The sequence below is a fragment of the Sparus aurata genome, chromosome 1 (assembly GCF_900880675.1).
Source record: "Sparus aurata chromosome 1, fSpaAur1.1, whole genome shotgun sequence".
Classification (NCBI taxonomy): Eukaryota; Metazoa; Chordata; class Actinopteri; order Spariformes; family Sparidae; genus Sparus; species Sparus aurata.
The window spans coordinates 23,458,066-23,701,858 of NC_044187.1; the positions used below are offsets into that span (position 1 = coordinate 23,458,066).

General features: G+C 40.3%; 2 protein-coding genes across 6 annotated transcripts; one reads left to right on the forward strand and one right to left on the reverse strand.

Moving 5' to 3' along the window:
* Positions 1 to 43,478: 43,478 nt before the first annotated feature.
* On the reverse strand, positions 43,479 to 49,317 carry LOC115591278 (uncharacterized). 3 transcript variants are annotated; one of them, XR_003985949.1, is made up of 5 exons: positions 49,161 to 49,317; positions 48,981 to 49,059; positions 48,461 to 48,787; positions 45,169 to 46,421; positions 43,479 to 44,726 (listed from the first exon to the last, which is right to left on the reverse strand). XR_003985949.1 is itself a non-coding variant. In XM_030433263.1 (4 exons), the coding sequence occupies exons 2-4, from the start codon at positions 49,042 to 49,044 to the stop codon at positions 46,042 to 46,044; spliced, it is 771 nt and encodes a 256-aa protein (XP_030289123.1). In that variant the 5' UTR covers positions 49,045 to 49,059; positions 49,190 to 49,317; the 3' UTR covers positions 43,479 to 46,041. The 3 variants fall into 3 exon arrangements, 2 of the variants coding, with proteins under 2 accessions (XP_030289123.1, XP_030289034.1); XM_030433263.1 differs by having other exon boundaries at positions 43,479 to 46,421; positions 49,190 to 49,317; XM_030433174.1 differs by having other exon boundaries at positions 43,479 to 46,421.
* Positions 49,318 to 99,469: 50,152 nt separating this feature from the next.
* On the forward strand, positions 99,470 to 240,310 carry LOC115591062 (alpha-1,6-mannosylglycoprotein 6-beta-N-acetylglucosaminyltransferase B-like). Of its 3 annotated transcripts, none has more exons than XM_030432689.1 (18): positions 99,470 to 100,073; positions 107,454 to 107,566; positions 152,412 to 152,562; positions 165,112 to 165,221; positions 170,471 to 170,547; positions 170,959 to 171,138; positions 174,865 to 175,029; positions 182,165 to 182,334; positions 218,400 to 218,531; positions 226,857 to 226,990; positions 228,063 to 228,193; positions 228,962 to 228,967; positions 231,090 to 231,248; positions 231,561 to 231,707; positions 232,682 to 232,798; positions 236,037 to 236,111; positions 238,135 to 238,418; positions 239,271 to 240,310. In XM_030432689.1, the coding sequence occupies exons 1-18, from the start codon at positions 100,006 to 100,008 to the stop codon at positions 239,470 to 239,472; spliced, it is 2,421 nt and encodes an 806-aa protein (XP_030288549.1). In that variant the 5' UTR covers positions 99,470 to 100,005; the 3' UTR covers positions 239,473 to 240,310. The 3 variants fall into 3 exon arrangements, with proteins under 3 accessions (XP_030288549.1, XP_030288556.1, XP_030288566.1); XM_030432706.1 differs by having other exon boundaries at positions 99,479 to 99,497; XM_030432696.1 differs by lacking the exon at positions 228,962 to 228,967 and having other exon boundaries at positions 99,471 to 100,073; positions 228,063 to 228,196.
* The last annotated feature ends 3,483 nt before the right edge of the window (positions 240,311 to 243,793 follow it).

The following is a 243,793-nucleotide window of genomic DNA, read 5'->3' on the forward strand; positions in this document are numbered from 1 at the left end:
GATATACTCAAATGTGTGTGTTTCATACAAGCATTTCCGCAATTTGTGTCACATCACATTTATATTATATGTGAGATTACTTTCATGTCAGGAAGTGAAAGGATCACACAAGCAGCCAAAACAAAGACCACTGTTCAAGACAATGTTTCAACTTTGTTTGCATGAAACCACTGGATTTTTTCGACAAGACGTTGGAACACTTTTCGGTTGGGGTAATTGCCAACCAAAGCAAGATTGTTTTTCTCTCAACATTGGTGGTTACTCAGACTGATTCCATCATCTTTGATTTTTTGTACCTCACCTATTTATTATCATGTGTGCTATATGCTATCATGTTGATGAAGGGTTAGACCTTCCACGCATTTGTTTTTTGCCCACGACAAAAGATAGAATTTTTTCTCTGTGAGTGCCTGTGTTTAACTTAAAGGATATTCCGGTGTAAATTTAATCCATGGTCTAACACACCGTGAAACTGTGTCAGACTCCCTCTCAAGAGATAAAGTTTGCATTACCGAGTGCAGTAGAGTCCCGCAGTAATGATCATCATTGAGCAGTGGAACTTTACTGCACTCGGTAATCGACTCACAGGGCTTCCCCACAACAAGGAAAAGCTTCTCGGGTGGTGAGATTTGTTTATCTATTCCGACAAATCCGGCAATGATATCAAATGTTTGATGCCTCGAAATATGTGTTGGGACCCTATTTCTAATGTTGCTGAAGTTTGGTGCTGTTCTGAGCATTATTTGTGGCTTTTTGATGGCGGTTTTATATTTGGACCCATTTACTGCAATGTAATGTTGTCGTGTGGTCGTTTCTGAGGATGCTAAAACTACGTTAGCTAGCGGTCTGCAAACTTGATCTCTGGAGAGGGAGTCTAACACAGTTTCACGGTGTGTTAAACCATGGATTAAACTTACACCAGAATATCCCTTTAACATGTGGTTTTTGTGTCTAAACGTAACTAGAACATAAGCACAGCATTTTCTCAACATAAAATTTAACCTAAAGAAACCTAAAGGTACACTGCCATCATGAGTTCTGTGGATTTAGTTTGATATATTCTAATCTGTATATACAGTATATATACACAATGATTTAGTTGTTTAGTTACATTTATATATTTTACCCTCAGTTGCCCATTCACTGCCTGCTAGTTTAAATATTCCACAAGCTTAAATGACTAAAATAAAATTTGACCTTAAGTCGAGCTCCTCTGACGTTATCCCCATCTGCTTTTTCCTCCTCGTGTGACTGAATCAAATCAATTCACGAGATGCAAAAGAAAATTGGACAAAACAGGCTGGAGAAGACGATTCTTTACATTCTTGCTCATCATGTGTCCTGCAGGTCGCACAGATGCCACCTTTCAATTTATAGGGCTTCATTTTTTTCCTGTTTCTTAAAGGCACTGGGATTCAGAGCAGTGAAGCACAATATCACCTGATTTTCAAGACACTCTTACTTAAACAGATTAAGGTTGTTCCCCGAGGCCACACTTCTTCAGCCTCAGTTGCTCTGTTATACATTTTGGACATTCAAACGAAATACGCTAAAATTGTTTTCTCTCCAGTGTGCGTCTGTCATGTTTTGCGGCACTCAGTCGCAACAATCCTTGCTTCGATGGGCACTCCTGAGATGAAAAAAATATTGTCTTGTTCAACATGTTTTTTTAACTGTTTACCTCCAATAATGTTGCTTTGAAAATATCTTAAAGTAAAACAAAATACAAAAGTAGTTTTTGCGCATGTCGAACATCCACTACACCAGGACAATTCAGAACATATTGATCCTGCACCTGAACAAGCCATGCAGAGATACTCAAGGCAACATAATTAACCGGTCCTTCTTGATGAGCATCTCAGCACGAGGCCAATGAGGCCTACAACAAATCACCAGAGAGTTCTATTAGACAAACATCCCTCTGTCCTACAAATATGTCAGCTGCCTCTCCACATTACACACATCTCCTGGGTGTAATAACCATCACACAGCAACAGCAAACAATCAATCAGTGAGAAAAGCCCCAAATTAATGCGGCTGAATTATGCATACTGGTGCTGGATATGAGCTGCTCGTGTTGATGTACAGTACGTAAGCCTCCATGCCTGGAAAAAATAACTCACGGCATTATGTTGTTATGTGGTCTTCATGGGCTACAGCTTCAGAATACTGATTCCTGGGGAAACGTGCCCAGGTGATGAATAGAAGTTGATCGTGGTGGAGGATGGGGGTTGAGACAAAAGAACGGGAGATGCTGGGAGAATGAAGTTGCCGAATTGTTTAAACCATCTCAAACTCTGCTCTAAGTGGTGCCACTGGAATATTTATGTTGAGGTGAGAATGTGACAGTATCTGGAGGGAAGTGAGTATTAATATCTTAATACAATTAAAAAACAATCCGTTTGTCAGGGGAGTCAGGGCTGATTGAGGAACGAATGTTTCTTTAGCGAATAAATCATTTTTTAATCCCTCGCAGGGCAAACGGGGTCACACAACCATTCATCTGCATGTGTTCACAACTAAGCAATTTACACCTCACATGAATCAGATTTTTTCTGATGAAATATTCCTCAAATCATGTCCTTTCTTGTTGTTCTTATTTACCCTGAAAGTTGATTAACATTTAGTTCTTTAATACTTTAAATGTTTGGGGAGGAGTTGCATATGTCTCCACACTCACATGATAAACTATTTTGTGAACACGCTCTTGGTTCCTTTCACTACTGAGAGCTTCCTGTGAAATTAAGCTGTATTGAATGTCATAGCCTCATTATCAGTCAAACCACATCAGCATATCTTACTTCAAAAACATAAATAGCTCTAAAAGTGGGCCGTAATCAGATATTTGAGCGCATGTTATCTCTCCATTTTGAAAAAACGTGGATGCACTGGGGTGGATCCACGAGCGAGAAGCACTCGAGCAGGCAGCTCAACCCCATGACTCACTTCCAGGAGTGTGGATTAATGCATCCTGCTGTATAATCAATCTGTTGGGATAACTGTGATTCAGTGACGAGACGCTTTTAGAGACGAGACGAGCAGTCCTGTCAACTTAAGCGCGCGCTTGCTTCATGAGTGTATGTTCCTGTCAGAGAAGGAAAAAAAAGGTGGAGGAAAGGGAAAGAATCACAGCTACAGTCTGCAGTTTCACACCTCAATTGGTCAGAATAGCAGTGAGAAGTACCTCATATGTGAGAAATCTCACACTAAGGGAGAGTATGTTGATAAAAATTGGTATTTATTACAAAGAATGTGTGGACCTTGTTCATACCTCAGACCACGTGTACACATTCCTAGAGCGAGCGGAAAGATGAAGTACCAAAACTTTTGTCATCTTTTGTCATGGGGCATTCAACATGAATGTGTTGCATTTATTATTATAGCTCTTTAAAGGTGCAATATGTAGGAATAGGCCACCCATGGCTGATGTTTAATGATAAGAACAGTCTTACAGGTTCACTGCTGATGTTAGTTTTCATGCAGAGATGTGATGAATATATAAATTATTAAAGACCAACTCCATCGATATCAAACTTAAAAGTCTCTTTGAGCTCGATCGGTGGTTTGGTTGGTGAAGACTGCAAGTTTAAAAACATGTAGGGATGTTGGGTTTAAAGGAACGTCTGTAGCCTGCTCCTTGCCTCTGCTTGAGGCAAGTGGCTTGATGCTAAATTACCTGCCACAACCATTACACACTGGAATCTAACTGTTGCATTTTGGGTAATGTTGGCAGGAGGTTTTGCTAAAGAAGAACGTGTGGAATAATACTGCATTTACATGCTCCTCAGATGGTCTTACTTCCCAATTTTGGGAATATTGGTGTGTTCATGTGTCAAGTTGGAATCTGGGAGCAACACGGACACCAAAAAGAAGTCGTTTCGCATTTTATCACCTGGAGCATTTAACTGTTACAACCTAAAACATCAAGTTACATATTACATGTGAGTCAAAACGCATATGACTTAAAGTGAAACTCTCGCCAAAAAGCAACCAAGGCTTTATTTGTGATTGAATATGAGTCAAACCTTCGTGTAAATGCATAATTACGAAGAAAGAAGCACTTTTAAGATTTACCGTAGTTTCGTTTTCGGGCAAGCTAATTTTTAATGGAGTGCATGGGGCACTGGCACGCTAGCATCAAAATTGCTATTTTTAAGGCTCAACACAACATGAAACTTTGCTCGTAGTATCACCAGGGTCTCTACACATGAACACGAGCATTGAGAACATTGTTTGTGTACACAGAGTTTACTAAAAAGAAGGTTTTTGAACTACTCACCGTAGGAGTTTCACTTTAACAGAACCATTTACATCTTTATAAATCTGACAGAAAGAGCCAACATATATCTCTGATGAATCCACACAATTTTAAACAACGTACACTTCAGAATCTCTTACCTAAATAATTTCTTGCTATCATCTAAAAAAAGAGTAATTAGGTTTCCGATTGCAGCGGGTTCAGCTTTTTCCCACTTTCTGTGAGAGAGTCGACATGCAAGTGTGCACGTGTGTGTCAGCAGCAGTCAGATGGCTTGTCAGTCTGCATTGGGCTCAACAGTGTGACAGTTGGGTGATCAGTCATGCCACATCCTAGCGGATTCATCACTGCGGCGGTGCCAAGGATCCGAGGTTCCACATGATGAAATTGGAAATGTGGAGGAAAGAAGCCTTTTGAGAAATTCCAAATTTAATTTTAGCTGCTTTCTATAAATATACTGTTCATATGTGTGTTTTTATGCATGTGTAGTCTATTATGTTGTATATTTCCATCTATAGGTGCAAATTTAGTCACAGCTCCTTTACATCTGATGATGATTAACCTTAAATCTGTCTCTTAATCTGAAAATCTGTCATGGTTTTGTGGATATGATGGAGTGCAGGCAACCAGTGACAAATCCACCCATCTGGCTTGTATGACACAGACAGGGAAGGACAGCTGAATCACAAGGAAGTGAAATCTAGAAAAGTAGAATCCTATTTTTAACTGTAAATGATACAGATTGAATGGCTTCATTTTTATAGCAAAATTGACATAGCGCTCAATGGGAGAGACGATGGATATAGTGTCCTCGATCAATTTAAGATTAGATTTTTGCGTACGTGTTTGGCTTAGTTAAAACCCACAAATGGGCAGCAACATACAATAACTCCCTTCGGCCATCATGACTCCAACTGCGGATGGAGCAGCTAACTGGATTAATAAAGGGCATGCTGATTAGTAATTCGCTCCCATGTGGCTAAGTGAGAGGAAGTTCAATTTAACTGGATGGATGTGATGAGTAGGCAGCTGTCTGTCAAGGGAAGAAAGAAGACATAAAGTGGGTAAGAGCCGGAAGGCATTATTTGGGTAAGGGTGAATAAGGCAGAAGAGGAGAAGGGATTGTCTTCCGATTTGAGCATGAACCATCCAAAAGTCTGTCACCCTCTCCCACTCACAGTTAACCTTTTCGGCCGTGATGGCCCTCAGGAGACATGACATTATCACCAGGATTGTTCATCCACTGCCTCGTGTCTGTCCTGTTGATAGCTAACTGATGAAACTGTTTGATCCATCTACGTGAGTCTAATTGCTCACTTGTCCAGAAAATTGCATCGCAAAGCTTCATATATTTTGGCAAAATACAAAGAGTCATCTACAGGCGATGATGAGAAGAGTCCTCTCGTAGGTGTGAGTGTGCATGGAAGGACACTTTAGTCACCGAGTGGGCATGCGTTGTGTAACTTACCCCAAATCATTGCCCTATATATTATGCCTCCTCCTCATTGGAGGTAATTTGAAACATTACCCTTGTTATCCTCAGTGGCCCACCTATTTTAGCCCACAAGTAGATATGTTAATATCACACACACGCCGTTCTAAAGATCTGAATCAGAAAAGACAAAATTAATGCATCATGTAGAGCCCTCATCAGACTCTATTTCCAACTTGTAAATTATTTTTTTGTAACCCCTGTAGGTTATTTGAGGCGGATGTATTAACCTGCCGGATCTTCTTTTTTATGCATGCCATTGTTTTGACTGGTGAAGCTGAGCTGGTGAGTTAAAAGATGTATACAATGTGATTACAACCTATGTTGAATACTATAAATATGTTCATGTATGCTGATTATACAGTGGATAATATGTCCGTGTCATTAATATTGTGGTTTTGTTTTTATTTGGTGTCATTTCAGTTGATTACCTGGCTAACGGCACGGTTACTGTACAGGTGTTAGCGAGCATAGCATGTGTGACACAGGAATGCTTATGCAAAATAAACACGTGAAAGACAGTGATCGGATGTCAGAGCTTGAGTGTGACACTGTTTCATCAGTTAAGAACACCCTTTACAGTGGGAGTTATTAGATTAATGTAGTTAGTTTAATAAAACCGTACAGTATATGACTGCTGTTAAATTGGGCCTGAGTATCATTTTGTGGACTCAGTAATGGAGACATATCTAGGGCACTGTGTCATTAGATTGTCTTACATTGTAGGCTGTGAGGTAATGATAATAATGTTAACCTAAATAATCATCGTTGCCACAACTTGTATCATGTTCCTCGTTTATCAATCACTATAATTCATCTACAGGATACATTCCAGTTTTAGTTTGCTTTTTTTGTTTGGTGTATTTTGACAGTTTTCTCTTATAATGGTGTAAAAAAGGCATGGTTTGACCGACTTCTCCTGGTCTTAAACTTTAGAGATGTGCAGTAGCTTTCAGACACCTCAGAACAAAAGCTGTCACATTGCATTGGCATTGATTGAACCTGCAAGCTGATCCAAGGGTTCTACAAATAAACACTGAAACAAAACATTTTGAAATCCACAACAGGAAAGACGCCTGTCCAACTTGGCAAAGTTGTAGCACGTCTATACAAACACACAAATACGACCACCACCCATCCATCTATCCAAAGTGGGCATCACGGACTGTTATCTGTTATCAAACTTACCACCACCTGTCTGGATCCTCCCTGAGTCATTCAGTGACCCATTTTTCAGGATTGACGTTAGAGATGAATAAATGAAAGTCCTCCCGCTCACCGTTTTTCATCTGTTCCTCTCCATCACTGTCGGTCTCCTCCTGCTCCTATTTATTTAGACACCAGATGACTCAGCATCATATCACCTTGTGCCAAATGTGATGATTTGTCCTATATGTACACAATTTTCCAAATGTTATCTTGTTACTTACACTCTTTGCAGACCGTGACACTACCAATGACCCAAAAGCAATGCTTTGTGTTGGTGTTAATGGATCAACATGTAATCTGACCCAGTTTCATGACCAAGCTATTTAAGTTACACACAATTAACTGGCTTCTAGTCTAGATGATGTCCTCTTTAAAGTTTAGAGGTAAACGTACTTTGAATTTAATTACTTTTAAGTACAGCTAGAGATGATGGTCACTGAGTAAAGAAAAACATGTTTGGTTTTGGTTTGGCTTACATTCCCTTCGGGCAGTTAAAATTGTTTCTGGGACGGTTCCAGGCTGGTTGTTAAAAAGAGTAGTCTGTATGCCAGTCTCCATGCACATTTTACAATGATGCACGAGCTGATCAACAGGGATCTTGTTTGAAGTTAGCGTTGGTAATGTGTCAGATGAACTGCTCTTTTGGTATCACAATCATTGATCATTATAATTCATGGACCATGACCAACCTTAACAAACATCTTGACAATATGGCCGGTTGTTGTTCTGAACTAAAGTGTCAGATGAATAGATTGACAGATGGGCTTACAAGCTTACAGCAAAATATATTATTATTAAAATTATTATTATTGATCTTTTTTCATTTGTTTATTTGTTTTGTTTTTCAAACTATTCAAATAATGGCTTTGAGGTCATTTTAACATTGTGGCTGTACAGTATCGGTCACTTGATCCACCACTGGAACATCTCAACAACTACCGGATGGATCTCCATCACATTTTGTAGAACACATTATTTTTCTTGTGTTGAGGATGAATGCATTTTACTTTGGTCGACCAAAAGAAATAAACAAATGATTGTTGTAAAGGTTAAATAAGCATGCATACATTTTGGTTACCCCTATTTTCACAAACTCTTTTAGATTTGTGCTGTTTTTTTCTCCATAAGTTATAATATATCGCAGTGCTCTGGTAGGACATAACATCCTAGATGAGTCATGGTTGAGCTTTGATAAATAATTCTGTTGAAACTACAGAATTTCAGATCGTATAACAAGAGCTTCTCTTGTTTTTTATGTATGAGGCATCAGCTCTGCTCATACAGTTCAGTGGAAGCAAAAATACTGCAGATGACAACTTCCTACGAAAGTACATCATCTTGTGGCTCGCAGGCTCGCATTTCATGCTCGCTGCATGATTTAAAAGGTTTATTCTTCTCGGTCCGTCTCGCTGTCCTTCATTTAGCCAGTGAGCTCTCACTGTGCCTGCGACCCAGACTCAGCAGGACTCCCGGATACACAGCGCTCCCTCTGCATGCTTGTCAGGGATATTTAACCGAGCTCATGATGAGTCAAAAATAATATTAATTCATTACAATAAATGAGCACAGTGAGAGCTGCGAATAGCTCCTTTTAATCGGCGTGAACAAGGATCCTTGCCGTCTCCTCTCGTCATGCTTCCTGTTGTCTCATTTGGTGACAGATCAATATAACAGATCATAACAGCTGTGCATGAGTTCACACGTGTGTGTCAGTCTGCAGGAAAGTCCTGTTTGAATGCAGGTTTATGCAGTAAAACACTGATCTACTGTGTTCTAATGGCTGTGTGGAGCAACGAGGCGAGAGATTTAATCACTAACCAGGTACACCGTGTATTTCTCTTAATGGCTACAATCTGCAGCATTAAAGGGTGTCTTTCTAGAAATGCTCGTTCTACAAATTGGAATTCCCCCCATCCCTGTTGGGAAAGTCCATTTGCTTGAATTAAAACGCCTCTGTTGGATAGCAACGCCAATCACAGCTTACTGGACTGCTTTTGTGCTGAAGTGTTTGTCAGTCAAAACGTAGTGAGGACAAAGCTCCACCAATGAAATTAACCCTAAAGACAGATGTGATGACAGAGTACACATTTTAGTTCCTAACAGTACAACCTGACTATGTGTGTGTTTGTGTGACTTTGTGAGTAACAGTACAGATTTACCAGGAACTCGAGATTCTGACTTCCTCCATTTCCAAAATGCTTTTCAGCAAAACCCCAGAAAAAGAATGAATGAGTATTTTTAAAACGGAAAAGAGTACATCAAGAGAGGCAACTGATGTGTGAGCGGCGTAGCGGGTCTGTATTCTGCTACTGAAGCATCTGCCATGATATGACTGATTTCTCCACGTAGAATCGTTGAGTGTTGGTGCAAAAAGGCAGCAATAGAAAACCAGGAAGAAAAGCATTCAGACTGAATGTTTGCTATTTTGACTATTTGAAAGATTTTTGTGGTTGAAGGTAAGAAACTAAGTACATTTACAGTTTTGAGGTCAACTTCTTGACTTGAGTATTTCCATTTTATGCTGCATTATACTTTTGCATGTTTACATTTCAGATGGAAGTATTTTGGTACCTTTTATGCCACTAGACTTATTTGACAGCTGAGGAGCATAAGACTTCACATCTAAATATCCCCCTGCACACCGTCATCAGCAACCAGAGGAGTCTGTTCAGTGGAAGGCTGCTCCTTCCCAAGTGTAGGACCAAAAGACTCAAGAACTCCTTTGTCCCTCATGCCATTATACTTTACAACTCCTCACTCGGGGGGAGGAGGAAATAGGGTAAAGAGGACAGAAGGGAAGGACTGGTAGCAGTGGATTAATTAATTAATTAATTAATTAATTAATTAATCCACTCATACATACCTGGACACTATTCTTTGTGCAATAACTTGATCCACCCCTCAAGTGCAATAATTTAATGTCATTTAACCACTGTAAAAAACAATGCCATATAGCCCATATTTTATCCTATTTATCTGTACTTATCCCCTATACAGTTTTCTACAGTTACATGTATTTATCTTATTTGATTTTGTTTTCTTATATATATATATGTATATATATATATATATATATATATATATATATATATATATATATATATATATAGCTAAGAGTTTATTGTTTACTGTTCATTCTAAGAGTTTATTGTTTACTGTTTATTCTAAGAGTTTTATTGTTTATCTTATACTGTCTAAGAGTTTATTGTCTATTTATACTGTACTTTTATACCTCTCCTTTATCTTTGTGTAAGCTGCAGGAAATTCAATTTCCTTGCGGGAGTCATCCCAAAAGGATTAATAAAGCTAAATCTAAGTCTAAGTCTAAATCTAAGAAAAAAAAGGAATAACATGATAAATTTGTTTGACTTGTGACTTCTTATTTTCCAAGATTTAAAAAGAAAACTTCAAATATAAGAGAAAAAGTCTAGAAAATAAATAGAGGAAACTTTTTTTCTTCCCTCTCCCAATGAATCAACTCACGATCCCTCAGATTAATCTTCTGGCGGCCTGGAGGGGCCAAATCTCGAGGTTGGAAACCACTGGAAAAGCGAATGGACGCACAACCAAAAACCGTCAACAAACAAAAATGAAGCTATGATGTCCATCATCATAGATATAAACTGTATGTGGTTGTTTTTTATATGCATAAAAAACAATTCCCTTTCACAAGCTCAGGTCCAATCTCTCAGACTCAGTTGGATTCCCTCAGAAAATAGGGAGGAGGTTCAAAAAGAACAGTAAAAACTGCCTGCAAACTGATGCATAAGTACTGACGATATAATAATAACACATATGTAAAATCAAAAAAAGAGAACTAAGACAAAGGTACCTTTACTCAAGTGGAATTTTGGATGCATGAGTTCTTGGTAATGTGTAGTGTAGTCTCTCTGTTTCATCTTGTGTTATCTGTGTTTTTACTCTAGTTATTGATCAGGAACACCAGACCTTGAGATAATCTGCCACTTACTGTTGTGCTGGACTTTCTAGGAAGGCGTGATATAATAGCTTGTTGCTGTAGTTTTGTTTTTTAGCTGCTCCCGTGCCTCTGAACAGTGCTATAATGTTTAAAGACCTTGATGATAAATTTTCTCATAAACCTAATATCCTTGGGGTGAGAGGAAATCCTTGAAAATGAAATTGTTTAGCAAATTGGGGATTGCCTAAATGCCTTGCAGGCTTTCCCATTGTTTACCTTCCACCTTTCCAGCTCATCAGAACCTGCTCAGGTGTGCCGACGCAGTGACAGAACTGGGTAACTTGGCAGAGAACGGGGGCAGTGCTTTATCCTGTCAATGCTGGCAACCAAATGTTAAACAAGTAAATATTAATCAATCAATCAAAAGTTCTTATCCACCAGGTTTTGTTCTCCCCAAAGAACCCGGGCTGAGTGTGTGACCATGTGTGTGTGTTGTCCCTGTGCACACACACACTGTGTGTGTGTGTGGATAAGAGGAGTGGTGTTTTCATCTTGTATTAGTCCCTCTCCATGGCACAGTGTAGCTGACAGGTAAGCTGTCAGAGGCAGCAGAGAGAAACAGCCCGCTGGCTATCCATGTGCTAACAAGTCACATTCAGTTGTGTAACACACTGTCAGACATTTAAAGTCTAAACTGAAGTCTCTCTTTTACAGCTTCATTCTGCCTGGGGACATTCACAGGCAAAAGAAGATGGGCAGCACGCTCCAACAAATGTTAAATGCATTTTTCTGATTGTGCATGAATGAACAGGATTATATCTATTAGATCATTGACTGCATTTAATTACTTTTGTGTCTATTTTTTGGGGAGATATGGAATTTATTCTATTTTTCATCATATGTTGTACCAAAAATGTAGCTACTGTTACAGTCGGCCTTCAGTGTTACGAACAAAACATAATCTTGTCATTCTTTTTCTTTTTTACAAAGGACAGTATTTAAAACTTCATGCAACTTCAAACTACTATAATGTTTTTGAGCTGAGAGACCCCTTATATGAAGGTACTGCATCAAACAGCCGTGGTAGCATCAAGGGGTCCATAGAGAGGGTGTCCAGAATTTTGTGCAGTGCCCCTGGACCTCATATTCTCATGGTTGGCTGGTTTCGAGGTCTTTTAAGAATTTGTAGCGGTAATAGATGCCCCGTGGAGCTAAAAAACTAAATAAAATATAAATAACTGAGTCATTGGTAGCCAAAGAGGTCAACGAAGTTGGTAAGGGTCTGTTCAAAACAATTTTTGATTAAGTGCTTTGATGTATAAAGCACACAGTTGAGAATCAGCCAGAGGGGTTTTAGCATTACTGTCATCGGAGGCACAGGGAGAGCGCTGTCTATTATTCTCAGTGTATTCACTCAGTAAACAGTTCATTAGTGAAATGAGAGGGCTGTCAGGTCAATCAACTTATTAGTGTCCACTACCTCTTCAGGGTTTGTTCCTCTCTGTGTTTTTGGCCCTTGTCTGTCCTAAAGCTGATGGCAAACCTCTGCCAACTATTAAGCTTTTGGAGAGGAATTGATGTCAATGTTACTTGACACATATAGCCAATAATAGTTTGACAAAGGTAAGTATTATACCTAGTTGTGGGATAAAATGTTAATTTAGACATTTTATTTCCAAAGAACTCAGCACAATCTAATCTGATTGTTTCTCAGCCACATACACAACAAAAGGATAAGCTGGCTATCACTTACCGTGCAGAAGAAAGGAAACAAAGATAAAGCCTTATCAGTTTATGCATATGGAAGCTAAGGAGTGCTGTTCTAATCTCAGTAATGAATGCAAATGAGAATTTGATGCTGACTGCATGCCCTTTTGTGCTTAACAACCCAACATGTGTTTTGACAAATACTTGGTACCGAGGAAATCAGCCAGATACTAGAAAATCTTTATTTTTGCAATTAAAATGAGTTTGATCCATTTCCTTTGAGGGCATGTTTCACCAGAGTCCATTTTACTGTGTCCATGTGTATGCCATGTCGTATTATGCATATTTGTTTGGCTTGTGCATAAATGTTGATGAGGGTTCTCAGTCATCCAGGTCATGGCAAATCTGAGTGCTGTATCGTAGGCAACTGGACGTGTTTTCCTTTCTTGAAGATGTTTCACCTTTTATCCAAGAGGCTTCTTCAGTTCTAACAAGTGAAGAGGAGTTGGCAGGCTGTTCAGCTCTGTGTGGCTGTGACCTTACAGAGTCGTTCAGGTCAAGTGTCATCCATACAACTGAACCAGTGGCCAGGAGCGGTTCCCGTGAAGGTAATGAAGGCTTTTCTTGTGCATAAATGCATAGTATGACCTTTCATGGGAAACAAAATCGCTAAGCACAACAGATAGACTCCACAGTCGGTGCATGTTTATTGGAGACCCAGTCTGGGTCGCAGGACTACATTATCTGGAAAGAAACTGCACTGTTTGTGTTCATTTCATGAACACTATCCTAAATCATCTTGTTTTGAAAGAAATGGAAAAAAGAACATTAAAAATAGTAAAACATCGAAGATCTTTTTACCATTTAAATTTATTGTTCAGACAAGCAGAGACAAAATGATGTTCTCCTCAGACCTATAGGTGCGGTGTGAGTCGAGATAAATACAGATGTAAGTGCAGTGCGGCCAGATGTACTTAGTATACTAATAAAGACTTACGTGTAGATATTGTCAAAAGTGTGTGAACCCCATGTAGACAATGCAGATCCAGAGCATGACGGTAACACATTGGAGCAACAACTACTCTTTGAACGGCTGTAAATACTGCAAATTAAAAAAAAAAAAGTCTTCATTTTTTATAATGTGTTGTCGACTCACATAAATAGATGTAAGACATGAAGTAAACGTTTAGGTGTAACACACTGAAAAGATCTTTAGACCTGTGCTTACAAAATGCTTACAACTCTGATAGTAGTCTAGGTCATCTATGAATAACACTTACTATAAAAATGTCTTTTCTAAACTCTTATCAAACATAATCCAGGCTCACGGTTTTCAGAGCAGAGAGACCGTGTGAAGCTCAAAGTGAGAGACGGGGTGTTATCTACTGCAGTGTGTTTGCAGGCACAGCAGCACTCAAAATGTTGCCGCAGACAAAAAAATGCTTTTATCGAATCCAACGAGATGGAAGTGAATCCTGTAAATGCTTTGCAGTTATAGCACAGTGAGTTTCCCATCAGTTTTGATGGCAGAGCCTTATGTTGCCCTTGACAACAAGCCACCCCGCAGGGCCTCTTTACACCTTGCTTACTGAAAGATTACGGATGCTTACCGATTCTGAAAACCCCCATACACTGTGTCAGTGTACAGGGTAGAGGACGCCAGATATCTCAGGAAATCAGCTTCTGATATGTACACACACACAAATGTTATCACACAGACCAGCACACACCTTGTCCACCTTAATCCTGATTACTGCTCTCTCCTCCGCTCTGCCTCCACCTTGCCCAATGATTTCTCTTCCTGCCTTTCCTCATTTTGCACTCAGTTTCTTTCCACCTACCTCCCTACCTCTCCCACATCGTGCACAATCAGGCTCCTTCTATCTCATGCATAATGCCCTGAGCACCTCCAAAGGATGAGGAGGGAGGCAGCAGGTGACAGCTCTATCCTGCCCTCTGTGCTCCATCGTGAAGGTTATTACACTCTGGTGATACAGTGTGTGGGACAAGACACAGGTCAAGCATAGAAAGCTGGATTAAACAATCCTTTCTCGATTTTGTCGTCCAAACCGTGTGATGAGAAGCGTCTCTACAGTACCTCGGTGATTGGGTAAAAGCCCCGGCATAACACTGTGCAAGTGCAAGTCGATTGGCCCCAAAGGCAAGAAAAAAAAATAATAAAAAATCAATCAGCATATGGGCGGCACTTACTCTTTATAAGACGAATGGGCCTTTCCACTTGGTGTGATGCTGCCTCTGGAATTGCCTTTTCTCTGCTTCTGTGGGGAAATGAGGTCTTTGTTGGAAATTAAGGTCATTTTTGTGAGGTGAGGGAACTAGATAAACCAGATGCATTAAATAAATGTATATAGCTTTCTACAGGTTTGGCCTGAAAATGAGAAATTTAATTTCAAGGGTAGATAATAGTAAATTGAATTCATGTAGAGGATAGTGATGTTGTGGAGAAAAGTGGTATTACATTATTGTAATTGAAGAATATTCCAGCTACTAGCAACAGATGACCTTCCAGCTGGGTACAAGCTACTCTTGATGACGACACTGGAAGTCAACACTCTTAACAAACCACTTTTAAAGCTTCAGTAATGGATTTCTAGCCACTACTGCAAGTCCAAAACCAGCTGACTGACCCACAGCCCTGACATAACCTGAATAAGATGTAATTATGTATGGCATGACAGCTTCAAAAGGTGATGAGAAAAATGAAGCCAAAACATCCTGATCCCACCCTGGTGGCTGGCTGCAGGAGAGGTCATAAACCTATGCCCCATCTGTCACACCGCGGTGAGGGCTGTCCTGTCTTGGGTTCTTTGTCTTGTGAAATTCATGTTTTATTTTGAAAAGTAATCCTCCTCTCATTTCAGGTCACTTGCCCTTCCTCCTGTGTCACCGGTCTGGCGTCTCCCCTGATCCCTGATTGTCTCCACCTGTGTCTTCCCTCCTCATGTGTATATAGTCTTTGTCTTCCCCTGTCTTCGTTGCCAGAGTATATCGTTCGTCTCGTCGATGGCCCAAGCCTTGATTTCCACAGCCAAGTATCATTAAGTATTGCCACGCTTGTTTTTCTGTTTTCAATTGCTTACCTCTTTAGAAGAGTGATTTTCATTTTGCAAAGTTTTGGTCAGCTTGTTTATTTTTGCCTGCTAGTCTTGATTTCATTGTCTAATTGTTTCCTCCCCTTGGAGCGCTTTGTTTTGTAATTTTCATAGCTCTGTGTAGCGTAGTTTAAGTTTTCGGCCTTTTGCCTTTTGTCCTCTTTAAGAGTGAATTTTCTTTGAGTAACGTTTATAGATATTAGAGTTTCAGGATAGTGTAGAATTTTGCTTGTTTTTTCATCCTTCGGGATCGCCCTCTGTTGTGTTGTGCCTTCTGCATGTTTTCCGCCTGTGCGGGCGAGATCAGTTTTTTCATAGCCTATTGTGTTATCGCTTTGTCTGAAGGGGAAGCGGCTGAAACCAGAAATAAAGCTTGTCTTTACCGTTTCTACTCTGCACCTGAGTCCTCTCCTTTGTTTAAGCCTGACAGTATACTCTGGCCAGAAATGGACCCAGCAGAGATGGAACGGCTGACGGAGATTCTGCGCACCCAGGAGGCACGCCTTACACGCCAAGAGAAGTTTCAGACGGCCATGGCCGCGAACATGGGCCATATTTCCTCCCAGCTACAAGACCTGCTTGGACAGATTGCTCGACCGAGTGTCGCAGTCCAGGATCCGACAACGCCCGCCCCCCCAGTGCCGACTCAGCCGGTTAGTGGGGCCGGTTGTAAGTTGGCTCCCCCCGCTCAGTATACCGGAGCACCGGGTTTATGCAAAGCATTCTTGATTGACTGTTCCATTCATTTTGAGCTCATGCCCCATGCATTTCCCACAGATCGGGCCAAGATAGCCTTCATGCTTTCACATTTGACCGACAGAGCCAAGGCATGGGCTTCCGCAGAATGGGGGCGGGGCTCAGCGATCTGTAACTCTCTCAAAGACTTTCAGGCTGCTCTAACCAAAACTTTTGACCCGGTTACCTCTGACAGGGAAAAGGCACAAGAGCTGAGCAGCCTGAAGCAGGGCAGTGGATCCGTCTGCGACTACGCCATCCGCTTCCGCACCCTGGCAGCGGAGAGTGGGTGGAATGCCGTGGCGTTGTACGACGTTTTCCTGAAGGGGCTGGCAGCCCACATACAGGACCTCCTTGTTCCTCTGGAATTACCGGCTGACGTGGATTCCCTCATCGCGCTCGCCATAAGGACGGACAATCGGCTCACTCAGCTTAGACGGCAGCGAGAGGAGAGACCAGCAGCTATGGGGAGGCCCTCGCGTCCACATATGCCGAACTGGTCGGCTGCTCCTCGATCGCCGCCGGCGCCACGTCACCCCCCCCCGCAACGAGCGAGAGGAGGAACCCATGCAGCTGGGGAGGGCTCGACTAACACCAGAGGAGCGACGAAAACGGCAGCTGGAGGGAAGGTGCTTCTACTGCGGAGAGTTCGGCCATCTTGTCAGCTCCTGCCCAGCCAAGGGATCCCAGGTGGTGAGTCACGCACCAAGCTTAAGCTCGGCGCCACGTACACTCACGAGAGTTACTGTAATACATCGTACCGCCACCAACTTGGAAGCATTCATCGACTCAGGGGCAGATGAGAGTTTAATGGACTGGGGTTTGGCTAAAGGTTTGGGACTTAATTCAGAACTGCTAGCTAAACCCATCAGGGCTAGGTCGCTAAATGGGAAGGAACTATTTGCGATCACACACATCAGTGAGCCCGTTCACATGCATATTGACTGCCACAGTGAAATAATTCGCTTTTACTTGATCAACTCACCCTCCCACTCTCTGATCCTGGGACAGCCATGGCTGGTCCAACATAATCCACGCATTGACTGGAGAACAGGAAAGATCAGAGAGTGGGGAATTAACTGTAGCGCGAACTGTGTCTCCTCTGTGGATCAGGGCAAGATTGTCACAGAGATTAACCTTTTTTCTGCCAACCCTGTCACAGACCCCGAATATCCGGACCTGAACCTGGTTCCTCCTGCCTATCACCACCTCCGGGAGGTTTTCAGCAAGACTAAAGCCCTGTCACTCCCACCTCATCGTCCCTATGATTGCGCCATAGACCTGATTCCCGGCTCTACTATTCCGAAGGGTCGCTTGTATTCCGTCTCGGGACCAGAGCGGGAAGCCATGAGGGAATACATATCCGCGTCACTTAAAGCCGGCCTGATTCGTCCCTCCTCGTCACCCGCCGGGGCGGGATTCTTCTTTGTGGGGAAGAAAGACGGGTCCCTAAGACCCTGCATTGATTACAGTCCTCTTAACGACATCACTATAAAGAACCGCTATCCCCTTCCTCTCATGTCCTCTGTTTTTGATCAGCTTCAACAAGCCAAAGTGTTCACAAAGCTAGATCTCCGAAATGCTTACCACCTGATTCGGATAAGAGAGGGGGACGAGTGGAAGACTGGCTTTAACACCCCCAGTGGCCACTATGAATACAGAGTTATGCCATTTGGTCTTACTAATGCTCCGGCTGTGTTCCAAGCTATGATTAATGATGTACTGAGAGACTTCCTTGACCACTTTGTGTATGTTTATTTGGACGACATCCTGATTTACTCTCCTGACCTCGACACACACCATGATCACGTGACCCGAGTTCTTGAAAGACTGTTAGAAAACCAGCTGTATGTCAAAGCAGAAAAGAGTGTGTTTCATGCCGATACCGTCTCCTTCCTGGGCTTCATAGTAGCTCCTGGAAAGGTTCAGATGGACCCGGCTAAAGTTAGCGCTGTAGCAGATTGGCCTACACCCGACAGTCGCAAGAAGGTTCAGCAATTCTTGGGATTTGCTAACTTTTACAGGCGGTTTGTCAGAGGCTTCAGCGCCATAGCGGCTCCTCTCCATGCTCTTACCTCCACCCAGGTGCAGTTCCACTGGTCTCCTGAAGCAGAAAGGGCGTTCCAGATCCTCAAGCATCGCTTCACTACAGCTCCTATTCTCACCATGCCAGACCCTCAACGCCAGTTCGTGGTGGAGGTGGACGCCTCCAGCGAGGGAGTGGGAGCTGTCCTGTCCCAGCGCTCAGAAAAGGACGGTAAAATGCACCCATGCGCCTTCCTGTCACGACGGCTGTCCAAGGCTGAGCGGAACTACGATGTCGGCAACCGGGAGCTGTTGGCTGTCAAGCTCGCCTTGGAGGAATGGAGGCATTGGTTGGAGGGGGCTGATCATCTGTTCATAGTCTGGACCGACCACAAAAATCTAGAATATATCCGAAAGGCTAAGAGACTTAACTCTCGCCAGGCCAGGTGGGCGCTTTTCTTTAATCGCTTTTCCTTCTCTCTGTCTTATAGGCCGGGGTCCCGTAACATCAAACCAGACGTCCTGTCACGATTATTCGACCCCGAGCCTGACGCCAAGCAACCTGAAACCATCCTGCCACTGAACTGTGTGGTAGGAGCAGTGACTTGGCCAATAGAATCTGAGGTAAAGCAAGCTAATGGTGGGGCCCCATCACCTAGTGGATGCCCTGATAATCGTTTGTTTGTTCCCCCTGAGCTGCGTCCACAGGTGATCCATTGGGCTCACACCTCGCTGCTTTCATGCCATCCGGGAGTGAAAAGAACGAAGTTCGTCATTTCCCGGCGGTTCTGGTGGCCGTCTATGGAACCGGAGGTCTGGGAGTACGTCGAGGCATGTTCGGTCTGCGCACGGAACAAGACATCTTCCAGGCCCCGCATGGGACTTCTACAGCCGCTCCCGATCCCCTCCAGACCGTGGTCCGACATCTCCGTCGACTTCGTCACAGGGCTCCCGGTCTCTCAAGGTAATACCACTGTTCTCACAGTGGTGGACAGATTCTCCAAAATGACACGATTCATCGCATTGCCCAAGTTACCCTCTGCCAAAGAAACAGCAGAGGTCATGATGACTCAAGTTTTCAGAATCCATGGTTTCCCAAAGGACATTGTTTCGGACCGGGGGCCCCAGTTCGTGTCCCGGTTCTGGAGGGAGTTCTGCAGACTCATCGGGGCCAAAGCCAGCCTGACTTCGGGATATCACCCGGAAGCCAACGGCCAGACCGAACGCCTCAACCGACAGCTGGAAACCGGCCTCCGGTGTGTGGTCTTTCAGAATCCCTCTACATGGAGCAAACACCTGGTCTGGGTAGAGTATGCTCATAATTCATTGCCCACATCAGCCACTGGCCTCTCACCATTTCACTGTGCTCTCGGTTATCAGCCTCCGCTTTTTCCAGACAATGAGCTGGAGGTATCGGTCCCCTCCGCCCATGCCATGGTCCGACGTTGCCACCGCATCTGGGCAGCCGCCCGCCAGGTACTTATCAGACAGGGGGACAGAGTAAAGAAGGCAGCAGACCGCAAGCGATGGCCTGCTCCCCACTACCAGCCCGGCCAAAGGGTGTGGCTGTCCGCCAAGGACTTACACCTCAAGGTCTCCTCCAAGAAACTGGCACCACGCTTTGTTGGCCCTTTCCCAGTCTCCAGACTCGTCGGTCCAGCAGCAGTCCGACTTCGTCTGCCCCGGTCCCTCCGAGTTCATCCCACCTTCCACGTCAGCCAGGTAAAGCCAGCCAAGGAGAGCCCCATGGTTCCAGTCGCCACTCCTCCACCACCACCGGAGGTGGTCGACGGAGGTCCGGTGTACAAAGTCAAGCAGCTATTGGCTGTACGCAGCCGGGGCCGGGGCAGACAGTTTCTGGTAGACTGGGAGGGCTACGGGCCGGAGGAAAGACAATGGGTCCCGTCGCGCCACATTGTAGATCACACCCTCATTGACGACTTTTACAGGGACCATCCTGAACAGGCTGGGCCGTCAGGTGCCGGCCCTAGAGGGAGGGGTACTGTCACACCGCGGTGAGGGCTGTCCTGTCTTGGGTTCTTTGTCTTGTGAAATTCATGTTTTATTTTGAAAAGTAATCCTCCTCTCATTTCAGGTCACTTGCCCTTCCTCCTGTGTCACCGGTCTGGCGTCTCCCCTGATCCCTGATTGTCTCCACCTGTGTCTTCCCTCCTCATGTGTATATAGTCTTTGTCTTCCCCTGTCTTCGTTGCCAGAGTATATCGTTCGTCTCGTCGATTGCCCAAGCCTTGATTTCCACAGCCAAGTATCATTAAGTATTGCCACGCTTGTTTTTCTGTTTTCAATTGCTTACCTCTTTAGAAGAGTGATTTTCATTTTGCAAAGTTTTGGTCAGCTTGTTTATTTTTGCCTGCTAGTCTTGATTTCATTGTCTAATTGTTTCCTCCCCTTGGAGCGCTTTGTTTTGTAATTTTCATAGCTCTGTGTAGCGTAGTTTAAGTTTTCGGCCTTTTGCCTTTTGTCCTCTTTAAGAGTGAATTTTCTTTGAGTAACGTTTATAGATATTAGAGTTTCAGGATAGTGTAGAATTTTGCTTGTTTTTTCATTCTTCAGGATCGCCCTCTGTTGTGTTGTGCCTTCTGCATGTTTTCCGCCTGTGCGGGCGAGATCAGTTTTTTCATAGCCTATTGTGTTATCGCTTTGTCTGAAGGGGAAGCAGCTGAAACCAGAAATAAAGCTTGTCTTTACCGTTTCTACTCTGCACCTGAGTCCTCTCCTTTGTTTAAGCCTGACACCATCTATGCAGCGGATGAGACATGGGCCAAACTGAAAAAGTCATTTTAAATAGTTCTTATCAGCCTTATGTGTGTTCAAGTGTTCATTTTTTGGGTAAGTTGTCATTTGTTATTTCATGCCACAAGAAGTGTGTGTGACATCATGATTGACAGCTGAGCCCTGCTTGTGAAGCAGTCACTCGGCAGCTTGATACAGGTTACATCACCACTACTGTGCACACTCTGTTTAGGCTTCACCCTGCATTCCACTGGAGTTTCTGGCCTGAATATTTCCAATAATCACTCTCCTTTTAGCTCAGCTGTGATCTTGTGACCCCTTTTCTGGTTCCTTCTTTGTGTTGCGGTTGTGTTGTGTCAGTCTGCAGGATTGCCAGAGGGGGGTAGACTCTGGTTCATTAGTCACAAACATTCAAAAGTGATGTACTGAGGCTGCACAAGCCCCCGTTCGCTTGTTTTCATAGAGGCAGCTGCTTCAGCTGGTTGTCAGCAGCCAAAGGTCTACACTGCTACCTGTCAGGTATCGTACCATCGGGTTCTGTTTACTTTTATCTACTTTGGATAATTACAACTTTTTCTATTGCACTTGAATTGCAAACATACATGTTTGTCGATATGCACCCTTCACTCCAATTCATGTTTTGTAATCAAACATAAACTATTATCTGTGATATTGTGTCTGTAATTGCTGTTTCAGATTATGTGTTGTGAATATGCTATTCAATGTGAGCCAGTATAATATAATTTAATAGAAGACACACACAGTCTGGACAGTATAAGCAGCAATGTGTTCAAGGAATGGCAAAGAGATTTTCGTTTTTGATAACTCTAACAAGTTACTTTTCTGAGTAGGTAATGCTGTAAATAACAGGTTAAAACTACCACTACTGAACGCCCATATTCACTAACTCCTGAGAAAAGTCTTATCAGGCTTACAAAAAGTTTGTGCTTCTTCTGCAGTTAGTTGATCATTTTATCTGTTTTTCATTTAGTGCTGGGCCATGTTTGTGTAATCCTTTTTTTTTTTCTCGATGAAGCTGCTGCTGCTAAAAAGGAGGTTGATGAAATCAGTGAGAGTGAAAAACTCAGTGAATGTGCTGAAAACAAGAGAGGCTTAAAGGATCTGTAGAGCTGCTCTGTTGGGTGGTAACCTCAGATGTTTTTTTTTACTCCTTAAGCGTTCACCTCACACATAGTCATTTGAGTCAATGTATGTTATATGATACTTAAAATTAACTTAAAGATAATTTCTCATGAAGCAGTATAAAGTGCAATATGATGATAAGGAAAAACAGAATAATCGTGGTAAAGAAAGCTGAATTATTATCATATCACAGTGTTTTTGCCGGACCACAGTCGACTGCACAGCAGGTTCCTAAATCAATAATCCAGTTTCTACCCCATGATCAAATCTCTTTTCATAAATGACAAGGCTATATCTCCTGCTACAGTCAGACTGCTTTACTCCCCATACAGGATGCCTAAAAGCTTCAAACACTGTGACTAAATCCTCTCCAGCCTGTATAAAACTCATTATAACCTCCACTTCTGATAGTGTACAGTGTATTATTGTTTCCCTAGTCTGAAAAGCAGACAGAATACTGATCACACATATTCCCTCACTGCTTTTCTTTCATGAAACTTTCTCCCTCTTTTCCTTTTCTTCCATCACCCTTTTCACATTCAATTGTCTGTGCCTCCTCATCATCCTGTCTCCTGCCTCTTCTTCCTGCAACCCCCCCCCGTCTCCATCTCTTCACCCAGGCTGATAATGAGCCCCACTGAGCTATGATCGGTTTCCATAGCATTTCTGCAGGGTTTCCTACTCATTCACATCCAGACATTCGGGCATTTCATTGTAGTCGTTTCCACGGGGTTGTTACTGTGAAAGAAAGAGATTTCCCACCACCGGGTGTGAATTCAATCAAGGATTTTTTTTTCAGTTTCATTTTTCAGTATTCTTCAATCCTGACTGTTGCCTGTTTATTTTTGTTTAAGTTGTCATTCAATTTATTTTTGTTGTTAAAAAGAGACTTTAACTTTTGAAGGCACCCATTTGATTTGTCAAACTGATGTATCAGTTTTATCATGAACTGTGGACGTCGTCTTAAATTGCTTACATTGAAGTTGCTGTAAGGAGGGATCTCTTTCTGACATGAGATAGAATTATATCAAACAATAACTCAAAATAAGTAAGTGGTTTGATTTGTTTGCCACAGGTAACCCAGACGTTTGAGTTAAATATGCATCCCACTCTGTGAAATATAGCTAAGGGAGTAGTTCCTGCCAGCACAAACCAGTTTACTTTAAACAGTAAGACCACACTGAAAATCTATAATATTGTCATGTGTCATCCTGGAAATAATGGAGGGTTTGAAGATTCATAAAGTAATTGACTTTTTTCAAAGCCTTTGTCAAGGTTTCAACTGGCTGCAGTTTATCTGTCACGAACAGCCAGAATACCATGTACATTTGTGGGCAACAACTGTGCCGAGGGTGTTTGTATCTGTTAATCTGAGCAAAGTACACACTAATCAAATTCCTGGTTTCTCTCTGATATAGCGTTTGTCCTTTTGCCTCCCCTCTTTGTATGTTATTGAAGTAAAGTAACATTAATGTTACATTTCCTTTCCATTCAGCCAAGATAGAGACTTATGCTACATTACAGTGGATTTCTGTGTCTGTGGCTCGTTATGGTAAGCAACAGTGAGATAAATCCAGTTTTTAATCTCCAAATATAAATAAAACAAACTCTGTCCTCTCCTCGACTCGAAGTGTTTTCCTCATGAAACTACAGACACACACTAAAACATATTATTGTGTCCGATATCTGAACTGAAATTCTCCAAAAGAGCATCAATACAACAAATATGGCCAAAAGATCGTTCAGTGATGGTCCTTAATTAGGCCTTAATATCATTTAAATAAGTAAGTTGTATACAAATTCACCCTGCACATAGTTGCCATGAAGGGATTTATTAGCTATAGAGACCAAAACACATGTGTTTTAACATGGAGTCTTATGAGGATTGACTCACTTTTGGAAGCAGCGTCAGGTGACCATTTGACTCAGTTCTGAGAGCTGGAGTTTGTGGAGTCCATGCCAGCTTAAGTGCATTAAAGCAAAAGGGGGACATATATGATCCTGAGTTATTAAAGATTCAGCTTTTCATAGAAATTCTTAAACTGATATTTGCATTTGAATGCAATTGCAAGGGTCAAAATGTCTAAATAGGAAAAAAAACAAAACATAAATAAATAAATAAATAAATAAAGGTATCATCATCATATCAACCATGCAGCAGTAGTTTTAACTGTCCAGAGTAATAGTGATTGTGTAAATGTATATGGGGCAAAGACAGACAGCTAAATGAGTGACTGACAGTTGGATAAACATCCCCCTGTGTGATGACCGATGAGGTCTTCACAACACCAGCCCACTCACGACCTTGAATTATAAAGTCCTCAGCTGTATAGAAAACACTACTCACTGAACCTACCTACACACACATAAAACATAGAGACTGCCCCCTTTTGTACAACTACAAGAGCAATCTCAAACGCCCACTGTTGCAGTATGATTTATTGATTAAGTCAGTATGTTATTGCAAAGAATATTTGGGGCATTGTTGTACAACTGAGATTAAATGATGCATACTCGGCTCTGGCTCCGAAAAATCACGACTCTCACAACAACAGAGTACACATGAAGTGCCCTCTTCAGGGTCAGCTGGATTGATAGCGTGGCTGAACATTATACGGCAGCTACAGGAGTGATGATTTTGAGACTCATTTTAGAATAAAGCATAGAATAGAGGCTGCTTTCAAACTCACCCACTGAACTCAATATGCAAATTAATGTCGATCTCGCCGGTCTGTGCAACCGTGTGCACAGTGTGCATTCATACTCTTCAGTGAGCATAATAATCACATGCCGTGCAGGTCCCCACGGCTGCATTCTGCATGTAAAACACAGTCATCGCCAGATGCAAGCATGCAGGTGACTGGAGTTATCAATGGTTCCATTTTAGCACGGTGATTGCGATCACTCAACATCTAATTTCTAATTTCCAACATATAACTTCAGCTTAAAGTCACATGGGGACATACAGTACACTCGTTTCAGATTAGGGTGTGGAGAAATCGATTAAAGCTTGCTCTGCATACTGAGGAGAGATTTGAAGCAGCATGCAGGGAGCACGTGTGCCGAAAGGAAAGGACATCCACTCAGGGAACACAGCACGAGCGCATTTTAATGCTAATGCCCCTTATTACCATACATCTCGCGCATCTTCTCCACCGAGATGGGAAGTGCTGATTTCACACAGAAGCAGAGGCACTGGGACAAACAAAGTCGGCAGAGGTCTCGCATAGGCTGCCTCAATTATCTGCTCGGTTGATCCCGTAGAATTGCAAGGCTGCCTGGCTTACAGCTTCATCAACAAGCCACTGAAGTCCTGAAGGTTGCGTCTGTTGTGCACTACAGTGGGATGAGCGCTGGAATAAACTGCTGTTAATCATACAGTCAGCATTTTTAAAAGGACTCAGGTAAATATGCTGTTCTCTCATACATGAATGTGGCCTCAAAGGGAATCCTGATCGCACAGATTTTACTAATACTGGTGTGATGAAACTGTCTGTAAGCCCAGTGAGAGGGATGCTCTAGAGGGGGACATATAGGCCTTCCATCATGAAGCCTTTAGTTGGTGATGATGGTCAGGCGTGTTGGAGGTAAACCGACAGAGCTGCAACTGATACAGAAACATCAGCTGAACAGCGACTTAACGTCAATCTGTTTCACGTCAGTCTCTATCCAGATAGAACATACGAATAAACATTAACTAAAAGGTCTTACAATGTACCCCCCCAAACACACACAGGCACACAACCAGCTGTTTTTGAAAGGTCTGCCCAGACTGAATTTAAGTGTTAACATCGGACATTTTGGGATGCACGACCGGTTTCTGCCCCATGAACAGATTTAGGGTACATTGAAAATCAATGTGTGTGTTTCAAAAACGTTCTATACAATACAATGTAGATGCATTACAGGAATATGTACTGTCCCTGATACACAGAGGAAGGTGGGACATGTTCATGCATCATGCATGTCATGAAATGACAGTAACAAGTGATAAATAATGCACTACGAGGTTTGATGAACAATAGAAACACTGCCAGACAATCAGAATGAACCCGATAATACAGAGCCATCAATTAGCTTGATTTTGGGGAGGTTTCCCTCCTTTATAATGTTGCATGAGTGCTTATGATATTGATTATCAAGATGCAAAGTTCACATGAAAAACATAATTTTACCTGAGACAAAATGGGCAGAATAATTTATGTTGACCCCAAAAGTATGAGTATGAGTGCTCGCTCATTTTGCAAAACGTTTATCAGTGTGGATCATTATTGTTAAACTGTAGTGAATGTTACAGTGATCGCTATTTGTTTATTTTGGAGATTTTGTAACCTGCCATTCTGCCACTTTAGAGATTTGGGCTGTCAGAGCATCGAGGTTAGTCTCTGTGTTGTCGTCATGTTCTCAACCTGCATGCTTTAAGTTTTTACTTCAGCATTTCTTGCCTGTCAGCGACGTTGTTTGTTCTGTTTACTGCCTGTGACAAGTCGTCACTGCAGTTTATAACCGACATATCAGTTGTGGCACTCATGAGTGACATCTATGCTAGAACAGAGAAACCAGCGGAATCATTCGTATTCGTAGGATATTTTGTATTTTTTCACACCGACACATGTTTTTCTCTGTGCACGGACACAGAACAGCACATACTGTACCTGTGTGATTGCTCCTACTCTACTTAAGAGAGGCAGGATATATGCATCCAGCCATATGTTAACTTCATTGTCACCAAGGTTATGAAATCATTGACAGGAACCTGAGTAGTCTGGAAAAATACAATAACACACGTCCACATTGTTAAAGGTGGTCACTTTCTTTGTAACAAAAATGTATATTAAAAAATTGTAGTGTTATAATGAAAGCGTGGCCAAAGTGTGAAAGAGGATAACATCAGCTTAAACACTCATACGACCTCTTCAACTATCAGTCTGCATGTCCTTTAACATCAAACAAGCATAAAAATCAAAAGTCAGACAAACGGAAAACCTCCTGTGACTCTGGGTTCAAACAAAAAAAACCAAAACAGTGAGGATTTTAGATTCTGACAGCAGCGTCCCCTCATCCCTTGAGTGTGTGCGTCCATGCGTGAGTTCATGAGATGATGACCTATAGTTCGGAGGTCTTCATCCATCTAGAAAGCTCTGCAGGGCTTCTGTAAAGAGAAGTAGGCCTGATTGATCGCATCTCAGAAATCTCTCTTTGAAGAGAGAGGTCAGAGCAACCTCGACCGGCCTCCCTCAGCGCCCTTCAGCCTCATTTATTCCACTGCTGCACAGGCTCTCGCTGGGCATTTACCTCAGGTTTGTTGTGTTTGTGTTGTTCAGAATGGTTACACTGACATCAGACTTTTTTTTTTCTTCCTAAGCACCTGTTTATGCGGCCAAGACTTTTAACTGTAACTCTATTTTGACCTAATGTTTAATTCAAAGAGGAGTGAATCTGCATCTAATCTTAGATCGGAAGATGGCTTTGTTGTTGTTCTATAATGTGTGTATTCAGATACAAAGACTTTATTTAATTTAGTTTATTTAACAGGGACAATGCACGGCTCTCAGCCGTACCAGAATTAGCTCCTCGCTAAATTTCATCTGTAGTCCCTGGGCAAGAACAAATAACATAAATCTAACACAGACAAGCACATAAAAAAAAAAAAAACTCATCACACAAACAGCCTTTCAAACAACAACAATAACATGGTTTCACGCTCTTAAAACACAATACAACACAACATGAATAAAATAACAATGTTAAAACACAACAAAACAATATTAAGATACAGCACTAAAAAGATTACAAAATAGTGAGCTAATGTTTGAATTTATGGTTGGTGGGTGCATAATTGAGTAGATTTAAGCCATGATTTTATCTTAGATTTAAAACCAGTAAATGTACTAATGTCTCTGATCTCGTTTGGTACAGAGTTCCAATAATTAGTGGCTCTGACAGAAAAGGCTGATCTGCCAAATTCAGTACGTCTGTGCTGTACTGCACAGTCACCTCTGCGAGTCGTCCTTGTTGTTCTCTTGGTGTCTGGGCGCAGTGATATGAACTCCTTTAACGGAGGAGCGGCCAGATTCTGGATTACCCTGTACACTAAACTAACATCGGCAAGACACACTAAATTTTCAAAAGTCAAGAGTTTGTGCTTTTGAATGATGTTGCAGTGATGATGACTTGATGGCTTTTTGTCTAATACCTTGAGAGTTTGTTTATAGAGCGTTTGTAGAGGGGCAAGTGTTGTTTTTCCAGTCTGTGACCAACTTGTGATGCAGTATGCAATATGTGAAAAAATCATCGAGTGCATATATAATTTGGCGGCATCTAAGGGTAGCTGATTTCGAATGTATCTGAAGTTTCTTAGGTTGAATTTGACAGTGTTACACACCTGCTTTATGTGTTTCTTAAAAGACAACTGTGAATCAACAGTAACTCCCAAGTATTTATAATGTGACACAGTCTGGATCTTTTCCCCATTTACAAAAATATCTGGCTGATTTCCATTTTTTCTTATATAAAAGTACATGCATGCAGTTTTACTGATGTTTAGTGTCAGGCAGGACTCTGAAAGCCAGGTGGCAATTTTGGCCATCGCTGCTGTTAATTTGGCTGCTACTTCACATCTGTCTCTTCCATGTGCCAGGATAACCGTGTCATCCGCGTACATTTGAGTTTCAACTTCAGGACATGCAAGTGGTAGATCGTTAACATATAGACTAAATAATAAAGGGCCTAAGACTGAGCCCTGTGGAACACCAACAGAGCAGTTAATGAATGATGACATTTTATTCCCAACTCTGGTGCATTGTCTTCTCATAGTAAGATAGGATTCTAACCATTTCATTACATCATCAGAAAAATTAAAATTTGACAATTTTGAAAGAAGAACATTATGATTTACTGTATCAAAAGCTTTTTTCAGATCCAGAAAAACAGCTCCTACAGCACTCCCATCGTCTAGTTTTGATTTGATTTTTTCAAGAAAATAGCAGGTAGCCATTTCGGTCGAATGGTTTTTTCTGAAGCCGAATTGCATAGGATGAAGGAGGGCTTGTCCAGAATTTAGAAAATCAGTTAGTTGTTCAGTTACCACTTTTTCTGCAATCTTTGATGCCACAGGCAAAATACTGATGGGCCTATAGTTGGCTACATCAGTTGGTTCACCTGCCTTAAAAATGGGGACAACGACTGCAACCTTCCATGCAGCTGGAAAAATTGACTGTTTTATGGACAAATTAACTAGATGTGTAATGGGGGTGCTGAGGGAGTGAATATTGTTCTTTAGAAATGTTGAATCCCACTTAAATGTGTCTTTTGCCTTTGAGGACTTTAAAGTGCTTAGGATTTTACAAACTTTATTTTCAGGGACTTCGGTTGTCTTAAAAATCGGCTTATTAAAATCTGGTGGCGCTATGGTTTTAATTCTTGCACCAAATGTGAGAGATAAATTCTGCACTGATGCAGTAAAATAAGTATTGAGTGCAGAGGCAATTTCACTGAGATCATTAGTTAAATTTCCCAGAATTTTCAGCTCATGTCCCTTTCTCTGATTTTGATTGTCTTTCTTTGTTAGTTTATTTATGTTACTCCATATCAATTTACTATTTCCTTTTCCGTCTTTAATAATGTCCATAAAGAATTTTGCCTTTGCTTTCCTTAATTCATTCACTACTTTATTACGAAGACCTGTAAAAATGTGTCTGTCAGTAATTGATTGAGACTTCAGTGCTACTTTGAGAGCAAAATCACGTTTTTTCATCAAGTCCCACAGGTGGTCATTAAACCAGGGGAGGTTACTCTTACGCCGTCCATTTTTAAATGTTTTTATGTATTTTTCTTTAATTCTGTTTATTGTACCTACAAAAGACTCGCAGGAGGCATCTATATCATCTGTGAGTAAAACATCTCTCCAATCAATTTGACTTAGTTCTTCCTTGAATGCATTCATGTCTTGTTTCCTTATTCCATAGGAGTTTTTAATTATCTCTTGTTGGTAAATAAACCTGTTTTTTGTTAATTTCCTTGCAATAAGAGTCATATTATGATCCGACAAACCAGTGAGAGGATTATAAGATTTAGTAATTCTTTCAGGCTTGTTACTAAAGATGAGATCAATTTGTGTTTTTGAGACATTTGTTATTCTTGTGGGTCCGTCTATTAATTGAGTCAGCTCAAATTGATTTGTAAGTGCTTTTAGCTTCTTTCTAGTAGCTTTTTCAGTCCAATTTAAATTAAAATCGCCAAGAACTATACATTCTTTCTTTGTGTCCAATTTTTTAAGCAGGTTCTTGAAATGCTTATAAAACGTGACGTCAGATGACGGTGGTCTATACACACCAATCACATTAAATGACATTTGCTGAGACAGGGCAATAGTGATGGCAATACATTCAATTTCATTTACACGTGTTAGATCAATTTGTTCACATCTAATGTCATCTCTCACGTACATAAGCAGCCCGCCACCTCTTCCTTTATTTCTGTCTTTTCTGAAAGCCTTGTAGCCAGGCATTGTGAACGAGGCTACAGGTGATGATTTAGTTAACCATGTTTCAGACAGACAGAGGAAGTCCAAGTTTGAGTCGGTAAACAGTTTTTCGAGTTGTTCAGTTTTTGCCTTTACGCTACGAATGTTCAGATGGCCTCCGAGGAAACCTTTCGGTTTTGCGCGTGGGTCCCAAATGATTTTGGAGTGCTGAACAGTTTGAAAGAGACCGATGTTGAAGTGTTTTGTGACCGCCGGGTTTCCGCATGAATATCCCTGTTGGCCCGTATTACCTGGTTTAGCGAGCGTCCCCGCTGGAGGCCGTAGATGTTGTACAGAGACAGGTCCCGGGTTCAGTTGCACGTCGCCAGCAAGGAGAAGGGTAGTCAACAGGTAAGCGAGCAGCTTCCTGTATAAACGTGAAGCTTTATCACTCGTTGTGTTGGTTTGCTCGCATGGTGCTGTTGCTCGTCCATCTCGTAATATTGCCGTGTAGAGGGTTAATCGGCTCCATTCATTGTGTATGACAGGTTGCATTGGTGGCAGTGCAGTGTCTCGTGTGATCATCAGCTGATTGATCCCGCAGCTGCGGACAGAGAAGATCAGCAGCACTACAATGTAGATCAAAAAAGCCGATCGCTGTATAAAGTCCTCAGTTCTCTCTCCATGCTTGGCTTTTGTAGTATGGATGAGACCATGGCATTTCTCAGCCGGTTTAGACAGTGCAGATGAGAACAGTGATGAATGTTTGGTGAGCACGGCTGCGGCTCCTGCCAGACCGTCTGCCGGCTTCGCCATCTTGTTTAATCTTCTCCTCTCTCTTATGATTTATGAAATGTGTTTGTCCTAAACTACTATCACAGTAAGAAATATTATCCATACTGTCTTGTGCTTTTAGTGTTATATAGCTCCATATTTCAACAGTAGTCTGTGTTTTAGAGTATTTGGCAGAGATGGGGACTCGAGTCGCTGTTTTGATGACTTGTGACTTGACTTGAAAAAAAATAAAAGACTTGAGACTCGACTAGGACTTGGAAGTTAATGACTCGGGACTTGACTTGACTTGAGACACAATGACTTGAATGACTTGAGTGTTATTCAGTTCATGATTTCAGTTTGAATATAAATTAATACATTAATTAAGAAAAAAAAAATATATATATATATCGATTACCCGGTAGGAGCGCAGGCTGAGAATGGCGTTGTCATGATTGGATCACTACCCTGTCAATCAATCATGCCCTCTCTACGTACCTTATGTGTTTATTTGAGAAACCCGCCCTCTTATATCAGATCTGCATCAACATGGCAGCGGGAGGGGTGCTGAGAGTCATCGTCATCGGCTTTCGGAATTACCATTTTGACGGCAAAAGACGCACAGCACAGTGCAAGACATGCGACATAAACATCTCGGACAGCCAAGCGACAACTTCAAACTTTGTTCGTCATTTGAAGAGCCATTCTGCCCAGTAAGTGCTTGTCAATTAGCTAATATTATCCTGTTAGCCTAGTCGGTAGTTAGCTAACTTTAGCTTGATATGATACAGAGGTAGGGGTGGGAAGGGTCGGTTTGGTGGAACTTCTTGTTTTTAATTTGCCAACATCAACCCCAGACAACGTGAGCGAACCTTCCAACCGGTTCATCACAAGACTGCAGAGATGGACAGAGTACTTGACCCCAGTACTTGAGTATGAGTACAAATACTACTGGTCAAAATTTACTCCGTTACAAGTAAAAGTAGCTCAGTCAACATGTTACTCGAGTAAGAGTAAAAAAGTACTTGCTTTTAAAGGTACTTAAGTATCCAAAAGTACATGCTTTTAAATTTACTTTAAGTAAAAGTAAGAGTAAGAGTACATTTCTTATTTTTCACATCAATGAATTACTATAATTTTTTCTAAATGAATTTAAGTACCTTTTAACTCATGTTTCTGAGAATTAACTCTTTGAAACCACCTGCACTGATGTGCTTGCTTTTAGAACCACAATGTTATATAAAGCCTGCAGAAACAAATCAAATGAATGGGATCACAGGAGGACAGCAGATGTTGCAGATGCAGATGTTTATTAACAATCATTAAAACTGTAACCAAATGAACCTGCACCGTCCAACTAACTCTCTATCATTTAGCTAAGTTGGAAACTGGAACCCCCTCAAAGACCAATGTTGTCCCCAGACCACTGGTTGAGAATCACTGCTTTACAAAAAACTACATGATGCAGCCATTGTCGCGGTTTTGTGTTGACAAACGCAGTCGAGAGCGTGGCTACTTTGGTGGTATCCTTATGGGGAGGGATGACGTATTTCCGCTTTTACGTAGATCCCAGTGGAGAGCGTGCAGTGTGATAGGTTTCCTTCTTTGACAAACACAGCTTGTGTCTAATAGTATTTTAGACAAAAAAAAAAAAAAAAAAGAGCAGACCTGAAAGTAACGAGTACTTTTCAGCCTTCCTAGAAATTAACTCGAGTAAAAGTAAAAATATTTGTCTTGGAAATGTATTCAAGTAAGAGTAATAAGTACCAAAGAAATCTAATACTCAAGTAAAGTACAAATCCTCTGGATATGTACTTAAGTACAGTACTCAAGTAAATTTACTCCGTTACTGTCCACCACTGCAAGACTGGCTGTACGTTTTTTACGAACGAGCAACACAAGGTTAAATGAGCTAAATAACATACCAGCTCGCCAACATTGAATCATTACCCAGTGTTTCCCTGCCTCTTAAGCAACGGTGGGCCGCCTGCATGATTTTGGCCACCACCTCTGTGTGTGTGTGTGTGTGTGTGTGTGTGTGCACGCAGGGGTCATCCCTGCAAAATAAATATTGCAGCGATGAAGTCACCTAAAAGTAGTAGTAGTAGTAGTAACTAAGGTTGCGAAGTTGAATGAATACTGTTTGAGATGGACTAAATGAAGCAATTCTCTTAAAATTGAGTAATTACTATAAGCTAAAACACTAGTAAATAAAGTAGATGCTGCTTAAAAAGAGATCATGACACAAATATGGTTTCAAAACTTAGCAAAGTAAGTAAATATAATTTAAAATGGAATACATATGTTCAAACAGTACATGAAATAAATAGTATTTTAAAATGAAGTAACCCCTAGTTAAAAAACAGCATATGTAGTTGATTTGGGTTAACAGCTGAGTAAATGAAAATTTCTGTTTGGTTTGATTCCATTATGTATTTTACTGAATATCAGTAATTACAATGCAAATTCAAAGTATTGTCATTTTTTAAACAGGTTGGACACATTGGCCATTGATTTTTACTGACAGTTACTTATATCTTGTCTTTTCACTTTATTCAGATCAGATTCTGCCGGTTAAATTGCAATAATAAGGTGACTTGACTTGACTTGACCTAGTACAGGACTTGACTTGACTCGACTTGATATAACCTGTGACTTGACTTGACTTGCCCAAGAAAAAATTACTTGGGACTTACTTGAGACTTGAAGGTTAAGACTTGAGACTTGAGACTTGCACATATGTGACTTGGTCCCATCTCTGGTATTTGGTAAGTTTCTCATGATAATCATATAAAAGCAATAAAAATCCCCTCCTGCTTGTTTATTTTTGGACAGACTTTTTTTTCGAAAATATTGAAATACTACACAAAACTGTCCAAACCACAGGAAAACCAGACAAGTGAATTCTGGTTTATTTTCCCAAATGCTATTTGGCCGTGTCTGTCCTGTTCTCTCTGTGTAAGGGAGTTGAATGTGAAACTGTGACTCATGAACTGTCACAGGATGTGAATGCGATCCAAGTGCATCACTTTGCTCAATGACCTACTTAGTTGCTTATGGACATTTATCTTTAAAAAAAAGAAAAAAGAAAGAAACAACATGGGGTGGCTCTTGGGTCATAATCTATCTGAACAATTCACTGCATATCCGGTGACAGATTTGGTACAACAAACGACAAATCAATACTTACCTGCTGGACAGATATGTGTGTATATATGTGCAGGTGTGCATTTGCATACTCTGTGTCCATGTGTGTGATATCTGTGTGGAAATAAAAGAAATTGGAGGTCTTTTATTGTTGCATTGTGTTAACATTAGTCTTAAATGAATGAATGAAATCTGACTGTTTGCTGATCATGAAAGATGTCACAGATGCACATTTCCTGTGCACCTTAACGAGTGTCTGCTTGTATGCTCCCTCGTCCCGTGAGTGCATGCATGCACTGTGTGTGTGTTAGCCTTGTGTGTGTGTGTGTGTGTGTGTGTGTGTGTGTGTGTGTGTGTGTGTGTGTTTGCAAAGGACATGTCATCTGGCCTGCTGGCTTTGGATCAGGTGGTTTTCTGTTGACTTTTCCAGAACAGCAAGTGTGTATTTATTTCACGGGACTGACGAAGGCTTTCCAAGTGTGTTGTGTAAAAACACCTACCTTATCACTGTTTGCATCAATATTTCATAAATCCATTTGCTGGTGATTTGTTAGAAACAATGACGTGTAAAGTTTGTGTTTTTCTTTCTGTTCATCGTTTTCATCAGATTCATCTGTCACTTTTAATATTTATGATCTCTCAGAAACACTGCTGGGCTGTCTTGGTTGACTTTTCAGTGTTGAGCAGAGGGCGGGGCTGAACCTTTGGAGTGGCAGACTGTGGTTAGTGGTTCCCATTTGGAAAAAAAAAAACTGGCCCCGATATAAACAAAGCCAGAACTGTGTCCATATCCTCAGCACAAAGTCAAACATGTTTCCACTGGCTGTAGAACTCTGCCAGGGTTGCCCCTTGTCCCCGGTTCTGTTTGTGATATACATAGATAGGTGCAGCCGTATTGAGAGACTGTCCTTACAACTGCGTCTCTGCTCTTTGCAGATGACATGTTGTTGTGTTGCTGGGGAAAGAGACATCTGGAATACCCTGCTCGCCTGTTGCCACTGCAACCCCAACCCAGATAAGTGGATGAAAATGGATGGATGGTGAAAGAAATGTCACATGTCAGGATTCAAAAATCCATCTTTGAATCAACTCCCATTATGTTTAGATAGATTAGAAATAATCAATCCCTTATTTTGAAATAACAAATCATTAAATCACTTTCTCTTCCCTTAACAGCTTTAATGTCACATATCGCCCTGACGACCGGAGGTCTATCAGGGCCAGAATGTACATTGGTGCAGCTTCTTTTAAAACACCAGAGAGTGAATGCTGCATTCATTCACCGAGTATTCAATTTTACCAGTTTAATCCTTTGAATAAGGACGATTCAACGTGTAAATAAGAATCACTTTATTACAGGAATTAATGTAAAATCAAATACCATCTGTGAAAGATAAGCCCAGATGGAATTTCTTGTGTTGGATCAAAGCCATTATCTTTCACTAATTGGGTGGTGTTCATTGGCAGAAACTAAAGATCTTCATTGTGCATAAAATATGATAGAACAAGATGCAAATATATGTGGGAAATGAAAACTGAGATGAGGCGGATGAAAATCCCTGCCTCTGACTTTTATTTATTCATTTCCCATACAAGCTTTTGAACTTGTGCTCCAAGAATGAGTCATCCATCAGACAGAAAGGGAAAATAAAGTCAGAGCACAGTAACTCAAGAATTTTCTCCAATACTATGAAATATAAGAGAATCATTTCAGAGTTGCCTTTAAATTGACTCTGTCATTTTGGGAGGATGATCTCCTTTGATGAGTAATCCACTTCCATTTAAGGTTCCTCACTCTTCAAACAGGACCCTACAATTGTGCTTTCTTTCTCCGTAATTGGAAACCACATTAGACCCACTCGACAAACAACTCCACCTGTCTTTCCTCCTACGCCCTTGGTCAGTTCAAAGTCATCCAAACACTATGCAGCACTCAGATCTAATGGATACGCCGACCTCCTTATTGAGAGAAAAGAGACAGGTATGCTCCCCTTGCTTTCAGGCAATTACCGGAATAAGTTTGGGGTTTGGAAGTTTGATGGCCAGGTGTTACGTAAAGCTTACATAACTATAGGACCAACAGACAGTGGCTGGATACTGAAGAAGTGGAACGTATTGTAAAGATCACGGGGTCACCGAGTAATGAGAACCATCTGGGCGTCATTCTGCGGGCACACTGAACCATGTCAATCAGAAACCAGTTTCGTCTCTTGTCCGCTCATGCAGAGAATGGGTGTGGGGCGGTGAGACCTGTAGACTGAAGGGAAACACTGACAATGAGAATAAATTACCGCAAATTCATCGCCTGCTTCTGGGAGCTGAAAAAAGTGAGATGAATGGGAGGGTAATGCACACAAGGAGCAAGACAGAGATGACTTTTTGATGTGCGCTCATCAACATCCCATTCATGCGAGACCTGGAAGGGATTATAATCCTCCAGAGTCGACGTGTTATGTAACAAGTGCGGTAGATGAAGCAGTATTGATCCAAATATGATTCAAAAGGGCTTGATTTAAGTCTGCCTCTCTCTGTTATCTAACAGGCCACCTCCTCAGACTTGGTACTGTCATCAATATCTGGTTAAGACACCATTTGTTTGCTTGGTTTCATATGTTTAGATGCATTTTCATAGAAAGATGGATTAGATATTGATTGTGTGGTACTCAGAATGGTTCAATAAGATATGCACATTTCATAGATGGGATCCCGGAAATATCAATACCCGGTCAGAGTCCACGCAAACAGATTCAATGGCTTCCGGTTTCAGCTTGGAATTTTGCTCTGCACAACTGGATTCTTCTCAAGGACCACCAAGTATTGTAAACCAGTTGAAAATCAAAACTGTCCGTCATTCAATCAAGCACTTGTTTCCTTTCTCCTCCATCCCTGTCCTTGTACTCACTGCCAGACATACAGCATCGCTCTTCTGCTTGTTTTCTTTCAGGGTGTGGTTACATAAGCTAAGATACAACAGCAATCAATATTTCCAGGCCAAGAGGTCATTGCTACATATGGACATAATGGTCATAAGATAGGTATATTAGTCGTTGGTCATGTTTACAATGTCTGCTGCTTTTTTTGTTCCACCATTTCTACTTTAATGTTATGTAAGTCTTACATATTATAAACACCCTGCTATACAGGCAGAAACGGTTACACACAAACACAGGGCCAGAGTATGCAGGGTCAAACTCTACAGTGAGGACTATATCACAACTGAAACATCCATAATAAAACAAATTTTTTGATTGGAGCTGTAGTGTGAAGTCTATTTAATGTGAAGTCACATACACGACACACCACGGATGTGTAAAACGAGGAAAAATCCCACTTATTAAATTTTTTTTTTAATTAGGTTTATAAAATGTAACTGACACGTTGCTACCTATTTCAAAGAAAAAGAGATTCTGACATCCCATCAGCCCTTCTAGTCATACTAAACACTGTCGGATGAATGACAAACAGACTTTCAACCAGCTGTGACATGGATACAGCTCTCCCCTTTTCATTAATCACTCTTCTTACCATTTCCAGAATATGTGCGACAAAAATGTCACATCCCATCACATCCTGTTACGGCGGGAACTATAGAGCTCATTAGTTTGATTGAACTTGAATGTGACGAAAAGATATTTGTGCTTTGACACTTGGATGTCATTTTTACACAGGATGCTATGACTCAACATCAGGAAGACGCTTGTAATATGAATTTGATCTTTCAGCGTTTTTGTGCCTCAGTGGCAAAAGTGCAGCTAATCCTGTAATATGACGACTCACTTATTTGAAAGATACTTTCATGTGACCTAACTTCTTTATAGCAGTTTTAGATATGAGGTACAGCAGGATGTGAACTCTGAAGTGGTAAACTGTCGGAGCATGTAATAAACAACTTCTAAATCCTAGGAGCAGACTTGTGTGCAAAGCAGGAAACTAAGCACAGGTGTAACTAATGTCATTAAGGATGCCGCAGTTTTGCCCGCCTGCAGAGCTCTGAGCTGTGTACAGAATCCACACTATCCTAAGCAGGTTTTCAGTGTGTAGCGTGACCTGGTTCACGTGCACAGCTGCTCTCACTTATTTTGGCTCATTACACCTCGTGTCTGCACAGTCTGAATGTTTACAGACTGAGATTGATGAACATCTTTCTCAGGCTCTACTTACGCCTGGTATTAACACCACAGCCCGCAGTCATGTGACCAGGCTGACTACATCGTGTTCACATGACTTTCAGCTATTCCTGACGTCACACTACACTAACTGTCTGTCTTGTGTCCCCTGTCCATGGCAGACATTTTAACTTGTCAAAATGCCTGTCCTTAAAAGGGTGTATCTGGAATCTTATAGTCGCTGTGGTTCTCACTCTACCATCCTGATCTGTGACAGAAAGTCAGATATCACATTAGTCCAAATCATTTGTGTGCTGATTTCCAGCAAAAAAAATTGAGTAAGAAAGAGAAAAAAATGTGGATTAGAGATAATTTGGCGGTAAACAAAAATGTTCTTGCTGCAATCAAACCTATCTGTTTCATTTCTATTTGACCTTCATTTAACCTCCAAGAACAAATCCCTTTTTACAATAGTAGCCTGAAGCCTAAAACAGAATTTGCCACACTTTTGTTTTATAGTTGATATTTTCTTGGTTTTATTGCCTTCGACAGAATTTATTCATCAGTATTGGAGAAGAAAGCACAGATTCTGGATTAAGAGCAGCAGACTTGCAACGATCACTGCCCGTGATGTAATGCGGTACATGTTTATGTACATTGTATATAAATAGATGTACATATGTGCTCTATTTGTATAGCACTTAAAGATCCAAATTTCCATTTAATTATGCAACCCTGTGTTGTATAATGACAAATACATTACCTTGAACCTTGTGACACATATTGTATGTATGAAATCTGCATAATATGACTATATTTTAAGCTTGTCTTATTTGTCAATCCTGCAGAGGAATAACATGTAGGAAATCTGTGTGAGTAGTTAAAGGTGTTATACATTTACATTATGACAAACAATCTTAATTCTACCGCATTTGCAAATCTGCTGAGTTCACATCAATCGTGTAAGGCATTATGTTAATGAGAGCTAGATTTGAGAGCTGAGGATTATAACTACGTGTTGTCTCACAGGGCAACCGAGGCAAGGAGCGAATGCAGTCACTTGAAATGCTCCCTTTACAACACACACACACACACACACACACACACACACACACACACACACTAAACAAACATGCCTGGCTGCTATCTGTGAGCTGTATGAATGCAGCAGGTAGGTGCAAAATGACCATGTTAGAACAAAGCCTGAAATGTTGAACGTACAATGTTTAGGAACACATTAACCTCAAGATATCTGTTATCTGCAGAACCCTGGCTCACCTGTTTGCTGTTGGTACATCATCGCATCCTTTTATTTTAGATTTCAATCAGTAAATCCCTTTAATGTATGGCTCTCTACACAGCTTACTAGCAGGAACATGGACAAGAATGAAGAACGTGTACTGTCATATGTGGGTCCTAAAAAGCCTTGGGCATTATTATTTTTGTCTATATTGGAGGGATCAAAGCAGGCAAATAAGCAGAATAACTAACTCCAGAAAGATCCACTTGTACACTAGTATTCTGTTGTGTTATGGTGCTGCAGAAGACTTCGGACATTCTGTTATCTATCTATCCATCTATCTATCTATCTATATATCTATCTATCTATCTATCTATCTATCTATCTATCTATCTATCTATCTAGCAAATAATTCTCTGTAGGTGCATCAATACGAACAACCTCTTTCTCCCTTTGTTATTTGATGTGATTATAAGAACATATAAAATAAAATAGATAGAATATATAGCCACTTTAAAGTGCTACTTACATTACTTTTATTACTTATATAACATATGCTTATGTTCATTGTCTATTGATTTAGTAATATAACAGACAGTGAGAAAACCCTCAGAAGTCTACAGAAACAGTGCCACTACTGTCACAACAGTGCCGATCCTTGTGTACATCAGTTCTATGGGCAATTAATCCCGAGCCGACTCCCATTTACCGTAATGTTAGGTAACAGGCTATAAGTGCTTCACATAAATCTCTCGTTTGTTGACAGAATCTGGCTTTTATCTCCTCTTTCCATTCCTCTATCCATCTGTCTTCTCTCCTCTCCTCCATCTATCCATCCTGCTTGTTGGTCAGTCAGTCCCCCCCCCCCATTGTGTATGATATAACCATCTGTGGCCGCTCACCTGACCAATGACCACTGGGCCGTCAGGGTGAAAATGTAAACCTCTTTCGGAGGAGATAACGTAGCCCACCTGGATAATTGGCCCGACACACACACACACACACACACACACACACACACACACAGATGAAGCCAGGGGCACACAGTGAGACACCTCTCAGTTACCATGGGAACTTGACCTGAAGCCCCTGTATACACTCACACACACATCTCAGTGGTGTGTACTTTGCCCCTGTGAGCTCAGAGGAGAAGCAAACTTCAAACAGTGAGAGGTGATGTAACGAGGCAGCAGGGCCACTTGCAGAAACAGAGCCCATGTCTCCTGCAGATGAGCGTCAACACCAACTCAACTTATTGCACCATAATAATGTGAAGGGAGCAATAAATCCAAATACTGTCAGGTGCTGTTTCTTTGCAATCACAAAAGTATCTAACGCAGACTGCTATTATGGCTGGATGGCAAATAATTCTCAGGGTTAGATGGAGGACGCCTGGAGAGCATCCTCCACAGGACTGAGTTACTGAATTGGGAGAAGTAGCTTCATATAAAAAAAAATGTCGTGCAGGACAAGAAAGTAAAATATCTCATCGAGTGTTTTTTTTTCTGTCAAGTTGTTAATATGAAGATGTAAAGATGTAAATGTAAAGATGGGAGCAACCATTTGTATGAGAGAAATGTTTGTCTTTTTATGTATTCACTGACATTTATCCATTTATTTTAGAATTTAATTGTATTTGGCAACAGTTTTATGGGCCAACAGATTGAACAGGTTGACCCCCCCTTTATGCCAATGTTGTGCAGCGGTGAGAATGGGGAGTATGAGTCTGTTTGAAATAAGATGTTTTGTATGTCATGAGTTGTAGGGCTGATGTTAATTGCAAAATAAAAGAATTGAGGAATATAGGAAAGGAATTCAAATGCAACCACATAAATTATGTTTTTTCTAAACAGAGTATTTACACTAGCCTTCATAATGGAACAAACTATTGTACAGCAAAAAGGTTCTGTGAGTTCACTCATTAGTAATTTGGCCCTTTTGAACCCTGCACCCTCATATCAATAAAGCAGTTTGGAATCATTATTCCATCAGAGGGTGACTGTTGAGTATGTAACTTGTTCCCCCTGGTGGTAAGAAGTGCATGTTACAAGTACAGAGAGAAATACTGCTGCAGTTTGTTGCTGTTGTAGTTATGACTGAAAACCAAAATACTTGGATGCACAGAAGATAATGTTCCTTTTTTAAACTTAAAATAAAGCTGACAACAAGTTCTCATTGCCAGGTCCATTCAGTGGCTGTCATGGAGCTTTGAGTCATAACGCACAGTCTTCGTCCGCACACAGAGTTTCTCAATCTCTGGTTTTCTGAACACCTCAAGGACTTCTTGTTCATGTTTGCTCGGATCAGAGTCAGCAAAACATCAGAGGAGAACCAATTTGATCGTCTGCAATCCCCTGACAACTGATTCAACTCAACGATCAAACGCAGCTGTTGAGTAACTGTAACTCTGTGACCTGAGGTGGGATTATTTATTGCCTGTTTACAAGGTCAAAAGCATGACTCAACTATAGCTTTGTTTTGTCTTAAAGGCACAACTTAAAGACTAAATTACAACAACGTTGCAACTATGATCAAGCAATGACATTTGGATTTGTAAAATATCATGTTCTGCCCTACCTGTAAAGCTTCAAGTCAGTCTCTGACATAATTTTCCGAGGTTTGTTTGGAAACTTTTCCAACCTAGTCACCAGCAGAAATGTTGGCATTTCTGCAAAAGACAATATTTCCCAACTCCTCTAACAATGCAGGACAGAGACTTCTTTTTTGACATCCCTTTTTGAAATGCCCCCGAGAATAATGCATTAATCTGGATTAAAAGAATTAGTGTGTATAATTTATGTGGATCTTAGATTGGGTGCTTTAATTATGGTTAAGTTATGGGTGGGTTATAACTTATACAGACTGATACAGGGCTATCAAGTTTGACATTGCATTAGATTGACTGGATGAAAGGGGACTGCTGGGAGTGTGTGCTCAACTGAGTACCAAATCTACTTGGTTATGGTGAGGAAATGATCATGTGTTGGCTTATCTGGTTCCTTCAACACCAGTTTTGTTTGTTTTGTCACCACTAACACAGCTGAAAAACGCCCTGACCTATCGATAAATATATAGTGGTTCCCACTCACAAATGTTGAAATACCATCTTGAACACTGTTTTCCTGCATGCACACTGTCGCTCTACCCAAATCTCCATCACCTGCTGGCATTTAAGTCCGTTAATGCACTTTTCCATTGGTAGTTTTTGATGTGAGCCAGCAACTCACTCACTCATTATACATATAACATTGTATCTACAATTCAGTCTGTTATTTCGAGGCTTCCTCGGCACACTTCTTTAAGGTGCACAGTCATTTCATATTTTAGGATATGTGCTAGTTAGGCACAATCGAAGCAATATAAGACATGAGTGAACTACAAACCACAACTTATTTTATTCATAGTTGTTCTTTATTTCCATTTAAAGACTTCATCTTGAAAGCTGATTACTTGCTAGGATTTTTCTGTAAACATTAATGTCATCTAAAATGTTTTGAATACTCTGCACATAACAACAATAACTAAACAAAACAAAAACACCATTACAAATTTTAAAAAATCCTGAAATGATTGAAGCTTAATCTGGTGTTCTGAATGTTGAGGCGCTGGCATTTAAAACTAAACCAGAGTCAGTGAAGGAAAGTCATTGTTTTTAAACACTCAAAAAAACGTACAGCTATTAATTAATCTTTGTCTGTTATGCATCCAAAAGGAGACATTACTACAAGTAAACTAAATCAAAACATGTCTGCAAGTCCTGTCAGGTCAAGTCAGTTACATTTATACAGCCTCAAATCACAGTCACATTGCCTCAGTGGGATTTACAATCTGTACAGTGAACAACATCGTCTGTCTGTAGATCCGAAAAAACCCTGGTAGCAGGGAAAGAAAAGAAATGGAAGAAACCTTAGGAAGATCCCTCAAACAAGGGCAGACACAACAGACCAACAAAATCCTACAGCATACAGATTTCATTGACAAAATATCAGATAAATGGTGATATGAATCATAATTATCATAATCATAATTGAATACATGATCATTTCCATTTAAAGCATTACTGTCATTGTTCTGAGTCTCAATTAAAAATGTCCATTTTGAAAAATTATTACATATTAAAGTTATTATCACCGTCATAGTGTTCTGTAGATCTCATTTTGTCATTAGTAATATTTCTCAAATTACATCATTCATCATCATTTCACAAAATACGTTTAAGACAACAATTTCAATATTCAAGGTGTGTGTGTGTGTGTGTGTGTGTGTGTGTGTGTGTGTGTGTGTGTGCCTGTATCTTGATGCGTCCACATGTGCCAGAAAATGGTCAAGGTGACCTCATATTTGTTTACCCGGCGAGCTCTCAGTCGCAGCAATGTCTTGGTGAAAGCTCGACCTGCCTCTGTGTGGCAGCGACCTCATAACAGCATCAACAGAGACATTCTCACTTGAAAGGGCTCTCAAATGTCCCGCCTGAAGAGGGTGTACTGAGGCGGTAAAAAGGTAGAGTTTTAGGAGCTTGGTTTGTCCTTGAGCTTCAAGCTACACCTGCCAAGACTGGAGTGGGGGTGAGATGAAGAAGGGAGAAGCAACCTGTCATCTTGCTCATCTGCTGTGCCCAGGGAACTGGCTGCTAGTCAGACCTAGAATATATTATTTTTTGCAAAGCTATTACTTTAAGAATACAAAAATATCTTCCTCTCATTTACTCTTGGTGGTAAATAGCCACAGGGTAGCTTTGGTCTTGTTTGCCTAGGTTGGAGATATCGATCTCAGAGATTTCTGCAACCCCACCAATAAAATTGAGAAGATGAAAATTCATGTGTTTTGCTCAGAACAGTGAACAATGATATTTAAAAAAAAAAAAAATTCTCTCCAGAAATCAACCTGGATGAGCCACAAATAAGCCTCCCTGTGGATAGGGGTTTTTTAGACTTACTTTCTACAGAAAAATATGTCCTATTTCTTACTTTTACACATTTATTACATCCTGTGAGCTTCACACTGGCATAATATTGGACTTTCACAGATAGCTGGTATACTTAGTGAATGTTTCACTTCATTTGCACATAAATAAAGCCTCACCTCATCAGCAGAAATGTTCAACTTGACACGATGCCTCTGTTTCGCTGTTAAGTCGTCCAATAACGATTCCGTCATTCCGATCTAACAGTGCATGCCTGCCACAGCCTTTCAATACAGTGTTTTGGGCTTTGGCTCAGAAAACGCAGAGGAATAAAAAAAAAAAGGGTGTCTGCATGAGCATATTATGAGGCAAGTTATCATTAACCCTTTAAATGCACCCTTAATTAGTTTATGCGTCTTAGTGATCACATCTACTCCACCAGAGGGCAGCATCCACCCGCAAACCACAAACAGAGCAGTTGCGTGCCATGAGAGCTCCTGTGTCTGGCTATTTGATATTTTGCACACAGAGGCCTCTGTATCCCTGACGGATGTAATTCATTCGTCTCCTGAGGTCTTTTCATTCTGTTCAAGACAGACAGATATTCTTTTCATGGTGCTCTTGCAGAAAGCGCGCACTCACACAGCACTGACACTTTCATCCCACGCTCTCTCAGAAACAGATACATGCTCCTGAAATGAATTGAAGCAGTCGCCAAAAGGAGGCCTTGAACATTTACAGGTATACTATGTGTGTGTGTGTATGTGTGTGTGTTTCTGTGTGTGTATGTGTATGTTTTGTTTTCTGAAAGAGCGTAATGAAACAAATATGCCCTGCATCCCTCATCCGTGAAAAGTTAAGGCAAGTTAGTTCATACAGTGTAATGATTATCAGTCATTAACAGCCCTCAGCCAAAGGTTACAAGGAAGAATCACAAACATCATGCTGTATGACGCACATAACTGGGAGTGCTGTAAAAATCTAAGTACCTTATTGTTCCTTATCTGACGTCTTATCACACTCTGTGGAAGGGATTTTCTTTGGAAAATCCATTATTTCAATGAGACACCAAGTAAGATTGAAACAAATAAAAATGTCCTCATAGGTCCCTTTGATTCAACTCCATTCGTGCCACTCCGACTTCCCATGACTTTAGGGTTCTGAAACGAATAGCTCGCAATGTATCTGCCAGAATCGGTGCTCACCAAGGAACAGTTGAAGGCCCTGTCTGAACCTTTCAACCTCAGGGAACTGTGGATAGTCAACCAGCCCCCTTTCTCCACTTGTTTCGAAGTGTCTACATGAGGCCCACTGGAGTAACTGTGGGAGCCATGAAACCAGTGCACATCTCCGTCTGGGTGGACATGTTTGAAGATGCAGATGTGACGGTTACCTTCCCTTTCCAGAGAACCCGTGACATTCCCACAACACTCTGAGGAGAAGACCATAAAGAGTTTTAAATTTAACTTCAATTATGTACCAGATGAGAACATACCTCACTGATCTCCTATATCAAATCTATACTAGTAACAATGTAACAAAGTAACTAAGTACATTTACTCAAATACTGCACTATTCAATTCATTCTGGAGGACAAATTTGACTTTTTACTCGTCTGCAAGGATTTGATAAGTTACTTTGCATATTCAGATTTTACACACAAAATCTGCAAAATATTATCCTTATTTTCGTTTACTCTATGGCCAAAGACTATATTTAACAAGATGGAATAAAATAGAGTAAAACATAGATAGATTACACTATTACCCAAAATAATACAGTGTAGTTCACATCAGCTCAGGTTTGCTGGTGTTCATAGCGTAATTTCATTGGTCTGCATGGCTGTAGGGCAATTTAATTTTATCAGGAGAAATCCTCTGATCAGTCAGTTAAACTGCTTATTTTCTGTGAAAGAAAAGAATCTATTCATTTGCAATGTATTTCTAGTAGGTCATTAGGTCTAGGTCATTAACTAGGGGTAGAGCTTTGCAGTTATATACTGCCATGCACTGGTCAAGTTGCTGTTCCTGAGCTGTAGCCTCGAATAACAAATAATGAGTGAGATATTCATTATTCAGGGATAAAGCATATGGTTATTATGAACTATAAAAAATGCGTCATGTAAGAAACTGGCACAAAATGTTTTTTACACCATTAAGCAACAGTATTTGAGTCTACAGCTCTAATTGGAGGGTTTACATAATTCGAACGTAGCTAATTACAAACTGGCAGCAGCGTGTAACATAAAAGTGAAACTCTTGCCAAAATGCAACTTAGGTTTTTTTTGGGGGAGGCTCTTTTAAGATTTACCATATTTTCGTTTTTGGGTCAAACTCATGTTCAATGGGAGTGCTTAGGGCAAATTAGCGATAGCATCAAATTTTTTATTTTTAAAACACTAAGAAGGGTCGACACAACATGAAACTTTGCTTGATTTTAGTATTGTTTCTTGTATGAGGCTTCTTTTTCAACTTCAAGGTCAATATTGTTTTTCGCTAACAACAAAACAATGAATTATCCGTGCATTTATATGGCACTAAGCTTTAGGAGTGGTCCACCTTAACTCACCTCCAGGTAACGTTGCATTCAGAGATCGACACTTCTCACTGGCAGGACGGCAGTGAGCGGAGGAAACATCTGCTAACGTGAGTTGTCCAAAAACTCTCTTTTTAGTAAACTCTGTGTACTCAAACAATGTTTTCAATGCTCGTGTTCATTTGTAGAGACCCTGGTGATACTACGAGCAAAGTTTCATGTTGTGTCGAGCCTTCTTAGCATTTTAAAAATAGTGATTTTGATGCTATCGCTAATTTGCCCCAAGCACTCCCATTCAAAATGAGTTTGACCTGAAAACAAAATACAGTAAATCTTAAAAGTGCCTCGTTCATCGTAATTATGCTTTTACACAAAGGTTTGACTCCTATACATTTACAAAAAAAGCCTAGGTTGCATTTTGGCGAGAGTTTCACTTTAATCCAATGAAAGGGGGAAGATGGAATGTCACATGTCACATCTGTCTGAATGTGATGAATAACTACTTTAAATTACATGTATTTTACAATGTGTTATTGTTTTTTTAACTTAAAGATACCCTGTGGAGTTTTGGACCACTAATAGTGCTGTGGAGCGGTGATTTATGTGTGCGTCCTTGTTTAATTGTCTCGCTACTGATCGACAGGTGGCTGAAATAAGCCAAGAGACGCAGCAATGAGTAAAAACCAGTTTTTCATATGTTTTATGTTGCAATCAACACAATTGGTAGACATCAAAGATACACGCAATATTTTAGATGTTTAACATTGAATTTAAATGTAACACTTTTTTAACTAGAAAACTCCACAAGGCACCTTTAAATACTGAATCTTAACACTAATGCCTCACTGCAATCAAAATTGTCCAGAAATTAGCAGAACAGTCTTTTCATATTTTGTACATTTATGACAGCTAGCAAGAATAAATGTGGACTCTGACCTTGTAACTCCACCATTGAATATTTCTGGTCAGCTCCCTGGTTGGACCGCAGTTTACACATGAATTTCTCTCTGATGTCCATTGGCTGCACTTCGTGGAAGACGAGGGACAACTGTCCATATTCATACTCACAATGGAAGTTACTCAGAGATTGTTTCTGGTGTATGGTCAAATTTCCTTTGTTCTCAGAACATAAAGGTGTTCCATCTTGGTACCACTGCATTTTGATGACTGATAATCCATTTTGAGATGAAGACACTCTGCAATTAAGGGTAACCCGTTTGCCGCACTCTGCAGAAACCCTCGGACTCACCTCTAGTACCAGCTCTGTGGACAAAGATACAAATTTGTACTGAGAGTTATTGGAAACAAAGGCTTCTCACTGCTTATTTCATATCTTAAAGCGAGCATCATTATCAGCACAATCACACTGTTTCTCCTCACACTATCAGAATATAACACCCTGATTATGAAGGGTCTCTTTCAACAACAAACTACTTTAAAATAGTTTCACACATACCTTGTGTCGTGAGAGTGAGTACAGGTAGTAGCCAGAGAAGTAGATGCAATGCTTTGTGCCCCATTGTTAGCTGCTTTCCCTGTAACATAGAGAACAATCAAATTAATACAAATCTCAATGTAAACACACCACGTGTTTTACAGGCAGCTAGAAACTTTGTTCTTAGCAGGCTGATCTTACCTTAAGTCTTATATCTGAGTAGAGCTGACCTCAAGAGGGTTGGTGCTTCTCCTCTGTGCTCCTCCCGTGCTCAGAGTCTCTGATTTCTTATGTTGCTTTTTGTGCTTCAATATAGTCCTTCAGAGCCTTCAAAGTACAAGTTAATGATTACAAATATATGGATGGGAAAAACCAGGAAGCAACAGGCTTATCACTGTGGGTGTGTGCTGGAGCCTCAACAAATGGGAACGGGAACAATGAGTGAAGTTTGATAGCGTGTGAGAGAAAGTGAAACACACAATGAGAGGGAGGGCCTATTCATGAAGCAGGAAAAGCTGCCACAAGTACAGACTTGTACAACTGCCTTTGATGTTTCTTCATTTCGCTGCAAGGAACTTTCCATGCGGTCATTTGGACTATTCGATATTGTTCAAAAGCCATGGCAACAACCACTGGAGAAGCCCACTGTCTATTATATTCCAATGAGTCAATCTCACTCAGATAAGGATTTATGGTAAATTCATGAATCATTTCATTGGAAGAAGTCACGGAAGAGTGAGAGAAATCCCTCAAAATATCATCAAAAAACCGTCACACAGAACACTCATTTGGACCACCTGTGCTTTATATCAACATGTAACAAATGGAGGGGATGTTAAAGAGGAATATCATGTAGCTTTTAATTTGTTGTAAGGGAGAGGTTAGTTGTATTTATGCTGTACTTCCTGCTGAAGCTGGGGTTGATAAGACCAGACACCTGCAAAAGCAATCCAATTTTGATGGCATCCGTAAGGCTGTGTTTTTGCCTGAAAATCATAAACAGGTGACATACTTATGTTTACTGTAGGAAAATGCCACCACTATTTTATCTTATCACTTTCAGCAAATACCAGAAAGAAACCAAAACTCACAGTTACTGCTCACAGAATGCCTCCCTGGTGCAACACAGCCTTGTGTCCAAAAACTGGTAACATATAATCATTGCATGGTAACATAGTATAATAATTATTATATTTCTTTCAATTGTGAACTGTTGCCAGCTTCATAGGCATTGATTCTCAAGGTCACTGATTTGGACGCTTACAGTATGAGTGTCAATTAGAAAGCTGCTTGTCCAGTGTGGTTGTCATTTACTTAATGAACCACTGAGAGACAGGGAGCAGCGGCTGCCAAAGACATCTCAGCCACTTTAGGAGAAATGTAAGAAGTGCCGCGCTGTGGGGATGAGAATCAGTGTTGTGTATCAAGTAGTCATTCAAGGCTATCTAATATCTCATTCTGTGTAAACCTCAGTTTTGTTTTGTTTTTTTCAGTTGCAAATTGGCATGAGATGTGTACAGCCCAGAACGGCTCTGCAGCAGTTGATTAAACTGCCCATAACATCATAGGCACCCATGTACGGAGCATCAGTGATATAAGTGAGGTGACATGTGTGCACAGAGCCCAAAGGATACTAAAAGACAAAACCAACCCCAGACACAGTCTGTTCACTCTGATGTCATCTGGCAAGTGATACAGAAGTATTTGCTGCCGTATCACCAGACTGCAGAGCAGCGGTTTCCTTAGGCCTAGTTATTTTATTTTTTATACATTACCAATTATAATCCATTCATGTCCATTTCTGTTTAAATAGTAGCATAACAGGTCTGCAAAGTACATTTCATTACACAACCTTGTGTTGTAAAAGGATAATACATTAATAATAATAAATGCATCTTATATTTATCTGTTCCTATCACAAAATAATGGAAATTAAACTGATTGTAACAACTTTTCTACCTTACATACCTGTGGGTATTTGCAGGGTACAAAAATACAAAAATGTAATTTGACGGAAGATTTCACAGGTTGCAGGGACCCCCGGTGATGGGCTATTGCAAAATCTGCTGAGTATGTACAGCACATGCAAATGTGAATGTACCAGGATGCACACATCCTTCACATACAGCCCACTTAGATGGCTCTGGATGTGATCAAAGGAGTGTCCATGTGTAAATACCTCAGCTCCAACCAAATGCAAGCAGCATCATGTTGTCTGTGTTCAGGCAGACAACAGTACTGCTGAACAATATTAAAATATATATATATATATATAGCTCCCTCATTCATTTCAATAAGGCCACTGTGTGGACACAGCAGGTGTACTGAGTTCTATTAGCATAACATATCTGCTGTAGCTCAGACTGATCAGGCACTCAAGTTGCATTGTGGTTCATGAAGGCACCAAGTTTCTACAAGAAAGAAGACTGCATGTAGTAAAAAAGACAACAATAACACTTTCTATGAAGCCCTTGTTGCCCATGCACTCATAAATATTCATTATGCTTCATAATAATAATAATAACTCATTATGACACCAATTTCTAAAATGACAGAACAGAATCTGATCATTTTAATTGTTGGCAGATTCATCTCAAAAGCATTATTTCCTCAAGCCAAGCAGACAAACTGATATTGATTTTATCATCTACTACCTGACACTTTTCACTTAAGCAAAGCTCCAATTTATTGACTCTAATGTCAGTCACACACTGCATGTTTTTCTTTCATTTTCATTATCTGACCTTCAGTGACCTCAGTTCTGTGAAACTGTCATTTTCTCTCAAAGCTAATATCGCCAATAGCCAGTCTGTTGATTCAGACAACAGACTGGCCATTGTTTCACTCAAAACCACTGACTGCACCAGGGTGCTGCTAAATTCCAGGTTAGCCTTAAAAAATAAAAAATAATCCCTGCAGCACTCCAAGTTTTCCTCAGGTCTGTTGTGTTAACAGCGATAATGAGCTGCTTCAGAATTGTGTCAACACTTACACTGCTGCATTAGTCATGTATTCACTTGCTCTTGCCTGATGTTGCTCAAATCCTGCAAGTTGTATCAGGGAAATACCAATCCTATCATAATTTTTACAATGTTTTTACAGCCCCTCATAATTACTATAGCTACCAAGACTTTAGACATGATATTCTATATAATATAGTACAGCATATTTGTACACATGCAAGTGTATCGACTTATTAAACATATTGCATACTAGTCTCATGTGCACAGTTATAACTCTACAACTTTGCTCCTACTAACATCACCACTATATCACTTTGTGTGAGTCTTGGCAAAATTATGACTCTGCACTGTATGTTCACTGCTTTTATTGAAACTTTGAGTTTAATTGTGTACATACACTATAGATACAGTTATTTGTTCTCCAGTTAGTTTCACTTCTGTGCTTTTGCTGCTGCAACAGCTGAATTCCCCCTCTTAATAAAGGCTTATCGCTTTTTACAATCAGGCGTGCCTTTGTAATGTTTACTGGATACATGTGACCCATATGAAGTTACATTTATTGCTCGATTAACCAAATAGTGGGCCCTGAGACAAAATATAACCATTGATGTCCAGTTTTCACCAAACTACGTGTTTTTGTGTTTTTGTGCTGTACTATATATAATATAGTACAGCATATTTGTACACATGCAACTCTAAGTATATCGACTTATTGATCATATTGCATACTAGTCTCATGTTCACAGTTATAACTCTATGACTTTGCTCCTACTAACATCACCACTATATCACTTTGTGTGAGTCTTAGCAAAATTATGACTCTGCACTGTATGTTCACTGCTTTTATGGAAATTTTGAGTTTAATTGTGCACATACACTATAGATACAGTTATTTGTTCTCCAGGTAGTTTCACTTCTGTCCTTGTGCTGCTGAATTCCCCCTCTTGATAAAGGCTTATCGCTTTTTACAATCAGGAGTGCCTTTTGTAATGTTTACTGAATACACGTGACCCATATGCAGTTATGTTTATTGCTCGATTAACCAAATAGTGGGCCCTGAGACAAAAGGTAACCATTGATGTCCAGTTTCACCAAACTACGCGTTTTTGTACCTACCATGACTTACATATGTCAACCAACTATGTCTGTTTGTGATGCTTGACTCTGACAGAGGCAGGTTGGATTAAAACACGCTGTAATGAGTCCTTATTTCAAAGAAGGGTTCTTCAACAGGGAAGGAGGGAAGGAGGGAAAGTCAAAATAACTCAAGGAAGCTGGCCCATAAATGTGTTGAGGAGCTGATATGGTAATTGGGAACTGGTATGTGGTTGGTTGTTGGAGTCAGGTGATGACTGAAAAGGAAGACAAAAGCAGGAGACGCAGAAGATTACTGCTGCACAGTGAAGAAGTGCAAAGTTACTATTACCAATACATTTTATTGCAATTAACCAGAATCATACACTAAAGGTGCAATATGTAAGAATTTTAGTTCAAAACATTCAAAAATAGTGTCAACAGAAAATAAAGAAGTAATGTTATGTTACAGGCATTACAGGCTATGTTTTGTGTTGAAGAGACATGCTAACCAGCTAGCCCCGAGCCTGAAAACCTCTTTTTCCCAGCGATCCAAAGCTTCTGCGCTAGCAGTCTAAACATCAGCATTCACTTGGGAGTTCGTCTTGCTCCATGGCTAACTGAGCTAACAAGCTAACGGTAGCTACAGTCATGGATGTATAAAAAGAATACAGTTAGCACCAGTTAGCAATTATTCTGGCCTTTTCCGCCCCTATTTGTTGGGGTATGAATGCTTGATGTGGTCAATTATTTTGTGTTGCACCTTTAAATAGCCAACCCAACCCCAGTCAGCTGAAACTGGACATGGTAAATTACAAAAAGTGTGCGTCTGCACGTAGGTATGTCTGTGAAGGAGACCAGAAAAAATAGCTGTGGTGTGAAGATTAGTTCCTCTCCTGCATCCCTGTTTGAAGTTTTAGTCATCTGCTGTATTTCACTTTTTCATCATGTGTGCTCTCAGCTGTCGCGGAAGACGTGTTAAGTTAAAAAACAAAAATGTCCTGATTTTACGACCTTGTAAAAAAAGCTTTTAAATAACTAAATACCAGGGGACGCTTATTGTGAAGAATTCAGAGGAAATTAAACATATTAGTTGGCGACTTTTCTTTAATTATGCTGCAAGGAAGAAGAGCAGTAGTCCTGTTGTAATGAAAATGCTAAATCCCTGTCATGCTGGACTGATGTGCCGACACATCACAAGCTGGGCAAGAACATACATGTATGTATGGAGAAGCCCCACAAGGAATCCTGGGGCTTTTGGCCAGTGGGGATCTGCAGCCCTGAAGCAGGCTCATGTTTTACTCTGTCTGTAATCTGTCTTTGGTGATGTGTGTACACATCAACACACACACAGACACACGCACGCACATGCACATAATACACACATGTATGTTGTGCTTCAGTTCACTGCCTCATATTACAGGGAAAACCATGGTGTCAAACTCTCAGGCCTTTCCATGACAGCAGCGTTGCGGCTTAGTCACACGACATGTTGAGTTTTATCCTGTACTTAATTGCTGTGGGGACCAGATTACCCATAATGCTAAGTTTGATCTGTGGCTTTTACATGATTTGCAGTAGGTCTGGTAAACTGCTAAAGTTGTTTAGCATCCAGAGAATGAAGTTTGACAGTAATTCTGAGCCCAGGAGAGTTGTGCAGTCGGACACCCCGGACCTGTTGCTACAGTGATTAGTCAGGTAGATTTTGGGTGTAAACTTCACATCTCAGGTCTGATTGGTGAAGTTCAAGGATTTTCTTTTAGACACTGAAAAATTGTTATGCTCTCTGACTTTTTTTCCACAGAGCCTGGATAATGTCAAAGTGTCAGAAAGGTCAAAACAAGGAATGATTTATGTGACCTTTGCTGGATGTCACTCGTGTTTGACAAATCACTCCAAAAATGGCTCCAAAAGTCATTGTTTCAGTGAATGGAAACATAATGCTCTAATTAACACTAATATGAAATAATATAATATAGCATAAATGACTTGTAGAATAAAACAGCATCAAACAGAAGTTGTGAGATTTTCAAATGACAGAAATAGAAACTTGATCTGTTTGTCGTCTGTTGCATTAGAGTCTTGCGGATGTTGGTACAAGTATAGCACTCGTAATTCCTGTGTATCTAATTCCAGTTGAAGACCTTTGCCGTTAAAAACCCCAAAGCCCCACTAAAGCTCAGCCTCAACAAGATTTAAAGAATATAAGCCGTGCTGGCACTTAACTCTAAAGTTCAATAAGAATCTCAGTTACAATATACTGCTGCAAGTTTCCAATTTAGACTTGCAGCATTATTGGTTTCTGAACTGCAGCTTTTGTGTTTTATAATAAAACAAACAGATTTAGTTCTGTTTTAAGAAGAGATCTATTTTGAATGTGTTTTTCCTTCCCTTCAGTGTTTTATATTTGTTCTTGTGCATGTAAAAGATCTTGAAAGTTAAAAAGGCCAAAGTCTGCGGAATTCTAAGTGCTTTATCGTACAGTCTGTAAGGACACATTGACACAGGGTTTGAAGCCTGCAACTCCTTTTCAGTTACTTAGAAATGAAAAATCTTCTTGGATGAGAAGTGGAAAATCTTCATGAAACTCAAACAAGTCCAGTTGCCTACAATACAGCACTTAGAATTACCATGACCTGGATGAACCTTCATCACCATGCACTAACGAAGTTCCTCTGTCCCACAGAAAACGGTTCCTGAAGTGCTCTGTGACACAGAGATCACACTGCACCACAACGTCACACATTTGCATAATATATGCCTAGTGGCAATTTTAGCATGTTAGAACTAATTTAGCACAGCTGCTCTGTTATAGTTTTAGGTGCTGGGTCAGGCATGTGTTAGCAATAACCATGTAAACCTATTCTAGTAATAACCCGCAGTAAAATTATGTACCTTAAAATGAGCGTAACATGTCGCCTTTAAATTAGTTTTAAAAAGTTACAGACATTTGAAACATATGTCAGGTTAAGAAGGCTGCGTTTTATGCAGATATACACAGACAGCTGGGGCTAACAACTCCACATTAACAATTATTTTGCAGCCGCAGAGATGTAGTTGGACCAACTTGCAAAAAGATAGGATATAAGCTCAATGAGTCTTTTCCTGTCCTCGCCCTAACAGGAGTTGAATAACCAAAACAAAAAGGGATCACACTTACAAGGAACAGGCATTCTGCTTTGAGCTACCTCTTCTTGTAACTGTTTTGCCTGTTTGAACAGTCAGCAACAGTTTCACCTCCTCATGCCCGTTGAATCATGCCCTGTAAAACCAGTTGAGACAAACTGTCACTGTCATACTGGCCAATACAAACAAACTTAACACTTCCTTGTTCTGTTACAAGTGGATCTGTACTGTGTTGAGGTCTAACTGAATCCTCCTTTTCAGATATTCCTATCTGGGTCAGCTGTACACATTTACAGCCAAGAGTAACACTGGCTCTTGTTTACAAATGAGCAGTGTCAGACCAGTCAAAGACCTAAAACTATTTTGTTTATGAACACCAGAAGATTTATGAGCACTTTACCAAAAAAAACCATCTCACCATACACTTGGCAGCCCTGTAGAAATTTCAAATTCTTTTGACAGGTAAAATATACAGGCCAGTGTTCATGGAGGATCAGGATGGCACCACAATGAATCATAAGCCCACAAGAGATGTCATTTTGAAAACAATCTTTGTTCTCAGGTCAGCACAGTATTTTTTGGGTCAGCTTTCTCTTAGTTTTAGACTTTTCCTTCCTTAGTGCAACAATTTGACCTGTATGACTCTGTCCTTCCAGTCACACCTCAAAGAAGAGTTGTGCGACGAGAGATGGGTAGCATGTTGACCGGGTCTATTAAGTACATCCTCACCAAGCATTAATTCACATTATCCCCTTACCCAGTTGCCCTTTCAGCTTTTTCTCCATGCCTCCCCCTCTCAGCATCTTGGACTGCTGATTCCAGCCATCAGCGGCACTGTTGTAGTGCTTAGTTCAGCCATTAGCGGTGACTAGTGACATCCAGAAAATGGCAGGATGCGATCAATGCCAGCCTCTCCTCCTGCAAGAGCCTTAAGTGAGTGTAGCACAGGAAAAGAGGAGCGAGGCAGAGTTTTACCAGCAAAGCAGGACAGCAGTTGGCGCAAATGATGTGTTTCTCTGTTGGAGTAGCTGCACGCAGGTAGCAAGTGACTCGCCATTCAAATAAAATTGAGCCAATTTTCCCAAACTGTCCCAGGAGAACCTTGTTGGATCTCTGTGGGGCAATGATTGTAGGTTTTGACTGCCGTGTGTTTTTTTGTGGACAAGAGAATGAAGAGACCAGAAGCAAACAGCATTCTCATTTGTGTCACACTGAGTTTAAACAGGCGGAAAAACAGGATTTTTCTGCTTTCTTTAAGCAAATTGGTTTTTGAATAGAGAGTGTGGGGAGTGTCTGGGACTTTCCATCTGCACTGACATGCATCATAAAGTAGTCGGGTGAAACCATGTGATGTGCCTTTGATTTTTACCATGAACATGGCACTAACATTCAGCGTGGCACATAATTTTAATCAATATTAATGTATCTCAGCTTGATATGTCAGATATTCACATTGAATCTGGAGCATTCAGGAGCAATTATTACACAGATGTACTGCTAAAGGATGTGGGCTCAGCAGTGAACACACTCTCCACTCTGCAGTAAATCTACAGAAGTCATACTAGGAGGAAGACACACCTGGGGGGGGGGGGGACACGGTGACAGACGGATCCTTACACTGACTAACACAGACACACATGTACTGACTATCACTCAGAACCTGAAACATGTGCTCAGATTCTCAAAGAAGAGATAGTTATCCTCTGACTTTACGAACACTGGCAGGCAGTAAGACTGACAAACCAACATACACCACTGTTTAGAACATTTTGTGTGTCATTTAACACCATCTGCATTTTTTGTCGGCGGTTTAGAAGTGCAGTAAAGGGCAAAGTCAAGGATCTTCATAGTTTGTAAATAAGAGTAAGTCAGCAGGACTTTTGATTTCACACAGGAACCGAGCAGCAGCCCCCTTGCTGAAACTCCTGTGTTCCTTTGACCCATCCATCCACCCGATCCTCATCTGCATGTAGAGCATCATTCTTTATACTATGACACCTGACTTTTTGTTTCTGAGATTTTTGCAGCTAAATTAACAAGTGAAAAGCAAAACATGCATTCTAATGACACGCAAATGACTCTTAACATTGTCGTGTTATCCTTTTAACATTTCCTAAAACAATGCAGGCTCCAGCATGCACAGGTCAATGCTCTCTGTAATTCCAGTTTAGTCATGAGCCTGAACTCCAGACTGTTGTCTGCAAACAGCCTCGCGCTGACCGCCGCATGATACGACTCCCACACTGTCCTGCTGTACCTTCTCTCTCTCTCTCTCTCTCTCTCTCTCTCTCTCTCTCTCTCTCTCTTTCTCGCTGCCCTCTGTTTGAGCCCTTAAACTTTGAGGACATCTCCATCACACACAGTCATGAATCACATTTATGAGCAGATCTGGAAGCTTTGCTGCACTCATAAACACCTGACCCAATCTGCACCCATAAAGACTGCTATCCCACAGTTAATGTCCATTGGAAGGTTTGTTGGAGGGCACAGACTGTGAGTCTTCAGGAAAGGGATCGACTGTTCTGCTGGGTCTGAAGGGAACTGTGCTTAGCTTTGGACTGAACAGAAATCAGGATCCTGTCAAGTTAAGAAGTCTGCTCTTGAGGTTGCACTTAGTCTTGGATAATAAAATACAATGTAAGAGCAAAGAATCACTTTAATGACATCCTCTAAATTCTGTTTTTGAGTTAAGGCCAATACAATAGACCTCCCAAATCCCACGTCTGCTAATCTAATTGGAATAATGTCAAAGATGTTCTGCATCTGTCAGCACTTTGTACTGGCACAGGCGCTGGCCAACCCCGCTGGGTCCTGTTGTGTTTTACATCCCAAACACTCATTTACAAGCAAAAGGGTATGAGAATACACACGACAATAAGGAACATTTCAAAAACGAATCTGAGCCGAATTGACACTGCATGACCAAATACAAGGCTTTGCTCAGACTAATCATATGGTTACACACAATCAGAACCAATCAGGTAGAGGATTTTGGTGGAAATATAGATTTTTGAGCCTTGAGGTGGCCCCCTGCAGACACCTCCACCTCAGCAGCTTCCAGCGATGTAGCAGCAAGTCTTCCTGTCCCCCTCACCTCGGACAAGCCCAGCAATGAAGCATCAGCTTCTACTGTCTACCAATAACATAGCAATAACATCCCAGTGGACTTTCCATCATTACAGTAAATCTTTCTGTAATATATTTTTTTGTGCAAAAGTCTTATTCATAGTATACTGGTATATGTGCATTGATTTCTTTGATATTATATTTGTGTGCAATACCTTATTTACATTGTATTTATATTACATTTTATGCGACTGTTTCTTTAATACTGTGTTATTTTTATTATAAATTAAATTGACACATTGACTCCTTTACAAGAAAATCCAAGCCTCTTCCTTTAGATTTTAAATTTGACGGTCCACTGTAAATCTTAGCTACAAGGGAACGCTACCCTAACGTTACTGTGATGCATCTAATGAGGAAAGACTTTGAAGACGCTGTGAGGAAGTAACAGCCTGGCATCTGCACACTACTGATTCATAACTTTAAAACCAGGCCACTGACCCTTTCACAGTACATTTAGATTTATCCAGAGGTGTATTCGTATCTTTAACTTTATAACCAATTTCCGTTTCATATCCATTAATTGTTACATCCCTAATTATATGGCTTACAAGGCTTCAGAGTCATAGTATACTTAATGTTAGACAGTGGTCTGGCACATAAACCAGATTTATTTTTTCTTTCCTTTCTATATATTTTTGTGTGCAAACCATTTCAGTGTGATGGAAAGACGAGGTGGTATCATGAATGATTCATTACGCTCTAGCGTTTATTCCTGGCCGTCAGAAATGACCTTTTCATTGAAAAAAACGTAAAAGTGCAGACAAGTGACAGAACAGAAAGAAAATGTAGACAGGAAAGGTTAATGGCAAATTGTTGATAAGCTCTACAGTTTTTGACCATTTTTGACAAACCACTTAACGTGCATTTCATCATCATTATATCGTGTCTCAGTGGGAAGATCCACAAAGCCTCCTCAGATCAATGGAATATTCCTTGACATTTTTTAAGCAATAAATGCAGATAATTGGCTGCTAAAGGTAATTTCATTCACATGTTTGAAAGGTCTCAACATTGAAATGGCCTGTCATTATATTGGTGAACATAAAGCTGCACAGCACTGTAGCGGAAATTACCCTAATGTGGTGAGAAAAATCTTGAGCTACTACATGAACATTGAGACATTAGGGAGCATTGTGCTTTGCCATCTGTGGCCTCATCATACATCAGTCTCACCATAATCTACAGGCTGTTAGAGGCTTCAAAAGGATCCAATTGAATAATCTTGATTGTAGCGCAGCTGCCTGCTGCAGCTGGCAGGAACAGGACTTTGAGGGATTTGAGACTGGAGCAGTAAACCATTATGTCAGTAACAACAGATCTTTCATTTTGTTACTGACATGACATGCAGTGCCTAGTAAAGCAGAGAGCTGTGCTGCTTTTTAATCTCATTTCTATCATTCATACATCAGTCTTATTTTATATTTCAGTACTTGTACTGTCTCGTTATCAGGTTGTCCAGCATTGCACTAAACTGGATGAGGGTGCTAATAGAGTTTTAATTACCCTATTACTGCAGAGTTAAAAAATCAAATCTCAGACAAGAACAGTGATATTAGACAAGTAGCTGTGGTACACAATATTTGGTTAATTACAAATGAATAAATGAGGAACAGAATTTTAAAGAATTATTAATGACTACTTCCTGAATGGCTCTGACTCAAAGATGATGATACATTACTGGAGAACAGGACATCCCCTTCATGATTATTTAAAAAGCGTAAGTGTTGGTAAAGTAATCACAAGGTAATGACCATTTAGTTACAACAGTACTTAATAGGAAGTATCACTTTACTTGAGGGGGCACAAAGAGCTAATGATAACTAATGATCAAGTAATCAGCAACTTATTAGTCATTGTTCAGTGGTTGAATTAGACATATTATGTTAATTTTCAGGTTATACTTTTAATTATACAACTATAAGAAAAGGTTTACATGCTTACTGCTCAAAAACACAGAAGTAGGCATAAATTATACAGAAGTGTGTCATGGTGGTGTAGTGTGATGTCACAAATTCACTGAAGTAAAGGCAGGACTACTGACGAGGTGATGCAGGGGCAGTGTTTTCTGAAGGAGAGAGGAGCTTCTGTTGGTGTAAACTTTGACCTCTTCAACTTTCAAGATTTTTTACCTGCACAAGAACCTATAGTATCTAAAACACTGAAAGAGAGGAAGAAAAGCAATATATCATAAGAGGTCTCCTTTAATCGAGTTCAAGTCATGACGAAATTAATTGTTATTTCAATCCACAGATACTTAAGAACTAGTATATAATAATGAGTTGCTTGAAATTAGACAGTGTTGTTGACTCATTAGTTAATCATGAGAAGTATCTGTGCACTGCAACTTCATACCACTGCTGGCTTTGCAACAGCACAGAATTTCAAGTTCATGCCCTTTAAAACATAAAATATGTGGCACACATAAGACATTCCCCCAAACTGACAGTCTCCGCACCTACATTTATTTTTGTAATTTCCTGATCCTATGCATTAAATGGTTAAAGGAAAACAATAAAAAGGTTACCTAGAGGCTGAATTTTTTACTTCCACCCTTCAAAAATCCACAGAATGCTGTACATCTAATATGAGCCTTGGTCATATTCAGGCATAACAGGCATACAAAAATAAGTTACTAGAAAACAAAAATTATGGAGCAAGATCACATTTCATGTTAGGGCATTCAACCTCCATCATATATCTATAAACTCCTTTAGTGTTTATATAATTCTATTTTCCACATGCAGTTTCATCAGCCATTTAATGTGCCACTGTGCTGTAATTAACCCCATCTGCATTGTCACTGTCCCTGCATGTGATCAACAGATTCATCAAATTCAGTCATTTTCTCTTGACCAGCTCAACATCAGTCTGTCCTGCATCATCAGATTTATTGGAGCCATACATCTCTCTAATCTTTGATGGAGCAACCATATCAGGGATCTTTGTTATCTTTTCTTTGAGCAGTAAATGGGTAAAAGACAATATTTGGATACATTTCCCATGCTTCCTGTAAGCCCAGTGGAGTTGTCAGCAGCTTTGACGCAGGACAGATTTATGTTTGAAGGAGAGTTTATCACTCTGAAACAAGCTCTGTGCAGATCAGAGGCATGTTTTTTGCAGAATCAGGAAGCTAATCTGGCTCACAGCATACAGGGCAGCTGGCCTACCTTCTTAGCGGATGTAGAGCCATGCTCAAAGTTGATGCCAATGTTTGCTAACGCAGAGGATTAGCCTCTTCTGTTTGCTTGCACTTTGAAGTTGCTGATGTGTTACTGCAGCATTACTGGGCCTTAGCATATCCTTTACTTTGGATCAACTCCCAGATGAGATTCGAGCTTCTGAAGGTGTTTTATGACAGATTAAACGTGGGTCGACCGTCCTCAGTGAAAGAGATGACCCTCTGTGTGTTTAACTCCATAACCACTTCACACTGAAGTGCTAAGGGACAGAGTACTTTCACTGCCAGAGATTCAAAGTGGTTGTATTCACCTTAATTATGAAAAGGAAATGATTATGGTAATTACAGTGGAAGCTCACAGGGTTCCCCCATGTCTGACAGAGAAATTCTTTTTATTTATTGTTAAGACTGTACAGATGTTCCCATGCCAGTGCTTACAGTTGCTCCCTTGATTAAGCTTTAGTGCTTGACCTTGAATCGGCCATGGTGAGCTCTGTGAGGTTGAAGAATTTGTTTCTGCATTCAAAATTGTACTCAAAGTACTCTGGCATCTAGCTGTTAGGTTGCAGATTGCAACAGCCCTGGCTCTCATCCTCCCCTGAACCAACCACTAAACATATGAAAAATGCAAAAAGGCCCTCTGTTGAGTCTCTTCAATGTTTGGTTTGTCTGCTTGTTTAGAAACTAGGAGCTGCGTGATGGTGGACCTCCACAAATTTCTCGTTAAGTTGTAACCAAAATGCAACAATTCTTTGCAACTTTGTTGATGAATATTTAATAATGGGGACATAATTATGATTACCCAAACTCCATTTCTGCCCCTACATGCAGCACACTTGAGAGAGCTGTAAACGTAACCTCCTTCGCTAAGGGTAACAGTGCTACAATAACACTGCAAGACTGAAATAAGCAATAGAGAGGTCATAATTCACGTGCTGTCTGCAGGTGTTCATGTTCTTGTCTTGTCAGTGCAATACAGACTAAAAAGGTTCTGCTGTTCAGTTCATTGGCAGCTACATAAACATTCAAGCATGGACAGACATTCACTGGGGAGGAAAGGATAACCTTTTCCTTTAACTGTCTATTGTTAATGGTAATTGACTGTTTGTGTTAAGCAGGAAGGTGCCATCACTCCCCATGCCCTTTGAAGTCTGCCGAATTCAGTCGCATCTCTTTTTAGCCAACAAAAAGACTGGACCTTGCTATCATCCGTATGAGGGAGTCTAGAACACAGGCCGTCTCTGAAGGCCTAATGTATTCCAAGAAACAGCAAGCACACTCCTAGATTTATTTATTTATTTCTTACACCAGATGTACTCAAAAGCAGCCGTCTGTTAGTCTTTAAGGTTGAGATTAGATACTAAATTAATTTCCCATCTCCAGCTACTTGCGCAGAACAAGTAGTGCAGTATTCATAAGTTGAATCCTAGACCATCTCTGTTCTTACAAATTTTGAGTCTCTCCTTTTAAACGTCTAAACTGGTATTGGTTTCTTAACCATCAAAACAACAACATGCTAAATGATTTAAAAAATCTGTATAATAAAAAATATCGTTAATGTATCACTTACAGGGGAGCACTGTCAAGCTTTAACACTGTTAATACACAACATATGCTCAACATATAAACCAGTTTGATCAAGTTACAAGTGTGTAATTTATAAAAGTTTGGAAATAATCTTTTATTATGATTGATCCCCTCTTTTGAGCAACGCATTAAAGAAACCAACAGTATCATTTTTTTTCCACGTACGCAACAATTATTTTCTGTCCATAGCTGATGTAAGATCTTAATTCACATATTTGTTTCATCCTGACTTGACACGGTGGTACCAAAATTCTTGAAATGGCTCAAAATGCTGCGGCCAGAACTTAAATTAAAACTAAAAGATCTGAAGGATAGATCTCTGCTCATATCAAATCAGACTTTAAGGTGCAACTGTAGTCACACCTTACTTTGTAAGGCGCCACCTGCTAAGCAGGAGCAATAACCCTTCATAAGCACTTACACACAGATGGAAGGACACTCCAACACGTAGACTGCAAGGGTCAAGGATTTAACCCCTGACCCTCAAACTGGTGGATGGCCACACTCGCACAGCTGCCAGTTGTCCATGTTTGTCCTGCCAACAAGAGTAAAGCTACCCTCTATATGTTTGTGTCCCAAAGCACATGAGCATCCAAGCTGTGAGCTCATCTCTCGTCTCTTTCTGTCTAGTTTCTTGTCCTTTTCCTCAATTTTCACTCAGTCTGTGCTGGATCATCTGCCATTCTTGCATGACATCTATTGCAAGTCTGTCAGTCTTGGGAGAGTGATATCTCCCCTGAAGCTCTTCTCCATTGATTCGGATTCAAGAGCGTTATTTGGGAGTTTCTTCATTATTAGGATCAAGGGTCTAAGTACAGAGGATGTCATGGGCAGTATTTAGTAGGCCGGGGTCATAGGGGTCATACTAAGTGGTCGGTGGGGCATAAGAGGGCATAATAAAAATGTATAAATCCTAACATTGTACAGATTGTAAACTCCTTTGAGGGAAATGTATGTGATATACATATAAAACTGACAACAATTATCAAACACCCAGCAGCGTTTAAGTCTCGGCTCCCTCATGGCTGCTCAGGTCAGGCCCATCCATCTCTGAATTGACTATGTTTAGACATATAGGACTGGCCTCGCTGCTGATGGTAGTCATGGACAGTATGTATTAGCCGCCTAGCCTCTCCTGGGCACTCATCCACTATGATTTAGTGGAGCTGAGAACCATAGATTTCAGTCAGACAGTTGAGGAGAAGCGTAAGAGATTTATGCTTTTGTTTACCAGGTGCAGTGGGGACCTTAATCTGGCAGTGATGAGTGACTGAGAGAGATGTGTGTGTTGGAATGTTCTCGTAAAACCTATATCCTATATATGTATCTTACTTCTGATTAATATGCTAATCAAGTGCATGAGGAAAGGAATAAAAGATTGGAAGTGGGAAGCAGGATGTATGTATATTTGGAGTTTCACAACAGTGATAAAATACAGAATTCACAGGGGAGGAGATTATCCAGCATGGACTTGAGATCTATTTTACAGGAGAGCTGATTTCCATAAACCATGCACACGAAAGTTTGGGAACAAGCCCCAAATGGAAACTACAGTTTTTCATCCACCTACAGGATCTCCACTGTAAATGAAAACAGTAAAAATAAGAGTTCTTGACAATATTCATCGGTCAACTTTGATATAAGATCAGTATTCATCATTGAAAGCACCCATAAAGGTATGAGTCTAAATATCATCCAACAGGGGATTGCCTCTAACAGAGTGTTGGTCAGATCATTAGCCTTCATTGATGTCCTCTTTAAAGACATTACCCTTCATAAATGATAGCCCTGTCCATTAGTGATGAGTGCATCAAATGAGCTGTTTGACTGCTGATGAAAATGGCCTCTATCAATGCTCCTACGCCTCTCTGACCGAGCAGCTGAGGATCATTCCCCCAGTGGGAGAAGGTGCGAGGGAAGTCATGTCATCCATTATCTTTGCCTTATTGGCCTCCACACGGAAAAAATACCGGGACTAACATCAATAATATGTTACGGTGACAACAAGTCCTGCAGATTTAAAGTGTAAAGTGGTGTCCTTCTAGGGGATGAGGGGGATTTCCACCTGAGGGTAGGTGGTCAGAGGGATGAGGGGGATTTCCACCTGAGGGTAGGTGGTCAGAGGGATGAGGGAGTGGAGAGCATAAAGGACACAAACAGGCCGAAAGGGAAAAAAGCAACTTCCTCAGCCAACACACATACACACCTGTATGCATGTGAGTCATTACCAAGGCTGTAGCCACTGAAAATTCATTTTCTGCAATTGAACCTGTCTGAAGTGGAGTGACATTATAAATTACTATCTGTTGGTAACTTGACCGTGGAGCTTTTATTTTGAAAGTGTAAGTGGATGTTGCACATAAAATTTGTGCTAATAGTGGATATTAGATTGGATGAAAAATTGAGGGGGATGTGTCCACAACTATATCCTGATAATAACCCCGATCATTGACATGTTTTATTTAAAATTGCCTACTACCATTGTTCCAGAAGACTGTATACTGAGAGAGTGGTGTCAGGTTTCCAGTCATAATATTTACATAAGATAACAAGGGAGCCTCACATCCTTCATTGAAGGGAACTATTTTACCATCTTGACAAATGGCATAAGTTTGTGCAGCCTTTATATTGACACTCATTTCATACATTAAAGCGTGTCTGAGAATTAATCTAGTGTTTTTGCTCCCCGCTGACTTTTACAATTTCATCTGACAACAGAAGCAGCGGGCAATCTTGGTGATAGACAGAATCAATAGAAGTTTGAGACGAAATCAGTCACCTTGAATTAATATTGCAACACAAAGAATGGCTGTAGGGCTGGCTGTTAAATGCCAGAAAGTCAAGTACATTCACTCAGACAAAGAGAGATTAAGAGGACTGCGGGGGGGAAAGATCATTAGGTTAGAGGTTAGTGACCCTGATCCGTTTTCCGTTGGGAGATAGCAGAAACAGATCTGGCAGATCTTTAGAGTTCATCTGTTTGTTCTATCCAAAGGTGCAGCTTAAAGTGGCTATAATCAGTGTTTTCAAATGGACAATGAATCACATTACCACTTGTCAGTATGAGGGGTCCCTTGTAATTCAGAAGCCTTGTGAATTATCACCTGTCTCTGTAGTTTTCTGCAGCTACGGCACAATTCTAATATGTGGATTCACTCTCACTGCCCATCATTTTTAGCTGCAGTAGGCAACTAATTTTAGTGAAAAAGCAGTAAAAATTCACTGTACACTGTACACCAAAATGGCAGATGAAACCTTATGCATCTATCTGGTGAATGCAGTGGAGCATTTTGCAGCCAAAGAGACAAATATTTGTATGAGGAGGTGGTGGAGACCAAAAACAGAGCAAACCAGAGAGTGAATGTTGGATTGAAACTGTGTCTGTCTGATGTTTACAACTTAAATTGTATAATAATGTTAATGCTGTGCTCACAGCTTGTTTACACTACCGTGGCCTAAAACAATCTGTAAATGCAGCTTCAAATACAGTATTTCAGCTGAACATTTATTACACAGTATGTAATTTATGAAGCTAGGGGTACCTCAATGAAGGTTGAGTTTTTGTCTTCATTATTACGCAACCACCATTGCTGGTGAAATCTGTCTGACATTACTCAGACACAAAGGTGCGGACGATGTCATGTATTAAAGGTTTATTCATGTTATGTCAAGTCTCGTTTGCTGATTTCCTCCCTCACTCTCAGACTTTCTCCTTGAACTCATAGCAACTGGTTACCTAATGAAACACATCGTAACCTTGAATACAATTTCATATTTTTGTGGGTTTGAACATTAAGGGAAAGATTTGGGATAATGAGAGTACACAACTCAACAAAATATATAACAAAGACTCCTAATTTCCAGTACATAGTAGTGAAAAAGGTAATATCATAACAGACCTATGAAAACAAACCATGACTCAATTATTATGCATATCTGAAAGCTTTCCATGACAGTCAAGTTTGCATGACATTTTTTCTTTCATATTTTCGTGGAACACCTTGCTTTCATGTTTTGTTATCAACAGTAGGATGAGGAACAATGTGTGTTTACGTTTGTAAGGGGGTTGAGGAGGGAGGCCAACAATAAAGTTGAGCTTAGTGTCAAGTTAATAGCGCTGCTTCCTGTTTCCCCAGCCAGGACATTGACTTGTTTGCCATTGTCGTTTTGCCAGAGGGAACACTGAGCAGCTTCTTTTAATATGAACGTTCCGTCTTGATTATTCTTAAAAGAAAATTAGACCAAGTTTGGACCAAATGCAACTTTAAAGTTACACTTTAAGCTGGAAAGTGTGCCATGCTGAGGCAGTCCAGTATATTACTTTGGTGTCGAGGGAGTAGCTCCATGGCCATTTGAGCCAAAACAAACTCATCAGAATTGTCATTTTAATCCACTTGAGAAAGTTCTCTCACAATGCTTCAGGGCTTGATAAAAGTTTGCAGTGAAAAAAATTTATGAGGAAAGTGTATCCACTCCTGCTGAAAGATTTTGAAGAGCTTGAAGCTAAACAGCATATTAAAAAAACGGCTACAGTTAGTATTAGTCGGGAAAGTTTCAGTTGCTCTACTATCGTGATAATTTTCTGTTGATTCATTAAATCTCATGTTGAAATTAAATCTCATGAATTCTTTTCTTCTTCCTCTTCTTCTTATTCTCCTCCACTGGATTTTGTATGTACTGTTGCTGTCAGTCACATGGTTACTGCCAGGTCGTGGTTACACTGTCATACACTTCAAATCATAACATAGTCATTATCAAATCCACTTTTATAATTACCATTTTATCTGCTGCTTGTTAATTACAAAAGCAATTGTCCTCTTACCGTTTGCCCTTTCTGTCTGATGGCTGTTGAATTGATTCGAAAGGCACATATCTCTCCTCGACAGTTTGTATTCTCACATCCTCTATCCAATGCTCCACTAGTTACATCCGCGAAATAACATCAATGACGTGGACTGCTGAGTCACTTCCTCCGGTGAAACTATTGTCTCTGTGCTTCTTCACCTTTCTGTCTGGGTATTCTAATAAATAAACTTGCATCGAACACATTACCCTTCCTCCCTTCCTTCCTTGTTTTAATGGAAGTAGTCAACTGGGAAGGTCCCATGTTGATATCTTTTAGTTTAACATTTTACATTATTCACCTTGAGCTTGGTTTAGTTTGTTTGTTTGTTTGTTTTTTGTGTCATGGTCCTGTCATTTCTTGGTTTTGTGTCTTTTCCCCTTTTTCCAGTGTTCAGTTTCCCTCCTGTGTTCTTGTGCTCCTCCCCAGTCAGCTTTCTCTCAACACCTGCTCTGCCGGCCCTGTTCCCACTGCACTTCCCTGATCTCTGCTCACCCCCAGCTCATTACCCTCACCTGAACTCTTCTCCGCCTGCACCTCATCCCCTCATCAGTTTAGTTTGTATTCAAGTCCAGTTTCTAGCTCAGTCTTTGTCGAGTTGTCCTGTCCCTGTTTATTTTGGAATACATTTTCTGCAACTGATCTGCCGGCCTGCTGTCTCTTGCATTGAGGTCACCTTCTTCTGCTCTCAGCGTGACAGTATGGGCGTTTTCTCAAAATATTTTTTTTCTCATACAGAAGTCTCCACTTCATTAGCACTAATATACTCAAAACTTTCCAATTTTACCTCTATCTGTAGTCTGAAGCTTTTTCCAGAGGGGTTTGTTTATATATACACTGTATTAGTTTAGTTTTATTCACTCACCCATCCAAATAATTGAAATCAGGTGTTCCAATCACTTCCATGGCCACAGGTGTATAAAAGCAAGCACTAGGCATGCAGACTGTTTCTACAAACAGTTGTGAAAGAATGGGTAGCTCTCAGGAGCTCAGTGAATTCCAGCATGGTACTGTGATAGGATGCACCCTGTGCAACAGGTCCAGTCGTGAAATTTCCTCGCTCCTAAATATTCCACAGACAACTGTCAGTGGTATTATAACAAAGTGTAAGTGATTGGGAACGACAGCAACTCAGCCACGAAGTGGTACGCCATGTAAAATGATGCAGTGGTGTAAAGCACGCTGCCACTGGACTCTAGGGAAGTGGAGACGTGTTCTCTGGAATGAGGGATCGTGCTTCTCTATCTGGCAATCTGATGGATGAGTCCGGGTTTGGCGGTTGCCAGGAGAACGGTACTTGTGTGACTGCATTGTGCCAAGTGTAAAGTTTGGTGAAGGGGGGATTATGGTGTGAGGTTGTTTTTTAGGAAATGGGATGAGAGAGAGGTCAGATGAAAATGCAACGAAGGGCCACAGGACGGATTTGAACCATGGACCACTGCAGCGATAGCTACACAGTCTACTAACTGAGCTGCAGGGTGCGCTATCATTTGCATATTCAAACATAACATTTCAGAAATTTGGAATATAAAAATTAAAAGTCTTAATATAAGTAATCAGCTCAGGAAAAGCTGAGACCTTGCAGACAGACAAGATAAAATGTACTTTGTAATAATCAGGCCGAGGGCAGGAGAGTGAAGAGAGCTGAAATGATCTGTAAAGATCAACATATTCAGCATCTGACTGAGCAAGAAACAGCCCCCTCATTTGGCTCAAATATTAACATTCCCTTTCAAGGCAAAGCCTTACTTTCCAGCAACTAGAATCTAGAGGAGAACCATCATGAAGTTATAATCATAGAGTCCTTTAAGCTGCTTGAGCAGGAGAAGCTGTTAAAAATCAAGCAATTCTGGATTGAAACCCTGTTATTTACTCTTGATGTGCTAATATATCTCCAGCCAGAGGGCTCGCTACCTCAGAGTGGTCTTGAACAAGAGTGGATTAGCTTTCTGCTGTAGGGGACGGTTGGTCTTTGGGTAGGCCTGCCTAGCTTGTGATATGAATTAAATGCCAAGATAGAGATTTCTTGACTTATTTATATTTCCTCTGCACTCGTTATTTCCCTCCTGTGGTATCAGCCCAATTTATAGAGGGAGACTCTCACATCCTTGATTCCAGCCAATCTTGGCAGACATAGTGAAACAGGGGCTGCTGATGAAATCATGCAAAGTGTTTTCTAATTGAGACACCACCTGATGGTACTCAGAGAACAATGGTTATTGAAAGGCAAATCCTCCTCTTTTAGGGTCTCCTCATTTGTATGATCAAGGGTTTTTTTTTAACTTATTTTTGGGGTATTGGTGTTTTTCATTTAGATCTTGAAATTGTTGTATAACATGTGAGAGATCAGAAACTGAGCTAAACTTCATTATTAATTGCTAGATTTAAAAAATTGAGTTTATTGTCCCATTTTCTCACCATTTAAAGAAAACATTTGAGAAACATTTCGAGACACATCAGCATGCTGTACCGTATGGATTGAGATGTATATATTGAGATGAAGCCACACTCGCTCTAATTTGAATTTCCTCTCAGCGCTGAAAGGTTTCCAGATTTTCCATTAGGCCTGCAGACACACCGCCAAGGCTCTAGAGCAAGATTTACTCAACCACAATGGGCTGCTGTTACTGTATGGCCGGGAACGTAATAAGGTTTTAATGTGCTTCTGTCAATAACATCTTGCCACACTTCGTTATACAGTACATTTATGAAGAGAGTTACACTAATGCTCTATGACAGCTACTCTGAACTTTCAGGAACAGCAAGTGATGATCAGCACTGGCTGCTGTTGTGTTTTACTGGTGTGTTATACTGTAGATAACCCAAGTATAACACCAAACCAACATGCTGATCAACCTTTTCACTGTTACATTTGGCAACTACAACCGGTGACAACTGGTCTCAATCCGGTGTCGGGTTAGCAACAAGAAACATCTAAAGTCCATTTACACTTTCAAAATAAAGGAATCAAACCCACTTGGTTCGGTTTATGGTTTTGCTTACTTTAAAAAAAACTGCTTTTTGCAACTATCACTTTTGACTTCACATAGGAGTCGAGTACTCTTTGCTTTGAAAGTCCTATGAATGAACCATAGCTGCATCGGTGTTGTTCCTGGCTGCTGTGCCTCTTCTCCTGCTCATGCAGTAAAAGAGAAAAGACCCTTTCTGGTCTCAATGCTCACAATATCCAATCAGGACAGAGAACTCTATAAAAGGTGGTCCTGTCTGCTCGTGAACAAAAGATGCAACATTGATTACAATGCTCCAGGAACAACACCGACATGGGTCGTATAGCTATGACATCAAACCAGCATGATTGGTCAGTTGCAATGATGGACCTGAAACAACATAAGGTATGACTTTCCAGGAAAAACACAGACACAATGATATCAGATAGACCATAAACCACCAGACCAACCACAGACTTTCTGGTTTCCTGGGAGGGGAGATAGATTGAAACAAATGTTTTGATTTATGTGCAGCATCTCTGGTCTATTTCGTTTTTTTTGTGTTTTGACATGTGTGACCAACCTGCAATGAAGCAAAAAAGGGAGGGAAAAAAAAACTTTAATACGTTTATATCCTCATCAAACAAACAAACACATATGACAATAAAACTGCAGACTGTCTTGAAATTGCAATGTTTTCAGGGTTGTGTGTATGTTGTTATGTTAAGAGATCCCTCTCTTCAGACATTTACTAAAAGAGATTAATACATATTATAAACAGCAGATTGAAACTATGTATGCATGCATTATTAGTTTGATATTGTGCTTTATGAGACCCATGAACAATGATTGTTTGAGCATGACTAAAGTTAAAGGAACAGTAAGCTTTTAGCATATGTGGCCATGGTCATTGCGCACCATGTGTGACACAACTTTAGGGATGGAGGGAGGACAGGAGGAGTGTTATTGTCATTCTTGTTCAGTATTTCTCTCTCCACCGACTTTGTTCCGCCTTCCCCACTTTGCCCACAGGAGGCCTCCTGGCAAAAATGAAGGGATTTCTATGCTAGTGGAGTTTTCTGTCATCAATCCTGTTTGCCACGCTACAGTTCTTGCCTGTCTCTTCCTCCTTCACTCGCTATCCATCCATCCATCCTTCAGTCCAACCATTCACATCCATCTCTCCCTTCACCAGGTTGGCGAATTGATTGCGTTAAGCTCACGGAAAAAGGCACCCTCTGGGGACGTAAACAGAAGCGGCGCTCTGCCAGGCCTTCTGTTTTAATGAAAAGGTAAAGGCCCAGCAGTCACACCTACACACACTCCTCATGCATGCCGCTGCACATGCAAACTGACACACACACTGCAGCTAGCTAGTGGGCAGATCTGGGTCAGTAATTACCGGTGCTTTGTGATGTCCCGCTGGCACATAAATGTTGTTACCACCTAGTTTGCTTGCTGAATGGGAGTTTTGTGTTGGACTGTCAATCCCGCTTCGTGGCAAGAGTGAGTGTTTGCACTGAAAATTAGGTCCCTCATCCACATAAAGAGGAACGTTCAAATGTGTATTTATAGTGAGCTGTTATTTTCAGTGTCTACTAAACCGAGGGGATGCTCTGACATGGGCGGGGTCAGGGGAAGTGGGGAGCTCGAAAAGATTCTACTGTCTTACAAGCTGCTGTCTGAGAGAGAATCAATATAATGCATCGATTGCTGCTGGGGATGAAGGCTTGGGGGTCAAGATAATGTGTGTTGGGTGCACAGGACAATTTGTCTGCTGTGTGTGCAGCATGTGCTCGTGTATGTGTGTGTTCAATGTCAAGCACTGTGAAACTATCAACAGGTTGTAAATAGCAACACAAACCAACAGTTTCGGCCTTAGCCCTCCAACAGGATCATATCAATATTGACTAAATCCATAAATGTGTCACGCTTTAGTGTCTCCACATTCGTTCCAATAAAATGAGCTTGTTTAGTCTGCTCGATCATTTTTAAAGCTCTAACAAGCAAATGTGTCCGTAGAGGGAACTCTGCAGCTTTGGCGACACAATAACTGCAGTTAGACTTTGTGATGAAGTACGTTCAGAAGGACCGTTTATGCTCAGTGAAAACTGTTGCTCAGGGCAGTACAGCAGCTCTGGGCCGAGCATCAGATTGGATGGATAGAATTTGACGTGGTTGAAATGTTTTGCAAATGTATTTGTCTATTTAGTTGTGTTAAACGTACAAGCAAAACACAAACGAAATATGTTTGCTGAGTGTTGGGTGAGGAGCCGCTGCTTAGCTGCTTAGAACGGGCTACAGGGTCTCGATTAGAGCCAGAACCTGGAGTCACTTCAGATTCTGTGCTAATCCAGAGCCGTTCACTGAGGGAAATTACTTTTAAACTCCTGGGATTAAAAAGCGTGTTTTTCTTCACTCCTGTTTATCAACCTGACTGCAGTGATCCACGGAGCTGATCTCCACTCTCAGGTGTTTATATAGGACTCTGTAATGTTCACTGCCGACTGGAGCTGCGTGGGAAATGTACTTCATAAAGGTGAGGTTACAGAAGAAACAGGGGAAGAAGAGAGAGAACCAGAGTCTCTGCTGAGAACTGAGTTAACTGAGAGCTGTCCTGGATTTGTCCACGCATTCACACACCCACTCCGCTGCTCACTAACGTTACAGCTAGTGTACAGTAAAGTAAACTGGCTCTTCAGGGCAGATTAACAATGCATCAGTAACCCAAATGTTCCTGCCGTCAAACTCGCTTCACTGTTGATGTACAAACCATTAAACAGCCACCACTGCTGATGAAAATCAACCTCATGTGGCACAAATGTTCCAGACGACTGCATTAGACACACCATTACATTTGGTAAACGTGTGGATATCTCTGGGTTTAAACATTTTTTACAACATTTGGGATACTGTAAGTATAAAACTCAACAAAATAGATAAAGGTTTCGTAGTTTTTTTAAATTACATTTTAATGCAGAGTTCCTTGATTTTGCATCTTTACTAGAACTGCGTCTTGAGAGTATAGACCATAATCTGGCGTGGCTGCAGCTAAATTTCACTGATCAGTGGAGCTGTTTGGATCACTACACACTCGCATAACTGCACATGTTCCCTGCTGAGGGAAGTTGCTCAGCTGGAGTGTGTTTGTGTTTGTGTGTGTGTGTGCATAAACACTCTCCGCTTACCTGTGTGCCTCCTGCGTTAGCCTTGATTGGAAGCCGGCGAGAGGAGCTGTTTATTTTAGGAGTTGATTTTTCTCCCTTCTCCATTTTTGCATCACTCCCTGGCCTGTCATGCTGCTGCTCCGGGCTAATCAATATTGCAATTCTTAACCAGCGGCTGCTGCATGCTGGAGTAATTACCTCCTCCATTATCTGACCACATATCTCATTATACTGTAAGCAGCCTTCATTAGGACCATAGACTGAAAGACATAGGGGGGGACATAGAACACACAAGTACACACCCAAGACTGAAAAGCATGCACAAACATGCTCTGCACAGTATTACACTGGAGTGCGCGTGGAAGACAAGCAGACGGACAGACTTGTCACCTTCCTGCACTCCCCCGTCTTCACTTTCTCGCCTCTCTTCCTCTCTTTGTCCAGTCAATCAGACAGCCATTAGCCAGTATTGGTCCCAAGGGCTAGTCTCTCACATGATGCACATCTATGGGAGCATTTCCATTCAGCAAGATGGCTCACCTCCTCGCCTCCCTGATAGCCGCAGAAGCCCGGGGGAAATAAAGACAGTTGCAGCCAAATCAAATCCACAGCGCGGTGGGGGAGACGATATGGCACAGATCAGCATGTTACTGGCCTGCTTAGGCTTCTCGAGCCAGGCTTGGGGTGGGTAAGTGATTTAATATCGTTAACGCCGCACAGGCTGCTGTCTTGATTTCCACTGAGAGTAACTGCCGGAGATGGAGCTGGAAGATGCTTAAAAAATCATTAGCTAAATATAATGCATATTGTGTGTTTGTAATACAATTTTAGAGCGCTTGCGAGGCTAAATAAAACACACAAACACTGTCTCGCACTCCTGTCTTTGAGACTCAACTACAAAGGCCATTTTGAGCCGGAGTACGCTTGTTAGTCCTTTCAGCAAAGGCAACAGTCATGGTGCATTAGCATGGGCCACAGAGATAAAGGCCAGTGCGTGACAGATGCTGAGAGGTCACTGTGTTCAATGACCTTTGTAGATAAGACTGATACAGCTTTGTTTCCTGTTTTCCAGCAGAGCACTGGTGCACTGTGAGTGCTCCCTCGCAGCAACGGAGAGGTGAATTAGTTATGGGACTATATGGAATTAATGTTTGTGAGTTTGTGTGAGAAAGAGATATCAATATGTTAAGCCCTTGGAAATACGCCATTAAGCTGTCTGTGTGTAAGTATGCGCTCATATACACCCCCCTCTCCTTCTCCCTCTCACTCTCCCTCTCTCTCTCGGCTTGTTAAGGTCTGACCTGTGAGGGGGAAATCAGTGTTGAGTTGTTCATCATCAGTTGTCGCTCTGCCTCTCTTCCTCGGCCCTCAGCCACTTGTTATACGACTGGCTATCAGGCTGATGGCAGTTTGCTAATGGTGTCAGCGGACTTCAATTAGCTCTCCGCCACGCTCGATCGCGCTGTCCTTTCTGCTGGAGAGGGGCCTTAAATTGTCTGAAATACCAGAGCCGTTAAGTGAGAATGGTTAATGAGAGTTTAACCAGGGAGGGAAAGAGGAGCAGGCAGGCTGAGGCCCAGCGACATCGTGCAAGTGGACAGTTCCTGGTCTTTTTCCGCTCTTTCTCCCCGTTAACTGGCTGAAGGTGATAAACACATGATGTCTGCAAGAGGTGAAGGAGAGACTTTTCTGGCTACACGCTGCAAATTACTTTCCTTCTGAAACTCTGAGGAGTAGAAGAAGGACAGTCATGTTCTTGCCACTGTGGGGACAAAAATGTATTGTATACAGTTAATAATTATCATTACCTAATAGTCATTGTAATGGTAGTGGTCTGTGAGGTACACAACATTGGTGTACTGCAAATTTTGTGCAACTTTTGTTGGTTTTGTTTTTCGTTAGTTGTTTTCCTGTTTTATTTCGAGTATCCTAGTGTAACATGTTTTAGTTTACAGTTCCTGTCCTTCCTGTTTCCCCTCATCAGTCCTGTGTCTCCTGTGTTCTTTGTTCTCCGGTCCCGTTTTTTTTCTGTAATCCTGTCTGTGTGCCCAAGCCTCATCCTGGTTTGTACCTCACTTAGTTTTCTGTTTCTCTGTTGTCTTTTGGAATTATCCCAGCCTGTTTTTGTCAGTGTTGTTGCCCGCGCTCTGTTTACTTCAATACTTCAATAAATCTTGCTTTTCTTTCTTTACCTAACTGGCATTGTATTTGCATTGGGGTCCTCACCATTTTTGCCAATCCTGAACAAATAACCAGGTCTATTTTGAGCCCAAGATTGTTGCTAGGATTGAGCCTATTCTTCAAATTGTACAGTGTGTTGTCTTGGGTTTACAGAAGAAGATTACAGTTTCCATCCAGAGCTCAATTCAAAAGTTTAAAGCTATAATATGTAACATATCTGCAATAAAATGTTGACCCCAATATCATCAAACTCTGTCGTTCATTGTCATAGTTTCTTTGGGAGACCATGGGCAGCATAAACTACGTAATAGGTGTCCTTGGTGGTCAAATTCAGTATTAAATTGTAGACGTTTCTTGCCTCTCACCTTTGGTTTAGTCTCAGGATTAATCAGTATTCTTAAATGTCTCAGTCGACTTTGTTGGTAAAAGACTCCAGGAGTATGTTATTTGGAAATGTCAGAATAATGAGTATAAATGTAGATGTTTTTTTTGTGCCAATAAAACATTGGCAATTCAGAACCAGTCCTCTTCCAATGCCGCAAGAGAAACTTCTACCAGCCAGAGGAAACAGGATAACTGTGGCCCAAGAGACATGCATAAGCTTTTTTAAGGCAGCAGGTGGTATTTTCCACATTTGAATTTTCACACAAATTGGCAAAGCCTATTGTGTAAGTGGGGGAATAGAGTCCTTACAGTGCGTACTGAGCATTTCTGGACCAGAACTAGGAGCATAAGGGGAAACTTTATGTGAAGACATCCCCTCCAGGCCCAGACAGAGTGGGCACTTCTCGCCTAAGAATTTCTTTTCATCTTATCAAACAACCCAGGGGCACAGAACCATCTACCCACGTGTTCTCAAGTACAATCTTTCATGGCCAGGAGAGATGTTTAGGCAGTGACAGTGTGCCAGATCAAGTATTGGCATATCTCGGCTGTCTAGACACAGCAGGTGCCTTGAAATAGAATCCATTTATTTCTGTCTCTAAGCTCCTCAAATGCTTTACAGCCAACTGACACTGACTGCCAAACAACACTGCATGGTCCTCTCTCCTAAAGCAAAGTCCACCTCGTAGAGATTGGTGTAGATTTGAAAGTATTTACGTAATGCTCACATGAACTGGTAATGCAATCAAAAAGTACTTTGATTTAAGCCCTCTAATGCGATGTTAAAAATAAAAGTTTAAACAAGATAATTAGAGTTAATGCGACTCCTCATTGACTGTAGGTCGGTAGTTGACGGTCGAGATTGCAGCCGTCTGTCACTGAACTCAAACTTCCATTCATCTTCAAGAAAAAATACAAAAAGCTGTTTCAACTTGTCAATGTCACCTCTTGATGGGTGGCCCCTGTGTGATCGATCACTGTTGACAGGGGTCCTCCCTCAGGGGTGCGCTTCAGAGCTTTAGACTTTAGACTTAAGACTTTTATTCATCCCTCATTGGGGAAATTCAATCGTGACAGTAGCAGGTAGACAGACATACAGACATACAATAAGTACAAGACTTAAAAATACTACAAAATACTAAAAAGATTTAGATAAGAGAGAAAAGATACAATATAGAAAGAAATGACTATATGCTATGTGCATTATATACAGGAGGCAAAAATGTGCATTCTATACATTTAGATAAAGTGTCAGAGTGTTGCCTTGTTGAAGTTAGTTAGTTTCAGAATGGTTAGTGTGTCTGAACATGTTACTTAGTTTGTTTGTATGTGTTGTTACATTTATTACCATGTAGCTAATGGCTAACAGCTAGCGAAAGCTGTGTTTGTCCCCAACACAGTCTCCAAACTCTTGAAGTTCGCATAGTCTCTGTCTCCAGTCTGCACATGTTTCCAGACTTTTTACTGTGACAACCAAGCACCATCGTAAAATTATAAACATTAAACTTGTTTCTAACACCATTACATAGCGGACCGAAGCGGAGCTAACTAGTTAGCTAATTTCCAGCTGACTTCACCATACTTGTAGGCAACTGTAAATACTATCAAAACGAGGCAAGGCAAAGCCAGCTTTGTACTGATCCTCGTTACTGAAGCAGTCTGACGTGAAGTGGCTAGCACACACATACAAACTAACAGGAGGCGTAGCCGGCACATTGTCATTAAAATTGAAACGCAACCACTGTCTCTTCTGTTGTTCTGTAGCTGGGACAGAATATAGGAACTTATGTTGAATTTTACAACCAACAACAGAGCAATTTGCGTGTCTAGCTCTGAGCGACGACATGGCCAAACACTGCTATCTTACTGCTGGACACACAGAACTTCACCTCCAGGATGGACGCCTCCCTCTCGGATATCTCCTATCTTCGCACAGAGGAGGCCAGCCTATGAACATCTCTCCTTTCGTTACGTAATGACAGGAGCTGAACAGCCTGTAGGAGTGCCGTTTTACCAGTGGGTGGGCTGCCGAGACCATGCAGGACACGTTTACTTTCCTCATTCTGGGAGTTGGCAGGCTCAGCAAGGACCAGTTTATATATAGAGAAACCAGAGAAAACGTGTTTTTCATAATATGGGACCTTTAACATGTACTTGGTCTTTGAAGTGGCCTGTCACTGACAGCAAGAAATGCACTTCAAATTATGAGAGCGTGATATAAAAAAATGAGGAAGGTCATTTATAGAACATAATGTAAAGTCATTGCCCAGTAAAGCTACTCAATGCCGACATGACTAAAAAAGGGACAAAAAAAGTTGTTCTGGAGGAAATAAATAGTTTACAAAGAGGTTTACATTTTATATTTCGATGTATCATCTGAATGCCAAAATCTGATTTGCTAAACCCTGCCCCAAACAGTGATTGTACAATAGTAGACTGGCACAGAAATGCTAGCTATGGGAACCACAGCCCTGCTGAAAAAAACAGCATAGACCAGCACTACAACCAGCAACAAAACACAACTTATGCTGGTCTTGATAGGGACCAGTCACAACAAGACCAGCATATGTTGTATTTTGGTGCTGGTCCATGCTGTCTTTTTCAGCAGGGAGGTCCTTCAAGCGCAGGACTTCCTACACACAGAAACAGTATGTATGGCACTATTAATAGAAGTATGGTGTATAAAAAGAGTTTGGAGGTCTATGTATTTGTTCCCCAAAACCAATAATACAAGAGCAAAAGTGTAGGCCTAGCTGTATGTATTTATAAGCTCAAACGAAAGCTTCTCATGCTAATGATCCAAGCTAACTAGTTAGCCAAACAAACAGGAAGCTAACTCAGGGCTTTGCAAAGCAAATGTTTGTTGCCTATATCACAATGAACCCCTTCTGGTTTACAGGTTAGGACATTATGAAAAGCATTGATCGGACAAAGGTTGCCATTAACCATTAGCCTAGGTACATGGAGAAATTTACCAGAGCTTTGAGTTGAGTTTGTCCTCACCTCAAAACAATTTCTCATGTCATGCATATCGTCAGCAAATACAAAAAATACATATCAAAATTGTAATTTGGAAGGAAGTTTCTTATAATGCTGCATTTGCTAGCTATAGCTACTTTTGCAGCTCACTAGCACGTACAAGCACAATGGCAACAATGTACCATTTCACTGACTCAGAATGACAGAATGAGATGGGTGAAATCATTACATTTAAGCGGCAATTGTGGTGAAATGCAAATCGTAGTAGAGTATCATTTCACGACAGAGTGAAGATTATAGCTAGCTACAACTGCCTGGCTAAATCAACAGATCATCAGGAATGGTTAGCTTGACAGAGCATAGCCGAAGTCTACCAACAGTCACTAAAGAAACAGCATTATGCACTGAGATGATCCACAAGCCAACTTATTTCCCAAAAGCATTGTGGCACGGACACACATTCGCATGCACACATACACATGCACAGTGAACGCTGTGCATAATGGGGTATGAATCTCTCATCTTAAGGCTTTACTTACCAGTTTCCTCTCATCCATCAGCTTTTCCTCTCTGCTATGGCTCCTCTCCAGAATAATTCTGTCACAGTTTGCCCCGATGAGAGAGCGTGTTCTTTCACAGATATCTGTCCAGTATCTTCATGATAGTCTAATTTGCCGCTTTATTATAAGTATGATGGTCTTACAACGTATACAAAGCCAGTTTTAATCCTTTTTTTTCACAGGCTCTGAGGTTCATTAAATTTTACTTTAAGCATCATTAATATTAGGACGTGCTGCTAAGACGGAATGGACTTGGCTCCAGTTCACAGCTTTCCTGTTTTCTGATCCTCTCACCCTCTGGAGTCATCATGGCGAATAAACTTAAATCCTGCCAACTGACTGATGGCCACGGCCGACAGGACGTGAAATGATACTCTACTACGATTTGCATTTCACCACAATGGCCGCTTAAAGGTAATGATTTCACCCCTCTCATTCTGAGTCAGTGAAATGGTACAATACTGAAACAACCGCCATTAGATCTTTTAATAATCAACTCTTTTGGTAAAACGTTGATTCTACATGAGTAAGACTTTTTTGATTCAGTTTGAGGCTCCCGCTGTTCACAGGCTTGTGATCAAGGAGTCTTGCAGCTCGTTGTAGGTGGCCGTCTCCAAGATCAACCACTGGGCCGGCTTGGCATGTGATCAGATACTATCTGCAGGTGGGCAGGAACATTTCATTTTCTTTTCATTTGGTCTCATAGCATGTATGTTAGAATCAAATCAAATCAAGAAACTGCTATAGAACCATCAATTAAGTCCAATCTAGCTTAGTTTGAAAGAAAAAGACTCTTGAATCTTGAAAAATAGACTTTAAAGTGAGGAAAAAAATGTTTGCTCTGACTGTTGGTGCCATTCATTCAGCTAGAATTGCCAAAAACTTGGAACTTGATGGCACTCAACTTGTGGCGCTCAAAACGCCCAAAAAAATAATAAGAAACTGGAAAACTCAACAGCAATGGCTCTTTCAGAAATCCTAACCTGATTACTCAGTTTAGTCCACAGACCTTGACATGAGCAGTTTCATGAAATAACTATTGTCTTTCTGCCAAACTACACCCAACAACCACTCGTGAGCCTCTCCTTCACCATTAGGTGCTAGATTTATTTTTTGGGCACGTTGAGTACCAAAAGAGGAGTGCCATCTGCTTCGATTACATTTATTTTATCTCATTTTTAAAGCTTGGCAGCTCACACCAAAACAGTCTGCATAGTGCAATACCATGTAAGAAGTAGAATATGTACTTTAGATTTCAGTATGAACTGTCCCTTTATCAGACATGAATATATCCATTTAAAAAAAAGGCAATACAACCTGTTTGTTTCATTATGTAATATGGTACCATGGGTAAAAATTGCAGCATTTTAATGGAGAATTGGATTTTAGCATTGTTGTTTATGATAGCAGTGGCTCCAACAAAATATCCTTCCTGTCTCCCAGGTGTCAGAAAACAGAAGCTGGACGGTTGGGTTGTTTCTGTTCCATCAGTTAAAGCAGATATAAGTATCTTGTTGTTGTGGAGAGCATAGTTACTACAGCAGATTGTGGGTGTCATCATCAATCACAGTTCATGTTGCTAAATATCGGCATCGACGCCTCACTTGAATAAGACAAACGATGCAAGCAGAGGCGTGAAATGAACAGCAAGGATGGATCGGCTCGGTTTCTGTCAACCTGGCCGGCAGGGCCACGGTCAGTTGTGCTACCTTCGTTTCTAATATCTTATATCTTTTCGTGCACTCAAGGGAATATAAAGGAAACTGGTCTTGGAATGTTTGGGTAAGATATTTTAATTATTTTTTCAGTTGAATATCAATCAAACTGGTGCTGCTTTGTTCATTTCAAAGCAAAATTATGAAACTTTTTACCTTAAGATAACAGCCTCAAAATTATGTCAGTGGTTCAGTGTCTTGTAACAGGGTGAATGGTGTCTCTATGTGACTTCAGTAAGAGGGTAGGTTCTCAGCATTACGTGTTTACTTCAACATACAAGTTATCAACACATAACACTGTCATGATGTAATAAGTTTTGTTTGTAGTTAGCACCTATGTTAGATCTGACAAACTGTTACAGACCTGGGATTTGTATGTAGAATAGCGGTGTGCATGCAACAACTGTGGGTGGTGCCACATCGCACAAAAAGCCAATTGCTATATAATGTCGCTTTAAGAATGACCTTGCTCTGCAGATGTTCCTGCGACATAGGAAATGATGATGTTGTTATGTTTTCTCGTCTGCTCTGGATCTTTTAGCAATTTTGACAAAGGTCCAGTTTAGGTAGCCACAGGTTTTAAGTGCTCCCCTGATGTGCTTCTCCTTCCCCTCTGAGACCTTTCCCACTGAGTTCCAAGAAACTGAAACAAGTCCAGTTGCCTACGATACAGCACCTAGATTTACCATGACCTGGATGTCGGAGAACCTTAATCAACAATCCAAATGCTCTTCATTTATTACCATTAATTTATTTCATAGATGACCGAAACAGGAGTAAATCCTCACATTTAAGAAGATAGAACCAGATTCTTAAACCTGCTTCACAAACAACTTTAATGTTTCTATTATTGAAATAATTGACAATTCATTTTCTTTTGATCAAAGTTAACAATTAATCACCTAATCGTTGCAGCTAAACAATGTTGTGTCAATGACCGCACTCATCTGTAATATATAGATCAGCCATGTTAAGAATTCAACCTCTAGCAGTCAGCAATAATCCGGGTTTCCTCTAAATTACTAAATTCTACATGAGTTGTACGTTAGCGTGGGTGATGTACAAGAGAGTGCCAGAAGTGTTTCTCATCACTTTCAGTTTTGCCACTAATTCTTGTTTTATTTTTTTTGCTTCAGCCTACATCAATGTGTCTGTCATATTTTTAGCTTAAGATAATCAAATCTCGATCTCAAGCAAGTCTCAGTCAAGTCTCCCCTCCACTCCGCTGCACACCTGCAGATGACACCTGAACTCATTTGCAAAGCGATTCTGGCCCTCCGTACACATCTTCTATCTAGATTTATGAGTCTTGTCTCGGCTGGCCAAGAATGAGAATGAAATTGGACACATTTATACAGTGTTGTATAAACAACGGAGTGGAAAAAAAATGAGTCTACGCTGAAACATCTCTCTCGCTCTCTCTCTCACACTCACACACAAACACACACACACACAGAGTTTGATCTTTAGTTTCAGTGAAGAATTGCTGTTGCTGCTTATGAACACCCCTGAGTTGCCAGCTTGCGTGTGAGATGACGCCAGCAGCTGAGACCTCCCCACCAGTGATTCATTGCTTTAATCACTCTGACTCTCCAACCTCTTACCAACCATGGCAGGGTTTGACACATCACTGCCTTCCCACAGCGCTCGCACCATTTGTCCTATTTAGGACACTGTCTCTACCCTTGTAGATAATTAGATATCGGGGATCCAGTGCTGTGTAGAGCTGGTAAAATACAGTGAAAATTGGCGCAGATTGAATTGCTGTGAAAATTGGTATATAGTCATCCCCAGTTCACCTGATAAGATGGCTCCTTTCTTGCACTCCTCTTACAACATAGAGCCAATCTTCACCCATCACTGGAATATCACAGGAAGTGGTGGAATAAAATACCTCCTGCTCATTGATGTGATTTGCTCTCATCTAAAAACAGGCCAGTTCGTCTCTCTCTCTGCCTCCACCTTACTCTGTTTAATTCAGACTAGTAATAACATTATATCCACAGTGCAACAGCAGCCTTTCTACACCACTATTGATTTTGCCTTGGTCTGTCTTTTTATTGCTAAACAAAATCAATCAGTCCTCTTTTCCATTTGCCTCATAAAGTCAGAGACCTCTGTGGCATTTAAGACACACCAGTGTAACATAACAGATATGTCTGCTGTGAGGGAACCGAGGTGATCTTTTTGTTCTCATATCCGTGAGATTTTGAGTTGTGCGTCGAAACGATGATGGTGTCAAGCTACGGCAGCTACTGTGCCACCGTCTAGTGAAACCTGCGATACACTAAAGGGAGAAAAACCAGACAGATGGCAGCAATTCACCCTCAGGGTACATGAGGACATGTACTATATGTGGCAAGTAGGATGGTGGTTGGCTGACAAAGTCATCGTGGGACTCGACTCGAGGTTCATCTTAAGTCAGCTCCAAACAGATGGGTCTGCTCATTCACTCCCACTCCCGAGGTCTCTAGCTTGCTTTCCTCACTTCTTTTATTGCTTGAGTGAATTTCCACGACAGTCCTCTCCTGTCTTCCCCGCAACAAAGGCAAATAACACACAGATGTGATGGCAGGTCATAGCAAGCCTCTGTGAAACTGCTGAGATGTCGTCCCAGAGGAGGTGAGAACAGCAGCAAGAAGGGCAAGCAGTCAAGGGCTTCAGGGTTTACACACTGTGGGATGTTGATGCTTCATTGAGAGGGTGACCAGGATTCACTTCCCGAAAAGGGAAGTCGAGAGATTCAGCCATAGAGGTTCAATCTCATGTATCACTGTTCTACATAAATGGAGTTTACTTTTTTAAAGGTCCATGTTGTAGATCCTTCATTCAAAGTATGAGCCAATAAATTAGCATAATATTGGAGATTTACAGTTTCTGCATCTTGTGTTTTTTGTTTTGTTGCATTTCATTAACTTTCTATGACACATTATGTGGTCAAAAGCATTATAACAGCTGCACATACATCCATATGATCGTTGATTGTTGGGATATCCTTTGGATTCGGTTGGAGGATGCATTCCGCAGTACACTCAAAAAAATGATTCTTGCCCCCAATAACCATAAAGCAATACGTTTAATTAAAATGTAACTGAAATATGAAAATGTAAAGTTTATTTATTCAAACAAATATACATAAAGTAAAAATGGTTAGTTTAAACTGAATGTTAACAAATTGAGTAAACCTTATTTGACTTGATCACGGATGTATGGACTCGATCCTAAAAGGCAGCTATGCGCATGTGCGAGAGTAAAAGGAAACGTCATTTCGTCACAGTAGTCAACCGATGTGAAGGCTACTCTGAGTCTGAACCCTGACCCCGGACTTGGCATACTGAGCAGGACCAGAACACATTCAGCGGGTCTGAGCGGGACAAATGTGGAGTGAAAGCTAGGAGGTAAGTAATGTTATTTATGAAGTATGCTTAGTTTAAATGTGATGAAGACAAAGCTAGCAGCACTGCTTCGACACTGGTGAACATAACGTTAGTCATGCTAGTTGTGAAATGCGCCAATAGCTACATTAGCATTAGATAGCAACACAGCAAAAAAACATTGGTTGTGGTACTCTGCGGTACTGTTAACGTCAGGCTAATGGCTGCTGCCGCTCAGGCTGCATCATTACCTTGCACACCTTATACATCACCTTATACATCTTAGTCGCTGCTGTATTAATGTGATCATCGCTTAAATGTTGCAGCTGGTAAATGTGGAGCTAATTAGAAATGTGTATATATATATATACACGTATATATATATATATAAATATATATATATATATATATATATATATAATATATATATATATATATATATATATATATATATATATATATATATATATATATATATATATAATATATATATATATATATATATATATATATATATATATATATATATATATTATACTTTACTTAAGACACTGCTGGGTAGCTTGTGAATTTACTCCTGGGGACCAATAAAGTCTTATTGATATAATATATCACAATATATTTATTAATCATATTTTGTATTGTTAATCTGAATCTGCAAAGTAACTTCAACTAAAGCAATACTTCCTACTAAGATATAGTTGAGTAGAAGTATAAAGTAGCAGACAATAAGTATATAAATATGTACAAGTACCTCAAATTTGTATTTAAGTACAATACTAGAGTAAATGTACTTCACTCGCTGGCTTGTTCTACAGCAGGCAAGCCAAACTACGTCCAGACTATGACAACGTTAGAATTTATTTAATATAGTAAATGTAAGAACTTAATGTTAACTTAAGATCATATTAAGACAGTTACACAATCACACACACATCCCTGTTTCTCATCCTGGTTGGAAACTAACCTTGTAATATATTTCCATTACTTCCAGGTACAACATCATAAGGCCAAATCAACAAAGTAGCTCACGTCTTGTATGGGGCAATCTTTAGCGAAGTGTCAATAAAGTAACTACAGGGGTGAAAATAAGAGGGCTATGAACAATGTCCTGGAAAATGTTTTGAAAAGTGGAGACTTGTTATATTATGCCTTCTTTTGCAGAGTGAGGACATTGACTGCATTCTAGAGGTCTGTGTGTCTACCTCAATGAAGACAGCGACACTGTCATTAAAGAGTACTTGGTTAGTAATGGCATTTTACTGTGAGCTTTCAGTAATTAACTTGTAATGTTTTCAATTTCAAACTGGTAAATATGTTTTTCACCATTAGAATGCCAATCATGAGGAAGCTGAGAGAAGGATTGCACAGACCACCATGGGGCTTTATGTGATTAGCAAAGATGGTGCTGATGCAGTGGACAAGCCAGAGGATGTTGGAATAGTCATCGAGGGTGTGGAACTGCTACGCAATCTGCAAAGTGTCTCTTTTGGATGTGCCATGCTTTTCAGCCTGATTTACACACTCAACCTAAGCTATCTGCAAAAACTCAAATTCACATTACCTTTTTATTTATTTTTTGATCCAACAGATTTTTTTGATTTTTTGGGATGTGTGGACCCTGTTGGAATTGTTAATGGAACAATTGCATTTAAAGTGTTCATAATTTGGGACTTACTAAAAATGGATTGGATTTGTATGGCACTTTTCAAGACACCCAAAGCGCCTGACAGGGTTCCAGGTTCCATTCATTTACCCACAGTCATACTAGTGGTGGTAAACTACGATAGTAGCCACAGCTAGTACTTGGGCCCTGGGGCAGACTGACGGAAGCATGGCTGCCATTCAGCGCCTCCGACCACCACCTCATGACATACAGCAGTCATACACATTCACACGAGGCAAGGGGGGTGAAGTGTCTTGCCCAAGGACACAACACACTGCATGAAAAGTGGGATTTTCGTCACTGTGCGGCACTGTAGATTGTCGTGGAAGTTCAGGTTTACGACTGCACGCGGCAATTTTCAGGCAACACCGAAAACTGCCGTGAATTTTTGGAAATTGACGTGGGCCTTGCTTGGCAGTTGTCCCCCCATGACCCCCCTCCCCCTGATTCTAGGGGAGGCTTTAACATGTAAATGAAAATGCTATGAGCTGTACAAATGCAAATCAGGGTAGCAGGGGGAGTTTTACCCCAGGTGACCTTTTTCCAAAAGGTATTAACTTAATTTTAAGAAAATCTCTGGTATAAATAGATGAGGCTCAGTATAGCCTAATTATAGACTACATTTTTGCTTGAATTGATTTATTTAATGAATGTATATTAGATTAATTACTGTGTATGTCATTAGCAACGGCCAATGTTGTGTAAAAAGGATACACACATTTAGTTTTTTCTTTCTCTCCTGGGAACAAGTTAAAGATAAAACGCCAGTTGTTAATAAGTTCAAATTTGCATGAAATATTTTGAGATAAATAAGATATTAAAATGTATAAATAATTTCTGTTTAAAATGTGTGAATTTAAATTTCATGGGTTCTTCTTAAAAAGAAGTTAAAGTAATTCTTATTACGTGTGAGAGTTCATGACCTGTAAGAGTTTTTAGACTTCCGGGTTGACCGGAGCTTGAGTGACGAGGAAGAAGGAGCGGAGAGTTAATGGCGTTGAGCAGCGAGTGGACTGTGTGTGCCGTCAGTGTCGTGTTTTATCACTAACGGACTGTGAGCTGTTGTCGGACGACGTGCTGTGAGTGTGTGAGTTGGACTCTCCATCGCAGTCGAAGTATTTTATTGGACACGAAGCAAGTTGGGCTAAGCTAGTTAGCAGGAGCTAGGCTAGTAGGAGCTAAGCTAGCGGCCCGGCCATTGTCGAGAGGAGGCCTGCGCTGACGGGAGGAGCTTTGCCGGGTCGCCACAGAGTGTCGCCAACGGAGGCGCTTCGCTGCCGCCGAGGGACACGGAGGTTTATCGCTGCGAGCATTTTGTTCTCACAGACTAACCTCACATCACAACGAGGCCGTGACCTCCTATTAGCTCGGAGCTATGTCTGCAAGTCCAGATTTACATGATGCCGATAATGACGCCATCGTGTGTAAGTAACGTTTACTGTTTTCTCCTTCCTTGTTTAATTTTACTGTGACTCGTGTTTTTGTTTTGTTTTTTAATATATATAACGTTATACCTCTCTTTTTAAATTGTTTTCCAGCTGCCTGTAAGACATTCAGAGACGGTACGCAGGAGCTTCAGGTACAAACAACCAGATCTTGCATCGCAGGCGGAAGCTGTGAGGAGTTCAGCTCGGAGTCAAAAAGGGTAAGATTTATCAGATTAGATCCGTTTTTGGTCAGTGTGACTATTTTTCAGGTGCATTAAAAGATGTGATGTGTCCATATGCAGTGCATCACGCAGTACTGATTGTCTTTATTGATTGTTTTTACAGCTGCTGGAAGCCAGACCGTGTGCTAGATGAGGGTGAGGTGGACCATTGCAAGTGCGCCACCATGGACCTGATGTCTGAGGAGGAAGACGCCGGGGTGTCTGGATGGAGCCAGGAGCCCACCGAGCTTTGTGCCGCGCTGCAGTCGAGATTAGAGGCGATTCCGAAGTACAGAGCGACGCACCACAGACGTCTGCAAAACGGACCGAATTCATACAGGAGGCCGGCAGTTACCCACAGCTCCGATGCTTTGTACATAGTTGTGTGTTTGTGCTAATAAAGCTCTGTCTTTGAATGAATAGCACCTTCCTGGCAAATTTTCCTTTCCTCAATAAATTCATTCATGTGTTTGATGAGATATATATGCATGTTTAAAAGTAGTGGTTTCATCCAACACAATAACATTTTTATATATATTTATATACTTTTAAACAAGCATATATATATGTGTATATGTATATATATGTGTATGTGTATATGTATATATATATATGCGCTTGTTTAAAAGTAGTGGTTTCATCCAATACTGAGTAACCAGGCGTGGTTTCGCCGCTGTTCATATGCTAATTAGAGCCGTTCGGGAGAATCCTGGGCGTTCACGGACGAAAATCCCACTTTTCATGCAGTTACGACCATGACGCAGTTGGCCGGGCAGGGATCGAACCGCAGACCCTCGGAACATGGACAGACCTGCTCTATTACCTGAGCCACGGTTGCATTTAATTGTTTGTGATGCAGTTTTCAGAACTATGCGTGTATGTGTAGAATAACCAATTTGGAATACATCACTTTTATGTATAAGTTCCCCTTAACGGTAACTGAATAAACACATAAGGTTTATGTGTAAATTTGCATTAATTTAATTTAATCAAATCTCACCAAGGTATTAAATTTATTCACATTAACTCAATGTGATATAAAAACACTGCATTTAATGCAACACTTTACACTGAACTTATGTAATAAAATTAGATGGAAAATTTACATGTAATTAAAATACATAAAGTCAACGTTTTAGGCTTGATTATTTTTTTGAGTGTATATTAACTTGGCAGCAGGAATTTCCTCCCATTCATCCACAAGAGCATTCGTAAGGTTGGCCACAGATTTTGGACTAGAAGGCCTTGGCTCTTCCTTAAACTGTCGCCACAAAGTTGAATCACACTATTGTTTAAAATGTATTGGTTAAGTATCTAGATTTCCTTTCAGTCATAAAACATCCATGAACAAAACATCAGAAGTCGAATAAACAAAAGTACAATATAGTATCAAGCAATTTGATTTCCTGAGTTACCTCTTTGCCCACTGACTGATGGAAAGAATGAATTCAGAGAGAGCAGAATGTGTGTGTGTGTGTGTGTGTGTGTGTGTGCGTGTGTGTGTGTGTGTGTGTGTGTGCACATATCATTTTGGATTTAATTTTAACTTTTCATGTACTGCCAGTAGTGTCTCCTGCCAGGACAGACTGTGTGTGCTGTGGCTGTATGCTGCTCGGTGTCTTTTGTGTGAGACACTAGAGCCACACTGAGAATTTCTGTTTGGATCGCAACGCAGGGATCTGATTTCAGGAGCTTGTCAACTTTGTATATTCTTGCCCTGCTGTCTCAGATTGGGACTCTAGGTCTGTCAGTCACAATGTCAGTATCAGGGCCCTTGGTGGCCCCCGCAGGCCTCTCCCCTTTGGCATTCCTTTGTGATGCCACCCTCAGATGGCTGCTCCTTTCAGTCTGAGGGCTGCTGGCTGTCAGAACAGTCTGCTTGACAACATAGCTTGTCTGAAGAAACAGCATTGTGTGTGTGTGTGTGTGTGTGTGTGTGTGTGTGTGCATGTGTGTGTGTGTCTGTGTGTGTGGTGTGCATCAGTAGTTTTGTCCATCTAAACTGGCTACAAGCAGGAGTCATTGGATTCAAACAGATTATTTTTACTCTTCGGATTGTGTACTTTTAGAAAACAAGGGGTTAATTGGTCAATGTTATCGGGGTATATATTTTAAAGGTTGAGGGAGCTAAGCTAATCACCTGCCAGCTTCATACTTACATATTCCCAGATTGGTATTGCTCATCTAACTTACCTCAGAAGGAAAAGAAAATCTGTGTATTTCCTCAAACTTATTACTTAAAAATATATATTTTTCTTTTATCAAAAATAATTGAGTTTTACTGTATCATTGCAAATATCCATTGTAATCTGAAGTTAGGTGTATAAAAATCTTCAGTTCCACTTTCCCATGAAGTTTGATGCATGATTTAGTGTTGAAATAATACATTGTTGTCAATATTAGGCCTTGTTTACAGCTAATTATTTGGCTCCACTTGGTCTATTTTGAGCATGATTCTTTTGTTACTGTTTCCAAATCCCACACAGACTCACTATGTAGCTGTCAGTCACACACTGCAGAGATGCCGCGGGTCGGGCCCAGCACAGAGACAGCACCACAGTGATCCCATGTTTGCATTACTGTGTGTGTGTGTGTGTGTGTGTGAGAGAGAGAGAGAGAGAGAGAGAGAGAGAGAGAGAGAGAGAGAGAGAGAGAGAGAGTCAGAGTCAAACCGCTCAGGAGAAGAAAGTCAATCTCCAATGTAATGAAAATGCAAATTGTCTTTCCTGTGTCAACCTGCGCTGTCAATCAGCAGCACAATACTCCACATCGCCTTTCAGCCTCTCTCAAGACGGCCCACAATCAACCCGGACGTGACTGGGACAGATCACTCCAGCAACCATTTCCCTCATTCATTAGAGATAAATCAATCTCCCTTATTGTTATGTTCTCTTCTTATGTCTATTCCCCATTCCTCCATCGATTTCTGTCATCCTTCCGTTTGTCTGAAGTGTTTTGTCTTTATCTCTCCTTTCAACAGTTTCCCTCCATCCCATCCAGGGGGAGGTTTTATAATCAATGTAAAAAACCAAAAAAAAAATCAAATCAAATAAGATGATTAATGATTAGTAATTAAGTCCAGGCTCTGTTTTCAATTACAGTTCAGAGGTAATGGATTGTTTTTGGTTTGTTTTCTCTGACTGACTCCAGACTCCCAATTAGCCCGTCTTTGTTTGGGAGACCAGGGAGGGAAGTAGTGAGTCTGAGACGAAAACTAAGTGCGTCTAAATTAACAAAGAGTGGCTCATTTCAATGCCCGTTCTAATTTCCTCTTGTTTTTTTGTTTTTTTAAGATCAGTCCTGTGGCAGAAGTGCAACCGCTTTTAGCACGAGACTATCCGACTGAAATTGAAAAGATTTGTGTTTTTGACCAGAAGAAAGACTTGTAGCGAGAATTTCAACGTGTGCCTGCTCTATTGTTTCAGCAACAGGTGAGAACTCAGCCATGCACAATAACAAGAAAACTATAGTCTCATTTACATTTGGAAACTTTGGTCCAACTTTAAAGTCAATATGACAAACAGTTGTCAATTTAGTCATCCAGTCATCTGATCGATCTAAATCCAATCTTCACTCTCCTATTAGTTGTGTTTTTTGGGCTCTACAAACATCTGTCCTGAGGGAAAGTGTCTGGCTCTAGTTGCTAAGTGTTCCATACGTTCACCAGCCAGTCGCCAACTTAAGCTGTGTGCTGTCTTGTGCTGGGCAGGTAGCGTCTAGTTAAGGTGTAGGAACCTTTTAACAGAAAGTACCCGTATGCTCCATTTAGATGGATGACAGAGAACTAAAAAATGATAAGGTTGGGGCCTGAAAAAACTAAACTACAAGTTTGAAGATGTCATCACTCCCTGTAGTGCTGCTGGGACATTATCTGTGGGGATAATCACTACAACCGACCCTTTCACGTACAAGTTGTGACGTGATCCAAGATAATAATGTTAGCTATCACAGGGTTAACACGTCTATAGATACAAGACTCATAAACAACAAAAGAGTTTTCAGGTGCTGAAATCATTTCACCTTGCCATAATAACTGTTAAACAACCCCTCACAGGGTGACTAGGGACCAAAATCCACACTCCTCATTCCCTGCAAAATTGCATTCGAAAGTTCAAATGAAGCAAATATTAATCTCCTTTTTCAGCAGCCTCAAGCAGCAGATGTGAGTGGGTAGCTTTATCTTGCCAGTTGTGTGTCGGTCAGAGCATTTCAATATTAATAACTTTTACACAGAAGAAGAACTTTATGTGTGAACCTGCATTCTTTCTAAGGGCCAGCAGGGTGTGGCTCGACTGGTCTCGAAATAAGTCCGGTTGTATAGAAGCTTGTGAAAAAAATGATTGTACTACTCACTCAATTTATTACCTCAGAAGATAGTTTCATCATGAGATGATGCTTTCAATCAGTTGTATGTAAAAGCATGATGTTCTTTTTTTAAAACATGGTCCGATTTACAGAAAAATAGACAGTAAAGCCTGGTATGCTTAAGGGATGCCTACCTTTCTATCGACAAGTCTCTCCCATGGCGTCTCCTCAGGTTCCCAGACAGATCCAATCAGGATATTCCTCCCAGCTCCACCCTGTCATCCAAATTTGGTCACTTCACTCCACAAACTAAAACGTGACATCACAGTGGGTTCCCATTTAAATATAAAAAAAATCTGATCCTAGTCTTCAGTTGAAACATTGAAACCAAATACATATCAGACATACAGTATACTACTGTAGGGCAGAAACCTGCTGGGTTGATTCTTTGCAGTACTTTGCTCCTTTGGCCTCACAGCAGTCAGTGATATGGCAGGAAGATGTTGGCTTTTGAGTGTTGAGGAGCCCATTGTGACATCATTTATTTGGGTATGACCAGAAGTATAATAGGCTTAGAAACGTGAACCCATCCTTCAATGCCTTCTGTTGATGCATCTTTCTGTCTGGTTGTCTGAATTTTTGCCATATCTTAAGAACTGCAACAGAGACGTTGTTTTCCTATTGTTTTTTTATTCTTTATTTTTTTGCTGTTTCTCCTCACTGCCGCAGAAAATTAAATTAGATTGGCTGCCACGGGTGCGTGACACTGATATGCGATTTGTCTGTACGTGATCAGAGTTTAGAGTTTGATCTCAGTCTGTTGTCCTCATCTTAACTCCTCTGGCGACAGTGACTTACCTTTATAATGACCTGCATAAATCACTCGATTAGAATCACATTTTGTTTAGCTGACTCTTCTTATGCTTTGCTCCGGTGCGACGCATTTAGAAAACGGGAAGTGGCTTTGACTTTTGCTGGTCTCACAAACAGAAAATCTATTTATGCTGCTGTCCCAATAAATTGTTTTTCCGTCGGCTCAAAAAAACTGGATCGTCAGCCTTATCCAGACACATAGCGTCTCTTGTTGTACCATTTAGAGACAGCCAGCATCATGTTAAAAATGCTTTTTCAATACATATTCAGTTAGTGGGACCACTTTGTGATTCATATTTAACCGGCATGAAAAAAGAAAAATCCTGCAGTGTAATGTGTCATCATGCAATATGGAGAAAATGTTATTCATTTTTCTGCAGGAAGCATTTAACTTTATCTATTTCTTTACAAACAAAAATCAGGCTCGAAAACTAATCGAGATTAATTGGGGGCAATTTCATAATACATAAGACTGTTGAGCGTTGATTAGTTCTATAATCACCCATCAAATTGTTATGGCTTTTCTCTCTGCACATTACGATCTGTCATTATCTAATTCTCATTTTGTGGTTGTTGCTCCCTCTATCCAGATTTGTTTAGATAATTCAAAGTATGAAAATCAAATATGCTTTAGATAATCCTGTGGGCCGTGCAGTTAAATTTGCAAGCAATAGGGACTCCTTAAACATCACAAGATTATCGGCACTGATCATCCAGTGCATGTCTCTTCAGACTGTGCCCGGCCCTCAAAGAAGAAAGAGGCTGCCTGCATTAATCAGTCTATGTGTTTGTGTGTCTGTACAAAAGCAAACAGACACAATTATAGATAATACAAGTGAGCAGAAACAATGTAATCTCATTAAAAAGACGTCTTTTTGTGTATAATGTTTCCACAAATTGAATAAAAAGCATTTCCATCCACTACTCTTGGCTTTGCCCGAGTCAGTTTTAGCCTGCCTGCAGTTAACTGCAGCCATGACCAGTAACTCACTCAAGCCATGTGAGATACTGGTTTGCATTCCTATTTTCAAAGTCATTATTCCCCCTTGGTAAGAGAGTCTGTCGTAGCAGAAATCTGATAACAACTTTGTGGGCCAGATAAAAGAAGTTCTTGTGAACGAGCTGAAACAAATGTCCCTGTATGTTCTCCCCTCTTCGTCCCTGTCTGTTAGATAGATGGAGCCTGCTCCCCCCTCTAGTTTAGTCATCCATCCTGCAAGAAAATGTGTAAAGCATACGATATGTAACAAAAAAAAATGTATCTTCATCTTCCTTCCTCTTGCTGCTGTGTATCTTTGTGACTGTGTCTTTACAGTTCCTTTTGTGCTCTGCACTGTTGTAATGCTTGTGGTGTATGCTGTGCAGGGTTTGAAATTTGTTGGTTTTATTTATGTTCTTTATTCACTGCAAATTGTACCTATAAATGATTGTATTTTCACTTTTCAACTTGAAAAAGCAAATGCAGTGTTTCTTTCTTTATTGATATGGTTTGAAATGTGGCTGTTGCAATACAGCAATATTCATGATACCTTTGATACAAATAAAAATTATACAGTGTATAATATAACAGATATGATAATATACTGTGAACAATCCAGCCAACATGTTCGGCCTTGTGCATCTTTTGTTTATATGCATTCATCTGGCTGCCTTTTCAGTACTGATTGAGTCTAATTGTACACTTATTTTTTCAATTATGTTGACAGAATCTCTCTCCACCTCCCCGTATCCTATACGTATTTTGAAGGTTATTTATTTGCCCCAAAAGAGACAAAACACACAGAATTGAATATGAAACATGTGCAAAAAGGTACACTAAAAACACAACATATCCCAGTTAATACAAGACATATCAAAACAAATTAACATGGAAACACAATAGGAGCGACACTGAAAACAGCACGTGGTACTCTGTGCTCAAAAAAGGAAGATGTGTTCCTACCTTCTTTTAGGGTCAGATAGGTCATCTTATCTTGTGTTGGATTCCCCCTTTAAGAGCTTATTGATTGAGTTTTGGTTGCTCAAATATTTCCAGCACATTTGTCAAAAGGCCGTATTGATTAGCCAACGGATCACAAAACATCCGTGAACAATCGATTAGTTTATTTACTTTGGCAAGGTGTGTATGCCTGCAGGAAACAGTGGGTACAATGCCAGTTTTAGGATCAATCTAAAGCTGGCATTGTGCCCACTACTATATTATACTGTTAAACTGAAATATACAAGGCTTGTGAGCTTATATAACAACACTTAAATAGGATAAATGACCCATTGTGATTATGCATTAATAAATGCAAACTGGCTGTATGATCATCAATACATGTAAGGGTTTTGTTAGCTGAGGCCACCAGTGAGCTGGGTCAGACTCATAAATAAACATTAACAACAAAGCGAAACCAAAAAGGAAATACAACAGAAAATGCGCAGCGCTAATAAACGGTGTGAACATCGGCACTGCCTTTTGTTTTTATTACAGATTGCCTCCTTCCTCTGTGCCTGTGGCTGCTTTACAGATGCTGTTAAGCTCAGCCTCGGGCTAGATGCTGTTTCAAGGTAGACAGCTCATTAAGAACAGTGACAAGTGCTGCGGAGGGAGCCTAACCAACTGAGGGGAAGGAAGACCGGACCAGCTAAAGCAAAAAGCTGCATATTATAGCCGTGACAGGGCCTGAGACACTTCTCTGCTGTAGAACTGGACTGAAAACCTCTTTCATTCTCCCACTGAAATACCATTCACTACTACAGTGGGCAGCTCTCTATGTCTAACATCTTACCTACATGTAGTTGAACTTTTTTCTAAATTATCCATCAAAAGTGAGACAGGGATAATGTCTATATTTACGTCTGAAGCAAGGTGAAGCCTCGTGCCGTTGGGTATTCTTCGCAGTGTCTGACAGAACGCTTTTTAAACTTCATTGATTTTTAGTGTGTGCATGTACATGAGAATCAAGTGTCTCTGTGCGTAATTGTGTAACTAAAAACCATGCTGCACACACACACACACACACACACACACACACACACACACACACACAAACAAAAGGTGTAAAAATCCCATGTTTGCTTTGCCCTGTGGAATCCCGCTGATAGAGCAGAATTATTCCCACAAACCGCCGAGGGGGACAGCCTGTATGGGCGGTGGGCTGTCAGTCAAATCCACATGTACCAGGGCAAGTGATGCATGAAGGGAGTTTGAGATTTCACTGTCATCCACAGTCTGGTCCCCTGCAGATCTTCCCCTTCTGCCTCAATTTCTGCTCCAACGCTCCGCTGACCGCATAGACTGTATAATCTGTGCCACGACTACAACTGACTGCAAATAATTGAAGTGAACAGGACTGGAAGTTGTAGCTCAAATCCCTCCCAGTTTGTTTGAGCTAGTTGGGCTATAAGTTGTGTTCTGTAATCTTTCTAAGGGGCAACTGAGAAAAAACAAACAAAAAGAATGCTTATAATATTTATTGTGATACAACAGGTATCAGTACTTCATCCTTCCGTGAAACTTTTGTTTTTAAACAGTTGTATAACATCATCCATAGTACTGCTGCTGCTGCTGCTGCTGCACCGCTGCCTGCCGCTGGGTGCCGCTGCTGCATCCTGATCACATTCGCTGTCCAAGGTCCTGAAAAATCAACTGCGAGGCTCACCCCAGGGTTTCTCATCTTGCTACCCCCACATGGACACAGATCTACCTATAGATCATAATGACAAATGTATCTCGCACTACTAAGGCTCCCTTGTCATCCAAGAAGCCGGTCCTCTACTCCAGCTTCCCTACAGTTCACAGCCCCGTAGAGAAATGGTCCTCTGCTTGTCTGCACAGAGGAAAAGTGGTGTGTAGCTAACGGGTGACTGCTTTGCTCGTCCTGAGGCAGAATCTAAGAAAGTTGAGGTATTGAGAGCTGCTTGAGTGCTCCTCGTGTCACAACTTAAAGCCGCAGATGGAGCCATACAGAGGTGAATGCGGGTGCTGAGGCTTCACATCCTCCGGATCCGTCCTGTGCGGCTGGACCAGCGTCAAGTCAGTCGGAGGAAGTTGCGACCACACAGGAAATAGTGAGAGACCTCTTCCCAAATATAAGCACAGAATGTTTGAGCACTGCATAGTGGTTTAAGTGCTTTGGGCTATAGCCCTGGGGTAATTGTGCCATTGAAATCGATCAAAAACCTTTTGTAAAATCAATGGGCCTTTTCTTTTTTAGAAAGGCTTTGTTGAATAATTTGTGTATTATTTTTTGGCTCAAGTACAGTGAACAAAGCACAATACAAACATAAAAAGACAAAGAAAAAGTACTCAAAGGATCATCAGGCTACAGAGAATGTGTTTATTTTTTCTTTTTCACAATTGATCACTGTCCTAAGACTATAAGTTTAAAATGCATTGAAAAATCTTTCGTATATTTTCCACTATTGAAGTTACATTTTCTTTCTTTCTTTCTTTCTTTCTTTCTAAGGTGTATTATTCCTATTTCTATGGACTCTTCCCTCATATGAAACTTATTCCGAGTCCTTTGTGGCAGAATTCTAAATGTTTTAAATGAAAATGAAATGAAAATGACATGATTGCACATGATTGGTTATTTATTTTTTCATTTTTTTAAATGTGTCTCTTGCCATTATATATTTTTTAAATATAATTTTGTAAAAGGTCTTTAAGCATTATAAGTGCTTTGTAGATAAAACATTATTATTATTATTATTATTATTATTATTATTATTATTATTATTACTGGGATTGTTCACACACGGCGAGGCGCTATATTATTTTGAAAAGCTCAACCGGATGTTGACTACTTGCCTGAAGCTATCTTGCCCGCTGAGAAGTGAACGAGTACGAGGTAATACGGCTGACTTGCCACACTCGCGCTGGTTTCACCGTGAAGTTAAAACCTACCGTGCGGCTTGCTCTCCTCCCTGTGAGAAAATGTAATTAGGTTTTCAAAGGAAACACACTTTTACTCACATGTTTGTCAACAACGCCATTTTTTAAATTTTTTTGGACACAACTCAAATCGGATATGACTCTAACGGTCGACACAACCTGCAGCGACTTCCCGTCAGATTCAGAGTGTGCGCTTGACGACGGATTAACGCTTTGAAAGACATTTTCGGACAAAGGAGAGGAGACTTGCTGAATGAAACTTTGTCCCATTTCAGCCGGAGGGATAAAAGAAGCACCTATGGGTGTCGTGGTCATTTGAATTTTCAAAATAACCGAGTGTTGACTGCCGCCGTGGACCGCTGCTGCTGCCGCTCGATGGGACGCAGATAAAGAAAAATGTTTGGTCACCTCAAGTTCCAGGCTGGGAGGTTAGCAACAATGTCAGGGGTCGCTCGTTTTGGAAAATGATTACTGGCAGCACCGACGGTAAAATAATGGTCAGAAGATGTCTAGTAACGTTCAAACCGTTCAGGTAAGAGACAAAGAGCTGACGACGTTATTCTGAACCCAGTTTCTCTGTAGCCTCCAGCACTGTGGTGGGCTGTCACTGAGTACAATGTGTGTTGTAGCTCTTTAGCTTGAGGACTGAGTTGTACATGCAAAACTGTGTAACGTTACGTACATTATGTGTGCGTGCGCGCGCGCGCGTGTGTGTGTTTTACTCACCTAAACACACACATGCGCCCACACACACGCCAGATGTTTCCCCACCAGATGAATCAGATTTAGATCCACATGGATGAAGAGACAACAGGCAGCGATAAATCATGAAACAAGCCCTTGTAAATAAGCCTGTTCTACCAGTCAGCCGAGCGCTAACTTACTTTCCTCCTGCATGGATAGCTCCATTGTCACTGTATGGCTGAGCTGTGTTTGTGGAGACATGTTAACCACTTAAACAGCCGATATTTTACAGTCCATAGAGCCATGATGTGGCAACCTGCAAGCCTCATTTGATTTGCCCTGATATGTACTGAAGAATGACAGGATTTAGATTTTTAAATGGATTTAATGGATCTCTCACAGTCACTTTCTTACCGCTCTCCACCTGCAAGCACTGTCACTGTATGGATTACACCAGCAGGCTGGAGCAGTGATGCAGCAGCTGTACAGCAACCCCTGTAAAGAAAAGCGGGTCCCTGTTCCACCTGCTATCTACTCATGGATAAAGCATTTATCCAGAAACACTCAATTAGTCGCCTTTGTGACAAGGCTACACTAGCCTTGACAGCACCGAGAATAGGAACTTGTCACAAGTGATTTGTGTTTGCTCAAAATGAAAATTGGTCTCTTGCCTGGATCTTGGTTTTCAGTCATTTGACTGTGAATAGTAGAAATGGCAGTGTTTCTTTGACAGATAGATAATGAATTGATTTATGACGTTCGTCAGATTGTTTGACTTGAAAGAAATGAAAGCATTAAGAGAGTGTTGAACGAGGGATAAAGCACTGGATAGATATTGAGGCGAGAAAGACAAGTAACTATGTTTTCATTAGCTATTAGGGAGAAATATTAAAGGATGGGTTCACCCCAATTTGTACATTCAGTCATTCTCTACTCACTTCCATGCTTGAAAATGAAAAGTTGGGGGAAGTTTCTTAGGGTTAGTCCACGAGCAAAGCGTGCAGCATTCTCCTGAACAACTGAAGTAGATGGAGACTTGTTTAAAATGAACAAGAACAAACACCATCGAGCTTGTGCATCCACTGCCGACGGGGTGCGCGCTAATGCTTTTAGCAAAGCAGGGACAGTGAAGTTTTCAGCTTTTAAAAAGGGGAGGAAATGACACCCTTTCAAATCAATTTAAGATCTCAGAGCTTTAGGGGCTGTTTTTGTTACGTTTAAAACAATTCCCTGTCTGCTTCAGTTTTTTAGGAGAAACCTGCAATGCCACTTTGCTGTAACGCTCGGCATTAGGGGGAGTAAATGATGACTGAATTTTCATTATTGAGCCTGCCTAATTTATTGAAGGGAACACAAGCAGAACAGTGTTTATAGCCATAAATGCTGCTTGTCACACAGCAGGTAATGTGAAATTTCCCAATCACTGTCATCAGTGTATGAACGCCACAAGATTTGAATAGGTTCCAGGGTTTCAGCTATTTCAGACGCCAGGAAAAGTTTCTTGAAAAACACCACAACTAACATTTACACACCACGGCTCCTCCACGCCTGGCAAAACTCCCTTCGCTTCAAAATCATCTACCTCCAGGCAAAATCTGATAAGTCTATATGTGTGAGGAAGCCAATTAGCTGATAGCAGATCTCTCCTTCTGATCCAATTATAGGGAGCAGAGCATTTACTTTAAGCCTGTTAATTAGAGACTCGTCAGGCAGGACCAGGGCCTTAATCCTCTCATATCACCCACCTAACGCCACTTTGGAAAACGGCTAAATGATAAGAGTGGAAACGATCGCCCTAGGACAGCATTGGTCGACATTCTGCTCACCCACATGAGCTGAATATTTTTCTTCTTTTCTCCTTGTTTTCTCTTTCCATCAATCTCTGGGTTGGTTACAAGGACTGATACATTTTCCTCTGTCCTGAACACACACATAAACACACACAGGATTATTAATCCTTCAATTTGAGAGAGATGAAGAAGAATGGATGAATTGGATTTGAAAACTTGATGGTTAACTGTAAAACAAGCCATTCTCTTCTCAAAGCTGTCATTGGATTTCTTTAGCTCTATTTACTTTAATAATACAATGCAGTGAGGATGAGGTCTGAATTCAGTGATTCTCATTTTCCCTTCTATCTAGGCCTGCTTGGCTTTCGACCAGATGGGCGAAAGTGCTTAATCCAAGCAGAAAGTAGCCTATCTCTGGATCAGGGCGTCATTCATGACAAATAATCCCTTGATCGTAATGATTGTATGGGATTGGATTCCTATCAGTTAACATATTGCTGCTCTGTGGTCCTCTGACAATGATTGAGCTATTCTAATTAGTTCTGCAATATGCCTGGAACAGATGGGGGTAATATTTTATTATTTCCTAATATTAAAGTATCCGGGGAGAGACAGAGGTAAATGACAAAGCATAGCCAATGAGCATGTGTCAGCTGCTCAGATGCTGGTAGTTTAATGTAAATAAAGTGTGAATATAATTTCCTAATGTTTTGTAAATCAATAAAATGCTAGAAGCAGGAGCGCCCTTCAGCGTGCTGAAACTCACACTGCTGATCACAGTGATCATCATATTAAAGTGTTGTTTAATAATCTGTGTACACCACCAGCAAATTAAATTGATAATCAGAATTGGAAGGATTTCAACATGTATTCATGCACAAATTGCAGTTTGTCTTGTTGGCAGTGTAATCAGTACGGTAATTCATTAGATCCCCGCTCAGAATGTAATCTTATCACTTTGCACAACAAAATGTATGGAAAATGAGGATAAATTACCAATTTAACTGTGACGACTGTATAACTGCTTTCCTCTTCAGAGCGATCAGATAGCTGTAAGCATGTTTGATACAACCCATTAAATAAGAGCCTCCTCCACGATGATGATTATAAACTGTCAATATGTTCTTGTGTTGAGAGCCACATTTCACTGTCTGTCCTTGAAGCCAGTGTTTTATAACACAGGATAAGACACGCTGGCTCTGTCTTGGAATATAGTCACCCTGGGAGCATGCCAAACCACCACGCTCTATACTTAACAGATTATTCAACATAGCCTTGATCCCTTTGGGTCAATCAGATCGTTTCAGCAAATGTTCTTTTAAGTGCCCATTCTTCCTCGCTGCTGATAGGAACTAATTTCTTACGGCCTCATCAATATTAAGAGGTTTCATTTAGAGATTTGCGTGACTGGAGCTGCTTACTGTTCCATTCCAGGAAGTCCCGTCAGCTTTCACACTGGGCCATCACTGTACTTTCAAGCAAATGGCTCTTGCCTGCCTTTGAAGAGAAAGCAATATATGAATAATTCATTCATTTGTTATGTTAAGAGTCAGTTTTCCATCCTATGATGCAGAAGTTAGAAGTTTAAAAGGTTACCTGTCCAAGGTTGGGCTTAAATTATTAATGATTATTTTATTACAAAAGCTGCTTTGCTTCATGTTGTTTTATGACATTTCTATTATTGCTTTAAATGTGTTCCTCATATGCTGTATATGATTGTTGGAGACACATATTATATATATTATATATATATATATATATTATATATATATATATATATATATATATATATATATATATATATATATATATATATTATATATATATATATATATATATATTATATATATATATTATATATATATAAATTAATCCACCCAAACAAATGTACATAATGAAGACATTTTGAATATGGCTACAACTGCTTAATTATATGATGTGTCTGCTCGAGTGTTAGCCATTCATTGTAGCATGAATCTGCCTTTTGTGCTTCTACAAAATCCTCAAAGAACTTACTCTTTTTGGGGGGTTAGCAGCAGGGCAGCACACATTTTTAGAGTGGGACTGGACTTGATAGTCATGCAGGCTGACTAGTATTTTGTCCAGAGGATGAGATTCACAGACAGCTTTGCCTCCCCTGTTCCCCAAAGAGCTTGGCATCATAAGATAACCTTTGATCCATATGCACAGAAGAGAGTAGCTTAAGTAGGGCAGGATTTACACAAATACAAAAGACCTGATTTTCAACTCTTTTAAGTCAAAGATCTGATTCTTTCATGGCTGTCTAACAAGAGAGAACACACACACAGTCTCATTTTATTTTCCCTTCGGAGGTACTGTAGACTTAAAATATGAGATCTGTTCAACAAACCAGGGTATACCAGAAGTTTATGTTTCAAAGCTCAGATTTGCACAAAACCCACATCTTGATGGATTCTAAAACATGAGCATCAGTTTGGATGAATGGATGAATCTACAATTTTTCAAGTCTGTCTTTAAACTGTAGTCACATGCCTGTTTGTACATTGAAAGAGTTAGTGGCTAAAATCAGTCCTCCTGTTCATGTTGGTCATGAAGATACCCACTTGACTTGGCTAACGCAGAACGCTGGAGATTTATCAGGGCCCCAAGACAAAGTTTTTCGCCACTGTTCTGAAAAAACAATCCTGAAGTCAATGTGTAAACTGTCCCAAAACTGTCCTAGAATCAAAATGTTCTTCCTTTTCATTGTTATTATCATCTGTGGCAGGGATGCCCAAAGTATGGGTGGTGTCCATAAGGTTACACATGGCCATCCAGATGTCTCTTACCAAAATTAGAAAAAAAAGAATCAAAAAAATGTTTTTTTATGATGAAAATGATCTTGAAATATGCATGGTATGGGATCATTTTCATAATCTGGGCAGAGTGACACTGGGCAGGAAGCAATTCGATTAAGATGACCTGGTACCTTAAACTAATACCATGTTGCATCTTAACAATACAATATAAAACAATAGGTGTTTGAATAGGTCAATGCCTGACTGTTCACTCTTGTTCTACCTCAGTTTCTATCACTGTCCTTTTTTGCCTTCTTCGCCTCCTCCAAAAGCGGGATTGTTTCACCTCTTTTAGTCGGGCAATAGGTGGTGGGCTACCTTTGTGCCTTAATTTGACCTTCATTTTTTTGGAGGAGAAATTGAGCCTGGTGGTATGCCAAATAGCATGTGAAATCAAGGGTTATAGGAAATCGGATATCGGCCCTGATGGGCTGGATCAGGGATCGGAAAAATTAACAGATCCACGGGCTGATCCATTTCTTTTTTTATACCTCTGTTGCAGCACATCCTACGTCATTCATCAGCAGCACATGTGTCACATGCTGGAAGAGTTGAGTTAACCGTTAAGCAACATGGAGCGTGCCAAAGTGTCGGCTATGTGGAGATATTTCACGCTTGCCACGCCAACTAGTTCGACGGCTGCAATGTCTGCAAAGTAATGTTTTGAGGGTTGGTGGTAGCACTGCAAAGTACAATACTACCAATTTAATTCAAAAACACCATGCTAAGGAGCATGCCAAATTCCTGCTGCTCAACAAAACCAAAGGAGCAGTAGACAGTACAGCCCAGCGACTAACTTTGGCAGATGCACTGCAACAACGCGAAAAGTTGAAAGCATAACAGAAAACAGAAAGCATAAGCAATATCACAGAAAGTTTTAGAATTCATTGTTTTAGATGCTCAACCAATGTCAGTTGTTGAAGATGAGGGCTTCCGTCGCCTACTGGAATACTTAGAGCCAAGGTACTCTCTTCCATCACACAAGTATTTTTCAGAGACCAGTATACAGTTTATTATTAATTCAAAAACAGTATCGGATCGGTATCGGATATCGACAGATACACAAAGCCCAGGCATCGGTATTGGGACTGAAAAAGTTAGATCAGTGCATCACTATAGGAAACCTATCTAATAAAATTTCTTTTACTATTATTTCAAAATCAGTGTAAGAATGATAAGCGCCAAAGTTGTTTACTGCCAGTCTAAGTACATTTAATTACTGTGAACATTTAGGGCATTTAGCAGATATTTTTGTATGCTTTTGTCCAAAGCGACTTACAATAAGTTCATTTGTCTCAGTGTCTTTCACATTGACCTGCAGTTAACTGTTAATGCTTCATGTTCCTCTCAACAGAAACTCTGTATTGCTCGGTGTTCGGCTCAGTTAGCTGTGGGCTCCCTTTGCCAAACACAGCAGGACTCTGCTCCTCACCAGCTGCTCTCCTCCCGCCAATTTCAGCATGGATACCTTATTCATAATCATTTTCAGGGAAAAAATAGGATGTGTCCCTGGTCACTGATGAGTTCATTACCTCCTCTCTGATTTTTATTGTGTCATTTTTATCTATAGGTCTCACACTGAAGTAGCCAGTCAGTGTATTTCCAGGGAAGATCTGTGTTCGTCCCAATCACATTTTCGATTTCCCTGGAATGCCATTAGTTGCGAGCCCCAGTCATAGCTGTAGTTCAACAGAGGACTGTGGATTTTGCCCCCAATCACTTGAATTGATTTTCAGAGGCATCTCTGAGGTGGGTCTGGACAGGAGAACCTTTCGCAACAACATTTTGTCACCCATCAGGACATTTTATATTCAACAAAGTGGTGATCAGAGCACTGAACTGAAAAAAATGTTATAACTCAGGGTGACACACCATAGAGTAGCACTCTAAGTGAAAACTGTATGGCCCATTGTTATTGTTGCCCTTATTTTATGGTTCTGAGGCGAGAGTATGCCCAGAGAATTCAGCTGAAGTTATAGCAACCTTAACACTCCCATTCTCACCTTAAAAAGTCTCAGTTTTTCAGACTGTCTTCTGTCCTCTTGCCTTTTCATCCCTTCCCCTCTTGCGTGCCTCTGGTATTACATAAATAATCACATCCATTTTGCCTTCACTTAGGAAAAAACTGCCCACCCTTATTTTGTCAGTTGTCCTAGATGTATGCTAGCCAATAACATCAACAGACTGAAATGTTTCAAGTGCCTTTTGTCTTCAAATTTCTACTTTTCTGTATGTGATAAATTGCTCTATTTATGCTCTGGCTTCTGGAAGTGCTACCTGTTCGTTTCTCTACTCCTCTCCTCTTCTACTCTCCACCACATTTTCCCTCATCCCCTCATCACTTCCCCCCCGCTTTTTTTTTCTCGCCGTCGATCATTCTGCAAACCTGTCTTCCATATCTGTCGGCTTGTTTGTCTGCTTTCATTCGTCTGTATTGTTTTTCTCACTTTTCATCCACTCCCTTTTCTGCCTCCAACTGTCTCACTAACCACCCATGTCTCTATCCTCATCTTCATATTTCCACCTAAAGCATCTATTTACCTGCCCGTCCCTATAAATATGTCTATCCATCTCAACTCCCTTTTCATCTTTTCCCTCTCTCCTCCCCATGTGTTGCAGGATATTCGTGGTGGGAATAGGCTTCTTCAGCCTCTGCTTTCTAATGACCTCTCTGGGGGGGCAGTTCTCAGCCAAGAGACTGGGGGACTCCCCCTTCACCATCCGCACAGAAGGTACTGACATGTGCTGTGTGTGTGTGAGAGAGAGAGAATGCATGCATATCTGTGTTTGTGTGTAAACAGTTGAAATGCTGTAATGTCACTGCATATTGCTGTGCTATAACTCTCCATGGTCCTGCTGGCGCTTCACTGCCTTGTGCCACTTTGTCAAAGCTGCACCACCTGTCACTAGAAGCATAAAATAGCCTGAAATATAAGGATGAGGCAAAGAAACCATAAAGTAAATGCAAGTTCCAAAGCAGAACCAGTAGGACCAGTGAATTTCATTCAAATAGCCTTAAGCAATAAAGCTGCTTTTTCTATATCTGTGGTCAAGTGATCAGAAATAAATCAGCATGCTTGTAAAAGAAGATTAATATGGTGTGTGGGAGGTTGAAAGGCCAGCCAGTCGCTTGAAAGTTATTGGTCTCATCCAGGGCAGTGACAGTAGGGTGGGAGGCTAATATTATACACTACCTTTAGGTATTCTGCACTTGATGGACAGCCTTCTACTCTCAGTATATGCTTCGGGCTGTATGTGAGGCAAAGATGGAAATACATGTGAACAAATGTTTTTTACTCAGGTAACAGTTCTTTACAACTGTGACTAATTTACAACAGAATGAATCAACTTAATGACAATAGACTGAGCAAAAGTCTCCCCTGTTTCTTCTTGCACTCTTGCTGAGGTACAGTACGATATCCAACCTAAAATCTTCTTTACAGCTCCCCTGAACCCTGTCAGGATTCTCTGGAAGTCACTAGCCACTATATGGAAGTCCATTACAACAAGCCTATATAGCTATAGCTCTAACCACAAGTTCAAATTTCAGTGCGATGACACCTTAAATACCTTACATTTCCTGAGATTGGCTCCTGAGTCAGTGGTTGAGTTGATTAAATCAGTTCCTGGTGAGCACAAAACAAATTTCGCTAACAAAGACCCCAAGAATGACACTTAGGCTCAAGAGTGATTGAATGAGGATAGTGTATGAAGGGTTAAACACGCAGGATTGAATGGGGATCGATGGTGGGCATGGAGGTGTCAAGTAACCCGTGGAGTGAGACTACGGGTGGGAGCACGTCTCCATGAGATTTGCTTCATCATCCCCCTGTGGCTTTTGTATTGAGAGAATGAAGAGCATGGCATGTGGGAGAGTATTGTGAGACCTAAGCCTAACGGAGGAGAAAAGGTGTTAGGTACGTCAGTTTAGGTTGGGTAAGAAAATTAGAGTGTGACGTTGTCTTTAAAATTACTGCATTTAAAGATAAGTTTGAAAAAATACACTTGCTTGTAAGAGCAGTGCAAGTTTCTTTAACAAGTGAGGCTATAGTTAATCTGAGCACTCACAGTAATGTTAAGGTACTTCCCAGCATGTTCATCTGTCCAGAGACAGCAAATAATGACCCTAACAACCATAACTTGCCATACCACTGCACACTGTACATTGTTTGCCCTGCTGGGATTGCTTGCACACTGAAACCTGCATCCGACAAAGCCATATCTCACAAGTGAAATGTCATTAACACATTGACTGACCGGTGATATCATGTGACCCAGAGTGAGGGCTGACTGCCAGTGGCAAGGCAGAGGGGGAAAAAAAAGCGCCATTATAATCTCCTGCTGTACAAGGTGTGAAGATTGAAAGTCAGAGGTCATTTTGTGGAGGCCAGCCACTTCTCACTACAGCTGGAGTTAAAATAAGCAATCCTGTGCTCTGACCAAGGTCTGCTCCCATCCACATGTGTGTACGCGTGTGTGGGCACAGGAGTAGTTGAGGCATTCCATGTGTCAGTTTATGTGGGTGTAAGAGCAACCGAAAGATGGAGCAAGTGCAACTTTAGGCGTGAAACAGCCAGGTGTTGGTGAGCATGCACTGTGATCTGTCTGAGAGAAGGATGAAGCAGCGGATATGAAAACAGGAAATGGCAGATTTAACTGAATAGATCGATGCAGGAGCATATATAAAATCAGACAGTCTGTTTTTGTGTGTGCATGTGTGTCAGGGAGATAATGGGGCAGAAGGCGGGGGTGGTCATTTGGGATTACTGTGTGATAAATTAAGATTACTGCGTTTTTGTGATAAATTAGGATTAGTGTGTACGTGTCAGTGTTTCCTAGTAAAACGTACTTGATTAATCAACCACTCATGCACTGCTGCCTGGGAAGACATCTGGAGCAGGCTCATTAAAAACTGTATAGTGTCCAACCGTGCCTCCCCATAGGACTTTACTGTGTTTGTGTGTGTGTGTGTGTGTGTGTGTGTGTGTGTGTGTATCCCTTTGTACGTAAATACTTTTCTGCTTGCCTATGCATAAAAGATTCCTGTATCTCTATCATCTGCAGTGTGCCTGGGTACATTTGTTTGTGTGTATGCCCCGCTGTTTCACCCTCTTTTCTCCTCTTACGCGTGCGTCTGTGGTCTACTACCTCACACTGTGTTAGTGCCTTTTCCCTTTGAGTGTGTACGTGTGTGTTTATGTGTGTTTGTGATGAGCTGGCAGGAAATCGGCTGTTAAATGGGGCGACAGCAGCAATGTGGGACAAGATTGAGACCAGAGAGACTGAGAGACCAATCCATCTGCTCTCTGCAAATCAGTCCCACACAAAAACAACTGGCCCTTTCATTAAGCCTCCACTCACCACCTGCAGAGCAGCACACACACACACACGCCGACACACACCGCTCTACACCAGTCTCTCATTAAGTACATTTCATTTCTGGCAGATCTTCAATGTGAAAATATGCAACATGCCCAAATTAAAAACTTTTACCAAATTTTGGAGTGTTTTCACATTGGCCAACGAAGCAGAGCAACTTTATTCTGTGGTTGCTTTATCAGTGGTTATTTTTATTACCCCGAAGAAATCTCACTTTGCTAATAAGATGTGATTTTTTTCAACCTTTTTCCACAAGCCAAATCAGGCTTTATCATAGCCATCATTTAAAAGCTGCCAAGAAATGTTGCATTTCTGGTTTGGGAGATTAATGGTTTGTTCGAAATAGTCTCTGGAAAAGTATCATTTCTAAATCCAAGACCCACAATTTTAATTACAATGTACATAATAAAGTAAAATTTGAAGCTGGGGATAGATGATTTCATGGCCTATAATAACAACTGCTGCTGGTAAATTAATGAAGCAGAATGAAGAAATGAAGACAAATCTGAGTGAGTTGGGAAAACAACAAATTCTGTGCTGATTATTTTCCGTTTCTCTATTCATTCCTGTGTCTGTAAAATCAACACTTTGCCAAAGATTATTTTGCACAGGCAGCATCACCACTGAAAAAAATGAGTGGGCCGTGTGTTTTGTTGCTTTTCAAGAAAAGCCAACAGTAACACGTTTTTCACTCCATAAAAGATCCAGGTGATGGCTGCATGTCAGTTTTAGAATGGTTGCTAGCAGGTAGCTCGGCAGTTCTTCAGTACAAATGGCAGACAGCTGGTGAACAGAGGCGTCTGAGTATCCAAGTTAAATTTTCAGTACATCATATTTTTAAAAGGGCTCTGTGGAACTGTCTGTGTTGTGCTGGCAGCCATTTGTTAGTTTACGTTAACAGAATATTTCTAAATCAATGTAGCTACTGTTTGTCTTGGTTAGCAGAGCTGAAAGAGGCGCTGTGATGAAGCACTCGGGAACATACATAAAGTCACATCGTATTGAACTGTCACAGGAAATCTGTCCCAAGTAGTTCACAAAGAAATCCAACTTTAACAAATAGTCCACAGGCATGTATGGGTCACATGACAATCAGTTTGCTGATGGCCAATAAAATGTGATTAATTCATATACATTTCTAAAAATTGTTACATGGAGAACCTCATCACTTTAAAAGCTCAGAAATTAAACCTCTACGATTTGGGTCTGCATAGCAGTTTGTCTTGTAAGTCTGTGAGGCAAACAGTATGGGACAATGAATTGGTGCTATATTGATGTTGTGATATTGAGACTGTAAATTGTCTTGGATTTAGGATATCTGTTGTAATGCTTGTCTCCACCCACTTAGTCATTATATTCAAAATATTAATGATAATTTATCAAAAGAGTTGAAATCTCTTTAGAGGAGATTTCAGAATACTGATATATATATCTTGTATTGCTATATGGGCTTAAAATGGTAACTAGAGTCACAAGTCTATATCCAAATAGACTTATAATCAACAGTGGAGCTTGATAAATGCAATGCCTTTTTTGGATGTGATTACATTTTCATATTATTGCATGAACTATTGCTTATATGTTATTAAATTAAATGTGACTTAGATTACTCAGATTTTCTACAGAAAACAATACCATTTTATTTAGGAGTTGATTTTTGTTCACCTGGCAGGATAAAAAAAGATGTTGGATTCTTCTTAAATATTATATTGACCAAAAAAAATACAGACATGTTGTTCAGTTCATAGAAAATCCTGGCAATTTCCTCCTCGTAACAATGTTTATCAGACAATCTCACTGATATTTTTGCAAAACTACTCAGCCTCAGGAGCAGTTCTTGTATTTTTCTTTTAGTGGAAGGGACGTTTTTCCAACTCATGCCATACATTATGTAGTTTGTGCTTACTTCTCTGCTGCAAAAGCTATATTCCCAAGTTTAAAGAAAGCCTTTTACTAAGAGGTTACTTTGTCATGACACAGCAAGCTGTCAGAGTCTGTTTTGTTTTGTACATTGCCTTTGGCTCTCTCTCAAAAACGACCTCTAAATGGGAATGCTTCATTGCAATAATGTGAAAGATGCCTTTCCTAAAAAGATGAGTGTTTTCTTATTAATGATGACTTTCATGCAAGGTGTCGTAATGAGCTAAAGAAGATAGCTGACGTTAACCCTTGGAGCCAATATATTCATAACTGTTTTGTCCCTAATGCAGACCATAATAAGGCCCCAACAATCTTTTCGTCATTCTGTCCATTTCTATCCTCAAAATTCACATGTGTTTAGATGTCATCATCAGCAGTTGAGGATGACTGATTCAGCAGCTGTCATCTCAGGCTAATCCATGATGTGGTGACAACAAGGCCATCGGGAACACGAGACAAGTTGCTTTTCTGTTTATAAATCAAATTCACAGGATTTCATCTGGCATTGTGCCTTAGTCATTTTTACACACATATTAGCTTGCTGTTTGCACACAATAACAGCCAAATTTGTGTAGGGCTTTGTCACCTTAGTGGGAGTTGCACTGATAGCAATTGTTTGGGTATTAGCTGAATTTCGTCGCCACCTCTCGCTTCCGTGGATTATCAGCTTCCACTGGAGGTTCATAGTGCTGGGCTTTCTCTGAAATCCCTGTCTCTCCTTAGTGACTCACAAACTCATCAAGAGCTGTGAGGCGGAGATGGAGAGGTAGGGGCTGATTGGTGAAAATGAGAAAGTAGAGGAAAAGGAAAGAGGTGGCAGCACAATAATGATTGTTCTGTATGTGTTTGTGTGTGTGTCTGTGATTAAGCAAGAGGATGATGAGATTTCTAGAGGTTGCATTGCTCACAAGAGCTGAATGAAAAATAGGGATGAAAAGATACATAGGCAGCAATGTTTTCCCTAGATCAAAATACATCAGACATGAGGGAGATGTTAGCTTGATCAAAGGCCCTCCCTATGGAGCTTGTTCATACTCTGCAGTTTATTACATTAACAAGGACCCATGGCAGTCCCTTCACCCTGTTTGTTCTAGCTGAAAGACTCTCTGCTTCCTCAGTCTAGGTGGGTCCCTGCTGGGAGAGAGAATATCATGTTATATTTCTGCCTCGGTTTAAAATTTTGCAGCTCTGTAGATTTAATGGCTAACTGCTTGAGAATTCATTCGAAGACTGTAATTTTTTAAAATGAAAGACTCATAATCTCCACGTGGGGAACACTCTGTTTGGAAATGCTGCTGTGCTTGGATCCAAGCAGGGGCCGAGACTAATGGTTGTTTGACTCGCATTAAACTCAATTCTGTGATGTTTGTCTGAAAGTTTGTGCACCATCAGTCACAAAAAGACTCACGCAATGTGTCACGTTCCCAAAATAAATTTTTTCTTGTGCCCTAAGAGGACCTCAGCCGAGAGTTTACGCTCATGAAAGTAACTGCAGTTTACATCCATATACATTTCTGTGATTATTGTAAAGTGCTTGATTCAGGATGGGAATTTTTCATTACATCAGTATGCAGTAGCTGGTACCACATCAGACACCCCCGCTCTGTGGTCCCCTTTCATGTTTTTTTCACACTAGATGTTCATCTCTATCACACATTCCCTGCAGTTATGTTTCCTTCCCATCGCTTCATGTCGAACAAATCTGCCATGACAATCTTCTGCATGTCGCTGGCGCTAGGTGCAGCAGGGGAGTCACTCGGGGAGTACACTTTATCAGTGCACTCATAGCCTGGGGAGTTTGAATGGACTCTGTGTGTGGGTGTGTGTATGTGTGTGTGTGTGTGTGTGTATGTGTATGTGTATGTGTGTGTGTGGGTGTGTGGGTGTGGGTGGGTTTATGGGTTTATTGGTTTGTGATTCTCTCTGGATAACATCATCAACTCGGTGCCCAAAATATAAAATGTTTTTGGCAGTAAATGTGTGTGTGTGTGTGTGTGTGTTTGGGGGTATTTGTGTGTGTGGGTGTTTGAGTAATGTATTCATGTATTCCTGTCCGCACAATGATAGATAGAAAGAAGATCAGGAAAATTTTACAAATTCTAAATGAAGTGTCAAAATTTAATTATAGCGTAGTTTTTATATATTTTACAGTAATATGTTGTGGTGCCATTACCACCTCACAGTGCTGGGAACTTATTATTATCATTTGTCATAAAGAGATCATGAATGTCTTCTCACTGGAAGCTTGTTCCTTGGTTATGTCACCTAGCAGCAAATAAAGATGAAATGTTATTTAGAATACAGCTTTAGTGTGTCAATGAGATGATATCATTTGTTCTTGATGAATGTTATCATTTGCCACATACGCTATTATATAAACACTTGCAAACTGAAAGATGCCATGTTGGTGTTGTTCATGGAACATCATTGAAACCGACCAATCACGTTTTTTCATAGTTCAAGTTCCTTTTACTGACAACATGGCGAGTAGGGCTGCCCAACAATTAAAATTTGTATTGTCATTGCGACATGTACGATAAACACATTGCAAAAGACTGCCTGACACGCGATGAATAAGAAAAATCATTTTGTTTACATGCGCCATGCATGCACCTTGAGCATGCCAACATTTAGCCAATCAGACGGAGCCCTGGATACAAAGGCCAAGTCCCAGCTAGCCATTAGCTACTCTGACAAAATTAATCGGCATCAGTTTGGTGGTGATTGCCAGGTTATGATGGCTGAGGGAGGAGAGAAAAGAGATGAAAATGTGGTCGACGAAGACCTTGTAGTGAAAAGAAACAGCATTTCTGCTATATGGACTTATTTTGGATTCAGGAGAGACGACGTGTTACAAACACAGGTACTATGTAAAACATGCCGAGCAGTTGTTGCAACTTCTAGAGGAAACGCAACCAACCTCCATCACCACCTGCAATCAGTGTTGTTTTCGTCAACGATGACGATGACGAAATTATTTTGTTGACGCCCCTTTTTTTCATGACGATAATGAGATGGTGACGACATAAACATGGCTCTTTGATGACTAAAACATGACGAGATGTGTGTGAGTTTTTGTTGACGAGTCGAGAATGGACGTAAATGTTAGTGTGGTCTGTCAGACGTTCATAATGCATGACATTGCTGCTGTCTTCGTTGTCCGCTTGTTGTTGTAGCGGCAAGCTAGGAACGGTCGCTACTTTCAAATTAAAAACCCCCACTAAGAACCCAGTTCTAAACTCCAATGGGGTGCAATGTAAAGGTCTTATTTTGAGGACAAATTTGTTGTCACTGTTCACTGCCCAGCTTCGAGCTTCACGTCATGTCACATGTTTACGCCTATCCCCAGATATATGGATGTATTTTAAATATAATCCAGAAGTATTGGAGAGTGCTGTTGGACAGAAACCTTTTATCTCCATATTTCAACTTTACAGCTTTTCAACACATTGTGAGCTTGTAGATCTTATGTACTTATTGACCTAAATTAATTTGTTAAAAACTATACTTCTTCTTTTGTTTTTTTAACCAAAACTAACTAAAACTAGACTAAAACCTGTTTGAGTTTTCATTGACTAGAACTGGACTAAAACTATCACATATAGAAATGACTTAAATTTGACTAAAACAATGAAGCATTTTAGTCCAAAAGACAAAGACTAAGACTAAATCTAAAATGGCTGCCAAAAACAACACTGCCTGCAATACAACCATGAAGACCTACACGAACAATTTATAGCTAAGGTTAGCCATCATTAACTGTATATTTAATAATATGCAAACTTCAATATTTGTTTATTTATCGCAAATTATATTGTCATCGCAATATTGAACAGTGTTTTCGCACATCGCAGATTTCCCTCATATCGTACAGGCCTAATGGCGAGGCTGGTGGAATTCATTTCAAGTACAGATGGACTTGCCTTGATAATACATGATATACAACAACATTGTGAAAGGGTTTGATTTTATCCAAACTATGTTTTCTTGAACCTAACCAAGTGTTTGACCCACTGAGTTTGAGTTTGAGTCCTGTACACAACCCACCCCACAGCAATGACAGCTTGGGATGACTTCAATTATGATACTCCAGGAACAACACCAACACAAGTCACAAAGCTGTGACATCAGAACAACATGATTAATTAATTTCAATGATGGATTTAATGATGGCAATATCAGATTCACCCATTTTCTAGGTATTTGTGCATGGTATAAATAAGGTCTGATGCGGATTTTAGCTAAGTTTAATTCAGCTGGTTTTAATTTTTTTAGTTCTATACATCTCATGTAGGGCTGGGCGATACATCGGCAAAATCGATTAATTCGAGTTTTTGGTTTAGGACGATTTTAAAAAATGAAAATCGATTTTTTATTTAACTTGCTCCGCCGCCGCTCCTTACGGGCTCCCGTGGTTCATAGTGGACTCCGCCCTCCCTGCACTGACTTTCCGCAGAGAAACAAACACAACATGCAGCGAGCCGAGAGTTCGTTCCAAAAAAGTCATTGTCTCGTTAGTAGTTTCGTTTTGTAGCGTCGGACCTCGAACAAACCACTGTGCGCTGCAAAGTTTATTCAAAGGCGGACCGACCCATTTGTTTCAGCATCTCAAACAGACGCATGCATCACAGTGGGACACTTGTTGTTCATTACGAGAAAACCGCGGCAGCCCACAAACACCCACTATAAAGCAGCCAAAATTAGCAGAATCATGTAATAATTGCGTCCCGTATGACAAGAAAGCGGCCCGGTGGACAGCTTTTATGTGTGCAGTCACGTTGCATATCGTTAAAGATATGGTGCAGTGGAAAAGCTGGAGGTTCATCCACATGCTGAAAATGTTCGACCGCAGGTTTGTGCTACGAAGCCGCAACGGGTCCTGACTCAAACCAGAGGAAACAGACAGCAAGCACACACCTGATGTCCTGTACATCTACCAACATGTCATGTTTACTATGCAATACATGCAGATGCTTAATTTAGTTTACATATCTTCAGGGATATAAAATACTTTTTTGTAAACAAAGGCACCTTTTGCGAAATAAAGTATTTAATGAAAGTTACGTTCACAATTTATCAATACCAATATAAAAACTGATCTGTTTTTATAATAGCAAGCAATCTGACATGTTAAAATTATGTTTACAAAAGCATTTTATCAAAAAGGGACACATTCTTTTCAAAAGGATGCACTTTTATATATTTTTTCAAGTGAGTTTGAAGCTGCACTGTTTACAATGGCAGGACAAATTTGTTTAAAATCATAGCAAAAAAATAAACGCAATGCTTTTGATAATTTCTTTGTAATTTGAGGAAAAAAAAATCGATTAAAATCTTAAATCGAGTTTTGTGTGAAAAAATCGGAGATTCAATTTTTAGGCCATATCGCCCAGCCCTAATCTCATGTGTCTGTGTGCTAAATATGCCCAGGCAGTGAATAGGAAGTTTTAAGTCATCTATCATCTAGTTTTGTGTGTTCAGATGAGTGACTTGCAGCTTGATGGCTGCTAGGTGCCAGCTAGCTGAGTTCGTAGAAGATTTATGGGTGTATTTTTCTTTAAAGAGGAGCTGATTCTTGAGCCCAATTCATAAACTCAAGCTCAAAGTTCAAACAAGGTTTTAATCTTGTACAAAAGGAGCATTCACAGAGCAACACGCAGGTCTGTTACAAAGTTAAGTCTCAATGTTGTAGGAGAAAAGCATGGTGTTTATCTGTCTCTGTGGGTGTGTTTTCACTCTGATCATTACTAATTTATTCCCTCCTGTACTTTAGGAAATAGTTCCCAGAGAAGGAAATGATAACCTTCAGTGATTATTCAATACCTTACAGGGGTCATAAAACAACCTCAAACATGGTTACAGGTTACAGGTCACGTTAAACAGTTAACATTGTACTTCATGAAGAGAGATGTGAACTGAAGTCTTACACAGGAATGTTCAAAGTTTCCATCACACTTCCCACCTGTGAACATGGCCAATTGTGTTTGATTGCCAAACCTAAAACACCTCATCCTGGGACTCAACACAGTCCCCCAGTGGATAGTAATCATTAATCATTAATTGATTAAGATATCCATTAATAATTTAACTTGTTAAACATTTCTTGTCTGCACAAATACATATTTAAAAAAGATAACAGATTTTATTTATTTATTTATTTATGTTGTTTATTTCGGGCATGTCAATTCATAAACATCACATTTCATCATTGTTCATTACCAGATACGTGTTTTTTAAATATATCCAAATGAAACACAAAATACTGGTATTTAATTAAAATACAATAATTTGTCAAAATACAAAAAAGAAATTTTACGTAAGCTGATATTATGATATTTTAGCCATTTAGTTGAAGTGGATTGGATTGGATTTTGTTGCCAGTTCTTGAAAGTGACAGATGGGAGAGCTGCAATTAAAATGAGGTCATGATTTTGTGTTATTTAGTTAATTGTTCAGGTAACTTTGTGTTTACTTTATCTGTTCTTTTAGCTCCTAATGTAGCGTCTCATTTTCCATCAAATATAGAGCATGTCAATGGTTAAAACAGTTTTCTAAAGGTAACATTTTAGACATATTTCACATGTTATTAATGATTAATTGATAATCGATTGATGAGGCAGCTGACAATCGATTGAAGAAATTATTTAAAATTTGCACTACGATTGGTAGACAAACTCAAAATGTATTGAAAACTGGAAATTGGACTTTAACTTAGATTCACCACCCTCTTCAGTGTGTCTTTGAGAGAAGCACAAAACCTCCAGCTGCTCCAATAGACCTGCACTGTGGGGAGAAAAAGAAGATTGTGTTTTGCACTTAGCAGCTTTGCGCTTTGAAGGTGACAAATTACCGTACTTGCTGAAAAGGGAGCAAGGGTGCTTAGTCAATTCATTATGAGATGTTGATTTAAAAAGGAGAGCATTTGTTGGCCTTTGCAGTCTCAGTGCTGTGTAGATACACAGAGGTGTCCAAGTGTCGGCTGTATTATTCACCAAGAAAGTTAAGCTCAGCTCTTTCGTCAAGGAGTTGATCATGTGTAACATGTGGTTACACAGTTAGCTATTGCGGGAAAGACTCTGCTCTTTGAAGGGAGCTCTCAGAGAATCAGTGCAGCTATGAGGACTCTGCTGGGAGAACTAATCCCCCCCACACGAAACCAGTAAATAAACATGAAAACTTAGTTAAAACAACAGTACCGAAACCTGAGTACAAAGTAGGAGATCAGGTTGGTGGAGGGAGCTGCTGTAGGGAATGGTGTTGTTTCTTACCCTCAGGGGTGCATAAACTGCAGGTTAAGAACTTCCATTAACATCCTTATTTTATGAGCTTTAAAAGTAAACATTTCTTCTCAGTTACTCTATATCTTTCCTTACCAAAAGTGCCATTTTTTAACCTGGTGCCATCTATTTAACGCACCTGCTCGATCTGTATTTATAACTCTTTTTCTTACAACTTTGTTTCCCCTCTGTGCAAACCTTAGCCCATTCACTGTGTTACTCCATCCTGAGCCCATTCCTAACACAATACATATTAATGAGAAAGCCTATCCAATTTCCAAGTAGAGAGGGCCATTGTTCCGACCTAAGTGCTATTACGTGGCTGTAAATGAGAAATTTCTCCACAGCACATGATGTGATGGTTATATCTCTGGGAAGGTTACTCTGCAGCAATATGCTCTCTCAATTACCCACCCTGCATCAAGCTTTGTCTACAGGTCGCTAGCTCATCGTTTCCTCTGCCATAAGCTAGTTATTTTCACGGGTCCCGATAGTGTCATACTAGAGTGTGCTTGTGCTTTCTTTCTCCAGATATACACTGATGGTGTTTAGGATGCCATGGCCTCTGTTGCCTGACGATTTTGGGAATACTGTTGATAACATGTGACATAAAAGACAGCTTTGTTCATCTGGTTTCCCTACTGGTGTGGGTTGATAAAGTCATAAAGGCACACCAATCACGACTTGAGATTATTTCTTTCCTGGAGCCACCTCTTTCCCACCTCTTTCTCTCTCTATCGCCTCCTGCTTCTCATTCTCTCTCATTTCGTTCCCTCAGAGATGAATATATTAGGTGCCTGGTGCGAGACTGAATAATTGCAGGGTAGCTGTAGCTTTTTCTTTGTTTCTTCAGCTCAGTTCTGTCTATTTCTCAGCCCCCCTTCCTTCCTGTGCTCACATGTAGGCCTGTGTTGACACAGTTGGACATTTCCTCCACAGTCCCCTCCCCGCAAAAAAAAAAAAAAAAAAAAAAAATCACGCACTCCTGCCTTTGTCTGAAAAGTGGCAGCAATGATCGCTGCAATGCAGGGGAAACTATTTATTTCACACAAAGTGCATAGTGAAAGGGTGATGAAAAGATGAGGAAATAAAGGATTCTGAACAATTTTATTATCTTCAAAGTGAGAGATTTTACTTTAGATAATGAAGCTTAGGTTCAGACAACCATCAGTTGGAGACCATAACAGAAAGCCAGTCTTCCAGCCTTTTCTTCGTGTGTGGTCCACCCAGCCTCTTTTGTTTTCTTTTGGCCAGTAGAAAAAAGATCTAGGGATGTCCCGATCAGGTTTTTTTACCCCGATCCGAGTCCTTTAATATTTAGTATCTGCCGATGCAGAGTCCCGATCCGATACTTAGCCTGAACTAATATTTTCCTAGGAAATACAACTGCATTAAGAAGAAAAGTACCTGCATCCAAGCTGTTCCTTTTATAGGTTTTTTTATTTTGTTGAAACAAAGTATGGCTCTTTCTTATTCTGCATATGACATTGCAACACTGGCCTCCACCTTCCTTGTGTTAGCAGGTGAGTCTGTGACGCTGCACTGTGACAGCAGACCCTCGTGTACAGCCAGCTCAAGTGTGTGTGAGACGCAGCCCACGCTTGGTACCTCCATATCATCCACTGCTTTTTTCATATTCCTTACGTTGTCACGTAAAATGACGTGGACGCGTTGCTTCTCTATTTCACACACGTTCAGCATCTCCTCGGTCTTGCCCCAGGTCTGCTCCCAGCTCACACAGTTTGAGAGCAGTGGTCTACTCTACTCAGATTATTTTTTGCAGAAAGATTTCCAACACCAACAACATGACGGATGTCAAACTTGACTAGCTCACTCCACTATCAAGTTAGCTATGTTTGTATCTTTGCTAGTCTTACAAGGTGGATTGCCCCCGGCAGACGCCACAAAACGTTTGTTCTCTTTTTGACCAGTGCAGTGCAGTTTGAATCCTTCTTCTTGGTGCTTTCTCTGGCACCTGGCTGGAGCTGGAAGGAACATCGCTGCTACTGTACTAGTCAAATGTTTTGCAGCAAATGTTTCCAACTTTACTTGGATGGACTCAATTTTTGTTAGATGTCTCATGGGTAAGATGTTCACTAAATAGTTTGCGTAATGAGGCACATATCGTATACACAGTGTCCTGTTGTATGGTGAGGCAAGTACATTTCTCTTCCACACAAAATCTGCTTGTCTTAGACTAGTGGTCAAGCCTTTATGTTGAGCCCTGTCATGGCAAGTTGTTCAAATAAGTCAGTATTAACTAACAATTAACACATTGATTAGGCTCATATTAATGCACCCTGTTGGTATTGTGACCAGAAGTCCCGAGAGAAAGAGCCTCGAAGGGATTTGTGACCAACTGCTGAATAGTTTGTATATGACAGACTACTCTATTGTATACGATACAAAAATGAAACTGCCCCTGGTAGAAGTGGGCAGAGAGCAGAACTAGGCTAAGAAATACATGCATAAGCTACACTAAGCTACACTATATTGCAAGTATTCACTCACCCATCCAAATACTTGAAATCAGGTGTTCCAATCACTTCCATGGCCACAGGTGTATAGAAGCAAGCACCTAGGCATGCAGACTGTTTCTAAAAACATTTGTGAAAGAATGGGTAGCTCTCAGGAGCTCAGTGAATTCCAGCGTGGTACTGTGATAGGATGCACCCTGTGCAACAAGTCCAGTCGTGAAATTTCCTTGCTCCTAAATATTCCACAGTCAACTGTCAGTGGTATTATAACAAAGTAGAAGCAATTTGGAACGACAGCAACTCAGCCACGAAATGGTAGGCCATGCAAAATGACGAAGCGAGGTCAGCGGATGCTGAGGCGCATAGTTTGCAGAGGTCGCCAAATTTCTGCAGAGTCAGTCGCTACAGACCTCCAAACTTTATGTGGCCTTCAGATTAGCTTAAGAACCGTGCATAGAGAGCTAAATTGAATGGGTTTCCGTGGCCGAGCAGCTGCATCCAAGCCATACATCAGCAAGTGCAAAGCAAAGCATCGGATGCATTGGTGTAAAGCACGCTGCCACTGGACTCTAGAGCAGTGGAGACGCCTTCTCTGGAGTGACGAATCGCGCTTCTCCATCTGATGAAAAAGTCTGGGTTTGGCGGTTGCCAGGAGAACGGTACTTGTCTGACTGCATTGTGCCAAGTGTGAAGTTTGGTGGAGGGGGGACTATGGTGTGGGGTCGTTTTTCAGGAGCAGGGCTTGACCCTTTATTTCCAGTGAAAGGAACTCTGAATGTTTCAGCATACCAAGAGATATTGGACAATTCCATGCTCCCAACTTTGTGGGAACAGTTTGGGGATGGCCCCTTCCTGTTCCAACATGACTGTGCACCAGTGCACAAAGCAAGGTCCATAAATACATGGATGAGAGAGTTTGGTGTGGATGAACTTGACTGGCCTGCACAGAGTCCTGACCTTAACCTGACAGAACACCTTTGGGATGAATTAGAGCGGAGACTGAGAGCCAGGCCTTCCCGTCCAGCATCAGCGTGTGACCTCACAAATGCACTTCTGGAAGAATCGTCAAAAATTCCAATAAATACACTCCTAAGCCTTGTAGAAAGCCTTCCCAGAAGAGTTGAAGCTGTTATAGCTGCAAAGGGTGGGCCGACGTCAAATTAAACTCTATGGGTTAAGAATGGGATGTCACATACGTTCATATGCGAGTCAAGGCAGGTGAGCGAATACTTTTGGTAATACCATGAATAAATAATGTCACCAATGCTGATTTTAGATGAGTGTGGCAAAAGTAAATCTCATATACTGTATGTACTGTATCTGAAGTGCTTTGTTGGATATGGTGCTTATGTAGCAGCGCAATGCCTATGAGGGCACTAGTGCTATTTCAGGAAGCGCTGGAAGGAGGAAGTGACACGTCTCTTAGGGCAGCAGAGATGCAGTATAGATAGACAGATGGGATGAAAACAAAGGATGACAGAGGTTACGCTTATAAGAGTTAACTCTGCTCTGCTCCGCCTGTTTGTTTCATAGGGCTATTCACTCCTGTTTGATTTGCATTGTTTGCTGCATTGTCACTGCAGTTCTCTTTTCATCTTTGTCTGTGTGTCTTTCTTTCTCTTCCACTGTTTTTTTATCTTTTGCTGTGGCTTCTAGTTAGAAGCCAGTACATGTGATGTTTGCTGGGGGTTGGTTGGGAAGTTGGTACACATCAGTGCAGAAGGAAATTAAGGATAATTACTTGCATATACCAGCTCTATAAGTTGCTGATATGAGCTGTGGCATTTCAAAATAGCATCACATTTTCAGTATGTACCAACACATTGGCTTGTTAGGATCCAACAGATCAATACACAAGTCTAACTACCGAAATACCTAACTGATTTTAAAACAGCTAGATGCAGCAATGGCAAAGCTCTTTTACTCTCTTTTTCTATTCCTTGCTCACTCGAGACACTAAAGTCTTTTGTCTACTGCCCTACAGTACCTCAGTCCTCCATTCGTGCAAGATGAACACAGAAAACAGTTCCAGCTGACAGGTAATATCAGAGAATGAGAAAGAAGTTGGACCACAGAAAAAGAAGACCTGAAACATAGGAAAAATGATAGGAGCTCTAGTGAGTCTATAAGAACTAGATAGGTGGACGTAACCTTATCTACTGTAGGTGTGTGTTTGTTTATCTGTGTGTGGTCGAGAGAGAGAGGAAAGGCCCTGTTTGTAGCACCTGGGGGGATGAACTGTGTCTAGGTGGGGAGTGATTGCTAAGAGTTTAAGAGAGGAGGAGAAAGCTCAGGGTAGCTGAGATGTTTTTATTCTAAAATCTGGGATACGCAAAGCTAAATTAAGATGCATGTGGGCTGAAAAGACAAATTCATAAACACTGTCTTTTTTCGCACTTGTCACGCGTCAGTTGAAATTACGGTCAACCCCCCTGCATCTCTCTTTTCTCCCCTTTTGTTTCTCTATGTGTATCTGCCGCAAAACTCAAACACACACACACACACACACACACACACAAACATGCGTCAAGCTTTCCTTTGTTTCCAATAGTCATGTGGCAGCAGTAATGACACCAACAGGGTTGATATTAGCTGTTGTGTTGCACATCTGTCAGCAGTGTGTGATAATGTCTCTGAGCTGTTGACGTTTGCCGGCAGTCTTGTCATACACAAACACTCACATAAGATGTCCCTAATAGTTGAATTATCAGCATCAGTGTCCAATAACCATGTTTACCCCTGAGAGGTGAAGTTATTTAATACCAGAGTACTGGTGTCATTGGACTATAAAGTTTATTGTTAAACTCTAAAATACCCTGCCTCCATTACATGTCTTTGTCACAAGTGTTTGATAACCACACTTGAGGGATATTTGCAATAAATGCATCTATGTTGGCTTATATATCGATATCAGAATTTGATTTTTTGCAGCAAAAAAAGAAACATTGGTATTAGCATCAGCTATCAGTCAAATTGTCATTCTGAACATGGCTATCGGGCCAGAATTTCGCATTCAGTGCAGCCCTTATTTTTAACAGACATTGTTTTAGTGTGCTACATGCTCATTCTGAAAAATACATTTCTATTACCATCTGTTAGCTTTTTGATAATGAGGCACTAAGTGTTCTTGATCGTGAGACAGTAATTATTGAATGTGTTGACTGTGTGTATAAAGTATGCATTAAAAAAAACTAGTTCATAGTTTAAGCCGTTGTAATGTCCATCTATTGGATGGTAACAAGCACTTCAATTCTTTACCTAGATGCGCTTGCTGCCAGTTGACAGCTTTCTTCCACTCAAGCATCTGTTCAGCAGCTCACTGAACTGATCTAGTAGTGTTTGTGTGCTGTGCTGCCAAGCCTTGGGCTCTTCCTCTCCCTGGGAAAGTTTAAATGGCGTTACCTGTCAGCTCAGATGATAGGGCCCATCCATTTCTCAGTAAATAAAAGACGTGCTGAAGCGCAACAGAAAAAGCAATTTCTAAAAGGTTTTCCCAAATCTCTCATTCTTTGTTTCTGTCATGTAACATTCAGTAGATTTGTCTGCTGAGAAATGCATCCCGTTTGAATGGGAACGGCTTTAACAAGCGCAATTTTTCCCCTGTCAGATTCACTCACCTTACCATTGACGTGGAGGAGTACAGTTGCTTTTCTAGGATTTACAAATGATAGTGTGAGTTTAAAGTTGATTCTCAGTCATGGAGAAAAAGCCTGAAACACTTACAATGTTGTACACGTAATAATTTTAGCTATTGGCTCATATTAGCACTCTTAAAATGACTTAATTTTGTGGCCTGTAATTGTTTAAAGGAGTCATCACCTGGTTTTTTACGTATCCAGTCCCCCTTGGATCGCTTTGGATCAATTCCTAAAACTTATTAGAACATTTAAAAAATAAAAAAAATCAAACATAGAGCTTGTTCTGACACTTTTTCATACCGCGACTTTCTCACGCGAGATTACGACGAGGTTTTAGCCTCCTGTGGTAACGTCACCACAGGAGCAGAGTCAAAATCTCATGCTTTAGGAATGCGCACCCTTGTGCGCTATTCCTGTTCGGAAAAAGAGCCAAAGCGAAAAAACTGAGCCACTTTCAAACTCCAGCTTTTCAGGCAAGTTTCAACTGAGGTCCAACACCAATATGCATGTTTTAACAAGAGAAATTACGATTTCCGGGTGATGACTCCTTTAAATACTCATGAGAGATTAAAGTGTAATAAATATGGGTTTTGTCCTTCAGCAGAAAATACTGCTAGTGTCAGAGCCTTTAAATAATCACAACGATATAGCAAAATAGACAGTCTTTATTAAATTATCACAAGTTAAACATGTAAAAACCAATTCATAGAGGTAAGGAGGGCTACAACTAATTAGAGGCACAAGTCATCACAGGACGGTCAATACACGCTTCACACAAGTCGAGAACCACTACACACAGGGCTAGATTCTAGCTTAAGACACACCATTTCAAACCACGGCACGTTACACCCTCGACGCAGGAGGCACTGCAATTTATCAACCACAGCAACCTGAGAAATCACAGCAATCCACTCACACCGTTTAAAGTGAAACCATATGACTGTCCCGCTTACGACTTAGAGTAACTCTCCCACCTGTAACCTCCCCCTCCGTACTACACAAATTACACGATAGGCCTATATGGACACACATATACAGAAATACATTAATCATCAATATTAAAGTCAAACTTAACTCGCCCGCTCGACGAGACCCTCCCCCGGGGCCTGAGCTTGTGATGCCGTCCAACTCCCCGGGGAACGGCTTCGCTGGACGGCACAGACAGAGTTCGGCCGGGCGTCGGTGGCACGCACGGCAGCAGGAAGTACGAGGAGCAGTGGCGGCTACTGCACTCTTCTACAGTCCCGGCCCTGACTTTCTAACTCTAACTCTCTCTGAGATTAAAGTCAGAATTCTGAGATTAAAGTCAGACTTCTGAGATTAAAGTCAGAATTCTGAGAAAAAAGTCAGAATTCTGACTTTAATCTCAGAATTCTGACTTTAAAGTCAGAACTAAAAAAAAAATTCACATGTGGCCCTAATCCTCTTCCGTACAACAACCCGATGGTTGAAGTTAGATAAGGCACACTGCACTCTAAGTTATAGAAACCATTTTGAAACATGACAGCAGCAGAAACATCACTTTGTCGAAAAGACAACCACAGCAGAAAAATGTGACATGCCATCAGCAGAGACAGAACGACATACATGCATATACACAAACAAATTCTACATTTATTTTGCAAGAGGTACTGCGCCTTTTTTTCTCAGAATTCTGACTTTAATCTCAGAATTCTGACTTTAATCTCAGAATTCTGACTTTTTTCTCTGACTTTTTTCACAGAATTCTGACTTTAAAGTCAGAACTAAAAAAAAATTCATATGTGGCCCTAATCCTCTTCCGTATTGTTGCATGTATTTCCCTCACTTAGGTCTTATTTCTTGTGTCCCCCTGAAAGACAGAATGCTGGCAGAGAGCAGACCACTGTCTCTACCTTTGAGCTAAATGTCTGCTGTCTGCAGCTCAACAAATCAATACAATAACACCATTACCAGACCAATCAGTGTCACTGCTGTCAATGACCAGACAAAAACTGTTGAGGTCAAGCTGTGTTGTTCAAGACCACGTATCATAATTTGCTGGAACAAGGTGATGTGTTGAAGGAATAAGTTGGTTCCATTCAATGCTAATATATTGATGTTGTTATCTGACACTTTAGCTGCAACCATTTCTCAAGCACAGCGTTTGTGTTTTATACAGCAACACAACCTTAGAACCAAAAACTGCACCTTCAAAATTTGTAATGTTAGCTTATCACAACTAAGGTTTAACTCATATACATTCACAAAAAAAAGCCTAGGTTGAGACTTTCACTTTAATACAGGGTCTCTATCGCATCATTTGTCCACCAGAGAGCACTGACAAGATAATCTTTTTAACTGTTTAATGTGATTGTTTTGATGACATGTGTTGCGTAAGTGTTGATATAGGACTTTAAGGTAGCAGCAAAGACTTATGTGGTAATAATTTCACTCTGTCCGGGTTGTATCACTTAAGTATAGTTGGGCAGATAGGTGACCAGCTACTGGATACCAGTGAGAGTGAATGAGGATAAAACTTAATTTGTGACAAAAATAAGACTTCAGCTCCTTGACAAACTTTACAGGGAATACATTAGAGAACATACAGGTATTCATGATTGTATTAGATATGCTACACACAAAGAACTGGTAATGCAGTTATATATTTATTTGCATTCACATTGACACTGTAGGAACAGCACAAACACTCTTGGAAATGTCTGGTCGCTATCATCAATATTTAAAAAGAACATCATCTTCAGCATGGGGGAATGAATAAATAATTGATTAGCCATCCAGTGGGATTCAATAACTGTGTTATTTGCATGCATGATGTTATGATTTGCTTGTTGTGCCACTGTGTGAATGTGAGTTTGGTGAACATGTTTCTCCTGGACCACCTATAAATCACAGCACAGCATCATCTTTAAGTGGCCAGCGCTGTGTTTCTCACTCTCTGTGCAATAACGTCTCATCTCTGCATCAGCAGAATAAAACACAGCGATTACTCAGGTAGCTAAAAGATAATACATTAGGTGAAGACAATAGAGCCTGAGCTGCAAACAGAGGCTTATCAAAGCTGACATTAATGTCAGATTAGGCAGGGAGAAAGACAGAGTCTGTGCTTTAGTATATATACTAGTTGATTTGTGTGTTAGTGTTCTGTTGTGTGTGAGACAGAGAGAGAGCAGGCAGATGCAGCAGCCTGCTGCAGATAACACAACTGAGTGTCAATTGGAAACCGAGGTCGCTCTTGTCTTCAACTACATGAACACAAACCTATTAGGGCCTCTGTCATTTGGCCTAGTTTCTGCTTCATGGTTTCCCTCCATCCCTTTCCCTCTGTTTGGTTCCTTCTCTACTCAGCTGCAGGTTTCAAATCTAATCAAATACTTGTAATATGTTTTAATTGGTCTCTCAGTTAAACTTACCAGATTTCAAACTGTGCTGGCTGGAGGTTGTAACAGATGTCTGTAAAGGATCAGGATATTTTATTCTTTGATATTTTCATTCGCAGCTCTCAATTCAATGACCTGTTTCATATCAGCTGTCAGCAATATTTATGACCTCACATCCATCAACTGAAGTTCATGAGAAGATCCAGCAGTAAATGGCATAATATGTCAATTTGGTTTCTGTGATAGATTACTCAGTGTCTTGTAGTTGATCCTCATGTATCTTGGAGGCTCTTTGATTTCCATTTTTTTCTTTTATTTTTGTCCACATTATCTTGATGAAAGCTATGAAGGTTCTCAGTACTGTGAACTGACTGCAGTGTACAGCTAGGGTTAAGAAATGCAACAGCCATCACACTAATGGTTTAGAATAAAAGACTAGCATGGAAATGATAAATAAGAAAAAAAAGCACAGTATCCTGATCAGATGTATTGCAAACACAAACAAAACATAACACTTAAAGGAGTCATCACCTGGTTTTTTTTACATATCCAGTCCCTCTTGGATCGCTTTGGATCAATTCTTAAAACTTATTGGAATTTTTAATTTTTTTTTTAAATCAAACATAGAGCTTGTTTTGACACTTTTTCATACCGCAACTTTCTCACGCGAGATTATGCGCGAGGTTTTGACCGGTCCGGATGTGCATTGTATTAATATGTAATGAGGGGCGTGTTGATTGGCCGCGGGAAGGACAGAGCCGGAATGGGGGGCGAGCCTGCATGCACACAGACTCCAAAACATAAACAGCCCCCTGTCATGGCGTACACACTAAATGACGAACCTTACGGAATTCAGGCATTTATTTACGAGCTGGAGTCGGAACCCGAACGGGAGAGTGAAGAGGCAGAGACGGTGGAAGAGACACGTTTACAGCAGGATGTCTCTGAATGGTAAATTCTTTTTTTTTCCTTCTTACTTTTCACACTCGTGTTTTACATGTAAGACCTGAGTTTTAATGCTGGCGGTCATGATGTATGGCACTATTGTGCGCTATTCCTGTTCGGAAAAAGAGCCAAAGCAAAAAAAATAAGCCACTTTCAAACTCCAGCATTTCAGGCAAGTTTCAACAGAGGTCCAACACCAATATGCATGATTTAACGAGAGAAATTGCGATTTCCGGGTGATGACTCCTTTAACACACAACTCAGACATGATGGGTAATGAGGGCCTTCACTACTGCACTGTATATTAAATACAGAACCAAACACCGATGTTCAGGTTATTCTTATTCAATCTAACAAAAATGTATGACCTTGATTTTTTATGTACAATTGTTAATGTAATGAGGTGGAAAATGTACAGAGATGAGGGTTCAGTCAACCATAAAATCATAATACAAGTCTTTCATTATTTAGTGCAACTTTGAGATAAGCTAGCTGCTGTGTTTCCTGAAAATTTAAACAGTGCCCTCTGTTTTCTGATGTCGATCATCTTGGGGGAAAAATAAAACAACATGTGCTGCTTTAAAATTCCATCAGAGACTGAAAGTTTGGGAGTTTGCACAAAAGGCTTTGATGGCTTTTCCAGCAAAATGCTGTTGTTTATCCCTTTGTTAGAGCTGCATAGATGCCGCTCGCACTCTAGTAAGATGTATGCTAGCTACAAAAACATTTCCTGATATATAGTGGAATCTTATTTTCCCACTCTGAATACCATACATTCAATATGAACGACTGAAAAAGTGAAATATGTTCAATTCAACATTATTTTCTAAAATTACAGGCAACAACTGTGTTGTTCGTCTGAGTATGTTGTTCATTTTCTGTTTTGGCTCTGTACAACACATTGCACAGTTGGTAGCATTGGCTGTAAGCCTCACCATAAACACCTTTTTCACTGTACACCTAAACTGCACCCAGCACAGCTGTTCATTTCCACTGTAAACATTTACATATCCCTAGTTTGAAACCCAGCCTTCCAATATCACAAGGCCAGATGTCCATTCTGGCTCCAACAGTGGTATGTATTGCCACTCTCACACATGGTCACACATAGTCCTTTGCTTCTTTACCTGTGAGTCAGAGTAAATAACAGAATGAGTGAAGGTGCCAAGGTGCTGAAGCGTACCACTGAGCAAAAAAAAAAAAAAAAAAAAAAACGAGAGAGAGAGAGGGAGCAGCTTCTGCCAAAGCTCTCAGCACACAGCAAAGCCTTGACAGATGCTAATGTATCTGCTGAGGGCTGAATTATGGAGACAAACACTTATAGGTCTAGAGAGAGAAAGAGGTGGTGACTATTGGATTAGATTTTAGGGGGATAGGGAGTGAGAGATGCCAGGAGGGAAATGGAGAGCACATGAAAGAGAAGGGTGAGAAAAAATGGTGAAAGAACAGAAAAACTATTGAAAGGGTCACATAACAGATTGATTTCAGGAGGGTGGATTTACTCAAGTACACTACCATATAGAATGAATGTGCAGTGGAAGAGTTGAAGGAGGCATGGACTGATAACATTTTTGGTCCACATTACACTTTATCCTCATACAAACTGCCCCTGGCATATTATGACTAGGGCCCTATGATTTCTGCAATCAATTCACAGACGGAATTGCGGAATTTGCAGATTAAAATGGAATCTACCTTTTAACGCAGAATATCGTGGAATTTGACATAATTTTACTGAAATGCTGTTTTCATGTGGAAGAGGAACGTATGTCTGGGGGAAACTGCATGGAGGGAAGCAAATCTGGATGGCACAACAAGCCCCCTTCACAGACTGAGCTCCCCCTTCAAAACAATGTAAGCATGGCGAAGCGGCAAAAAAACTCAACATTAACCCCTCAGTACGGAGCCGAGCAGTTCTCCAACGACTTGTATGTGTCAGGTGAACTGTTGTTTTGCAAAGAAGCAGACCTGAGAAATCATAATTAAAGGTGTAATGCGTAAGAGTTAGCCACCTGTCTGATTCATTTTATCGGCATATCACCAGAGTGACTGCTAACTGCTGCTAACAGTAGCTGCCGTTAGCTAGTTAGCCCCGTTGGCCACAGCCCTCTTAGCTGACTCTGCCTGGGCTGGCAGCTCAGAGGACAGGGGGAGGGTTGGTGTTTTCACTGCTAGCTGGTTAGTATGCTAACTTGACATAAAGTCATGAGTATAATTTCTCATTTTGTTGGTCATCTTTGCAAATTTTTTTGAATATTTACAACTTGAATTTTCAGAACAATTTTGGTATGCAAACTGGATTTACTGGATTTACTGGATCTACCTGAGAGCTGACCATGTTTTTATTAAATGAAACCCTAATGAAACCCATAAAAACACAAAATATACTACTGTATGAAGACATGATGAAGTCAAAATGTTTTTGATGCACTTTAATGTACTGTATGGAACAGTATTGAGGAAATGTGTTTGTCACCTCAATAAATTTAAGGTAATTTCTATTTAAATTGTGTACATTTTAGTTATTTACATTAAAAGCACACCGTTTTTGGTAGTATAATGAGAGTAAAAGGTAAAAAAAACGGGATTTCCAATAATTAAAACAGAAAAAAACGGAATTTCCAAAAATTTTAACACAAAAAATTGAATTTGGGAAAAAATAAAACTGAATTTGGTAAAAAAAAATTAAACAGATTTTATAGGGCCGTATATGGCTTGTACACAACAGTTGCCAAAACATGTTGTTTAAAATGTTTGCACATACAGTACACAGTAAGTTAAAAGTTTAGGATGCAGTTGATAATGAATCACCATCCTCTTAGTCATCACAAAGCCTGGCAGCAAAAGGTACCTGCTCACAGCTCAGAGCATTTCTGGAAAGCACAATTGAAAATAAGTAGCCAGCAAGTGTCTATGTGCAATGAAATATATTAAACATATTTTTAATTTGAAAGGAGGTCATGGACGAAATAGAAAATTAACCATTATTGCCAAATTCACAATTGTTATTTTCTGTCTCTTCTTGTCGGATGCTATTATTGCTCTTTTTCTCGATAATGAAAGTTAATGTGACACTGGCCACTGGCAAGTATGTTGTTGTTTCTCAAAAACCCAAATGGATTACCAATAAAATCCCTGTTTTGAGCTAGTTTTACTCTTGTCTTGCTCTTCCAGCTTTCCCTTAACCTTTCCTCAGGGCTGAAATGCAACCATGTGATATTGTAATGTTGAATTATAGGAAGCCTTCAGGTGATTTAGTGAAAATAATTGATGACCCCAGGTCAAAACGAGTTAAGTTTGACTGGAGAAAGTTAAATTCGTAATCACTGAACAGTACTTTTGATCCAAGACATTTTGCTGTCTGCCTGAAAAGATAGACAAGACAGCAAGGTGATGTGTTTCTTTCAATGATTGGGAAGAGCAGCAGTTTTCAGCACAATTTTCAGTTGTGTAACTAGGAAAATGGACATGCTTGTTGTCATTGAAATAGATAATCAGATTCTGATGTTTATTTTAACTTTGACAATTTCTGCTGCCTTTCCTTCGACACACTGCTCTGCTCACCGAAAAGCTCTGGTTTCTATAGTGCAGTACCCTTCAGTGTTGATAGGCTATTACTTGTGAAATGTACCCAGTCAGTGCAATGGGGAGACAATTAAATACTGATTTGGACATCAGTTACCATGGCAATGGTAGAACCTTCAATAGCATTATTTGGGTCAGCCCTACAATATATCTATCCAAGCATAATTACCAGTTATTCTGACTTTTTTCACAGCCACATCAAAGTTACAGTTGTGAGTAGAAAACTCAGAAAGTTTGATGACTTAATAATAATAATAATAATAATAATAATAATGATAATAATAATGATGATAATAACAACGATAATAATAACAACGATAATAATAACAACGATAATAATAATAATAATAATAATAATGATAATAATGATAATAATGATAATAAAAATGATAATAATAATGATAATAAACACAACTCATAATAATTATATGAAAGTTTGTGAAAACAAAACAAATGTGAATGCTTAACATCAGGCCGAGATTGTTTTTCAACATGAATAAAATAATTTAAATGGGTATGATGTAACAGTGTCACTATATATTATTCCTAGCCCTCACATCACCATCTATGATCATAGTCATAAACATTTTTTCTTATTTATTTTCTTTATTCTTCTATGAGATTAAGCAGTATCTAGAGCAGCGGTCCTCAATAGGCGGCCCCCGGGCCGCATCCGGCCCGCCGGCCTCCTGTTTGTGGCCCCCGTACTGTTATTCCTTCACCATGTGTTTTGGTTGGGTCAGCACGTATACACCGGGACTTGTCTCCATGCCAACGATACAAAGACAACTGGGTCACTCACCGCTGCGATCGCAACTTTTAACTTTCACTTTCGTTTTCGGAGCAGTTCGCGTATTCACATTTTGCCGGTGGCAAGAGATTGAAATGGCGTGTTCCAAGTAAACTGCTATAATAAAGTGGACAGTGAGAATCGGCAACTTATAGAAGTAGGAACTTAAAACTTCTATTCATTCTCCCTCCGACCAGGATAGAACTCACGGATCTGACAGTGCAGCAGTGACACACACTTACGATGTTTAACATGATTTAGCAAGTCTCATCATACTTTATCACCTGTAGCGTAACGGACGGGGAGTTACTCCCGGCAAACACCCTTTCACTCACGGTGCCAAAATTTGTATCATCCTTGTTAAAACTCAACATCATTTAATCAAAGAACAAATGACGTGAATTAACCCACAACCATCTTACATATCATCTTATTCACAAACACTTTCACGAATCATAATTACATCAACAGAATACCCAAGAGTCATTGCCCCACAGTCCACAAGGGGCGTTACAATATGCCAGGAGAAGCCGTGATGAAGATTTCCAGTTTGAAACGGCATTATGAGACGAAGCATAGGAATTTTGAAGAGACATTTCCTCAAAATTCAGAGATAAGCACAATACAAATAAATGCACTGAAATCGTCATATCAAGCTGCAAGCAGGATTCTTGTCACATCTATGTCACAATGAAATAAAATAATGCATGATGAAGTGATGGACACAATGTCTGAAGGCAAACAAAAAGAGTAAATATTCAACTATGTATTTTGATTTATGTTAAAATGGAAATTACATTTTATTTTTGTTCGTATTTTGTTGTTGAGAATGAAAAGGACATTTTGTTTTGAATATTACAGTATTATTGCATGTGGCCTGACCAACCTCAATACATGGACCTTTGAGTCATTGAAAAAAATCTTTGTGGCCCTTTAAGATTTGTATTTGAGTACCCCTGATCTACAGCCTTCTCCCTCTCTCTCTCTCTCGCTTTCGCTCTCACACACAAACACACATAGTTGTGAGTGCGCTGTAGCCGAAATGCACTCTCAGACACATGAACAGTGAAAAGGTCACGTCACACATATTTTCCATCTAAATTCTTGTATAAACCCGCATCCGATGCACGCACGCACGCACACACACACACACACACACACACACACACACACACACACACACACACACACACACACACACACACACACACAACACACACACACAAACACAAATACACACACACATTCTCTAAACTCAACCTTTCCATCTCTGCCAGTCTCGGTGTGGAACACAACGCTCTGTCACACTAACACACATGGACGTGGTTGTGGTGAAAGGAGCCCCTGCAGCTGTGTCTGTCTGAGCTGTGCTGAAGTGGTGAAAGTCGACCGAGAAATGTTTTCTGAGAGACACAACGACTTCAGAAGGTGGTGGAATGGTAATAAGGGCCACGGCTTGTGTCTCTCAAGATTGTCAGGATGGTGCAGAGGGATGAAAAGAGAGGTCATCACTTGTAAATGTCCTCATTCAGCTCAGCAGATAGACACTGCATTGTTCATGTGTAATTCAATCTATGATTCTATAATGCTATCAGATGAAGAAAGCAATTGTTTTTCAATTCCATTTGAAATTATGGTTTTGAAACAGCCGTAGCTATCAGGCCATTTCATCACAGTTTCATTAAAGAAACAAACACATACAAATACAAACACATACACACACACACACACACACACACACACACACACACACTTAGCCTTTCATGCCGCATATGTGTATGCAATTTGGTCTCTATTCAAATATTGTTTTTTATTTGTCTGTCTCAAATGATTTGTGCGGGGGGAAAATGATGCCAGTTTTTCATCCTTTGTCATTTTGAGTTATCATAGTTTATCTTACAATGATGACAGAGTGGGAAACAGTGAGAATTAAAGAGGGATAGAAAATAAAAACATAAGAGGAAGAATAAGCGACGATATCGCAGATGAAAGATGGGTGCATTTTTTTAAGAGAGTGAAAGATCTTGTCCACTTTGAATGTGACATCTTCAAAACAATGAGTGCAAATCAAACGAAGCCGCAGCTTACAGAGGCTCAGTTTGCGAAAGGAGGGGGAAGAAGATGGGGATTGAACTGTGGCTCAACTGTTGAGACACAAAGCGCTAGATTACAGCCATACACAGAGTCTTTCTTCATCCTGTCCTCGATCACTTTGAAACAGAGAAGCACTCAAAAGAGAAGTGACAGAAACTGTCAACTTTAATAGGCATTGTAGCTGCTGTCTCTCTTTCTTTGTGTCTTTTAATATCCTCTCATCTATTCCATCTGCTTTCATGAAATCCAATTTGCCTCGACATTGCTGGATGAATGGTGAGAAAATGTCAAAACCAGAGGAACAATAAATATTTCAAAAGCTAAATCAAGATTGAGCAAAGTGTTTCCTTTCACCTTAGGCAGCTGGTTCTATTTCTCCTCTGTTTTTTTTATTTGTATTCTGTTCGGTTCTGTTCTATCACAGAGAGGTTACTGGGGAAACATTATGGGTGATACTTTCGGTGCATGTTGGAACAAGCATAAATATCATAATAAGTGATGCACCAGCTGCACTTTCAAGGCTCTAGAAACCTTAGCTAAATGGGTTAAGCAATAATAATAGTGTTACCAGTAATGACACAATATAGCCCCCAAACTAGATCGTAATGAATGAATGAATGATGCATCGTTCCAGTTGCTCTAAGACGGAGGATTAGCGTACTGTTACCCTGGAACGTTTTTCTTAGTAACAGGACACTAATCCTGGTCCTGCTTCAGTTTTGTTCTATGGTATTCTCTTCTGTTCTGTTTTAGTATTTCTGTTCTACTGTTTTTTGTTGTTCTAATCCATTTTATTCTGTTCTGCATGTTACGTTCCTCCCATTCTATTCTATTCTATTCTATTCTATTCTATTCTGTCCTGTTCCACTCCATCCTCTTCCATCCCTATTCTATTATATTCTATTCTGTACCATCCTGTTCTATCTCATTCTGTTCTATTCTGTAGTGTAGAAAATAGCATACTGATCACCCCACTGTATGTGGTCTTACATCTTATTGAGTTGTCTTTTTCATCATTGCCATTCATTGTGTTTACTTTATTGCCAGCGTGATATTTCACTTCCTTCATGCTTCATTTGCTGCATTTTCATTTGCCAAAACCCTACTCCCACCGTACACTTCCATTCCCATTGTGCAGCTTTAAAATGAAAACCCATCCCACTCTTCTCTCTGCACTCAGTCCTGCCATTCTTTAGCTAATGAACAGTGGAGCTCCTGCGCCATAATAATTAAACTGCATGTAATTTGTAGCAATTGAATGTGGGTGTGGAAATGGGTAGCGGAGATATACTGGAGATTGAAGTGGTAGTAGAGCATTAAGCAGCAGCAGCCTGTCTGTCTGTTCGCATGTCTGTGTGGCCACTGAGGAATGAGAGTGGTTGTTTACTGGTGATTGTGTTGTTTCCTTTACTGCAGACAAGAGGGATGCTGAAGTGGACGGGGGAGGATGAAGAATTAGGTGAAGGAGTTAGAATAGGCCATGAGGAGGATGACAAGAGGAAAGTACAAGGGCAAGGAAGAGGATGGAGGAGGCTTAGTAGAGGGTGAGGAGGAAGTGGAGGGAAAAGAGTGTGGAGGTGTACAGGTAAACATGTACATCTGTGAATTGATATATGTGAGTGTGTCAGCTGGAGGTTATTATGCATCCATTCTGTCAGTAATGCACAGCCTCTAATTCCCTCCATAACATGAGGAGCCGAGACAGACTGCGGTGATGATGTCATCTCGAGACAAATCCTGGAGCTGACGGTGAATAATGGGAAACAACAGGCAGGACACTATGACAGCACCCATGGTGATTTTAGTAAGGTTTGCGGCTGCATATTCTGAGTCACAGCTGGAAGTCATGTGTTCAAATTAGACTCACTGGGATAGAATATCTCAAACAGAGTTATTAAGCACTGGTGAAACATCTTCATAATGCATCATGCAACATCATCAATTAAAGTCTTGAATCTCTGATTTCCACCCCAGATACAGTTTTCTGTTTAGAGTTTTTATGTTTAAGTAGCTCTGTGTGTGAAGTGTGTCTTTGTGTGCGTCTGTGTGTTCGTGTGTGTGCTCTCGTGACAAAATGACATCGGTCTCCAGTTAATTTAGCTGTGTCAACTGCTATCCAGCAGGCTCTTCTGTCAGCATTCATCAGACCACAAATGGTTTTCTTCTCATGAATATGCAAACACATCCCTCCAGCCAATCGAAACACTATCTTGTTCTGGCACACGTTATAACTCATGCACACAGATGCATGATGTTTGTGTGTACTTGCTTACGTGTAAGTCACTCATTGTATTGTGTGCAGCTGCAACCACGCTTAAAGAGATGACTGTATAGAACCACTTACGTACTGATTCCAGACGCACACACACAAATGATTGGCGGGCTCACCGCAGGAAGGATTATAGTTCAGAGCTTTCTCACAAACCCACCACATATCAAATGATTGAGAGTTCGCTTCAAGACAGTTTGATTTTCAAAGACAGAGCTCGATCGCGCTTGATATGTGGAGACGGGGAAATGCTTTCAAAGTGCCATAACTCCGCTGCAGGTGAAAACTCATTCCTCACTTCTTTCAGCTGAGTTTTTCCACATCGGATTTCATCATTTTCAAAATGCTATTTTTATGGGATCATGCCATTTTTAGTTCGAAGCTGTCAGTATTAATTGTTTGGCACACTTGTGCTTTGCTAATCCAAATCTAAACACTTCTGTAATACACTGAATCACAGCACACTCATGCTGTCAGGTTAAAGTGGATATTTTCCCTTCATAATTTGTGCTGCCCACATATCCCCCTGCTGTAGAGTGCTCTTTCTATGACCTCTGTCCTTTTTACAAAGATAAACAAACACACATAGTCACACGGGCTGCCAGACCACCTCAGGGCACAATCACACTATTTTAATGGAAGGCACCACTGCTTTCAACTCTTCTTTTTCTTTTCTTTTTTTATTCACCATTATGGAGGAATCCATTATCTATTCAACCCTGCAAACAATACTGTACCTGAATCATAGACATACTTACATGCAGTACGAACCCATGCCAGTGCTGCCTCTCCAAGTGTGACTGCTGAGATTTGCGAAGTCATTTTCTGATGAGACAGTTGACACAGACAAATACCGTCCCCAGCCTTTGGTGAAATATGAATTTTTGAATTTAGTGACATAAAACGGATTTGATGCAGGGAAGTCATGGCTATTTTGTAATGTGTGACCCCTTCTGTCATTTCCATTACCGTAACATCAAGCAGAAGGACATGCTGTGGCTATTTCACGGACTCACACATAGACAGACACATACACTTAAGAGATTCAGTATTCTATATGGATTTTTAGTACTGCTACATCTGGCTTAATTTCCAGTCACCAATGTTAATTGTTTCCACTGTCAAAATTCTGCTGCTCAGACATTAAAATTGGTTGGGGGAAAACTGCCAACTCTTGGTTTAGGCTATAGTACCTGCACACACGCATACACACACAGTACATGTACACACACGGTACATAACAACACAGAAAGTCTCATCGTTTTCAGTGGTCCGTTTAGATAGACTAACAAGAATTCTGTTCACGCTTTACGCATTTCAGTCCTCAGGAGAAATATGATGTGCCATGACACTAAATATTCAGTCCAATATGGTGGCTAAAGCAGGGCTCTGTGTATGTGTGCATGTGTGTGTATGTGTGTGCGCTGATTTATTCTACCCTATGCCAGTGGGGGAAGCCAAACACGGCATGAAATAGTATGCCAGGAGCTTGGCCCTGTTAGCACACTGCTTTTACTCTCATTGAAACTTAAGTGTGTACTTATCTTATATAAACACAAACAGGTAGTCACTCAGACGGTACAGCAGCTCTCTGCTGGATTCATGACTGAAGGCCCAAAAACAACTTTTGTTTGATCTCTTGAGATAAGTTATGCCTTCATGCATAGTAAACAACTTGCAGCGCAAGTCTAATTTAAGTACATATTTGGTTATTTGGTGCCAGTTTAGAAGTCTTCACTCTTCAAACTTTTTGTTTTCTTTATCCATGTTTTGAGATCAAAGCTGCCATTATTGCATGTTAGGAACTGCAGGGCAGTGACACATAAATCTGCTTTTAGCAAATAAATACACACATTGAATAAGATAAGAAATTTAAACATTAATTATTTCATTAACAAATAACTGGCCCACGATGTATTATACAACTCCAATTCAAAAAAGTTGCAAAGCTGTGTTAAACATTTATGAAAACAGAATGCAATCATTTGTACACGGACTGTTTTTATTGACAACAAGCCCATATCGAGGAGGCCCCTTTCATACCAATGTTACCTGTTTACTTGTGGAATGTTCCAAATTGGTGTTATTTGAGTATTAGACAACTTTCCAAGTCTTTTGTTGTCCCTGTATCAACTTGTTTGAAATGTTTTGCAGCATATATTTTCAAAAATCAATTAAATGGATGAGGTAAAAATATTCAATGTTTTGTCTCTGTTAAAGATAGACCACTTATCGTCCTGGCTGATAATTGAGGCTAATAATCTGAATTTTTCCTAAGGTATTAGTGATTTCTCTGTTGGTTTGCCGATAAAAAAATAATATTTCAAAAATCTGCTACTTTGGTCCTGAGGCAGCATCATCTTACACAGTGTCTCGCTTATTACACTATTTGATTGGTTACATATCATGTTTAATAACCTAATAACACTGAATATTCTGAACTTGCAAAGTAACTTGTAACTACATTTTACTCAAAAATTCAGTGAAGAGGGAGTATAAAGTAGAGGGAAATACTTGAGTAAAGTAGAATACTTGAATAAGTTGTACTGAGGTCCATTCCATCACTGGTAGGCCTATTTTCAGTTTCCTTGATTTCTGATAAAGGATATTGGTAGGGGTGGGAATCTCTTGGCACCTCACAATTTGATTTGATTCCTATTCAGAGGTCCAGGATTCACTTCTAAACTGATTATTGATGCATCTCGATGCAACAATTTTTTGAGTACATTTCCATACATGATTTGAAATAATAATAATAATAATTCAATCGGAAGGGTCTTACCAACCTGCTTTCATCAAAGTGTCCAAAACTTCTGTTTTAGTTTCACTGTAGAGCGTCAGTATGGCTGGGTCAGTGAAGTAACGCTCAGATGGTATTTTGTATCTTGGCTCTGGAGTGATCACCATCGTCTGAAAACCCACGTTCTTCACAACTGAATACGGTCTTAAATCCAATGCAATAAAACTTGGAATGGATTTGGTAATCCGCTTCGCTCTCTCAGAGTTCGGTTGAAGCTGTGCCACCGCCTGCTCGATCGTTCTCTGGCTGGCATCTGCGACAGGTCGCTGCTTCTCTTCCAACTCTGGGTGGTATAGTGCGAGGTGGTTTCTCAAATTAGTTTTATTTAAGTTGAGTTCCACACACCTTACAAACTCTGTAGGTCTTGTCAGTTCTCCCCTCGACTTCATGGAACTCAAAATGCTGCCATACAGTAGCTTTCAAAGAAGTCAGTGTCTGTCTTATAGGCTTGGTGCTAGCCATTGCAGCCATTTTGTCGCCGCTCAAACATAAACTACTCGCACATGTGTTCGGTGCGCATGCGCGTACAGCACTTTCTATAGTGCTCTGCAGCAGACGAACTGATTGTTGCTGCAGGTGAACTGAATGTTGCAGCAGGCGAACTAATTTCAGTTTTAAAATTCCGATTATTAACCTATCTGCATCGAGACATAATCATTCTAGAAAGAATCACGATGCATCGAAGAATCGAAATTTTTTCCCACCCATAGATATTGGTACTGATATAGAAAAAGCTGTATCGATGATCCCTAGTCTCTGTACTGTTTCTGTTAGTACAGAGTGAGGATCACATTCTATTTTATGCATCCTTTACACATTGTCCCACCAATGTTTGTGGTATTGGGGTTTTAATTGGCCCAACTCACAAATTAAGTCAACTCACTAAAACATTTCAATCAGTCTGATGCCTTTGGCTAGATTGTTTGCTCAAACTTGCTAAATTTTGTATTTTAGTCCTATTAGAAGCTGTAATAGTAATGGTTACAACTCAGACGTTAATAAAACTTGAACAAACTCCAATGCACTTATAAATCATTATGAAATCAGTGAGTAGCCTGGCTATTTCTATACAGCTACTAATGTCACCAGGTCAGATACAATTAATAATAATAATACATTTTATTTAAAAGCGCTTTTCTGAATACTCAAAGACACTGTACAGAAAACGAACATCAAATCAGCAAAACAATAGAAAAGAGTACACTAAAAACGCATTGGACTGAGCTAAACTTTAAAAGCCATTTTAAAAAGGTGTGTTTTTGTCCGTGATTTGAATGTTTGAGGGTCGGTACAGTCACGGATGTGTTTGGGGAGAGAGACCCAGAGGGTGGGGGCAGCTGCAGAGAAGGCTCTGTCTCCCCTGGTTCGGTGCTTGGTCCTGGGAGGTGGAGTCAGGAGGTTTACATCAGATAAGCGGAGGCTGCGGGATGGATTATGGCGATGGAGCAAGTCAGTGAGGTAGGAAGGGGCCTGGTTATGGAGGGTTTGTGTGTGAGAAGGAGGATTTTAAACTGAATACGCTGTGGAACTGGGTGGAGTTGTCAATGGGGAGGCGGAAACTGTCTGTGGTTTTGGTGAGGGATTTAGGGCCGATAATGATAAGGTCTGATTTATCATAGTTGAGTTTGAGGAAGTTGGTCTGCATCCAGGATTTGATGTTGGTGAGGCAGTTAGAGAGAGTGGAGTGAGTGGCCGGGGTGATGGATTTGGTGGAGACATAAAGCTGGACATCATCAGCATACCAGTGGAAGTGGAGACCATGGTGGCAAATGATGTTGCCAAGGGGGAACAGGTAGAGTATGAAGAGGAGAGGACCAAGCACCGAACCCTGGGGGACGCCTTGGGACAGAGGAACAGTGGAGGAGGTGCATTTGTTGATGTGGATGAATTGTTGTCGGTCTGTGAGGTAGGATTTGAGCCAGGAAAGTGCAGTGACAGTGATGCTGAGGGATGATTCAAGGCGGGAGAGGAGAATGGTGTGGTTAATGGTGTTGAAAGCAGCGGTGAGGTCTAGGAGGATGAGGATGGTGAGATGGCCGGAGTCTGTGGAGACGAGGATGTCGTTGGTGACATTTAGGAGGGCTGTTTCAGTGCTGTGTTTGGAACGGAAACCGGATTCAAATGGTTCGAACAGGTCATTTGAGCAGAGGTGGGCTTTGAGTTGTGTGGCGACAATACGTTCCAGTATTTCGGACAGAAAGGGGAGATTGGAGATGGGCCGAAAGTTTGACATAATGTCAGGGTTGAGTCCAGGTTTTTTGAGGATGGGGGTGACAGCAGCCAGTTTGAGTGAGCGGGGGACTGAGCCAGACCTAAGGGAGAAGTTGATTATATCTGTGATGAGTGTGGAGATGACTGGTAAAGCGTCCTTGATGAAGTGAGACGGGATGGGATCCAGGACACGTGGAGGTTTTCATGCCTGTCATTATTTTGCGCAGCTCCCCTGGGGATATAGGGGAGAACTGAGACAGAGACTGGGAGGTGAGGGGGGGAGGAGCAGATGAGGGAAAGGGATTGCAGAACAATTTAAACTGTTTACATGGTAGATGGTAACACAGCTGTGTTTAAATAAGTAAAATAGTATTAAAAATACCTTGCTGGTATTTTTCATCTTGCGAACCAAATACATGCACTGGTAGTGTTGTCAAAAATATCAAAATATATCTATACATACTTTCTCTGAATATTTTAAATAGCTTCAAGAGAGGTCAGCAGAATCAACAACTAATGACAGTTCCTTGTAGCTGCTGGAAACATCACTGTGTCATAGTGCAAGGGAAATAACCCTCTTGCTGACAAGTAATGGAATATTTATCATGCATGTTTATGAAGGCATTTGCAATGGTAATTTTCCAAATGTACTTTGAAATGTGTGTTCATAGAGGCTGAAATAGATTATACTGGGTTGAACAGAAGGTAAAAGTGGGGGTAACACCATCAGCTCATAATGAAGAAGGCTTCTCTGACATATGGAAAATATTGTCAGTGCTGTGGACATTAACAGTAATGGGAGGCAGACGTTAAAAACCTGTTTGCAATCAGAGAACTCTTACGTGGATGGCTCTGACATCTGGCTTTTTCTCCTTTATATTGAAGACTGGTCAGTTTCAGTTTCTTGGTCTGTTGCAGGATCAGAGGTGTCAGTTTTGCTCTCTGCTTTAAGTGGACTTTTTTTTTTTATACTCTTTATTTATTTGTTTCAAATTAATCCCTTACAATAGTTACTTGACACCCAGTTTTAAGGTGACTACTGTACATATCCCCTAACCCACCCCATATTCACAACATCCCACAATCAAAAGGAAGAAGAAAATAAATAAAAAGAAGTAATTAATAAATTCAAAAAATGAATAAATAAATGAGAAAAAAAAACAAAACAAAAAAAAACACAAAACACACACACATACAAAATTAAAGTTACACTGGCTTGCAGATGTATGTACATATACATATGTGTGTGTTCACAGTTGTAGGTGTTCACAGTTGTAGGTCTTTATTTGGTTCTGGGAATATCTCCGGGCTCAAAGAATATCTGTATCCTCTTCCATCTCACCTCAAACAACTTAGATAAATTCCTAATCCTGTGATTTATTATTTCCATTTTATATACTTCATTAATCAAGTCCTTCCATTTGCTTTGTTGGGACGCTACCGGTTTCAGCCAGTTTTTTGTTATCTGCTTAAGTGCAGTTACTCGTAATATTCTAAAAAGATACTTATCGGTCTGCAGGGAGAGAGGCAGTGGTGTTCTACCAAGTAGTATTTGCTCAGGCCCCAAAAAAAGTGGGCATTGAAATATGGAATCCATAGCTTCACATACCTCACTCCAATATTGTTGCAGAGCTGGACAGGAGAAGAATATATGAGTGAAATTAGCTTCTGTCTCACCACATTTTCGCCAACAGCTTGGTGTTACCTCCTTAGAGTACTTTGCTTGAATGACAGGTGTTATAAAAAAGCGTAGTTGAATTTTCCAGGCGTAATCTCTCCAAATGGTTGAGCTTGTGGTTTTCCATGTATTATTACTTATGTCCTTCCATATTTCTGGTGATATAGTTAAATTCAGTTCCCTCTCCCATCTAGTACTTACTGTGGTTTCCTGACTTTGAAGTTTTCCTTCCACAATCCGATAGATCTGACCTAATATATTCTTTGTATGAGCTTTGTTAGATATGTTTAATACACAAATTACTAAAGGGTGTATGTCCTTCACTGTTTTATGTGATCCTATTTCTTTCTCCAGGTAGCTTCTCACTTGCAAGTATTTATAAAAATCTGATTTGGGTAGGTTGAATAAAGTTCTCAAAAGTCTCTATTCCTATATCTGTGACTATCTGACTATATCGGGTCAAGCCTTTGCTTGCCCAGTTTTTAAAGTATTGTCATTCAAAGTTGGTTTAAATTCCCTGTCCATCACGATCTCTCTCATAAATATTAAATCCTTTTGGATATCCTTTGGTTTTGTAACTTTTGCCCAGGCCATTATTGTATTTCTTATACATGTGTTCTCAATTTTTCGGATGTCATTGATAGTTATTTTAGCAGATACATATCTATTCCAGTATTTGCCCATTTGTTGAATTTCAATTTCTTTCCACTTTGCTACTGAGGTGTTACTTAACCAGACGGTGACTGGTTTGATTAGGGCAGCATAGTAATAATTAATTAAATTTGGGAGAGCTAGTCCCCCGTGTAGTTTGGTTGTTTTAAGCATCTTAAGTTTTATGCGGGGTTTTCTTTCTCCCCAAATAAATGTATTTATAGTTTTGTCCCATTGAGAAAAGTTATTTTTTAATATACAAATTGGTAAATTTTGAAAGAGAAATAAAAATCTTGTAAGTCCTGTTTAATTTGACTCTCCAAAGCCTCAAAATTATATTGATAGAGCTTATCAAAATCTTGGCAAATGGTCACCCCTAAGTATCTCAGTTTATTTTGTTGCCATTTTAGGTTATATTTAGATCTAATAGTTTGTAATATTGGCTGCCCAATTACCATTGCTTCTGATTTACCCATATTTAGTTTGTAGTCAGACATTGCGCTTTAAGTGGGCTTTTGCTTATTAGACCCGCATTCTTAGAGTTCCTTGCTCCACAGATTGAAGTATCAATTATGGCTGCAGTCCAGAAACTTTCTAATTCCACTTTGGCCCTTTTTATTTCACTACTTTTACATCTGGCTATTTCATGTTTAGTCAGGTCATTGTGATTAGCAATTAAATGACTTTTTTTCTGATATCAAAGCTATTATTATATTGAAATTTGCAGTCGGAACAATAAACTGCCCAAACAATAGGATAAGTCCTGCAACAGTGAGAGGCCAGTGAGAGCTCTGGTGGTAATTGGTGGAAATTCCCATAAAATCTGAATCATGCTCTTCTTTTCCTTTGGGGTATTTCTGCTATGGGTTCTGTGCGTGTGCGTGTGCATGTGCATGTGTTTCTCACAGTGTTTCTTCTTTTTGACTCAACTGCCCTTTGAGCTCAAGCAGGTCAAGCTATCTCTGTCTTTGCAGTTCCCTTTATCTTCTTTCACATTCTGTCCATTACCTACAGTATCTGTGGTCACAGTGTCCTTCACTCGCTAATAATAAATTACGCCGGTGAGATCTAAATTAGGTTTTATTTAATTAGGGAAGACAAGGGCAGTCATTTCCAATGTTATGGTATAATTTGTGTAAGCTTTTTGAATATTCGCACTTGTCCTTTAAATTGTTTTTGGTGACTACATTCAGGCACCTTAAAAAGGTTTCACATGTGTCTGTCATTGAGCTTCACAATTAAATCATAAAAAGGATCAGCTTTTCAAAGGCAGACCTAATTTATTACAGCTGGTCATTAGCCATCCATGGGAGTACAGCTGCGGTGGCAAAATTTTGACACAAAGATTCGTCAAGAAACAAAGACCAGCGGAGAACAATTAACCCCCTGTCTCGAAATCACATTTGATACATTAGACTGTATGAAAGATCTATTTGTGACTTTTTTGGAACTCATACCTTAATAATTGTAATATTACTTATACCACATTACATTTTTACAATCTTAGGTATCTCATATAGTGGTTTGTTTACAGACAAGAACAGAGGGAATCACCCATATTAAACTGTAATTCAGTGTACCAAATTAAGCATGACTTTGACTAACAAAATAGACTATAATGTGTTTAGGTTTGGTCATCTACATGCTTAATAGGGGCTTTGCCAGGACTATAGATTCTGGGAGAAACACTGAATCTTAGACCAGTCTGTATTAGTTCAACCTTAATAATAAATCAATAATTTCTCAGCATGGCCATTCCTTCAGTATGCTTGACCCTTAACATAGATGTGATCCATTATCAGCCAATCACAAAGATGTCATCAGAGTGACCCACCGGCGCACTCTGACACAGCAATTCATCACAGGCAAAGGACATGACACTGTCAGTCTAAGACGAACACATCTGTCGCTGAGGCAATAACTCACTGAACTTAGGATTCCTTCAGCTGTTGCTAGAAATCGAGGCAGACAATGACCTTGCACTGGAGCGGTTAGGCACTGGAGCCCATTGGCTGTAATTGCCTGTCAAGCAGCAGACATGAGGTGTGACAGAGTGGTCGGACAGTGTAATCCAGGTGTTTACGGTGTCGATATGGGCCAAGCCAAGTCCTCTGATGAGAGGCTAGACGAAAACATTTACAGCTTTGTGTCCCCTATGTCCCAAGTTGTATCTTATAGACTAGGGCTGGGCGATATGGACTAATAGTCATATCCCGATATATTTAGGCTGAATATCGATATACGATATATATCCCGATATTTTTATGCAAAGTGAGAGCAAATGTTCAGTCAAAATCAAAGCCAAATATGACATGTGGGTGGGAATTTCGTCATTTTAGGGGCAAGTCCATTTGGCCTTCACTTTTTTTTTTGTCAGGGGCACCAAGGCCACTGAGTAAAATTTGTTGATTTACCTTTCAGACTGATACCATAACATCCTAATTTATAATAAGACATGTATTATGTATTAAAACATTTTTTAAATACCAATATCAAGTTAATGTTACATTACAGTACAATACAGTTTTTTTTAAGTAGGGTTAGAGTGAGGTGAGTTTTTTGACACCTTACTGAATATTAGTGTTATTGAATATTTCCCCCAATAGAAATTCCCCAAAATTATGGCAAAGCACATTTTTTCCAAACAAAAAAATTGTAGAATAACCAGCAGGAGACCACTGATGTGTGGAATGATTTTGGCGACACTACACTCTGAATAATAGTGAAGTTATTGAATATTTTTTGTAGTTTCTCTTTTCAGTGTTGCACTTTGTAGACGGTCCCTGCGCCCTCGTCTCACAGACGGCTGACCATACAGACCAGAGTTAATGTCCAGACGCTCGTTTTGATTAACATACGGTTGTAGCTCGTTGTCTACCGTACTACGGTAGGAAAGAGCCGTCAGTTGTGTTTTAACAAGGTTTCACTTATGAGTTATTGATCCGGGAAGTTCGAATCTGTGAATATATTTCCAACTTTACCGGACCAAATCCTACCACATAAGTCAGTTACGTATCATGTCAAAACCGGCTGTGCTCGCTCGCTGTGCTGTAAGTTTCCTTTTTCTGTTTTGAGACGCTGCTGCTGTTTGAGAGGCTTTCACCTGAGATCATCGTGATGATGAGACTCCACCTGCGCGAACCGCGGACTCACTGAAGTTACTGTGAGTGACTACTGTGCACTCAGGTGGCTGTAAGTCAGGGCAAGCCCGCTACGCTGACCGGTGGCCGTGCGATTATATTTTTTCACGGGGTATCAAGGCCAAAGTGTAATATATTACACTAGCATGCTCATGTTAGTGATTGGTTTCGACTACTGTTTGTAGTTTTTCGTATCTGACCATCCAGCACATTTGCTGTCGCTTAATAAACTCATGACATCACTATTGTTGGAGATTACCCTGAAAACTTTACAAGAAAAGATGCTGACTGTCTTTAGATTGCTATATTAGACGCAAATCGACCACTTTCTTTTGCTACAGCCCTACATTAACAGCATTTAACACACTTTGACTTTCATTACAAAGTAACAGTTTGTACAGTGTGTTTGTCAGTAAGTTAAGCAGTTACTACTGTCATTCATCAAAAACGCATCTACAAAACAAGAGAACATTCATTTTTGCCATCTTTTTCAGTTTGAAATATGTCATGGATTAGTTTAACGCAGTCTGCGGGAGTGATGGAGTGAAGGAGCAGCCTCAGTTAGCTGTTAGATGAAGACAGGCTTCACACCTCCAACTTCTTAGTGAGGTAATCAACTTATATGACCTCTTTGACATTATCAAGGTCCTTGTTTTTTCCTTCCAACTTTTAGGGTCTTAAAGAGTGTAGATAAAGTTGGTGATGTAATGATCAAGCATGTTAGCAGTTAGGTTGTTCTTACATTTTCATGTGCCCATATCCAACATAAAGTAGTCTTTGATTGTTTTTTTTTAGAGAACCCAGTGGCTTGTAGCAATATGAAGGATGATACGGCAGAAGATCTGTTGTACTAGTGCTTTGGAGGCCAAGCACCTCTTACTACATCTGTTTTGTGCCTTTATCCAGTATGTGTGTTGAAAAAAGTGGGGAACAAAGGGTAAACTGCATGTTTCAATCTTGCTTAAAGTCTTGCTCAAAGGAAGTAAAATTGACCATTTACAAATGATGAGTTGGACGTATTTTTAAAAGATTTGTTCTGCAACGACACAGAATGAAAAGCTTTCCATCTGTATCTCTACCTTTCACTCACCTTCTTCATTTCAGAGCCATTATGAGTTGAATTCAGACACTCTGACACTGGCAGTGTTGCTGTAATTATCCTAATGAGGTCATATACCTTTAAACAATTCAGAGTACTTTTCTAATTATCTCCAATATTGTCTCTGGAGCTGCAACTGTGTGTGCATGCTTATGTGTTAAGATGAACTTTTCAACTCTGATGGCCAGTGATTAATCTCTCACACACCACACAACTACATATGCAGCCCCTCCTTTATGTCGATGGAGAGCCATGTCTGCTATAATAGGTGAAAGAAATAAATTGACCATCACACAGACATAGACAGAGAAACAGAGCCCTGGCATAATTAGTTCCTGGCTTTTCATAACTCATAGTCTTGGTGGAAGTCTCCTTCTCATATCAAAGGGTATCAAAGGATATAAAATAAGCCCATATTCAGACATCAGACTCCAGAGTGTCTGGCTGTCTGGCCTTGACAAAAGCCAGTTTATGACAAGAGATCAGAATAAGGCACTGGGCGATGTGCACTGCTGTTGGCAGAGGAAATGAGAGATCAAGCTTAAGATATACAGGTTAAAGACTGACATAATCAATCTGTTGGCTTTTTAGACTTGAAGAATGATGAAAATTAACACACAGGCGCAAGTGAGGACGGGCTGCTCTAATGAGGTTAAACTGGTATTATGGTAGGGGTGGTCTTTCTTTTAAGGAAAGTGGTCATTTTTAGAAATCAGGGACTCTGAGCAGAGTGGATGATTAATGCAGCTGCAGAAAATAACAATTAATAGCTTTAAGTCAACTCAAAGCAAAAATAGGGGAATTAATGAAAAACTAAAAGTTTGATAAACAAAATAAAAAAACGTCTTAAATAACAATTGATTTATATTCTAAGCCCAACTGAAATTAAACAGTTTTTTTTCTCTCTGACAGCACATATCTGCTCTGTAAATCACTTTCCCCTTTGAAGAGAAAAATCCCTTTGTTTAGCATTAATTAAATATTGTATTATTTGCTATCCCATCTCAACATAAGTTGTGATAAGTGGGAATAATCATTTTTGCAGTTTTCATTTTCACAAAAAAACAGAATCATGATAATGTGATGTTTGTTGGGGTCTGTACCCAACAAACATGTTTTTCTTACATCGAGAGAACAAGATTTGTAATCCTGGGCATCTGCCCAGCACTACAGTACTTGTAATGCTTATTAGTAACACATTTGACCATCATAAAAAAGCCTTTTTGATGAAAATTCATATGATATTTCATTTAGATGTGCAGCCTGAACAGCCTGACAGCAGTGTACCACCAGCACTCTGGCAGTCTGTCAATCAAACAGAAAGGGACTTGCTCCTCCATTTCCCCAAACACCTTTTTCTTCCAATGAATTATTACAAAATATTAACAATACATAAAAAACATGTTTACATTGTATTTTGATTAGAAAAAGAAGTGACTAATTGTGATGTCAGTTCATAACCAACTTTTTGTACACATTATGGGGACAGTAACATTGAAAGGCTTAATAAAGCTTCAGCTTGTATAACTGTCATGTTTTATTAAGAACAAGGACTCAGGTTAACTTCTGTTTAAAAAACATGTTTTGTGCAATCATTGTTTTTTAATTACATGAATTAGGGGAAATTCCTTGTTGGATTCCTTGAATATTAATTAATGATGACGGCCAGAAAACTAATTTAATCAGTGAGGTAACATCAGCAAACAGCTCTACAAATGGAAAGGATCAAACTGTTATGACTCACGTTTCTTTGGATATACAGATACCTTACTACTGTTTTATAGCATGTTTGGATTTCCTTCTTAAATTTTCATTGACGTCTTCCTTTACTTTTGTTTGGACTATTGGCCATGACAAAAAAAATAGTGTAGATAAATGGGATGAATCCTAATTTCATTGCAGCCCCACATTGTCATTAAAGGTTATGAGATAAATATATTATTGCATTAAAAAAACTGCCCTATAATCTCAATAGAATCAGACACTTACCATTGATATTCAGATGCTGTTTATAGATATTTAAGTTCCATCTTTGTCATAAAACACTTGTTTGGCACAAATGAGTAGAGACTTTGCTTTTGATCTGCATTGCCATGAGGTGCATAGAGACCGTTGTCCAAAACAAGAATCCAGCCAAAATCAACAACAGTATTTTGAGCCAGAAGAGCTGTAGGATTTGTGATTAATGTGCATGCTGCTCAACAAGTTGGTAATGTGCTTCAAATTCCAGATTTTTATTCTCCTTATATGTGTCTCTCCATTCAGTGCTGGGAGGTGTGGAGTCACGTGGTGTGCTGAGGAAGATCAGTGACATGCTTGAGGTTATTCTGAAGAGGATGGACAGCCTGTCCAAACTCGACAACACCTCCACGACCGACGCACGGCGCCTGGATGAGCTCAGCTCTGCAATCAACAGGTATGCTCAGTTTTTCCTTCATTTAACACTTCGATTGTGAGTCATTACCAACTGCTTTTGGTAATCACTACCTAAAACCCATATTAAATTAATCAGAACTCTCTGGATATATGTGGCTATAATGAGATTCACGCCAAAATGAGATGAAATCATTTATTTTAAATGTAAGGGTCATCCGAGTTTGATACCTCTACTTTTGATGCCTGTGTACCAGTGATGGTGTATTGGGGTTTTCTATCCCATTCTACTGAATGTATCTCAGGAATGCCCAGAGGAAATTTCTTGAAATGTGGCTCACACATTGACTTAGACTTGAGGCTGAACTGTCATAAATTGGTAATCAGTCAACATTCAAGGTCACTATGACCTCACAAAACACATTTTTGGTCATAACTCAAGATAGATGGGACAAGTGATGAAGAGATTACATGTTAATTGTCAACTTCACTCTGATATCATAACTTTTTGCAAAAACACTTTTTCAGCAAATTGACACTAATCTTGGGTGCCCACCTAAAAAACTGTATTGATCTTCTGTGCTACTGGGTTAAAAATGTGTGTAAAGCACCAACGTTTTACAATGTGTAACTTCTATTTGTTTAATTAGCCAAGCATGTAAACTTATACAAGGAACTTTACTTTGCTCCTTGTCAGTGAATTTACACATGTATGCACATACAGCAGTAGTCAACCACAAGCTCATTGGTCTTGCTGATATTGAACTCAGGTGACTGTCGTTGCACTATGTGATGAAGCTCTCTATTGGTTATCTGTCCTTCTGTTAAAATAGTCAACATAGTGATTACTTACATTTTGGGAAAAATACACTTAATCATCTATCTTTTATTAAATTAAAGGCTAAACTAAATTTTTATTATATTTAGAGTCTAAAAATATATAGATCTAAAGTTTACCTTGACATGTACGCAGAGGCATACACTTGCAAGATGATAATACTAGTTTTCACTGAACAAATCTTATTTAAAAACATTCTAATATGGTTTAGAAGGCTATATCTTTTTGTCACCTTGCAAGTAGAAAAGTGTAAAATCAAATACACTGTTTTAGCTGAACGTTCTCATCTGCATATTAAACTAATGCAACCATATATTACATGCCTTATTCTTCTTCCTGTGAAAACACCAAATCATATTAAGCTATAGTTAAAAAAATCACTTAAATTGAAATTACAATTTAAATGGTGGATTGCCAATATATAGATAATGCACTTTTATCAGGTCTTTCATGGTGCAGTACCAGGAGTGCTTTGGCTGGCTCAGGTGTGTTAAAACAGAGAGCAGCTGGTAGAGCTTTGTACAATTTCCCTTTATAAAAGAGAGACATGAAATATTATAATGACACCTTCAAATTTAAGAGATTTTCCTCATTGTCATTCATACCGTACATCACATCTCTGTCTCCACTGTAGTCATGACTTCTATCTGCTCTCCTCTTTACTCCTCACCTTATTGGATTTCACTGTCATCTTCACTCTTCATTTTTGCTTGTGGAAATTGCTGCCTATTACCTCAAAATCACTGCTGCAAACAGACGAGTCTTGTATGACCTTGCCGCTACTGCCTTTATCAAACCGCTCCTCTCTTTGCCCCGTTAGTACCAAAACATCCAATTTGTCTTTTCTATCTAACGTTCTCTTCATTCTGACTGCTTTCATTTTCAAACGGCCTGACTAAACTCAGTGCAGCAGGAGTGATGTGATACACACTGACAGAAATCCCCTCACTTCCTCAAACCTTGTTAAATGATCCCAGATAAGCACTCAGGTTCAGATGTGCGCGGAGGCACTAGAGCAGAAGGATGGAGCGATTAATACGGTCTGGCGTCGGTGTTAACTGCAATCAATGTCTAGTAATGGGCTGCTTAATGTGGGGGAAGTCATTCTAGTCTTAGGCCATGACTGGGAGGAAGTGCCCTGCTAAGGGTGTAACTGTCTATTGTCAGGGACTCCTAGACGGTACATGCATATGTTACAGTAACAGAAATCAATTTCTAATTATTGCCTTGAAGGGGGTAGTTGGGGTGGATAGAGGGTTATGGTCAGGGTGTAATAAGGGTCAAGCACAAGAGCTGAAATCAATGTTGTGTGACTTTCTTGTTTAAAATATGGTTAATGAAGAGTTTTCAGCCTATGACTTGGAGAAATAACAGATAGGTGTATTCCAGTGTCTCTTTAAATTAATTGAAAATGTAGTAACAAATTACTTGATTTTTCTATAACTGAAATGACTAGAATGACAATCACTGGAGTACCTACATCCGCCAAGACTCAGCAATCCCCTTTGATTTAATCAAGTATATTCTGGTATCAAACTCTATAGTCCTGTATCACTCTGAATTTAAAACCACCCTTTACTGCTTAATCAACATTTAAGATCACCAGACCTTGGTGCTGCATTGAATTGTTCACTCTCAAAGATACCAGCCATATGAAGACGCCAGATGATTACTTGAGAAATTAACAAAAATGCTGCCAAATATAACTGGGAACTGGATTTGTCATTTATCCATTCACACCAGAGATTGATGGGCTCTATTCTTGGCTGAGACCCATCCTCCATCCAAGTTTAACAAAACAGTATACAGTAGTTTTCGTGTAATCCTTCTTACAAACCAACCAACCAACCAACCAACAAAGAGACATGGGTGACAACATATCCTCCTTGGGGGAGGTAATCATTTTAGCACAAGGAACAAAAAATAGGTTTTTCTTTAAGGGGGCCCATGTAACAATTTGTTGCATTGTCTACTTATCTATCACTTTTTAATGGCCATATGTGTGCAGATTGTAAGGTGATGTTAAAAAAGAGACCTCCTCATCTCTCTGTGTCCTATACAAGCCTATGGACAATTTGTTTGAGTCAATAAATGCTGCTGGAGGGTGGATTTATTTGTGAAGGATTTGGGTCAGATTTTCCAATGGATGTGACTTAATGCAAGTTCTCCAGTGTTTTTTTTTTCTCAGTGTGCGTCTTTGCTCTGCTAAAAGAGAGCAACAGTAGTTAATATTAGCCAAGAAATGGAGTCTTACCATAAACTGCTGACTTACAGCACAGCAGAGAAGATCCACAGAGCGCCTTTAAAGATTTAACATGTTTGCATTAAAATGTCTTAAAACAACTAGACCGTTATTGTATATTTTGTTGAGTTGTGCACTTATCCCAAATATTCAAAGAAATGTTCAAACCGAAAGAAATCAGTAATTTTATTGAAGGTAATGGTGCGTTTTAAAGGTTGCCTATTTTTATAACTTCCAGGAGAGTTAGGAACGCAGTCCGCAAAGGAGTCTAAACATAATGTGAATACGAATTTAAAACAATACCTCATCCGTTAACATTTCCTCTGATAGATTTTCATTGGCTATCGTGGATGTTTAACAAAGACGACAATAACTCCGATAATCCCATGATAATTACATCTTTGAGAGACCCCTCACTTCAGAAAATGTATACTGTGAGTTTAACAAAGCATGAATCATTATCACCCAAAAATACCAGCACATGTCATGCCAAGTTCACAATGTCGGAGTGGATGACAGAGATGGGGAGGATCCCCATGACGATGTTAATGCATTTGAATTATTCAAAATGGTAAATGGCAGGGTTTGCATTAGCCATCTCTTTTAATTTTCACATTCAATGAATAGTGCTGCATGTTTTATAAGCATAGTTGGTCTTGGGGGCGTAAAATACAGTGTGCATGATCAAACTTGTGTTGAATTAAGGGTTAGTCGTGGTGCCTGAATGGCACAGTGGGATAAAAAGCACTTAGTCACTGCAGCATAACCCCAGCAGCAGTGCCTTCAGCTTGGCTAGGTGCCCCATTACCATTACATTGAACCTATTACCCACATTTGTAGCAGAGATTACAATGCTTTAGTTACTCTAAAGGCAAGGTCTAATTTCAAGATGTTCACATTTATTTGTTTACCCTCTCTATGCACTCCTAATAAAAATAATGATGTCTGGTTTACTCATATATCAGAGGGATATTTTACATTTAAAATTATTTTACATTATCTGGGAAATATTACATTTACATAAGCTGTAGCTGTAAAAAAACAAACAAACAAAAAAAAAACACCAAATAAGCCCGTCAGTCTAACAGGATATGCAATTACCTCGACAAAATTGGCCTTAAAATCCTGCTTAAAGCCTCGGCCCACTACTGGTTTGCTTTGTTTACACCCTGATTCTCTGGAACGAAATGGATCTAAGCTTCGAAAGAAGGAACTAAAAATGTGAGACTTATAAACATGAGTTGCATTTCAAGGCTTCTCTAAAATTATGTTTTTACAAATTGAACCAAGCCATGAAATGTTTTGATGGGTTATAAACAGTAAACATCAGACTCCCCACAGAGACCAAACATCACTGAGCGAGCTAAAGAAAACTTCCTCCGAGCTCAGAGATAGGCACCCAAACTTGTGCGACAACAACTTCACCTTTCTTTGTTTAATTCTTTAATGGTTCTACTTGAACATTTTTCTCTTCTACAGCAGCGTTCTGTGAACAATACCAAATCAAATTAAAAAAAAAAAAAAAAATGAAAAATCTATTTTATTACAGTACTGTGTTATTTAGTCTGAACTCAATGGATCTTTGGACTGTAGCAGCTATTATAGCCAGAGTGAAAGTTTTGATTCAGGAATAAGAATGAAAAGAGTATTGACCAAAGAAACTGTGGTGGGCACTTACAAACACACACAGACAAGCACTTATTGTCTTGATGAGTTTTCTTTAATGGCTCCCTGCTGAAGGAGGAGAATAAAATGTGTTTAATGAGTCTCTTGTGTGTGTTTAAATGTGTCGCGCATGTGTGTGTGTATGTGAAGTGGTTCATTTGAGGTAATACTTGTTAAAGCTCGTCTGGGCGTGAGACCAGGGCACAGACCTCAGGCTAAGGACATAGCCTGCAGGATTAATGACCGCACATGCACACGCACACGCACACGCACACACACACACACACACACACACACACACACACACACACACACACACACACACACACACACAAACACACAAACAAACACACAAACAAACACACACACACACACACACACACACACACACACACACACACTACAGGGATGACCTAAGTCTCTGTTTAGTCTGATGATTTTCATTCCATCATTCGTTTTTGCTCTGTTCCTGCCGCCATCTCTTCATCTCTTATTAAACTTCACTCTCTCTACCTTTCCTTTCTTGGCCTCTGTCCCTTTTTACTAACATTTCTTACCAAGCTCTCTTTTTGCCTGAGTGTGTGAAAAAGGCGGTCGTGTATGAGTGACGCGGTAAAGTGTAATTTTTGCCAACGGGCATAGGAGCAAATGGGAAGAGAGAGCTTTATAAAAACATATCCTAAATCCAGGCAAGTCAGGCACGAATTCACAGAAATACACACACACACACACACACACACACACACACACACAGGGTGGGAGTCTCATATTCGTGTGAGCTTCATTGGTGCTGACACACTCCCGTGTAGCAGGGAATGGGACTTGATGTCTGAGGCTCCAGCCTGTGATTCGCCCACAGGGCAGCCACTCGTTAGAGCAGAAAACGGAGGGAGAATAACGAGGGAGGGAGAGAGGGACAGCGACAACAAAGAGCCTGAGAAAATGAGGGAGGGAGATGAACGAGGGGGAAAGGACGCACAGTTGATTCACTTCGTTTCACTGTGCAGCGGATGAGAGGGGAGATTGGTAAGTCTCCCCCAGGCGTACGCTCTCTGAAGATCACTGCTCTGGCTTGGCTTTACCTATTTCTCCCCCCTTAAGCACCCATCTAAGCTCCGTCAGTAACAACCTTTATCCTAGGAGGCTTTATTTTCCACAGCACTCAAGTCAATGTCATACTGCAGCTTTGCTGGAAGTAGCCAGCAAAAGGGGCACTTAAATTCTTCTTGCACTTAATTTTTCTTCATTTCGGTTGCTCTGTGTATAGATCAGCAGGAGAAATAAAAAATGCTGTTCAAACCTTATTCTCTGTGCCACTGTATGAGGGATGCACTGATAGTTTGGTCAAACATATGTATCGACCCTTATAGCCTTGTTGATTACTGTTGGCCTGTCAGGGAATATGATGAAATTTCTGCTATATTTTTTCCCAATTCAATATCGATTCATAAAATCCTCTGAATCGATTCAGGCAAGCGACCACCCGCGGTCCCTCGTCGGACCTCTCGGGCCCCGCCTCAAGCAGCTGGAAGCGTCTCGCCCGCGACCTCGCTTGAGGGTTGGAGGGTGATGCGCTGCGGAAACACCGTCGGAGCTGCAGGGCCGGTTAGCCGATGTCTGACGCACCGCTATTTCAGAGACAGTAAACTCCCAGCACAGCCGGTCTCACCCTGGCCGCTGCACCGTGCGCCCGCGAGTTGCACTCTCCTCTGGGGAGAGAGGGGGGGTCAGTGTCAACGTTTACCCCCTCGTGTCTAGCAAGAGGGCGGAGGGACCGCGGTCATGTCTATGTTTCTGTCAGACAAAAATGTGCCATGCAGTCCCAGAAACAATGGCACTTTCTCAGCTTACAGGGTTCATACGGGTGCTTGAAATCCTTGAAAGTACTTGAATTTCAATGTTGTGTTTTCAAGGTCTGAAAAGTGCTTGGATTTTAGTTTAAGTGCTTACGTGCTTGACATTATAACTCTGTCTCTTGGCAACATTGGGATCAGACTGGATAGTTTGCTTATTACAAGGAGAAATAAAACCAGTGTGTGTGTGTGTGTGTGTGTATCGTCACACATGCAGCCTGGTAGCAATAGAGAAGTATGGCTGAGGAGAAGGTGAACTTGTTGCAATTTGGACTGATGACACGTTCAATATTATTAAATTTTGATGAATAAGCAAACAGCTTATAAAAGTTTATATCAAAAATGAAAATTACAGGGTGATCTCAGGTCTCTCTTTGTCTCGCTGCAAGTGTACCTGAAGAACGCCAAGTGGCTTCCCTTTTTTTGGATAAACTTTGTGTTCTCCTTTAATTTCTAAAGTTTTTGCTATTATGAAACATCATTTTAGAAGTTTACAGCATAATACAATGCACATAATTGTGATAAAGAGTGAAAATAAATAATCAAGAGTATATATATTCCTGTCGATATGTATTTTACCCCAGCGATAAGGTGCTGGAAAATTCTGTAAATGACCCTTAAAAGTGCTTGAATTTGACCTTAAAAAATGTGTACAAACCCTGGCTTAACTATGGTTGCACTATTTATAACTAAACACATCAAGTACCTTTGTTTACATTTCAGTTCAAACTAGAACTTCCTAGAGGAAAGATTTATAATTTAAGATGACTTTTTTCAATAAAAAACTTATCAACAGGTACTCTAATGAATTATTTGTTTATTACTACTTATTACTGAATTGATATCGAAGCATTTAAGTCAATATTGAATTGAATCGAATTGCGACCTATAGAATCGAAATCGAATCGAATCGAATCGTGAGCTTCTTAACAATACCCAGCCCCAATATTAAAGGTTGTTTCATAAATATGTATCATTGAATTTGTACTCTTTTAAAGATAGTATAGCTACAAAAACAATAAAACATCTGTTTTAGCATCAGATATTGTACAAATTGTTATTTGTTTTGCTGTTATTTGATACTTTAACACCATGACTAGGAGGTCGGAATAAGTAAGGACGCACCCCGAAACATCAGCCATCAAACAAACCAACAAGCTGACATTCTCACACCATGTCATGTATTTCTTGCTCTCGACAGCTACTATTGATGAGATACTGCCGGAACTGTCCTCTTCCCGTAAGAAGATGAGCTCATTAGACAGTGAGGGAGGGAGGGAGTGAGGGAGGGAGGGAGGGAGGGAGTGAGGGAGGGAGGAACATGAGAACTCATTGTATACTTAAAAAAGTCTCCCTCCAGATGTAATTGATTTTCTCTCTCTGTTTCTTCTTTACACAGTGTTCCACTTCTGCTTGGCATCTGTCAGTGGATTTTCTCCTGCCGTTTCTTCTCCCCCTATACTTTCCTCCCGTTTTGTCTTCTCTTTGCGCTTCCTCATTTCTGTTTTGTTTCGCTCATTTGTAAAAGAGCCAACTGTCTACATTCATCAAAAGGAAGGAAGTTTCATTGCAAGTAGCGCACAACAGTGGGCCATCAAATATGCATATCCCTGTATTCTTTGATCATAGTTATCATCTAATGTTTTAGTCAAGCTGTTTTGTTGGCTTCCACACGAAGGGGCCCAGGATCTCTTAATTTTATCATTTCTCTCTCGCTTAACACAATGGTCCCCCTGTTTCTCTGGGTCTGTTTACTTTAGATGGTTGATTTTCTCTTCATTTTCTACTTGCTTTTATTCCAGTCCTTCCTTGACTCTACCACTGTATGTTTCTTTGGATGTCTTTTTGTTCTTGCCCCCTTTCTGCAATAGGGTTCCCCCTCTCCTCTCTGTTTTTCAGCCTTTTATCCATTACCTGCCCCAGTCTGTCCTTCTATGACTCTCTTTCTCATCCTCTCTGTGTTCATCTCTTGGGAGAGTTCACATTGTAGCAGGCATTAGAGGTGAGATTAGAAGGTGAGGTCTTATAGAGGCTGACCTGCACAGTCACAGCCAAGCCCTCCAAAGAGAGCTTTAGAGTAACGGGGGTTACTCAGTTTACCAAGCAAAGGTTTTGTCCTTCAGGCCAAATACATGGCAACTTTTTATAGGATGGGTACCATGGCAGTTGTAATCCTCTACAGCAGTGGTTCCCAACCTGGGGTCCGGGCCCCCCCTAGGGGGGCGCCAGAGATCGCAGGGGGGGCGCACAACTTTGTCTGCTCTGAGGTTGTGAGGTTACCAAAATTATATTTGTGCACATTAAATGTATAAAATCCCAATACCACACCCAACTGGATAATCAAAAGTCTTTATAATCCAAATTGAACGTATCTTTGGTCCACATTTAAATTCATTAAACTATTTATCACCAACACCCCTATGAGGTAGGCAGGTAGGTAGGTAAACTGTGTGTGTGTTTGTGTGTGATACACCTGATGACACAAAAAAGGAAGAAATGTATCTATATACATTGTAAAAGAAGGAGAATAGGAGCAAAAACCTACAACTGTTGTTTATTTTTGCAAATAAAAGTTTGTAATTAATCACTTTATTCTTTCAGTGTATGCGGGTTGGGGTCGGGGGGGCCTGGCTTGTCTTCGACACAGGCAAGGGGGGCTTCAAGGAAAAAAGGTTGGGAACCACTGCTCTACAGCAACGTTTGTCTAATGCTCCATGTAACAATATAATGTTTTAATATAATTTTATAGCCTAATAAAATGCTGGATCTCATTATAAAACAATATTAGATAATAGCTTTTATTAACGTCGATGCTGTATTCACCTCACTGAAATTGGAGTTAGTTCTGTCGTATACTTTCATTCAGATAGTATTTTCTGCTTTTAGAAGGTGAGCAATGTGCCATTTGTGCCACTAAATAATCAAACTGATGGAAATGAAAACATTATTAGTTGTTTTTCCAACACATTGGTGGTGCACAATGAGAGGTGCAACTATGCAGAAGAGTGTGAAACAACTGGGATGTTGATCAGCACCCTTAAATCTGAGGCCATACTACTCTGCTGGAAAACGGTGACTTGTCCCCCTCAGGGATTGAAGAGATTCACTACCCCATATTAAGGAGTTTAAGTATCTTATTGTCTTGATTACTTGTGTGAATGAGATGGAGATCAACAGGCAGATTGATGATCAGACCGTCATAGTGACCCGTGAGTTGATCCTCAAGAAAATACTATTGATAAACTAGTCCGTCTATTCCAACCTTCACCTATGTCCATAAACTTGGGGAAATATACTGAATAATGAGGTCATAGATAGAAACTCCCCAAATGATCTATCACTATCTCCGCTGGACTGGGAATACTCTCAGAGATTTGGTGAGAACTTCACATATACAGAAGAACTCAGCGTAAACGTGTAGATACTTCTGATTGAAGACGGTTGATTACAGGGATTTGGACTTGTCCTGCAGACCTCTCTATGGAAGTATTGTCGGTTCCATTTGGCCCAGGAACGCCATGGCATCTCTCAGGAAGACATTGATTAGGGAGAGAGATATATCAGCTATGTGGCAACAGCTGTCGAGCACAGATATGTGTGAAAAAATGATGGATGGAGCTATGGCAAACATATCTGAAAATAACTTTATTTGTCCCCTGATGGCAATTGGTTTCACAGCAGTGAAACAGAAACACACACATTTTAATACACGTATTTGGATGACGATTTTGTGCAAAGCAAGTAGCAAATATATTGACATAAACCAAAATTGCAAAAATCATGCAAGTACATCAGCTTCATCAAATAAGCTGAACTGCTTGAAGTGAACTAATTAGAAACAATAAGAGCTAGATAATTTTTTTGTTGTTGTTGTAGGTTTGTGACTTCTTTTCATGGGCCAAGATGCAGTCTGAAAAGATTAGTTTTTTTATTTGTAGAGTTTCTGCTGTCCTGATATCAGCAGGGAGCTCATTTCATCATTGTTCAGCATGGACAGCAAACAGTTGTGATTTTTTTGAGCAGTAGGAGGGCTATCTTTGTAGTGATGGAGTAGCCAGTCATTTGACAGGAGAGAAGATTAGTGGAGGGGCTGGTATGTGTGGTTTGAACCTGTCCTGGATGAAGGGTAGACCTGAGCTGTTTGCAGCACGATACTATTGAGTTGAATCGGATTTGAGCAGCCACCAATACCCATTGCAGTTTTGAGAGGAGCTGTGTAGTGTGGGAGAGCCTGATGGCACATGCAAGCACAGTAGTCTAGGTGCGAGACAAGACAAGAGGCTGGACCAGAAACCTGTGCCATCTCCTTGGTGAGGAACGGACATTTCCTTCTAATGCTGCGGTGCATGAATCTGCATGAGCATCTTGTCCCAGCAATATTGGCAGCAAAGGACTGTGTCACTCCTAGTTTCCTTACAGGCTGAGCCAGGGACGCCACAGAGTTATGACTTCCCTGGAAGGAGGAGCAGCTCAGTCTTGTCAAGATTGAGCTTCAGGTGCTGTGTAAACATCCACTGCAAGATGTCAGCCTGTGTGCTGCCACGTGGGTTTCAGACCGGGGAAAAGACAGAATTACATAAAAACGTCATGTAAAGACAAGGTAAACATTCTGAATTGCAGCAGTTAAAACTAATTTACATCGTGATTAAAAATTAAATCATAACCCTTTGAAAACGTAGATCTCAAATGAGAACCACAATAAGTTAATTTGTTTTGGTGTATTTATTGAAAGATTGCATTGCATTCTGTTCTGTCATTCTGTTTTTGCTCATGGAAGTCTTAATAAATAAAAGTCCAATCCTAAATTATTTAATATACGCCGCACATTCAGAGATGCATTTCTACATAATGTAAAAGCTTTATTTTATGCAAATTTATAAAAAAAAAACTGAATGTAACATCGACTTCACATTTCTGCAGATTTCTAACATTTTGAAGGAAGCTGTTGCCCCTGAAATATACATGCACTATAGAATAATGGCTTCTCTGTTTTAGTAAACATATTAAACAGAGTGGAAAAACACTTAGTGATGCTTTCAAGTGACTTCTTGTGACTTTTATGGCTGCCTCCTTTTTTATTTTAGCTCATGCAGCCGCTGTTGGAATGTATTTATTTAAGCAGCATTGCATTCCGTCCAATACACACAGACATAATCAATAATTTTGATCATCATCTGTGATGTGTTTTTATGGTGCATTTATGCCTCTGGGTTTAATGAGGGTTAATACCATCTGCTTATTAGACAATACAGGGAGACAGGAAGAGACATGCACACGCACAAGCTCACTCACAGAATATGCACTGAAATCAAGTCATTTAAATGGACATAATGGGCACAGCAGTATGAGAATGTGTGGTTACACAGGCTTGGCTTTGCGTGATATGCAATGATGCAGTCAGATGCTTTGGAAATATGCAGAACTCCAGTACAATGAGGACACAAACCGATGCAAAAACATTCACACAACAACTACACACACATTTCCCACACATCCTATTATGTAAACGGGAAGTCTCTCACTCTACAGAGGAAGTGGTATTAACAGCACAGGTCTTTTTCTATTTCACGCTCCAACCAAGTGTCTAACAATTTGCATCTTCCACCAACACTTCTACATCTGTTGAGATGTAAAACGGGAGGGAGGGGAAGAAGAGAGAGACAGGCAGGAGAGAGGAGTGGGAGAAAGACTGAGACAGAGTAAAAGTTGAAACAGCAATGGGACAGAAACAGGGAATAACTGAAGATTGGGGGACCAGCCCATGGCGGAAGTGAGGGCGGATGTAAATGCAGCAGGGAAGGGACTGTGGAGGAGATGATACCATGGGCACCAGTGTGGGATTAGTAGTTGTAGAGGTGCATGCTTTTTGTGCAAGGTACTTGATTTAAAGTGAGTTTACATTGTGTGATAACTATGTGATCGTTCCTCCCATTTCCGTGTGCTTTTATTGCTTCTTCTTCGCTTGACGTTTGTGTGTTGGTGTTATGTGTGCAGGATTCAACCAGCCGGCCTGGTGGAGAGGATCCAAGCTATAGCCCAGAACGTTTCCAACATGGCCATCAGGGTGGAGCAGATACTGCAAAACAGTATGGTGCAAGGAAGAGGTACAGCACTAATCATCATCATCATCATCAGTGTGAAATGCTTTTAACCTCTTATTTTACTTTCTTTTATGTAATGAGAAAAGAAGTGATTGATGTCATGAGTATATGGCTTTTGGAGACTTATCCAAGGCTTTATCTTGTGTAGATCAGCCCTAATTATAAACAACCATATGTAAGATATATTACGCAATTACAACATCAAGCAGTCTTATCCTATTAGGGCTAGGCGCTCTGGACCAAAATTCATATCTCAATATTTTTGGGTCTAATTGGGATTCACATTATACAGTATGTATTTGTTGTAGCTAAATGTTCAGCTGTATGTCAAAGCCCAGTTGAAACACCACTTTTATTAAAACAAAATTCAAAGATGGGGTTTCACATCACATACAATCAAACACACCAACCCTCATCTCACACAATCAGGCAGCTGTGTCTCACACATACACAGAATACTGCTGTATTGCATAGGTGATACTGCAGGGATTTCATTCATCGCGCAGACAGATTTTTGTAGAGCACTTGCAATATACAGGCCTACATATGTGAGTAAGTGAGGCAGGGCTGTGCAAAGAGTGTTTCAGAGGAGATATGCACACTGGCATGGCTGTACAGAATAAAGGAGCTATGTAGCCCATTATCACATTAAATTAATATAAATGGTATAGTTTCAAACTATATCTCATTTGAAAAAATATCAATATACCGTCAAAAATCAATGTACCGCCCAGCCTAAATCGGGTTATTCCTCCTATCTCAAACATGTGAGAGTACACTGACATTGATGTGCTATTGAACCCCTGTGCAACCTGTTTGTTAAACGACATTGCATATGTTTGGCAGATTCTTTTGACTTATGTTAAGTAGTTTATTGATTAACTTACTTACTTGAGGTGGAATTAGGCGTGTATTGTGGTCATAAAATCAAACATGCACGATTAAACCAATTAAAGACATGAACAACACATCGCAGACACCAAAGTTTAAATGTATTTTTGTATTGTTTACAGGGTTCGTACGATCATGAAAAACCTGGAAAAGTTTCTAGGTCCTTGAAAAGTTAATGAAAAATAACATTTCCTGTAAAGTTTTGGAAAAGTCATGGAAATATTGCGTGCATAATATTTAGGATGCGTAAAACATAAATAAAATGATGTAATGTGCGATTAAAACAGACACGGGTCAGGTATTAGTAAACCGGCCACCGCTGTCAACGTTTTTTGTGACTCTGATTCATGTCTTCATGTCACTCCGCAAGTAGTCCTTTCATTTGTCACGATAGAACTTCATTAAAAGCAGAACTCCACCAAAGAGCCTGCAATCGTTGCGGAAGGTTATCTGATGTGTCAGTGTTTCTCCTATATGCATTCTGCTGCTGGATTTTCAGTGCTGCCGCAAAAAAAAAAAAAAAAAAAAAAAGACATGATTTTTGTAGGTGTAATATCACCGGCGAATGGCGAATTTAAGTTGCACACAGTGAAAGCACTACACCCTATGTTGTCTTGTAATCGATTATTATTGTCATTACTGCTATTTGTATAATTTTTACAAGTCACTGTTTAAGTTGAGTGACTGAAATCCTCGTCATCCTATTCAAAGGCTGCAACAGGCGACTCATCGAACCGGAGTGAAGTTAGTTTCAGGTTGGACATTTGGCGGATATTCACTCAGGTCCAGCCGAAACTTTACTGAGGTTCACCAAGTGTCAGCAGCAGGAGGACGGTCAGCTCACAGAGCCTCGCGCTGAATCACTGGAGACTGATTTAGGGACCGTCATTAAATTATTTAGCATAAATATATTAATACAAAATAATTGTTTGTTCAATATCTTCCATGTCATGTGATCCAGTGACTCCAGCAGCAAGCTGTATTAGTAAACTGGACCAATAAGACACAGCTCTTTTTATTGTATTTTAGTGCTTCCTCTATTTTATATGAATATTAATATGCAGAAATGGTGATTTTTTTTTTTCTCAATAGCTTCCATTTCATGTGGCCCACTCACTTCTGAGACAGATTCTGTTTCCATAAAAAATCTATAATATAGAGAAAATTATGGTAAAAAAGTTATCTAATGCTCAAGAGCTACAGAGCAGCAATGTCAACTTCTACACTATTTTGTCTCATGTCTTAGATTCTGATTCTGAAATTCTGAAAATGATTTTCTTTTTTCAAAAATCTCACCAGTATGCCCTCGGACCCCCCTATTGTTGCTGGTTACCGTCTCAGAGCACCGCTGCTACAAAAAATCTTGGGGAAACACTCTTCTAAGAATTTTGGACGTGTGGGGTGAACTATTCCTTTCTTAGCTGGAGCCAACAATGGGACAAAATAAATGTAGAGAGAGACATAGTGGAGCCGTATATTTTCCTGCTTTTTTGTTCTTTGCCAATCACTCCTAGGATCAAGATGTGTCTGTGGTTTGATTTAGAGGCACCAACTTTCGGTCTTGGAAATTCAATGAAAGGTTATGGAGAAGTCATTAAAAAGTCATGGAAAACTATTGCTAAAAAAGTGTACGAACCCTGTGTTTAGCTTAAACTGAAGAGCCACCTACCTGCATTGAAAGCTGGAGTTCAGAGTGAAGGACATGATTCAGATCTGAAACAATTTTCTTCTTTCTCGGTTGAACCATGGACTCTATTAAGTTGTGCAGATTGAATGGGTTCTATCCATTAGAAAACGGGTGTTGGGAGAGAAAAGAGAGAAAAAAAGACGCATTTAGTGAGCTTCTTCAGTGATGTTTAACTGGAAGTGCAGCTGGACTCTTGCACAGCTGTCAGCTTGTGTTTGAGCTTCATTTGCTGCTGAAACTGACAACGCAACAAAACAGAATACAAACCACATCTTTAGACTCACACATGCAGAGCAGAGAGACACAGAAAGTCACAGACTTGTTTAAATGAGGAAATGCAGCTTATTTTTCCATTGACATCTTGTCAAAATACACAGGTGAGTTTTTCACTAAACCCTACAAAATAATATTGATGCTATGTGTGATTACAGCTGTAACAAAAAAAAAAAAACAAGTTATCAAAAACATCAATCCAAAATCAAAAAATTGAGGTCTGAGAGTTCCAGAGCATCTTGGGCATATTTGGCAGCACTTTCTCTTGCATTGGCTTTAGCTTTAAGGCAAAACCAGAACATTTTTTTAATAAGACAGAAGACAGATTTTATTTTTAGAAAAGTAGGAAGATAAAGTTGAGTAATCAAGTCGTCTGGGAAGCATTGCTGTGCATGTGGGACACTGTGGTCATCTCTGTATATCTCATCTTCGCTTTATTGCTTCATCCAACTCTGTTGTTTTCTGTTGTCTGACTCTTGCACATTTTTAATCAAAACCTAAATAATACTAAGCTTGTGACAACTCTGTACGCACACAGATACGCACACACACACACACACACACACAATAAAACCCCCATTATAATAATTTTTTTCATACTCTCTTCTCTCACTTTTTCTCTTGAGGGTAATTGCCCAATTCTTTACAAGAGAATAAATGAGCGTTACATCTCCTTTTGTTTTTCACTGCTGCATCTGCAGGGACGTTGGCACACGCCAGAATGAAAACACTGCTGCTTCCTCTAATCACAGATGAATTGAAACATTGCCGGCAGACTTTATTATCATACGGCTCAGTGGCAGTTTATTTATCTCGTGGTCAGGCATCTGCGAGTGGGAATAACGGGAATGAGAGAAAGAGGGCGTTATTAGAATTTCCTTCCCCTCAAGCACTGAGAAAGCTTTTATGTTCTGTCTTGCAGGGACAGGAGTCATGTTTTTATCTAGTTAGCCGACCACATTGGTAATTGTTCCTACAGTGGCCGCTATTGTAATCATATTGTAAGCAACGTGTGTCTCTACAAGTGTGTTCACAGTCGATGGAGAAGAGAAGCCCTCGGGAAGACTTATGTGGTGATGTCTCTTTTTCATTAGGCAAATGGAAACAGACGCAACCTAGAGAAGGCAAATTTGTTGGTCCAGAGAGAAAGGGAGGGGGAGAGTTGAAAGACGGAGAAGAAAATGATATTGAAGCTGCTTTGCTTCTTTACTCAGACGATATCATTCCAGTTGTCTCTCTATGTGTCACTCTGTGCCCGTCTTTCCCTCATATCAGCAGCACAGAGGCAGTTAACTAAGTCAGTGGAGCAATTAATACGGTGAGTGTAGCCTAAGTGAGCAGACATACTCGCTAGCGTAACCCTAGGACTGTTGGCAGCAGCGGGAGACAGGCTGTGCTGCTTTGTCAGAGCCCAGTGAATAGTTTAGTGTGCACTGCAGTGGAGCCGATACGGTGTGATGATGCAAAGGGGAAACCACAGGGATTTGTGGGCACCGACGGCACACACACCTGGCATAAGCTGGAAGCGATGATGTTAATGATGAGACAGAAAGTGAATATAACCGCGAAGTGTCCGCAGGCATGCAGGGAAAGGCTGTTAATGTGAGGTTTGGAGGGGTGAGCCTGTGGGTCAAACGAGGTCATGTCTGCAGTCCTTTTGGGAAAATTACTTGTTTTAAGAAATAAGACTTGAACTTTTGAGAGTCTTTACCATGCATCATGTGCTGCTAAATGAGCTGAGAGATATTATTATGCTGGTTGATTGCTATTGGAATAGTTTTCTTCACTGGAGAATAAATATTCATATTAAAGCCATCTGATTTAAGTGACTTAAGCTAGCGGGCCTGTAGACTAATGAAGCAGTGACTGTGGGTAATGCAAAGGCATGCAACCTGACTTTAACTCACAAGAAGCATATATTGTCAATGCCTGCACCTTTACCCTTTCAATTAGTTGGATATAATATGAATATTTCTTTATTGAAATGTCTAAAAATGACTACACCTTTTTTGTATCTTTTGTTGAGTTGTGTACGTACATTTCCCAAATATTCCAAATGTTCAAGCCTTAGATTACACAAGTTCACTCATAACTTTGTCTGTCAAAGTCATTTGAGTCATTTTAATAGAAAATGAAGACAACAACTCCTATAAGCTACTTACATCTTCGGAGACCCCCAGAGGACCCCTTGACAATACTGTACATTTAATTTGACCTTGTTTTAACCATTTATTTTTCCTTTATTGCTACATCCTAGCTCTCTTTGATGATTTGAGTTGTATGAATTTGATTTGACATTTCAAAATGGGAGTGGATCAAAGTATGTTGCTTGTCAGCCTACAGGAAATCCATTTACACTTAATGACTGAGGGTAAAATTGCATTTAATTTTGTCTTTTCAGTAATTAGAGATGGGACGTCAAACCAGTGTGAAGTGCCAAGAGACCCCCGCTTTCCAGAGTGTCCAGGGAAAGTAGATGTGAGTGTCTCAATCAGGTGGTTTAATTTGACGAGTTGCATCAGTAATAGCTGGAATTGCAGTGGTAATTTTCATTTGCTTCTTCAAGAATCTCTATCATATTGGTGCGAGACATTACATGTTGTGATACAGAAAGATTCATCAGAGACGAGCTATGCCAAGTTCACAGTAATTACAGCAAAAACCCTGATGTAGCACTTCAATTAGATGTATTTAGTTGTGTTCCTGATTTGTGGGTTTCCTTGCAGCCTAGAAGCACATAACCTGCATATAGCCCTAGAGTTTCAGAACTATTGCGACAAAAAATAATCTGACCTGCTATTTTTGTTTTTCCATGTGCTAACATGATATTGTTGATACATTATTGAACATGAACTGCCTTAATGTCTTTGGTCTCTGTATTCCAACCAGTGGATGCGTGCACGCTGGACATCAGACCCTTGCTATGCCTTCTACGGTGTCGACGGATCAGACTGCTCCTTTCTCATCTACCTGAGTGAGGTGGAGTGGTTCTGCCCCCCCCTGTCCTGGAGGAACCACAGCAGCCCTCCAACCCAGCATGTACAGGAGGCAAAGCCACCCAAAAGACAGGTTAGGGGATTACTCACAAACATGCACTGCAACAAAAAAGACAAAATTGAAATGCTACAATAGACAGGGCTGCAGACAAACTTTTTCACCACTATCCTGCAACCATCCTGTGAAAAATAAATAAATATATAAACAGCTGTCAGGAAGTGAATGTAAACCATCCCAAAATCTAAATGTTATTTCTTTACTTTGTTATAACCATCTATAGTTGTTAGTAGTAGATCATATTCAAAGTACCTCTACAGCTGCCCATCACCTGACTAGCTCTTGCTCATTGTACACAGATGAGGTGTGTACAATGTAGCATTGTCAGGGAAAAGATAGGGTGCATCCCCCTGTCGATAGCAAGTTTTCTGCTTACTTTCAGATTTTAAAGAGTCATATTTTTCAAGAGAACCAGCCATTGATGGTGACTAGCGCTGACACAGTATGGCTGTACAAGACTGTAACTATAGTAACGACATGGATAGACATGCCCTGTTTTAGTTCCTCTGTTTTTCACTTACTAAGCAATAGTTACGGTTATACATACTCATACATACTATTTGTCCCTGTGGCGCCTGTGGAAAGACTTCATTTCCACGTGACACTGTTAGCCTCGAGCCCTGACCATGGACATGCATACAGTGGGTGAAAGAGTATTGAAAGTGTAAACTGTACATGCTTGCTTATATGCACCACGAAAGAAGCAACTAATATAACTACTTACTGGCCATACAAACATAAACATAACTTAACTTAATGTGCTAACAGCAGTTATTTCATGATCTCTTTAAAGTATTGGGAGTATAGAGAAATTACTTAATTTTGAAAACAACCATCTCAACAGTATGTATAGACCAAAAGGTACAACAGAGGTGAAGTCCTTCTCCCTGTGATGAGAGAGAGCAGATGCAGTGTGTGGGAGTATCTACTGACTCAGTTAAGTATACAAAACAAGTAATATATTTTTTAACCTTTTCAGCCAGGGAAAATAGTTTGAATTATTGTCTACAATTAGGATAGCAGTCAAAAGATTTTGCAGACAAAGACATTTCTTACAGTGGTGAGCTTGACACTATTGAATTGATGCAGCACTCTACATTATACTCAGAGGACATAATACGGATGACATTCAGTCTGTTTCCAGCAGAGCTGAGGACCTTTATATTTGCCTGCTGCTTTATGAACAGCATATTAGTTTCTCCATTTGAAGCCAATACTTGCACAGGTACCTCACCTTACAAGGTAATACTACTCGTTGCTCACAACACTCAACTTTTCGATTTTCAGTTCATTAAGTTCATATAAATACAAAACAGCTGCAGATCTACTCTATTGTCTGTTGCTTAAAAAGCCCCCATCCAACCTTCCAGAAGGCCACTAGCTTGTTCTGAGTGTGCCCAGTGAGCCCAGATTATGTGGAAATACTACAGTTATACAAATTAATTGGAGATCAGGACAACACTTTCTTTGGAATTTCATTTAAAAAAATGTGAGGGTTGACATGAGGGTAAAAGAATGTAGCTTATTATGAAGAATGGACTTTGCTGAATTCACCCTCTTCACATTTGTTTCATGTAGCTGTCATATATTTTAAAAAGACTATGTTACTACAGTACTATCCCCTTTGGCCACTGCAGATGATTTGTGGATGTTTTTTCTTTTCATTCTTGGTGGGACAAATATGCAGTTTTTTGTTTGTAAAAAAAATAATAATAATAATGATTTTTATCTCATGACATGAATAAAACATGTTAGGGAGCGGAAAAGAGGAAACAATTTTGTTTTTCGTCAGCTGCTTGATTGGTCAGTAAGACACAGTTGTGTTACAGTTTTTAGAGAACAAAAATAACATAAAAAATAAGTTTCTCACTCTGTTATTTCCTCCAAATTGTTGCCTTTCATATTTTCAAAGACAGAAAATAAAAAATGAACAGACAGGTGTGATTAATGTTGGTCATCTACTTATCAGTCGCATGTTTGTATGTTCATGGTACCAATCAAATGAAGGAGAATAAGAGTGCTGACGGTCATTTTGCTTTTAAGAGGCTGTGCAGTAATAGGAGTTTTTCCACAATGATACACAACAGTTAACCTTCATCTGACCCTCTTCACTCTCCACTAATTAAAACAGGTTTGACCCCCCTCATCATTATCCTCTACTGTCTAATTTTCTCATTGACTTTGGGGTCATGGAGCAGTGAAAACTTGAATACTTAATTTCCATACACAAACATTTCCAAGACAAACAATTACACACTGACATAGTGTGAGCAGCTTGTCGTGTCAGCCACACAAAAGTGTACTGACCAACAGCATCCAGCTGTCTCTCTTTCTTCACAACTTGTGACATGGATGCATTCATGAATAAAGTTGTGAAAGTCTTTCATAGGTCCTGTGGATGACTTTAATAAAGGAACAGTAAAATCCTCCACTACTTTGTTTTTTTTTTTTTTGTATTTTTTTTATTAAATTGCCTCTACGTTAAAATTAACTACTTTGTTCTTCACATTAGTGGCACAATACAGGTGAAAGTGCCCTCTGGGGAAAGCCATGATAATAAGGTCTTTAAATTTGGATGTTCACCAAATGAAAAAGGAAAGTCATCACTGTACACACATACCAGCTATAGTTACAGTGGCTTGGTCAGCCTTTTGCAGTGTTTGTTTGGGAGCACAAAGCAATCATAGATGTTTAAAGTCGTTATTAAAGCAATGTGTGTGCACTATATTTTGTGTGTATGGTTTCACCTTGCCTCTTACGTTTTATCTGTGGCAACAGATTGAAGTAAAGGAGGATGTCGGTGTAAATGAAGACCGATATCTCCATTTTACCTTCTGACCCAAATCACTAAACTGTGGATTACAGTCTTCCTCTATCTTGCGCACAGACAGTGTAGAGCCAAGGTTGTTCTCAGAGGAAGAGAGTCTGGATTGTTTAGAGACTTAGCTGCTGTTATAAATTCTGTATATACTTTTCTTTGACAGGCGAAACAAAAGCCAGCCTCGAAATAGTAAAACTAATTCACACAATTCTCTTTTGACACACTGTTTTTCTTGAAATACTTCTCTAAAACAGCAGCGTTGACAAGACAAATAATGCATCATGCAAAATGGTTTATTCTTTCAAAAATCCAGCAATTGTTTTCCTGCCTTTGCAGAGAATACAGATTTAACCATCACACACAAGAAAAAGATCTACATGCACAAGTTACATTAGCTGATGTAACTTGTGCATGCAATTCGCACAATGTATCAGTCATTCATGAAAATCTACATTAGCAACTTCATCAAGTGAATACTGCTAACACTATTATTATTGCTTATCCTACTTAGTTAAAGCTTCTGAAGCGTGGAAAGTGCCGCTTTACATCAGTTATTATGCTATTGTTACTTACCGTGGTTCTGACAAGCACCAGAATATTCACCCATAATCGCTTCTCAAGTAACCTCCCCTGTGACAGTGTGGAAAGAAGGTCAGAGACTTAACAACCCACAAATATAACCCATGAATCACATGGAAATAAAGTTATCAACACATGTCACTCTGATCAAAAGTGGTGCAAGGAGAAAAGTCAACTGATCACCAAAGACGGTAGTATTTTATCCACTGGGCACAATGTTCAAGTTCTTGAGAATCCATCCAATAGTTGTTGAGATATGCCCTATTATTATATACTATTCTCACACTCTCTCTTCACTTCTTTCCATCTCCACTTTTACTTTCCATCCATTCCCTTCCCAGGCTGCCTTCCGCACAGACCTCACTGTGCTGCTGGACCAGGTTGGGACAGGAAAGGAGTCCCTTAGCTTCATGAAGCGCCGGATTCGCCGCCTAGCACAGCAGTGGGCAACGGCTGCCAACCGCCTGGACGCCAAGCTGGAGCAACGGTGGAGGGACCAGAAGAAGGTGAAAGACAGAGAATGTTGGCTGTTTTTTGTGACTGTAATTAGGTGCTTTAATAACCTTGGTGGGATGGTGGAGCAACATTACATAGTTTTATCCTTTTGTGCAGCACTTTGGAAACCATGTGTTTGTTAAAATCGTGCTGTATAAATAAAGTGGATTGGATTGGATAGTTGAACTGAACTTCATGAAAAACATAAACACGTATAGCTCAGCTTAAAGTACCAGGTAATAACCACTTGAGTATGAGTTTGTACGAGACTCAAATTGATCTACAAATGATTTTACTGCAAAACAGAGGACGCAGGGTTAGCTTTTGATTCAAAGATTTTTAGGCATGACTGCCTACCAAATAAGTATTTGTGCATAAAAAAGCTCTTTCAGATGCCTTTCGAGGGTTCTCAGTTTGAATGACGGCAAGAGAAAAATGATAGAGGAGGTAATGATAGGTTGTCATGCTTGCTGTCTACATTCTTCTTCTGTTATTGGTGTGTAACTGTCTTTCAAAAAAAGCTCAATAATGTAGAATACGAATTTACTGTCGTGTCACAGTGTTAAATTGTTAAGCCTCATTTTGTTTGGCACTGAAGCGGCACAGTATCGTCTTGGCTAGTTCCTGCTTGTAGCCATGCACGCCAAGGGCTTAGTGTGAGAGAAAGGAAGAAAGAGATGTGAGGATGGATGAGGGAGAAGAAATGAAAGGGAGAAAAGAGGTAAGAAACGATGATGATGAATGATTGGGATTATGATGAAATGCCAAGCAGTATCAGCGCCAGAGGGAGAAGAATGAGATGAGTAAGGAAGGACATGAGGTGGATGGATGGTAGTTTAGAGGGTACAGTAGAATGTGGATTAAGAAAAGATTGATGGAGCTGGAGGGGGGAGGCATCACTGAGACAAGCAAGCAACAAAGACTGGAAGGCCAAGATGTCATTAAAAACTGGTTAATGACACAAAACTTTTCAATTTCAAGGCTTACGTTTCCAAATGTCAAGCAAAACAATATGTAATTAAAACTTTGGGAATCTTAGAAACTTTCTTTGCTGCATGTAACCTTTCACTACACCACATTTTCGGTTTTGTCAGGCCTCCTTACCTTTTACATTTCTCACCCTGCTCCGCGTAGACTCATAATCTTTTAGTTAAGACCATAATGATAAATGAAGGAGTTAATGTGAGAAGGCAGATTGAGCACACAGTCTGTTTCTTTCCCCAAAAATGTTTCTCTCTGCCTCCATCACTCTCTAAAATAAGTTAACCAGGGTGGAAATAGTCCTCTGTCACTGAGATTGATGTTGTCCTTTCTTGTAGTGCACTGAGGGGATTTGTTATCCTCTGTCGTGGCTCTCTGGCTGCTTTAACTGCCTATATGCCTTAAAACATGCTGTCTCAACAGCAGATGCCCTGGTGTTTGGTAAGAGTTCGCTTTGGCTGTCAAAAGCTGTTTATCATAATAATTAGCAAACGATGTAAAAATGTTTTTTTTTTTTTTTTTTTTTTTTTTTTATTATCTGTGTATGGCTGCTAATTGGATATCATTGCAATTCAAGCAAAAGGCAGAATATCATACAATTTCTTTAAAAATTGAAGGAGACATATTATGATCTTTTTCAAGTTCATTGTTTTATTTTTTCCGATTACCACAAGAAAGGTTTACATACACAACCCAGCACCAGTTGCTAACAACAACAATTAACAATGCCAAAACATTTTTTTGTGCCAAACTAGCCATTAGGCATAAATTATTGAAATGTCTGGGAATTAAAGGTGACACTACTGATGAGGCGTTTCAGGAGCAGTGTTTTCCGTGAGAGAAAGGAGCTTCTTTGGTGCAGACTTTGACATTAACTTTCACAATCTTTTACGTGCACAAGAACAACCAGTATATGACCAGTAAGGAACCAGTAAGGAAGAACAAAACAAAAAAAGTATGATAGAACTCCTTTAAATCTCCTTCTGCAGCATACCATTTACCATTACCCCACTCCCTGAGAGGAAGATTCTTTTTCTTGAAAAATTTAAAATGAACACTGACTTTAACATTGCGAAGGAGAACGCTTGTTTGATTTTAATTAACTCTGACTTTAAAAGAAAACAGAAAAACATTGTCTGAAATGAATTAAGTGTGGCCTTGCACTTGTCTAACCTTTGTCTTTGAAAAAAGTCCCTCCTTTCCAATAGCAATTTTAGCATTCTGCTTAAGTGTGCAGTCTTTGCAATTCCAATGGGGCTCTGTTGGTTTAGTTCTGTTTCCTTGTTTGGCTTTCCCTTTGATTGTAAGCAGAGTGGATGTTTACTCAGAAAAATAATAAATTAGCAGAGCAGAGAGGTGAGGATGGAGGGAGGAGGATGGAAAAAACAAGATTATTCCTTGAATGTCAATGCCAGACACAAGGAAAGGACCCTAGAGTCGAAGCGGAAGAGATTTTCTACAGTGAAATATATTGAAGAGATAGCTGTTTGAGAGATTTTATATGCAGTGTCCCGCAGTGAGCGATGAAGTAGAAGCCAGCCTTAGATATTCTAAGAAACCTTTTTTTGTGACTAATCTGCCCATTTCCTCAGTGCTAGCGGAGTTCAGAAAGAATACAGTCAACCTTTTGCTGCACTTCCCTGTCAAAGCTGTTAGACATTTGAAAGCTGATCTTTTTTTGGGGGGGTGTGCCGTTATCAAACTTAATGAAAAGCCTGGGTCAACCCGTTCAGCCATTATAACGTAGCTGATGGAACATTTTGTATTTAACAAATCGCTGTTCTCTTTTAGCGAGACATCAAAGGAGACACATTTGACTAAGCTGTGTCATAATGGAAAGGTTTTGAAGAGACGATAGCACAGATCCAAAAGCACTGACTGTATCTTTTTTAACCTGCTGCAGTGAATTCACTGCCTGTCTGGTGTTAGTTTAAGTGTTTCAGCAAGTGAGTTTGTGTGCATTTGTGCCTACTTGGTGTGTGTTGAACATGCACATTTTGTGTGTTTGTCAGCACATGCCAAACTGTTAATTCCCCTTCTCCCTGTGTCTGCTCTCTTGAGAGTTAATTGACCTCTGACTGATGGAGTGCAGACAGTGTTGGAGACTAATTGGTTATGGAAGGTGAAGTGAGGAGGCTGGTGCAGGGAGGGCGTAAGGAAAAGTCAAAGTTTGGAGATAAAGAGAAGGGGACGTGAGGAGAAATAAAGAGGAAGGAAGTGTGGTGTGTATGGGCGTCGATGGAGTATGATGGAGAAGGTGAAAGTAAGGGTAAAGCAGTGATGGTTGGCAGTGCCAGCTTGTGTTGCCACCCGTGGCCTTCCATCGGACAGCTGCGACCTTCATAAGGGCCATGGTGCATGAGCAAACAGGGTCACACACTCACGCATGCATACATCGCGCCAGCAGATGCCAAGTTAAGAATTAGCATTCTTCTGTTGTTAGCCTGTTAGTGATAAGTGGAGCAGTGGAGTGTTACCATATACTTGAGTGCCACTTGTACTCTCCTGCTCTCATATGAAAGCACCAAAGACTTTACAGGGATTTTACCGAGACACACAGTTGCATTACGTGAAACACCTACACATGAAAGACAATGAATTTCCTTTACCCCAGTTATATAATCACAGAAAAGAAGATTTGAGGGGTGGTGCAGGAACACATGTACTGACAGACAGGCGTTGTAGAGGTGAGCTAGAGAGTGCGTCGTAATCGTTTCCCTCTGTCTCGGCCAGTATAGCGGGGCTTTGTGTTCAAACCCCACGGGACATTAACAGTAGAGAGTAGCTTCAGATCCTTTTGGTGAATCCCCAGAGCCTCCACACTAAACACACGAACATCCACACACACTGAGTTCATTGATGTATGTCAGTGTGAAACAAATGTGAGCAAACAAACAAAATTCAAAACCCATCAGCGCACACACACGCACTCAGACACACACACCATCTGGGAGGAGCATAAGTCCACTGTATAAAGAGCTCCACTCTCTCGTGTGTGATTAGATTCCTGGGGGATGCAGCCGGTCGTGATACAGGAGATTATGAGGAAGCACAGCTTTACCTTTCGACTTCCCATTGTATGGCTTTTTTTTTCTCCGTTCAAGTGAGGGGTGGCCAAATATGCGAGATAGTGTTGGTGGTGATCTGCACAGTAAAACAGAGTGAGAAACACCCACCCTAGTTCCTCGCCCCTTTCTTTTCTAGCTATTGATTCTTACTCTGTGATATAGAGGTTTTTTCTCTACGGTTGATATGTATCACTGTACTCCACTCAGTCCAGATTGGTGCAAGTTGCCCAGTTTTGTGAAGCACCCTTACCTCACTCCCTATTAACTTGTGTCTGCGTGGCTGCAGTTTTATAGAATCCAATCCACAGTTATTCAGCTCTTCTGCCACTGTGTGATATCTCTCATATTTATTTAGTAGCACTGCTGTGCTGCTGTCAGTACGTGAAACTCATCTTCTTCTGTCTCCATTTCTGCGCGGTTGCCAGTGTTTGTGTGATACACCCTCACCAGCACCACAACAGCCACCCAGCCAAGAGAATGAATAGTATTGGCGCCATGAATTCTCGCTCTTGCCATCTGCCACCCAAACTGTAATTAAATTTCACTTATCTTTTTTTATGAAGCAGAAGTTAATAGAGCAGGCTTATTAAATCAGGGGATTTTTCACGCCAGCTGGAGTGTCGCTGGAGCTTGACTCTGCCGCATACACACCATTGTCCAATGTTTTACACACGTTTTGGACATCAGTGAAACGACTTAAGCAGTTGTTCTTGTTGTATACAGCTCTACTACAAAATAACCTCCCATCACTTTACCGCACTATTGTTAAGCCATTAAATCAGATATCCTGACCAATATTTATTTTTCTCTCTCCCTCTCTGCTCAGACAAAAAAAATAACAAGAATGCAAATATCAATTCATGCATAATCCTCTTCAGGATCATAAACTGTACGATGTGTAGGTATGTACATTAGTGCAATGTAGCTAATGTGTTATGATGGAGAGGGGATGAGAGGGCCCACTTCTTAAAAGCTCTTTGATATTTGTAATCATTACCTCTGCAGTCCACAGCTGTGAAGGTAAAGACATAAGATGCACATGCACTTACATACAATCAGAGTGATGGAGACATATTTGGCAATCAGAGTCAAACTTTGTGTTAAACTCCACACAGCTGGCCTTAAGCTCATTATGTTTGTTGCATGGAGGTGTTCATGCTGCGTTAGTTAATCAGGATTACTCAGCAGAGCAGCGTTTGGACATGGCTGTGTCTAATCCGCTGTGAAAGGCAATGTGTTGCTCATTTCTCGGTGGGTTGCACTAATTATGCAGTGGCGAGGTGGACATGCATGACGGGACTGTATCCTGTAAGTGCAAAGTTGTATGACAGTGCAACATATTAACTATGATAATTTCCTCATATGTGTTGTATGATTTTTTTTTAAAACAAAAGGTGATTTCACCACTGGAAGCGAAAGCTTTAGGGACAGCAGTAATCTGTATAGGCATATGTTGCATATGAAATGAGTTGGATATAAAAGTCCATAATGATGGATTTCTACATGTGCATGCTGTTTCATTGGACCATGAGGGGATAAGTCGCCAGGGATTTCAAAGAATTACTTTTCAGTTTCCATAATTTTCTTTTGGGTCTGAAATTCTAATGATTTTAATCCTCAAACTCATTAAAACAGTTTGCAGTGCAGCAGCTTAACTTTCAAGGAGCTTAACTTTACACAGCACACACACACATATATAAATAGTATAATGTAAATCAGATTAAATTATATACACATTAAAAATTGTGTATATAAATTATCGCTTCATAAGCAAGATATCTAACATCTTGTAAGTTACGTTATTTTAACAGATGTACAGTACATTGTGCTGAAGAATGGATGGATGTTTTTCAGGCTTCTTATCTAACAGGACACATACACTTTTTAAATAGAACTAATGACGTTTTGAGTATTTCTCCCATCTAATCTATGAGTTAAGAGCTGCCACTTTGCAAAATGTGAAACAGAGTTGACAAACAAAGTACTGCCTACTGAGCAGCAGGACATCATTAGTAATTAGTGTATTGTATTGGGGGAGCTTTCTTAAAGTTAGTAAATTGTTTATTAAATGTTACGAAATTACTCGGAAACGTATTCATAACTTAACTAACTTATTTATGTGTTTTTTTGAACCTTTGAACTTTGAACTTTACCTCATTAAGGCATAATTACTGTTTTTTTTTTTTACAACTGGAAAACATATTCCAGAAGCAGTCAGACCAAGCAAGAAATGCGTGATTGGAGGTAACTTTACCTTACCATCAGTCATATACATTTATCACAGGTCAGTTAATAGACAAACTTATTTGTTCAACATATAATTGACGTAAATTAAGCTGCATGATATTGGAAAAAAATTGACGTTGCAATATTTTGGTTCTTTGTGGTATACATTGTGATATGGAAGACTTTCCACAAGGTAACTTGCTCTATTTGAAAGAATTAGTAAATCTAGAATGATGGATGTGATTTTGTAGTGGCATGCATATAGTCAGACAACCAATGCAGGGCCTGGTTTATTTGATAAGCTGATCAAGAATGATCAATGAATTTTCTCTGTATATGCAGAGCTCACAAGCAACAAACCCCCATGAATCCAAGAACCCCCAAATCAGACTGAATTATGTATTATCAGACAGAATTCTTATGAAGATTAGTCATGTAAACTGAGAACCAATGCAAGTTTTGCTTTTGTGTATTAAGCAGCAAAAGGGTGGTAGCATGACATGTTAGAGGTAGTTTGCTTTTCTTAACAATATTGCACATGTAAACATTTCGGTGTAGCCCTTCCATACATGCTTTAGTTGCATGTACACAGAGTTGTTCATTTCATTTTCAATTTCCCTTTTTTTGGCTATTTGTTTTACTTCTAAAGAAAATGCTTTAGATAATCTGGCTGCTTATGATTTTTGTCCCATTGAACTCACTGTAGCGATGTTACCCTGTTCCTGGATCTCATTAATTACAGACTACATTGTTTTCATTGCTAATAGAAACACAAAACTGTAATCAACGTTTTAAAGTGGAGCTATGATATGCAGCTTCTTTGCAGACTAATTTCAAGTCATTGTCACAATGTGTCCCTGTCCTCCTTCAGATTCTGGTCCATGTGGGCTTCTTGACAGAAGAGTCTGGAGATGTTTTCAGCCCCAAAGTGCTGAAGGGGGGTCCTCTGGGAGAGATGGTCCAGTGGGCTGACATCCTCACTGCTCTCCATGTTTTGGGACATAACCTCAAAATCTCCATGTCTGTAAAGGAGCTACAGGGGTAAGTTACTGCCTGCAAAAGCTACTGGACACTGAATGAAATAGTTTACTTGTTACTGGTATTTGTAATATCCCTGTTGGTGAGACAAATAAAGGAATTCTGATTCTGATTCTGATTAGGATTTGAGCATGTGATGATGCATCTGTTGACAAGATTTCTCATCCATTAAATCAACACTCATCACATCATCTCCGTCAGTGATCTATCAATGTTCTTAGCTTGACTGAAAGCTGCAGATACCAGCTGTGTTAAGCAGGAGTGGTTAAACTGCTGAAGATCACGAGCTAGTGTCACAGCTGTAAACCAGAATGAACCTCTGTTTGAAATGGTATTAAGACAAGCCAGTAGGTGACATTTCTCCAAGTGACAGGCCACATTGCATCAATATAGGGATTATTCAGACAAGGAAACATGTTTGCTTTGAAAGGTTATTGATCAGCAGGGTTGAGCTTGTACGTAAACAGTTTGATTACTTGTACCTGAGTCTGGCCCTTTGCAACATGTACAAATTGTATTTACTGTGTAATTCACTTTCACAAATGTCATCTTGTTACAGCCATATTTAACATGTTTATTAGGAGGGAGGGATGACCCCCAATGACAGCTGTGACAACAAACCGATTACCTTTTATAATCCTCCTGTTATGCTAGTGTTCTTTTGTACTCCCACAAATTGTATTCAAAATGTGGAAGAGAGCATTATGCTTTAATCACACCCCATTCCCACTTAACCTGCAGATTAGGTACAAGGGCCCTATGGTTCGGTTGATTTATTCGTCGCTGTATTGATCTTCTATCAGCGCACTTTACGGCTTCCTGTCAGTGTGACTGCGTTGGTGTGTGTGTTTTTTATCCCCTGCGTCAGCACGCTTGCATGTTTCTGCTGACGGATACAGCTGTACAGCCAACACACACACACACATACATACACGCACACACACACACACACACACACACAGATCGGTGGATGGGTGTAAATCTACCCTGTTGGGAAAGATCCCTCAGGCTCATTCTGTCCAGTCAGTGCAATATCTACTTCATGGCTGAGACTGAATAAATCACACAGGTTGTCAAGCTCCCTGAAGATGGATGGGTAATGTTGAACAGTAGAATTATGAATAGGTATGAGTTTGAGGAGACAACTGAATCGTGCTGCAGATGGGTGACGTCTTTGTTCAGCCTTGATTGGGCCAATAGTCTTTGTCTTTCTGCCATCGTTGATCACTGAGATGACACATGTACAGTGTATAGATCAATATAATGATGTCTACAGAGACCCCGCTGCACTCTTTTACACTGTGCACTGCCTGCGACAACTCCCACAAACCAGAGAAGAAGTATTGTATTGACAACTAGTCTTTGGCAGTCATTTTGTAGACATATAACACCTCTGCAGGGAGCAGAAGAGAGGGGGGAAATCTTGAGGCATTTTATACTTTCATCCATTACATCCATTTATTTATTTAACTTTTTCTCAACATGGCAAGTTTTTCCTCACTCAAATCAAGGGTCTAAGGACAGAGGATGTTATTCACTGTACATATTGTAAAGTCCATTGATGCAATGTGACTTTTTTGGGCTACACAACTAAAATTGATTTGATTTGATCACAAGGCTAAGTTCAGTTGTCAGACCTGAAATGGACTGCAGATTTTTTTTTATGTGGTCATCAAACTGCAGTGTCTTGGGACCCAAATTTAAAAAACTGGTCACTCTCACAACACGGGATGTGATTTTTTTTTTTTACATGTAGGGGACTGTGCAGTATAGTAGGCCTGGGCGATAAACCGAAAATTTACCTATACCGAAATTTACGACGATAACCGACGTCATTTTGGCCATGTCGGTATATTCGGTGTCATAGGCATAACATCCACTAGGGACAGGGGACATGTTAGGTCCACTTGATTAATCTAGCCCGGCATATACCGATGTGCTTATTTTACATTAATTTGATGGCAAACTCCACCCGCTGATGCAACACCAGCTATGCCAGGTTAGTAATCAAGTGAACCCACTCTCGCTGTGAGTCGCGGACAGTTTGTGTAATGATGCTGCGTTCAAAGGCTGCAACAGGCCACTGTCTTCGGCCAGGCCGGTCCATTGATCAAACATTTGTGTTTTGTTTTTTATTCACTCAAAATAATGACTGTATTTCCAGCTAGAAAACGCGCATCTCTCTCCTCCCTCCATTGTTGTTTGCATTTGTGTCTCTGTGTGGTCTGACACGTGAGTGTCCTCATGCTGGAAAACGTGACTTCTCGCGTCATGACGTCACTCCCCGAGACGCAAGAAGAAAGCAAAAATATATTTTTACTAAGGAAAATGACAAAACTAGTAACGCGTTACCGGCATCACTGATTGTGTAGCTTAAGTGCAACATGGAGCATGAAGATGTAAAGGAAAAAATAAAAACAGTAGAATTAACTTTGAGCAAGTTTGGAGGAAAGTCGGAGGTGTGGACCCATTTTAAACAAGTCGTGGGCCGTGATAATAACATTTGTCGGCTTTGTCGAGTGTATTAAGTGCGGCACTTGTTGCATTATTCATTAAGATTTCTGTAGTTCAAACAACTCGCAATTGTAGTCGAGAACGTCAGTTATAACAGCCCACGTATCAAACAGTTGTCGTTTTAAATCGGTCTCGGGCTCATAATTACATTCAGTGTGCCGGGCCGGGCTCGGACACAACGTGCACGGGCTCGGGTCGGGCTTGATTATAAGCTCTACTTGGGTCCAGCCGCGACTTTACTGAGGTTCACCCAGTGTGAGCAGCAGAAGGACGGTTAGCTCACCTCCCAGAACATGGCACTGAATCGCTGGAAACTGATTTAGGGACTGTCATCAAATTACTTAGCATAAATATATTAATACAAAATAATTGCAGTTCTTTCAATATCTTCCATGTCATGGGGCCCAGTGACTCCAGCAGCAGATTGTATTAGTAAACTGGACGAATGAGACACAGCTATGTTTATTGTACTTTAGTGCTTCCTCTATTTTATATGAATATTAATATGCAGAAATCTTGATTTTTTTTCTCAATAGCTTACATGTCATGTGACCCACTGACTTCTGAAACAGATTCTGTGTCTATCAAAAATATATAATGATAAAGAAAATAATGGTAAAAAAAAAGTTCTCTAATGCTCAAGAGGTTAACATATTATTAAGCAGCAATGTCAACTTCTCTACTATTTTGTCTCATGTCTTAGATTCTGATTCTGAAGTCCTCAAAATGTTTATTTATTTACATCCAACCTCTTCCACCACCTGCAGTACAACCACGTGATTCAATTCGAATAAATAAAAAAAGGGAGAAGCGAGAAGCTTAGAATTTATTTATAAGGGACTGTATATTTTATACTTTTAAACTTGTTCAGTTGTTGTCATTTCAAGTAATCTGTGCTTTTCAGCTGTTCAATTGTGTGCTTATCAGTTGTTCTTAACTACTAAATAAATAATATAAATCTTAACTACAATGTAGTTTTACAGTCCTTTTAAAGTGGCATTTCTGTAAATACACAGGATTTTTTTCCTTTTATTTAGGTGCGGGGGGGGGGGGGGGTTACTTATCGTTCATTTATCGTTATCGAGGTGAGTTGCTCAATATATCGTGATATTGATTTGAGGCCACATCGCCCAGCCCTAGTATCAACACAAATCAATCAATGTCTTTATTGACCTTCAGGTCATCAGCATCTTGTAGATGATAATTTAATACTGTAAAATGTCCATTTAGTTTAACCATCAATGATTTAAAAAAAAAAATGAACTGGACAAACAGTTACTGCTTAAAGGTCCTATTTGTATGAACAATAGATTTTTGAGTCTCACTCCCAACTCATCAATTATCTGACTCTTTGGAATGGTGGCTGACCCATCCTACAATCCCAAAGCATAATTTTTTGATGAGTTAAGAAACCAGAGCATCAGTATTTGAAAATAAATATGTTACCTCCTGCCTGTGCAGCTGTTTAGTTATGTAGATTGTTTTAGTTATGTTTTTTTTTTTTATTTCAGGGTGAACTGTGCCTTTAAAGGAGGATTTACTGTTTAAAGCATCCTGATCCATAAGGTACTCCTTTGTGCAGTCATGCTGTACAGCTCGAAAGCATATCCATTCATTATTTCCTATCTTGTTACATAGCTGTATACAGCTACACAGTGATTCATGTTTTACAGGGTGAAAATATTATTTATGAAAGACTGAAATCATCAGAGTATTCTCTTAAAACAAAACAAAATCTGCTGCATTTTTGTGCTGTTTCTCTGTACGCTCACATTTTGGCTTTGTGTATATTCACACTGTGTCAAGCAAATGCAGTCATTTGTTTTGACGGACAAAAGCGAAAGCTGTAGTGATAAAAGTGAGTAGCTTACAATCAACAATTGACACAAAATATCTGTCAACAAGCGCATTTATGAAATTTCATTATTTACACACAGATGTCTGATGTGTTGATCTCATTGCTGCTGATGTTTATTTATTGTGATACCGAGTACCGAGTATTCTCTGCCGGTGTGGTGGAACTAAAGAAGTAAAGTGACGAATAAGGTTCACATTTTTCTACTTGATTTTTTTGTCTCTCACAACAGTTGTTAAACCTGCAGTCTCTCACTTGTTCCCAATTTTTGTCAACATATTCCACTTCTCCCTTTGTACCTTCTGTCCCCAATAGCTGTGCAAGAGTACTCCCAAAGACAGGAGGTGAGAAATGTTGAACATTTTTCTCCTAAAGGCAAACAGGTAGATGGATGAACCGACCAAACAAACAGGCAGACACACAAAGATGTAGCCAGACACACGGATAAATATACAGACAAATGCTCCGGCAATGTGGGCAGGCAGGCCATCCGAGACAAATGGAAAAGCAGGCAGACGGACAACAATTGCCCCGAAGAGGTTGCTTAGTTGAGTCCAAAAACAGATTTGGAAACTTTACTTCAGTTTTCTTTGGGATACACTAACCAGCATTAGAACAGAACTGAACAAAAAGTGCCCAGGGTCCATCCACCTCCACAGCTCTACAGTGTGTGTGTGTGTGTGTGTGTGTGTGTGTGTGTGTGCGCACTGTGATACATCGCTCTCATGGCTACATCTGAGGAGCAAGCAGAGTTTAGTTGTAATTGGCCACTGCGGGGATGATCTGGTCTTACAGTATACTGTATATAACATACACCCTGCTTTGTACTATCCAACAACAGTCAGATGGCTGGGCTTCATTCACTCGAGATGCTCGATCAGATCACATTGTGACTCACTAACATACTATGAAAGTGAAAATGAACCAGAGTATATACACAAACAGCAAACTTCCACTGTTTTAACTCAGGATGTAGTATGTACAGGGTTCTCCCCAGAAATTTTTAGTATAGCGGCGCACCGTCAGTCGGGGGGGGGGGACGCTCGTCACTGTCAGTCCGGGGGGGTTGACGCTCGTCACCGTCAACCGCGGCAGCCCACAAACACCCGCTATAAAGCAGCTAACATTGTTGAGTATAGCGGCGCTAACCTAGCCGTATAGCGGCGCAGCGCCATTGTTCCACCGTCTGGGGAGAACCCTGATGTAGTATACTTACAGTAAATAAAAGCTGATCTCTTTGTATTAATGTGATTGTGTTGTTTTGTGGCCTGGAGGTCATAATGACACAGGGAATCGTTTAGTTAAAATAAATGACAGTAGAGACATATCTCAGTCTCAAGCCTGTCACTGTGCGGGTGGATTGACTGATGAGAACATGTGTATGGAGAAGCCTGTAGGGTAGAAGATGGAAGAAAAGGGAGAGGAGCAAAGTGCTTTTTTGAAGGCTCACTGATAAATGCCACCCCTTTGTTTTCTGAGATTTGAATGTCCTTCATTTCTGCACAAAGCAACAATTTTACTCCATTCTTACTTGCCCACACACAGCAGCACACAAACCTGACTTAATTCAATACAGCTTTTTGCCTCTCCACGTTTCTGCTGAGCTTGCACTCTTCACAATGTGGGCTAACTGAGTAGCTTGAAGGAAATGAAGCTGAATTTGGTGCCAATTAGTTTGGCAAGGCACCTGAGATGTATTAGTGTTAGAGGGAGAAGAGACAGGGCTCCGCCTTACAGACTCAAGGGTGCAGATGGGTGGTCAGCACCTTTTGTTCTTGATCCTGTCACTGCTGTAAAGAGACATGTGGGAAGTTCAGTAATATTGAGAGATAAAAATCCAGAGAGCAAATGTATGCTAGCTTTTACATCATGACTATCTGGAGTAACCCAAAGACAGCAAGCCAGTAAAGGTTTCATGATGGCACAGTTGACAAAGATAGATGAAATAGAGAAATTTGAATCTAGAGGGAACTAAGAGGCAGAACTGATTGTTGGATGAACGAACAGCTCAAATAACCCCCTACCCCAACTCCTCTCCAATGTCTTTTTGTCCCGTTGTGTGGACATGAACTAGGAGCCATGGTTGGAACTCTACTCATGTGTGCCGCACTATGATTTCCTTCACAAAGAGACCACCATTATCACATAACATTGATATTGCATCTGTTCACTCTCTGATGGTGTAGCACTTTGGGACAACTATAGATACTTTTCACAGCATGTCGTACAAACTTGCTGTGATCACACATACCCGACCCTTACCTGGCAGCTACTGCTAAAAGCTGTTTAAATATTACATTTAGTGTTGGGGCTGCAAAAAGTAATTGAAGATTAATTTAAGGTCTAATATAAACATTTTGTAATGCTAGTCATCAGTAGATCATGATTTGTTGGTTACTTTAGTTTTGTTGCGTTTTGTATACTGTAGCGTGTCCCTTGAATAGCTCTTGGTAAGGTGAGTGTAAATAAGCAGTATTTAATGGTCCCATATCATAAAAAACAAGTTTTCTCTGCTCTCTACATATATAAGATGGTCCTCCCTGAGCCTGCCAACTCCAAGAATGAGGAAAACAAGTGATTCCTGCATGGTCTCTGCAGCCCACCCACTGGTAATACGGCGCTCCTACAGGCTGTTTAGATTCTGCTCCTGTCGTTACATAACGAAAGGAGTCATTATCATAGGCCGACCTCCTCTGCGCGGTGATAGGAGATAACAGAGAGGGGGGCGTTCATCCCTGAGGTGAAGTTCTGTGTGTCAAGCGGAGAGACAGCATTGTTTCACAATGTCGTCCCTCAGAACTAGACACGCAAATTGCTCTGTTGTTGGTTGTAAAAATCAACATAAGTGCCTATATTCTGTCCCAGCTACAGAACAGAAGAGACCGTGGTTGTGTTTCATTTTTAACGACAATGTGCTGGCTGCGGTTCATGTTAGCTTGTATGTGTGTGCTAACCACTTCACATCAGACTGCTTCAGTAACGAGGGTCAGTACAAAGCTGGCTTTGCCTCGACACTGACCCTTGTAAAAGGATCAGTCCCAACCATACCGGACCCAGCAACTGCACCCGAGCCACCGATAAGTGCCGCCGCGGTTTGATAGTATTTACAGTTGCCGACGAGTATGGTGAAGTCAGCTGGAAATTGGCTAACTAGTTAGCTCCACTTCGGCCCGCTATGCAATGGCGTTTGAAGCAAGTTTAATGTTAATAATATTACGAGGGAGCTTGGTTGTCACAGTAAAAAGTCTGGAAACATGTGCAGACTGGAGACAGAGACGATGCGAACAGTGTCCAAGAGTTTGGAGACTATGTTGGAGACAAACACAGCTTTCGCTAGCTGTTAGCCATTAGCTACATGGCAGTAACTGTAACAACACATCCGAATAAACTAACATTATTCAGCCACACTAACCATTCTGAAACGTCCTGCTGCAGCCACAGAGTCTGTACTTCTTCAGGAGCATCTCCTTCTGGGTCCGATTCTGGGTCAAACTGGTTTGGTTGAACGAAAAAATCTCTGCGAGCAAAAGCTACATCCACCGTAAACATTAGCGCATGCTATTACCAGAGCAAGGGGAATCCTCTCCCTGAGAGTGACGTAGCAGGAAGGGCTTTCCAAGTAGGCATTGACAGACGGAGCTCATTAGCATTTAAAGGTGCAGGCACAGAAACAGACTGCTCTGAATAGAGCTAAATAGAGCGACTTTTAGACAGCTGAAATTCAGGACCACGGATGTGTTTGGGGCAATACATATTGAATACAGAGTTGTTGGACCTCTGACAGCTGTGTGAAATTGATGAAAAACAGTATAATATGGGACCTTTAATGTGAGCCAACAATATGGGCAACTTTTGTTCTTTGTACTTTCTAAGAGGATTTTTTCCTGACTACCAATTTAAAACCCACCTGAAGTTCTTACAGCTTATAAATATTCTTCCCTTGCCTCGTGTGACTTGATCATGCCGTTACCCACACACTCTCTCCATATCTTCCCCTAACTTGAGGTGTCAACTTTCACCATCTCATCTCGACTGCAGGTAATGTCTAGGTTGCCATGGAGATCACACTGCAGGCCTTTTTTGGGTTGGAGGTTGAGAGACACAGAGTAACAGTTAATCATCACCAGTGAAGGAAAGAGGCAGTAAAACGAAAGTCTGAGATGTGCTGATAATTGGATCGTGTGACTAGACAGATGTAAGGTCGACAGCAGGTAGTAACCTTTCCACTCCAGAAGCGTGAGGGGCTTTTAGGTCTGGTATTCTTTTGAGAACCACAACATTGTGCATCTTTCAGGCTTGTACTGTTTCCCCAGGTGTTTTTATTTTATTTTTTTATTTAGGTAAGTTTTTTGCTGTATTTTCTAGTATGGAAACAGAATTACTAATTAGAAGAGTTGTGTTTAAAGGAGTCATCATCTGTTTTTTTACATATCCAGTCCCTTTTGGATTGCTTTGGATCAATTCTTAAAACTTATTAGAATTTTTTTTTTTTTTTTTTAAATCAAACATAGAGCTTGTTCTGACACTTTTTCATACCGCGACTTTCTCACGCGAGATTATGCGCGAGGTTTTGACCGGTCCGGATGTGCATTGTATTAATATGTAATGAGGAGCGCGTTGATTAGCCGCAGGAAGGACAGAGCCGGAATGGGGGGCGAGCCTGCATGCACACACAGACTCCAAAACATAAACAGCCCCCTGTCATGGCGCACACACTAAATGACGAACCTTACGGAATTCAGGCATTTATGTACGAGCCAGAGTCGGAAACCGAACGGAAGAGTGAAGAGGCAGAGACGGTGGAAGAGACACGTTTACAGCAAGATGTCTCTGAATGGTAAATTCTTTTTTTTTCCGTCTTACTTTTCACACTCGTGTTTTACATGTAAGACCTGAGTTTTAATGCTGGCGGTCACGATGTATGGCGTGAAAATGACAGAGAAATAAGCAGATTCGGCGTGCTCACTCTGGCTGAGGACAGCTGTGAGCCGATGCATATGCAAGTAGCCTCCTGTGGTAACGTCACCACAGGAGCAGAGTCAAAATCTCGTGCTTTAGGAACGCGCACTACTGTGCGCTATTCCTGTTCGGAAAAAGAGCCAAAGCGAAAAAAATAAGCCACTTTCAAACTCCAGCTTTTCAGGCAAGTTTCAACAGAGGTCCAACACCAATATGCATGATTTAACGAGAGAAATTGCGATTTCCGGGTGATGACTCCTTTAATATTTTTGTCCTGCTTGAAATCTACATTTGAGAACAAAGGGTGGTTGCTAAAATGCCCTCTAAAACAGGATATTTCCACCTTTATTAGGCACTTTTATGGTTCTTTATGGTTGGACCCCAGTGTCACACTACAAAGGCAAGTGCTAATGCAGTTGGTTAAAGTGGCTCCCAAAGTTCCCTTCTGTGGGCACACTTGCAGCTTTCATGTTCATGCAAAATTTCACCTTTTGTCAGCCCAAAAGTAAGCCCACAGTGATGGTGTTGAAGCCTCATGAGTGGCATTATGGCAATCAATATCTTTGTTTGTTGGACTCAGAATTGATCATATGTGGACAATTAATCCTGATTGGATCTGATAAAGAACCCACAAACACACTCTGGTAGCCACTTGACAATCACAAAGTAGCCACGCCCTAAAGCATACCCAACTTTAACATCTATTTCATTCTAATTGGGACCATGAGCTCATTGGCTTACATACAGTCGGACTGTGGGGTTGCACCTTGCTGACAATAAGAAAGCATGAAAATGTAAAGCACCACTGCTTTTGCTTCACTTTGTAAACTCAGAACCTGCATCCACTATTATACTGTCAATGGGTTAGCCCCCCTCAGGTGGTAGTTTGTTGTGACAGTGGGGCAAAAACGAGTTACTGCAATCCTACTTCTGTGCTTGATTAAGGTGTCTCTTTCTCATTTTTTTGTGTCTAAGAGACTGCTTGCAGATTAATGCTTAATGCTGCTGTTATGAGTTAGTAATGTTGGTATGAGTTATGTTTTTTGTTTGTAAGTTATTGCCCTTTTCTTGAATCAGTGCTCTTGTTACATGTTATTGACCTTGTTATGAGTTAATGCTCGTGTTATTGTTACTGTTACTGTTATGTCGGGGTGGGAATGTCTTGGCACCTCACGATTCGATTAGATTCCGATTCAGAGGTGAGCGATTGGATTCTAAACCGATTATTAATGCATCTTGATGCAACAATTTTTTTGTGTACATTTCCATGCATGATTTATAACAACAATAATAATAATAATAATAATAATAATAATAATAATAATAATAATGATCAAATCTGAGTTTGCTAATCATTTCCTACTTTTGTGGTGATCATTAAAGAAAAACACATTAATTAACTTAATATTTAATTATCTAAATATTTTATTAAAGAAAGAGCTTGTCTTTGTCACAAATAGATTTGAATTGAACACAGAATCCTCCTTTTACAGACAATGAGTATATCCCTGAGAGAAAAACAGTATACTGTAGCCTATATAAAAATAAAAAAGCTTTCAATGCAATAATCAATGCAGCTTGCATTTGAACACATTATGGACCTATGTATCAACTCTCATACTAAAACATGACTACTTTTGGTCATTGATAATTGTCACAACCTGGCTCAACAGTATGCGACAAAAGAGGGAGACCACACATAGTCTTTAAATACTGCAAAATGTTTAATTAACCAAAGGAAATACAATTTGTGTATTGATGGAATGCAACTTTTTCCAATTGACAAAAGCCCTATTCGCACGGAACTAGTATAACCTGGGGACCTCCAGTAATTTGTAATAGTTGCGGAGGTCGTCTGTGATCTAAATCCCGTGCAAATCTGCCATGTCCATAATTTGTAAAGTAAAAATTCTACCACAAATTACCTACCATATTTCACCAAACACAGAGGTCATTTGATAATATTAGTCCCATGCGAATCGGCATCTCTGTGATTTGGGGTCGTTTTTTTGTTTGTCTTAACGTTTTTTGTGTTTTCCACACCTTTTATCTGCCTTTTTCCCGGTCGAGAATTATGGAGGCTGCGTTGGGAATTATAAATGAAAGTTTTGACAGCATTTTGGATGCAAATTCAGGAGGCTCATCAGAAGAGCGAAATCTCGAAAGACGACTAGATGGATTATATGCATGGCAGCATTTGATAAGGAACATTTTTCAGGGTCACCAGTTATTATATTAAAAATATCCACATCTAACCGTTGTGCTGCTCCAGCAAGGGCTCCGATGCGATCGACCCGGGGGATAATGTAAATTCGAGTTAAAACACAGACTTCGCTTATCCTGTGCGAATGCGCCACACGAAACACGGACGTGGTGGGATAATTTCTAAATCACTTGAGGTCCCCAGGTAATACTAGTCTCGTGCGAAGAGCTGCATTTTCACCGTAGGCTAGCCAAATACCGGAGTGTTGCCAAACATTTTAACTCTGACGTTATTGGATTGTTTCGGTTGGTTGGGGACGTTATTGCGTCCCTCACCAACTCCACCACAACTTCAATCCCTTCGCGGTCCATCCGACAAAGTTTTAATAATTCCCTGTCATTTAGTGTCTTCAAAGCATTCGGCTGTGACCAGGTCTTAGCGAGTTAGGAGTCCTCTGGTCTCCCAGACTTAGGTGCTACTTTTAGGCTTAAAATGTTTTGTGAATAACTCTTATTTTCAAAAATTAGGAGTCCTAAAGTTACGACTGACACGCCCATTATTTTTAGGAGTTGCTCCTAAATTCGCCTGTTAGGATCTACTTTTAGCCTTAAGATTCTTTGTGAATACGGGCCCTGATTTATAGCCACCTGAGCCCAGCCTGCTCAGGTGTGTTGCATCACTGATGGCATAGCTCCTCCCACCAACCTCCTGAAACAAAGTAAACACACAGCCACTTTGACTTTTGTAATTCGATTCAGAATCATCCACGTCTGCGCCACGATTAATCTAAGAATCGATTAATTCTCCTACCCCTACTGTTATGGGTTGATTCTGCTGTTTTCTGAAAAGCTTTTCAATAAGTTTTAAAACAGAGTTGATGTCTTAGACATTTTTGGGCCACCAGCAGACAAGATAATGGTTCAGTTCTGTTTTGTAACCGAGATCAGGTTTTACATCTCCCTTACTAACACTTAAAAAATGCTATAACGGCCATCTGTTCACAAATCTTTTGTATTTTAAGTTTCATCTGTGCCATAAAACGTTTATGTTAAGTCTTTTTTTATGTACCTCGGTACATTGCCAGCGTGTTCTTCCTCCGCAGTGGCATTTCTCGACTCTCCTCTTTGTCTTGTCAGTCAAACTGCTAAACTCAACCATTCACATAACAAGAGAAATCAGTCTGAGTTGAATCCCCTGGTCGCTCTAAGCGCTTTCTCGCAATGAGGGTAAGGAGGTGAACAGGCATCTGTTTTATCTAGCACAATGAAGGTTTACCCCTCTCACTGACATGCTGTGTTTTTTTATTTTGTAATATTTTTTTCCCAACTTCATACAAGCTCAAACATCACAGAATTGTCAGTCCCCAGATATTTCAGTCCTGTGAATGAAGATCAGATCTGTTGGTCAGAGAATTTTGACTTTTACATCTTTTTTCTTATGAACTGTCCATCAGTATTAAAATCCATAGTCTAGTAGTTGTAAAGCAGGTCAACAGTGAGCGTTACACTGAGCCTAAAGCCAGTTCAGCAGAGCATGCACCGTGCACACACACAGTTTAATCTACCTATTGGTCTACGTCTAACTCTGTCCATCTTGTGTGAGAGGGAACATTTTATTGGAAGAGAAATGCTCCATATGTGCTTGTAAATCCACGTGTGTGCATGTACAACCACAACATGCTGTAAAAGAACCAAAGCTAGTTTGCATCATAAGCTCATTTCTATAAATCTTGCGCTTTGGCCCAGAAATGGCTTGCGTAACCCAAGAGATTAATGCAAAAAGAGCTATCCACTGAGGTTACGTAATGCCTTATAAAATTGGATTGGTCTTCAGATTCTCTCACTGGCACACTTGTTTTACCTCTGTATTTTGCTCTCCGTCTTGTGCTTGCTCTAGTTCGACCGTCGCTGTGTTTCAGCTCGCATTGTGGACACTTCCTTCCCTCTGCCTGTCTTCAGTTTTTTCATATTGGCTTTAATTGCTTTTGGTTAAAATTCCATCTCTCTCTTTTATCTGTTTGTTTGTCTGAGCGTCTAGATGTAGCAGGTAAAGACATGAGAGGTTTAGGTTGCTCTCTGCAAACCTTCAGCTAGGTAAACATGTATTCCCTCGCAGAAATATTACTTGTGCAATATGCAGAACAGGAGAATGGTTGTGAACGTGTGGGTGGTTGTAGGAGCTGTTTTTTACCACTTTCTTCGTTTTTTGTTCTGAGGTGTTTCTGATTTTCTGTCTGGCTGTGTTTGACTCCTGGCCTCATAAACCCTCCCGCTCTCTTCTCTTCCTCCCCTTGTCTCTCCATGCCCTCCCATCATTAAAGGGAAGCCTGTAGAGAGACTGGAGTACTGACCTCAGTTCACCTCCTGCTCCACCACTGGCTGGCTACAAGCTGCATTATTATACCTGCCCCAAAGCAAACAAGAATTGACACACAAAAACACATGCACATTTAAAATCCTGATCTTGCTTTCCCACTGGCAATTAGGCTGTTCTCATTTTCCTTACATCGCTGCTTACTCTTTTTTTTTGCTTCTGACTTTGTTGTGCAAGTGAAGATCCGTGCAGTTTTAAGGGGAAACAACTTGTAAAGCAGCTGACTCAAAACATTACTATAAACTTGGCTGTAGGTGTGGGGGTGAAGCGTCTCCTATTAAAAATATCCAAAGTTTGAGTTATGAGGTGAGTGTATATTGGATCTCTTTATTCGAGAGAACCTGCTGAGGTGTGTGAAACTCCTAAAGAGACTTGTGAGGTAGCTCCCACTTCAAGAGAAACGGTGGCACATTAACATTACTCAGTTGTGGGAGCTGTTTGTGTGTGTGCATATGTGTGTGTGAGATTGAGCATCAGCTTGTCTCTTTGTTAAAAAGTAGAGCGTGAAAATGAGTAGTGTGCTCAGTCGGCATCATTTTGTCTGCCTAGAGTGTCTGTGTTTGCAGAAACAAGCCACAAGCAATCTCTCTCCTCTCCTCCAAGGGTGGAATGTAACTAAGTACATTTACTCAAGTACTTAATTTGAGTTTCCACTAAAATTCAGCGGAAAGTGTTGATTTACTCCCTGTCAATTCTGTTTTGTTTTTGAGGTTTTTTTGCATAAAAAACATATTTACAATTTATTAAATGTTCTGTTCTAAATTAACCTCCACAAACTGATAAGTCAATTGAAGCTGCTGTGAATGTTGTCACCGTTTCAGCTAACTTCCTGTCCCTTTTGCAGTTAGCAATTTTCTCTATCTTCTCTACGTCACCACTTGAACCTGCAGCGGTGATCACCAGAAAGGGCAGCAAACAGGAGGATCCTGCTTGACACAGTCAAGAGCAGACAGCTCTCAATCATCTGTCACTAATAGCAGCTTTAATTAATCAACTGTCCAATATTTAATTGTTGAAGTCATTTTTCATTCAAAAGTACTTCATCGTTGTTTTAATCAAGTTGTATTTATTTGTATTAATTTAGAATGTTGTACTATTGCTTGGATAAAACAAACACAACACTGTGAGGTTACCATTTTGAACTCTCAATAATTGTGACCCAGAGCCTTAAGTGACCCTAATCCTTGCCCTTAAACCAGCCCTTAATCCTCTAAATATAGTCCTGATTGTAAGAAGTGGTCCCCGTGGGTTGTGTACAGTCAGTTTAAGGTCACCACCCCTAGGGAGTGTGTAGTCAAGCAAGAGAGAGAGTGGCAGAGAAAAGATGGTGAAAGCGAGCTGAGTAGGGGCAAAAGAGTATACGCTGTCAGTGCATCTGTATTTGTAGAAGAGCCAATATGAACACTCGCTCTGTGGAATTACCTAGGTGCAATCAGCCAAAGTCTCCTGTCATGGGCTAGGTTTTTTAAAACAGTTTCCCCTCAGACCACTTGACTATTAAAATATTGAAAATTTAGAATGGAATTTTTGCCCAATGATGGCAAAAATACTTACTACCCTAGTTTTTGTACATGAGTTATGATAATATAATGTGTAAAAGTATAACAGCACTACAATGAGGTCTGAATACTTCTGTCACTCCTCTTGGTACATCCCATCTCCTCTCCTCCTTTTCATCCTAAGGCTTCTCACCTTCCTTTCTCTTTCGGACTCCAGCAGTCCAGCTCCCTCTCTTTTGGTTCTCTGTTTCTCTTGTCTGTCTGCCTCCAGTTGTTCCCTTCTAAGCTCAAAACAGTGTGCTTGTTAGCAACTTCCCAGATTTTTATAGCATTTCATCACCCCATACCCTTTCTTCTAACCCCTCACAGACACACACACACACACACACACACACACACACACACAAGAGTAGCGCACACTTGGTAATGACTTCCCTTATCCCCTGTCTCAGATTTGAAGAACTGAGGGAAGAAACATGTGGCCCATGGGTGACTTTGTCTTTTGTTGCTGGTGTTGCTTTGACTCACTTCTCCGCATGACATTACCTCTAATTGGTCTACGTGACACAACTGGGACTCAGGAAAACAAATGGGACAAGTTGCAGCTTATGTTTCTTTAGCTGATCCAGCACAATCATTGGTGTGTGTCTATTTCTGTGGTATACATCTAGACTTATAAAGTCAGGTTTCTAGCCCTTTATCCACGGGCAGTTTTATAACAAGAAACTTTGAAATGAAAACAAAGTTTGCAGACAGCTGAAACCTAAATACACACCTTGTACTAATATATTGCTCTGCTAGCTATGCACAAGCCGATGTTCAATTGTAGTTTTATATATGGAGAACAGTTAAAAGATTTCCAGGAAACCACTTTTAGATTTAATAAATGTATGTGTCTTTATTCAAAATATCTTTGCGTTTACAGGGCAGAGAAGGAGGTATTTTGGTATAAAATACAGAAAATGTCTGTCATTTGAGACTGTGAAGCAGTTCCAGCAATTTCAATACAAACAGTCATGGAGAAGGCACAAAGAGCTGTTATAGCGTTTATCTGTTTCCTGATCAGTTTGACCACTAAAAAATCTGTGTGGGTGAAAGGGAGGCGTGAATGAGAACCTTTGAAAATAATAAAGCTTTTGTGTTCGTTTTCTGTGCTTTTTGTTTGACTAAACTTCTAAAGTGCATACCGTAAATAATTATTCCTCCTAATTTTGTCAGTTACCATTTTGCATGCATCACCACCAACCTCCTGATTGGAGTATTGACAATCCAGATTCTCGTGTAGCCCTGGAAAACCAAGCTGGACACAGCCAGTTTTGTGATTTCTGTATCGAATCCCTGGATTTATCAAGTTAAAAGACACAGTTAATGTCACATGTAAATGTGGCCTGATAAACCTAGGCGGAATGCAGTCACTGTCCGTGTTATCAGTGACAACTGTGCATCTGTCAAAATGTTATATGCCAATGCCATAAAAAAGTTCTACTGTCCCTGTGGAGAAAGTTTCTCTGGAAGCAATATTAGCCCATTAAGTCATTTTGTGTAGTGTGTACAAGCAAAATGGCAATTGCACAAGAAAAAGGGATAGAAAAGGCAGTAAAGGCAGACTCAACTGTCTGACTATGTTACAAAAGGTTAAGGGAGGTTAGCCTCCACCAGCTGCAGGGCCAAACAGTTGGCTCTGGCTGAATAAAGTGAGAGAGAAAAGAATAGCTAGACAGGTACAACGAGGACATGAGTGAGAGACAAGGTGCGTGTGTGTGTGTGTCTGTGTGTGTGTGTTGCATGTGAGTGTGCATGTTTCATCATCCTAGGCACTCAGGGCTTTTCAATCTCCTCTTACCGGGGAATCGGAAGCAGGGGAGGGGAGCTGTAGCACTGAATAGACTCCATGGCCTGGGGACACATTGAGCCGAGCTCCAGTAAAACCAACGCTTTCAGACATTCATCAACCTCCTTTGCCTCACCGAGCTTTATTTCACATGAAAAGTTGCCCAAGGCAGACAGAAACTGAAATAAGGAAAGTGACAGAAAAGAGAAGTTGGAGGAAGTGTAAACTCATGTAAAAACACATCTAGTTTTTCTTAAAATGCTCTCTCAGACTGACCCATTACAGCCTTCTTCTTCTCTGTGCACTAGGCCTTTGTTGCTCTCTGGCAGAGGTAAAAATGCAATAGATACTAATGACAGCAAACTATCTGAGAAGTGATCTGTGAAAGCATTTTGGATTCATGGATACAGGTGTTTGCTGACTTTTAAAATAAAAATGCAGTGAGTAATCTTGGCCTGAAATAATGGTAGGAACTCATAGTACCTAAGTTGGCAAACAAAAAAATTAAGCCCCTGTTTAAATTTGTTGCACTTAATTCATTGAAACAGCCTATTCTTTGAAATTAGAGCGGCCAAAAGCATACCAACTGCAAAAAGCAGAAGGCACTCATTAAAATGTTCTTTCAGAGAGCTTGTGTATATTTAGCTATAAATTACTTAGTAACTTAGATGGTCTGGCTCCAAATTTTATAGAATTACTGCAATCTAGGAGCACAATTTAAGGTCTGCACTAAATCAATACACAAATGGTGTATTTGCAAAAACAATTATCTCCTTTGATTTATTTATTTTGGTTTCTTTTTTGGTGCATGCCTGGGAATGTTAATTTAAAGAATTCCGTGTATCTGTTTTTGCAGTTTAACTTTTCATATGTTAAAAAAAAAAAAAAAATGAATACAACTAAGTGATGTGTCACTATAACTGCATTACTTTGTGTAGTGCCCCATCAAAGTTCTAAAGCAAGTTTGTCATGGCTAGTGTTTTGTATCGGCGTGGTTATTATATGTAGACTAAAAGGTGGAGTAACTTAGTGAAAGATTTGGCAAGACATCATACATACTATAGGGTGAGGGATTAAATTCTTTCTTGGTATAAGGGAAATAATGAGCTCTGGCTTGAAAGATTATGAACCTCATAATAGGGCTGGGCGATATATCGATATAAGTTTTATATCGATATATCGATATAAGTTTTATATCGATATATCGATATAAGTTTTATATCGATATATTTTTGAAATGTGATATAGAATTAGACCATATCGCATACATCGATATAGTTCAAATTTGCGCTGTGATCCTTGCTCCGGGCGAGCCGCTGACCCGGAGCTCTCTGCACTGCCCCCCCTGCCCCTCCTCCTTCATGCGCAGAGAGGGGAGGGGCTGGAACAGACACTCCGGCACTCTTCAACAAACACTTTGGTGGCCGCCGTTGCCCCGCACTTTGGCCTTGATACCCCGTGAAAAAATATCATCACACGGCCACCGGACAGCGTAGCGAGCTTGTCTTGAATTACAGCCACCTGAGTGCACAGTAGTCACTCACAGTAACTTCAATGAGTCCGCGGTTCGCGCAGGTGGAGTCTCATCATCACGATGATCTCACGTGAAAGCCTCTCAAACAGCAGCAGCGTCTCAAAACAGAAGAATGAAACTTACAGTACAGCGAGCGAGCGCAGCGTAACGATGATACGTAACTGACTTATGTGGTAGGATTTAGTCTGGTAAAGTTGGAAGATTCGAACTTCCCGGATCAATAACTCATAAGTGAAACCTTGTTAAAACACAAACGACGGCTCTTTCCTACCGTACTACGATAGACAACGAGCTACAACCGTATGTTCATCAAAACGAGCGTCTGGACATTAACTCTGGTCTGTATGGTCAGCCAGCTGTGAGACGAGGGCGCAGGGACCGTCTACAAAGTGCAGCACTGAAAAGAGAAACTACAAAAAATATTCAATAACTTCACTATTATTCAGAGTGTAGTGCCACCAAAATCACTCCACACATCAGTGGTCTCCTGGTGGTTATTCTAAATTTTTTTTTGTTTAGAAAAAATGTGCTTTGCCATAATTTTGGGGAATTTCTATTTGGGAGAAATATTCAGTAACACTAATATTCAGTAAGGTGTGACAAAACTCACCTCACTCTAACCCTACTTAAAAAAACAGTTTTGTAATGTAACATTAACTTGATATTGGTATTTAAAAAATGTTTTAATACATAATCCATGTCTTATTATAAATTAGGATGTTATGGTATCAGTCTGAAAGGTAAATCAACACATTTTACTCAGTGGCCTTTGTCCCCCTAACAAAAAAAAAAAAGTGAAGGCCAAATGGACTTGCCCCTAAAATGACGAAATTCCCACCCACATGTCATATTTGGCTTTGATTTTGACTGAACATTTGCATTCTCACTTTGCATAAAAATATCGGGATATATATCGTATATCGATATTCAGCCTAAATATATCGGGATATGACTATTAGTCCATATCGCCCAGCCCTACCTCATAATGGTTCTTACTTAGATCACAATGCAGTGGTGCATGGCCACTACTGACAAATTAGTGAGCAGTACCTGCAGAGCAAGCACATCATCATCAATTTTGATGTTGAGAAAGTACGCACTAATGCATTAAAGGAAAATATCAATAGTCGCATCATCAATAATGTGCATCGTAAAACTGAACAGTCAGGAGAAGACCACCTACAGTACACATTCTGGCTTCTTGTCCTTGTTCTCCCTTGTTTTTTGTTTTTTGTATATAATTTTGTTTTTTACCAGTGGTTCCCTATGAGCATGACGTCTTTATCTATTCTGTATCTACCCATAAGAATAAATAATTTTAGCTTTAAAACTTAAAGTTAAATGGCATTCAAACCAGAAACACCAATTTATCATGTCAGTGCCGAGCACTGCTAAAATGGGGCGAGAACCCTCTTATTATCCTTATTTTCATTTGGGGAAGACTGCTTGCTAGTTATGTCTGAGCCCGTACTATCGCCACTTTCACTGAGAAGAGAGTGCAACTGATGTGAGCAAAGTCAGGCATAATTGGGTTCGGAACCTACATACTCTACCCCATGAGGCGCCCTCAGAGTTGTTAAGAGTTAATGCGAAACCCAAAACCTTTGCTCAATGATGCTGTCAGTGTCTGCTCTCTGTAATGGTTTAAAAAGTGACGGGCTGTCAGAGCCGGGCTCAAACTGATATCAGTACACCTGATGTTTCTGTGCCCTCTCCTGAGGAGAAAATTGGGCCAGTTTAGGGCAGCCAGCCTTGAAATTAGGCTCAGCGAAGAAGGGTGTTGATTTCCCTAAATCTAAATAGATTGCTGTCTCTCACCTTTACTTTTTTGTTTGATTTCCCACTTTGTCTCACTTTAGCTTTTTTCTCTCACTCTATCTCTGCTTTGTGCAGTGAGTTCTGGGTAATAACTGAACTCAAGCAGAAAAAGGAAGCTATAAAACACACTGGCAGTTCTTTTTGTGGGTACCCACAGTATGAGTGTAGATAGACACACTGCTTCTTTACTGCCCTGTCGCTAACAAACTGACTGTTTCTGCTTCATTTGTCTGATGGAGAGATGTGAGCAGGGTCTGTAACATCTGTGACCTACAGAAACCACATTCCACCACTTTTTTTATTTTTTTTATTTCTAAGTATCTTTTGTTGAGTTAAAATCATTAATATGGTGGATTTTAACCCAGAGTGAGACCTTAGCTGACTTCTGTTGTATATCAAACTTTTGTCAAAGCCAGTTGAGTTTTGAATCAAGAAAAGTCATCTTTGCTCATCTTTGGATTAATAATTACTCTCCAGTTCAGTTATAGCTCTTGAGCAGCTGCTTGTGTTGTCTTGAAATTAACAGTCATTTGACTCACTGGTCATTACACCTTAACCATGCCCGTATGGTGTGCCCCCATGCTCATAGGTTGCCGATTGGTTGAACCACTGTGTGTTCAGCCACAAGCACATACTGTAGCTAGGTAAGATGGATTCGCAAATCCAGCTGCTTCGCGAGGTAAAAAGAAAGTAACTACTAATACTACTGTCAGTATTAAACCGGGGCAAACCAGTACTGTTTTAATGACCTATCCATTCAACATGACCTACTCCCTCTGCAATCTTTTTGGCTTTATTACAACCCAGTATTTCCTCATTTGCTCGCAGTGGACTAGAGTCACAATCCCAAGTGCTCTGGAGAGTTTTGGCACTTTGTTGTTTGGCACATACAGCATGTAAACACATCTCTCTGACAGCTTCAACAATTCTCAGCAACAAAATAGACAGGGTAACTTAACTCTGTGTTTTTCCACTCCATCAGATTCAAAACTTCAACTTGTATGAAACTGGAATTTAATTGTTTTGCATGGCTGCCCCACAGTGTTATGAGCTCGACGTGCAGACACACAACTTGCTAATTAACACTCATCAAGTCGGAACAAAAGTTAGTGAAGATAACACTAGAGACTTTGTCAGCATGTTATTGAGGCATGGATGAGAGGTGGGTTGATTCTGCCATCGACTGCTTCTCGAAAAACTCTTTTATCTAGTGCCAGTGTGGGTTTGAGCGTCTAATTTCAGGTGTGAGCTCGAGCTCAATTCAGGCTGCTGAGTGCAGCTTCAGAGGGTCAATGGTCTACAGCACACATCGATAAAAATTAGTTCAGTTGGTGCTCTGCCCTGTCAGCTGGGTAATACTAATGAGTTCACTTGAATATGCTGTGTGTGTGTGTGCATGCATTTGGTGTGGAAAGGCGCTAGGCTCTACACACCCACTTGACTCAAAATGATTTCTGTGTGTTTGTTCCTGCACGTTCATATATATGTGTGTGTGCGTCCACATTGGAGCAAACGGCATCTACCCGCTGTATCACAGAGCAGCACTCTGCTTGTGTTTCATTCCTTCCTGAACGCTGGTGGCAGGTTGCAAAGTGGATCTATTTGATCCACACCATGTGTGAGAGCATATTGATATGTGTCTTTGCCAAAGTATGTGTTTGCACACGCATATCCCACCATATGTATTTTTATACGTGTGTGCTGTGTGGTCTCACATATTTATTTGTCTGTCTGTGTGTGCTTGTGTGTGTGTGTGTGTGTGTGTGCATGCACGCACACATTTTCAATTCCCTCGACTTCCTCCGTCACAACCAATGCACACTCTTATTCTTCTTGATTTAGTGGGATTAGATCAAAAGTTGCTGACGAAGGGAAAAGAGCCAAGCGCCTGACGTCTCGAGAGACAAAGCAGGAGTTGGCTTTATTAGCAAAGGATGCTCTGTGTGTGTGTGTGTGTGTGTGTGTGTGTGTGTGTGTGTGTGTGTGCGTGCTTGTGTAAATACATTTTTCTATAAATTCTGTTAGATCTTGGAGGTTATACAGTTGTGCTTTTTGTTCTTATTATCATTTAATTGTAAAGCTGCCTCTCTCACAATCTCTCTCTCTCTGACTAACTCTCAAACACAAACAAACAAACACACACACACATTTCCTTTCCCAGATATTCACATCTCCCATTCCTGAATGCCTTTTTTACTACTTAACAGCCACTTAATCTTTTGAACACTACTTCTTTTTCTTGCTCTGCCCTCTCCTCCCTCCTCTTCCTCTTTACTCCTCTTCTTCTCTCCTCTCACTCACTCCCACTTGTTTTCTCCTCTTTTTTTCTCTCTCTCCTTTCACCTTGCTCCCCCATCTCCCCCTCCATCTCTCTCCCCTTGCGTCTCTAACACCCCCTTTCTGCACTGGAGCTCTTCATCTTAGAATTGCATTATCTTTGACAGGAGTGTTGAATTTTTTCCTCTTCCTTCTTTTATCTGTGATTCATCCCTCCCTCCCTCTCTCTCTCTCTCTCTCTCTGTCTCTCTCTCTCTCTCTCCCTCATTCTCTCTCTCTGTCTCTCTCTCTCTCTCTCTGTCTCTCTCTGTGTGTCTCTCTCTCTCTCTCCCTCATTCTCTCTCTCTCTTTCTCTTTCTCTCTCTCTCCCTCATTCTCTCTCTCTGTCTCTCTCTCTCTCCCTCATTCTCTCTCTCTATCTCTCTGTATGGTGTTTATGATGCCTTCCAGCTACCTTATCTAGTGCACCCTGCCTTGGCTGATAACTGGGGCCTGTCAGCTCCAGCTAGCACTGCCGTATATGTACGTGTGTTTTGGTGCATGTGAGTGCTCCTGTGTAAAGGATTGTGTTGTGTGTGTGTGTGTGTGTGTGTGTGTGTGTGTGTGTGTGTGTGTGCGCGCGCGCGTGTGTGTGTGTGTGTGTGTGTGTGTGTGTGTGTGTGGTGCGTGTTTCAAGTAAGAGGAACTTTGCCAACACGCACAGATTGCCATCCCCTGGGTGTAATCAGCGGCGGATGTGGAAACAGATGATTACATGGATGTTTAAATGTTTGATTACTCTGTGTGTGTGTGTGTGTGTGTGGGTGTGTGTGTGCTTGTGTGTTTGCCCAACTATCATTTGATTGAGCTAAGAATTAAGAACATGATGATTTACAACAGTATTTACTTTTTCAGACAATAATTTTAAGTATTCCAGTTATCTACACTACCACACACACACACACACACACACACACACACACACCAATGCGGTAACTTCTTGACATATAAAGTAAACTTGTCTTCCTTAAATGTGAGTATTATACAGCCTTCAGCTGCCTCCAGGGTCCACACATAAGAGGATCAAGCTGGTGTTGCACAATTTGTCATCATGTCATGGTGATAGAGTTTTTAACCAAATTCAACTCTGTGAGCTTTGAGGCGGAAACTTTTTTTGATGTCACCTCATGCAACACCAAGGCATTACTATATGGTTTTCTGTCTGTCTTCTTTCCTGGCTGAGGACTGCTTAGATTTTTCTTTCATGCATATTGTGCATTGAGATTAATCTCAAAGCTCAAAGCAAAGAATAAAGACAACTGAGGTTGAAAATGCTTCAGTCAAATTACTGTTTTTGCTTCTGAAAAACTAAATAAACAATGTTGCTGTCCTGCTAGGTCAGGGGGATTGTTTGTGACATCAAAATAGTGATTAGCTTTGAATGTCAAAAAATTTTAATCACATTGATGAGCAACAAAGAGATTATTTTCTTTGATGATAGAAGTTCAAAAAAATGAAATACAAAGCTTCATGAAACAGAATACTGGGTTCAGTACTAATGTGTTATTTTAGCTGTAAAGTTATTAAACTTATTATATGACTGTACTATGTCTCAAAAATCAGTCTTATGAGTTGAAAATGACCCAACATGCAATCTGCCGTTTTAAATCATCCTGACTGAGAAATCAAGATCAAAGCCATCTGAACAGAAGTAGGTGGCCCTCCTCTCCCAGCTTTATTTTTTAGCAAATCTTCTACTTTATTTTATTTTTCAGTTTTACTGCACACACAATGATTGGCCTGTGTAGTCCTCTCCTACTTTTTATGCCTCCCCACTGGTAATATGTTTTTGATCCTTCCTTTTCATTCTTTGTGAATGAGATATCTCAGCAACGGCCTTGAGGGAATTTCATCAAATTTGGACTAACTTGGACTCAAGATAATTTCAAAGGTCAATGTTACTGTGACCTCTCAAAACACATTTTGGGCCAAAACTTCATATGCTAACTATGACAACATTTGAAGTGAGGAGGCAAACATTTTGTGAGGCGGTAATTCTTGTTTGAATTTGCTGGGAGGGAGGGCACTAGCAGAATCTAGGTGCGCAGTTACACAGTTTCTTCTTGGGATGCGTCGTGAGTTTTGCAGAGCCATCATTATGAAGTAGACCAGACGACAGCAAAATCGAAAATAATGTAATCTAAATCTGATGGCAAAGAAGGACAAACACACAACACACACACACACACACCATGGATGGAAATTAGCACCCGCCAAATGTGGGTGAATTTGTGTGCTGGCGGGTGAATTGAATCGGTTTACAAGGCACTGTGGCGGGTTAAGTCCAGTCAGATCTGAGCCAAGTAATCTTAATGATCAATATCTTGGTTAAGCCATAACAGTGCGCTTTCCGCGACCCTAGAGTTAGATCCGGTCAAATTATATGTTTCTGATCGGACCGAATTGTCAATTGGACTTCAGAAGGGCCGGAATTCCAAAAGTACTAGAACGGCCATAAGAGGTCATTGTGACCGCTAGATTTTAAGCTATAATCCCTCATGTATATACCAGATTGAGTGATGAATGCATTCATTGTGTCATGATATTTTTTCTAAAAATGAAATTACACCAAAATGTACATTGTGAAGTTATCCCACATTTTGTTCATTTCATAGCAACCTCTTGTGGGAGCAATCCCCCCTGCAGGTTATTTGGGGCGGTTGTATTAACCTGCCAGATCTTCTTTTTTATGCATGCCATTGTTTTGACTGGTGAAGCTGAGCTGGTGAGTTAAAAGATGTATACAATGTGATTACAACCTATGTTGAATACTATAAATATGTTCATGTATGCTGATTATGCAGTGGATAATATGTCCGTGTCATTAATATTGTGGTTTTGTTTTTATTTTGTGTCATTTCAGTTGATTACCTGGCTAACGGCACGGTTACTGTACATGTGTTAGCGAGCATAGCATGTGTGACACAGGAATGCTTATGCTAAATAAACACGTGAAAGACAGTGATCAGATGTCAGAGCTTGAGTGTGACACTGTTTCATCAGTCAAGAACACCCTTTACAGTAGGAGTTATTAGATTAATGTAGTTAGTTTGATAAAATTGTACATACATTTTAACATGTTTAATTATCCATTTATCAATATTCATATCATCACACATAGTAAACTGTAATTATTGCATATTTACACAAGATTTTAATAGAGAGAAAATTAACAATTAAAAGTAACTTATTTGATCACGAAACATTTCTTTTTAACACTTAATAATATATAATAATAAAAATAATAATCATCGAAAAAGCTGGAATTGAGCTGATCCAAAACAAAAGCAAACAAATAGCCGTTGTGATCACTGATCACAGTCTCGCTCAATAACAGATAATACTAATAATAATTAATTGAATTAATTAATAATTATTGCCCCAAATTACCTACTTTCCACCACATGTTGGCTCTTTGATCTCTCTGCTTATTGTTCTAAGTGTGGTGGACTAGTGATCAGAAGGTCGCGGGTTCGAATCCCGGCTCCCCTGGGGCGGAACTGAGCTACTTGTCGAAGTATCCTTGAGCAAGATACTGAACACAAAAAATTGCTCCTGATGTGCAGTCGGCAACTTGTGTGGCAGCCTCTGCCATCAGTGAGGGTCCTGCGATGAGCTGACAACTCATCCAGGGTGTACCCTGCCTTCGCCCATAGAGTTAACTGGATTTGGCCCCAGTAACCACCCGCTAATCATTAATGGGTATCTCATAATTACTAAATAATTAACTCTGGTAACAAGCACTGATTGGGAAATACTATGTGCGTGTCTTGTGCATTATACTGTACACATCAAGGCTAGAATATAAAAGTGGCTGGTAGATTTTAGAATTTACCAGCCACAGTGGCAGGTGGACAAAAAAGTTCATTTCCATCCCTGACACACACACACACAGTGTAGTTCTTGTCATGGTCTCACAGCTGCTTCTGTCCTCTTCTTACTGCTGGCCCTGTCCTGCCCTCTGTCAGCCAGGACACTGGTGATGACATTAGCTGACAGCACTGATTGGAATGTCATTCAACTTTTGTGTCATGCAGACAAGCACACACACACACAAATCACAGACTCTTGAATACAGTGCAAATGCATGTATACACATGCACAACAACACACAGTCAGTCACACACATTCCTGTGGCCAGTATGGATCATTTGTTCTCTCTGTGTTGCCAAGTAAGAGGAATCTCTACCTCACAGCTACTCGTACTACACACATATGTAGGACTGGATAGAGCGGGACACCAGACCTATGCATTTGCTTATAAAATGAGTACAGATCAAAAAAGATATCTCTATTTCTGCACCACTTGACACAGATAAATACATACATAGACACACACACATACAGCATACACTGTGATAGACCTATGATTAAAATGGCAGATATGAGATCTCCACAAGCACTGTGTGTTATTGCTCATTTTGTGCTTTTGTGCGTCTGATAACACCCTGCTAAATTGCTCCACAGGAGATCAATACAGTCATCTGGAATTGAGTTGAATAGCTATATGGAACCATGCTCAGGAAAACATAACTCACATACATCTACTCATTGCAAGCACACACATACACAGCATTTCACTGAGATTCTAGTGATTGATTATTTACTGAATGAGCAGAGAGCTCAACGTTATTAAAGCTGACAGAGTTGATAGTATGAGACAGAGAAGAAAGGAATGTAGAGTCTGATACATGAAGGGTCACGATTTAATATGCTGTGTTAGATGTGGTTGAAATTAATACCATTCGGTCAGTTCACTGTATTTCACCAAAAAAAAAAAAAAAAATTACAAGTACAGCAATCAATTTGATGTTTTACAGCTCCATTCAGATTAAATGTTGTTGATTTACATAATCTCTAAAGTTTTACCTCGGACAGCACAATTTTGTAAAAGATATCACTATTTAGATGTCAGTTAGCTCTAAAGATCACATGCTATATTTGGAAGTCTGAGGAATTGGTTCAGCACAGGTTGAGCATCTCAGCTATAATGGAGCACCTCCTATCAGTGTTGTGTTCCTGTATAACAACCAAAACGCTTCAGTTTGATTAATGACTGCGGTGGAATACCTGCCGTGTCCTACAGATCTCCTTGTATTTCTAATTTTGCCAGTTTTTGTTCCTTCAATAGCGAATGTTGCCATGTTAAAATGTTTCTATGAACACTGAGTACTTTACTATTTTGATGTGGTGCGGCATCAACAAATCTATTAGCAATATCACACAGGTTTCCTATATGATCAGTGGTGTAACAGGCTGTATAGGCTTTGAATACTCTTTACAGTAGTGGTGAAACATTAAGTGATATGTTGCTCTCCAGTCTGTCTGTCATTGCGTGTGTGTGTGTGTGTGTGTCGGTGTCGGTGTCTGTTTGTGTGTGTGTCGGCGTGTGCATGTTTGAGACAGAGTTCATTCTGAGGGCTCGTTGACTGCATGCCAGCCAGGAGACAAGAGAACCTTGGGTAATTGGACTCCTATGTGGCCCTGCGTGGCACTGGAATTGTGTCTGGGATGGCTGCCATCCCAAGTGTGTGTGTGTGTGTGTGTGTGTGTGTGTGTGTGTGTGTGTGTGCATGTGTTTGTATTTGTATTATAGCTACTCTGAATATCCGAACAGGTTTTATTTTTCTACTTCTTAGCATTCACACATTTACATTAATATTTTTATAGGTGTAACGTTTTTCTTACTTTCTATTTGTTTTTTTATCCTAATATGCAACTTTAATTATCGATAAGGCATTTTCAAAATAGACATGTACAAACAAGTTAATGCCAAAATTTCAAATTAAACCTTCAAAATTCCTTTGAATAGTTGCCAGTATCTGCGTGTGTGGGTAACACACACAGCGAACAGCGCCAGTAATTCAGATGTGCCTCCATCAAACAGTGCCAAATTGCAACTCTGCTTTGGAATTCACTCTTCAGTGTTAACTATCTGTTTGTTTGTTGAGAAATAGATATTAAACCACAGCTGTGAAATTTTTTTTCAATTAAAGTTAGCAACAGATTAAATTTAACTTGTAAAAATACAGAAAAACATTTCTCTGTAACAAGCCTGTAGTCTGTTTCTAACACGGGACACTGAAGTACAGCCGGCTAAGCTGATTTCCATTGAATGCCTATACAAGATGTGTATAGAGTATTTATGCTGTACAAACCTAGATCAAGCAGTGAATTTAATGGACAGCTGGTTCAGTCCACTTTGTAAAAAATATGCCATCAAAAGGTCAGGTGATCAAGGAACCTCCATCAGCAAAAGAGTGAAAAAAATTTAACGAATAAACAAATCATTTTCACTCTTGGCCAATGTTGTATGGTTGAAAGCTGCCAAAGAGAAGGATTAGAGGGGAAGAATGAGAGAAACAGGCTGCTGACAAAAAATGAAAAGCTGAGGAGCTGCTTGTATTCTGTCATGCTACTGTTTTCTCAGCTGTTGGTACGTTACAGTCTGTTTTTCTTTCTATATTTTCTTACTTTCTCTTTGTCATTCTTTTCCTCTCCTTTTTTTCTTTTGAATACCAATTAGCAAGACTGCAAAACCCCTTTATCGCTGTCCTCCAGGTTTCTCTGTTATGAGGGAGACACAGGCAGACTGATAGACATCTGCAGGCAGACAAAAGGACTGACTGAGTTCCAGCGCTGCTTGATGGAAATGGATTGTACATATTGTGTTATTGCTTCCTCAATGAATAACCAGAGATGGTATAGTGGTCATTATAAATTACAGATTTGTGTGCTTTTGATGGAACACTGATTGTATGATACAAAACATTGCTAAGGTTCTATAAATATAGTTTAGTAAGATTTATGCAAACTTTTAATGGATTACTTTTCAGACCTGTGGTCACTACAAACTGACAGTATAAGTAACATCGTCAATAGTGCCCAATTGTGAATGGATTGACATTCAAGAGTATTTAATTAAGCAAGAATATGATGGGGATGTTTATTACAACTGAGTAGGCGTACTTTATGTACCTTGGGAAATTAAATAGGCTGTCAGTTAATAGCAGTTGTTTGAGCTCATTCTGTTAAAATGACGTAAACAGGCGCGCAGGTGGTCGAGTGGTTAGAGCGCATGCCATAAACGCAGCCGACCCCGGTTCGAATCCGGCCGGAGGTCCTTTGCTGCATGTCACATCCCCCTCTCTCTCCCATATTTCATATCTGTCTACTGCTTAATAAAGGTGTCTACGCCAAAAAAAATCTTTAAAAAAAAATAAATAAATAAAAAATAAAAAAAAATAATAAATAAATAAAATGACATTAACATCCTTTATGTGCCAATCAGTGAATTTCCTTATGTTTCAGTTATTCCGTTCTGCAAAATGTTAAATGTGAAAGTAAATTGCAAGACTGTAGTTAACACATTTTTATTAAATTATAGAAGCTCAGTCTCATAATTTTATATTATACTTCAACATGTTCTGAAATAAAAATAGACATCTCATGTAATTAGTTTCTCCATTAAAAAGCAAAGCATGTCCCAAGCTTTATTATACTGTTATGGGACACTTTAGTGTGTGACTGAGGCTGTAATGAGCAACCTTCTAGTCCAAAGTCAGGAGGTTTAAACTTGAGGCTTTACTGGGAGGGTCAACAATACACAGTTTGTTCAACAAACATTAGCCAAACACTCCCAATCCTCCAAATGAATTGTCTTCCACCTTGTCCTTCACTAAAGAATAATTATGAATACAGCATACCGGCTTAGCAAGCAAGCTCCAATGCTGAGGCCTCCTAAGAAGCTGTTTAAATGTCCTGTCTGAAGCTTCATGAGAGAAGAGTTTATTAACGATCCAGATGCATTGCGAGGCAGCTGGTGACGTTGTAGCACCCCACAGTCTTCCGTGAAGGAGTCTGGTTTTAGGACCTAAAGCACATTCATCAAACTTCTGTAGCAAATCTAAATAATGCTGTAGCAGGCTGGCTCATCTCCGATATGTGATTGGCTCTCATTGAGTGGGCTCTTTGAATAGGCCTCTTTAACTATGAGAGCTCTCCATTATCTATACGGATGGAGGCAGACATTGTATCACTAATGGAAACGAGACTAATGAGGGGCACCACACTCCAGGCAGAGTGCACACTTGAAATCCCATCATACTGTTTCATAATGTGTTACAGGGTTTCAGACCGCATATGGTGGCTAGCTTCTAAAATGCTTGGATACAGGCAACACTACAGCTGTGATTAAAGGAGGACATTACCATGGGGTGAAATTCAAGAGACTTTGGCTTGTAAAACTTTTAGCAAACACACTTAAAGTATAGCTTCACAATGTTTCACAGTCTTACAAGTCACAACACTCACATTCATGTTCAGTGATACAGTTATTGGTCACTGTAATTGTTCCTGTTCATGACACAGTCCTTGTTCTATATGCATAATAGATATACTTTTTTTTTTTTTTTTTTTTTAAGATTTTTTTTGGCATAGACACGTTTATTAAGCAGTAGACAGATATGAAATATGGGAGAGAGAGAGGGGGATGTGACATGCAGCAAAGGACCTCCGGCTGGAATGGAACCAGGGTCGGCTGCGTATGTGGCATGCGCTCTAACCACTCAACCACCTGCACGCCATAATAGATGTACTTAAGTTCACCTGAAGCTAATATGAGTCCTCAGAAGATGGAGTCAGTCCCTTTTTTTGGTTCGCCAGACAATATTCCTTCATCCTATAGGAAACTATTCTGATGAGGGATTTCAACCTAACTGTTTACATAGACGTTACATTAATTGATCCAATGTGTATTTCATGAACAGAAGCATTTACTCAGAATATACACTTTGCTTTTAGAGGTTGTGAGGCGTCTAATCTTCCAGACGTATAACAAAAGAATACTATTTGACTTGGCTGCACAGTATGAGGACTGTGGATTTTGTCTCTCATCCCTTACACTGTAATTGCTTTAGGAGAGTGTACTAGAGCTGTAGTTGTACTCAAAATTTATAGTTTGGTATGTACGTTGCTTTCAGGGTCACAGTCTAGTATGTTTTCAGTACAGCTGGGAAAACAAAAGGATATAGAAAATCCCTTTTGTGTCATTTTTAATGGAGACATTTAACTCATTATCTCGAATTGTTACTGTAAAGCCCAGTTTAGACCAAAGATTCACGACACAATGAAACCGTTTTAGTACATTGCATAGAAACTTTGCAGCAGTGTGAACTGGCCCTTTGCAGCTCGACTTAGGCTGATGGTGTTGCCAGTGACTTAGCCTGTCGTCGGTGGATGGTTTTAGAACATAATAATGCATGTAATCAATGTAATCAACGGCTGCTGCTTAATTAACAACTGCACTGCTTTTCCTCTGCTCCACTTGCATTCACAGCCACTCTGCAGTGCTCGCTCTCTCTCACCCAAGCATACTTCTCTCTACGTTACTTTCTCTTTCTCTCTTGCTTCATGATGCACACGCCCTTTATTCATCATGTCATCATCACTACAAATGTGGTAGCAAGTAACTCACTCTTGCGTAAGACACTACAAATTATATCCAGCCATAAAAAAGCCAGTTTACCGCAAATGTTCAGAGAGTCGTTGCATCTGAGATGATACACCGTATCGTCTGGTCACATTGGTGTGAAAGGGCAGGTTTTCAGAACGTACTCCTCTTGTTGTGAAATCTTTGGTCTGAACTGGGCTAACAGTTAAGGCATTCATATTCTATCATGTTTTTTAAAAATAAAGCAGCCCACAATGCAGAAGACGAAATTGAAATGAAATTGTACATTTTAAGATTTCTGTTATGGTGTTGTACTAGCACCACAATAATTTTTGTTGTGCTTCAGGTTTTTATTCTGTCAAAATTTCAACGGTTGGCTGGTGCATTTAATAATATAGTAATATACAGAAAAGGTGTGTCGAATATACGGTATGTATATGTACACCCATTGGCTCTCAACTAGATCTCATTCTTCAGCAAGAAAAAAAGAGATGCTGTTCAAACTCATAACATAACATAACATAATCATTCATCATCCACACTACAGTAAACAGTAGTTCCACATTTGCCCATTTTCATCAATCTCTGTTATCTGTGTGTTTTCACTGCTGTCTGTTGGTGGTTGGCAGCTGTCAGCAGAGCTCCTGTAAGTGCTGCCTCGCAGACACTATCAAGTGACCCTTTGGATCAGCAGCGCAGCCAAAAAGACTCCAATGTAAAACTAGCATAGCGAGATGAAATTCACTGGAGGTACGAATTGCATTACCGTCTCCATTAGCCTTTGGTCTCATCTGTCATGGAAATAAGACCTAAGTAAGAGCTAGCAGACCACTCACAGGTCAGATATCCAATAGAGGGTCTGTCAGCACGGTAACAGAGAGCTTAGTGGATCAATGAGTTGAAACTGAGTCAACCAAGAATGTGGAACTGGGCACAGTAAACCACATAATTAGGAATCATATCTCTTCTCTCCATTGGTTTGTACTGGTGTGTGTTTGTGTCTTCTTGTAATCAAAGTAGACTTTTGGGAAGTGGTCGGAGTGTATGTATCAACAGACAGACAGGCAGACGTTTGTATTTCAAAACACGTACACACATACGCACTTGTAAAGTTAAGCACCTGACACACACAGAACCTCAATATATCAGTTTATCTCTTCCTGGTTTCTCTCTCCCTCCATCCATTGACCATCTGTTGTTGTTGTTGGTGCTGCTGCTGTGAGGTACAGCAGCCAGGTCATTACACATTCAGCTCTTTCCATCCTGTTTGTTTGAATTATGTTTTGCCAAAGGTCTCCACATCACCCCTTGGCTAACTTTGATTGAATTCAGCATTAGCCATACGATGCTATTTGATCACCAAATACACTTTTAATTCAACTCTCAGTCAAACCACCATTTTAGTTTTAATAGTTTTTTTTTTTTTTTCTTTGCTTCGGAATTGTATTTTTAACTTTGATATGAGAACGTTTTTCCCCAACAAGGGGAGATGTAAACAGTTGATGAACTTCTGCTTATCGCAACTTGTTGGGTTACTTTGTCATCCAAAGTGTTTGAAGGACATGCTACGTCTTTACCATTTTGGTACGCAGTGCAAAGAGTTCCCTAAACCATGACTACTTTCATTATATTTTTCAAATTCCTTTTCATTCTGTGCTCAAGTTTTGGCCTCATCTTGCCATCTATGCAGTCTCTTTTCTCACGTGTTTTACTGAGTAGCTCAGCAGGCAGTTTGAGTATAACCACTCTAGGGTTAGGGCCTTTGATTTCTTCAAGGGGCATGCATTTAAAAATAAGTATACTTCTGGTGTTTTAAAGTGCCAAGATTCTTTAAAAATTGTTTTGTACTCAGGTCTCACTGCTGTGGTGTCTGCACTCCTCAGCAATCAGCTGTCAATCAAACCGAATTTTCTGCTGAGGAAGTTCAGTCTCTGCAGCGCTTTGTCTATTCAGCTGTCACTGCTCATGCTAACCACACAGTTTTTCTGCTGATGGAAATGTGTAATTCAGCACTCCTTATTTTCCAGATGAGTCCAGCGGATATCAAGTAACATTTATAGACATCAGAGCTCTTACATTTTTTAGCAAGAACCTTACAGTTCTACTGTATAACATAACAAGAGCTACCCAGCCCAATGAGGCACAGCAACATCTGTATGTGAACATGCTCACAATTACAATGCTGATATTTAGCAAATACAATGTTTACCATTTTTGCCTAGCATGTTACCCGGCTAACAGTTGATAATTGGCACTCAACATGAAGTGTGTCTATAATTACTATTTCTATGAAACCCAGAAAAAAGAACTTTGACTTTTACTTTGCTTTATGATCAATAAGTCATAACCAAATAAAACTAAAGTACACTGCTCTGCATCAATTAAAAAGCCTTCAATTAATGTGGCTTTTTTGTGGCTTTTTGATGTGAGTATGAATCACAAAGCCTGACAAAACAAAGTACTAACCTTTCTCTATTCTTGGTTTCATTAAGTGTCCTTCGATCCAAAAGCACTGTATTGCCTGTATTTGTGAAGTAGCACTCCGTAACCATTCTACTGGCATTTGCTCTTTTCATAGTTGTTCTAGCTAGCAGGCTAGCTGGCAGGAATCACTTGTGGAGTCATTTCAGCAAACAACATTAAAGCACAGACATGGCTCATGGATTGGAAATCTCTGCAGGTTCGGAAATTTCTGATCCATGATTTACGTTGGTATCGGACCCGATATCGATACTGGATCGGATTGGCCCCATCCCTAGTTGAAAACTTGTATTTTGAAGCAAACATGCATGTTACGCTGTGGTCCTACCTTCTCACTGAAGTTACATTGTGCAAAAAACAAGTGATAGGTGGGTTAAGTGGCTGAGACAGAGATGCCATTCAGCCTATTACAAGACGCTGTAAAAGTTACATAGTGTTGCTTGAATGGTTAACATAGGGGAAATTACATTGGTGTGCCCTTTAAGAATGTTTTACACAAAACTGGCCATATTTTTCAAAGCTGCAAAGGGTAGTAGAGCAACAAAAAAGAAAGAAGAATGTAACAGATTATTGCACAGCAGCAAAAATTACTAACAGTTTGGACTGTAAGTTCCACTCTGGCTAATTTTGCTGCAGTATGTGGCTGATCTGAACACGCCTTTCTAATATTAGAACTCTGGATGACAGATGACCAGAGGTGGAGCATAGACAGGTAGAAGTTGGCTCATGTCCTCATGGGTTATTTTGAAATCAGGGAAAATTGAAAATGCCTGAACTAATATAGTATGATGTGAACACACAGTAAGACAACTTGTCACCTCAACTCAAAGGCATTGATAGAAGACTAATACACATTTTGAGAATATTGGAAAAATAAAATCGAAGTAAAACACTTTCTGCTGGTAGATTTATACTCCACAGTACCCAGAAAAGCTTTTCAAACCTATTTTTTTTTAACATTTTTTTTAAGATTCACATGTCAATGAGTGTGTTTGACTCATGCCAGGACCACCATACTGCATATACACCTTCTCTTTACTGTTCCTTTTTTGCTACAAATCCAGAATGTTTTTTCCAAGTTAATACTACACGCTTGGATGCTCTTGTGGCTCAGCCGACTGAGGTGAAGTCAGTGGGCTCATGGGGAAGAGAGAAGGTTCACACAAAAAATACTGTCTGTCATGTTCCTCTGCTTGTTTAAACTCTGTGTTTTATTTGTGTTTGTGTGTTGCAGGTTCCTCGGTGTGCCCCCAGGCAGAGGCAGTTGCCCACTGACCGGCCCGTTGCCCTTTGACCTCATCTACACCGACTACCATGGCCTGCAACAGATGAAGCAGCACATGGGGCTCTCACTCAAGAAACACAAGTTAGTGGTCCATGTGCATTGTGTTCAGGGTTCTCCCCAGACGGTGGAACAGCGGCGCTGCGCCGCTATACCGCTAGGTCAGCACCGCTATACTCCGCGCGTGACAGTGACGACCGCCCGTCCATCCGTCCCCCGGTTGACGGCTAGGAGCTCCCGGCTGAGCGTCCGTCCGTCCCCCGGTTGACGGAGTTGATGACCGTCTGTCCGTCCATCTGTCTTCCCCCCCCCCACCGGACTGACGTTGACAAGCGTTCGCACACACACACACACACACACACACACACACACACACACACCCCGGACAGACGGTGCACCGCTACACTAAAAATTTCTGGGGAGAACCCTGGTGTTTATGTGTGTGAGTGGCTCCGTTTTCTCACTGTGTATGCTGCTTTACCTGCTTTTGTGTGTGTGTTGTGTTTCTGTAGGTGTGTGTGTGTGTGTGTGTCAGCAATTTTCCAGCCAGGCATGTAGGTTTATATGCTGTGTTTATAGATTAATTATTGCTGGTAATAAGGTGTACATGTCTGTGTCCAGATGTCTTACTGTAACTCATTCAGCTTGTTAAATTCACACACCCCATCTGTCAGACAAATAAACATACACCATCTCCATCTAGTTAAAGACATCAAAATACACAATATGTCATGTTGTAATAATGGAACAACATCACAAAGCATTATACACACAGAAACTGGCACTGCACCACCTTTCATACACTACCACTCTGCACAGCACGAGTGATAATGTCACATATAGTACAGGATTAGAGGCATTAGGGGCACAGATATTGAAAGCTCAACGTGAATGCACATTGGCACACATGTACCAATCTCCCCCCCCCCCCCCCCCCCCCCACACACACACACACACACACACACACACACACACACACAAACACAAACATCAGTCCTGTTGTTTTATTGCACTCAGAGGCTCTCTGTCAACAGGAGGGTGGTGATTAAACACAGAAAGACGAAGAGACAGGAAGACAGCAGGAATAAAGCAGAAGACATCTGCCTCATGAGGAGGAAGAAAGATTAGTGAGATGTTAAAAAGAAACAGGCAGAGGGAGAGGTTTTTTGCGCCATTACAAAAATGTGCTTAATGGCTTTTGGCACTGCTACAAAGATGGAACAACTTGGAAAGTAGGCCATGACAGCCATGAGACCAAGGCATCAAAACAGTAGTAAGTAATACACAAAACAAGAAGTGCCACAGTGCATTTTGGGGGGGGGGCAGCTGCACAACCCTGCAGAGTGGAGCAATATGAGCCAATATAACCTTCAGAGGTCTTCTGTGGTGTTGCCTCAGAAATACATAAAATTGAGAGTCCAGCTTGAGTCTCATCTTGTCCAGCCCTTTAAAAAAAATTTCAGCCACCTCAACCCCCCCGGTCCCACTCTCATATTTCCTGATCCAGTAAATTGGTGAATTTGTCTACACCCCTGTATGTGAAGGCATCCATTGGCGTTTTGCTTATTTGCAATTGTTCCCATTGTAAAGAGGCAACAATGAGATATGAGATATAAGAGGAGAGAGCATATGTGAGTAGGTAGTGAAACAGAGAGAGGAATTAGAGATAAAACTGTGAAAGTGTGCGGAAAGATGGCAACAAAGGAGACAAGTGAGAACAGAAAATGAGAGGTAACACAAAAAAAAGAGGAGTGGAAGGTATCTGGAGTCAACCTGACACCACATATAAAGGGCTGCTCCATGTATTTTTAAAATCCAATTATGAGATAGAGAGAAATGCATTACAGGTTGGCTGGGGAGCTATTTTCCCTGCACACAACCTGTTTTGCTGTCTCTCTCTTGCTCATGCGCACACACGAACACACTCACACACACAAAATCCCACATTTCCAAACCCAGACAAGACGCCACTCAGCCAGCAGTCCTCACCTAATTGCTTGCTGAGGTCAGCAGTTCTTCGCTTCGTCATTACCGCGCCGGATCTTGATTTCTGCTTTCCCTAACAGAATGTGACTTTTAGTGTTTGCAAGAGACAGTCTTTTGTTCACTCGGGACGAAGGAATTCTCTGAATGTTTCAGCGGTACAGATTGAACGAAGAACATCTATCCTCGCTGTCACAAGAGGACGCGTCTCAGTTATTTCAATTATATGAAGAATACCCTGGATATTTAATTTTATGTGGATTAAAGAGCTGAAGTGCATATTTGTTAAAATTTACAGTGTTTTGTAAAACTACATTTATTTTTCTATTTCTCCTCTCCAGTATTTCCCTATCAGGCAACAACTTCATCAGTTTATCTTAACCCAACAATTCCACTCTTCCCCAGAGGTTTAGGGCAGGTCAATGATATACCTACACGTATACACCTCTCTCTCTCTCTCTTTCTCTCTTTAGCCTCGTCAGGCTAGTCTAGTTGAGCCCTGTGTGCTGAAAGGCATCATTAATCAAGTGCTCTGAGCTTTGGGGCCCTTCAGCTCCCTTTAATTACTTTTGTTTTATGTTCCCACCGACATCCACATTCATTTATTATGCCTGGACAATACCTTGCTGTCCTGTAGGGTGTGTTGTTGTGTTTGCGTGTGTGTGCATATGTGCTGTTGTTCAAGATGCTGAGAGCCAATAGGAGATGGTCTTAAATCACACCCACTCATCTGATAATAGGACTGGCATATTGATTTCCTCTGCATGCTGAATTTACTGCTCTGATAGAGTTGGATCGGGAGAGATATCCAGGGGGAAAAGAAAACACAAGCAAAAAGAAACTCCTTAGTAAGACACGAGACAAGCTACAGAAGATGTACTTCCTGTTTGACTCTTTAGGGACACATCACTAACACTTCAGGTTTATTTAAGTAAACAAGAGAGCACGTTTCATAGAGGTATCAGTAGCTGTTTGTTTTCATTATGGTAGGGTTTTCATCTTGCGTCAACTCTTTAAGAATACTTCATAGTCAAGGTATGATAAGGATTATTCATAATACAGTTATTGATGTATCAGGGATCCTGTCTGCTGCCATGTGCAACAATAACTGACATTTCAACATCTCCCCCAGCATAATTAAATATCTATATTCGTCAGTGTATTATTAGGCTTCTTTTTCTTGTATCATTCAGGTTTTTTTTCCAAACTAACAGTGGCCCTGCTTTCCGTTGAAATGAAAACATTTAAGAAACAATCATGGCTTGAGTTCCACGGCATAACAACAAACTGCTCAAGTAATCTTACCTTACAAAGTCTAAGGCAGACTATTGAGCATAGTGAATGGGCTGCAGCAGCTGCTAAAGTCATGGAGGTTAAATGATAGATCTAAGAGAGATCATTGTACAAATCTCTACACTTTGGCAGAAGTGAGTCATTATGATATACAGTAGGTACACCACATAGTGTGAACATGATAGTTGGACCTCCCTTTTAACTACAGTATAGCCGTCTGATAGAGGACATGGCCTTTATTTTAAACAAACTGTAATACTTGTGTGTCACACAAGCTGTTACACACTGAGTTTACCTCCTGTCCTGAAAGGCAACAGCTGTGTTTGAGCTAATTGTCCAGAAAAATGTCAATAAAATGCTGCAGTCAATGATGAACTACTGTATGGTGATTATTTCTTGTAGTGCCAGGACATCCTTCAGCAAAAAACAAAATCCAAAGTACCAAATTTTTAATATCTCACTACAAATGTATGTATAAATGTCAAGTGTTCTTTAATTCAGAGCCGTAAATAATTAAGTGAAACACTGTATGTAACAGGTTACTATGGTTTGTTATATATTACCAATAGAGTCAGAGTTTTTGTCATTTTTGCAGTAGAAAACACATTAGATTTGGGATGCAAAACTCAGACAAAACACACAATAGATCACACAAACACCATATAAGACAGTTAAACAGTATAAAGCAGGAAAACATAGGTAAACCAGAGAAATGCCCACAAAAGGATAGGTCCGACAGACTCCTTTGTCAGCTTTGAAGTGCAATGCAAAGTGCATATGCATAAAATACACTGTGAAGACGGCTTAAATGGATGATGAGCAAAATTAAGAAGATGAGATAGAAGGTGTCCAAACTCCAATAAGCTTGAATAAGAAAACCTAAACATTTTGTTTACTCACAGTCATTTGTTTAGTATCAGTAAACTTTGTTTAATTAACTACATAGTAATGACTTATTACATGATACTGTTTCATAGATCAAATCTTCATTTGTCACACATATCATGATAAAAGTGCAGTGAGTGGTGAAGTGATACATTACCAGGGTCTGGATTGAGCTAATTAAATTGTACTGACATGTGCAGATAGAAGGAGCAATGGCATTACTGTCATTGCTCTGCTCCCCGATATAGCTAATGTCAGCTCCTTCATCGTGCTGGAGATGAAGAAAATTGTGAAATCATGCTTTACAGTCACTTACTCATTCATTAGTCGTGTGGCTACCAGCTGACTACCAACATAAAATCACACTCATACCAGTCAACAGTCACAGTGTGGCTGTTCTGCCAACTCTGTTTCCTGCTGCAACTCCCCCCGCCACCCCAACCTCCTCCTTCTGTGCTATGTTTCTTAGTGTTGTTAATTAAAGTAAGATTTAATCTTATTTGTGTTTATTAAAGGGGGATTAGCTCTCACAGCAGAATCCTCTTTGCTGTTTGTATTCTTTGAGTGCTCCCTCAAAAAGCAGCGTCGTTTCCACTAAACAGTCAGTTCTTTCACGCAAACATTTCTGATTGAAGGAGTAGTATTGTTAACCACATGTGAAATAGTCATCAATGAAATCTCAGGTTGAAGGAGCTGATTACATCTGTAACACACCAGCATGTGTTGAAGTTTCAGAGACCTTTTAAGAAAGCAGATTAATTAATTATTAATTAAGATTAATTAAGTTGTCTGGTGTCAAATCACAAACCAAATATTTTGAAGGTCTGTTGAAGTAATTGAATATAGATAATCATCATTGTGTGTACACACGTTTTACATGTAAAAACCATTATGCCTGTCTTCATCATGTAGGTGATGGATGGTTGTATTGGATGGTTGTCTCTAAACTGCTTATGAGCCATGCAAAGCGTCATAAAAAAAGCTTAAAATGTATGTTTAAAGTGCCTGTTCAATGAAATCCAGCTTCTTCTTTCTCCTGATCACTGAAGCTGAAACCGTGGGTGACAACGTACCACCCTGCCACATTCCTCTCACCCCGGAGGACTGTTGAGCCTTGCTGAGAAGCCGTTTAACCCAGATTAGCCCCATACTCTGATCTCCCAATAGATATTCAGCTCAGCTACTACTCCGCTTACCCCCTCTTCTTCCACCACTGTTTTTTTCCCCTTTCCTTCGGGGCCTCTTATCTGCGGGCAGAAACATTTTCACAGTCTCAGAGCTGGCGATATGTGATAGCGCAGGTCGGAGAGGGGGATGAAGGGAAGCAGGGCAGGGACAGGTGAAACTAACATTTGTTATTAATAATTCATTGTCAGCTTTCTGTGACCCTTACAAATAGACACACAACATTTTCTGCAGTGTCTCGTCCTTAGTGCCTGAAAACAAGGCTGCACAGATAAGTGCATGATTTTGAGTCTCTCTCGCAGACAAGACTGTTCTTATAAGCTCCTTTCTGAGATATGTCATAGCATGCAGTGACTGAAATATCTTATAAGTGTCAAACAAGATTGGGGTATTTTTGCTTTTCGCAATAAAGCCCCAGAAGATGTATAAACAATCACTCAAGGTCTCTGCCTGTAAGTGTGGACAATCCTTGAGCGCAAGGTAAATGCTGCTCTAGGAAATCGAATTTTGAACATTGAAGTTTAGAGAGCCGGCAAATTTGATCTTGTTTGTAAGTGGGTGATGGATACACATAATGATTGCGATACAGAAAAAATCACTGAAACACCTCAAGAAAACACGACACCTCATTCCAGGGTGGCTATAACACAGAAATGTAATAATACATTTTTTATAGCTGTCAGCTTAGAAGAATCAAAGTGCAACTCCCTGTTTGCACCAATGTTCGACAAGTCTACAATAAGAAGTCCATCATCAAAACACACTGGGGAAACCAATTTGTGCAGCTGTGAGCAGCTTCAATTGAGGATAAAACAAATGTGTAATGTACACTCAAAGCTAAAGGCATCTGTGGGCAAATTATTATAGCAATGCTTCTACATCTATACTACTTTTCTGTAACGTTTGAGTTGTAAAATTGACATCTGTGGAGAAGCAGGAAGCATAGATGTCCTAAAAAGTTTAAAACACTGCAGTAGCTATTACCATTTTACAGTCAAGGGGCCTCATTACAGAAAGATTTCCTTACTACTCTCTTTATTCTTCTATCTAAAGTTTTAAAGAAAAATCCTATCTTCCCTTTCTAGAAGCCATTATTAAAGTCCCAACTAGAACTGTAGAACTCAATTCCCTCTCATCCTGTCATGCCTGTATCTGTGTTTGTGATGCACACAGCTTGTATCCTTGACAACGGCTGTCTCACTTCACTTATCACTGCTAGCTGGCTTTCTGTGCTGGTTGTCTTAAATTTGTCATTCAAGGTGAAAATGGATATACCCATTGAAACATGATCCTGGAAATATAAAGCTAACAGGCTAGTTAGAGTTTGAAGGTTTTTGGACAGCTCACGTTAGCAGTAGCATCTCCAGCACGCCACCGTCACGGCAGACAAAAAGTGTTGATCCCTGAGTGCGACCTACCAGTAAGGCTTGAGGAGCGGTCCACCATTACTCTCCTGCCTGTTAGGTCGCACTCGGGTATCGACACTTTTTGTCTGCCATGACGGCGGCGCGCCAGAGATGCTACTGCTAACGTGAGTTGTCCAAAAACGTTCTTTTTAGTAAACTCTGTGTACACAAACAATGTTCTCAATGCTCGTATTCATGTGTAGAGACCCTGATGATACTACGAGCAAAGTTTCATGTTGTGTCGAGCCTCCTTAGTGTTTTTGCCCCCGCACTCCATTGAAAATTAGCTTGCCCGAAAACGAAACTACGGTAAATCTTAAAAGTGCCTCTTTCGTCTTAATTATGCTTTTACACAAAGGTTTGACTCATATTCAATCACAATTAAACTCTTGGTTGCTTTTTGGCAAGAGTTTCACTTTAAGTTTGTTTCAACTGCTGGAGAATTATCTAACGATGTCACCACAGTCCATGTTCATCAAACTGATTAGTCATCAACCTAATTTACATATGTATTGAAAGCAACCACTTTATGGCATAAAAAGATTGGAAGACACTAACTGAATTGAAAGAACACACACATGGTTGAGGTAAAGTTGCTCAAGAGAAAAGTCAATGCATTAAACATCACTTAAAAAACAATTATAAATATATAAGAATGTTTACATGGGAAAATGTGTACATATCCTAAACAGTTTAGTTACTTTTTAAATGAAGAGTGTTACTGGACTATCTCAGTCTTTCTTTTACACGCACACACACAGTCATCATTCAGGAAAGAGTCTCAGAGCAGAAGAGGTGGGCTCTGCCACCTAGAGCTCCTGTTAATCCCCCTGAGCTCAGAGACTGGCCAGATCTGTGTCTCTCCTCTGCATGTGTATGTGTGTGTCTGCATGAATGTGTTATGTGTGCTGATGCACCCGCTCAGTCTTGTGCTACTAAGCATTCACCTGGAAACCCTATCAGTGCCCTGTCACAACCTCAGCCTAGAATCCTCAAAGTGTTTTTTTTTTGTATTCCTGTCAAACCTCCCACTCTGTACTTGGCAGCTTCCAGGCAAAACTGCTGGACGCAGTTCTTATTTTTGGCTTCTACTCCATTGATAACTTTAGTTTTATTTCACTTTTGACAATCCTGCAGCTATATACAATTGTTTTGGCCAACGTGCCAAATATTGTGATCATTTTGTGCCACATGTATTAATGGTGTTCTGTTATTAAACCGCTTGTCAAAGGAAAAAAAACGGAATAATTTATACCACACAGATTTACCAGTATTAAAGTGCAGGACAGATTTGTGCTGCATTTAGCATTTATTATTAATAGTAATAATGTTGTGGTATAAAGCATTTATACTCTTCATACACATGTAGAAATCATTCACAAACATGTTTAAAACTGCTCATAAATATGTTCGTGATAAGGTCGTGATGACAGGTCATTATGAATGATTACATTTATATTACATCCTCAGTGTTATCAGGCAAGTTTTAGTTGGTGACATATACAATGATAAACACTTAAAATATCCTGATATGTTCTTAAAAGTACATTATAACTTATACATTTTTATACAGCTTATGAAACAAGGTTTTCATGATATTGTTTGTCATATAAGCCAGAACATTTTGTTTTAAAGTAGCTGTTTTGTGTTTACACAGATGTCACATCCGTGTGATTGACACATTTGGGACGGAACCAGCTTACAATCATGAGGAGTATGCAACGCTGCACGGCTACCGGACCAACTGGGGCTACTGGAACCTCAATGCACGGCAGTACATGACCATGTTCCGTAAGAACCTAAGTCACTTCCCTAAACTTTAAAAATCTCCTTTGCATTTTATTTTTTTTTTTTTATCTTGCTTAATACGATACGCTTATATTGTCAGTATATTGGGTATTGTCGTTATTAATAGTATTATTGTTGTTGTTGTTGTTAATAATAATAATATTGTTGTTGTTGTTGATATACTCCTCACTTTAATTTCAACAAAAAGTTAAAACTGTCACACACACTCAAACACACACACACACACACACACACACACAGATCTGTCATCATATGTGACAGTCATTCTAAAAATGGTAAAATGACTCCAATTCATTGTTTTCATTTCCTTTGACAGGTGCAGCTGCTTGTTCACATTAATTTGGAGAAATGTGTCTAATGCAGCTATTTTCAGCTCCCCAGCAGCTTCTAGCATCCCTTCAAGCTTGTATCTGTTCTTCATTTCTTTAGTTCTTTAGTTCTTTAGTTCTAATGCTACACAATATATGTGATCTGCTGTTTTCCAAGCCCTCAATGTTTTCTGTCTCCTGACTGAAACATTGACTACTTAACTCCTCCTCTTTTCCTATATTCAGTTCATGACGGTATCAATGACCTTTCAGCTATAGCTCACACTCAACAGCAGGATCATCATAACGTCAATACTGGTCCTACTGGTGATGCCCACGCTTTCCAACTGTCCGGAGCTATAATACATGAGCAATAATTTATTACTTTTATTCAATATATGATAATGTTTTCTGCAAAAAATCTCATGGGAGCTGACCCGTGAGGATGCAGCACTTACAGTAGTATTGGGGAAAATGTAAATATAGTGAGTTGGTTAAATTGGTTAACTTAAAGGCACACCATAGTACTGCCAAAATCATTTCACATAGCCAACAGCAGCTGGCTTTATGACAGTCACTATTTATAATACTGAGTGGGCCAATAATCAGTCTGACTTAACCATAGAACTGAAGCAAACAAGTATGTATTGCTCTTTCTCTCTCTCTGTCTCTTACTCACACCAAGATTTTCTTTCTACTTTCACTACCATCCTGCCTTTCCTTTCCTCTAACACACACGCGTTCAGCTCACACGCCAGATAACTCATTCATGGGCTTCGTTTCGGAGGAGCTGAATGAGACGGAGAAGAGGAGCATCCAGCAGAACAAAGTCAACAACATGGCTGTAGTGTATGGGAAAGAGGCCAGCATGTGGAAGGTAGTACACACAGCAAATACACACACAAATGTACATGTTTCTAATAGTATGCACATGCATGGATGCACATGCATTTAACCTCCAAGCGTACACATAAATATTGTCCAACAAACACAAACATGGAAAAGTTCCACTGTATGTTGCTCCGTTAAATTCAAACAGAAGTTGAGTGCAGGTCAAAATCTCTTTTAGTCTTTCTTAATGTTGACACACACACACACACACACACACACACACACACACACACACACACACACACACACAGTACCCCCCAACAATATACTGCAGTGTTAACAGAAAAATCCAATGACAGCATTTTGCACTCCCTGCTGTTTGCACCATTACAGCTCAGCATCATGTGGCTCTATATACACAATTGTACAGCTTTAATTTACTGGCAATCTTCTTCTGAAAAGCTGTCTGCTTGTTCCTCTGCACGCTGCGGAGGGGCACAGTTGTGGCTCCATTGTTAAAATGATTATAAAAATGTTGTTTGCTGCCTTTATCTCTCCATCCATCTATACAATTCCCTGGATTTTTTACAGTCGGTGCTTGTGAAAGAGACGAGCACAGCACAGAGATGAGGGGTTTTAACAGTGCAATACTGTAAGCTGCAACAGCCCTGTAAAAAGGCAGAAAATGCCTCCTGTTTATTCTTTGTTTCCCCCATTGTTGTGTATGTACATTTTGATATGAATTTTATTTTCCTCTCTCTCTCTTTTTTTCTGTCTTTTTCTCTTTCGGTGTATCTGGCTGGATGCTCATTAGCTTCAGGTAAGAGGCTGTCACTTTCACCACATATCCCTGTTGTGTCCATCATCTCTAAAAAAGAACAACGTTACTCTAAGCTGTCAAGGATACACACAAGCATTTATACAGACAAAGCTGTTGTCAGGGTTGGATCCAGAAAAGTGATTTGTGAGAAGCCACTTGTCACCAGTTCACAAGTACACTCAAATGCATTGCAGCATTCACAGGGACAACCATCAGTTTTATCTATAACAGTGATTATCTTTTTATCCTCTGAGAAGGCACAAGGACTGGTCAGACAGCCAGTCATTTTATTTTATTTATTTATGTATTTTTTTGTAAGATAAGAATTCAGGGTCTTGGCGTATGTGGCTAATTAAGCTCTAATGATGATGTTTATCTTCTCAAGCAGTTCCCACCTTATTTACAGCTAACATTTCATAGTTTTGAGCTTAGCCAGCGTCAAATAAGAAGCCTGCTTTTGTCTGCCTCTGTTTAAACTTCAGGGACCTGTTGTGTCCGATCTTGTCAACCTGTTGCAGTTGTTTTTGTAAATCATTCAACAACAAAAAGCTGAATAGGTGGACCAACAGTAAGGAGGGTGAAGCTTTTTCTATCATCATACCCTTGGTACATGCAATGCAAATCAAACAATTTTCATAAGTCTACATTACAATAAACGAGGTGAGAATAAAACCCAGCATAGCAGAACATGCTTATTACCAGTCCTAATCTAATGATTCTAAACTTGGACATGCAGAGAGAGAGAGAGAGAAAGAGAGCTGCAAGTGCAGGTTATAGAATCTTCTCTCTTCCACGCCTGTAGTTTCTCCTTCTGCTAATTCATGTTGTCTGCTGCACTTAGGGCCTGAGCTAATCTCCTAATTGGCTGGGAAAATCCTCGCAGAGGAAGCTATTGATCGGTACAGCCTCCAATTACGACTGTGGGGGTCCACACCACAGTACAGGGAAATGCAGTAAGCTGCTTAACACCAGACGGCCGGTCAATACTCTGGCCCGGGGTTACGCTCCGTTCACATGATTCAGTTTGGTTTGTTAACTGATGCTGTTTGGTTTTTGTTCTCCCCGTCATCATGCTCAGCCTTGACTTTGAAAGTGTGCCCTCTGGATCCCCTCAATTGAGTTTAATGCTAATACTCCTCAGAAATATAAAAGCGATAAATGAGCACATGCTACATGGCCACACAGCCGCAACTGCTGCTGATAAACTCTCCTGTTTCCTTTTTGCCTCTTTACTGTCCCTATCCAACAAATATTAATCTTGAATATATCAGAGAATAATTCTCACCAATAGGTATGTGCAGGTACAGCGTTATCGCCCCTCTCACACCCACACAAGCCCCAAACATTCTGTATGGGAGAAAGCAGTCTGCTAAAAGAGTATTTTTCGCTTTGATTTAATAGCATGTTGATTTCATGAATACATGATTTTCTTTTACTTTTAACACAGAAGCTTTTAAACCAGATTCTGTAGCTCAGGGTCAGTTTAATTCCATGAGCAAGGAGACCTCTCACTGTGTGAAAGGGTAAGCAGGGTAAAATGTTTATCCAGTGGGTTTCCTGCAAATTGCAATGAGAAAACAGGGCAGTAATAGCAGCAGCAGTTGAGAGAATTGTTCAGCGATTAGTTGGAAATCATTTTAATTCAAGTATGTGATTACCATCTACAACCATAAGATGTGTCAATTCCTCCTCTCGTCAGCTCTGTCTCAATAGGGCTTTTGTTTCTGGTTGAAAGAAGAGATTTGATTGTCATCTCAACTAGTAATTTGGAATTATGTATTATTTGTTCACACACAGAAATTGAGAAATGTCAATGAAAAAACTAAATGATAAGTTTGGCAAAAAATCTTTATAAAAGTGACCTGAAAACACGAGCGTGGAAACATAGACCATGATAAACTGAACTGTACAAACATACTGACACCAAAAGGTTGACAGGTTCGCACACAGCGGCAGGTAGCGTATACACAAATCAGACAAAAAAACACAACAACACCCTGTACTTTAATCATAGTCTTCTCTATGCTGTTCTTTTCTGACACACTCTTTTTGCAGTACTCCCTCCTCTCTTTGCCCTTTGCCCTTGTTCTCACCAACCCATCTTTTTCCCCTCCTCTCCCAGCAGGGTAAGGAAGGGTTCCTGCAGATTCTCCACAGGTATATGGAGGTCCACGGCACAGTGTATTATGAGACCCAGAGGCCCCCGGAGGTCCCAGCCTTCGTGAAGAACCACGGCCTGCTGCCCCAGCATGAGCTGCAGCAACTGCTGCGAAAGGCCAAGGCAAGACAGTGAAGAAAATATTACCGACACACATCCTCTGTCTGCTGCAATTTCATTGCTGCTGTCATTCTTGGCCATGTCTTCAACTAGTTACACATATTACAATAACTGATCTCAAGATATGTGAGCTGACAGAGAATATGTGGAGTAGCTGCCAAGATTGGGAGAGAGGTTAATGAAGGAGTCAACCGGGGAGAGTAAATCTTTCTAGAAAGCACGACAAAAGAGGAGAAAATGAATATTGCATACATTACAATAACTGTTACTTTAATTATCATAACTAAAAAATAACAGTCCTGATTGTTTTTCTAGCTCTTCATTGGCTTTGGTTTCCCCTACGAAGGGCCAGCCCCTCTGGAGGCGATAGCCAATGGCTGCATCTTTCTGCAGCCCAAGTTCAACCCGCCTCACAGCTCACTCAATCATGAGTTCTTCAGAGGGAAGCCCACTTCCAGAGAGGTAAGCTCATTCTTGTTCATTACTCCCCATCATCACGATAAGAACATTTTTGCGGCTTTCACTACCAACCAACCAGTAGAACTGGTAGCACATGTTAGTCCTTGATAAGAGGCTACAACATGGGGCTCCTTGAACAACATGATCTATGTTGCTTTTATTTATTGCAATTTTGGGGAAATAATTGCATTACATTGTTGTGACCCAGTATGCTCTTTAAAGCCTTGAGATCATTAAAATGCTGCAAAATAAGCTCTGCTCTAAATGTTTTACAGTATATTCATTGAGTCATTCAATATCATAATAATTATTTTCAACATTACGTAAAAGATAGTTGATGGCATGCATTTAATACAATCAGATGCCCTGAATAAAAAGACTATATAATCAATGGACTGCTGTGGCAATGAATTATAAAACCTGTTCACTTCTTGTCCCCCAATCTTGAAGTCAATGGGGTTTTTTGAATGAGTATTCAGCTAAATGCCTGAAATAAAGTCTGCGGTTAACACAAGCTTGAGATCACATTTTGTTCTACCATGAAATACTTCAATAAATACTCCTCATCTGAACTAAGAAACATTATAGTGTCTGGTAAATGTTGGTTGCTAACAAGTGACTAAATAAGACTACAGGGGTTGCCGGGGAAAATGTCATCACATTAAACGTCATCACGTCGAACACTTAGACTCACCTACTCAGATTATTTTGATGAACAAATAATCTGCTATAAAGAGTTTATTTTCTGCATTAACCCAGAATCCAATTGAACAATCCCACATAACAGGCACAGGCTTTTTGTTGAGGGAACCAGTGCAACATTAACTTCCTGGGTTGCCCAAAAAAATACGTAATTTAGAAAAGTTATGGATAAGACAGATAATTTAACTCCTCACAGAAAACTTTAAATGCTGTTTAGGACATTTATTTTAGTTACACAGAGCTCTCACTGTATAGCCATCATGTGTTTTTTGCAGGTGTCCTCCCAGCACCCATATGCAGAGCAGTACATTGGCAGACCTCACGTCATGACGGTGGACTACAACAACTCCCTGGAGTTTGACTCTGCCATCAGGGAAATCATGAGAACCAAGGTACTAATGAACACTGTACACTGTAACTCCCAGGGATAGAAAACAAGACTTTTGCATTGTGTAACAGTGTTTACAATTCTCTCTCCTTCTGTCAGGCAGTGACGTCAAATTGAACTAGAAAAGCCTTCACTTTCCATTCAGCAGTCAAATCAATCTGTTCAACATTACAAAGGAAGAAACAATAATAAAATAGAAAGAAATGTTTGTTTGCATTATCAGAGTTGTGCTAATAAATCACTGTATTCTTTAACTCTGTGAGGTTAGATTTATAGATGTCCTTGTTCTCTCGTTCAGTGTTGTTAGTTTAGTTTTTAAACTTTGACACAATGGCACAGTAGCTTTATCCGCAGTGGAGTCTTGCCAGCATGTAGGTAGCAGTCTGATATCGCAGAGTGCTTCTGAACTTTTCCATGCAGGAAATGAGGGCTGATGGAGAATATGAGGAGGCTAGGAGCTGCCAAGAGTGGGAGAGAGGTTAATTAAGGAGTCAACCAGGGAGATTAAATCTTTCTGGAAAGCACGACAAAGGGGGAGAAAATGGGAAAAGAATAGAGAGAGGTGAACATACAGATGGAGAAAACAAGAGGAGTCTGAGGCGCAGAATGACTAAACGTCTGCGTGGTTACAAAAGCCTTATGGTCTCATTAAAAGGGAAAACTGAGGTGGCAACCAGGCAACATGTGCACTTTGAAATAACCACTACATTAACATTTTATAGCTCAAGCTAAGTATCCTTTGCAAACTTTAAGATTGCAGGTGCATGAAATCTACACTTTTAATGAGAGATTAAGCAGTAGATCTCTATTAGATACAAGGCTTTAATTGTCTTTAGAAGGCATTATCTCAGGCATGGCACCCACACATGGAGAGTGCAGAAATAACACAAAGCTAACAGTGTGTGTTGGCTGTTCAGTGGCTTTTATCAAAGTTAGTGATATTTACAGCTTGGGAAATCATACTCATCATTAAGAAACAGTTTTTCTTTCAATTTCATCCATTTAACTAATTCCATATTGTCTTTAATAAAGGGAAAGAGCCACACTTAAACTGCATGAAGGGCACTGAGGGATCACATGCAGCAGGGAGAGCGCTGCCTGCATGATCCTTGAAACGCTCTAGAATACATTTTGCCTTTAGCAGATTAGAAAGTAGTGTGCACAGATATGAGAGGAAAGGTGAAGTCTGTAGTGATGTGTGTGTGTGTGTGTGACTGCGTGAGCACACGCGTCTGTGTGTCTGCTCCTCGCGTCTTGTCTGTGTTGTCAGACAAGCGACAGTTCAGCGGCACAGGCTGACTGCTCCATCTCCGTCTACACTGTCAGACCACTGAGAGAGAGCTGATGGACCTCTTCACCCTTCACTGGAGGCACAATGCTCCAGCACACATACACACACACACACACACACACACACACACACACACACAGGGAGAGAGATGATATTCTTCTCATGCCTCGACCTATCCGAACATAAACACATAACTACGATTAGAGAGACACTGGAATTACAAAGATTGGAATATCAGCACACAGAGCGTTACCTGCACGTTACAGCCTTTAACTTCAAGACACACACTCAAACATACATGCTCTGTGTGTGTGTGCGTGTGTGTGTGTGTCAGAGACCCATGTTCAGTCATGCAGGACAAAGCAATCTCTGGCTGGCTGACAAATCCTCATGTGCCAATAATCCTTTCTTCATCTCTCTCTTTCATCACCGCTTTCTGTCTCTATTTTCTTTTCTTTTTTCTTTCTTTCATTCTCCCTTTCTGTTTCTTTTTTCTCTTTCATCCTAAGTTTGGTTTCCCCCTTTCCTTCATCTGTTCCTCCTTTCCGTCTCAGTATTTTTTAGTTTCTGTCCTTTAATCTCTCTCCTCCCATCCCCCTGATGTGCAGTTTGCAGTAGAACACCTCCTTGTTCACCTGCAGTAGTTGATTAAATTGGTTTTAATAGAAGGTGATGCTCATTTTACAAACCACATTGAAAAAAATGTGGTTGTTAATTTTTGTTTTGAGAAATGTTGAATGTTTTTAGTTGGTGGCTTTGCTATACCAATAAAACAACTGTTTTATCCTTGAACCTTTGTAAATTAGACCGCAAAAAAATCAAGGTTTTGAAAGTTTGTTGAAAATATACATTATAGACAGAAGTCATTGAAAGAGCTTGCATTTTTTTTTACTTGTTGCACTTATAAGAATCTAAGAATCTGATTTGATGCATTGATCAATCAGTGTTTAAATTATGCAGTGTTGGTTTCTTGACTTTGAATGAGTTAGGCATGGAAAGTCCTTGAAAAGTCCTTGAATCGATGACTCTTCTCATTTTCTTCTATTAACCAGAACACGCTCTGAGTCACCTTGCCTGTTTAACTAAAACTAAATGAGAGCAGGATAAACTCTGTTGCACACGGTAGACTGTAATTGCAGGAAGTGTGTGTGTGTGTGTGTGTGTGTGTGTCTTTGTGTGTCTGTGTGTCCACGTGTTTACTTTCAGCTCCAGCTTACGAAGTCGATTAACATAAGGCTTTGATCAGATTTGCAGTGTGCGTAACTTTGTAAATTGCATCATCCCTGCATACTTGCTTCTCAGTGGTTTTCACTTGAAATAGGCCAAGTCTGATTTCACACATGGTTGAGCATTAGACTGCTTTGATTTCAGATTGGAAATGCAATTTAGTGAGTCGAGTATCATTTACAAATGCAGGTCTTTTGCGTTAGGGGTATAAAGACAAGGCACATCGATCTCTCTGAAGTCTGGCATTCAGAGGAAAAGTGTTTTCATTTGTAAAGTCAATCACATAGCTTTATTTAGCTTTTTTTCTGTTGACTGATTTTCAATTGGGATATCAACAATATAAAGCTGTTTTTAAAAACTGACAATTCAATTTGTATCAATCTTCGGTGTCACTTTGTTTGCCTTGGTATTAACAAAAACACAAAAGAATATATATGGTGTTTCCAGCTCATCTCTAATTGGGCTAATCAGAAGTGTGCTTTAGTTATAAAACCTCACACCACTGCAGGGGATGATCTATTGGTATGCAAATAAAGCCTAATGAGTTTCCCAGCAGTGACACTCTGTGATTAGGCCTTACGAAAATGTGACAATAGAAACATTCATCTGTTGAAATTAACAAGGAGAAGAGACAATTTATTGCAATTAGCATGAACAATGAAATATTAAAAAAAGACTTTAATATGTGCTAATATGCTGAGGACTGTGTCTGTGTGTTTTTCAGGTTGAGCCATATCTGCCTTATGAGTACACCTGTGAGGGGATGCTGGAGAGAGTCCACTCCTACATCCAGCATCAGGTGAGGTCCATGTGGAGACGAATATTGACGGAGCGTGGGACAAAACACACACATGCAGAGATTCTCTCTTTCATTTTCTCGCCCTCCCTCTCGCTCACTCATGCATACACGCCAGTGCTCAAACTCCCACTCTGCTCAATATTTCATCGGTGTGTGTGTTCAACACCCAGAACATTGTGCATCTCTGCTGGTGTGTGTGTGTGTTTGTCTGTGTGTCACACTATACTCCATGTATGTAGATTTATGATTAATCTACATGCTAGCTCTCATTACGAACCACATATCTGCCCTCGGGCTCTGAGGCAGAAAGTCTACTGACACTAATGAGAAGGGATGAGTAAGGAGGGAGAGCATAAGTGTGGGCATTATGGTGATGAAGCACAAGGATGAAGAGAGGATTTTTTTTAATAATCCCACATTAGATGTCAGACAAACTGCAGAGGGTTTCTTCACAGCAGCTGGTCTGAGCAGAGAAAACTTTACTACAGCATTCATACTCATCAAAAAGAGAAACAGGAGAAACTTGAACTAGATCTCCCCCCCAGTTTAGCACAAGATTTAAAGAAGAGACCTGCAATTAGAGTCAATTAATCGTATTAAACGTATTTGTCAGCACATATGCATAAGTGATAATGATACAGCGGCTTAGCTTTTGCAGTTGAGACTTCTAATTTGTTGCACACTTCCTTGGATGTTTTTGCAGGTTTTGATATTTATATTTCATCCACCTTTTTGTCAAGTATGTTGTTATATTATATGAAATGCAGTCAGTGATGGAAAGTGCTTGAGTACAATATTGAGGTACTCGTATTTCCCTTCCTTCACCTGCTGGGAGAGTACTCTGCAGCTATATACTTCTACTCCACTACAGTTATTTGACAACTTTAGTTATTTTGCAGATTTAGTTTAGTAATGGAAAATATTAGCAACAAATAAATGATGTTGTAATGTTATAGTTTGAGATAAACCTTTCTTTAATCCCCAAGGGTAATTTCACAAGATACCCATCATATAATCCAATAATATTTTATATTATATATATTATTCTGAAATACGCCGTACTGCTTAACGAGTACTTACTTTAGGCACTTTGAGTCTAAGTTTTCTTGCTCATACTTCTACTGAAGTAAAGATTTTAATCCTCAACTTTTACTTGTAACAGAGTATTTCTACACCGTTGCACTGCTACTTTTACTGAAATACAATACAGAGTACTCCTTCCATCACCTTTGAATACAGCACAGGTTGTTGTTTAAAGGTGCTATACAAATTTGCTCTCAATTGTCTATACACCAATATTCTGGCAAACACATTAATTATCAAAAGCGGTCTTGAAGTAATATTTTGAATTGTGATCAGTGAAGACTTTGTGACTCATGACTCAGTTTAACTTACTATATTCATTTCATATTATTTCCTCAGTTTGAAGCTACAACCTGATCTTTTTGATTGAATTAGTGTAGGTGGCAGCAGCAGCCTGCAGTATGATACAGGCTGTTAGTAGTATTGGATGTATCCAGCAGCTGTGGAGGTGGACACATCACTAATTGCTCAAAGAAGAATCGTCACTATTAAGGAGCAGTTCACATATTTTCAAGGCTGTCTTTAAATATTAGTGAATTGTGATGAGGGACAAAATCTGCAGTTCTCATTCTGTGCAAAAAATATGTTTTCAGATAAAGTTCCCTCTTCGTGTTATGATCCTTCTGCCAGAGTTCAGCAAGGAAACATTTTCAAACAGGGAAACAGACTGCTGAAGCCTCATACTTGAGAGTGTATTTTTGCACAGAACAGTGACATGCATTCAATTTTCATTGAGTAGAGAACTCATTCTTCTTTTTCTCTTGAAGCAGCAAGAAAAGTATTGTTTTGAGACAGGCTTGAAAAAGTGAACCTATCCCTCAATGCTTTTACCTAAGCTGCATTGCTAATATGCCTATAAACACAATAAAAGTCAGATTCTTCCATCATAATAAAATGTTTGCACAAAGTAACAAGACGCCAACATATGTTTCCCCTCCAGGATTTCTGCGCCCCAGAGCCTCCCTTCATCCTAGCCAACCTCTCCAGACAGGGCTCTGCTGGTGGCAGCAGGGTTGCGGGACCTCTGTTTGTGCCCCTGTCCAATTCCACATCTCTCGGCTGGGCCACCAATGTGACGGCTCCCTCTGCCTGGCCTCCTCTCAGCTCCCTCAGGCTGCTTGTATCTCAAGAGGGCCAGTCCTGTGTGGAGGCGTGCCAGTCAGCTGGTTTCATATGTGAGCCCGCTCACTTCCGCTTCATCAACAACAAGGAAGCCCTGCACGGGTAAGTAGGGCTGGGCAATATGGCAAAAATATAATACGATTTTTCCATGTTTTTTGATATGTCTGTAGTGATGTGTGTGCCTGTGTGCATGTGCATGTGTGTGCATGTAAAAGCCTAGCCCCGCCCTGGTGCAAACAGGCAATGACACAGAGAGCAGACACAACAGACCAACTGGCTATTCTTACATTTATTTCTGTGGTATGATCTGCTTGACTTTAAAAACAGGTGAGGCTGAACCTCACCAGCTATTTATTTAGTTTACTGTACCAGCTGAACCAGAAACAGTTTTAGACACTGCCTTTTTCTGGAGCTCAGAGACTAGAAAGCCTGCTGGTGTTTGAGTCTCTGCTCTGAGCCCCCCCTCAACCACCCACCCCACCCCCACCCACCCCTCACTGCTATCAGCTTTCAGCTCTTATTCTTCGCTCTTGTTTCATCCTCCAAGTATCTTTTGTGTTTACTTCTTTTGCTTCATCTGTCCTGGTTTACAGTGCTGCTCTCCTTTGTTTCTGCTCTGTCTCATCCTCCCATCCTGCTCAAGTCTTTTCTCTGACACGGGTTATCTGTCTCACACTGACATCTCTTACCTGCCTCGCAGGTTTTCCAACTTCCTTGTCACTTTCTTCACTAAACTTCATCGTTCTCTTTTTAAATTGGCATCTGAAATGTGATCAAAGCCTTTTGTCTGTGTCGACTTTCCATTTATTTTGAGGTTATGCCAATTCCACATTCCTGTTTTTTTTTCATATTCAAGTTTCTGATCCTATGAGGAACATTTTCCCTGTGATTAAACCCAGTGAGCTGCTATTTCAGGTTGTATTCAGACCTCTTCACCTCTGTTTCACCCCACAGGTTGGAGGTGCAGTGCGAGGTTGTGGACTCAGAGATCAACCACATCCTTCCAGCCTTCTCGGTGGTGCGGCGGGAGTGCGGCCTCCAGCGGGAACCCCTTCTCTTCAGCTGTGCTGGACACTCCCCCAAATACAGACGCCTTTGCCCCTGCAGAGACTTCCGCCGCGGCCAGGTGGCGCTGTGCAAAGACTGTCTACAGTGATGAAACAGATGCAGGAGACTTAGATGAAGATTGCCAAGGGGGAAACTGCACCAACAGGTCAGAACAGGTATAGAGCTGTGGTAAATTAGGCAGCTTCTCCTCGAAAAAACAGTAAATGTGGGATGACAGGGAACATGCATGGATTTGAGCTGGAGGAAGGCCTGAATGGTCTGGTTGACTGTATTTGTTATAACAGCTTTCAAAATTGCTGGAGATAAAAGGCAGTAACACTTAGAGCAGGGCTCCAATGATACCAGGTGTCATCCAGAACAGGGGAAAGGCCTTTGTTAGCAACACACTTTCGCATAAACCCTCTGACTACAGGATAATAGTTTCTACAAGATGTTGACCAGTGATATGAAACACAACATGTAATTTCTGGAGCTGCATCTCACCAAAAATTAGGGGTTTTAGTTGGAAAATATACATTTGAAAAAGCACGTGACTGCGGAGAAACTCGACTTTAGTGTCATTCCATGACAGAGACTTCAAATATCTGGGGTTGGTGAAGGCAACCTCGGGTCAATATCTAATCTCCTCTCTGCACTTGGACAAAGGATGATGGACAACCAGGTTATCTGCCCCGCTTTTTCTCCCCTCCTCCAATGATGGGCAGAGTCATTTATCAGACTGAACCCCAAGTCTGAGGCAACATCGGTCAATGCAATCATCTCTGGTCGCAAAAAAATATAGGAGGAGGAGGACAGAGGACAAAGATAAAGGGTACAAGATTATTTTTCAATAAATAAGCCTTTAGAGCTCTCAACTGGATTTTTAAAGAGTCCTTTGGGCTTTATGATGGAAAAACAAATCATAAAATAAAAAAAGTCAGATCAAAGTGTTGAGGTGTTTTTTATGTTGTGTGGCGTCTTCACTCAGTTCCTTCTCTTCTTGCTCCTACGCCCATCTGTTACAGTCCTCCCACCGTTCACATTCACAGGAGTTTGATCAATCCGTCCGACTGTGGGCAGAAACGTTTGATCTTTTTCACACGGAGCTGACAGCCTGCACAGGCCGAAGCCATCAGTGAGAAGTGGAGGACCATGTGACAGAAGATTTCAGATTCAGAGCATGTAGTATTTGACTGATAGTCAACTATGTGCTTTTACTTTTTGAAGTTTATAAAATTGAAAAGAATATCTAATATCACTTTTATATTGGCTTAAGTCTGGTCATGCATATGAGTACTCCAGTCGCAGTTAATTCCAAAACTGCACACCTGTTAGTCCTGGAGACTGTCCAGAGGCATTCTGGGTAACACAGGAAATCATCAGCAAAGGCAGGTTTAAAGAAACTGGGGGCGTGACATTACAGTACTTCACTAGAGAATAACAGCTGGAATAATCTGAACGTTACAAACTGACGACACATCTTGGTAGCAGTATAAACTGACTCATATCACCATCTGTTACATCCATGATTGTGGCAACTGGTACCTTGTTAGCTCAGTTACAAATGAGGGATTGTTGGTGTTAACATTAGAGATTTTAACTGGTAGCTGGTTAGCATGCTGTCTTCAGTGGATATCTATATTGCACTACTACACATATTTAACACAATGTCAAACCTGGATGAAATGCACTCACCTTTCAAACAAAGCTCTGAGTTCCCCTATCATATGTTTTGCTACCCAAAACCCTTAATTTTGCTTTAATTATTTTGACATATTCAATTATATTTTCACACTGGCCTCCAAACTAAACTTTCATTGAGACTTTGAGTAGGTCTGCGATGGCCAGACGTCCTGATTTGTCCAGGTCAGTCCCAATTTATGGCTTTGTGTCCCAAATCTTTGACATTTCTGGCCTCCTTTACACCACATGCTCCAAAAACCTGCAGCAATGTTGCATTTTTCAGTGTGCTAACACCTCCAGCTTTTATTAAAGTGAAAACATTTTTGTGGAAACAAATAAGCATCAGGAGGAGTCAATCAGTGCGTTTACATGACACTCAAGAATTACTGTGTTAGTCTGACTATGATTGGATTTTTAAGATGCATGTATACACCTTAGTCTGACTAAAATCGGACCGGATCGGATTTCTCATAGTCGAATTAAAGCACCCAGATTATTCGATTGATAGTCGCATTAGTCCTGCATGTATACGTTCCATCAGATTGGATCGGATTTTGCGTTCTGCGCAGGCACGAGATTTTTTCCCCGGGGCCGTGAGCCAGAAGTAGACGGACGGCGGCAACGGCAGCGGCGTCTTTCCTCCGAAATCACCACAAGAAAGAGCGCCATTGTGCCCCTAGTTTGTGTAATTATCATGTACACCATATACGAAATGTACAAAGTTGTAGCTTCGTCTCGCTCTTCGTATGCCATCTTTCTTGAATGCCGAGGCAGCTGGTGACATAAAGAGGTCAGCCAGAGGTGTCTCTGTTACCACTAGTTGAAATGGGTACAGCGCCACCTAGCGTACCGGGGTATGACATGCTTCAGCCCAATAATCCGATTTTCTCACCGGCATGTATACTTGGATAATTGCAGTTGTCTGGTTGAGTAGCATAGTTGAACTATGGCTGTAATCTGACTAAGCTGTGCATGTAAACGCACTGAAAGTTGTTAAAAGAAACACTCAAAAAGTCATTTCAGGCCAGTGTTTGATGCAGAAAGGTTTTTTTGACTGATGTATTATTTTTTGAAGCCAGATTAGATTAACTACAACTGTAGTGAAGGCAATCTGTAGAATAAATAAACGGGTCTTTGATTAACTATTTAATTATGTGTGTCATGCATATGTGTGTGTGTGTGTGTGTGTGTTAGAGAAACAGCCGCTCTCATTCAGAATATCAGCAACTAAAGCAGAAATCAATGAATAATAAATCACAAGTGTGAAAACCAGAGTAGATTCATCAAATCCTCGTTGACCTGCAGCAGCACAGGGAGAGAAAAAACTGTCACCCCATTCACCACCTCTGTGGTTTCAATTTAACACCAGGGGCAACTCAGATTGCAATGAATACTTTTCATCTCTGAAATTCATCTGTCTTATTGAGGGATATATTTACAATGATAGTAAAAAAAAGCACTTCTGTCACTCCATAAACACTTCGTGTCACAGAGAGGTTCCAATATCCAATCTATGAGTGTGTGATGATGTCACTTCAGATTTCATTCATACACGTGTATGGATTGAAATTTTAGCACTTAATGCAACACCTAAGTTTGTTTTGAGGGAAACACAATACCACCTTGATTACATTTATGTGATGAGACAATATACGAGACAAAATGTTCGTATCGTGTCTGTTTTGTCAATTTATGGAAAAGTAAGTGTGTTTAATATTAGGTAACTAAAACTGTCTGCGAGAAACAAGTCAACATCAGAAGCAGATGCTGACTTGTTTAAAATGTGTATATACGTATATATATTTTTTATATGTATATTTATATATATGTTAAGAAAAAATATATATATATGTATGTATATATATGTGTGTGTGTGTGTGTGTGTGTATAAATATATATATATATATATATGACTGCATACAACTCTTTATACATAGTCCCTGGATTAACTAAAGATCCAAGATCCATCTGAAAAGACATAATGTACAAACTCGACTCGCGGTCGAGCTCATGCAGGGTATGCACTAACACTTTTAGATTAACAGCCACAGTGAAGGTTTTGGCATTGAAAAGGTGTAAGAATTGTCTTTTCTCACCAATTTGGCACCTCTGGGTTTACAGAGACTTGGATTACACAGGACATGCTGTATGGAGCCACTTTATGTATTGTTCTGGGGTTGTTTTTTTACATATAATACAAGTCCAAGGGCATCACTGACCAGTAACATTTCACCAGTTATGTTTAAATAAAAACACAGTTGGTACTTTTAAGCATTTTTAAAGCGGAAATGGGGCAAATCACTCATATAGTGGTTAACATGTACCATTCTCACTCCGCGCAATACTCAACTGCCTCACTTTGTGTTGGGAACATAGCGGCTTGGAGAAAAAAATTTTCAATTGTCCTAAATATTTGGGATTTTAAGTAATGTAATGACTGGATCATATGAGGTCAGAGCAGATCATAAGAGCAGGAAACACTTTGCAAAATGACGCATCAAAATGTATTTAAACTCTTATTTGTTAGCTAACAATGCTTTGTGCAAGTTTTTTTTTTTTTTTTTTAGCAAATTTTAAATAGTAATGCTTCTTAAAAGTGAAAAGTTGATGGTGACATGTCTGTAGCACTCTGCAAGTCCCCAGTTATATCAGCTCTTTAGGAGAAAGCTGCATCGCTCTGAAGCTCCAGAAATGTTTTGCGGACCACGAAAGTTCACCTGCTGTTTCATCCGGATGCGGGTGAGTAG

Coding starts and splice junctions, on each gene's coding strand:
- LOC115591062 (XM_030432689.1), top strand. CDS start 100,006: ATGATTACTGGCAGCACCGACGGTAAAATAATGGTCAGAAGATGTCTA. Junction 232,799..236,036: donor GGGAAATCATGAGAACCAAG/GTACTAATGAAC, acceptor TGTGTTTTTCAG/GTTGAGCCATATCTGCCTTA. Junction 238,419..239,270: donor AACAAGGAAGCCCTGCACGG/GTAAGTAGGGCT, acceptor TTCACCCCACAG/GTTGGAGGTGCAGTGCGAGG.
- LOC115591278 (XM_030433263.1), bottom strand. CDS start 49,044: ATGGGGCACAAAGCATTGCATCTACTTCTCTGGCTACTACCTGTACTC. Junction 48,788..48,980: donor ACTCACTCTCACGACACAAG/GTATGTGTGAAA, acceptor CTTTGTCCACAG/AGCTGGTACTAGAGGTGAGT. Junction 46,422..48,460: donor TTCAATGGTGGAGTTACAAG/GTCAGAGTCCAC, acceptor TCTTCTCCTCAG/AGTGTTGTGGGAATGTCACG.